Source organism: Bos taurus, chromosome 29 (assembly GCF_002263795.3).
Source record: "Bos taurus isolate L1 Dominette 01449 registration number 42190680 breed Hereford chromosome 29, ARS-UCD2.0, whole genome shotgun sequence".
Classification (NCBI taxonomy): domain Eukaryota; kingdom Metazoa; phylum Chordata; class Mammalia; order Artiodactyla; family Bovidae; genus Bos; species Bos taurus.
The window spans coordinates 32,310,865-32,599,222 of record NC_037356.1 but is presented as its reverse complement, the minus strand read 5'-3'; the positions used below and the strand labels follow the sequence as shown (position 1 = coordinate 32,599,222).

At 40.6% G+C, this 288,358-nt stretch overlaps 1 protein-coding gene and 1 pseudogene across 5 annotated transcripts; one reads left to right on the top strand and one right to left on the bottom strand.

The window, feature by feature from the left end:
• Window positions 1-66,496: 66,496 nt before the first annotated feature.
• ARHGAP32 (Rho GTPase activating protein 32) lies at window positions 66,497-271,800 on the top strand. 5 transcript variants are annotated; one of them, XM_024987025.2, is made up of 23 exons: window positions 66,497-66,581; window positions 149,449-149,557; window positions 162,839-162,930; window positions 163,460-163,501; window positions 163,875-163,959; window positions 185,573-185,659; window positions 197,017-197,154; window positions 199,289-199,381; window positions 200,247-200,369; window positions 201,948-202,025; window positions 214,191-214,272; window positions 241,867-242,016; window positions 246,955-247,057; window positions 248,397-248,541; window positions 248,996-249,078; window positions 254,279-254,386; window positions 254,870-255,015; window positions 255,701-255,896; window positions 257,121-257,266; window positions 259,986-260,057; window positions 262,102-262,977; window positions 263,649-264,622; window positions 265,827-271,800. In XM_024987025.2, exons 2-23 carry the CDS (start codon window positions 149,453-149,455, stop codon window positions 268,074-268,076), a joined length of 6,174 nt encoding a protein of 2,057 aa, XP_024842793.1. In that variant the 5' UTR covers window positions 66,497-66,581; window positions 149,449-149,452; the 3' UTR covers window positions 268,077-271,800. The 5 variants fall into 5 exon arrangements, with proteins under 5 accessions (XP_024842793.1, XP_059738780.1, NP_001179016.1 ...); XM_059882797.1 differs by lacking the exon at window positions 66,497-66,581 and adding an exon at window positions 138,061-140,072; NM_001192087.1 differs by lacking the exons at window positions 66,497-66,581; window positions 163,460-163,501 and adding an exon at window positions 139,957-140,072 and having other exon boundaries at window positions 265,827-268,737.
• An 8,935-nt stretch (window positions 271,801-280,735) lies between these two features.
• Window positions 280,736-282,051, bottom strand: LOC506261 (14-3-3 protein theta; annotated as a pseudogene).
• Between the last annotated feature and the right edge of the window lie 6,307 nt (window positions 282,052-288,358).

Sequence of the window (288,358 nt, the reverse complement as noted above, 5' to 3'; positions counted from 1 at the left end):
TGGATTTTACAGTGAAACTGGTGGGACAGTTTGAAATGAAGCCTGCAGCTCTGCCAAGGGTTCTTGTATCAGGCTCCACTCAAAATAAGCAGCCTAATGGGGGACCCAGTGTGTGAGTCAAAGTAGCACAGCCAAATGTCAGATACGAAGCCCCACAACCCAAACAGGCTCACAAACGGGGTGCTTTTCCTTTGCAGTGAGCATGCAAGGTGCAGGAGTCTGTGCCTCACTTAACAGTGGCTGTTAAGCCCCAGACCATAGCAGCCCTGGAACTGTCACTGATGGAGCAAGCGCTTCTGAGCTCCCTTCTAGCATGCATCTTGTCAGCTGCTGCTGCTAAGTCGCTTCAGTCGTATCCGACTCTGTGCGACCCCAGAGACAGCAACCCACCAGGCTCCCCTGTCCCTGGGATTCTCCAGGCAAGAACACTGGAGTGGGTTGCCATTTCCTTCTCCAATGCATGAAAGTGAAAAATGAAAGTGAAGTCACTCAGTCCTGTCCGACTCCTAGCGACCCTATAGACTGCAGCCCACCGGGCTCCTCCGCCCATGGGATTTTCCAGGCAAGAGTACTAGAGTGGGGTGCCATTGCCTTCTCCTATCTTGTCAGAGTGTTCCCTAATTCTTTCTTCCAGATTCAACTAGAAAAAAATGTTATCAATGTCAGGGGCCAGCATGATGTTCCACGGGAGAGCAGGACAGTCAAATCCTTCTGGATTTTATGTGTCAGAGAGCTGGAGATGTGGCGAGGCTGTGAGACAGGACTGTAAAGGTCTTCCTTCATTCCACCCAGGTGAGGGCAGACTGCTTCTGCTTATTTTTTCTGATAGGAGTGGAGGTGGAGGGGGGCCTGGAGGTATGATCGGTAGTTGTCAATCAGGGGCCAAAATCCCTGGAGAAGGAAATAACAAACTACTCCGGTATCCTTGCTTAGAAAATCCCATGGTCAGAGGAGCCTGGCTGGCTATGGTCCATGGGATTGTGTGAGTTGGACACGACTTTACAGGGAAACTAAGTGATAAAGCGTCCCCATGAACTACAAAATGCAAGCAGTGAGGGCAACCCACCCATGGCACAGGCTGGTAGGGCACTGGCACATGTGCAGATGGAAGCAATGGGGTATCTGAGAAGTTGACAAAAGGTGAACCCCAAAAGAGCAACTAGTACTCCCTAAAATCTGTGATGGTCTAACTTGAGAGCAGCACCTGACACCGAACAGTTTTAACAGCATGGTAGTACCATTTACTTGGGTAACAGGTGAGTGCAAGGAGTCCAAGGTGAACGTGAAAAGGTCTAGAGAGCCTACCCTCTGTAGGTCTCAAAACTGACTTCCAAGACTCCCTCCCAGGGGCTTCCCTGGTGGTCCAGTGCTTAGGACTCTAAGTTCCCAGTGCAGGAGCTTGGGTTCAATCCCTGATCTGGGAACCAGGATCCCGTATGCCTCATAGTGAAGCCAAATAAAGAAATAAGAGTGCTTTAAAAAAAAAATTTTAAGTGGCTGTACCATTAAAAAAAAAAAAGACTGACTTCCAGAACAGAACCTCTACTAAGGAGAAAGTCCCAAGAGTGAAATCAGATTTCACAGGACAGGGATGAAAAAGACAATGGAAGAAAAGGCCCAGACAAAGTTGGGGTGGAGGAAAAGAGACCGGAAATCTCAGAAAGCAAGCTATCATGTTTGTTAATGCTTTTGGAAGTTAGATGGGCCTCTCTCAACTCTGCCTCTTTCTAAAAACTCAGAGAAACTAACCTCACATAAAAAATAGCAAGAGAAAAGTATCAAAATCAAATCTTATGGAAATTCTTACAAGAAAAAAAAAAAAAGAATAAGGAGTAAAATAACATCCTTACAGATAAGAACATGCCATAATCTTACAACAGAGAACAGTGAATCTCTATTTCAAGATAAATTTAAATTCATTTTTTAAATAATACAAGTTTATTTCCTTCTTAACGAATTGAATAGAAGAGCCACTGGTGCTCAGTCATGACTGACTCTGCGACCCCATAGATTGTAGCCTGCCAGGGCCACTGCCCATGGGATTTCCCAGGCAAGAATACTGGAGGGGGTTGCCACTTCATACTCCAGGGAATCTTCCTGACCCAGGGATTGAGCCCATGTCTCCTGCATTATACGCATATTCTTTACCACTAGCTCCACCTGGGAAGAGCCATTAGGGGACCCAAGCAAAGAAGGAGATTGGGCAGAGAGGTGGCTTAGCAGGTGGTTAGGACAGAGTGAGGAAGATGGCCAAGTGAGACCTAGGGATTGGGGGTGAAAAGATTGATTGCCTAGGGTGACTGAGCAAATAAAGTAATATCGAGGACAAAAATAATGAGGACAGCAAGAGTCATAGTTTTCATCGTCTGAGATTCGAAATGAGGGCAAGGTGAAAGGAATACTCTGCTGTTGGATTGGAATTGGGGGTGTTGATGAGCACTCACAGGTTTCTATAGAAACAGAATATGTAAATATAGATATGTGTGTGTGTGCATGACCCTGTGCACCCGTGTACACACGTAGTCACACAGGCACATGTTAGTCTGCTTGTGCTGCTATAACAAAATACCATAGATTAACCATAGACTTCAACAACAGACATTTATTTCTCACCGCTCTGGAGCTTGGAAGTTCAAGACCAAGGTGCTGGCTGATTCACTTCCTGGTGAGACCCCTCTTCCTGGCTTTCAGACAACCACCTTTGAGAGGAAATCTTAAGTGTTCCCACAACATACATATGCAAAAGATGACTACATGAGGTGATGGATGTGTGAATTAGCTTGACTGTGGTCATCATTATTTCACATATATATAGATATTATATATAAATATGTGTCAAATCATCCTATTATACACTTTAAATAAATACATGTATTGGGGAAATTGGGGATGTCTCTAGAGGTTCAGTGGTTAAGACTCCACGCTTTCACTGCAGGGGTCACAGGTTCCATCCTTGGTCACTGAACTCAGATCTCACATGCTGCATGAGGCAGTCAAAAAATAAATTAATTAAAAATAAATAGTTCATGGGGGAGGGGACATGTGTACAGCTGAGGCTGGTTCTTGTTCTTGTATGGCATAAACCAACACAGCATTGTAAATCAATTATCCTCCAATTAAAAATAAATAAATATGTTTCATTTGTCAATTATACCTCAATAAAGCTGGGGAAAAATAAAGGTCCTCAGCACTACGAACACAGAAAAGTAACCCCAAAACTGATGAACATTAAGCCTATGCTTACTTGTAAATTTAAGGCTAAATGAAAATTAAAAGGGAGAGAACATTGTGTAATGGTAATATGCTCTATACAAATATAGTAGAGCTATATGAGGAAAGTATAAGGAAGAGCTTTCAGCCTTTTTAGTGATTATATGATGAAAATATTCCATTATATAACATAGTTGGTAGTTTCAGTGTTGTTATCCTGGGACTGTAAACCATATAATGAGGAATAAACTTTATTTTGTCTTGTCCATTAAAGAAGCTAAAAGTAATCACCAATCCAGTAACAATGAGCATCCCAAGCATATTAGTCTGTTCAGGTTGCCATAAAAAAAAAAAAAAAAGCACTGATTGGATGGCTTAAACAACAGACTTTTATTTCTCCCAGTTCTGGAAGCTAAAAGTCCCAGATCCAGGTGCTGGCTGGTTCACTCGCCTTCCCAGCTTGTACATGGCCACCTTCCTGCTGTGTCTTCACAAGAGAGAAAGAACTGTCTGGTCATCAGAGTAGGGCCCACTCCTCTAACCTCATTTAACGTTGGTTACCTTTGAAAGGTCCTAGCTCCAAATGCAGTCACATTAGGGGGCTAGGGCTTTGACACATGAACTTGGGGAAGGAAGTGGACACAATTCAGACCATAGTACCTAGTGTTCAAGCTCAGTAGCTTCAGTGGTATCTGACTCTTTATGACCCTATGGATTGTAGCCCACCAGGCTCCTCTGTCTATGGGATTTTTCAGGCAAGAATACTAGTTCAGTTCAGTTCAGTCACTCAGTCACGTTCAACTCTTCACAACCCCGTAGCCTGCAACACATCAGCCATCACCAGCTCCCGGAGCTTGCTCAAACTCATGTCCATCAAGTCGGTGAGGCCATCCAACCATCTCATCTTCCGTTGTCCCCTTCTCCTACTAGAGTAGGTTGCCATTTCCTCCACCAGAGGATCTTCTCAACCCAGGGATCGAACTCATGCCTCCAAGGAAGCCCATGATACCTTTCAATTGAAACCTGATACCATTTGCACTATTAATTGAAGAAATTAGTACTTCTTGGACTTCCCTGGTGGTCCACTGCTTAGGGTTCTGTGTTTCCCCTGCAGGGGGCACGGGTTCAATCCCTGGTTGGGAAACTGAGATCTCACATGCCATGTGGCCAAAAAATAAAATAAGTTTAAAAAAAAAATGAAACTAGTACTTCTTGAAAAAATGGCTGAATTTCAGGTCTAGGGAAGGAAATGTTGCAAGACTAGAACATCCTGTCTTTCTAGATAACAAGGAAGCTATCAAATATTCCTAGGATCTTGCCAGAAAGAACCAAGACAAAGAGACTCTCACTGGCCAAAGAAAATCCAGCTGGAGCTTCAAAATGAAAATAATTGCAATTCTTTGGAACTCCTCAAACAGGTTTAAATCTATGAATTCAAAATTATATTTTAAAAAATCAGTGAGTTATCGATGAGAACAGCTAGCTCTCTGGATCTCCAAATCTGTGGGTCTGCAGAGGGTGACTGTCCAATGCCATTTTAGAAATGAAAGAAGAGTCATTACGACTGATACCACACAAATAGAAATGATCTTAAGAGACTACTATGAACAAATTGAACAAGGCAGAAGTGCATAAAATCCTAGAAATACACAACCTATCAAGACTGAATCTTGAAAGAGTAGGAAATCTAGACAGACTAATTGGTTAAGAAGAATGAATTAGTAATCAAAAACTTCCCAACAAGGACCATGACCAGATGGCCTCACTGTTGAATTTTAACAAACGTTTAAAGAATAATTAATACCAATCTTCTCAAACTCTTCCATAAAATACAAGAGGAGAGACTACTTCCAACTCATTTTATAAGGCCAGTATTTCCCCAGGACCAAAATTAGACAAGGACAGTACGAGAAAATCATAGACCCATATACTGATGAAGTGAAAAAGCATTAGTCACTCAGTTATGTACAACTTTTTGTGACCCCATGGACTGTAGCCCACCAGGTTCCTCTGTCCATGGCATTCTCCAGACAAGAATATTGGAGTGGGTAGCCATTCCCTTCTCCAGGGGCACTTTCTTGACCCAGGGATTGAACCCAGGTCTCCCACATTGTAGGCAGATTCCTAACAATCTGAGACACCAGGGAAGCCCCATACTGATGAATATGAAGCAAAAATTCTCAACAAAATACTAGCAAACGAAATTCATTATGTTTAATGTATTCAACAATACATTAAAAGGATCATATATAATAATCAAATTACATTTATTCCACTTAAAACTTTATTTTTTGTTCTGATTTTAAAAGAAATTGAAACATTTTTATAGGTCCCTACAAATATGAAAGACTCCAGGCCTTCTGCATGCAATGAATTAAGTTGGCCCTGGTCTTTCCACCATCTCTGTACCCCTAGTTCTAATATTGAGCAAGTCAATACACAGTAAATTTTTGTTGAGTGAAGGCAATATTCTAGACATGCCTAGTTCAAAAAAAATTGAAGCCAATGACAGAGTAGTTTCAGAAGAAATTTCTAAACTTTATGCAAATAAAGGGGATTTGAGAAAGGGAGAGAGATGTTAATTTGGTGAATGGAATTCAAGTTTTCATCCCCAAACCAGGGAACACCAGGCTGTTAGCATCATTGAAAGGCAAAGCAAGAGAAAATCGAAGACAGTTTTTGCCTCCTGTGGTATTTTGCAAAGGCCTGGGCCTGCATGGGTCTCGCCCCTGGATTTGGACAGCTGTCAGGAAAATCAGCAGGAAAAGGGAACAAACATATGTCAAGACACAGGCAACATCAGACTATGAAAAGCGGTCCGCAGGCCCCGCTCCACCAGATGGCAGTGTGTCAACAGGGAGTCGGACAGCGTGTCCAAGAGGTACCAATTGCAGGAATTTGTGCTGATGCCAAAGCAGAGGCACTGTTTGTTTGAATTACTGCTGATAAATTTTCTTTGTATTATCTAATGAGGATTTTTTTATTGACACAAAGAACACATAAAGGTGTACATTATTACAGTCCTTGCCAAGGATGAGACATGCAATCAAGATAAAGACATGCAAATACATCAGTAATATTTATGGATAGTCACTGTACAAAAGCTAAATCACTGGGAACTTCCCTGATGGTCCAGTGGCTAAGACTCCATGCTCCCAATGCAGGAGACCTGAGTTCAATCCCTGGTCAGGGAATTTGTTCCCACATGCGCCAACTAAGACCCAGAGCAGCCAAATAAATAAACAAATAAAAGTAAGTATTAAAAAAAGATGAAGACATGCAAATACTCCAGCAGTATTTATGAATAGTCACTGTTCAAAAATTAAATCAGCATTATTTTTATTTTCTTTAATGTGGCTGCACCAGGTCTTAGTACAGACTCTTAATTGTCACATGTGGGATCTTATTCTTATATATAGAATGGATAAATAACAAGTTTTGACAGTATAGTACAGGGCTTCCTAGGTAAAGAATTCTTCCCTGTAAAGAATCCACCTGCCAGTACAGGAGACACGGGATCGATCCCTGGGTCAGGAAGATCCTCTGGAAGAGGATATGGCAAACCAATCCAGTATCCTTGCCTGGAAAATTCCATGGACAGAGGAGCCTGGTGGGCTACAGTCCATGGCATCACAAAGAGTTGGACACGACCGAACTGACCACGTACATACTGTATAGCACAGGGATCTATATTAGATATCCTGTGATAAACTATAATGGAAACGAATATTAAAAAAAAGAATGTCTGTGCATGACTAAGTCACTTTGCTAAATAGCAGAGATTAACACAACACTGTAAATCAACTCTACTTCAAAAAATTAATAAAATTTAAAATGTATATATATCCTGTTTGTAAAGGGACTCCACTCATTTTGGATTAGGGCCCATCCTAATGACCTTATTTTAACTTGATCATCTCTTTAATGACCATATCTCCAAATACAGACACATTCTAAGGTCCTGGGAGTCAGGACTTCAGCATATGGACTTGTTTGACACAGCTCCTCCAATAACAACACCCCAGTTCTCATCCTGGTTCTCCCACTAAGTAACTGGGCAATGTAGTCATGTGGAGCAAGTCACTCTCTGGGCCTCAGGCTTTGGCTATAAAATGAGGTCATTGGATGATGTCATCTCTGTGGTCTAGAAGTCTGTGATCATGACAATCAATACAAGTCTGAACTTTGCAAGACCAGGAACACAACGATTTCCAAACCAGCCACAAAGGACAATTGTCTCTGTGCATAGACATTGGTGTGTGTGTGCATAGAGATGTCCTCTCTACTCTTGTAGGTATAGACAACTTTCATCCCCTTATGGGAGTTGCCTTCCCCATGCACACAGGCATTCAGTGCTTTCAAGACAACAGCAGCACAAAACACAGTGAGATGTATTTTCTCCAAGTAAGTTGGTCGTTTTCCCTTTACTGCATCTTTGAAAGAAAAGAAATGTATTTAAGGACCTACAAGTAATCCGTGGACTGTGTTTTCCAGTCACCCCATCCTCTTTCATAAGTCTTTGTTCATGCAAGTGATCTTCTCCCTGCATGTATCACTCTCTCCTATACCTCCTCCTGCCCTATTTCTGCCGGCAAACAGCTATATGAAGTGAAAGTGTTAGTCACTCAATTGTGTCTGACTCTTTGCAACCCCATGGACTGTAGCCCACCAGGCTCCTCCATCCATGGGATTTTCCAGGCAAGAATACTGGAGTGGATTGCAGTTTCCTTCTCTGGGGGATCTTCTTGACTCAGGGATCAAAACCGGATCTTCCACATTGCAGGCAGACTCTACTGTCTGAGCCAACAGGGAAGACCAAACTATACCAAGACTTAAGTCAAATGTTACCTTCTCCATAAAACCTTCCAGAATCATCTGCTCTTTCCACCTTGCTCATCTAGCAAATGGTATGCATGCCTGCTAAGTCGCTTCAGCTGTGTCTGACCCTTTACGAATTTATGGACTGTAACCCGCCAGGCTCCTCTGTCCTTGGGATTCTCCAGCCAAGAATACTGGAGTGGGTTGCCGTGCCCTCCTCGAGGGCATCTTCCCAGCCCAGGGGATTGAACCTGAGTCTCTTATGTCTCCTGCATTGGCAGATAGATTCTTTACTACTAGTGCCACCTGGGAAGCCCCAGCACATAGTGTGCTCATCTGTAAAAATAATGCTTGTTGCCCACACATACATAGCATTTACTTTGTGCCAGGCAGAAGTCTATATGCTTTACGTATAACTCATTCAGTTCTCACACTTACCCTATAAGGAAGACAGACACTGTTATTATCCCCATTTAATAGATGAGAAAACAGACACAATGAGGTTAATTGACGTGTCCAAATATACTCACAAAGTGAGAGTAGTGTGATTCAAAGCCACACACTCCAACTCCAGAGGCGGAGCAAGCCATTCAGTACCAAATTCTATACCATACTGTTTTGTAATTAGTATTTATTTAGATATCTGTCTCTCAGTAGATAATATGCTTCTTGGTGACAAGGACTGACTCTTTTTTCCAAAACAAATAACTTTTTATTGAAGGATCATTGATTTGTAATGTGTTAGTTTCAAGTAGACAACAGAGTGATCCAGTTATATATATTTGAAACTTTTTCAGAATCTTTTCTGTTACAGGTTAATACAATATTTTATTGCACATAGTTCCCTGTGCCATACAACAGGTCCTGTTGTTTACCTATGTTGTGTGTAGTGGTGTGTACCTGTTCATCCCAAACTCCTAATTTATCCCTTCACCCGCCTTTCCCCTTTGGTAACCATAAGTTTGTTCTCTATGTCTGTAAGTTTATTTCTGTTTTGTAAAAATGTTCATTTGTATCAGTTTTTCAGATTCCATATATAAGTGATATCACATGATATTTGTCTTTCTCTGTCTGACTTACTTTGCTTAGTATGATCATCTCTAGGTCCATCCATGTTATTGCAGACAAGGACCATTTCTTAGTCATCTTTTTTCTTACAGCCTGGTACAGACCTGGCCCATGATAGATAGTTTAATAGTGAATAAATGTATTTGTTACTTGATCTCTCTGCTGTTTACTGAGCACGTGGTGCCTGGCACCTCTCTTCTCCCTGGATCTCCCCAGCTCCCATTCTTTTAACACCCACTAGAGCGTCTCTTTTCAGGCCTGTGTTCCTCAAGTCCAGATAAACTCTGAGGTGTATCTGTCTACCACTGGGGCTGTCAGTGGGATAGAGATAGGCCCAAATGACTTCTAATAAATACAGTACCTAACGTGCATATCTCAGCTTCGGGTTCAGACGTGACCCCTCCTTTTCCCATTTTCTTTGGTCCCCCATTTGCTCATTTCCACCATTACCACAAGCTGTCTGCTCAGAATTACTGAAGTAGAGAAGGGGAACAGACAGGTAAGTGGGATGCTTATCCATGGGGCTATTCATTCAAAAAGAACGTGACACACATGGCAAGTCTTGTCCCATAGCCCTCAAATACACATTTGAAACATGCAGTTTTGTTAAAGAATCCTATCCCTAAGATAACACAGAAAATATAGGCATGGCTTCCACAATATACATTCTCTTTCTCTTAATACAATAAGTGGCTACCATTAACATCCAACCACTGTATTAAGCTCTTTACATGCATTATCTTTTCTAATTTTCACAAAAACCAATGAAGGAAGCTGTCCTTTTCATCTTCATTTCACCAATGAGTAACCACAAGCTCAGAGAGTTTAAATAATTTGCTGGGACTTCCACAGCTAGCAAAGGTCAAAACCAGGATTCCAGCCTCAAGTCCAGAGCTGAAGTGCTCCACACTTCTCCCTGTGGCCTCTGGGATCACTCTCAATTGACTCCTAATTTCTCTATCTCTCATCGGCACAAGAGAAAAACATGGGGGAAGAGAAAAGAGAAAAAACCAAGAAGGATAGGAATCGAAGAAAAAGAAGCAGATTAAGATGGAAAGGAGAGAACAGGCTGTAGAGGAGAAGACATGGGAAGAAAAAGAGGAAACAGCATGACTACTGTGTACCCCTGACTTGTCGTTAAGTTCAATGTCAGGTATGAAACTGCTGAGGAAGTCTTTTTCTATTTGTTTTATTTTTTAATTTATTTTTTTAATGTTATTTATTTACTTTATTTTTGGCTGCGCTGGGTCTTCTTTGCGGTGCATGTGCTTTCCCTAGCCGCAGTGAGTCGGGGCTACTCTAGTTGTGGTGCGTGGGCTTCTCATTGCAATGCTTCTCTTGCCGAGCACAGGCTCTACAGTGCACAGACTTCAGCAGTTGAGGCACACCGGCTTAGTGGCACGGCATGTGGGATCTTAGTTCCCAGACCAAGGATTGAACCTGTGCCCCCTGCAGAGGAAGTGCGGGGTCCTTACCATTGGACCACAAGGGAAGTCCCTCCATTTGTTTTAAATAACAAAATTCAGTAAATGCACCTCGGTGGGACATGGTAAGGCTGAGTCCCATATGAGCCAAGGCTGTCCATGCAGACATGCCCTGTGGGCAGGAGGAAGACCCAGATGCAGAGAACCAGAGACGCTGACCAGCAATGTTGATGTAGTTGTTCTTCCTAAATCTCCTTTCCATTTTTTTCTGTCTCTTTCTCTTAATGTGAATGCATGGAAGTGTAAAATTGAGTCATTTAGTTAGCAAAGTTCAGGTTAATTTATGTAATCTTCTGTTTAGCCCTGCAGGGTTACATCAGTAAATGTAGAAAATGTGTGTGTGTGTGTGTGTGTGTGTGTGTGTGTGTGTGTGTGCGCGCGCGCGCGCACGCGTGCTCAGTCTCATCAGACTCTTTGCAACCCCATGGACTGTAGCCCACCAGACTCCTCTGTCCTTGAGATTTCCTAGGCAAGAATACTGGGGTGGGTTGCCATTTCCTCCTCCTCCTAACCCAGCGATCAAACCCGTGTCTCTTGAATCTCCCGCAGACAGATTATTTACTCTCTCGCCACAGAGAAAGGTCAGACATTAAGCATAATCAGATGCAAATCAGCCTATTCTATGCCCATCTTGTATTTTTCTCTTGGGCGTCCTCCCCACCAATATTCCCCACCTGATTTGGACAATGTGTTAGAAATAGTCCCTACATTTCTCTGTGCATGTAACTGAACAGGACCCTATGGGGCCTTCCCTCCATCCCAGCATCATCTGCTTTAGGTCCTCTCTGAAGTACCTATTGAATAGATAACAGTATTTGATGCGTATTCCCGAATTGTTTTGTAGATGTTAAAAAAAAAAAAAAAAACACCCACTAAATGAAAGAACTACTTGATGAGCCTGAGCACACAGCCCCAGGCCTCCTGAAGCCTGAGGACTGATCATGTTCACCCCTGTAAAACTACCCTGCTCCCTCACCATCAGCAGACCAGAGAATTGGGTTCGATAAGATCCATCTAGCACCCTTTGACCCCCATCTCCCTTGCCTGGCTTTTAAAAGTCCTTTGCTGAATCCCTCCAGGGAAACCCTTTATAGAGCATGAGGCACCCATCTCCTTGCATGGCCTTGCAGTAAACCTTTCTCTGCTTCAAAGTCCCAACATTTCTGTTTGTTTGGCCTCACTGCGTTGGGAACACAAACTTGCGTTAACACGTCTTCACAGTTCTCATGGAGGAGGGAAAGCTTGTGTTCATTCCAAGTGTGTAGAGTTGGAATTAAGAGAGGCAACACTGGCGCTCAAGAGGAGAGAGGAGGACTGGGAGTCCTAGCCAGAAGACAAACTGCCCAGATAAATTCTGAAAGTCCAAGAAAAGGCAGAATATAACACTCTTTAAGGGACTAACAGTCTGTCAGCAACTAGCTGTGCAACTGCAGGCTAATCAGCAACCTCTCTGATGCTTTTATCTGCAACAAAATAAGATGTTGAACTCTAAGATCACCAAGACACTCATCTGGCTAAGAAATCCACCCCAAGGAGATTTTTCTGAAGAAAAATAACATCTTCAAGACAAAGGAGAAGAAAGAGTGACAGATAGGAAATTACAGCCTCACTGCTTTCTCTTGATGAAAAGAGACCAATTCACAACAAATTATCCTACCTACTGACCAGGAAAAGAGCTCTAGATATAAGCCAGTCATTTATATTTCAGCTTTTCACTAGTGAAAATACTTGTCTATTTTAATTGAAGATTGAATTTGCTTAACTACTGAGTTGGTTTAATAGGCTGGCATTAGAATAGAAGATCTAACATGTATCTCTGTAATTTATCGTTTTTCATTCTGAATTCAGTCATACATTTTGTATAAGTGCAAATGTAAAACATTTTGATGCAAAATTCATAGAGCAGAAGTCTATTAAAATGAAATTAAAATGGAATCCTTTCTCTTTGACAGCTAAGCTCAATAACTTTAGTCTCAGATTTATTGGGTTGGCCTAAAAGTTCATTGGGGTTTTTCCATAAGATGTTATTTTTAAGCACGGGACTATAGGTGGGGCTTGGATTAGGGGTCTGGGTAGGGGGAATTTGTCTGAGCACCCTCTCCCTTCCCTGCCACACCCCAGGCCTCTCCTCTTAGCCTCCCAGTTGGAATGACCTCCCCAGTCACCCCCACTCCTATTTTATATTTGATTTTTGAGGGAAGGGATGGGGAAGGGGAACCTTCCCTCCCTGCATTTTTCCACCTGTGATAACTCCCAGCTTGACTTTGTCTTTCTCCCTAAACTCCAGCTCTCCAGATAGCTCTCCACCCTATTTGCATCAAAACTCAGCTGCCCTGTCCTCCATTTCCTTAGGGCTGCATTCCTGAGAATTTGCTGTCGATTGTAGTGGCCTCCTAAAGGCCTGAATGCTCTGCAGGTGCGTTGGTAGAAAAAGAGAGCAGGGGGCAAAGGAGGAAGCGACTCTGTCCAGGATGACTTTGCCCTCTGCCCCAAAGCCTGGAGGGCAATTCCTGGTGCTCACCTTAAAAGGGTTCTTAATAAACAGGAGTGATTTCAGGGGCAAATACTCTAATTTATGCTCATAAATATGATCAATTATTTGAAGAGAGTCACCCAGGCAATGAGCACTAAGATAGCTTGTCATATAAGAGAAAATTCAAGTATTTAGAAATGTTTAACATGGAAAGATATAAGCATCTGAATGCAGAGTTCCAAAGAATAGCAAGGAGAGATAAGAAAGCCTTCCTCAGCAATTAATGCAAAGAAGTAGAGGAAAACAACAGAATGGGAAAGACTAGAGATCTCTTCAAGAAAATTAGAGATATCAAGGGAACATTTCATGCAAAGATGGGCTCGATAAAGGACAGAAATGGTATGGACCTAACAGAAGCAGAAGATATTAAGAAGAGGTGGCAAGAATACACAGAAGAACTGTACAAAAAAGATCTTCACAACCCAGATAACCACGATGATGTGATCACTCACCTACAGCCAGACATCCTGGAATGTGAAGTTAAGTGGGCTTTAGAAAGCATCACTACAAACAAACCTAGTGGAGGTGATGGAATTCCAGTTGAGCTACTTCAAATCTTGAAAGATGATGCTGTGAAAGTGCTGCATTCAATATGTCAGCAAATTTGGAGGAAAGGCAATGCCAAAGAATGCTCAAACTACCACACAATTGCATTCATCTCACACTCTAGTAAAGTAATACTCAAAATTCTCCAAGCCAGGCTTCAGCAATATGTGAACCGTGAACTTCCTGATGTTCAAGCTGGTTTTAGAAAAGGCAGAGGAACCAGAGATCAAATTGCCAACATCTGCTGGATCATGGGAAAAGCAAGAGAGTTCCAGAAAAACCTCTATTTCTGCTTTATTGACTATGCCAAAGCCTTTGACTGTGTGGATCACAATAAACTGTGGAAAATTCTGAAAGTGATGGGAATACCAGACCACCTGACCAGTCTCTTGAGAAACCTATATGCAGGTCAGGAAGCAACAGTTAGAACTGGACATGGAACAACAGACTGGTTCCAAATAGGAAAAGGAGTACGTCAAGGCTGTATATTGTCACCCTCCTTATTTAACTTATATGCAGAGTACATCATGAGAAACGCTGGGCTGGAAGAAGCACAAGCTGGAATCAAGATTGCTGGGAGAAATATCAATCACCTCAGATATGCAGATGACACCACCCGTATGGCAGAAAGTGAAGAGGAACTACAAAGCCTCTTGATGAAAGTGAAAGTGGAGAGTGAAAAAGTTGGCTTAAAGCTCAACATTCAGAAAAAGAAGATCATGGCATCCGGTCCCATCACTTCATGGGAAATAGATGGGGAAACAGTGGAAACAGTGTCAGACTTTATTTTTGGGGACTCCAAAATCACTACAGATGGTGACTGCAGCCATGAAATTAAAAGATGCTTACTCCTTGGAAGGAAAGTTATGACCAACCTAGACAGCATATTCCAAAGCAGAGACATTACTTTGCCAACAAAGGGCCGTCTAGTCAAGGCTATGGTTTTTCCAGTGATCATGTATGGATGTGAGAGTTGGACTATGAAGAAAGCTGAGCGCCGAAGAATTGATGCTTTTGAACTGTGGTGTTGGAGAAGACTCTTGAGAGTCCCTTGGACTGCAAGGAGATCCAACCAGTCCATTCTAAAGGAGATCAGTCCTGGGTGTTCACTGGAAGGACTGATGCTAAAGCTGAAACTCCAGTACTTTGGCCACCTCATGTGAAGAGTTGACTCATTGGAAAAGACTCTGATGCTTGGAGGGATTGGGGGCAGAAGTAAAAGGGGATGACAGAGAATGAGATGGCTGGATGGCATCACCGACTTGATGGATGTGAGTTTGAGTGAACTCCGGGAGTTGGTGATGGACAGGGAGGCCTGGCGCGCTGGGATTCATGGGGTCGCAAAGAGTCAGACACAACTGAGCAACTGAACTGAACTGAACATGAGAAAGAAGTTTCTTAGAAAACCAAATATCACCCTGGAAGAGGTATCTGATTTGTAATTTTGACTCCAGAGGGTAAAGTAGAAAGAATAAAGGCAGGTTTCAATTCCATTTAAGAAAAATCTCTGAAAATGTTAAGAAGTACCTGTTCGTGGAATTGAAACAGGAAGGAAGAGGGATAGGGCACAACCTTTGAAAGAATGACATGACCACCAGACCTGACAAAAACTGGTTAGATCCAACCAGGTCCAAGATAGTGGGAGATTCAATTTCCTGTGGACCTTGAGACTCATTATACACGCCCTGTAATGCATTAGCTAAATGACACACCCATGGGTTTCACAACAGTTCTTAGGCCAACCCTAAAAGGCCAAAAAATTGGGCAACCCTAAAAGCTCAATTCCTGGAAATCTCTGCCCCTTCCCCCAAACAGTTGGACTAATCCTTCCACTTACTAGACTGTGAAATTACACAGCCCGTAAAACCTAACCACCTCACATTTCATGCCCCCTGGCCTTCCAACATAGCCCACACTGTCTGTGGAGTGCATTTCTTCCAAGGCTGTTCTCCCCTTTTGAGATAGACCACATTTTGTCTCTTATTGTTCAGTAGCTAAGTCACTTCCAATCTTGGCAACCCCATGGACTACAGCATGCCAGGCTTCCCTGTCCTTCACTATCTCCCAGAGTTTGCTCAAACTCATGTCCATTGAGTCAATGATGCCATCCCACCATCTCATCCTCTGTCACCTCATTCTCCTACCCTTAATCTTTTCCCAGCATCAGGGTCTTTTCCAAAGAGTCAGGTCTTAGCATCAGGTGGCCAAAGAATTGGAGCTTCACATTCAGCATCAGTCCTTCCAATGAATATTCAGGGTTGATTTCCTTTAGGATTGACTGGTTTGATCTCCTTTGGGGACTCTTAAGAGTCTTCTCTAGCACCACAGTTTGAAAGCATCAGTTCTTTGGTGCTCAGCCTTGTGGTCCAAGTCTCATATCCGTACATGACTACTGGAAAATCCATAGCTTTTACTAGATAGACATCTCCATGCATTCTGTTTGTGGAATGTGCGTCTCTCAATAAACACTCTTCTTACCTATTGTTTTGTCTTTTATTGAATTCTGTCTACATGAGTCTTAGAGAATCTTTTTTTAAAATTTTTTAATTTTATTTATTTATTTTTTGACTATGCACAACAACATGTGGGCTCTTCATTCACTGTACAGGGATGGAACCTGTGCCCCCTGCTTGGAAAGCACGGAGTCTTAACCACTAACTGCCAGGGAAGTTCGACATAAAGAATCTGAGCTTCGTTAAGTCCTGACCCCAGGTGTGTGATTTCAGTTAAAAGACTGTGGGTTCAAGTCCTGATCTGGGTTCAGGCTGGGTTTGAGTCTGGCCCATTGGTTCAAGTCCCATCTGGGTAGTGTGGTTTCAGCACGATCTACTCTGTGAGATCAGAAACTTGTCTCTGCTCCAGATAATCACATAGAGTTAACCAGTCACACTGAGGAGTTATTTTTGAAGAGGGAAATATGTTCCATAACCACTCATTGAATACTCTCTATGGTTGAGCACTGGGCTAGCTTCTGAAGATGTAAAACTGAGTAAGGTATGGTTTCAACCAGATAAGAAAGAGATATCAACAAGTAACAATGCCCCCGAGTAACTCACATCACTGGCCTCACCAGCCTATAACAGAATGAGATCCCACTTACTTTTTATATACTACCCTTATTTCAGCTCCATGCCCCACCTGCCTAAATTCCAGAAATAAGCCTCCTTGAAGTGTCTCTCCAATTATTCTCAGTCTCCTAGGATAACGCTTTCTTATCTGGCCAATGAGGAAAAGGAGCCTTAACAATGGAAAACCATGGCAATCCTCTCAGAGCAAGCTCCAGAGTGACAGTCACAGCTGCAGGGGGAAGCTTGCTTGGGAACTCGAGTGGGAGTGGAGGCTCCTGCTTGAGGCCAATCAGGAGACTTGCAGGGTGGAAAAAGAGCTTCAGAATTCAGTGGCTGAGTAGATGCAGTTTGACCTGGAATTGATCTGGTATCTGAATCTCAACCCCCAAAGGACCTGGTTTGCCCAGAAAATGTGGTCAAGAAAAGTTGGATTCACAGGGGAGAAGTGTGTACCCAAGAAGGGCACCCGAAGTGTTGAGTTTTATTTAGAAGACGGTTTCCAAGCCAAGGATAGCCGTGGATCTGTCTGTTTAACTCTCCCATTTTTGTGCAGTTCTTATAGCCAACCAAGCAGAAATATGCTGATGACACCGTCCTGCTAAGGAGGGAGATGAGAACAGAGGGCTTCCCAGGTGGCTCATTGGTAAAGAATGGGCCTGCCAAGCAGGAAACACAGGTTCGATTCCAGGGTCAGGAATATCCCCTGGGAAAGGGAATGGCAACCCGCTCAAGTATTCTTGCCTGGAAAATTCCATGAACAGAGGAACCTGAAAGGCTGCAGTCCATAGGGTCACAAAGGAGTCGGACACAACTGCATGATCCAACACACAGAAATATGTTGATGACACCATGCTGCTAAGGAGGGAAAAGATAACAGACACGTCTGAAGGATGAGGAAGATTTTCAGGAGGAGTCTCTTTATGCATGAGAGTTTCTTGCCCAGATTTAGGAAGTGGGACCAGCCCCAGCTGTTCATTCTCAGTTTCTGAATGTCGGTGGTTCACACAACCTTGTGGCCTCTGGCCCTCCTTACCTGCATTTACTCACATCGCAGTGCAAACCGGAGCCTGCAAAGTCGACATCACCTCTGCCGGTCCCATTTCCCTTTCCAGTCCAGACACGTCTCCTGGGTCAAGATGCCAACCAAGGACAGATGGAATTCCTTCTGCAGAAGTGACCCTAAGGCTCCTTAGTGATCCTGAGCGGGGATTTTATTCTACTATTTGCCGTGCAAACAGGATGCCACCTATTTCAAGCACAACAGAATAACACACCTCACGGAAATGCCAAGAAGTCCTGGAGGGGGAGGAAATAGCCTTGATTCTGGAGAAAAAGAAAAATTGTACTAATAATACTACCCCCAAAGAAACCACTTAGAGAAGCCAGATGATTTTCTAACACAGAGAGGCTGAAGTAAAACACCACGAACTAGAATGAATGCCAAAAGGAGGTGTCTTGAAAGAGTCAATATTGCAGCATTAATACCCAGATGGCTCTCTCTAGGGCACGCAAACTCTGCTGGAGAAGGAAGTGGGTAGGAGGCAGGGGAGAAAGGCAGCTTCACACCAAGCACGGAAAGGGAAATATGCATTTAATTTTAAGCTGTCCTCCTGGGCTCCCCACTGTGTGAGCCCACCAGCGAACAGCGGAAGGGAAAACAGTAACATTCTAGGCTTTGTGCGTGTGTGTGTGTGTGTTCTCCCTTCTGTGAACTGTTATACGGTTCACACATGTTACCACGGCAGTGGATTCCAGAGGGGTCCTGCTGAACAGAGGCTCTTCTTCTTTGAATTACTCATCTGGGGGAAGAAGGGGAGGGATGTCCTGTGATCAAACTATTTCAGAAGTACTGAATTCATCAAAATTTTAACTGTTTGTTTACTGCAGAGTTCTTAGACTGATTTACTCTGTTAATATACATTGTGACTTTCCAAACAGAGAAATATGTGGTTTTCTCCAATTTAGATGAATGGGTCCTTTCTTGGGGCACTTTCTGGATCTAGAGTTCTAGAAACTCGGCCTTGAAACATCACAGAAGCAATCCTTTATCCCCGTATCTGATCTGTCATTCCGTCTTGAGATCTGCCTCGTGGTCACCACATCCTTACACCCTGATCCCAGCAGCCACCGCCTGGCTGGGCTGCCTGGGTCTGATTCTTCATCCCAAATTCTATTCGACATGTTCCCCATGCCTTATCTCACCAAGCCCAGTCTGACTCCTCCATCTGCCTCTGAGATCCTGCAAAACCATCAGCTTTCCTTTAGTCTTATTCCAAAATGAGAATGAACATTTCTGGAGGGCTTTGTACACAGAACTGTTTTCACTTTACTTCTTTTTAAGAAAATATATTTGTTTTTAATTGCTTTGCAATATTGTGTTGGTTTCTGCCACACATCAACACGAATCAAAGCCATAGGTATACATATGACCCCTCCCTCCTGAACCTCCTTCCCACCTCCCACCGGTTCCCACCCCTCTAGGTTGTGACAGAACATTGGATTTGACCTCCCTGAGTCATACAGCAAATTCCACTGGCTATCTATTTTGCACATGGTAATGTATATGTTTCAATGTTACTCTCTCAATTCGTCCCACCCTCTGCTTGCCCCTCGGTGCCCACAGGTCTGTTCTCTATGTCTGTGTCTCTATCGTTGCCCTGCAGATAGATAGGTTCATCAGTATCTCACTTTACTTCTGTTAGCTCATTCAATCTCACCCCTCCTACAGCCTCTTTTAAAACTTGACAAATGGGAAACCCAGATAGAGAGAAGTTCAGTTACACGCCCCAGGTCACCGGGCTACCAGTGGCTGAGCCACAGTATGAACCTCTCAAGCCCAGCTGCCAAACCAAAGCTCTCTTGCAGCCACAGCTGCCTGCCTCTGCACCCACCTGCTTGTCTCTGCTTCTCAGGGAGCCTTCCCAGCTGGGGGGCCCTCTCTCCCTGACCTTGTTCCACCGCAGAAAATGGATGAGACTAGGTCCAACCCTGAAGGCTCAGTCGTGTCCGACTCTTTGCGACCTCATGAATCACAGCACGCCAGGCCTCCCTGTCCATCACCAACTCCTGGAGTTCACTCAGACTCACGTCCATTGAGTCAGTGATGCCATCCAGCCATCTCATCCTCTGTCGTCCACTTCTCCTCCTGCCCCCAATCCTTCCCAGCATCAGAGTCTTTTCCAATGAGTCAACGCTTCGCATGAGGTGGCCAAAGTACTGGAGTTTCAGCCTTAGCATCAGTCCTTCCAAAGAAATCCCAGGGCTGTTCTCCTTCAGAATGGACTGCTTGGATCTCCTTGCAGTCCAAAGGACTTTCAAGAGTCTTCTCCAACACCACAGTTCAAAAGCATCAATTCTTCGGCGCTCAGCCTTCTTCACAGTCCAACTCTTACATCCACACATGACCATAGGAAAAACCATAGCCTTGACTAGACGGACCTTTGTTGGCAAAGTAATGTCTCTGCTTTTGAATATGCTATCTAGGTTGGTCATAACTTTCCTTCCAAGGAGTAAGCATCTTTTAATTTCATGGCTGCAATCACCATCTGCAGTGATTTTGGAGCCCAAAAAAATAAAGTCTGACACTGTTTCCCCATCTATTTCCCATGAAGGGATGGGACCAGATGCCATATGAGTCCTTGGACCCTCCAAATAGGAGATCTTGGAACACATGGAATCTGATATTCTAATTATTCATATGAGGACACTGGGCCCAGAGAGATGATGTGATTGGTTCAGCTCACCCAAACTCATACTGAACCAGGATTTAGAGTACTTGAATTCCCTCAACTTTCTCTCTCTAAATTTATTTATTTGGCTATGCTGGGTCTTAGTTGCAACATGTGGGATCTAGTTCCCTGACCAGGGATAGAACCCAGGCCCCCTGCATTAGAGGCATGGAGTCTTAACCACTGGACCACCAGGAAAGTCCCAACATTCTCTCTCTAGAATCTTCCTGAATAAGGGAAGGCAAGGCAATACTTTGACATTCCCAGGACTTTGGCCTGAGTTCCTGAGTGGCTTTCCTCTGTTTCCAAAAACAGGTTGCACAGGAAACTGCTTAAAACAGGGGTCCTCAACCTGTGGGCCATGAACTGGTACCTCCTGTCAGATCAGCAGTAGCGTTAGATTAGAAATAAAACACAAATAAAATAAGTGTAATGCTTTTGAGCGGGAGAAATATCAATCACCTCAGATATGCAGATGACACCACCCTTATGGCAGAAAGTGAAGAGGAACTAAAAAGCCTCTTGATGAAAGTGAAAGAGGAGAGTGAAAAAGTTGGCTTAAAGCTCAACATTCAGAAAACGAAGATTATGGCATCTGGCCCCATCACTTCATGGGAAATAGATGGGGAAACAGTGGAAGCAGTGTCAGACTTTACTTTTGGGGGCTCCAAAATCACTGCAGATGGTGATTGCAGCCATGAAATTAAAAGACACTTACTCCTTGGAAGGAACGTTATGACCAACCTAGATAGCATATTCAAAAAGCAGAGACATTACTTTGCCAACAAAGGTCTGTCAGGTCAAGGCTATGGTTTTTCCTATGGTCATGTGTGGATGTGAGAGTTGGACTGTGAAGAAAGCTGAGCGCCGAAGAATTGATGCTTTTGAACTGTGGTGTTGGAGAAGACTCTTGAGAGTCCCTTGGACTGCAAGGAGATCCAACTAGTCCATTCTGAAGGAGATCAGTCCTGGGTGTTCATTGGAAGGACTGATGCTAAAGCTGAAACTCCAATACTCTGGCCACCTCATGCGAAGAGTTGACTCATTGGAAAAGACTGATGCTGGGAGGGATTGGGGGCAGGAGGAGAAGGGGACGACAGAGGATGAGATGGCTGGATGGCATCACTGACTCGATGGACGTGAGTCTGAGTGAACTCCGGGGGTTGGTGATGGACAGAGAGGCCTGGCGTGCTGCGATTCATGGGGTCGCAAAGAGTCAGACATGACTGAGGGACTGAACTAAACTGAATGCTTTTGAATCATCCTGAAACCATCCACCGGCACAACTCCCATCTGTGGAAAAATTGTCTTCCACAAAACAAGTCCCTGGTGCCACAAAGGTCGGGGACCGCTGGAAGAGGCCGCCAGTATTTCATCAAAAGAATTCCTTTTTCTGCATCGAGCAGCAAGGATGGTGCTCCCGGTCCTTCTCCAGGTTGCAAAGGGACATTGTCCTCAGGATCACCATTACTCCTCTACTCAATCCTTTAGGGAGCAGTCTACACAGAGTGAGATGGTTAGATAGCATCAAAGACTCAATGGACATGAATTTGAGCAAATTCTGGAAGATAGTGAAGGACAGAGAAGCCTGGCTTGCTGCAGTCCATGGGGTCACAAAGAGTCAGACACAACTTAGCAACTGAACAACAACAACAGACCTCATTTATACATCCAGGAGTCCAACAACGCCTTGGCTGAAGCAGATGGGCCCCAGTCCTCAAATCATAAATCCTTAGCAGGGAGGGATTCTGTCTAGCCCAGCTCCCTGCCTGGAGATAAGATTTTATTGTCCCTAATTTTGCAGACAAGGGCCTGAATCCCAGAGAGGTTAACCGACTTGCCCACGGTCACACCTCCAGTAATTAGAACAGTCACTTAAGGTTATTACCTATTTAGACTCCTAGTGGCATAGAATGTCAGTGCTGAAAGTGATCTTATGAGAACAGGGACCATATTTTCAGAACCCAAAACTAGGACATTTAGTTTGGCAAACCCAAGTGCCCTTATGGGGGCAGAGAACACATTATTAGAATTGGTGATGGCCCAGAAAAAGGGGGGATGTATGGCTGTGGTTCTTAAACACCATCCAATCCAGTGCCCCTCATTTCACAGTGGAGGCGACTGGAGCCCAAAGAGGCTCAGTGACTTGCCGGAGGTCGTAGGCAGAAACGTTTTCTGTTTTCTCAACTCTGAAGGTTGAGTCAACAGGGCGTGGGTGGGGGAGTAAAGAAGGGTCCATTGTTCCAGGCAGTTTGCCCTCCAGTGGACTGACTTGACCCCACTGTGCCTGCCTTAATCCAGAGTGGGTGCGGCTGTCCCCTACACACCAGAGAAATAACATTCAAAGCCAGATAAAACTTGGGGTCTTGAGTTCTTCCAGACCTGGGCAGCAAGGCCGAAAGGAATCTAGAGAACTAAAAGTCCTGTTCCTTTAGGGGGTAGCATTCGACAGAAAGGAGATGCTACTTTCTGGGGTTTTCTTTTTTCCTAATTTCCTCCCAGAAACAAGATGTTAAAATGACAAGATATAGATAATCACTCCCCCAGCTTTCTAAATTCTAGTGTAAATCAAAGAAACAAGTCAAGTTGACACATATTTAATAAGGATCTGCATAAGCCCTGTCATGAATGAGGCACTATAAATATATATTATTAAATCTTCAATTTGCCCCTAACCCTTGCCTCGTGCACTGCGTGACCTCATTTTATATTTAGTAGCAGAAAAGGAGACCAAAGAACCAGCTCGAGCGCTCAGGGTGAGTCCATTCCCAGCTAGTTCCTTTGGCCTGGAGTCCCTCAATCTCTAGATCAACATTCCTTCCCACATTAAAAAGTGCATTTTGTCATGTCCTTTTAACACCATGGCCATCCAAATGAGGACTCTGAGCAGCAGATGGAACCCTTCCAAGAGTCTGCCTAACCTCTCCTCTATGCAAATGCTGATACTCTGCTGATGGAGAAATTGCTCCCGGAAAACCAATTTCCTCCTTATCGTCCAACAGGCTTCTGGGATACACCCTGCTGTGTAGGGTGGGCTCCTGGGCTGTTACCACACCACCCCCTATCCCTGCAGAAAGAGAAATTGCTGAGAACCGCCTGCCCAGACTGAGATTTCAGAGACATGTTTGAATGGGAGCTGTGTTCCTACTCCCCAGTTTAGAAACTGTTTTCCTGAGGCTTATTTTCCAGTGTTCTAGTTGCTTTGCACCCTCGGGGCCCTGGAGCTAGCATTCTCAAAGCCTTGCCACCCACAATCCACCCGCTATTGTCAGGGTTCAACAAGCGTTTCATTCATTCCTTCCTTCATTCATTTCCTCTGAATTTGTTTCCAAAGGACCGTAACCTGCCATTCAAGCCCACCCTCTATTCCACTGGCAAAGAATCAAGACGGGAGGTGAATGGCCAGCCTGCACAATGGGCTCCCCAGCTCTGTCCAAATGAGAGCACGTTTCCATGTCCGCCGTTCAGCCCAGCCTTCAATCCTGCCTCGGGTGAAAGCAAGTGACACCGAACTCGAGAAGAGCTAATAACAACCTGATCTCCCAGATAGCATCTTCTTTAATTATTTAGAGAAAGAGACAGTCGGTTTAAAAACCCGTCCTGTTCCAGTTCTTTTGTTAAAACCCTCTTAGAGTCAGTGACAGGCTGTGTAGCTGAGACTAGGAAGGGGCTGGTCCTGGGTGGGGAGTCCGGCAGGAAAGATGCTTTCTGAATGGAAAGGAAGGATGAGGCGAAAGACCCTTTGTTTACAGGACAGTTATGCACACGGTTTCTCTGCCAAAAATTCCAGCAAACACAACTGATGGATTGTATTTTGTTTTTAAAAACATGTATTTACTTATTTGGCGGCACGGAGTCTTAGTTGTGGCACACTGGATCTTTAGTTGCAACATGCAGACTCTTAGTTGTGGTATGTGGGATCTCATTCCCTGACCTGGGCACCCTGCATTGGGAGTGCAGAGTCTTAGCCACCGGATCTCCAGGGAAGTCCCACCTTGTATATTTTAAAGAGTAGATTAGACAAAGCCAAGAGAACAGCCAAGTCTAACTTCCATGGAAACTTGTTGGTGCCTATGGATTTTACAGAGGAAGCAAGATCTCTGGAAGCAGCTTTAAGGACCAGCTCTGCCACTGACTAGTTGTGTGATGTGTGTGTGTGTGTGTGTGTGAGATGTGTGTGTATGTGTGTGTAATGTGTGTGTGTGTACACTGTATGTGTGTGTAATGTGTGTGTGTTAGCCACTCAGTCATGTCCAACTCTGCGAACACATGGACTGTAGCCCACCGGGCTCTTCTGCCTGTGGGATTCTTGGCCAGGCAACAATACTGGAGTGGGTTGCCATTTCCTTCTCCAGGTGTGATGTGGGATGGGTTATTTAACTTCTGTAAACCTTCTGTTTCCTCACCTGTGAAATAAACATCATAATAGCTATTCTAGAGGTGATCTGAGGATGAGATAAGAACAGCTTACATAGTAAAGGCACCATAAATGTTATCTTAAAGATGAATTTTGTGGCTGTTGTTTTGTTGCTAAATTGTGTCTGATGCTTTTAGGATCCCATGGACTGTAGCCTGCCAGGCTCCTCTGTCCATGGGATTTCCCAGGCAAGAATACTGGAGTGGGTTGCCATTTCCTCCTCCAGGATATCTTTCCGACCCAGGGATCAAACCCCTATCTCCTGCATTGGTAGGCGGACGCTTTACCACTGAGCCACCAGAGAAGTTAAACATAAACAGGGCAATTCATGGATCCGGGAGAAAGAAAGTCAACCAACTGATTATGTGGACTGTTTTAACATTGTTTCTGGTGGATTTGTTTCCTTGCTGGACTTCATGTGCACTTGAATTCCTCACATGAATTTAATAAACACGTGCTTAATGAGGATTAGATGCAGCATTATAGTGGTGCTCTGCGTCTTTCGATTTGAGGTCACAAAAGGAAATTCAGATACAGATCTGGATGCTCACATGCTTTCTCAGTTGATAAGGGAAGCCTGGAGTCAGCTGCTGTTCCTTTGATGAGAGATGAAGTAATAGGCATGGGGAACAGGGGAGAAGGCTGATTAGGAGGATACAGACTAAGGAATCAGCAACATTAGAATAAACAGAACAAAAAAAATAGAAGCGTGTTCCCCAGTGAAATCAACGCCTCCTCCCTCGTCTCTCCTGAGCCCTGTGGCTGCAGTGGGCTTGTGTCTGCAACACTTAGCACAGTCCTCGCCTGGACAAGGTGATGTCCAGGTGTTGAAGAAAGTGACAAGAGGATAAAGCTTACTTACTAACACCCGGACAGAGTTTAATCTTGTGTGTGGCACCTCTCTAAGAACTTTATAAATATGAAGTGAGTTAATCTTCAAAACAACTCACTAACATAGGTATTTTATGGTCCCTATTTTACAGTTGAGGAAACAGAAGCCTGACTGTAATAGCTAAGTTTATTAAGTATCTCATATAATAATAATAAACATAGCTATCATCACCCTGCTTATTCAACTTATATGCAGAATACGTCATGCGAAATGTTGGCCTGGATGAAGCACAAGTTGGAATCAAGATTGCTGGGAGAAATATCAATAACCTCAGATACACAGATGACACCACCCTTATGGCAGAAAGTGAAGAAGAACTAAAGAGCCTCTTGTTAAAAGTGAAAGAGGAAAGTGAAAAAGTTGGCTTAAAACTCAACGTTCAGAAAACGAAGATCATGGCATCCAGTCCCATCACTTCCCATGGCAAATAGATGGGGAAACAGTGGAAACAATGTCAGACTTTATTTTTGGGGGCTCCAAAATCACTGCAGATGGTGACTGCAGCCATGAAATTAAAAGATGCTTGCTCCTTGGAAGAAAAGCTATGACCAACCTAGATAGCATATTAAAAAGCAGAGACATTACATTGCCAACAAAGGTCCGTCTAGCCAAAGCTATAGTTTTTCCAGTAGTCATATATGGATGTGAGAGTTGGATTATAAAGAAGGCTGAGTGCCAAAGAAATTATGCTTTTGAACTGTGGTGTTGGAGAAGACTCTTAAGAGTCCCTTGGACTGCAAGGAGATCCAACCTGTCAATCCTAAAGGAAATCAGTCCTGAATATTCATTGGAAGGACTGATGCTGAAGCTGAAACTCCAATACTTTGGCCACCCAATGTGAAGAACCCATTCATTGGAAAAGACCCTGATGCTGGGAAAGATTTAAGGTGGGAGAAGGACACAACAGAGGATGAGATGGTTGGATAGCATCACTGACAAGATGGACATGAGTTTGAGTAGCCTCTGGGAGTTGGTGATGGACAGAGAAGCCTGGCATGCTGAAGTCCATGGGGTCGCAAAGAGTCGGACATGACTGAGTGACTGAACTGACTAAGTATCTATGATGTGGCAGGGTTTTAATGTGTCTTCAGTGTAGTCCTCAGAACCCTATAAATTGAAGGTATTATTACTCCATTTATTTTTTTAATTTATTTAAAATTTATTTTGGGGGGTTCGCCATGTGATATGTGGGATCTTCCCTTACCAGGGGTCAAACTCATTCCCCCTGCACTGAGAACTCCCTATTACTCTATTTATTATTACTAGTCTTTTACAGATGAAGAGTGAAGTTCATGGAGGCTCAATGACCTGCCTGTAATGCAAGAGACCCAGGTTTGATCCTTGGGTTGGGAAGATCCCCCGGAGAAGGGAATGACTACTCACTTCAGAATTCTTGCCTGGAGAATTCCATAGACAAAGGAGCCTGGCAGGTCCCAGTCCATGGGGTCGCAAGGAGTCGGACAAGACTGAGAGACCAACACTTTCAGTGACTTGCTTATGGTCACACAGACACTAAATGGTCTGATTCCACTGCTCCGGACAGCCCCTGGACCTCCAGGACACACTTACTACCCTCAGGAGGTGAGGTGAGATCAGAGATAAAGGCTCCATCTAACAAAGACACAAGTGACGTCAAAGTAAAGCAAAAATATCCTAAGTTCTAGCCTTCCCTCTCTTGCCCATCACCACTCCATTGTGGGACTGAAGCCCTGCTTGGCTGGGTGGTTTGGAGATAACCAGACTTACCGAAAAACCTGAAGTGAGATTCTCTCTCCTCCTCCTCAAACTACACCCTGTTCTAGACATTTAATGACAGACATTCCACTCTGTTGTGGTCACCCTTGTGACCCCAGGCTGTCTCTGCCCTTACTCTGCCTTTATCTCAAAGATGAAAAAACAACCACCTCTGGGAAGGAAAGGGCTCTGAATGAGGTGAGAGAGACAGGACGAGAGCCGTGGCTGGGGAGCATGAGGAGGATGGGGACCAGGGACCCAGAGGTGGGACTCAGAGGCATGTTCCCAGAGGGACAGCTGACCCATGCAGGGTGAGACCACAGCCCACGCTCTGTTGGCAGACCGCAGCCCCGCTCCCAGAGCTGAAGTTGGCGACCCTCATTGACAGGTGCCTTCTCCAGGGCAAGACGCTCCGCAGTCTCGGGGCAGAAAGGATGAGCAGACGGCCAGAGTCTCCGGTTAGATGGTGATACGTCTCCATCTCTTCTCCCGTCTGGGCCATCACTAGAGGTCCAGTGTTTGGCCGGTGCTGCTTGGAAGCCTCACCTTTTGTCCATTCCCGAGGGCTGAGGCACACCTGGCCCAGCAGGTTGGAGCTGGGTGGAGCCCTGAGATTGCCCTGACCCAGGGCAATTGTTACCTGGAACGGCCAGAGTGCAACCATCAATCACGTCTCACCTGCGGTTGACATTCCCTTCCCCCAGCTCAGGGGCTTGGGTCCTTCTGGGAGGGACTGGAACCAGGAGAGCCTCTTAGCCAAGGCTTGGGGAGGATGAATTGAGACATGGGAAAAGAGGCGGCCTGCAGCAGCAGGTGGGGAGTTAGCAGGGAGTAACCAGTCTGGGACAATTGCCTAGAATAAACACTGTTGTCTGCCACAAGCTTTTCTGTGCCAGCCGGGGCCTGCTGAGCTGACCGTGCTTAAAGGGCCAGTTGCCGAGCTAACAGAAGCAAGCTGAGATCTGTCCTGGGGGAGCTGATGGTGGCACTGAACCTGAGGGCAGGAGCTCGTGGGAGCGGGAGTCAGGGGATGGGAAGTAAGTCCGAAAGCAGAGCATCCTGGCCCTGAAGGAAGGCTGGGAGTCAGGCTCGGTGACAGACCGTTCTGACCCAAGGCTGGCTGCCTGCTGTCATCTGGGATTGTTCAGTTGAAAAAAATGAGACCGAACCAGAAACAGAGCAGCCTCTCTCGATGTTTCGGGCTGAGTCTGCCTTTCACCCACTGCTCTCTCACGCCCAGGAATTCATGTGCTGCTCCATTTCCCCCTGTGGTCCCTCCCAGTTTCCATCCACCTAAGTGCTATCCTTTTCTGTCACAGGAAACTCACATCCTTCTATTCTCATCTTCACTCCTCTGAAACCCAAACTGTGAAGACGAAAGATTTAACCATATTAAAATCCACACTTTACCCTCATTTTACCAGCAGTGATGTAATCCGTCTCCTACTTCCTGGGGGAGGATGCATGGCCCCCTTCTCCATCTCCTTGTGTATCAGAAAACTACTACCTGGATTCAAGGCCCCCTGGACGAGGGAGCTGTGGTTACCTGGAAACTGATCTGCAGTAAATATGCCTCCAGTTCTGAGTAGGGATTGTTTGGTCTTCTGGGAAACTGGTTTTACCTCTCTGCCCCGACCTCCGCCTCTGCTCCACCTTGAGGATATTTGAATTCAGGACTGGTCACAAGGATGTCCTGGAGCAAAAGCTTTCAGGACTCCAGTCAGTCAGGTGGAAGTTCATCTGGAGGAAAGAGAGGTGTTCTCTAAGGGAGAACCTAGGAGATCTATTTGTTTTGTAAGAAGAGTGAGGCAGAGAGGAAGGAAGGAAGGAAGGAAGGGACAGAGGGAGAGAGAGAGAAAGAAAACAAGCAAACAAGCAGGGGTAGCTGGGGTGCTGCGGGATTCTAACTTGTCTGCCTTTTCTTAAGGTGCAACTTTCACCTGAGAGGGAACTAAACAAGGCAGAATAAAACTGGGGGGGGGCAAGACTAGCTGGGGTGTGTGTGTGATCAAAACAGTGGTGTTATACCGCCTTTGGGGGCTTCCCTGGTGGCTCAGATGGTAAAAAGCAGATGGTAAAGATGGCCTGCAAAGCAGAAGACCTGGGTTCGATCCCTGGGTTGGGAAGATCCCCTGGAGGAGGGCATGGGAACCCACTTCACTGTTCTTGCCTGGAGAATCCCATGGACAGAGGAGCTTGGTGGGCTACCATCCATGGGGTCGTAAAGAGTCGGACTCGACTGAGTGACTAACGCTTTCACTTTGTACCTCCTTTGACTAATTTCCCAGCCAAAGACCACTCAGAAAAACCCTTAATGATTTCTTTCAGGAAATGTGTAGCACTTGTTGTGTGTCAGCTTATCTTTACATCTCTTCATGAGAAAGGCAGGCTGAATACAAGTTCCTGGCTTCCTTGAAGGCAAAGGCCCGCCTGCCTAACCTAGTGCATTGCATACCAGGCATTAATGAACATTTCTGACTTGACTTTTCCGGGCTCCCTGGGCTCCTCTTATTTGGTTTCATAGTAGCCTCTGTTATGACATTCCTTGGCAGAGGCTCTTAGCCTCCTTGCCATGTCTAATCAGGAAGCTCGTGACAGAAGGCGTAGCGAGGGTCCTCATTAAACCTTTTTGCAGTTTCCCACCTACTAGGGGAGGTACCACCAGCCCAGAGCTGAAGTTGGCGACTCACAACTTCACCAAACTTGGTGCTTCGCCAGCACCAAGACACTCAGGCAGAAGCACCTTCAGGGTTTTTACCATAAGTTCTGGCAGAAGCAGCTTCCCAAAGGAAACGTGCTGGTTATTGTACTAAAGTTTTGCGCTAAAAGGAGGAAACTGAATATGGTGTCTGATGCCCCCAAAGGCTTTTGGAAAAGTTTTCGCTGCCTGAAATGGGTCTTGCCTTAAGGATAGTACTCAGCCAATCAGAGCTTTCTCTGATGATGTCATGCTCTGTCAACAAATTTTATTGGTGGGAAGGCTCTGAGGTGTTGTGAGGGTGTAGAATTTCCACTGCAAGCTCAGGGGGAAATTGTGGCTTCATTTAAGGCTCTACAGAATTCCATGATGCTTATATTTCCAACCAAGCTGAGTTTATACTTGGCACTTGTTAAAAATTTGGGAAACTGAGAAACGTTCCTTTTTCCCTGTTGTCAAAAGTTGCTGATTCCTCAGTGGTTGGCTATTTTCCTGTACATACCTTCAGCAGAGTCCTTGGGATGATGCTCAGCACAGAATCAGTCCATGACAGTGGGTAGGGAATGATGTCACCGCAGGTGAACTTGTAGAAAGACATCTTCCGGTGAGGACGTTAGCGAGCAGGCTGTATGCATGCATATATTTCCATCTGATGGATTCCCAGGCATGCACGTGCCTTAAGTTCGCTCTGCACAGAGATGCAGAACTGAAAATAGCTCAGAGCTTTTTTTCCCCTCCTTTCCATGTGTCCCCAGCTCCCCTAAGTGAAGCCCCTGCTGTCTGCCTGTCTAGGCTGGAGTTAGCACACCAGCGTCTGTACTGAAGGCTAGTGCTGGTACAGTTTACCTCGAGCTGCGGGGGAGTTCCTTGGTTACCTGCATCCATGGGCTGGGAGCAACCGCCCATAACCACACATTAAAAGGATGTCTCGGACTGACTCACAGTCTCTGTTATTTCAAACAGCAGGCCGTTCCGCCCCCGCCACCTCTCCCTCAGGATAATCGACTCCACCCTCACCTCATCCGGGAAACCTCAGAGGAGCCCCACCTTGCCTCAGCCCTCCCCATCTTCAGTCCAGTTCTCTCTTCCAGCTTTTATCCTTGTCACCCATTTTCCCAAATATGTGACACTTAGTTACACTGTCTCAAACTGTGTTAGTGACTCATGAGTGTGCTTACATATTTCAGCTCACCGAGCTTCTATGTTCTAACTATATTTACTTTCCCCCTGTCACATATTAAAGACAGTGCTGGGCATGGACTTGAATGCCCTGGGAATAAATACTGGGAGAGGGACTTCCCTGTGGTCCAGTGGCTAGGACTAAGTGCTCCCAATGCAGGGGGCCTGGGTTTGATCCCTGGTCAGGGAATTAGATGCTTCAACTACAAATTTGAATTACAATGAAGATTGACGATGCCTCATGCTGTAACTAAAACCTGGTGCAGCCAAATAAATAAACTGGGATAATAAAATTTGTGTTATTATTATATAGGTATTTTGTAACATTAAATGAGATGATGTATGCTTGACATATCATTCAGTTCAGTTCAGTCGCTCAGTCATGTCCGACTCTTTGCAACCCCATGAATCGAAGCACGCCAGGCCTCCCTGTCCATCACCAACTCCCGGAGTTCACTCAGACTCACGTCCATCCAGTCAGTGATGCCATCCAGCCATCTCATCCTCTGTTGACCCCTTCTCCTCCTGCCCCCAATCCCTCCCAGCATCAGAGTCCTTTCCAATGAGTCAACTCTTCGCATGAGGTGGCCAAAGTATTGGAGTTTAAGCTTTAGCATCAGTCCTTCCAAAGAAATCCCAATGGACTGGTTGGATCTCCTTGCAGTCCAAGGGACTCTCAAGAGTCTTCTCCAACACCACAGTTCAAAAGCATCAATTCTTCAGCGCTCAGCTTTCTTCACAGTCCAACTCTCACATCCATACATGACCACTGGAAAAACCATAGCCTTGACTAGACGGACCTTTGTTGGCAAAGTAATGTCTCTGCTTTTGAATATGCTATCTAGTTTGGTCATAACGTTCCTTCCAAGGAATAAGCATCTTTTAATCTCATGGCTGCAGTCACCATCTGCAGTGATTTTGGAGCCCAAAAAAATAAAGTCTGACACTGTTTCCACTGTTTCCCCATCTATTTCCCATGAAGTGATGGGACCAGATGCCATGATCTTCATTTTCTGAATGTTGAGCTTTAACCCAACCTTTTCACTCTCCTCTTTCACTTTCATCAAGAGGCTTTTTAGTTCCTCTTCACTTTCTGCCATAAGGGTGGTGTTATCTGCATATCTGAGGTGATTGATATTTCTCAATTATCAATCTTGATAATCTTGATTCCAGCTTGTGCTTCTTCCAGCCCAGCGTTTCTCATGATGTACTCTGCATATAAGTTAAATAAGGAGGGTGACAATATACAGCCTTGACGTACTCCTTTTCCTATCTGGAACCAGTCTGTTGTTCCATGTCCAGTTCTAACTGTTGCTTCTTGACCTGCATACAAATTTCTCAAGAGGCAGATCAGGTGGTCTGGTCTTCCCATCTCTTTCAGAATTTTCCACAGTTTCTTGTGATCCACACAGTCAAAGACTTTGGCATAGTCAATAAAGCAGAAATAGATGTTTTTCTGGAACTCTCTTGCTTTTTCCATGATCCAGCAGATGTTGGCAATTTGATCTCTGGTTCCTCTGCCTTTTCTAAAACCAGCTTGAACATCAGGAAGTTCACGGTTCACGTACTGCTGAAGCCTGGCTTGGAGAATTTTGAGCATTACTTTACTAGCGTGTGAGATGAGTGCAATTGTGTGGTAGTTTGAGCAGTCTTTGGCATTGCCTTTCTTTGGGATTAGAATGAAAACTGACCTTTTCCAGTCCTGTGGCCATTGACGAGTTTTCCAGATTTGCATATTGAGTGCAGCACTTTCACAGCATCATCCTTCAGGATTTGAAATAGCTCAACTGGAATTCCATCACCTCCACTAGCTTTGTTCATAGCATTGGAGCTTGGTAAATAATAGCTGAATCGGAATCCTAGCATGTAAACTCTTTAGGAATTATATATGGTGGTTATTTAGTCACTAAGTCATGTCTGACTCTTGTGACCCCATGGACTGCAGCCCACCAGGCTCCTCTGTCCATAGGATTCCCCAGACAAGAATACTGGAGTGGGTTGCCATGCCCTTCTCTAGGGGATCTTCCTGACCCAGGGATTGAACCTGGGTCTCTTGCATTGCAGGCGGATTCTTTATTGACTGAGCCACCAGTCATCCGCCAATGCCTAATCTCTGAGGATAGAGACATTTAATAAAAGTCAACTGGCATACCTTATTTTTATTTATTTATAGTCAAGCCTCATGGCCTCTGGGATCCCCATTCCCCAACCAGGGATTAAATCCTGGCTCTTGGCAGTGAGTCCTAACCACTGGACCACCAAGGAATTCTCATTTTTTTAGGATACCTCTCTAGATCAGACATATTCTGAAAATGGGTAATTCGGGGCATCAAGGAATTACAATGAGAATGAGTTAATATCATTTGATATTTAAGCATCTTCATCTGATGGTCCCCCTGCTTCGGGAGAGGGGAGAGTCAACTATGTTCAGTGGCATATTCAGGACCAAGGCAAGCAAGATCGTAATAAGTACTCGGTGACACACTTTTCACTACAAAAGACCTTGGTCCATCTGCTTCCTCCTATACTTCTGACAGTTCTTACTTTCAGCTGACACTCAGCTAATTAATTCCTACAGAGGTGTTAACAGATAAGGCATGACTGATAAAACATTTGCAGATAAAGGCTTGAGGACCCAGCCTGACTTGCTTTGGTAGACATCCTATCATATCTGCAAAGTGGCTTCTAAAATGTGAATGCGTTTCTTTACAGTCTCAAAGGAAACATTTTACCTGAGTCATAGACCACGGCTTCCTAGGTGGCACTAGTGGTAAAGAACCCACGTACCAATGCAGGAGACAAAAGAGATGTGGGGTCAATCCTTGGGTCAGGAAGATCCCTTGAAGAAGGAACCAGCAACCCTCTCCAGTATTCCTGCCTGGGAAATCCTATGGACAGAGGAGCCTGGTGGGCTATAGTCCATGGGGTCGCAAACTCTCACCATCCCCAGCCACTTGCCGGGGTCCTGGTCCAGCCATTGAGGTCACCGGCAGTCACTGCTGCCTTCCTGAGGTCAGCCATGTATCCCCACTCCCTCCACAGTGTATGTCTGGAATGATGCCTGATCCAGCCTTCAGTTTTCCCTGAAGCCCTGGCCCCTTGTTTAGACTGTGGGCTCTTTTTGTGGGCCATGGTGCTGCTGAGTTGGTTTCTGTTCTCTGTCTTACCCGTGCTAAGTTGCATCAGTCATGTCTAACTCTGTGCAAGCCCATGGACTGTAGCGCACCAGGCTCCTCTATCCATGGGATTCTCCAGGCAAGAATACTGGAGTGGGTTGCCATGCCCTCCTCCAGGGGATCTTTCCATGTCTTACCCTTTAAATAAAACTGATGACAAGTCACAGTCTGCTCTTTCTTGAGAGCAAGACCCAAACGGTGGTGCACATTTGAAGCGAGTTGTTCCAGTCTCACTTCCATCCGCACTCCACATTCTTGGATTTATATTCTGACATGAATTCCCACCTTTGGCACTGTCTAGCCCTGGCAGTCTTCCTAACATTTTCCATCCTATTTGGACCAGCTCTCCTCCCCGATTTCTAGCCAGCTCATGCGTCCGCCTGGTATTTCCCTGATCTTGGGGGACAGGTCCACGTTCTACCTCCCACTCCCTCAGAAATCCTCATTCTTTTTCCTGGCAGCCATGTCCTGTCTCAGTCCTGTCTTTCCTCCATCCACTCTGGCTCCAGCTGAGACTTAACTTGGTGCACTGAAGAGCACAGGAGCAGGAGGAGGACACCTGTAATCTTGGCCTCATCTTTTCCCAGTTTCCTCCTCTTCCTCACAGCCAAGGCCATTGTTGATCATTTAAAACTCTGCAGCAAGCCTGCAACCATATATTCTGTTGTGTGTCTGTTTTTAAATTTTTATTATATATTTATTTGGGGCACACAGTGCAGCAAGTGGAGTCAAAACCACCCAGCCTCCCCATTCTGGCCCTGCCTTCCCACCCCCACTCTGCCTCCCCAGCCCCTGCCTCCCCACCCACTCCCACCCACCCACCCCTTCTCCCCATAGTGGAAGTGTGGGTTCTTAACCACTGAACTGCCAGGGATGCCCCTGTGTGTGTATTTTTAAAAATCTGGTTTAAAGTCTATTGTTTACTCGTCATGCTGTAAACTGGGGGTTTTGGACAAGGAAATGTAATCACCATATGTATACGTAGCAGAGACAGTGCTCATGAGAAGCCCCATATGCTCCCCCTGTTTCCCAGCCTCCCTTGCAGGTAGCTGAGGGCTATGTGCACACTCTGGCCAGTAAACTAGAAACTAGACAAGGAAATGTCATTTTGACCTCTCTGTTCCCCTGCATTGACCTTGAGAGCTGCATGCTGAGATGGCTCCCTGAGCCACAGCTGATGACAGTGGGTCCCCACTGACCCACATTGGCTTTTACATGAATAAGAAATACACCACTGGTGTGTTAAGGCACTGAAATTTTAGGGGCTTTTCTGTCTTCACAGCAGAGCTTGACATCACTCTGACTCACGCAAGTGTGGAGGTTTATCCCTGCCAACACCCAAGAACTGCTTTTTAGATAACTTAAAATGTATATAAATTATCAGTGCTGATCACGGAAAATTATAAAATACAAATAAACAAAATGAAAGAAAATTAAAATAATCTATAATCTTATTAGCCAGAGATAAATACTGTTAACATTTTGGTGTCTGTACTTCATGTTTTTTTTTCCTAAGTCTATATAAATATATATTTATTTATTATTCTGGAATCTATTTCCTTACTTGACAAAATATCCTGCACATTTACCCAAAGCAATAAATATTACTTTATGGCACAATCTTTAATCACTGCATAGCATTGCATTATGGCTATATCATAATTTATACACTGTTGGTGTCTATATTCCTCTGCCTAAATTTTTTCAGTAATGTTTCTGCTCCTTTTCCACATATTTTATCCTTTACTTCCCCTCCCACTCACAGACTGACTCTTAATCATCTACATTCGTAGAATGCAAATGAGACATTCCAAAAATAAAGTGGCCATGAAATTCACAAGGTGATATTTTTGGATGGGGAAGGAAGAAGTAAAGTTTTTGCAATGTACTTATCCTTCTAATTATTATTGTTATTATTAATCTTATTTGCTTGGGAAATCCTAGTTTTTATTCTCTGAGTAGTAATAAATGACATGGAGAGGGCAAAGGATATGTCAGGATGGGTAGCAGGAGGAAGCTATTTAAGTTAGGATTAGGTGTGGCTGCAAGAAACAAAACCACATCAAACTCAAACAAACAGTAGCTTAAACAAGCAGAACTTTATTTCACTCTCATAGAAGAGTTTAGAGGTAGGCACTTCGATACCGTACTCTATGGAGTATCAAAGCCGGACTTCTTCTACTTGCTTTCCTAAACATTTTCTTCCACTCCCAGTCACCTCACAAAGTTCATATGACTGCTTTAACTCCGGCCATTACATCTACATTCCATCATGAGGAGAGGATATTTTTAAAAAGGAGAAGAAAAATGTCACTTTTTTGGGAAATTGAACATATTATGTCTGTTTAGTCATTTGGTCACCTATGGATGCATGAGAAGCTGGGAAATATAGTCTTCATCCTCAGTATTCATGTGCCCTGCTAAAATTCAAGAATGTTAGGGCCAAAAAATAAAAAAGAATGCTATGGACTTCCCTGGTGGTCCAGTGGTTAAGACAATGCTTCCACTGCAGCGGGCACAGTGGGGGACTAAGATCCCACAAGCCCCATGGTGCTGGCCGAAAAAAAAAAAAAAAAAGAGTTATTGCCATAGAAGAAGGAGAGAGTAGATATTGGATATTGGTAGACAATCAGATATCTCTGCCATTTGAACCATCAGATGATTAATAAATATCCACATTTTTCTAAAGTAAATAATTTAACTGAATGTAACTCTGAAACTATTTTAGTCCCTCATGGAGGAGGATCAAACTCAAGGAAAATATAGATTACACTAACAGTCAAATGTAATCAAACTCTCACTTTGAATGGATGGGCTAAGTAAATACACATTCAGCAGTTTACTCCCTGCAGGATTTCTGAAATCAGCCAGCTTCCTCTGAATGAACAAGTGTTAACAGAAAGAACAACTGATAGCTCTGGGCATCTTTGTTGGCACCTGGTTCCATCCAGACGGAGCTATACAATCCATAGTGAGCTGCAGATTCTGAGGCACACCCAGGTCCAGTTCTCAAACCCCTCAGACAGAGAAAGGAAGAAGAGTAGGCGATACAGAGAGATGAAGAAAGCCAGAGCCTTTGCTCCTGCTGCTTTGACCGTCTAGACTCTCTTGTCTCTCTACATGAAAAATAGCTGAGGGACTTCTCTGGCGGTCCACTCCCAATGCAGGGGGCCCGGGTTCGATCTCTGGTCTGGGAACTAGATTCCACAGGCAACAACTAAGACCAGACACAGCCAAATAAAGGAATGTTAAAAAAAGAAAGAAATGTTGCTCTTCTTTCTCATAATTTAAGGTACCATTCAAATATTTGCTTCTCATGATGCTTTTTCTCTGACTTTAATTTTGGGGTCCATTCACTCATCCATTCGGCAAATACTGAGAAGTCTATCACAAACCAGGATTGGTACTTGGCATAGGGTGGGGGGACGCACCAGTGAACTAGGCAAGTCTGTGCCCTCAAATCAACAGTCATTAGGATGGCTAGAGTAGCATTACCCCTACTGTGCTGGGCTATCTGTCTAAACAAAGGATAGAGAGCTTCTGGAGAGAGCAAACCTGGAGTTTTAATGAACAAATACGAGTGCTCACTATGTGCCAGTTACTGTTCTGTTTTATGCACATTAAGTCTATTGATTCTTTCAAGTCTTGTAACAATCCCATGAGTTATAGTCTCATTGATACTTTGAGTGTGTGTGTACTTAGTTGCTCAGTTGTGTCCAGCTCTTCTGTGACCCCATAGACTACAGCCCGTCAGGCTCCTCTGTGCATAGGATTTCCTGGGCAAGGATACTGGAGTGGGTTCCACTTCTTACTCCAGGGGATCTTCCCAACCCAGGGGTCAAAACATGTCCTGCTTTTCCTGCATTGGCAGGTGGATTCCTTACCACTGAACCACTTGGGAAGCCACTGTTACCTTATTTAATAGATAATGAAACCATTAACATAGAGAGGTTAAGTGACTTTTCACAAGATCACAGAACCAGCAAGCAGTGAAGCTAAAATAAACACACATTCAGTGCTTTACTGTGAGTTTGGCTCCAGTGTGCTTGCTTCACTAATATGCCATGTTTTATTATGAGTCACGCTACCTGAATTCCTGGTATTTAATAAAATGCCTGGAACATAGTAGATATTCAATAAACATATGCTGAATAGAAATGAGCCAGCTGCTTGACATTAGGCAAGTTATCCTTTCTGAAGTAGAATTTCTACAGAGAAGAAACTGGACTTGGAGATCTCTGGGATCCTTTGAAACTCTGTATTTGTTCCCCATTCATGTAGTAGATAACAGATCTGAAAGAACTCTTAAGGGATCATCGAATGGAGTCCTAGAGTTCAGCCTAATTTCATCTGTAGCAGGTTAGGTGGGAACTCCTATATTGATCAAGTTTTTAGGATGTCTTACATCTAATGAGTAGATGATTCATAGATTCTATAAATGATGTACTGTACCAGGATAAGTGGGGTTTCCCAGGTGGTGCTAGTGGTAAAGAATTTGCCTTCCAATGCAGGAGACATAGGAGACGCAGGTTCAATCCCTGGGTTGGGAAGATACCCTGGAGTAGGAAATGGCAACCCACTCCAGTATCCTTGCCTGGAAAATCCCATGGACAGAGGATCCTGGTGGGCTACAGTCCATGGGGTCACAAAGAGTCAGACATGACTGAACAGGCACACACGTTCCAGGATAAATAGGATATCTAAAAAGTTCCTTCATTGGGTGCAAAGGTAAAGTGCTTTTCTCTTGCATGGACAGTTTTATAACAGAGTATTTTGGTCACATTTCACTTCAGTTTTAAGCAGCATTGGATTATGTTCTGAACTACTGTGGACTCATAACAGATGGAACAATGCTTCTAAGACCTCTGGTCTTTGTAAATGTGGCTACAAGCAAGTATTATCCCCAGTAGACTGCTCTAAATTACCTTTTTTCAGATTTCACATTGGGCCCCAAAGAACTCAGGATACACTGCCAGACCTTTGACCAAAGCCAGCAAAATCCCCTTCCTCTGACCAAATGCCAGCTTCGGTCACTACAATTTGGCCGTTCTTCTTCCCCCCGCCGTCAGCTGGCCTTCACGTTAGCCTTCCCCACCCAGCTCCTGCTGCCTGGTAATCCCTGAATTGGCAGGACTGCCATCTCTGGTGAGTAATTGTCAGATAGGGGCAGTGCACTGGGCTAAAAGTGACTGTAAGGGAGAGCATTAGTGGTCGTGAACTTCCCTAAAACTCCATCAACAGTTGTATTATTTCTCTGTGGAACAGGGCTGTGTGCCCTTGTACTTGAGGATCTAATGTATTTTCATTATTTGCTTCATTCTGAAAGCCTCTGATGTAATGACTTATCATTTTGCTGAGGCAAGAATTGAACACATGCCCTATGAGTTAAAAAAAGTTCACAGTAGATATAAAGTAAAAAGTTCACAATTAAGTCCTTTTGCCAGTTAATAATCACAATAAACTGTGGAAAATTCTGAAAGAGATGGGAATACCAGACCACCTGACCTGCCTCTTGAGAAACCTATATGCAGGTCAGGAAGCAACAGTTAGAACTGGACATGGAACAACAGACTGGTTCCTAATAGGAAAAGGAGTACATCAAGTCTGCATATTGTCACCCTGCTTATTTAACTTATATGCAGAGTACATCACGAGAAACTCTGAGCTGGAAGAAGCACAAGCTGGAATCAAGATTTCTGGGAGAAATATCAATCACCTCATATATGCAGATGACACCACCCGTATGGCAGAAAGTGAAGAGGAACTAAAAAGCCTCTTGATGAAAGTGAAAGAGGGGAGTAAAAAAGTTGGCTTAAAGCTCAACATTCAGAAAACGAAGATCATGGCATCTGGTCCCATCACTTCATGGGAAATAGATGGGGAAACAGTGGAAACAGTGTCAGACTTTATTTTTCTGGGCTCCAAAATCCCTGCAGATGGTGATTGCAGCCATGAAATTAAAAGACACTGACTCCTTGGAAGGAAAGTTATGACCAACCTAGATAGCATATTCAGAAGTAGAGACATTACTTTGCCAACAAAGGTTCATCTAGTCAAGGCTATGGTTTTTCCAGTGGTCATGTATGGATGTGAGAGTGGACTGTGAAGAAAGCTGAGGGCCGAAGAATTGATGCTTTTGAACTGTGGTGTTGGAGAAGACTCTTGAGAGTCCCTTGGACTGCAAGGAGATCCAACCAGTCCATCCTAAAGGAGATCAGTCCTGGGTGTTCATTGGAAGGACTGATGCTAAAGCTGAAACTCCAATACTTTGGCCACCTCACACAAAGAGTTGACTCATTGGAAAAGACCCTGATGCTGGGAGGGGATTGGGGGCAGGAGGAGAAGGGGACGACAGAAGATGAGATGGCTGGATGGCATCACCGACTCTATGGACATGAGTTTGGGTGAACTCCGGGAGTTGGTGATGGACAGGGAGGCCTGGCGTGCTGTGATTCATGGGGTCTCAAAGAGTCGGACACGACTGAGCGACTGAACTGAAGGTTAGTCAAACGCCTAACATCTTGTCATGGCTCTCTTTGGGCATCTAAGATTTTTAGAAATTTTTTAAAACTCACTTATTTGGCTGCATTGGGTCTTAGATGCAGCAGGTGGGATCTAGTTCCTGACCAGGGATCGTACCTGGGCCCCCTGCACTGGGAACACGGGGTCTTAGCCACTGGACCACCAGGAAAGTCCTTGTGCATCTACGATTCGGTCTCCATTAATTTTCCTGACAATCCAGTGAGATTCGACTATTATCCCAATTTTATGCAGGAGAGAATTCTATGTTCTAGTACTAGTCATCCATATAAAAATAGTTGGAAGTCTAAGAATGAGTCCTTCCCCCTGAGGTTTATTTTGTGGGGAGGAGGGAAAGGGGCAACCTGTGGGTGTAGAGGTGAGTCCTAGCACACACCATTGTAGGAAGGCTCTGCTCTTGACTCAAGTGTGGATTTCTTCCCTTCATCTCCAATCTCTACTTTCATTCCTTTCCTCCTTGAATTCTTGTAACATACTGTTCTGTATGTATGTGTTTTCTATTTACTTCTATGGCTTATTGTGCTGACATCTCATTTTCCTCCTTAATCTTTTAAATTAAAAAAATGTATAAACGGAAAGAAATCTATTTTTTAGTATTTATTTTAGTTTTTGGCTATAGTGGCTCTTCACTGCTGTACACAGGCTTTCTACAGTTATGATGAGCAGGGGCTACTCTTTTTGCGGTGTGCTCAGGCTTCTCGTTGCAGTGCCTTCTCTCTTGTTGTGGAGCATGGGCTCTAGGGCCTGTGGGCTCAGTGGCTGCAGCTGCCAGGCTCTAGAGCACAGGCTCAGTAGTTGTGGTGCATGGGCTTAGCTGCCTGCCCTGTGGCATGATCCCTCATTCCAGACTGGGGATCAAACCTGTGACCCCTTTATAGGCAAGTGGATTCTTTACCCCTGAGTCCCCAGGGAAGTCCCTCCTTAATTTTTTAAATCAAAACTATGTTTTTAATATCCATCCATATCACTAACTGTATATCTAGTTCAATGCTTCAATCTACAGCATGCTATTCCATAGGGTACATTCTTAGTATTTTAGTTATCCAGTCCCCTTGTTATAGACACTAGGGGGATTATATATATAAACCATATATATATATATATATATATACACACCATATATATATATATATATCATATCTATAAGTGTAGAAGTGATGTGTCACAGCACACATGTAAACTCCGACTTCACTAAGTACCGACAGATGGCTTTCCAACTGACTATACCTGTTTTTCCTCCCACCATCAAGGCAGACTGTGGCATTATCCATCAAAGTATTATTTGAATTGGTTTTTTGATTTCTTAAGTTTTTGTATGGTTGGACAATTACTTGGAAGTATTATTATTACTTGGAAGTATACAAAAGAAAGGTAGGGGCAGCTGGATGAGTTAGGGCCCCCCTTGGGCCTCTCCCCCAGTGCTTTACCTCTCCCATCCTCCTGTCTTCCTCGAAAACCTAGAACCTGCTGGAAGAAATTTCCTCTCTGAAAGTGAAAGTCACTCAGTCATATCTGACTCTTTGCAACTCCATGGACTATACAGTTCATACAATTCTGCAGGCCAGAATACTGGAGTGGGTAGCCTTTGCCTTCTTCAGGGGATTTTCCCAACCCAGGGATCGAATCCAGGTCTCCCACACTGCAGGCGGATTCTTTACCCACTGAGCCAGAGGGAAGCCCTTCCTCTGAATCTTCCCCCTAAACAGCTTTTCCCTTTTTTCTCAGAGTTTTTACCATGCCTCGACAGAGTGTCTTTCCTGTTTTCTGCTCTCAGAATCCAAATTCTTCCCACTTTGGCAAGGTCCAATTTAAGACCTAGTTCTACCATGAAGCCTGTCTAATGATTCTCATCTACATGTGTCTCCTCTCGTTTTGATTGTCTCTCTCTCTCATTTGAGGAGTTTTAAAATATTTAATGTAACTGTTTTATGTTCCAAAAAGAAAGATCAGGCAAATGAAATATGTCATATCTGGTCAGCCTCATCACTAGTTTCTTTCTTTCTTTTTTAAATTTTTATTTATTTATTTGGCTACCCCGCACAGCACATGAAACTTCCCCAACCAGGGATCAAACCCGTGCCCCTTGCAGTAATAATGCAGAGTCTTCACCACTAGGACACCAGGCAAGCCCATCACTGGTTTCTTTACTTCATTTGACTTGCGCTCTCCCAGCACCTGTGGGAGAATCAGATATTCTGGAGTGGTCTCACCCACCCCCTCAAGTCAGTCCTCCATAGGATTTATAGAAAGATTTCACTAGCAGAAAACACCTGAAACAAACATCACACCTGCAAAGCATGCACACCGGGGTCTTGCAAAATTCCTCTCACTGGTTACATGTGTCTTTATTGACTCAGAGTTTGTGGAGTTAAAAATGTGAGGTAAGTTCCAGATGCATCTGTGGAACTCTGCTGAGCTTCGGCCTGGCCCCCATGGTGCTGTCATCACTGATCTTTCAACAACCACCTGCTCATTTCCTGAGCAAACACGGTTCCTGCAGAAAATGATCTCTTTCTATCTCTTTCCCATCATCCACCCACCGAAATCAAATGAATTGGGAAACACACCCTTTCCCACCGCTGGTACATGATACTGTTTCCCATTCTTAGTTTTCCCATAAAACAGTTTGTAACAAAAATTATTAGTTCCTAAACCAAAACTGACTTTCTTCTTTCTTACAGTCAAAATTTTGACATTATTCAGGATGGCATGAATCTAGCTTATAAAAGTACATTTTTCAAACAGTTTGGCAGCTGGAGTTTTACATGAGAGTTGTTGTTGTTCAGTGGCTAAGTCCTGTCCAACTCTTTGTGACCCTATGGACTGCAGCACACCAGACTTCCCTATCCTTCACTATCTCCCAGAGCTTGCTCAAACTCATGTCCATTGAGTCGGTGATGCCATCCAACCACCTTATTCTCTGTTGCCCACTTCTCCTGCCTTCAATCTTTCCCAGCATAAGGGTCTTTTCCAGTGAGTTGGCTTTTTCATCCAATGTTCAAAGTATCGAACCAGGGTCTCCTGCATTGCAGGAGATTCTTTACCATTTGAGCCACCAGGGAAGCCCAAGTGACAGTTATTGCCAATCAAATAAAAGCCCAAGTTACTGCCTAAGATTTCCAATGATGTTCTTTAAACAGAAATAACTCAGCAGGTACTCACCAAGGCCCTTTGTCCTTTCTCTGTATTCCTTTTAGACTGTGGTCATAATGCCTGGCGAAGAGGGTGCCACTTGGGTATCATGAAGATGACTGAACAGAAAGATAAAAGGAAGCTGGGTCTCTGATGATGTCACGCAGTTACCATACCCACCTTGGACTCAGTTCCTCTAGGTACTTTGTAATATAAGAAATAAAAACAAAACATTCTCTAATTTGCTCAACCACTGGTTTGCGGGTGTTATCTATTACACGCTGTCAAACTCAAATCCTGATAGTCATTTGTCTCTGACAAACCTCTTCTCACGAACAATCTTGCACTGGATCCAAGGCAGCTTGGTAGGAAAACAAATCTGATTTTCCTTACAGAGAGCCCAAAGTTCTCCAAGTCAGACCTCCTAGTGCCCACTTATCACGATGTGCGCTCTGCCTCTCTCTCACCTTATGAACCTTCTGTAGCTGATATGGGACATCACGCAGTGGCTCAGACATATTGGTAACTCTTCCTTGCTGGTGGAGAACTCCCCCAAGGATAAAGGCTGAAAATGCACATTCTCGCTTTGCTAAGTTTCTTGCTGTGAGGGTATGAACGTGCGGCCTGCTTCTGTCCAGGGAGGTTCAGAAGGGAAAGTCACTGGGATGCTCGCTTCTCTAATAAAAAGGGACCCTTGAAGAACAAACATCCCTTCCTTTCCACTGGAAGCATTGCTGAGAAATGCTGAGTCATCTTGTGTTCAGCAACATGGTGAGGAGAACAAAAGTCCTGGATGGGAAGGCTTGGGTCCCAGACATGCCTCCAATGTCTGGGACACCGATTCTGGGCATCAGCTGCCTTTGAACATCTGGCTTTTGTTTATTCCACTTTTGAGTATACTCTGTTACTGGTACTTGAAAGAACTCTAAATGATACAGCAGTGTCAGAATAGGACTGGCTGCCACCTTCAGAATTTCTAGGTCTGTTTATTTTTTTAAAAAACTTTTTATTTTATATGGGAGTATAGCCAATTAAAATGTTGTGATAGTTTCAGGTAGACAGCAAAGAGATTCAGCCATACATATACATGTATCCATTCTCCCCTGAGCTCTAGACCTGTTTCTTTAAATTCCTCGTTTCCTTTGCCATGTAGATACCTGAACAGCCTGTGTTGCTGGTCATCAAACAAGCCCAAACAGGTCTGAATCTGCAAGGAGTGTAGTTCACCCTTTATGCTGGGACTCTACAATGTAATTCCTATTCTAATTCTTGACTTTTTTCATATTATATATTTTAATATAATCACCACCTTGTGGTATGTTACTTTAAAAACAGTAAAAGAATTTGGATGCTTGATAAAACGTCTTTACAAGGGAAACAGGATTGCTATTAAATATCAGAATTAAATAGAAAAAATCCACAAATAGGAATTAAAATATATGGAGTCAAATTTTATTACCTAATTGAAATGTTTGAAAATACTTTGCAGGGTTTTTTTTAATCAACAATGAATAACCTTCAAGCAAAATATCAAACAGTAAATATTTTATTTGCTACAAATAAGTATTGTCTTATTTCTATGGGTACATCCTAATATATTAATATTTGCAGATGAGATATTTGCTCCTACCCAGATAATCACGATGATGTGATCACTGACCTAGAGCCAGACATCCTGGAATGTGAAGTCAAGTGGGCCTTAGAAAGCATCACTACGAACAAAGCTAGTGGAGGTGATGGAATTCCAGTTGAGCTATTCCAAATCCTGAAAGATGATGCTGTGAAAGTGCTGCACTCAATATGCCAGCAAATCTGGAAAACTCAGCAGTGGCCACAGGACAGGAAAAGGTCAGTTTTCATTCCAATCCCAAAGAAAGGCAATGCCAAAGAATGCTCAAACTACCACACAATTGCATTCATCTCACACGCTAGTAAAATAATGCTCCAAATTCTCCAAGCCAGGCTTCAGCAATATGTGAACCGTGAACTTCCTGATGTTCAAGCTGGTTTTAGAAAAGGCAGAGGAACCAGATCAAATTGCCAGCAACCGCTGGATCATGGAAAAAGCAAGAGAGTTCCAGAAAAACCTCTATTTCTGCTTTATTGACTATGCCAAAACCTTTGACTGTGTGGATCACAATAAACTGTGGAAAATTCTGAAAGAGATGGGAATACCAGACCACCTGACTTGCCTCTTGAGAAATCTGTATGCAGGTCAGGAAGCAACAGTTAGAACTGGACATGGAACAACAGACTGGTTCCAAATAGGAAAAGGAGTATGACAAGCTGTATATTGTCTCCCTGCTTATTTAACTTCTATGCAGAGTACATCATGAGAAACGCTGGGCTGGAAGAAGCACAAACTGGAATCAAGATTGCTGGGAGAAATATCAATCACCTCAGATATGCAGATGACACCACCCGTATGGCAGAAAGTGAAGAGGAACTACAAAGCCTCTTGATGAAAGTGAAAGTGGAGAGTGAAAAAGTTGGCTTAAAGCTCAACATTCAGAAAACGAAGATCATGGCATCTGGTCCCATCACTTCATGGGAAATAGATGGAGAAACAGTGGAAATAGTGTCAGACTTTATTTTTCTGGGCTCCATAATCACTGCAGATGGTGACTGTAGCCATGAAATTAAAAGACGCTTACTCCTTGGAAGGAAAGTTATGACCAACCTAGATAGCATATTCAAAAGCAGAGACATTGCTTTGCCAACAAAGGTTCGTCTAGTCAAGGCTATGGTTTTTCCTGTGGTCATGTGTAGATGTGAGAGTTGGACTGTGAAGAAGGCTGAGCCCTGAAGAATTGATGCTTTTGAACTGTGGTGTTGGAGAAGATTCTTGAGAGTCCCTTGGACTGCAAGGAGATTCAACCAGTCCATTCTGAAGGAGATCATCCCTGGGTGTTTTTTGGAAGGAATGATGCTAAAGCTGAAACTCCAGTACTTTGGCCACCTCATGCGAAGAGTTGACTCATTGGAAAAGACTCTGATGCTGGGAGGTATTGGGGGCAGGAGGAGAAGGGGATGACAGAGGATGAGATGGCTGGATGGCATCACTGACTGGATGGACGTGAGTCTGAGTGAACTCCGGGAGTTGGTAATGGACAGGGAGGACATGAATGGATATGAATCGCGTGCTGCGATTCATGGGGTCGCAAAGAGTCGGACACAACTGAGCGACTGAACTGAACTGAATCTGGTGGTATTAATTTATGTTTTAAATCAGGTAGAGACTGGGGCTTAGGGACTGGGATGTCCCTGGTGGTCTAGTAGTGAAGACTCCATGCTCTCTATGCAGGGGGCCCTAGGTTCAATACCTGGTCAGGAAACTAGATCCAACATGCCACAGCTAAGGGTTCACATGCCACAACCAAAGATCCCATACAATGCAATGAAGACCAGGTGCAGCCAAATAAATAAATATATCTTTTTAAAAAATCAGGTAGGGTCTGCAGGAAAGATAGGCTGAATATTTAATATTTCCATCCAAATCCTCAAGATACATATAAATCTTAAAAGATTCTTTGGTCTGCTTTCCCACAGTGGCAGAAGGGCTGTCTAGATGGTCAGTGCTAAACCAAGTTAGTGCAGCTCTATTCACTTGCACAGAACACTTGGGTGAAAAGTGAGCATTTCGGTCAATCATCTGAATAGTCTCAGACTCATAGACCAAGCACTGGAATGATAAAACTTCTCACAGAGATTTGGGCAAGTCAGTATTTCAGTCTTTGTTTTCTTCCTGAAGAAGATACCATATGACCAAGAAGAGTGCTCTGCTGCTGCTGCTAAGTCGCTTCAGTCATGTCTGACTCTGTGCAACACCATAGACGGCAGCCCACCAGGCTCCACAGTCCCTGGGATTCTCCAGGCAAGAACACTGGAGTGCTCTGACCTGTTACAACTAGGAAAAATAATTCAGTATCTCTGTGTGTTACAACCATACATTGTTACAAAGAATGTTCAGTTTCTTGAATGTCAAAGTGGTATTCCAAGAGGAAAGACTGCTGGATAGAGATTGGGAATTCTCTTTTAGATGGGAGTAACGAATTTAGTTGGGCAAACTCCAGGAAATAATGAGGGATGGGGAAGTCTGGCATGCTGCAGTCCATGGGATTGCAAAGAGTTGGACACAGCTTAGAGACCAAACAATAACAGCTAATTTAGTAAGGAAGTAGTGGGTTAGCCTAGGTTTCTGGGTCAGTCAGAAACCAACCCTGATCTAAATAAGATTTAGAATTCTATGTGTAGTTATTACTAGAGGACTTTGACCACTCTTTGAGTTTTATTCTACTGGCAAGAACCCCAGGGAGGTGGTGGATGACAGGTGTCTCTAACTGAACCCCCAACAGCGACACTACCAATATTAATCTCCATTCAAGAGGTGGTAGATAAAGGAGAGTTTTTATGACTTGAGTGTCCTGTGCTTTCCTTGCCAATACTCAGGCCATGGGAGAGCACATGACTGAAGCACTACAACCATAGAATCAGAGCAGAAAGGATTCAGAAGAGTCCAATCATCTTCATTTTCACAAATGAGAAAGCACATCCAGGGGTGTTATCTGGGCAGCTTCCACATGAAACCTCAGATTGCTTGATTCATATACTTCCATGTTCTTCCAGTACATTATTGGACCAAAAGGCTATTAAGAGAGTAATGCAGAAAAAATGAGATGCTCCAGGTTTGGGTATCAATGATGTATATGAATTTACTCTGAAGAACACTGGGAAATAGAAAGGAATTTGCTACAGGTCTCAAAATCTAGGAAGACTTCACCAAAAATGCCAAAGGATTCCCCAAATAGTCTCAACTTGGGTGTATGGACTACAAACATCGTGCTCACTGTAAGGAAGTTGTTCATATCTCCCCATTTTCAGGATTCTGGCCAATAGTGTGTAAAAACCAAGGACTGGGCAGCATGGGGTTCAAAGCCTATCATTATTAGGACTTTGGGGATGGCCAGATTGGAGATGGTGGGACTGGATATAGGGGGAGGGGTTTGCTTGATGGCAGCAGGTCTAAAAAAGACAGAGAGACAGCTAAGAGCAAACACGTATTGGGTTGGGGGTGTGTGTGTGTGTGTTAGTCACTCAGTTGCATCCAACTCTGCGACCCCATCAACTGTAGCCCACTGGGCTCCTCTGTCTGTGGGATTCCCCAGGCAAGAATACTGGAGTGGGTTGCCATTTCCTTCTCCGTTGGGTTGATAATGAAGTTCATTTGGGTTTTTCCATAACATCTTATATGTTATTACTTACTCTTTTAATAGGTACAGTAATTTGCCTTTCCTTTGTTTTGCTCTGTTTTTTAAAAATTACTTAAACTCTTATAGACAACCAACAAGGATCTACTGTACAGCACAAGGAACTGAACTCAATATTCTGTAATAACTTATAGGGATAAAGAATCTGAAAAAGAATGAAGATGTGTGTGTGTGTGTGTGTGTTTAGTTGCTCAGTTGTGTCCAACTCTTTGTGATGCCATGGACTGCAGCCAGCCAGGCTCCTCTGTCCATGGGATTCTCCATCCAAGCATACTGGAGTGGGTTGCCATTCCCTTCTCCAGGGGATATTCCCCATCCAGGGATGGAACCTGTATCTCCTGCATTGCAGACAGATTCTTTACCATCTGAGCCACCAGGGAAGCCCATGCACAAGGACACACACACACACACACACACACGTATAACTGAATCATTTTGCTGTACACCTGAAAATAACACATTGTAAATCAACTATACTTCAATAAAATTTAAAATATAAATATGTGAAATCTTTTTTTAAAAAGTTACCTAGTAACTCTTAAGGTTACCCTTCAATGACCTTTAGAATTTTCAGAAAAATCATTCAAATCCTGGAAGTAAGACAAAGATGAGCAGCATGTATTTTAAGGTCATATCACTTTAGGACTGTAGGGAACCGTACTTAGTTCATTGTTTACTGTTGATGAAAGGCTCTGGACTTAGTGAATTACTTGCTAAATTCTAGATTTTTATCCGGTAGAGATGCAAATAATTTTTGTCCTGTGAAACAGATCATCTCTAAGATTTACAGCCTGTTGAGAATTAATCAGTTTTTTAAATTGAACTTAGCAAACTTATCCTAACATTTTTGTTAAATTGATTATGATACTACATTTTTCAGATACTCTCTGAATCAATCATAACTACTTATGAATGTTGCCACATTAATGATCTTTAACATGTATTCATTTTGTATTTGCTGGATAGTTGATATTAGCTTTTTGAAAATTATCCTTTAATAGAATTTTTTCCCTAGTACTCTTTCTAAAATGTCTTGAGAGTTTGATTGGAACTCATGTCATTTATAGATTCTTTGGGGGAGAATTTTACACCCTTACAATCCTGAGATTTACTACCCAACATCTGGTATTTTTTATTTTCTTTAGTTTTTTTTCATTTAGATACTACACTTTTTTTTTCCAGTTTATTCTAGGGTAATTAATTTTCTGTTTTTAATGGGAGTTTTTTTTCCATTTTTATTTCCTAGCTTAATTTTTAGAATAGAAAAATAGAAAGTGTGTGTGTGTTTATCCATAGCCTCCCATCTTATTGAACTCCTATAGTATATATTTTTTTCTTTTAGTCACACAGCTTGGCGTGCAGGAGTTGGGGTGGGTCTTAAGTTCCCTGACCAGGGATAGAACCCATAACTCCTGCAGTGGAGGCTCGGAGTCTTAACCACTGGATTGCCAGGGAAATCCCTGAATTCCTATATTATTACAAATAGGTTTTTTGTGGGGTTTTTTTGGAGTTTTTCCAGATATACAATGATATATAATCAAATCCTGATAATTCTGCTGCCCCTTTGCCAGTATTTGTAATTCCTCTTTGCATAAAGCATATTTAGAACACTATTGAACAATAAATGGCAGAGTGGGCGCTCCTGTTTTGCATAACATTATCATAGTCAGAGGTGCAGTTTTCAAAGGCACTGGAGAAAGAGCCTATTTTTAGTAAATTGACACAAAGAAAAGATCTCCTTCAATAGTACAATCTTTATTTTCACTTAGTCCTCATTTCCTGTTTAATCATACCTCAAATCTTGACTCCTCCTGTGTATTGAAGACAGGTCTGGCTTCCCTGGTGGCTCAGATAGTAAAGAATCTGCCTGCAATGCAGGACACCTGGGTTCGATCCCTGGGTCGGGAAGATCCCCTGGAGGAGGAAATGATAACCCACTCCAGTATTCTTGCCTGGAGAATCCCATGGACAGAAGAGCCTTTCGGGCTACAATCCATGGGGTCGCAAAGAGTCAGATACGACTGAGCAACTAACACACTTTAGGAGCTCTGCTAATGAAAGCTAACATACTAGCTTTAATACTATTAGCTTAATCAACTCCATATGAGCAACTGTGAGTGAGTGAGTGAGTGAAGTTGATTCAGTTGTATCTGACTCTTTGCGACCCTATGGACTGTAGCCACCAGGCTCCTCTGTCCATGGGATTCTCCAGGCAAGAATTCTCCAGGGGATCTTCCTGACCCAGGGATTGAACTCAGGTTTCCCACACTGCAGGCAGACTCTTTACCCTCTGAGCCACCAAAAAATCCCATGAGCAACTGTGATGCTCTCTCAATTTACCTGGCGTCTAAAAAAAAAATTGCTGCTTTGGGAGGTAAAAGGTTTTTTCAAGAAAAAGATGGACCCGTGCTTAGAGGAAATGGGAGGAACAGGACACACCACGCCTGCTGCTGTTTCTACCAGGGTGCCTCATCCAGGTGAAGGGACAGGGCCAAACAAACAGCTTTCCCGTGTCTGCCAAATGGCCCTGGTCACCGATGCGGCCTTGCCAAGGGTAGGGCTCTGCTATAGACTGTGCGGAGCTAAGAGCTGAATACAGATTCCTTTTCTGTGCCTCTGGCCCGTGGAGCAGGCTTGTCTGGCCCAGATTGCACTTGAATAGATGAAAAGAATCTGTTTTCGCCTTGGCCTGGGGCCTGCAGTCGAGACCACAAAAGCTAGCACAGACACACAGGAGTGGAAGGGCAGCTAAGAGATCGGAGAGAGGAAACTTAGGGGGTTTTGAGAAGAAATAAACAATCCCTCAAGAACCTTTCCAGCTAATGTAGATTATGAGCTATTCAAATGGCCCCGTTGCTCTCATTTGGAGAAATGAAAACTGCAAAGATTCTAGTTACAGCCTCCTGTGGGTTCACCAGAATCAAGTCTCCCAATCTTTTAAAGAAAATCTAGGTAAGAAGTTGTTACTGGGGACTTCCCTGGTGGTCCAGTGGCTAACACTCTGCACTCCCAGTGCAGGGGGCCCCAGTTCGATCCCTGGTCAGGGAGCTAGATCCCACATGCCACAACTAATGCCTGGCACAACCAGATAAATAATTTTTTTTTTTTTTTTAAAGACAAAGGTTACAGGCCTAACGGTGGGAACCTGGGAGATGAGAAACATCGTGAACAAGAAGGATTTTGCCCCCCAAGCTTGATCCAGGAATGTAAAAGTTTAACTAAAATTAGAGAAATGCTGGTCCATGCATGATAAAGAGCTTGGGAAAACTGGCAGTGATTTTTATCAGTGTGCTTTGTTTGTTGGGTAATTATGAGAACCAGTCCCTTTGTTTAAAAAGAACTGTCTTTAGAGTAGCTGGGAAAGCAAGTCCTTACTCTCTTCCTATTTTGGTTAGAACCAATGAGATGGGATTTTTTTACATGGGAGCAATGACTGTGCCTGACGTTTCTGCCTGGAGGGCTTGGTAGAATACAGTCCCAGGTGTAATCTGGAGGCTCTGTCTGTAGCCCAGACCCGGGATGCAAAAGGAAGTGGAGTCAGCAAGGCCTAAGCTCATGAGGAAGCTCCATCCTTCCAGTTATGAGAATGGTTACTCGGCTATTTCCACATGACGGGGAACACTATGTGTTTGGGGAAAAAATATGTAGATGATCAGGACTATCAGAGACCATCAGGTGAGACCTCCTCCATGTTTTTTTCCTCCAATTTATTTCTGCCCTTGTTGCCTGTATGCTTGTTCCTGGCCTTTGCTACTGCGTGGTTGTGGTTGTTTAGTCTCTCAGTTGTGTCTGACTCTTTATCACCCCATGGACTGTAGCCCGCCAGGGTCCTCTGTCCATGGGATTCCTCAGGCAAGAATATTGGAGTGGGTTGCCATTTCTGCCTCCAGGGGATCTTCCCAACCCAGGGATTGAACCCAAGTCTCCTGCTTGGCAGGCAGTTTCTTCACCACTGAGCCACCTGGGAAGTCCTTGCTATTGCGTGGGGTAGTATTTTTGTATGTCAAGTGTGGGAATTACTGTGTTACGACTACCCAGGGAGCATGTTAAAATGCAGACTCCCAGGCCCTGCCCCAGAACTATTGAATCAGAATATATGGGAGGGAGGAAGAAGGTGCATCTTTGACGATCTCAAGTTTGAGAACTGGACCTCTGAGGGCTCAGAGACATGACTCTAAACCACAGTGTTACTGGGTATTACACAGTCTTAGGCAACTTATTTAACCTGTCTCAGTTCTCTGGGCTGCAAAACAGGACTCACTATACCTACTTGATATCGTTGTAAATATTAATAACTATATTTTAAGTCAATGTACATAGGATAGCATGGGGCAGAGTTAGTGTTCATTCTACATCAGGGATTGTATTTTCTCTTATCTGGATAAACCTTGAAGGTCAGAGCCTCCTGAAGTGGCTGCAGGTCAACTGGTTTAAACCTACCATGTCTGTCCCCCTTCACCGTTCATTACCCAGTTCCCCCACACACTCTGCCTTCATGAGCCAAGAAGAGCCAGCAGATAGAAGCCCTGGTCCCAAGATCAGGACAGATTCTCCTTTGCTCTTGAAACTGCTCCCCCGCCTTGGTCTTCTTGTTTCTCTGTGATGGGTCTGGTCTCTGGCTTCTGCATCTGCTGCATTGCTCAATGTGGTGGCTTCCTCAGGCGGCCTTGGATGGCTCTGGATTCTTGTCTCTCTGTATCTGCACATTGTCTCTGTTTGGCATTACTCACAATTCTCTGAGGAAGACTCCCTCATCCATTCTCTTTCCTGTGGATCTCCCAGTGGTGTGATTATGTTCTCTATCAGAGGAAGAGAATCTGGACAAACCACACCTTAAGTTCCAATTCTCTGTAAGTAGACACAGACCAAACAATAGAAAACAACTGGAGTATTTGTTTAAAAATAGTGGCCTCCTGGAATTACAGCCTTTGGTCCTTACTCCATTTTATGAAAGCCTTTGTGTCTTCTTTTAAACTACATCCCACTCTTTTGGGCTTTCCTGGTGGCTCAGTTGGTAAAGAAACTGCCTGCAATGCAGGAGACCTGGAGTTCGATCCCTGGGTCGGGAAGATCCCCTGGAGGAGGGCATGGCAACCCACTCCAGTATTCTTGCCTGAAGAATTCCATGGATAGAGGAGCCTGGTGGGCTGCAGTCCATGGGGTTGCAAGAGTCGGACACGACTGAGTGGCTAAACCATCACCACTCTTTTGCCTTTCAAAGCTGAAATGTAGGTTTGTGCTGTGCCTTTTCAGGAAGGAAGGTGTGCTCGGTAGGGTGTGTGAGAACAATTAAAACAGCACTGTGAGCAAGACAGCTTCCTACGGAAGAAGACGGCTTTTAACTGCTCAAAGCTTGAAATGCCAACTACTTGTGAGTGGGTGGTTATGATTTCTTTCTCTTTTTTCTTATAATTGTAAAGCTTCAGTGACTGGGTACTCTTCCCAAAAGAGCAGTCTAGAAAAGAAACATCTCCAGCAAAGTCGTTCTTCCTTAATGGTTGAGTGAAAATGCAAGCTATATAAAAGGAACCTGAAGTAAGAATGTCTTCACTGAATCTCAAAACACCAAGTGTAAACGGATTCATTCTTGTGTCTTTGTGATGGATGGAGTTGTAAAATATTAGTGTCCTTGGTGTCCAGGTGTGAGATGGAAGGAATGGACGCATTCAGTCATTTCCCCAAGGTTGCTCTGTGTGAATCTCTGGCGGAAGCAGAACTTAAGTAACAGCAGCAATTAGCACTTAAGTACCAGTCAGCCCTTGACATCGCTGACCCTCAGTCTCTGGAGAAAGATGCCACTTCTCGTGAGAAATAACTTTTTCTCTATGTCTCTCTCACATACACACACACACATACATACCCATACAGTTGCATAGAAACAAGAAACTTCACTTCTCCTTAGCTTCTGCCTTTTACAGACAAACCGGTATATACCCTGATGGCTCAGTGGTCAAGATTCTGCCTGCAGTGCAGGAGACTCAGGAGACAAGGTTCAATCCCTGGGTGGAGGAAATGGTAACCCACTCCAGTATTCTTGCCTGGGAAATCCCATGGACAGAGGAGCCTGGCGGGCCTCAGTCCATGGGGGTCCCAAAAAGCCAGACAGGACTGAGCACGCATGCACACACATACCATCTGCATGGGGATCAGAGTGCACCAGACCAGAATTCTGGAGGCCACCAACCACAGTTATACTGCTTAGAAGTAAAATAAAAAGTGAGGTCTCAGGTTAACTCAGTCACAATGCAATAATGAAGACAGACTGTAAGGTAAATAGATTTATATTTACAGAAAACCACCTCCCCCCCCAAAAAAAGTACAATATCAGAAACATGAGAATAAAATTAATGAGTATCTGGATCAAGTATTGAGGGAATAAACCATGACTGAGTATGTTTCCTATAATAAACTAAATTTAGGTAATAATTAGTACCAGATAGCACTAAATGTCGGAGAAGGCACCCCGCTCCAGTACTCTTGCCTGGAAAATCCCATGGATGGAGGAGCCTGGTAGGCTGCAGTCCATGGGGTCACTAAGAGTCGGACACGACTGAGCAACTTCACTTTCACTTTCATGCATTGGAGAAGGAAATGGCAACCCACTCCAGTGTTCTTGCCTGAGGAATCCCAGGAACGGGGGAGCCTGGTGGGCTGCGGTCTATGGGGTCGCACAGAATCAGACACGACTGAAGTGACTTAGCAGCAGCAGCAGCAGTAAATGTGTTTCCAACTGCTCAAGGATTTTAGTCAATTAAAAAGTGTTTCAGTTCTACAACCTGAGGGAACTCTGGAGCTTTTCTGGTTTGATCAGCCAAAACTTGGGGCTACGGCCTGAGCCTGGAACCCAGCTTTGAGACCCTTCTCAGGACTTCCTGGGCTTCCCAGGTGGCGCTAGTATTAAAGAATATGCCTGCCAGTGCAGGAGATGCAAGTGATGCAGGTTGAATCCCTGGGTTGGGAAGATCCCCTCGAGGAGAAAATGGCAACTCCCCCAGGATCCTTGCTTGAAAAGTTCCATGGGCAGAGGGACCTGGTGGGCTACAGTCCGTGGGGTCGCATAGAAATTGTACACGACTGAGTGACTGAGCCCAAGCACAATCTCAGGATTTCCCAAACAAAGGTTTAAGTTGGACAGCATTTAGGGAGTATCTCTCCTGGTGGTCTCACTTTTTTTTTTTTTTTTTTTTCACTTTTTAACTAGATAAAATTTTTAAGCTACCGGCAGGAGCACTAAGCATGGAATTCTAGGCATCAGCTAGCAGGTGAGGGAAGAACTCACAAGTCCAATGGTAAGAGGATATGAGGGGAAGTATGACTGGGACAGATGATCATACAAAAACATTGTAGATAAATATTTATCGACATGGAAAGTGAAAAAAACTTGTTAAAGAGAAAAGCAGATTGCATACATTATTTTCAATATGATCTGTTAAAATTTTTATAGAGAGACATGTTTATAAAGATATGTAGGAGAAATATACCAAAATCTTAGTAGGGAATATCTCTGAAGTGTAGAATTACAGATTTTCCTATGTTTCTGCCATTTCTAATTTTTAAACAATGAGCTTGTATTGTTTTATCTTTTAAAAAATCTTTTATTTTCAAATATAATAAATAAAACTATTTCTTATATTTCAAACTATTCAAAATATATTTTTAATATATGTATTCAAATATTTCAAACTATTCAAAATGTTCCTGAATAAAAAGGCCATTTTTATTTAAAATAAGCACCAAGGCCCATACTTCCTTTCATCTCCTCAAGTAAGGAGAGATTCAGGGGCAGCTTCATAATTCATCAATCATTCATGTCTTCATTCACGATCCAGGTGTCGGGTATAGGAATTCAGGCTAAATAAAGCTGCATCCCAGGTTCCTGGGATGAAGAAGAGAAGGCAGGAAATTTCCATGGTGCCGGGCTAGCAGACAGAGTCTCCGACAGCAGTCAGCTACTGTAGTTCCTTTCATTTCACCCCAGACATACCCAGAAGATATTTTTTGAGGTGGGACATTTCAGGTCACCTCCTTGGGTTCTCCCTTGGCCCCTACTAGGGTGGCCTCTGACCCTTTCAATTGATTCCCTGATATAGATTCCTAGGAGCATGGTCTACTCTATAAAAGTATGAATTTACGAGAAACAAAGTCACTTTAGCCTGAAGACCAGGTTTCGAGGCTGTGCATCAGTCGACAGCGGTTACGTAACGGTTTGTCTTTGTTCCTCTGGCCATCTGTGACCTCTCCTCTCCTTCCTGCTGACACCATCCCCAACAGAAAAATAAAATCTGTTTAGCCTAATGTACCGCCTTCTCTCCTGAGCCTTCGCGGAGAATAATAACAGCAGCTGCATGACTTTTGCTTAATGTAAATACTTTATTTACTTTTGTATTTAATTTATGCATCTGTCCAGTGTTTGCACAGCTGTTTGATGTCTGTGTGCCCATAGATTAGCCTTTGCTGATTTGATCCAGCTTAAACTCTAAGTGCTGAGAAACAGAGGGGGCTCTCAGTGCACTTTACCCGGCCTCCAACATGATACCATACAGATGAAAACTTAATTAAGAATTCCAGAGGTTGAGACATCTCCTTGAAAGTATCTTTCTCCCTTGATAAGAGAACAATTTTTCCTGATCTGCTCATACAAAACGTGACTCTGTATCAAGGCGACGTTGTGGAGGTTTTTTTCTCTCCCCAAAACTGTACCAAATTATTTGGGGAAGTGTAGGATACGAGATTCAGCCTGGATGCAGGGCTAGTAATTATGGGGTGGGTTGGGATGGAAAATTGCTCTTCCTGAGGTTCACTTGTCCATCAAAAAAACCAAGAAAGGACTGGGTAGTGTAATGGCAATGGATTGGTTAACCCATATACTTGGAACTCAGTTTGCATGCCCGCACCTGAATGTGGACTAGTTTTTGATGTCTTGTGGAAAGAGCTGAGGTCAGCTGCACCAGGTATGGTTACTGGAGGTAGGGGTGGGAATGCAAGGGCAAGGACCCCCCACCCCCACTCCGCCCAGTCTTTTCCCCTCCAGTAGGAGAGTGGGGAGAAAAAACAGTGGACAGGGATTTCTGTTTGGACGGGCTCTCTCCTATAATGTACAGGTATCATTATCCTTCAGTAACGTTTTTGTCCAGTTTTATGTGACCTGACCATCAACACCCATTTTCTTTTTTTTTTTAAGATAAGGGACTTCCCTGGTGGTCCAGTGACTAAGACTCAGCGCTTCCAGTGCCAGGGACCCTGGTCAGGGAAACAGGTCCTGCATGTTGAAACTAAGGCCCAGTGCAGCCAAATAAAGTAAAAATAAATATTTGAAAAAATAAAAAGAGAGATAATAAAGATCAAGTACAGGTTGAATTTTAGGCAGAATTTGAATCTGTCTGTGCCTCAGTCTCTCTCAATGTGATTAGTGCCTCACACCTGTTGATAAAGCCTTAGACTTTGAAAGGTGAACCATAAAGAACAGAAAACTGAATTACCTAAGAATAACTTTCTCAGAGGCTTGACCCTCTCTATCACTGTTGTAGAACTCTGCAACAAAGTATTTTGTTGCCATGAGTAAGATGGTTGCCATTGCTGTTTTGTTAAAATTCATCAAATTCATCAACTAAAGAGAAATACTTTTAAAATTAGATCATGACTCAGGAAAGAAGGAGTGAACTGGTTAAGTTTGAGTCTGTTATCAACTTTGTTTGAGACTGGCCTTTTATATCACTGAGGAGTAATGCTGTTTGTTTTCAGCATGAAACCCATAAGAGAAAAAATTGAGTGGGGAACAGGGGAATAATATTTTGATAGGGTCGTTTTATTGTTTTGTCTGATGCATTATGACCTCTAACCTCCAACATATTTATGGATCATTTATACTTAAACACAAAATAACTTCCAAAGCCAAGTGCAATTTTTTTTTTAAATAATAAAATGGCATATTGGATTATTCTTCTCAAGTTGCCCAGGAAACTTAGTGTTGACTGCAGTAAGTTTCAGAAACATAGGTGTGTTCTCAGCCAACATGTATTTTGAATACAGCAGAGACACAGATGGTTTAGACGTTCTAAAATGCATTGAATTCTGGAAACTGGAAGCCAGAAAGGACAAAATCGTGGGAGGGGAATGGCAGGGAGCACCCTGGGAAAGCAGCAGCCCTGGAGTTGAATGACCTTCCTTTGAACCCGAGCTTTCCCAAGTCACTTTCCCATGCGCTTCCTCAACACTGGTTTCAGTTCTTTAGATCTCATAAAAGGCTTGGGGCTGGGGAGCATCACCACACAGCTGACTGGAGTGCTGATTCAGGCAGGGCTCGGAGGGAGGGCTGGAGACGCAGTGTTCACAGTGAAATACTGTGTGAGCCTGAGTGAGCATGCATGTGTGTGTGTGTGTGTGTGACTGTGTGTGTGTGTGCATCTGTGCGTGTGTTTTCTCATAAGGAGTAGTGACATCTCACCACTGCCACAGCTGCCAATGGGAGATTTAGCTTTCTCCAAGTCACCTCAATTAAACATACATTTTAAATAAAACAGCATGCTTGAGAGATACAGCTTCAAAAGCTCCTTGAGACCTGATTCCTCGTCTAAACATTTCACTGTCCCTTAAGGATCTCATACAGAGAAGTGTTAGAGTTGTCTCTTTGTTCATTCTTTCATGAGCCGCTACAAAATTTTGCTTGCAAAGAAGTGGATTTAATACTTCTACAAAGGTTACATTTCAATGTGATTCCTTTCACTTCCTGGTCCAAGTTCACATCTTAGAAATGGACTCTGTAGAGCTTAGACAGTGGATGATATATTCGTATGACTATCTTGCTTTGCTATCTTAGGACATCTTTTCTGGTCATTTTAGAAATGCTGAGTGATTTTCATGGGTCTTATGGGTTCCATCTCTGGTCAGGGAACTAAGATCTCACATGCCACTCATTTCATCTTCATTTCAAAACATTAGACAAAAGGAGTTTGGAAAACATAATAATCATGGGTAATTTCCAGATTTCCTTTCTTCCAAAGCTTTTTCATAATAATTTAATTTTCCTACTTTTATGATACCAAAGTAGAGAAGAAATCAAGCAGGGCCATTTTGCAGATGGAAAAAACAGATGTTAATTGACTTATTTAAGATTGCATGGTGGGACAAGATGAAAAAGGAAAGGGACACCTAGTTCCTTAAGTTTACCACATTTCTTTCCAACATGTTATTTGGTTGGAAGTGAAAAGTCACTTCATATAATTTGCCTTTGATTTTCCGTGTCTTTAACATTTATAAATTAAAAATCTAACTGCAAGGTTAGACTATGATTTTTTTCCTTAAAGTCATTAAATTATTCATTAATACATACCCTTCTCTGCTGATTCTTGATATAACCTTAGATTTTTGGCATAATTTGTTTTGATTTGCAGTAAATTGCAAATAATATAATTTTTTAATTTGCGCTTTTCCCACTTGTAATAAAGACACATCTATAGCAATAAAGAACAGCAGAAAATAAGTGAGGATATAGATTCTTTACTCTGACAATACAATTTATGCATTTATTTGGCAACATGGATACAAAGGTGGATAAACAAATTCCTGCCCTAATGGAATGTTCATTTTGGTGAAAGAGATAAAAAAAATAATTACAAAACACAATCATGGAGTGAAGGGGACAGAGAAGGCAGAACTATTTCTTTTATTTATTAATTTTTAAAAAATTTATTCATTTGGCTGTGCCAGATTTAGTTGCAGCATTCAGGATCTTTAGTTGCGGCACGCGAACCCTTAGTTGCAGCGTGTGGGATCTAGTTCCCTGACCAGGGATGGAACCCACACCCCTGCATTGGGTGCATGGAGTCTTAGCCACTGGACTGCCAGGGAAGTCCCCAGAAGTATTTTAGACAGCAACTGAAAAGGTTAATTTAAAAGCCAGGAGAGGGTGCCCCTCCCTGGTTTAGGGACTAGCTGGAGGCTGATCACATAGCTGAAGCAGAGTGAGTGGAGAGGTGAGTAGTGGCTGAAATGTGTGTATGATTAGAAGCACAGAGCACTTAAGAGTTTGAGCAAGAATAATCACGTCTTAAGAATAGAAGTAGCCAATGCAGGAGACTCAACACATGTGCCTTCAATCCCTGGATCGGGAAGATCCCCTGGAGGAGGAAATGACAACCTACTCCAGTATTCTTGCCTGGAGAAATCCACGGACAGAGGAGTCTTCGGGGCTTCAGTCCATGGGGTCGCAGAGTCGGCCATGACTGAGCACGCATGCTCACACTCATGGCTGCCTAAAATAAGGAGACCAGTCAGCCAGGAGAGAGATTGGAGGAGGCAGATGCGGGTGTCGGCAGTTAGGAAGGAGGGAAGAGATTGGATTCAGCGTATGTTTTGAAGGTAGAAGTAGAAGGTCCTGCTAAAATGAATGTGGTATTTGAGAGAATTGTTTTTGTCCTGGGACAAGGAAAACTTGAAGGAAGCAATTTTGGGCTTCGGTTTTAATGCTGAAAGTTAATGAGTTCTGCTTTGGACACATGAAGTTTGAGATATTCAAAGAGCGGTGTCACCGAGGCAGCTGGACATAGGAGCCTGGAGTGCTGGTGAGAGGTCAGGGTTAAAGACATACAACCGTGAATGGAGGTTATTTAAAGGAGAGGGCTGTAGGAGACTGCCCTGGGAGGGGGCAGAAAGAAGAGGAAAGGCGCAAGGTCAGAGCCCTGGGGCAAGTCGACATTTAGAATTCTGGAAAGGGAGAAGGAACCTTTGGAAAAAACAGAAAAAGAGCTACTATCTGGCTAAACATTAAAAAGTAGATATGTAGATAGGTACAGCTGGTGTTAAAGTTCGGAGTCTGAAAAAATCTTTGTGGGAGTGCAGCCTTAAGTTCTAAATTATTGTAATAGAGGCTAATGAAACAAAATGTGACCAGAAGAGGACAGAAGATGGTAAGTGTATCATTTTAACGATTGCCCTGAAGATTTAGCACTACTGACCACTTCCTAAAATGTTGCCTAATAGTAGTTTATTCTTGTAAAGGGTTCAGTGTTGAGAGAGTTTACTTCATGGGCATGCAGATTAGCTGGGAGGATGCTACATGCAGACAACATACCTTTTTTCAAATATCTATTTTGTTGTTCCAGAGAAGGAAATGGCAACCCACTCCAGTATCGTTGTCTAGAGAATCCCATGGACAGAGGAGCCTGCTGGGCTGCTGTCCATGGGGTTGCGCAGAGTTGGACACGGCTATAGCACCTTAGCATGTATGCATGCATTGGAGAAGGAAATGGCAACCCACTCCAGTATTCTTGCCTGGAGAATCCCACAGACAGAGGAGCCTGGTGGGCTGCCGTCTGTGGGGTCGCACAGAGGCGGACACGACTGAAGCAACTTAGCAGCAGCAGCATTTTGTTGTCCTGTTTAACAGGGACACAACATGGAGCTGGCCCCTTAGGCCAGGAAGAAAATACATTAAAAAGGCAATGTCAAGGGTCACTTTGGGAAAATTCTCTCCTAAGCGTGGTTGGCTTATTTTTCTCAACTTATTTTTTTTCAAGCCAGCTGCTGAGCCTTCAATTTGGGGATGAGAATAAGCTCCCTCTCTCCCCCTTGTTCAAATTCCCAGGCTCTTTCTAAAACTCAAGGTTAGGCAAGCAATGCAGTCGTCTCTGTGGCTGCCCTCCGTGCTGGCTCAACTTGTCTGCACCGTGACGCTGCTTCAGTGCCTGGAGGGGACCGCAGTGCAACAGATCCTAGATGCCAGGAGTGAGCCCAGATGCTACTGTCCGGAAGACGACAGTGCCAAGGCCGAGAAAGGAGGCCAGGCGGAGGCCTCCCACAGCTCCAGAGACAGAAGGAATTTGCTATTTCCTTCCCCAACCCCCGCCTCTCACCTTGAGAATACTGAACCAAACCAAAACAGATGCAGTTATTGAGCATTTTATATTCAGATAGGCTTATTCTTCTTTAGGGAATGTTGCAATTATTGGAATATATGTCTTGAATCACTAAAGATGTTCTTAGGACAAAGGTAATCGGTTACAAACTCTGAAACACGAAGTTCAGATGGCTGCAGAGTTGCCCAGAAGTCACAGCAGGCATAGCAAGAGCAACTACTTATTCATAGGCTCTCTGGATGCTTCTTTCCAAGGAAGGGGAGTGCTGACTTAGAACTAGAGTAAGAAGCATCAGCACCCTTGAGCTTGCTCAAACACCCCTGACATCTGGAATACACAGGAGGAATCCATTTGTTCTTTCTCTGAACTTGATAGAATACCAATATGGGGAAAGCTACCAAGATGTTCTGAGACTCTAAAAGGGAATATGTGTCATCCAACATACGCATAGATCCCAGTTCCTGTAGGTATTACTCACCCTCTCTACCAGCTGAACATATACTATTTAATATTTGGCCAGAGAGCTGAATCCTGGGGTATGATGGCCAAACTCTGGGATGTGAGGGCCTTCCAAAAGAATTTGGAATGCTATGATCTTAGTTGAGAGTAGTCAGGGATATCCTTTGGACCATAAGATCAAATCATTCAATCCTAAAGGAAATCAACCCTGAATATTCATTGGAAGCACTAATGCTGAAGCTCCAATACTTTGGCCACCTAATGCCAAGAGTTCACTCACTGGAAAGATTGAGAGCAGGAGAAGGGGGCGACAGCGGATGAAATGGTGGGATGGCATCACCAACTCAATGGATTTGAGTTTGAGCAAACTCTGGGAGACAGTGAAGGACAGGGAAGCCTGGCAAGCTGCAGTCCATGAGATCAAAGAGTCAGACATGACTTAGCGACTGAACAACAACAACAAAGGGATGAGAGCCTTGGGCAAAACTCATCTCTCATGGTGGCTTGGTTTAATGTCCCATCCTGACCTCTTGACATCAAAGGAGATTTCTGTTTCATGCTCACCAATCCCCTAGGAACAACACGCGCTATTAAACCCTCTCTGCACACTCATCCCTTTCTAGCAGAGATAGCTCTCTGTGGTCAAAAGGTGAACCAATGGAACTCCTGCAGTTTGGAGAAAGAGTAATTTTTAAACTACGAGTTTGGGTGAAGCTGCAGGTCTCTAGTTTTCTTCACTCACCTGGCTGTTTCTCCAGCACTTAGGAAGTACCCGTTAAGACCATTACAGATCCTAAGTCTACCTGTTTCAAGTAGATGGCTACCAAAACAGGATTTGAGTTGTTGTTTAGTTGCTAAGATGTGTCTGACTCTATAGACTGCACCCTGCCAGGCTCTTCTGTCTATTGGATTTCCCAGACAAGAATACTGGAGTGGGTTGCCAGGCCCTCCTCCAGGGGATCTCCCCCACTCAGGGATAGAAACTGAGTCTCCTGCATTGGCAGGCAGATTCTTTAACACTGTGCCTACCAGGATACATTTCTTTTATGTACATGTCTTTAAATTTTCCCATCCAAGTCTGTGCCTCTTTGCGAATCTTATTCCATCCCTTCCCTCCTTCTCTGCTAGAAAATATTCTGAATCTCCATCATTAAAGAACCCTTTATTATACTGAAGCTGGCAGGAGTGAGATTATTGTACATGTTCACTCCCTAATTTCTCTCCAGGATGTGCTGAAATCCTGCTTCACATCCGTGCCCTTGAAATCCTGCTAACTGTGGTCAAGGCCACGTTTTATATTCAGTGACTCCCACTGACATGACTATATGCTGAGTGGACCCGAATCACTGCAGTGACATTAGACGATGCAGTATTTGGCATGGGTGGATTTGAGTACTGAGTTAAATTATGTAGGCTAACCCCCTCCCCAGCATTCAGATCCCAAAGGAGTCAGAAGGAGTGAATGGTACATACATAAAAGAAAAAGATCAAAACATCAAAGGGTAGCATGTCCAGATCTGTTCTGTTACACAGACCGCTTGTTGCAGGTCGAAGTAATGCACAGCCTTTAGAGGTTGAACAAAAGGAGTAGGAGGGAGAACCAAGGGCAGTGCCATACACACGCAGGGCTTCACGTGTCTCCTGGCCACGGACCTTCCGGGGTTGCTGCTCTTTTACCCTTTCTTGTCCTTCCTCTCCCTTCCCAGGTCACTTCCAATCTTCCAGTCCATAACTCTGAATGAAGACAACCAATAGAACTTTTAGGCCCAGATTCCAAATAATAACCGATGCGAGTTGATTTTAGACCAAAATGCGCAAAGGATGGAGAGGCAGGGAGCTTCCCGACTTGCGGCAACGCCCCCCTCTGCTCCGCGGCGCGGTGACAGCACCCCGGGGTCAGCTGTGAGTGGAGAGGAGCCACTGCCGTAGTCTCGGAGGATGGCTCTTCCCGGCGTCGCTGCTGCTGCAGCAGGGTTTGTGTTTTTGCACCGCAGCACGGTGCAGAAGCCGAGGCGGCAGACCTCGCCCGAACCCCCGAGGGTGCATCCCGGCACCCTTCCGGCGCCCTGCGGACCCCCAGAGCTCCCAGGGGAGCGCGAGCAGCCCACCCCTCGCCGCCCCCCCGCCGCGCACGTGCGCTCCCGGGACAACAGCAGGCGAGGCCCGGGCGCGCCCCCGCCGCCCTCGGCCACGCGCGCGCTCCGCCCGCCCTCCTCGCGCGTGCTCGTGCCCGGGGGCCGCGGCCGCGCGCCTCTTCTCCCCGCTGCGGGCGTCGCGGGCGCAGGAGGAGGCGGAGCGCGGGAGGCGGAGGCCCGGCCCGGCGGCGGGCTCCAGCGGGCGCGCGCCGCGAGCGGGGCGGGGGCGCTGCGGGGGCTGCCCGGAGGCGGCGGGCTAGGGGCTCGGAGCCCAGGACCGCATCCCCGGGGCCGTCTCGGCCGGGGGAGGGCGATCGCGGTGAGGGTCGAAGGGAAGGAGGACTCCGAGGCCGCGGCCGGGAGCCCGGCGTCCCCGCCCCCGAGCCTGACGGGGCGGCGCGGCGGGATGAGGCGCTGGCGCAGGGGGCGCCCGGCCGAGCCCCCGCGGCTGCCCTGGGCGGCCAGGCGCTAAGCTCGGCGCGCGGGCGGCGCTCGGCGGCGGCGAGGATCGGGACCAGGACGAGGAAGAGGACGAGGAGGAGGAGGAAGGGGAGGGCGTCGGGCCCGGCGCCCCGCAGGGCAGACACGGAGCGGCGAGCGGGGCGCAGCGACGCCGCGGCGGCGCGGCGGGGCCGCGGGGCTCGGTAAGGCGGGGGCCGCGGGAGGGCCGGGGGCGCCAGTGACGTGGGCAGGCGCCGCAGGGAAGGGCTGGGGGGCCTGGCTTTCCTTTGGGGGAGAAATTCTTTTTAAAGTAAAGGTTCGGGATCGAATGTTCTTGGAAGGCCATCTCGGGTTTCCCCCTTCCTCCCCCTTCCACCCCCCAACCCGGCTCCCTCCTCGGCCTCCCGGGGCGGACCGCGATCGGGCCGCAGCCGCCCGCGCCCACCACTTCCCCGCGGCCTCGGCGGACCGGGCCGGGCGGTTCCCGGCCTGCTGCGGCGCTCCGGGCCCGAGGCACCGGGGCTCCGGGCGCCCTGACCGTGCCCGCTCCCCGCCGTGCTCGCTGTCGCGCCCGTGGAGTTTTCCCTCTCATCTTTCTAATTGGCTGAAGTTGCCTCTGCACATTGGACGGTGCTGGTGACTTTAGTGCCTTTTTCCTCCCTTGGTCTTCCCCGCCACCCCGTCCCCGTCTTGCCTTTCTCATTTTGGTGACTTGATTAAATATTCATGTTTAAAAATTTCTCAAACAGATGAACAGAAACGGTAGAGCGAGAAAGTCAAACCAGATTGCTTAGCTATGGTCTACTTCTTGACCCTTTATAACCCCGCATTCTCTGGCTGAAGCTTAAAGAAGGTGGACGGGAGGAGGCGACCCCAGGAGGATGCTTGGGTTCCAGTTTGATAGTTATCTTTTAGGAAATAGAATTTGGATAATTATAATTTTGATCTGCATGCAGAATTGCAATCTGCTTTTAAACTGCTTGGGGCACTGCATGATGTTACATGGATAGCTGGCAGCTGGGCCACATTGCATTGTTGTCAGCATCTCTTTTATTTTCCATTCTTTCAGAGTTTTACTTGGCACAGATTTAGACCTTTTAAGTCAATATGAATGGGAGTAACTTCTGATACATTGGTTGCTTTTGTCAACGTTGTCTATATTTGTATTTCTATTGGAAGAAGAAAAAGCATATGGTGCTAGAGTATTGTGGGTCTTAGCATCCAGAAAATATGCTAGTTTGAATCACTAATTAAATTTGTTGTAATATTTTTGGGTAGTGATGATTGTGATTCATTAATATATTTTTCTTTATTGGGTAAATTGGACTCTTAGAATATTGACATTTGATACTTGTACTTGAGAAATAGAAGCTTTAATTGCTGCTACAACATGACCTCAGAGTTTTTCCAGCACTCATTGGTGTGAATTCCTTTTTAACACTGCTGTTTGTGAAGATGGGATATTATGATGCTGTGATGTCCATTTTCAGGATTATCTGGAGTTGGCTTCATTCCTAAAATTTAGTGTGTGATGATTCTTCATAGAATAAGTCTCTAGAATGGCGTGAGGTTGGAACTGTGCTCTAGCCAGTTGTCTTCATACCATCGTCCCTATAGCAGTCGGTAGAATAAAGCAGCACTTTGGACAGAGACCTGTCCAGACCCAGCTGGGGTGGAAGCCCAGTTTACTGTATGGAGATGCACACTGAGGTGGCTGATAGGGTGTAAGTGGGCCACAGAGGAAGTGTTAGTTGGAAGAATCTTCTTTGGTTATGTAACTTTTTGTTTTCTAGGGAGAGACCAAGAAGTAGCCAGGCAGGCTCAACTGTCATTAGAGTCTTTGATGTTGGCTTGAGTTCCAGTAGTTATGTTCCTTTTATTTTCTTTTCCTAACCCCCACATCATTTTCCAATCACCACAAGCTATGCTACAGTTGGGCTCAGACTTTAATGGGAATTCATTCATCTCTATTTCTCTTTCTCTTAGTCTCTCTTTATTTTTTTAAAGATACTTTTGTGGATGTGGACCATTTTTAAAGTCTTTGTTGAATCTGTGACAGCACTGCTTCTGTTCTGTGTTTTGTTTTTTTGGCCACAAGGCATGTTGGATCTTAGCTCCCTGACCAGGAGTTGAACCAACACCCCCTGCATTGAAAGGCAAAGTCTTAACCACTGGACCACCAGGGAAGTCTCGTCTTAGTCCGTCTTTAGATTGACTTGTTCAGCAGTGCTTTCCCTTTCTGTGCTGGCCTTAGTGTGTTGTCTGCACAGTATACATAGATTCACTATTGACTGTAAATGCATCTGACGAATGTCAAGAATTAACAGCTGTTTTCTTCAGTAGACTTTGATAGCATAGGAAAATTGAATGAAATGAACTAAATGTTTTCATTGCTTTTAAAAATTATGACTAATAATTCTTGACAATCTTTAGCGTTTAACCGATTAATGTGAAATTTGATGTCTATGGAAGTAGTTAAGAGGCAGCAGGGACTTAAAATCAGGTTGTGGTTGCAGTTCTGCCACTTAGTAGCTGTGTGGCTTGGTCCCTGCTTTGGGCAAGTTATGTACATTTCTGAGCCTGTGTTTCTTAGGTGCAAAATTGGGATGGGGTTTCCCAGGTGGCTCATTGTTAAAGAATCTGCCTGCAATGCAGGAGACATAAGTTCCATCCCTGGATCAGGAAGATCCCTTGGAGAAGGAAATGGCAACCCATGCCAGTATTCTTGCCTGGAAATCCCATGGACAGAGGAGCCTGGTGGGCTACAGGCCATGGGGTCGCAAAAGAATTGGACACGACTTAGTGACTAAGCAACAACAAAAACAAAACGGGACATTGCAAGGAGGCTTGCATTGTCTTCCTTACAGAGAAGTCAGATGAAAAAAAGGGTTTGAAAATACTTTGTATTGCTTCTTATATTCATAACTATTACTGTCATTACCTGTAAACTTAGTGTTTAACTGTTTTAAATGTCTTAATACCAGTTTTTAAAAATGCACATAAGGAATGAGAATGTGTTCGATCTTTTTGAGTTCCAGAATTTTGTGATTCTGCCTCATTCTTAGGAAATCCATATGTAGTATCTACAGTTTTGGACTCAGAGTTTTTGATTATTTGGGTGCAGATGTTTAGTTTATTGAGACTTTGAGCTTCTGTAAAGTATCAGTTCCGAATATTAAAGGAGATTACAAGTTAGGAGTGTGAAAAGAGCTGTTTACTAAAATATGTTTTATATTTGTCTGCATTATTTAGGATAGACATTGACAAAATTCAGTATGTAGGCCAAATCTGGTCTGCAGCTTGTATTTTGGATGGCTTATGAACTAAGAATGATTCATTTTCAAATGGTAGAAAAAAATAAAAAGTATTTCATAATGTGCAAGTTACATAAAATTCAGATACTAGTGCTCATAAATAAAGTTTTGTTGGGATTATAGCCACACTTGTTTATGTAGTGTCTATGGCTGTATTGGCTGTACAACAGCAGGGTTGATTCCTTGCAACGGAGACAGTATGGCCTGCAGAGCCCTTTATAGAAAAAGTTTGCCAGTCTTTGCCTTATTGTTGTTGTTCATTCGCTAAGTTATGTCCTACTCGTTGTCTACCCATGGACTGTAGCCCCCCAGACTCCTCTGTCCATGGGGTTTCCCAGGCAAGAATCCTGATGTGGGTTATCATTTCCTTCCTCAGGGGATCTTCCCGACGCAGGGATCAAACCTGTGTCTCTTGCATCGGCAAGCGGATTCTTTACCACAGAGCCACCAGAAAGCCCTGTTTTTGCTTTAGGACATAAAATTTTTGCTCTGCTTAGCACAAGCATGGTTTCCTGTCATAGCATTATAGGGATTAGGACCCCTGGAAAGGTACTGATTTTTGCTTTGGAGTCAGACAGACTTGTGTTTGAATGTCAGCTGTGATATAAACTTTAATCCTGGACAAACAAATTAACATCTTGGTATTTCAGGTACCTCCTTTGTAATCAGAGAATATAGAATCTGTCTTAGAAGATTGTAGTGATGGTTAAATGAAATGTTACATGTGAAGGCTTAATACGATATTGTTGTTCAGTCGATCAGTCGTGTCCGACTCTTTGCAACCCCACGGACTGCAGCATGCCAGGCTTCCCTGTCCTTCACCATCCCGCAGAGCCTGCTCAAACTCATGTCCATTGAATTGTGATGCTATATACGTTATAGGCATTTAATAAGTACATAGTAAGTTATAGATGATGGTGATCATGAATTCTAGTGTAAACAATACGCCTAAAATGTTGTACATCACCTTGCCCCAGTATTATAGAGTTGTTCTTCTGAGTGGTATGTTACTTGTTACCGAATTTTTTCCTTTACTGAAACCATTAGTTTAGTAAACAGCTGATAAATGGAATAATTTGAGAAATCTCTCGTATGTTGTACTGTATTTTTATTAATCCCTTGCTTATTTAGATGATTAAGAATGGGTGGAAAGATAATTCTGCTCTGTTTTTCAAAGATCTTGGTTCTTGATAATTTCTTGGTACTAATGTATGTTTGCAAGCTGAACTTAAATATTGGTTCTATTTTGGTTTTGGTATTTCCTATTTTCTGTTTTTTTGAAAAAGATATTTAGGAAAAGAACATTACATTAGGCCAGGGTTAGGTGACTTCTTTTAATGTGTGTGACACCCTTTAAGTCTAATTTAGGATTTGCGTTAGCATCTCTATAATAGCCTCTTCAGAGGTGGAATAATAAAACTTAATATTTTTTCCATAAAGATAGGCCTAGTGTACTTTCTAGAAGCTTCGTTGTTAAGCTTCTTTCTGAAATATTTGGTTTAAGTTATCTTACTGTGGATAAATTGGATGTACTTCCCAGCTTCAAATGCTGGTTTATTTAACATTAATCCCAAACTTGGAGTGAGCAAATAAACAAAGGCTATTGTTCTAACTGAGTCAAACAGAACAGGGCTGGGGCCACTGTGGCTCTTGCCATCCTACAAATAGTGCAATTTCACACCTTGGGTGTTCTTTACAGGCCGAGGGATAATCCCAGGGAGACCTCTGGAGGGTGCTGCTGATGTCCCCATGCTGTCCTTGGGGGGTGGGCAGAGGGCCTTTCATCAAACTGCAGAGCTGCAGCCCCTGGAAAACAACACTTGTGGCCCCATAGAAACAGTAGAGACCTAAACAAGACCTTCCATCTCAAGGAGACAGGATTTTCTTTTGATGTTAAAGCATATAAACAACAAAATCAACCAGAGAATTCCTGTTTGAAGAGGTGAAGACTGAGCGGGAATATTCACCATGGTAGCAAAATGTAAAGATTTGGTAAAACAGATGTTTGCAGGTTCATAGTATACCTGAAAAGGGGGCTTCCTTGGTATTTACAGGAGGTGTTTTAGGTAGGTAAAAGGAAGTGAGAAATGAGGTGTTTGGTTTAATTTCTCATATGTAATTTATGAACCAGAATGTTCAGAGTGGAAGTAGAATTCTGATTTTCAGGGAGATTGCATCCATTTACTACTTTATTTTATGTCCTGGATCATAGTAGACATTAGTTTCAGAGCCTGTGGAGATGGAAAGCCCCGAGAGAAAAGGCACGCGTGGCCCATGCCCCCTGGACACGGTGTGATAGGGGTACGTTGTCTCTGCTACCAAAGATAGGCACCGCGCTCTGGGGAGGAGCTCTGAAATAGACATTCCATTCCTTTGCCCTTGAGATAGTATTAATAAAATCCTTATTTTGTGGGGTTCAGCCTTGTGGTCCTGAGCAGGCCATGTGATTGCCCTGTTTTTATCCCATTGTGTGTAGGATGGAAGTAGTAATTCCTGTTCTCTTTTTATTGGAGAGTTATATGGTGGAAAGACTCTCAAGATGAGTAGGATTTTCAGTGACTGAAGAACACATTATGTGAACTTTAGTAATTACCCGGTTTATCAAGGGCAGGCAAAAAAGATAAGGAAGCTTTAGCAGAGAAAGGAGATTTGAACTTGAAGTCAGAGGACCTGGGTTCTCGTCTTGGCTCTCCTGTAAATAAATCTGTGCCTTTGCACCAGTAATTTATCTTGCTAAAAACCTCATTTTCCTTATATCTGTTGATGAAATGAGGGGTCAAACTAGAGGTCTCTAAGATTCTTTGTTGCTCCCAAATTCCATAATTCTCCGATTTTTTTTTTTTTTTAAAGTAGGGACTATCCTCTAGCACTTCCCCAGTTTCCATTGATCTTCTACCTGAGGAGAGCCTGGCAAACAGTGGTCTTCAGGACTTAGTGACAGTCCTGCTCTGGTAGGGTACAGGAAACCAAATGTCTTTCTCAGTGAACTGAAAAGTATCAATTGAGTACAAGTGAGGGTTTTTTTTCATACCACACTAAATGCAGTGGAGCCTAGGTATGAAAGAAGTTGGCATCGAGTCTCTTCCCTTAGAAAGTGTTCCATTCCATTGGGAAGATAAACTATATTATGAAGAAGAATATTATGAAAGAGTGGACAAGGAACAGTGGGATAATCATCCCTGATCTAGCAGTGGCCATTCATGGACTTGGGTGTACTTTTGGAGAGGATGATTTGTGGCCTTGGACATTTGTAAAATAAACTTTTTAGACTGCCTTAAGCTCTGAAATTTGGTCATATTCTCCTTGAAAGAGCAGCAGCATCTTTGAATCAGCCTGTTAGGAGAAAGAATCAGCCTGTTAGGTAGGAGACAACTCAAGTGAGAACTGTTCAATCCAGGCCAGATTTTTATACTCATTCTATGTGATTATTTGATTTACTAGATAGAAGGAAGGGATTACTCTAATTTTCTGGAAATGCATTCAAGGGGCAACAATTCTTCTGAAAAGTCAAGCATGTGAGAAGTGACAGGAGACTCAACGTGTCTCTGCTTCTGGGCAATAACTCTGAGCCCTGGATCTCATTTCCCGCTTCTTAAAGGCTTTTACTCCTGCCATTATTTTTTCCTTTAAATTATCATTCTCTGCTTACTGGATCATCTCTTTTAGTATGCAGACGTGCCCTATATTACTTGCAGCAGTGATGATTAATTGTTCACCAGATGCCACTCTCTTCAGCTTCATTTCAGTAATAGGGCCCTCAGGTTTTATCTGGCACATGGATGCCCAGCTGGACTGCATTTCCTAGCCTCCCTCTTACACGTGGATGTGACCACATGATAAAGTTTGGGTAACTGGATAATGACCAGAAGTACTGTGAGCAATTTTTGTGTCAGGGCCTTAGAAAGGAACAGTGAGTTGCTTTCTGCTTGCTCTTGCTTTCTGCTTTCCTCTTGCTGCCTTTCTGCCAGGAGAATATAGTACTGGTACGTGTTAATTCAACCGTGCAGTTGAGAGCAATACTTTAGGAGGAGGTGGATCAGTAAGATGGGTCCTTGGATGATCTTATAGAGCAGAACCACCTACTACTGTTCACTTTTCTCTGGATGGTTAAGTGAGAAAGGAATACAGTTTTGTCTTGTTGGAGCCACTAATACCTTAACAGGTATTAGAATAAATCGCCTCTGTTAAACCATCCTCTCTCCTCTACCTTATGATTCCCTTCAGCTATTGCCCAATTTCTTTGTTCCATTTTGCAACAGGAGAGGTTTATGTTTGCTTTGTCCACTTCCTTACCACTGATTCTCTCTTTAGCCTGATCTGTTTGAGCTCTTGTTCTCTGGAGGCTGTCATGCCTTGACCTGCCCAGGGATTCGATCTCTAGGAGGCTGTCATGCCTCAGCCTGCCTGGGGATCTGCACCCTGACCTCGGGACGCCTGGCTCTCAGGTTGCAGCAGTACTGGGTAGGATAAGCTTCAGAAAGACTCACCCCTAAGGAGGTCCACCCATGGAAATTGAAGGAGGCCAAGGCCCAGGAGCAGAGAAAGCAATGGCAACCCACTCCAGTATTCTTGCCTGGAAAATCCCATGGACAGAGGAGCCTAGTAGGCTGCAGTCCATGGGGTCACTAAGAGTGACACGACTGAATGACTTCACTTTCACTTTCTCCACTCACTGGCATTGCTTTTAATCAAGGCTGCAGTGACTTGTATCTTGTCAAAGCCAGAGGTCATGCAACATCTGTGTCTTACTGACCTCTCATCAGCGTTTCCCATTGGCCGACTATTTTCTCTGACCTCATAGCTACTCATTCTCTGTCTTTTTTGCAGCTTATCTCTGCCTACCTCCCCCTCTAAAATTTGGAGTGTCCCTGAGCTCTCCTGATTTCATCCATTTTCATGGTTTCAGATACTGTTTATATGCCGAAGGGGCTCAGATTCCTATCTCTGGTACTGATTTCTGGAGCTCTAGACTCGTCATCTAAGGCCATTCCTGTACCTTGATGTCTCATGAACCAAGCAGAACTGTGAATTATGCTTTCTTTCGTCCACTCCTCCCTCCACTTCTCCCACGTCTTCACTGTTTGAACTGAAGTGGCCACACTGTCTACCCAGTTGTGCAGGCTCTGAGGTCATCCTCCATTTTTTCCTTCTCATGTTAATAAGTCCCATCAACTCCACCTTCAGAATACAAACTGGACCTGACTGTGTCTCAGTTTTTTCATGGTTAACACCTAGGCTAGCTGCCTTTGTCCTCTGGAAAGTTATCTATAGACTTCCCTGCCTCTGTCCTTGCCTTCGTCCCCTGTGCTCCGCCTACGTGTCCCCCACCTTCCTCCCACTCCTGTCCCCTGGTTACTCAGGATCTTTTCAGTGATTCCATAGTTTTACCATTTCCACAGTGTCTTATAGTTGGAACCTTACAGTATGTAGCTTTTCAATTAGCTTCTTTCACTTCGTAATAAATACTTAAGTGTCTTCCATGTCTTTTCATGGGTTGATATCTTATTTCTTTATCAGCCCAGTTCAGTCACTCAGTCATGTCCAACTCTTTGTGACCCCATGGACTGCAGCATGCCAGGCCTCTCTGTCCATCACCAACTCCTGGAGTTTACTCAGACTCATGCCTATTGGGTCGGTGATGCCATCCAGCGATCTCATCCTCTGTCGTCCCTTCCTCCTCCTGCCCTCAATCCTTCCCAGTATCAGGGTCTTTTCCAATGAGCCAGTTCTTCACATAAGGTGGCTAAAGTATTGGAGTTTCAGTTTCAGCATCAGTCATTCCAATGAATACTCAGGACTGATTTCCTTTAGGATGGACTGGTTGGATCTCCTTGCAGTCCAAGGGACTCTCAAGAGTCTTCTCCAACACCACAGTTCAAAAGCATCAATTCTTCAGCACTCAGCTTTCTTTACAGTCCAACTCTCACATCCATACATGACCGCTGGAAAAACCATAACCTTGACTAGATGGACCTTTGTTGGCAAAGTAATGCCTCTGTTTTTGAATATGCTGTCTAGGTTGGTCATAACTTTTCTTCTAAGGAGCAAGCATCTTTTAATTTCATGGCTGTAGTCACCATCTGTAGTGATTTTGGAGCCCCCCAAAATAAAGTCTGTTGCTGTTTCCACTGTTTCCCCATCTATTTCTCATGAAATGATGGTACCAGATGCCATGATCTTCATTTTCTGAATGTTGAGTTTTAAGGCAACTTCTTCACTCTGCTCTTTCACTTTCATCAAGAAGCTCTTTAGTTCTACTTCCCTTTCTGCCATAAGGGTGGTGTCATCCACATATCTGAGGTTATTGATATTTGTCCCAGCAATCTTGATTCCAGCTTGTGCTTCCTCCAGGCCAGTGTTTCTCATGATGTACTCTGCATATCAGTTAAATTAGCAGGGTGACAATATACAGCCTTGATGTACTTCTTTCCCTATTTGGAACCAGTCTATTGTTCCATGTCCAGTTCTAACCGTTGCTTCCTGACTTGCATACAGATTTCTAGAGCGGCAGGTCAGGTGGTCTGGTATTCCCATCTCTTTAAGAATTTTCTACAGTGCTCTTTATTTTTAGCACTGAGTAATATTCCTTTGTTAGGACATCTTGATTGCTTCCAGGTTTTGGCAGTAATGAATGAAACTGCTATAAACATCCATGTTTTTTGTAGATAGGAGTTTTCAGCTCTTTGGGGTAAGTACCAAGGAGGGTGATTCTAGGATGGTATGATAAGCATGATTTTGAATGAGAGTTCCTATTGCCCCACATCCTTGCCGGCACTTGGTGGTATGAGCGTTCTGGATTTTGGCCATTCTAACAGATGTATAGTGGATGATGCTCCTTTTCATCCCTTGACCGAGCTAAGCATGTACCTCTTCAGCGATCTACAAGGAAGGATGGAACGTACTTCCTTCAGATCTTCTCATGGCTCTCTTCTGCTGCCCCAGTGAGGCCTTTATGCTTACCTGTGTACAGGCAGTGTCACAGGCTCTGTCTTCTTTATTACCTCATTTTATTTTCTTCATTCAGTTTGCATTTATTTGCTTTTATCTTACATTTATAACCCCATTTTCTGCAAGCTGTTTGAGAGGCCTGGACTCTGTCTAGATATGTGTTGTATCCTTAGTATTTCTGTAGAGTATGTATTTGTTGGTGCCAGAGAGGTGTCATCCATCGTGGGGACAGATGACAAGGTTTTCAGTGATAATGATAAATCATAGGACCCCAGGAGCAGCAGGGAAGAAGGTTCTGACTTCTTGGAGGATAGAGAAGTCCCTCGAGACAAGGCTGCTCTGGTCTTTAAGCAATTAATATGGTAGAATGGAGGAATTTACTTCAGTTTTTGTGAGGAGGCGAATGACAAGAGTGAGCTGATAGCAGGGACTTTTTAATAGAGAAAGGATGCTTCAGAGTTTAGCTTCCATTTGCCTGTGTCTCAAAGCACTTGTCTCTGTATATAGAGCTACCCATTCACACTGCAGTTACATAGGCTTCTTGGGCAAATGTGGTCTTTGCCTTTTCTCAGGATCAGAGTTCCTTCCACATTATTGTTGGAAGAGCAGCACGTACCCTCTGCTTCTGTATTTTCGGTGTCTGACTTGTTACTCACCTGACAGCCCAGTTCTTTTTGAAAAAAATTTATATATTTTTACTAATGTATGCTGCTGCTGCTGCTAAGTCGCTTCAGTCGTGTCCAACTCTGTGCGACCCCATAGACGACAGCCCACCAGGCTTCCCCGTCCCTGGGATTCTCCAGGCAAGAACACTGGAGTGGGTTGCCATTTCCTTCTCCAATGCATGAAAGTGAAAAGTGAAAGTGAAGTTGCTCAGTCGTGTCCGACTCTAGTGACCCCATGGACTGCAGCCTATAAGGCTCCTCTGTCATGGGATTTTCCAGGCAAAAGTACTGGAGTGGGGTGCCGTTGCCTTTATAGTGTTGTATTAATGACTGCTGTACAGCAGAGTGACTCAGTTATACATATATGTGTGCATTCTTTTTTCTGTTCTTTTTCATTGTGGTTTATCACACGATACTGAATATAGTTCCCTGTACTATACAGTATGACCTTGTTGTTGCCCAAATCTTTTTATTTTTTTAATTAAAAAATATTTTTTTGGGGGGGCTGTGCCGGGTCTTTGTTGCAGCATGTGGGATCTAGTTCCCTAATCAGGGATCGAACCCTGGGGCCTCTGCACTGGGAATACGGAGTCTTAGCCACTTGACCACTAGGGAAGTCGCCCAGTCCTTTTTAAAAGGAATTCTTACTGTTTAACATTCTTCGTTGTATTAGAGTGGAATGTACCTGGCTTCGTTTCCAGCACCACACAGATCTGTTCTGTTTTTCACATGATGGCCTTCAGTTGTCATGTGAAAAATGGCTGGTTCTTTGATCTTCCCACTAACTTTTTTTCTTCCCAGGCTAAATGTACTTATTTTCTTCAACTGTTCCTCATGTGACTGAGCTCCTTTTGCAGGCCCATCCCCAGCATTTCTGGAACTCGGGCAAGAATACAAATGGAAGTCTGTATGCTGTATGTCTAAACATTTGCACAGTATTAATCAGGTGAACTGATACAGATGTTCCATTGCGTACCTTACCAAAGACAACTTTGTAATGACCTACATCTGGGTCACAGAGGGAATTCTCTGACTCCTGGGAGTTCTTTTCCACACCTTGGTAAAGGGCAGGTACCCGTCTGCCTCCAGGCTCCTGGCATGAGGGACTTTACATGTACGTATGTGTGGGCACTTGAAACCATGCATGCCTGTACCCCTTTCAGATAGCATCTCTTTGATCATCCCTGGGCCCAGGGGATGTAAATACTGATGGTGTGGTCATCTGCTGTTGGGAGGGTCCACTCAGGGAAGAAGCCTGAGCAAACCCTAGAAGTAGTCAGGAAATTCTGGGGTCCTGGTAAGAAGAGGGCTGGGTGTGTGAACTGCAGTTGGGCATACCTTTTAGTTTAGGTCCTGAGAACAGTTGGCCCCACGGTAAAGGGAGTTGGTCAGCGGGTACCCCACGTCCAATGTAGTACTGTTGTGTCGTTATCAGATTCTGGTCTTGATTCTGTTTCCCAGAGCCGTTTATTGTGGAAAAAGTTAAATTCCCTCTTAACAATGTTCCAAACTAGACATTGCGTTTTAATTAGAGCTCCCTAACTGGCGTGCCAGACAAGACTAAATATGTTACAGATAGGGCAGAAACATTTCCTCATTCCTTGGAGAGGATTGTCAGCGACGACAGAGGCAAGCGCGTCTCCTGACCTCTGGTGACCCCTGCAGCCGGGCTCACTTGCCGCAGCGTGCCCATATCAGCGCTGTCTTCTTCGTGTGTCCTGAGCGCCGAAGACAGAGAAAGCCTGCTCTGGACTGCTGTCGGGTGACTGCAGGGCTCACGGCATAAAGCGTTTACCTATGGCTTCGAGAGCATTTCTATCAGCATCAATATCTGGTCCTCCTGACAGTGTTGGAAGTGTCAAAGTAGGTTTGTGCCCTTCTTATTAATGAGGATATAGATCCAGGTTAAGTGGCTTAGTGTAGCTACACATTCTCACTCAAGTAGGACAGTTGAAACTAGAACTCCATTCTTCTGACTCTTATTCTGGTATATTCTCTCTACTAACCCAAATTCCTTTTCTTGTACTATTTTTTTTTTGGACAGCCTATCACTTCTGATTCATGTAGGGCATGCAGGCAGTTGCATTTTTTAGAGTTTTTCTGTCCCAACTTCTGTTGTCTCCCTTTATTGTTACTTATTAACCTAAAGATTCAACTTGACAGTCCCTATTAAGTGGTATCATTTTTATCAGATTCAAACAGTTCATCCAGTGTCTTGCCACTTAATTGTGTATTATCCATTTTGATGGCTCTCTGCTCTGGATTCGTGTCATATTTAGTTGTTCCAGTGATGCTTGTCTGAAATGGTCACCCCGAGTTGTTTATAAAAGGTTAGATTACATTAAAGTGGGAAAATGTACAGTACATTATAGAAATATATCTTTTCTAAACTAGTTATGATTTTTAAAAAAAGGTTCTGGGATATAAGTGTAAATTCACTTCTCTTTTTATTTAGTGACCATTTTTCATTGATCTTTACAAATGTTATTTTATTTAAACCTCAGGAATTTGTGGTCACTTACTCAAATGCTGGGATGATTTAGAATTCAAATCTAGGTCTGTTTAACCTCAAAGTATCTGTGTGTTTTCTTAGCACTAGTCTATGAATAATGAGAAATAATTTCTAAACATTTAACTTGAGCCTGAGAAAGGGATGTTTCCCAGATTCATATTCTTACATTTGGAGTAAGTTAATTCTCTGTTCAGTTCAGTTCAGTTGCTCAGTCGTGTCCTACTCTTTGTGACCCCATGGACCACAGCACGCCAAGGCCTCCCTGTCCATCACCAACTCCCGGAGTTCACTCAGACTCACGTCCATTGAGTTGGTGATGCCATCCAACCATCTCATCCTCTGTCGTCCCCTTCTCCTCCTGCCCTCAATCTTTCCAGCAATAGGGTCTTTTCAAATGAGTCAGCTCTTTGCATCAGGTGGCCAAAGTTTTGGAGTTTCAGCTTTAATATCAGTCCTTCCAATGAACACTCAGGACTGATCTCCTCTAGGATGGACTGGTTGGATCCCCTTGCAGTCCAAGGGACTCTCAAGGGTCTTCTCCAACACCGCAGTTCAAAAGCATCAGTTCTTCGTTACTCATGCACAGAACAGGCTTCCTCACCAACCCCTCTCCCCACCAAATGTGAATAGTGCCGAGTTGAGAAGCCCTGCTCTGAAGATTCTAAGTAGTCAGGGTTTTACTTTGAATATGTGTGCTTGTGTATTTAACCAACCCCATCATGGTGATAGGTCCTCGAATGTATGAGAGAGAATTTATCAAACTCCCCACTTGGGGACAGGTTTTCAATGACATTAGAGCATGATGTTTATTCAATTGTGCTGCTTCTAGAGAATCTGGGATTTAATGCCGAAGGCTTCCTGAGTGATGAAAGGTTAGGCTTTTTATATTTAATGCTTACTTTTATTAGAACTGTTGATGGGTGAAAGAAAGTGAAAGTTGCTCAGTCATGTCCGACTCTTTGCGACCCCATGGACTATACAGTCCATGGAATTTTCCAGGCCAGAATACTGGAGTGGGTAGCTGTTCCCTTCTCCAAGGAATCTTCCCAACCCAGGCATCGAACCCAGGTCTCCCGCATTGCAGGCGCAACTGAGCCACCAAACGTGAAATATATGATACCAACCTGGCAGTTAGGTATTGACCTACTAACCAACATAACTTCTCTGAGGAGTTGTGTTTATTGGTTAAAGCACAGATTTGGAGGGGTGGTTGCTTAGCATTCTAAAACCAGGTTTCTTTTCCCTTGTTATTGAGTTCCGAGGCATGACTGGAATATCATTGCAGCACCTTTCCGATTTCTTCACATTACTTTTACCAGGCTTGATTTTGTGTTGCTTTGTTCTAGACTGCCGAAACCATGTCCTTAAACTAATGTTTCATTGTATTCACTCTAACTGATCAAGAGCCATCAGAGGTTCTGTCTTCCTACTATACTTATTAAGTGCTCTTGTTCCTATATTTACTGATCTCTCTTGCTTTATTTTCAAGGAAAGTCTTTTTTTCTTTTTAAATAATCCTCAATTCACAGTTCAGTGTCACTAAATTATACATGTCTGTCTTATTAATATCAGTAGCTACTGTTACTAACATTTATTTATTATTGATATGCCAGACTGTTATAAGCTCCTTACATACATTATCTGCTTTATCATCACAGTTGCCTCATGAAGTAGTTACTCATACTTTTTTTTTTAATTATGGTAAAGTTTATGTAATAATTTACCATTTTAACTGTTTTTAGCTGTCCAGTACATTCACTGGATATACAATTTACGTATATTCACATTGTTGTGAAACATCTCCAGAACATTTTCATCCTGCAAAACTAACAGTCCCTGCCTATTAAAGAATGCCCCGTTTCTGCCTCCTGCAGCCCCTGGTCCCCACTATTCTAAGCATCCTTTCAGTTTTTATGAACTTGACTACTTTGGATCCCTCATATCAGTGGAGTCACACACTGTTGGTCTTTTAGTCACTGACCTCTTTCACTTAGCATAATGTCCTCAAGGTTCAACCATGCTGTAGCATGTGACAAGATCTCCTTTCTTTTTAAGGCTGAATAATATTCCATTGTATGTATATGTCACATTTTGTTGATTCCTTCATCCTTTGAGGGGCGCTTGGGTTGCTTCTGTCTCTTGGCAGTTGTGAATGCTGCTGCTGTGAACGTGGATTTGCAAATACTGCTTTGAGATCTTGTTTTCACTTGTTTTGTATGTATACCCAGGAGTAAGATTTCTGGATCATGTTGTTATTTAGTCCCTGAGTCATGTCTGACTCTTTGTGACCTCATGGACTGTAGCCCACCAGGCTCCTCTGTCCATGGAATTTTCCAGGCAAGAATACTGGAGTGAGTTGCCATTTCCTTCTCCAGGAGATCTTCTGTGTGTGAAGTGGTATCTTACTGTGGTTTTGATTTGCATTTGCTTAGTGCTAGTGATGCTGAGGATTATTTTCAGAAACCTGTTGTCAGTTTTTGTATCATCTTGGAGAAATATATTCAAGTCCTTTGTCCATTTTTTCTTTTTAGTTTTTTGGCCGTGTACATGGCATGTGGGATCTTAGTTCCTCAGATCAGATCAGATCAGATCAGTCGCTCAGTCGTGTCCAACTCTTTGCAACCCCATGAATCGCAGCACGCCAGGCCCCCCTGTCCATCACCAACTCCCAGAGTTCACTCAGACTCACGTCCATCGAGTCAGTGATGCCATCCAGCCATCTCATCCTCTGGCGTCCCCTTCTCCTCTTGCCCCCAATCCCTCCCAGCATCAGAGTCTTTTCCAATGAGTCAACGCTTCGCATGAGGTGGCCAAAGTACTGGAGTCCTTCCAAAGAAATCCCAGGGCTGATCTCCTTCAGAATGGACTGGTTGGATCTCCTTGCAGTCCAAGGGACTCTGAAGAGTCTTTTCCAACACCACAGTTCAAAAGCATCAATTCTTCAGTGCTCAGCCTTCTTCACAGTCCAACTCTCACATCCATACATGACCACAGGAAAAACCATAGCCTTGACTAGACGAACCTTTGTTGGCAAAGTAATGTCTCTGCTTTTGAATATGCTATCTAGGTTGGTCATAACTTTCCTTCCAAGGAGTAAGCATCTTTTAATTTCATGGCTGCAGTCCCCATCTGTAGTGATTTTGGAGCCCCCCAAAATAAAGTATGACACTGTTTCCACTGTTTCCCCATCTATTTCCCATGAAGTGACCGGACCAGATGCCACGATCTTCGTTTTCTGAATGTTGAGCTTTAAGCCAACTTTTTCACTCTCCACTTTCACTTTCATCAAGAGGCTTTTTAGTTCCTCTTCACTTTCTGCCATAAGGGTAGTGTCATCTGCATATCTGAGGTGATTGATATTTCTCCCAGCAATCTTGATTCCAGCTTGTGTTTCTTCCAGTCCAGCGTTTCTCATGATGTACTCTGCATATAAGTTAAATAAGCAGGGTGACAATATACAGCCTTGATGTACTCCTTTTCCTATCTGGAACCAGTCTGTTGTTCCATGTCCAGTTCTAACTGTTGCTTCCTGACCTGCATACGAATTTCTCAAGAGGCAGGTCAGGTGGTCTGGTCTTCCCATCTCTTTCAGAATTTTCCACAGTTTCTTGTGATCCACACAGTCAAAGGCTTTGGCATAGTCAATAAAGCAGAAATAGTTGTTTTTCTGGAACTCTCTTGCTTTTTCCATGATCCAGCGGTTGTTGGCAATTTGATCTCTGGTTCCTCTGCCTTTTCTAAAACCAGCTTGAACATCAGGAAGTTCATGGTTCACATATTGCTGAAGCCTGGCTTGGAGAATTTTGAGCATTACTTTACTAGCATGTGAGCTGAGTGCAATTGTGTGGTAGTTTGAGCATTCTTTGGCATTGCCTTTCTTTGGGATTGGAATGAAAACTGACCTTTTCCACCAGTCCTGTGGCCACTGCTGAGTTTTCCAAGTTTGCTGGCATATTGAGTGCAGCACTTTCACAGCATCATCTTTCAGGATTTGGAATAGTTCAACTGGAATTCCATCACCTCCACTAGCTTTGTTCATAGTGATGCTTTCCAAGGCCGACTTGACTTCACATTCCAGGATGTCTGGCTCTAGGTCAGTGATCACACCATCGTGATTATCTGGGTCGTGAAGATCTTTTTTGTACAGTTCTTCGTGTATTCTTGCCATCTCTTCTTAATATCTTCTGCTTCTGTTAGGTCCATACCATTTCTGTCCTTTATCGAGCCCATCTTTGCATGAAATGTTCCTTTGGTATCTCTGATTTTCTTGAAGAGATCCCTAGTCTCTCCCATTCTGTTGTTTTCCTCTGTTTCTTTGCATTGATCGCTGAAGAAGGCTTTCTTATCTCTTCTTGCTGTTCTTTGAAACTCTGCATTCAGATATTTATATCTTTCCTTTTCTCCTTTGCTTTTCACTTCTCTTCTTTTCACAGCTATTTGTAAGGCCTCCCCAGACAGCCATTTTGCTTTTTTTGCATTTCTTTTCCATGGGGATGGTCTTGATCCCTGTCTCCTGTACAACGTCACGAACCTCATTCCATAGTTCATCAGGCACTCTATCTATCAGATCTAGGCCCTTAAATCTATTTCTCACTTCCACTGTATAATCATAAGGGATTTGATTTAGGTCATATCTGAATGGTCTAGTGGTTTTCCCTACTTTCTTCAATTTCAGTCTGAATTTGGCAATAAGGAGTTCATGATCTGAGCTACAGTCAGCTCCTGGTCTTGTTTTTGCTGACTGTATAGAGCTTCTCCATCTTTGGCTGCAAAGAATATAATCAATCTGATTTTGGTGTTTACCATCTGGTGATGTCCATGTGTAGAGTCTTCTCTTGTGTTGTTGGAAAAGGGTGTTTGTTATGACCAGTGCATTTTCTTGGCAAAACTCTATTAATCTTTGCCCTGCTTCATTCCGTATTCCAAGGCCAAATTTGCCTGTTACTCCAGGTGTTTCTTGACTTCCTACTTTTGCATTCCAGTCCCCTATAATGAAAAGGACATCTTTTTTGAGTGTTAGTTCTAAAAGGTCTTGTAGGTCTTCATAGAACTGTTCAACTTCAGCTTTTTCAGCAGGGATCAAACCCATGCCCCCTGCAGTGGAAGTGCAGAATCTTAACCATGGGACTGCTGGGGAGGTTACTGCCCACTTTTAAAAATAAAGTTTTTTGTAGTTGACTTGGCATTATATATTCTGAATATCAATCTCTTCCCAGATACATGGTTTCAGATATTTTCTTCCATTCTGTGGGTGGCCTTTTCAGTCTGTCCATAGTATCCTTTGATGGGCCACAGTGTTTAATTTTGATGAAGAGACGGAAACAAAAAAAATGCTTGGTTTTTACTGGCTTTCTATCTTTTAGCATTACTATCTAACCAAAATAGAGGCCTAAGCTTCAGCATATGGAGAGCTGAGTTCATGTAACTGTAGCTGATCTGTTTATAGGCTAACCTCTTGGAAGTTAGAAAGGAAAGGCCTGAAACAGGAGAAGGGGTTTAGAAAATCCTTTAGCTTAGTCTTAGCTAGATTAGTGATACGAAAAATATTATGGTATTCTTAGTGTTTAGGATTAGGGACTTTAGCAGAAGTGGAAAAAAAGAAACATTTGGTTAAATGAGCTGATAAAGGCCCTGGTGGTTTAGAAATATTTGAGTTACTGAAGTTCATGCAACAGGATCTGGAATAACTTTCCTGTTACATTAGACCCTCTACCTTTGCGTAGCCCTGTTCAGAGCCCCCCCATCCTCCATTTCAACAGTATTTCTGTATTCCTGTGATCTCTGTTATATGCATTTCTTTTTGCTTCTTTCAGCTGTATTCCTTTCCAGTGTATGCTCATTAAACTTTTTTAAAAATGAGATTGGACTCATTTGCTCTGAGGACTGTGGTGTTTAGCATACTCTTGGGGGCTCAGTAAATTTTCAGAAGTATGTTCAGCCTTCTAGAGTATTTGCCTCCATTAGAAACAGTTACAGAAAGTTTTCTTGGTGGAGGAAACTGTCTCTTATCTTGGTACTGGCAAAGTCCTTCCTGCATCATGCTTCAGTTGATGTGTTCATTTAGTTCTCAGCTCTGCTGCTAAAAAATTTTTCTTAAAAAGAAATTTTTTTTTCTTTAAAGTTGTTCATGTAATTCCCTTTTTGATTACTTATTGGTTGATTTTTTGGTAATTATTTTTCTGATTATTCAGCTATAATAGTATAAGAATAGATTTTGGAGGTTGCTGTTAGCACATAAAAGTAATAAGAATTTATTTAAACATTGTTTTTAAAAGGACAGTTTTAACAATTAAATGTTTAACTTTAATGCTTAAAAAGTTGTGCAGGTATATGCATAAAGGTAAAATTACTTATAGTCTAAATTATAATACCATATTTATATTATTTTTCCTAACATAGTTTAGACTCTTCTGTTGTAAAATAAATTTTGTAACTTTGAGATTTCTTATTTAGATATATTTATTATCACATTTTAAGAAAGAACTTTAGACTTGTAACTCTATATAAAAGCCCATAATAAATTTCTTTACTTTTTACCATGCGGGTATGATTTAAAATAGAGAAAGGCAACAGGGATGAGAAAAATCCTGAAAAACAAAGGTCTTTAACAAAAGCTTTACTAAATCCTGTTACAGGAAGTATGATAATTATGACAAGAAATCATAAGACTGTTACCATCAGTGATGTTCTTTGTGTTTGGCTAGAATCAACATTCGTTGCACCCAGGTAAATAAATTATCTTATTTCACAAAAGAGATTTAATAATATATGGCTGCAGTGTAAATGAAATACTATGGCCCCTCAGTTGAGTAACGCACACGCAGCCTGCAGATGTAAAAGTTCAGTCAGTTTCGTTGTCGCAGCCCGTGTCATTGAAGGAACGGGGACAAAAGTTTGTTTGTGACTACCATGGAACTGAGTACAAAGACGCCAGTGACCTCTGACCCTCTAAAGCTGTGCATCTGAACAAGGAATTGTTTGAGGATGGGAAAAGCTGCATGTAGACTTGGGGTGTGCTTTTCCCTTGCTTTCTGTGGAATTATTGAATGACCCGACTCCAGAAAAACAAAACAGCAAAACTCCCAGAAAAAAAAGCTTAATTGGAAGAACTTATTAGTCTCAGAGGAATCTCATGTCCACACAGCCAAATCTAACTACATATTCCTTTCCCAAAGCGATAGTCTCTATAAGGATATTGTCCTCACTTATTACAAAAACTGCTATGTTAATTACTGCTGTTCTGTGTGTTGACCGGGCTGGTTTCCTCCTCTGCAGTTCTTGTTATCTTCTTTGTAAAAGTGATCCTCTAGCTCTTCTGGTTGAGAAGTCCTTCTGGATCTGGATCACACTAATACCTTAGCTTTCTTTTCACATTGTTTAAAGGTTAGGCATTTTCAGACACTGAAACTCATAAATATTTGTCAAATGAATGAGTGGGTTAATATATCCATAGGAAAAATTTTGTTTTTTTGTGTGAGAATGTAGGAATGATGGCATTTGTAATATAGTCTCTTTTTTTTTCCCTTCCTCCCGTGGTTGTCAATAAAAATCTAGTAATATCTCTGAATATGAGAATATGATAAATGCAGCATCTCTTTTGCAGATATAGAGTAGCTCAGCCTTTGAGTTAACCTGTCTTGGTTGCAGTAGCCAGTGTTCAGACTAGGGTCTGATAACAAGGTTTTATTTCAGATCTGCTGTCCTTGCAAAGACTGAGGGATCAAGACCAGTGTTACCATTTTGGTGAAAAGCTGGCTCTGGCTTATGTTGTTGCATAGTTCTTGTGGTTGTTCATTCGTTAATTTGTGTCCATATTTTTGTGACCCCATGGACTGCAGCTCTTCCAATTCCGGAAATCCCCCGTCCTTCACCATCTCTTGAAGTTTGCTCAGATTCATGTTCATTGAGTCGGTGATGCTATCTAACCATCTCATCCTCTTTTGCCCCTTTCTCCCTTTTCCTTCAATCTTTCCCAGCGTCAGGATTTTTTCCACTGAGTTGGCTGTTTGCATCAGGTGGCAAACATATTGGAGCTTAAGTTTCAGCATCAGTCCTTCCAGTGAATATTCAGGGTTGATTTCCTTTTGGATCGACTGGTTTGATCTCCTTGCAGTCCAAGACACTGTATTGAGAGGAAAAGTTTATATTCTGATAACTGTATTTCAGCAGAAAAGTGCCGTATTACTTGACTTTCTGAGATGGCAGATGCTAAGTTAATTTGGAAGAATGATAAATAATGCTTTAGGTCAGACTGAGAATTCATTGTTCACTCTGAAAAAGTTTGTTGGGAAATACTCTCATTAGAATTTAAGAAGTTCTATTTTTTTTTTTTTTGAAGGGGCATTCATTATTAACTTACTACATCTAAGAACTGAGTATTTTAGAAAACTTTATTCAGCTTTTTGGTAATTTCCTGTTTAAAAGATTAAAGTTGAAGTATGAAAGGAAAGCAGTCTAAGCATTGATCTTTAGCTGCTAGCTGAAGAAATGGTGGCTGTGCCTGACCTTTTAATGTTACAGAGCTGGAGCTTGTACATTTCTTTCTGAGAGGAGTAGTATGAAAAATGCTTTGGAAAAATAGCTGCCAGAGTTCTACCACAGAAAATTGTCTCTAGTGCCATGAGCCACAAACTTGTAAATTGCTAGATTAAAAAAATATATTCAGCATTAGTAAAAGCATCAAGTACTCATCATAGCTATGGCAGAAGTTCCTAATTTGTCGGATACCCATTTCCCCTGTATCTTCTTTCTAACAGAACTTAAAGTTTTCCTAGAAGCAAAAGTGTGCCTAGCTAAAAAAACCTGATACATTTCTTAGCCTCCTTTCCAGCCAGAGCAGCCATGTAACATAGTCCTGGTCAGTGAGATGCAGGCAGACATATCTGGATGAAGATCTTTTGAAAGGCCTTTCACCTGCTTTTTTTTTTTTTCCTCCTGCATAGAAATTAGACCTGAGGCCTAGGGCTAGACCAGTATTCTGGAGGCCTTCAGAAGCAAGCCAGAAAAACATCTATTTCTATTTCCAGAAAAACATCTATTTCTGCTTTATTGACTATGCCAAAGCCTTTGACTGTGTGGTTCACAATAAACTGTGGGAAATTCCGAAAGAGATGGGAATACCAGACCACCTGACCTGCCTCTTGAGAAATCTGTATGCGGGTCAGGAAGCAACAGTTAGAACTGGACATGGAACAACAGACTGATTCCAAATAGAAAAAAGAGTACGTCAAGGCTGCATATTGTCACCCTGCTTATTTAACTTATATGCAGAGTACTTCATGGGAAACGCTGGACTGGAAGAAGCACAAGCTGGAATCAAGATTGCCGGGAGAAATATCAATCACCTCAGATATGCAGATGACACCATACTTATGGTGGAAAGTGAAGAGGAACTAAAAAGCCTCTTGATGAAAGTGAAAGAGGAGAGTGAAAAAGTTGGCTTAAAGCTCAACATTCAGAAAACGAAGATCGTGGCATCCAGTCCCATCACTTCATGGGATAGATGGGGAAACAGTGAGAGACTTTATTTTTTTGGGCTCCAAAATCACTGCAGATGGTGACTGCAGCCATGAAATTAAAAGACGCTTACTCCTTGGAAGGAAAGTTATGACCAACCTAGATAGCATATTCAAAAGCAGAGACATTACTTTGCCAACAAAGGTCCGTCTAGTCAAGGCTATAGTTTTTCCTGTGGTCATGTATGGATGTGAGAGTTGGACTGTGAAGAAGGCTGAGCGCCGAAGAATTGATGCTTTTGAACTGTGGTGTTGGAGAAGACTCTTGAGAGTCCCTTGGACTGCAAGGAGATCCAACCAGTCCATTCTGAAGGAGATCAGCCCTGGGATTTCTTTGGAAGGACTGATGCTAAAGCTGAAACTCCAGTACTTTGGCCACCTCATGCGAAGCATTGACTCATTGGAAAAGACTCTGATGCTGGGAAGGATTGGGGGCAGGAGGAGAAGGGGACGCCAGAGGATGAGATGGCTGGATGGCATCACTGACTGGATGGACGTGAGTCTGAGTGAACTCCGGGAGTTGGTGATGGACAGGGAGGCCTGGCATGCTGCGATTCATGGGGTCGCAAAGAGTCAGACATGACTGAGCGACTGAACTGAACTGAACTCAGAGGAAAGCCAGGAGATTTACAGAGGTCTTCCTCTATATATCCCTGAACTGCCAAACCAATGTCAGCACATGCCTCTCTGAACTTCCATTTGATGAGAAGAGTAAACCCCTGTCTTCCTTAAACCACTGTAATTTGGGCTTCCTGTTACATGTATCAGAACATTATTCCTGACTGATACAATTATTTGTATGCCCATTATGATCTACTTTCTGGAGATTTGGAATCTTCTGATTATAATTCAACAAGGGATTTTATCTAACTTCAAATCCAGAAGACCCTGAGGGTTTTGGAATTCTTTCTGTCTTTAGACTTGATTGGATGGGCTGGATATCCAGCTGGGTAGATATTGGTTACCAAGGACGTTTGAGGAAATGCATGGAAATATTTATAAATAGTCTAGCATCTCCCACTATCACTTCATCCTCTCTTACATTTAAGTCCTGGCTTCATCTGACCACATAATCGGTGTTGAAACTACTGGTGCTCCCTCTGAATGGAGAGGGTTTCAGATAGTTATAGCACGGTTAGGAATCTGACTGATGACCTATATCCCTCCATGCCAGGGTTAACTATGGAGGCTATTTTCCATTAAAAAAAAAAAAAACTTATTCAGGTGTAATGTATTTATGGAAGACGTGCACAGATCATACCTGTACAGCTTTATGATTTTTCACAAACCAAACTTGTCTGTGTAACCGGCATCTTGATCAAGAAATAAAGAAGTCCTGCTTATCGCCCTTATGGATTATCAGTATCCTTCTAATAGCATCGAGTAGTTTTTGCCTGTATTTGTGTTTATACATGGACTCATACAGGGTGTACTCTTTTGCGTTTGGCTTCTTTTTGCTCAGCGTTTGTGTGAGATTAGTTCATCTTGTATATAATTATAGATCATTCTCATTGCAGTGCAGTATTCCATTGTGTGACTCTATCCCAACTTATTTATCTCATCAACTGTTGGTGGGCATTTGGAGTGCTTCCAGTTTTGACTCCATTTATGAATACTGCTGCTAAGAACGTACTTTTGTTAAACATATGGAAGTGTTCTGTTGGGTATGTTCTTTGAGTAAAACTGCTGGATCACAGAGTGTCAGTGCTTGAGAGCGTCAGCTCCTCTGCATTCTCACCAGTACTTGATTTGTGTTTGTTTTCAACCTAGTCATTCTGGTGGGTGTGTGTGTTTTGTGAAGTGCCTGTTTGTCTTTTGCCCATTTTTCTACTGAATTTTGTATGTCTTTTCTTATTGTTTGTGGGAGTCCCTTTTATATTCTGGATACTAGTCGTTGTCACATATTTGTATTGTGAATATCTTTTTCTGTTCTGTGATTTGCTCTTTCACTCTTTACTTGTCTTTTGAGAAATAGGTCTTTATATAATCCAGTTTATCAGATTTTCTTTGTGTTTAGTGCTTTTTGGGTAATGTTAAAAAATATCTACCTGCTCCAGTGTCACAAAGATGATGATCTGTATTTTGTTCTATAAAAGCTTTATTGTGTTACCTCTCATATGTAGATCTTCCTTCCACCTATTAATTGGATTACTTTTTGTCTAGATGTGAGGGAGGGGGTAACAAAGCATTTTTTCCGAATGGTTATGTAGTGGAGTCAGCACCATTTATTAAAAATGTTATCCATTCCCCACTATACTGAGTGTTAGGTTTCTCATAAATCAGGTAACCAAATATCTATGGCTTGTTTCTGGACATGATTCTGTTCTGTTCCATTAGGCAGTTTTTCTCCTCTTATACAAATAGCATGCTGTTTTAATTATTATAGCTTTATAATAGGTTTTGTTAACTGTTAGTGCTAAGTTCTTTACCATCTTTGTTCTTCCTTGAGATGGCCTTAGCTAACTGGTGATCGTCAACTGAGTATGTGGAGTTTATATTCATTCTGTATGCCTTCTGACCTCTATTGTACACATGCCTCAACCTGCTGAGTGAAATACTGGCTTAATCCACTTAGCTGTCAAGTGAATCCAGTTAAGACCTCTAACCTCTTCATGGATTTTCAGATCTATTGAGTAAACAGAAAAGAATTTCTTGGTACACATGTAAATTTAAACTCAGTGCTCACTTTTAGCAGAAATCACTGCTGTGTGCAGTAATCAAATATTTAGTTCAAATGTGTATATTTAATTGCACTGGTACTTAATTTTCTCATTTGTAAGTAATCTGCTGTTTCATTTATTATGACCAGCACTGTAAATGCTGTGTTTGGGATTTTTGAAGCAAAAAGATGAAGTAGGAATAGTAAAATAAAAATAAGACAATTCCATCTGGAAGACTCAATCATCTGTGCATGACATTTAAAGGCAGTGATCTTTGTAAGTCACAGTGTGATATTGTCAGTTGGGAAAAATTTCTCCTCAGTATCCTGCCTTCTTTCCCTTTCCATTTCATGCTGAGTCAGTTGGGGGAAATCCCAAGTTTTTAAAGTAAAGTAATGGTTATTTTTCTTCAACATCGATCATTCCTAACTTATTTTCTTTGGGGCTGGGGAATAGGGAGGAGTCAGGGAAGTAGGAGGCCTTCTGGTGAGAGTGACTGCATTCCAGAATGCAACAGGACATGTCATTACGTGTGATACGTTACAGTTGATCCTTGAGCAGTGCAGGTGTAAGCTGTGGATTCACTTACGTGAGGATATTTTTCATTAGTAAATACTGCAGCACTGCGTGGTCTGTATATTGGTTGAATGTATGGATGTAGGGGGTATGTATAAATTATATGCTGATTAACCCTTGCATTGTTCAAGCATCAACTATATTTAAAATTAAGACCATCTTGCTGCTGCTGCTGCTGCTAAGTCGCTTCAGTCGTGTCCAACTCTGTGCAACCCCATAGACGGCAGCCCACCAGGCTTCCCCGTCCCTATCTTAGGAAATTGAAAATATATGAATCATTATAATACCTTGGGGGAACTTTTTTCTCATTTTTAAAATAGGACCAAATGATCAGAGACCTGTATACATGTGTGCTGCATGAACTTTTAATTTTTATCTCAGTTAATAGTTGCAAGGGTTCATGTTTGATTCAGAAACTAGGTACATAAGGGTCTAACCCCGCCTGTTGGCTTTTAATTACAAATAAGGAACATACCATTTCATTGATAGTATAATTAAGCTTAAGAGTAAAAAGTCACATAATTATATGCCCTGTGAGTTAACCAACCCAGATATGCTCTGATCCCTGGCGGCAGTCCATGTGTACAACCATGTAGTAGGCAGTTCTCCTGTGTTAGCGGGTCTGGTACAGATTTCTGCCTAACGATCTCAGTGATCTCAGCATTTTTTGAGCAGGTATTTAATGGGTGCATATTGATTTTCAAATACTTTGTAAGTTGTGGCAGTACAAAGATGAGCAAAAGGGGTGCCTTTCCTGCCATCACAGAACTTGCCAACTAGAGTTGTATGCCCCAGGGTTGTAACTTGGTGTGTTACAGCTTGGTGTGTTTCTTGCCTACTGGTAACAAGAAATTATTTTTCTCCAACTTTATTGAGATATAATTGACAAATAGTATTGTATAAGTTTTATATGATGATTTTATGCACATATATATTGCAAGATATCTTTACTACATAAGGGTAGTTAACACATCCTTCACCTTTTAAAATTACATTTTATTTTTTGTTATGATGACAGTATCTAAGATCTACTGTCTTAACAATGTTCAGCTATTTTGTTGTTGCTGTTGTTCAGTTGCTAAGTTGTGTCCGACTCTTTGTGACCCCATTGACTGCAGCACGCCAGGCTTCCCTGTCCATCACCAACTCCTGGAGCTTGCTCAGACTCATGTCCATTGAGGCAGTGATGCCATCCAAGCATCTCCTCCTCTGTCACCCACTTTTCCTCCTGCCCTCACTCTTTCCCACTGTCAGGTCTTTCCCATTGAGTTGGTTCATTGCATCAGGTGGCCAAAGTATTGGAGCTTCAGCTTTAGCATCAATCCTTCCAACGACCAGGGTTGGTTTCTTTAGGATTGACTGGTTTGATCTCCTTGCTGTCCAAGGGACTCTCAAGAGTCTTCTCCAGCACCACCGTTCTAAAGCATCAATTCTTTAGTGCTCAACTCTCACATCCGTACATGACTGCTGGCAAAATCATAATTTTGACTATATGGAGCTTTGTTGGCAGAGTGATATCTCTGCTTTTTCATATGCAGTCTAGGTTTGTCATAGCTTTTCTTCTAAGGAGCAACTATACAGTTCAGTACTGTTGACTGGAGTCACCATGCTGGATAGTAGGTCTCCAGAACTTACCTTAAAACTCAAGTTTGACAGCATCCTTACAATGCATGGGTACCATCTACTAAACAGCTGACCACCATTGCCGCTTAACCAGTTTGGTGATGATATAGGCTGGTGGAGTTTGTTGTTTTCCTCCACTGATAATCAGAGATTAGTTTCCTAGATGGCTCTGTGGTAAGACTCCGCCTGCTAATGCAGGAGACACAAGTTCGATCCCAGGTTTGGCAAGATCCCCTGGAGGAGGAAATGGCAACCCACTCCAGTATTCTTGCCTGGAAAATCCCATGGACAGAGGAGCCTGGCAGTCTTCAGTCTGTGGGTTCACAAAGAGTTGGACACGACTGAACAGTTGAACAGGGGCATGAGCACGAGACATGACTTCAGTTGAAAGTAAAGCTGTTAAACTGGAAGTAGACCAATTAGTGTAAGTGATGCTAAAGGAGTTAGAGAAGATAAAAGTAGACTGTAGTTGTAAAGTTAATGTTGGTTCGGAATTGGTTCTAAACTATAAATTATCTCCCTTTTCTGTGGTGGTGATAATACAGGGGTAAGCCATGTAAATACACTGGTATGTTTGAGATAAATGTCCTTCTGTAATTTTTGCTCTATTTCTTTGAACATATTTTAGTTACACGTGCAATTCATATATTGTTGATATATTTCATTTGGTAAGTTTCTGTCAAATATAATTTTAAAGTATAGTTGTATTTAAACATTGAGCTTAAGCAAATTAGATGTTAGATGTTTCATATGTTTTCATGAATGCATTTACAGGTATTCATAGATCTACTTATTTTTAAAAGTTTATTCTTTTCTGCCACTTTTTTTTTTTAACTTCCGGAGGCACATATTATTCTTAGTGAAACTGTTTGAATATTTTGTGATGTAGACTGGTGGAAAAATGATTCATTCAGCAGCATTGTATTCTACAGTCAGGATTATTGGAGCGTATCATATCCATTACAGGAGAGATGCCTGAGAAGAGGAGAGTCTATAAACCAGATATAAGGAACAGTGTCTGTTAACTTCATTATCTTATCACCATCACCTGTTACTTAGTGGTGCCTCATCAAGATAGGATCCATTTACTTTCTTATCTACTGTTTTAGAATCCTCTTAACCAATATCTAAGAAATCACGACTTGCTGGTTTAAATCATAAGGTATTTTCTGCATCTAAGCCAAATTTGAAGATGAATTTTGGCATTCAGTATAATTTTTAAACATCCATTCCTTGAATAAACAGTTCTTTAAAAGGCAAAAGTAATGTAATAGAATTCATGTACTGCTATGGGTGTGTTAAATGGTATGATTTTTCTGTGGGGCAATTTAGGAATATGTATTAAAGAACCTTGAAATGTTACCTTTGACCTAGTAATTCCACTTTGAGGATCTTAAAGATTTAACCAAAGATACTCATTAGAGTATTCTCTAATGGTGAAAATTTGGTAAATCATTATGTCCAACAAAAAATAGTTATGATATATTTGTATAGAAGAATTTTGCTTAGCCATTATAAAGATTATTAAGACTAATGGAAAGTTATGGTATAAAAATGAAAAAGGTATGAAGAACTCTGTAAGAAATTGAGCTCAATCTAACAAAAGCTAGCAGTTAAAAGCATGAGTCAGACCTGTATATTACAGACCTGGAAAGATCATCAACTCACATAAAATGTAGAAAAGCATGGTGTAGAATAATACACATGCACAGAAAAATGAGGTATTTATGAAAATACAGCAAATGGATCATGTTTATATTTGTATATAAGCATATACAGACATAGAAAAAAGTCTCTTTAGTAAAACTTTAATGACTGGAACTAGAGACAAGAGCAGGCTTCCCTGGTGGCCTGGAGGTTAAAGAGTCTGCCCGCAATGCGGAAGACCCGGGTTAGATCCCTGGGTCAGAAAGTTCCTCTGGAGAAGGAAATGGCAACCCACTCCAGTATTCTTGCCTGGGAAATCCCATGGACACAGGAGCTTGGTGGCCTACAGTTCATGGGGTCGCAAAGAGTTGGACACGACTGAGTGACTTGACTTCATTAGAGACAAGAAAAGGCTTTTACTTTGACTCCTACTTGAATTTTAATAATAAGAGTGTATCCATATGTTAATTTGTAATTAATGTTAAAAAAAAAAAAACCCAAATTTTCTGTTTTATGAAGAAAAAAGTTCACTGAGATCTGAGCAGTGGTTCTCTCTGGAACGTAGGAGCTCAGATAGTTCTTAATTTTCTTGGTATTTTTCTCTGTTTCCCAGAATTTTGGCAATGAACAGGAATTGCTTTTATAATCTGAAAAAGCAGTAAAGTATAAAAAAGTAAAAAGCTGAGATTACAGGTAGTAGCGTGGTCTGGACTAAGGATTGCTGTGATTCAGATCCCAGCTGTACCATTCTAGAGCCTCGTGACCTTGGGGCTGGGGCTGGGGCTGGGGCTGAGGGAGCCGCTTTACTTTCTCACAGGATTTTTTTTTGAAGATTAAATTAGGTGTGACATATGTAGGTTAGTTTTTATGTATCTGGCACGGATTTGGTGCTCGATAAATGTTAACTTCCTTCTTGTTTTTCTCATTCATGACTTAATAAACTTATGGTGTGATAATTTCAGAAATAATCCTGCTACAGGATAGAAAGTGAGAATATTCATTAGAGGAAAACAAATAGCTGTGGTATTTCACTTCTGATGACAGGGAGAGGCAGGTATGAGTCCTCATTTTTCTGTATGAATCAACTGTTCAGTCACTCAGTCGTGTCCAACTCTTTGCGACCCCATGAATTGCAGCACGCCAGGCCTCCCTGTCCATCACCAACTCCCAGAGTTCACTCAAACTCACGTCCATTGAGTCAGTGATGCCATCCAGCTGTCTCATCCTCTGTCATCCCCTTCTCCTCCTGCCCCCAATCCCTCCCAGCATTAGTCTTTTCCAATGAGTCAACTCTTCGCATGAGGTGGCCAAAGTACTGGAGTTTCAGCTTTAGCATCAGTCCTTCCAGTGAACACCCAGGACTGATCTCCTTTAGAATGGACTGGTTGGATCTCCTTGCAGGCCAAGGGACTCTCAAGAGTCTTCTCCAACACCACAGTTCAAAAGCATCAATTCTTCGGCACTCAGCTTTCTTCACAATCCAACTGTCACATCCATACATGACTACTGGAAAAACCATAGCCTTGACTAGACGGACCTTTGTTGGCAAAGTAATATTTCTGCTTTTCAATATGCTATCTAGGTTGGTCATAACTTTCCTTCCAAGGAGTAAGCGTCTTTTAATTTCATGGCTTCAATCACCATCTGCAGTGATTTTGGAGCCCCAAAAAATAAAGTCTGACACTGTTTCCACTGTTTCCCCATCTGTTTCCCATAAAGTGATGGGACCAGATGCCATGATCGTTTTTTGAATGTTGAGCTTTAAGCCAACTTTTTCACTCTCCTCTTTTACTTTCATCAAGAGGCTTTTTAGTTCCTCTTCACTTTCTGCCGTAAAGGTGGTGTCATCTGTTAGTCAGCACTAATTTGTTTTCTAAGTATGGTTTAAAAGATTCAGCACAGGTTCAATCTGAAGAGTGTTTAATAGCTGTATTATAGAGACATTGCTGTTTTATTCAACATAGCTATCAATATTAAGAAATGAGGGCTTCAGGACAATCAGTCTTATATTAGTAAATCAATATGTAAAATGAGATACCTTAATTTCAGGGACATAAGATAATTAGGGGAAATAGACATCAACATGAAATTCTCAAAGCAGTTAACAACCGTATTCTTTTGCATGTTCAGTTCAGTTCAGTCGCTCAGTCGTCTCCAACTCTTTGCAACCCCATGAATCACAGCATGCCAGGCCTCCCTGTCCATCACCAACTCTCGCATGTTTGTTAGATGAACAATAGAAAATACAGACATTTGCTTTTCCCCGTTTTGCAGAGGAAGTATCACAAGCTTAGGGCTTCCCCAGGAGCTCAGCAGTAAAGAATCTGTCTGCACTGCAGGAGACACAGGTTCAGTCCCTGGGTGGGGAAGATTCCCTGGAGGAGGGCATGGTGGCCGACTCTAGTATTCTTGCCTGGAGAATCCCATAGGCAGAGGAGCCTGGCGGGCTACAGTTCATAGGGTTGCAAATAGCTGGACACGACTGAAGTGACTGAGCACACACATCACAAGTTTAAGGAGGAAGATAGATGTTAGCAAGTGAGGGCAAAGTAGGATGTCATACTAGACGCATAGAACTTAAGAAGCACCAGCATTGCTGTCTCTGGTATTGCTGTGTGTGATGTTTTCATACAAGGAAACAATTTAAAAAAACACTAATTCAAAAAGATACACACCCTAATGTTTTTAATAGCATTATGTATAATAGCCAAGATAATGGAAACAACCCGTGTGTCCATCAGCAGATGAATGGAGAAAGAAGCCTGGTATGTATATACTCAGCCATAAAGAAGAATGAAACTATTGCCATTTCCAACAACCTGATGGACCTAGAGAGTATTATACTTAGTGAAATATTTATAAATCAGGCAGAGAAAGACAAATACTGTATGCACTCACTCATGTTTGGAATCTAAAACATGAGACAGTCAAATGTATATAATAAAACAGACTCCCAGGTTTAGGAATCAAACTTTGGTGGTTACCAGTGGGCAGAGGGAAAAGAGGAGAAGCAAGATAGGGATATGGGATTAAGAGGTCCAGACTACTGTGTATAAAATAGATGAGTAACAAGGCTGTGTTGTACAGCACAGGGTTATATAGCCATTATTTAATAATAATTTTAGATGGAGTATAATCTATAAAAATATTGAATCAAGATGCTGTACACCTGAAACTAATATAATATTATAAATCAACTATACTTCAGAATGGGTTTCTGCCTCCTGATGCAGGAGACACGTTGGCAGAGGAAGATCCCCTGGAGAAGGAAATGGCAACCCACTTCAGTACTCCTGCCTGGAAAATCCCATGGACAGAGGAGCCTGGCAGGCTACAGTCCATGGGGTCGCAAAGAGTCAAACACGACTGAGAGACTGAACACACTCACACATACACACACACACACACACACACACACACACTTCAGTGCAAAAAAACTTTTTTTTTAAGGTCCAAGAGGTTTGGATAGATATCAGGTGTATCTTTTATTTCATTCGTTTCCTTATTTAATCGTTTTTCTCTAAAAGATGAAATTTGATATCCCATATAGCTGGCTGTGTTTCTTCTTACGGTCTTTCTCCTGCACTGCAACCCTTCAGGAATGCCACATACTGAAAACCAGTTTGGGATAGATTTTCATGTGGTAGAGAGTGAGTATGCTTTGGGAAACCACTCTGCTGTGTGACTCTGAGTCAGCACAGGGCCTCGGCTGAGGGCCTGCACTCATGGCTTGGCGTGAGCACCTCTTTTCTTGAGTGTCTACTAGTAATAAAAATGTCAGTATCAACGCCAATTCAATGTGTGAAGTCCTTTAGAATCAAGTCCTCTGAGTTCGTTTCCACTCTGATACACATATTTTCCTTTATTCTGTACAAATTTTTTCCAAAAAGCTAAAAAAAAAAAAATCTTGAAATTTACTGTCCTTTCAAACCTATATTCGCTGTACTTTGTAGATTTCATCAGTGGTCAGTGTTCTTTTGTGTCTCAATAGTGTCTTTATGTTTTTAACCTTGTAGTTGTTTTAACTCATAGGTTTTCTAGGACATTTTGTGTTGTTTTAAATGAATTTTTGAATGGTTCTCTTTTGACTCTGTCCCTTAGGTTAATGGAATCCTGTTACCTAATTTAGTGTGTTGTTGTTGTCCTGGCCCTACAGCATTTGCTGGAAGAGCTAATCTGAGAGGCACTGTGTTACCCTCTTCTCTTGGTTTGCTGAATGACTGTGAGAGGCAGTGTCCCCAGTCTCCAGGAAGGCAGAGGCCCCTCTCCCTACTGTGTACTGTGTCTTGCACAGCAGTGGGTACATTAGACACACAGGAGATCATGAGGGTGTGTCTCAGCTCAGATGGAGCAGAAGAAACCTTGGGGTCAAAGGTAACTACTGGCTGAGTCATCAGCATATCGTTGAGGGTGTGGAGTGCAAGAAAAGGTGGAAAGGGAAGAATCAGCCAGATTTTTATAAGTGTAGGAATGAGTATTAGTGATAACAGTATTTTTGAAGACTTACATTCCAAGCACTCTGCTGTCATTTATATAGGTAAGTCATTTAATCTGTAGAGAGTACTGTGGACAAGAAAAGTTGCCATCTTTTGAAAATGATCTTCAAAAGATGGATAGAAAATTGCTGAATCATGCTGTTTATATATTGTGAAACAAAATCTTTTTCTTTCTTTAGTGTAGAATTAGAAGATGAAATTAATTGATTTTTTCAAGGTATACTTCTTTGAAGGCATATTAATAAAATTTGGTATACTTGTGGAGGAAATGTTGTCCAAATAGTTGTATTTTTCTCCTCTTTTGACATATGCTGTTTCTGAGGACTCTTTAAAATCCTGGAAAAAAAGTCTTATAGGTTACTTTGAAGTCATCAAACAGGAAGGGTTGAATGCATGAGAAGATAAACCTATGAATGAATGTAATTAATCAGTTTAAAATGACTGCTGGCAACTTGACTCATATCCAGCTTTGAATGATGAGTAGAACTAGGTCTGCACATCATTTACACTGTCGGTGTACAAACACCCTTGGTCTTTAACCATGGGTTGTTTACATGGGAGTGTGATAATTTTCTATTCTGAGAATTGTGAGGAAAGCACTTCATTGCTATTTTTAATCTATAATGTACATTAACCATTTGTTGTATTCAAAGTGCTGCTGGGCCTGTAGGGAATGATTGATAAGATTTTAACCCAGGCTTCCTTGGTGGTTCAGTGGTTAAGAATCCGCTTGGCAACGCAGGAAACATGGGTTTGATCGCTGTACCGGGAAGATACTACACGCTGTAGGGCAACTAAGCCCATGCGCCATAGCTATTGAAACTGTGCTCTAGAGTCTGGGAGCTGCAACTTCTGAGCCCACCTGCCGCAACTGCTGAAGCCCAAGCACCCTGGAGCCCTTGCTCTACAACAAGAGAAGCCACCCAGTGAGAAGCCCATGCACCACAGCTAGAGAAAGCCCCGCAGCAACGAAGACCCAGCACAGCCAAAGACAAATAATACAATTTAAAAAGGAAAGAGAATGGGCGAGGACGTAACATACACACACAAAGAATTAATCCTCGAATGTTTGCAGTAGGGTATTTGCAGTAGAGTGTGGCAGACCTGAGTGAGGAGAGAAAAGGGGTCACGAGAGAGGAAGATGCTCCCTTTGAGCTGAAAACAAAGTCAGCCACCAGCAAGTTCCATTTGAAACTGATGTTGTGACACGTCTTCTCTCAAAAGACCTGTTTTAATAGCACAGTAGATAGTAGAGATGAGTTTGGGGGGAGAGCAAGCTGAAGATCCTTTAAGTCTCATTGCAGTGTTATGACTGATCACCCTGGGAATTAGTTTGAAATGCCTTCAGAGCCAGGGAAGGCATTAGAAATTGCTAGAACGGATCAGGCCAAGGGTTTAATATCAGTATTTAATTGGCCACTAGTGACCTCCAGTTAAAAATAATTCTGCTGCTGAGGGACAACGTGATTTCCATCTCTGATAGGACCTGAAAGGTTAAGTATTGCCTGTTTCTTTGTGCAATGACTTTTAGCTTTGTCTTAGTTTTTCCCAGAACCTTTTGGGTTTGTTTTATACCTCTGTTAATTGCACTTTGAGGCATTGGTTTTCATAACTTTATTTCATACTATAGGAAATAAAACTTCTGCCTTTTTCTTATTTATCCTAGTCATCATCAAAGTATCCTACCAGTTTAATGGTTTTAAATTTGATGATCTCACATTTGTACTAGTCATGCCTTCATAGATTGCTTTATTATAACTATTCCTTTTTCTAACCGAAGAATTCTTTTTGGATTTCGTTTTTTTTGATTATACCTTAGTGGAGCTTCTTTGACCTTTCATTAGTTCTATCACATTTGAGTGTTTTTCTGTGTGAAATTTAAACACTTCCAGTGGGAAACAGTACTCAAACTGACTTGAGAGCAACCCCTCTTTAAATCAGTTTCTGATTCCTGAACCAACTCACCCAAGCTCAAGTTGACTTTGACATTTAAAGAACCGTGATCCTTTCAAAGGCAGAGATTGTATTTTATTGACTTATGACCAGGGACTAGTATCATACCTGGTCCTCGTGGGCTATCATTAAAGGTTTGTTGAATAAATGAATGAATGCTGCTGCTGCTATGTCGCTTCAGTTGTGTCCAACTCTGTGCGACCCCATAGACAGCAGCCCACCAGGCTCCCCCGTCCCTGGGATTCTCCAGGCAAGAACACTGGAGTGGGTTGCCAGTTCCTTCTCCAATGCATGAAAGTAAAAAGTGAAAGTGAAGTCACTCAGTCATGTCCGACTCTTAGCGACCCCATGGACTGCAGCCCAACAGGCTCCTCCGTCCATGGGATTTTCCAGGTGAGAGTACTGGAGTGGGGGGGCATTGCCTTCTCCAGAATGAATGAATGGGGTATTGTCAAAGGTTTAATGACTATTTAAGTGGGTTAAATCATTTATGACAACAGTAATAATAGCAATAGTTAGAACCGGACATGGAACAACAGTTAAAACCAGACTTGGAACAACAGACTGGTTCAAAATTGGGAAAGGAGTACATCAAGGCTGTGTATTGTCACCCTGCTTATTTAACTTATATGCAGAGTGCATCATGTGAAATGTTGAACTGGATGAAGCACAAGCTGGAATCAAGATTCCCAGGAGAAATATCAACAGCCTCAAGTATGCAGATGACACCACCCTTATGGCAAAAAGCAGAGAAACTAAAGAGTTCTTGATGAAGGTGAAAGAGGAGAGTGAAAAAGCTGGCTTAAAACCCAATACTCAAAAGCGAAGATCATGGCATCTGGTCCCATCACTTCACGGGAAATAGATGGGGAAACAATGGAAACGGTGACAGACTTTATTTTCTTAGGCTCCAGAATCACTGCAGATGGTGACTACAGCCATGAAATTAAAGATGCCTGCTCCTTAGAAGAAAAACTATGACCAACTTAGTATATTAAAAAGCAGAGACATTACGCCAACAAAGGTCTGTCAAGTCAAAGCTATGGTTTTTCTAGTAGTCATGAATGGATGTGAGAGTTGAACCACAAAGAAGTGTGAGTACTGAAGAATTGATGCTTTTGAACCGTGGTGTTGGAGAAGACTCTTGAGAGTCCCTTGGACTGTAAGGAGATCAAACCAGTCAATCCTAAAGGAAATCAACCATGAATATTCATTGGAAGGACTGATGCTGAAGCTCCAATATTTTGGCCACCTGATGCAAAGAACCGACTCATGAGGAAAGACTCTCATGCTGGGAAAGATTGAAGGTAGGAGGAGAAGGGGATGACAGAGGATGAGATGGTTGGATGGCATCACCGAGTCAATGGGCATGAATTTGAGCATGCTCTGGGAGATGGTGAAAGACAGGGAAGCCTGGCATGCTACAGTCCATGAGGTCACAAAGAGTAGGATGTGACTGAGTGACTGAACCACAATAATAGCAATAACTACCCCCAAACACAGGTCCTAACCCTAAAGAGTACTGAAAGATGAGAGAAGAAATTTGTATGAATAGTGTAGAATTAAAGTTGCCTGAAAAACTACAAAATGCTGTGGGATCTATAAGAAGGGAAAAAAATCTATTAAAAAAAAATAATTGTGTGTGTGTGTCTTGCAAGTTTTGGGGGGAAAATTTCCTGAAGAGAGAGTGGCATTTGAGTTGGATTTTAGAATGATAGCTTGGTTTGAACAGATTGAGGCTGGTTTGATGGATTAATGTGAGAACAGACACAGGTGGAATAGTAGAGAACGTATTTGGAAAATGGCCAGTAGTCAGTGTTGGCAGTAATGTAGGGAATGAAGAGGATTAATTGGAGATGATTTAAGGCTAATATGCTAAGGAGTTTGGACTCTTATCTTGTAGGCCTTTAAAAACATTTGAAGGTATTTTATTTGAGCATTAACTGATATCCAGTTTGTGTTTTAGGAAGGTCTCCTAGGTGGACTAAGTGATAGTTACTACTAGTTTTAAGAGTGAACTCTGGCGCCCTTGGGATGGGACACCTCCTAGCTCTGTCACTTGTGGTAATCTGATCAATCCCAAGTTTATTCATCCGCAAAGTGGTGGTAATGATAGTACTTAGAGAGCTGTTGTGATGAATAAATGACATTATACAGTGGAGTACTTGTTACAGGTCTTAACATAGAGTAAATGCTCCCCTGCAAATATTTGCTACAGAAGAAAATGACGATTTTGGAAAAGGACAAAAACTAGAGTTAGAAAGAGCACACCAGAAATAGGAAACCCAGTCTGTACTAACAAGGTATACTATATTCTGGGGCTTTTTAAAATTGTGGAGATAACATTTTGTTGCACTACTGAAAAGCCTTAGTTGTATTTTGTTAGGTGTGTGTGTGCTCAGTTGCTTAGTCGTGTCCTACTCTTTTGAGATTCCGTGGACTGCAGCCCTCCAGCCTCCTCTGTCCACGCAATTTTAGAGGCAAGAATATTAGAGTGGGTTGCTGTTTCCTACTCCAGTGGATCTTCTCCAACCCAGGTGGCACAGTGGTAAAGATATATCTGTGCATGTGTTTAACATAAGTTCTCTGAAAAGGAAGCTGGTTATATTAAATCTTATCTGTCTTTTGTATCACAGTGACCTTAAGCCTGCATGCACACACCTGTTAGTGACTTGTACAAATGCGGTAGTGGTGGAGCAGGAGATGGTTAGCAAGCCCGGCTGCCTGGCAAGTCATTGATTGAAGAATGACCATCGCTGGACTTTTCACTTAGTGCTTCTTCACTGTGCAGCTTTTTTTCCTACTGGGTCATGAGAAAGAAGAGGGTAGAAAAGAAAGGACATGAAAGGAGAAAGGCACCATTTACTTTGGTTAGTTGTTAGGACTTATTTCTGAGACAGTACGAAAGTTAGAAGGAAGACACCTTTACTTAGGTGCACTGTGTCCTCTAAGGGACTATGAATAAATTCCATGATTGTTTGGCTTTAAGATAGAGATTCAGGGTGAATTGACTTTACCCAGGCTGATGGGAAAAGTTCGGAGTAGTCAGAACGGTGATTGAAAAAATTGAAAATTACCCTGTGAATCATTAAAATCCTTGGGGTCAGATGTTACTCTGCCTTTTCTCCAGCTCATGCCCACTGTATCAGCAAACTCAACAGAGTTGAGTTGTCCCTACCCACAAGATAGATCTATCTTGACTTGGGGCATTTCTCACTTCCTCTGTTGCTCCGACTGTAGCACAAAATCACCCTTACCTCCTTAACTAGACCAAGGCAACAGCCACAAACTGGTCTCCTTGTTTGATTTCTGTCCTGCTCGGGACTAGTCTTTGTATAGCTCCTGGATTAGTCCTCTTCAATATAAGCAAGGCCATATTCCTCTTTCACAAAATCTCCTAGTAGATTTCTATTTCAAGGGTTCTCAGTATCACTACAACTTGGAAGCCCTTCAAGGTCTAGCCCTGTTTCTGGAGGTTTTCTCCTGTCATTCTGCTTGCATAGCCACCAGGCTGCTCTTGCCCCAGGGCCTTTGCACTTACAGGTCCCCCTGCCCAGACGGTCTTTCCACAGGTTCCCACATAATTCACTCCGTTTACTCCGGTGTCTGTTCACAGGCCACCTCTTCACAGAGCCTTTTCTGGTTACCGTCTGTAAAGCAGACCTTCTCTGTTCCCTTTAACAGGCTCAAGTCTTCCCCACTAGGATGTGGACTCCAAGAGAGCAGGGGTTTTGTTTTCTGGAGTATTCCCGCCAGCTAGGACTTAATAAATGGCCAGTAAATATTTGTTTAATGGATGAATGATTTATAAGCAAAGGGGATTTATATTTCTTTAAATCTGAAATTTACTGTTTTCATCAGTATTTATTAACAGCTGTGTACTGGAGCAGGCAAAATGAAAATATGAAATATTTAAGAAGAGGAACAACTAGGGAACCACAGGATTATATTACGATATCCAAGAAGCTTTTGCTTAAGGTTGCACTTGGTGGTATAGAGGATATATTCTTTAGAAGTTTCTTTCCCTCTAGCTGTAAATTATCTTTCTTATAACATCATCTATGTTAAACTTGAGAGCTGACAAAAATTGATTCTTACAAGTTATTTAGGAGTTGACTGATTTTGTAACTCTGGTTAACAGTATGCTCTCAGTCTTGTATGGTTCTTTTTAGAAATGTAATTTTTTAGGGCTTATAGTATCTAAAAGTTTTCAATCTTAAAGTGAATTTCAGCGCTAGACCAAGTTTTGACAAAGGTTCAAACTCTCAGTTCCAAATGTCAGAGAATGATACTGAATTTAAATGGCTAAGTGAAAAACAAATGTTGCAAACACCAGAATGCTCTTTGGAATCATTGGGAAAACCAGCATGCTGTAGTGCATAAAACTAATGTAAGTCATACTTAAATCTGAATTCTTTCTTAGCAGTATTATGATTTTTGCACCATTTTTTTTTTAACCTTTCTTGAGTCTGTTTATCTAATGAGTAAAATGAGTATAAAATAACCTAGTTACTGTACAGGGTTAGTGTATTAATTAAGTAAGAAGATATTTGTGTCATATAGTTAGTATAAAACAAATGGTAGATAATATTGTATATCAAATTAATAGTATACACATGGACGGCTGTGAGTGCATCTATTTTTGTATTATGATAGTTGTGATATATTATTTCTAATTTGCAAAGGTATTTGATAGTATTAACCAGCATATTTTAAATCCATCCATTTATCTTGAAATCCAGTCAATTTCTTTTACGTTTTTTGTTTTAAAAGGAAGACATATTTTGAATTAATGGGTTATTTAAAATAGTATTAGAAGTTATTAATATGAGAAAGCTACATAATTTCTGCTTTTAGAGGTTAAAGCAGTTTTAGGATCTATATTTTTGAAGCTCTGTTACTGCATTTTAAAATTATACCATGGATGTGCCTGGTCATCTCATTGATGTTAGTGTAGGACCACCTCACGGTGTGGCTCAGTAAAATAAAATTGCACATGGAGGTAGCAGATTAAAAATTACATATTTCAAGTAGCAGATTCTAACTTCATTAATCTTTTTATGCTTCTGTAGGTTTTTTTATGGTGTAGTTTTATTCCTTAGATGTTTCAACTCTCAGGTGAGATAACTGGCTTCATTCTATGAAATACAGATTTTAATGAACCAATAGGCAACAATAAGAGAAACATTATTTCTCCCGAGTCCTCTGAATATGAATTAAGAAGGCAATAAGATGCACCTAATGGGCTCATAAAAACAGTGCTGCAATAATGACTGATTAAAAAATCCAGTTGTATACAATTTATTTGAGATATTACTTATGGCACTCTTCTGGTCATTGCCTATAGAATACGTTTTACTTAGAAACATCCTCCTACTCTTCATACCCTACTTCTGTCTCCTTTCTAGCTGTGTAGAGAGGTGTAAAAATACATGGTTAAGTAGACTCAGTGGTTGAGAAGATGCAGTAGACATTCAGGAAGTAGGGCAGTTATCTTGAAAGTTGCCTTAGAATAAGCTAAATGTGCTGGGCAGAAATTTTGAAAATTGTCATTAAGATTTGTGCAGATGTAAATGCAAATACTGGGTCCCTCTGATAGTTGGCTCTTTCAGATACTGTACACCGGGGTACACTGCTGGAGGCTGCTGCAGCAGAAGTACTGTTTGAAATGTAGTCTTGTGCAGAAATACAGAGAACTGGAGAGCAGAGCGGGGCGGACAGTCCAGCAGGGAGTAGCCAGTGTTTGCTTAGAGGAAGTCATTTGACAAAATGGGGCTAAAAGAAACCCCGATTGCAAGCTGCTTGCTTTCTGTCTGTGAAATGACTTATCATTCCTGCATTTGATGTCTACATAGACAAATATAAAGGAGGTCAGTCACCAGTGGTCATCTGTGCTACGAAGCAACTTACACGCTGTATGTGAATGTCAGAGGTGATTCACCAGACAGTGGCATAAAAAGGTCAGACCCAAATGTGTCATCTTTAAAGGAACTTCAGGTAGTAAACATGGAACCCTTGTCCAGTATAGCAAGTCAGCAAAAGGTTGCTTTATTTTTTCAGTATTTGCCTTAGTACCTGCTGAATATTGCAGACACTTGTGTTAGTTGCTCAGCCATGTCTGACTCTTTGTGCCCCCATGGACTGTAGTCCACCAGGTTCCTCTGTCAGTGGAATTCTCTAGGCAGGAATACTGTAGTGGGTTGCCATTCCCTTCTCCAGGGAATCTTCCTGACCCAGGTATTGAACCTGGGTCTCCTGCATTGCAGCCATATTCTTTACCATCTGATTCAACAGGCAAAACTGTCGAGTAAATATATATGTCATCATCATTTAGTGGTAATTCCAACCTAGTGAGAACTGATGTCCAAAATCAGGAATATTCTGGAATACACTAGACATTTTAGTTCATCTGTTATCTTAATTGCTTTCAAATTAAATGCAAATTTCTGGGGGAAAAAATAGGAATCTTGTAAGTAGCACCCTATTTTATTATTTGTATACAGTTTTACTAAACTGGAAAAAACCCAGCTGATGGTAGGTTAGTAAACCACACTCTGTCAAGGTACAGCTGATGTCACATATGAATTAAGTAGTTCTAAATGTCTTTGGAATTTCACATTTCTCTTAAAAATCCACATGACTTTTACAATGCCCACATCATAATACATTTAAATTTATATAAATAATGTTTGAAATTAACCTCCCCCAAGAAGATGTGCCATTTTAACTTTTTGTATTCCTTGATACTTTGTTACAGTACTTCCATTTTGAAAAGTAATGTGATGATGATTGGTTTTTGATGTAATTATCTGGTTTGAAATTTACTAGTTTGAAATGTCCCACACAAGGAAGTACAATCAACATTTCACTTCTGGAGTCTGTGGTTGGGTGTACAAAGGCAGTTGTAGGTCATTTTAGATAAAAATACTAACATTGAAACCCCACAATTCTTCCATCCCCCGCCACAATTCTTATCACAAAAGCAAATAGGGCCAATTTTTTAAGTTTCTAGTTAAAAAGGTAAACTGTCTTACTAGTAATTCAAAAGATGGACATGGATTGATGCCAGTTGTTGGTACAATTTTGGTAGTATCAATAATATAAATCTTTTTCAAGCAGAAGAAAATGTAAATAAAAGGAAGAAATAAGCCAATCTTATTTTTATGTAGGTAACATTTAGCATTCAAAACATGAAAAGAGTTGTTAAAAAAGCTTCAAATAAGATCTGTCAGAACCAGTGAATAGTGCACTCTTGGTGAGCGATAGCCCTGTCTTCCAGACCGTGAGTGTGCACAATTACGATGAGAAGAATAGCTCCCTGGAGTGCTTTCTCTTAGAAAAAGTTTCAGTGCTCTTTGGAATGTATTTGTTTTTTATTGTAGTCTTCTTTTATTATTTTAAAATTTGGAATTTACTTTTTGAATAATAAATACATTCAGATGTTCAGTATTCAAAATAGAAGAGTTTATAATATTCACGCCTTGTGTCTCCTAGAGATATTTTAAGCATTTGCAAATACGAATATAATTACTTTATATGTATATATTTTTCTTCTTCATTTAAGCTGAGATTGTATGCCCACTATATATATTGTTCTGTACCATTTTTTAAAACAATTCTGTGTCGTCGTGTGGTGTCTCCCTCATGGTTCTTTTTTCAGGGCTGTCTGGTAATTTCTTGAATGGCTGTATCCCAATTCTTGTAACTAGTGCCTTTTGTTTTTCTTTCAAATTGTTGCTTTACTGTCTTGATTCCAGAAATATTTTAGTGTTGGAAATTATTTGTTTCACACTTTCAGGCAGAAATATTGCAGAGTTGTGAAAAGAATAAAGAATGTTGGGAGCTGGGTGAGGAAAGATAGTCTTTAGCCAGTTTTTGATTGTTAGAGGTGAAGAGTTCATGTAAGGACTTTTGATTTTTCTACTTAAAATCAATTTCTTAATCCACTTTCATATATGTCTGCACATAAGTGATAACATTTTATGGAATGGGCTTTAAAAAAAAAAACACAAAACTTGAACAGTCCTAGGCAATATTTAGGCATGCACTGGGAGAACCTTGTGTCATAGAGCCAAGAGATTTGGTTTGTGTTTTAAGTACTTATTTATTTGGCTGTACCAGGTCTTAGTTGCAACAAGGGAGATCTTCCATCTTCCTTGTGGCATGTTGCAGCATGTGGGATCTAGTTCTGCGACCAGGGATTGAACCCAGGCCTCCTGCATTGGGAGTGTGGAGTCTTAGTCACTGGACCACCAGGGAGGTCCCGAGACCGGGTTTTGATTCCCATTAAATTGGAAATGTTGGCAAGCCCAGAATTCTGAACTGACTATACCTTTTAAACTTTACTTCCTTTATATTGTTTTTTAATAATAATAATAATAAAAATAAACCCCTAGTTGTCAACAGCTCAAGAGATGACTATACACATGAACATCACCAAATAATACCAAAATCAGGTTGATTATATTTGTTGCTGTCGAAGATGGAGAAGTTCTATACAGTCAGCAAAAATAAGACCTGGAGCTGACTGTGGCTCAGATCACCAGCTCCTTATTGCAAAGTTCAGACTTAAATTGAAGAAAGTAGGGAAAACCACTAGGCCATTCAGGTGTGACCTAAATCAAATCCCTTATGATTATACATTGGAGGTGATGAATAGATTCAAGGCATTAGATCTGGTAGACAGAATGCCTGAAGAACTATGAAGAGAAGTTTGTAACACTGTATGGAAGCAGTGACCAAAACCATCCCAAATAAAAAGAAATGTAAGAAGGGAAACTAGTTGTCTGAGGAGATTTTACAAATAGCTGAGGAAAGAAGAGAAGCAAAAAGCAAAGGAGAAAGGGAAAGACATACTCAACTGAATGCAGAGTTCCAGGAAACAGCAAGGAGAGACAGGAGGCCTTCTTAAATAACAATGCAAAGAAGTAGAGGGAAACAATAGAGTGGGGAAAACTGGAGATCTCTTCAAGAAAATTGGAGATATCAAGGGAACATTTCATGCAAGGATGGGTATGATAAAGGGCACAAATGGTAAGGACCTAACAAGCAGAAGAGATTAAGAAGAGGTGGCAGGAATACACAGAAGAACTGTACGAAAAAAGTCTTAATGACCTGGATAAACGTGATGGTGTGGTCACTCACATCCTGGAATGTGAAGTTAAGTGGACCTTAGGAAGCATTACTGTGAATAAAGCTAGTGAAGGTGATGGAATTCCAGTTGAGCTATTTCAAATCCTAAGAGATGATGCTGTGAAAGTGCTGTACTCAATATGCCAGCAAATTTGGAGAACTCAGCAGTGGCCACAGGACTGGAAAAGGTCAGTTTTCATTCCAATCCCAAAGAAGGGGAGTGCCAAAGAATGTTCAAATTACCATACAGTTGCACTTATTTCACATGCTAGTAAGGTTATGCTCAAAATCCTTCAAGCTAGGCTCCAGTAGTACGTGAACTGAGAAATTCCACATGTACAAGCTGGATTTAGAAAAGGCACGGGAACCAGAAATCGAATTGCCAACATTTTTGGATCATGGAAAAGGCAAGGGAATTCCAGAAAAACATCTCCTTTTGCTTCATTGACTATGCTAAAGCCTTTGACTGTGTGGTGGTTGGTGGTTTAGTCACTAAGTCATGCCTGACTCTTGTGACCCCATGGGCTATAGCCTACCAGGCTCGCCTTTTTCTTGCCTGGGATTCTCCAGGCAAGAATGCTAGAATGGGTTGCCATTTCCTTCTCCAGGGGATCTTCTTGACCCAGGAACTGAACTCAGGTCTCCTGCATTGCAGGCAGATTCTTTACCAACTGAGCTACAAGGGAAGCTCCTTTGACTGTGTGGATCACAACAAACTGTGGAAAGTTCTTAAAGAGATGGGAATACCAGACCACCTTACCTGTCTCTTGAGAAATCTGTATGCAGGTCAAGAAGTAACAGTTAGAACCTTACATAGAACAACAGACTGGTTCCAAATTGGAAAAGGGGTACAACAAGGCTGTGTTTTGCCACCCTGTTTATTTAACTTACAGGCAGAGTACATCATTCAAAATGCCAGGCTGGATGAATTACAAGCTGGAATCAAGATTCCTGGATGAAATATCAAAACCCTCAGATATGCAGATGATATTACTCTAATGGCAGAAAGTGAAGAGGAACTAAAGAGCCTCTTGATGAAGGAGAAAGAGGAGAGTGAAAAAGCTGGCTTGAAACTCAACATTCAAAAAACTGAAATCATGGCATCTAGTCCCATCACTTCATGGCAAATAGAAGGAAAAATTGGAAACAGTGACAGATTTTATTTTCTTGGGCTCTAAAATCACTGACGATAGTTGATGCAGCCATGAAATTAAAAGATTGTTGCCCCTTGGAAGAAAAGCTGTGACAGACCTAGACAGTGTATTAAAAAGCAGAGAATCACTTTGTGACCAAGGCCCTTATAGTCAAAGCTATGGTTTTTCTAGTAGGTATTTACGGATGTGAGAGGTGGACCATAAAGAAGGCTGAGTGCCAAAGAATTGATGCTTTTGAATTGTAGTTCTGGAGAAGGCTCTTGAGAGTCTCTTGGACTGTAAGGAGATCAAACCGATCAATCCTAAAGGAAATCATCCTTGAATATTCATTGCAAGGACTGATGCTGAAGCTGAAGTTCCAGTACTCTGACCACCTGATGTGAAGAGCTGACTCACTGGAAAACACCCTGATGCAGGGGAAGATTGGAGGCCAGAGGAGAAAGTGGGACAGAGGATGAGATGGTTAGATTGAATCACCAACTCAGTGATTATGAATTTGAGGAAGCTCTGGGAAATACTGAAGGACAGGGAAGTCTGGCATTCTGCAGTCCTTGGGGTTGAAAAGTGTCAGACGTGACTTAGGGACTGGACAACAACAACAAAGTCGTCAACAGTTTAGGCAGTGGTTCCTATATTCCTTCTCTTGCTTCTTTTTAATATAGTCTTGTTGCATCTACATATTCCTAAAAATATATTTTTTTAAAAGCTAGTTATAAATTTTATTAAAAATTATGCTTTGTCTAATCTCTTTAATTTCTTCCACTTAATATCGCCTTGCTAAAATTCATCTATATTATTATTTTCACTAAGATGTATTTACTTTATAATATGTATATATATCATTTTATGATTATGACTACAATTTATTGATCCAGTTTTCTGCTTGTGGACTTTGGGTTGTTTCCCAGATTTTGTTATTATAAACAGAGCTTTTAAGAGTATTTTTGTTCTTGTTTTTTATTTGTACTTGTACAGGAGTTTCTCTTAGAAAGTAGGTAGGTATATACCTAGGAAATTAGGAAATTCTTAGGTGTATATCTAGGAAATTAGTTGCTAGGCATATGTGAATATTCTACTTCAGGAAATAATGCCAGACTGTTTACCAAAGTGCTTGTACTTCTTTCAGCAACTAAATTCTTTCTTCTCTGTTGTGCATACCAGTTGGGTTCTAGTTAAAAAAATACAAGATAATTTCAGAATTAGTGCAGTGTTACGCAAAGGATAGATAGTGTTGGGAACTGGGTGCTGGATGGTCTTTAGCCAGTTTCTAATTGTTAGGAGCAAAGAGTGATGGCTGGTGATGAGGAGGGTTTGTTTTCATTATGGAAGGCCTGGGGAGGCGGTCATTTGAGGTGAGACTTGGATGAAGGGACAGCTCAGTCAAAAATCAGGAACCTCATGAGTAGAGAGTGCAGAGGTGCTTGGGAAGAAATGAACAGAGTCTGTAGCAGGTGCAAAAAAGCCACTCTTTGGACAGCAGAGGACCAGGAGGGAAGTGAGAGGTAGGAGTACCCGAGCATGACAGGGCAGTGATGAGCCATTAGAAATTTAAATAGGTGAGTGATACGAGCTTATTTAGATTTTGAAAATAGTACCCTCACTACCAATTTGGTCATGAATTCCAGACCATGGTGCTTCCCCAGTGGCTCAGTGGTCAAGAAGCTGCCTGCATTGCAGGAGCTGCAGGAGATGTGGGTATAGTTTCTGGGTTGGGAAGATCCCTTGAAGGAGGGCATGGCAACCCACTCACTCCAGTCCTCTTGCCTGGAGAATTCCATGAACAGAAGAGCCTGGTGCTATAATCCGTCGGGTCGCAGAGAGTCAAACATGACTGAAGCGACTTAACCTGTACACACCAGACCATGATGTATGGAAATGGAAAAAGGGAGAGATGGATTAGAAGCAATGGCTAGTCCAATTGAAAGATGATGATGTCTTAGACTAAGGTAGCAGTGCAGAGCAGAGAGATAATGAGATTCAGGATATGTCTTGTAGATAAAATAACAGTGAAAGTTGCTTAGTCTTATCTGACTCTTTGAGACCCCATGGACTATGCAGTCCATGGAATTCTCCAGGCCAGAATACTGGAGTTGGTAGCCTTTCCCTTTTCCAGGGGATCTTCCTGACCCAGGAATCAAACCCAAGTCTCCCGCATTGCAGTGGATTCTTTACCAAGGTAAAAAGCTACAAGGGAAGTATTTGCTGATAAATTCGTTTTGGATTTTTAGGAGGATACAAGCTTTTAATTTCTAAAGTATGCTCTTTAATGGTAAAAAAAAAACAAAAAACAAAAACCAGTGTGTTGTTAATGTGGGTCTTTCCTGGTGGTTCATCAGTAAAGAATCTGTCTTCAAGGCAGGAGACGTGGATTCAGTCCCTGGGTTGGGAAGATCCCCTGGAGAGGGAAATGGCAACCCACTCCAGTATTCTTGCTTGGGAAATCCCACAGACAGAGGAGCCTGGCGGGTTGCAGTCCATGTGGTCACAAAGAGTCAGACATTACTTAACGACTAAACAACAAATGTTATTAATGTAAAAGCTTTGTCTCTGCTCTCAGTAACATGCTCAGTGATTTTTAGTAGAGTTAACTGATTTTCACTCATCACTTGAATTTGTTTTCTGGGATGTTGCACATGTTTGCGGCACGATGTCAAAGCTGGTTCCTGGGTCTAGCTCCAGGTCTTTCCTGTACTCTTTCTGCCTCTGCAGCCCCTTTTCTGGCCGCCACCTGGGGACATCTGCCGTTGTTCCACCAGCCGTTTCTTGTTCTTTGTTCTGCATTCCTGCTGTTGCTCTTCCTTTGCAGGGATGTGTAGGGATTGCATCAGTTGGTTTTGGGCCATGCCATTCAGACTTGACACGGTGGATGGTAGGTTGGGTCAGAACAGCCCAAGGCCTTGGAGATTGGGACTGAGAATAGTAATTGAGTCTTAACTGTCAGAATTTCTGCAGAATCCAGTTACTTTTTCTTCTGTGAAATTAGAATCAATAAGATGCAGCAGATTGATAAAACTGGTGTTAGGTTTAAACACATCTTTTAATGTAGCCTTCACATTTTAACCAGGTTAGTTTTTGTAAATCACATCATGTTTTACTTATGTTCAGAAGGTCGATAGTTGCTTGGGACTGGAGACTCTGTACTCCAATAATATCACTTTTTCCTGGTTCTCTTCTTTGTATTACCACTGCCTAGGGGTGGTTTTCTCCTACCTGAAGACCATGTTCAGTGGTACTTTTTACTTGCATACCTGCATTTGTGTGTGTGGTGCCCTACCAGTCCTTGAGTTCTAGCAGATAACAGCCAGAATGATTCAGACAGACCTAGTTTCACCACAGATGATGGAAGTTTCATCATACACATGAAGTTTCACCACAGATAATGGAAGTTTCATGTCTACACATAAAGCATCTAAGGATAGGGGCTCAGGCAGGAGCTTGGGGAGGAGCACAGGAAATGTGGCCTGAAAGTCGAGAGAAAGTAAAGCTCTGGCAGGAACTATATTAGATAGCTGGTTGACTTGGGGGATGTTTGAGAAAGTGAGTTGTAATAGTGTCTGGTGGCTGCTGTCACAAATGACAACAAACCTAGTGTCTTAAAGCTGCAGAAATCTGTTCTTTCAGGGTTCTAGAGGGCAGTAGTCTGATCAAGGTGGCAGCAGGGCCCCACTCCCTCCAGAGGTTGTAGGGTCCTTTAGCTTTTCTGCTGTCTTTCTTTGGGTATTGATTTGGTTCTAGTAGGCAGTAGAAATTACTGGGTGATCATGTTGAACATTTGGTATCTTTGTTCTCTGCTGTGCCAGGGTCGGTTGGTTTTGCCCTAGTCCAAGAAAGTGAAAATGAAAGTGAAGTCGCTCAGTCATGTCCGACTCTTTGCACCCCATGGACTGCAGCCTATCAGGCTTCTCCGTCCATGGGATTCTCCAGGCAAGAACACTGGAGCGGGTTACCATTTCCTTCTCCAGGGATCTTCCTGACTCAGGGATCGAACCCAGGTCTCCAGCATTGGAGGCAGACGCTTTAACCTCTGAGCCACCAGGGAAGCCTAGTCCAAGAGGACCCCCTTTAATCCTGGGGCATAGCCTTTGTTCTTAAGGAAAGAGCCTCAGTGTGAAGCCTGAGGATTTTGCCCGGCAGCTTTTACGCTTGGTTCAAATTCTGTTTCCCCTAGCGTGGCAGCAGCTGAGATGCCTTCTCAGCCTCTTTCAGCCTGCCAGCTACTGCTCTCCAGTGGGCTCCATAGAGTCTTTCTTGTACATGTGAGTTAACGACTCAGCCACAAATTTGAAGTGACCTTGTTTTTAGAGTTTAGGTCTCCTGTAGCCCTCTCTTTTCTGGAATTTCCACCTTCAAAGGTACTATCCCTTTGGTGACCCCACGCTCTGTCATTTGACACCTCCAGCAAATAGACTGCGGCTTACTGCGGGAATTCTCGTCACTCCCACACCATGAGAACTGGGATGTACTACCCCTGAGGAAAAGCTTAGAGATGTGGAGCTCACCCACGAGTGTGGTTGTTTAAGTGATTGAGTCTCTGATAGTTTTGCTGGTGTTTGGTTGCTTTAGCAGGTTGGGTTAACATGGGAAGCAAGCAGGGAGTAGTGTGAAGGAAGTTGATTAGTGTATGACTGGTATTGACATTTGAGGAAGAAGGGAAGAGATAGGTGGGTGGAGAGAGAAGGTGAGCTATGATCCATTTCCAGAAGGGCCACAGCTGACTCCGAAGGGGGTTCTGAAACGGGTTGGTCCTTCAGGGCTTATATCTGTCCATTAGCTGTCCTTCTGTCTTTTCAGGTACTTGTCTTACATTTTGTTCATAGTTGATAGTTTTTAACTGTTGGAGACAGACAACTTGGTGGAAAAATGTAAGCAAAACCAGGGTTTCCCTAGGTTTTAAAATGGAAAGTTATGTATCTTCGGTTTTCTGGTAGTGAATCATGCTTGTGTTTGGCAGTGAAGACACTCCAGGTGATTTGCATTTAATTTGAAATACTTGCTTGTTAGTGTATTTGACAACGAAAAGAATGCTTCTCGACTGAGCTTTCATCTGTAATCAGAGAATACAGTTGTTTGCTACATGTGTAATAGCTCTCTAAAATAAGGCAGGATTTCTTAACACAAAACAAGGACATCAACACAACAGTAAATATTTGCACAGGAGCCATAAAATATGTGCTATATAACCATGAAAAATTATTTTATATATTGAATACCATATGAAGTTTTAGGCTCTTGTTTGATAGATTTGTATATTTTAAATGTTAGCTAATCATTGAATTGAGTTGATACACAATTTATGATACTGTTTCTGTTGAAATCAATTAGTCCAAAGATATTTCTTATTTAAAAAAAAGTTTTACTGTCAGTTCTCTAATTTGAGAAATATTACTAATGAGAAAATTCATTTAAAAAACATATTCTACTTTAATTTTGATTTAGCCTGGAGAAAATAAAAGTGCCTAAACAGTGTTTTGCTTTTCTGTCATTTCCCAACAAAAATGCTTTACCTTAAGATGTTTTGTACCAAATTAAAAAAAAATGAAGCGAATCAAGCAGACTAGTAAATATACTGTGGAATAAATCCATTTGCACCATTCATCATTTGTTTTACTTGTGTCCTTACTGTAAACTTAAGTGATAGAGATCAGGGAGAGCAAAGATGAAAGCTACTTGACTGTTGTCCAGGCCCTAAAAGAATTACTTTTTTCAGTAGCATCTGCAGCATTTACTCAAAGATATTGTATATTTGGGGGGAAAAATTAAGTAGTTTCTTTTTAAGTATGTTTTGAAAAATAATCTAGATTGGCCAGGCAGTGTAACGTTCGTTAAACTTGAGGTTCATGTCCTCAGCCTGTGTTACCATAATTATTTCTTTCTCAAGAGTGCCACCTGATGTTCCAGTTCTTCAGTAGCAGCTAACTGTGTATGTTCATTTAGCAGCTTAGACATCAGTTTATTGCTTACTGTCTATCTGGCCACATTAGTGTTACATATATACATGCATCTCATTATGCATTTAAGGTGATAATTTTTGGTACTATTTAAGGTGATAAGTAAATCCTTAAGTAACTCAGTTTTAAAAATTGACTCATTTTAAGGGATTCAGTTATTTTATACGATTCTTTTCCTGTGTCCCCACACCTTGCCAAACTTCTCTGTATCTTACCTTTTGTGCTCTAACAGTCTCTATAGACTTATAGTTCTCAGTTTGGTCTCTGAGTCAGATCAAATAAAGACAGCTGTGCAAGAGGGGTGTTCCATGGGGTCACCAGATAGGTCCCTATATTGAGTATTCCTTGGGAATGAATCTTTGAAAATAGCTCCAAACTTCTGGTGTCTGCCCAGCTGCTGGTTTTCATGGATTGCAGGTTGCTGGTTTTCAAGGCTACCATGGAAACTGCGGGGCAGGGGTGGAATAAGGTCAGGTTGCTGCTAAGCTGCTAAGTCACTTCAGTCGTGTCCGACTCTGTGCAACCCCATAGACGGCAGCCTACCAGGCTCCCCCGTCCCTGGGATTCTCCAGGCAAGAGCACTGGAGTGGGTTGCCATTTCCTTCTCCAATGCGTGAAAGTGAACTCGCTCAGCCGTGTCCAACCCTTAGCGACCCCATGGACTTCAGCCTACCAGGCTCCTCTATCCATGGGATTTTCCAGGCCAGAGTACTGGAGTGGGTTGCCATTGCCTTTTCCAGGTTAAAGGTCAGGTTGAAACACCACAAAACTCACTTTTCCTACTGAGATTCAGTCTTCATTGAAAAAAGGAATAATGCGCTCTGGATTGCTGCAAGCCTTTGGTTAATATTCAGAATTTTTTAAAAATTGAGAAGAGGATTTTTAGAGGTTCTTTCTTCACCATTTTTCACTGATATAACTCTCTTGGCTGGTACTTTGCTGCTGCTGCTGCTGCTGCTAAGTCACTTCAGTCGTGTCCGACTCTGTGCGACCCCACAAACGGCAGCCCACCAGGCTCCCCCATCCCTGGGATTCTCCAGGCAAGAACACCGGAGTGGGTTGCCATTTCCTTCTCCAATGCATGAAAGTGAAAAGTGAAAGTGAAGTCACTCAGTCTTGTCTGACTCTTCGTGATCCCATGGACTGCAGCCCACCAGGCTCCTCCATCCATGGGATTCTCCAGGCTAGAGTACTGGAGTGAGGTGCCACTGCCTTCTCCATGGCTGGTACTTGAAACCTCAATAAATGTGGCTTCCTTTCTTTGACTCACATTGGTTTGAATTGCTGAGGTTTTAATACGTAACCATTCTTTGTAGAGCTTTTGCAATCTGAATGCAGGGACTAGAACTTACTACAATTTGAATTTCTTGGCACATCTTCTAGTATAATTCTGAGAATCCTACAGTGATCATAGAGTAGGGGTGGTGTGGTCCCTGGTACACTGGCTTTGACATCTGTTGTCTTTACTTCTTTTTTTCTTCCAGATGTAAAATTTCAGTTAGTATACAGTACTGCAGTCAGTTCATCTGTTTCTTAGTTTGCATTTTGTTGCTTCCTGTCACCATGCCTGTGAGCTCTTCATATTCATTTGAAGGCCAGTAAATGGAGTTGGGGCTTCCCAGCTGGTGCAGTGGGAAAGAGTCTGCCTGCCGATGCAAGAGACTGAGGTTCCATCCTTGGGTTGGGGAGATGCCCTGGAGAGGGAAATGGCAACCAGCTCCAGTGTTCTTGCCTGGAGAATCCCACAGAGGAGCCGGATGGGCTATAGTCTTTGGTGTTGCAAAAGAGTCAGACATGACTTTGTGACTAAAGAACAACAACAAATGGAGTTGGCGTCTTTTTATTTCTACACAGAAATTTCTGGTGTTGGCCCTTTTTATACTTCGAGACAGTACGAAAATGTGATTTGGTTTAAGTGGCACATGTGGGCGCATGTCCAACTGATTCTTTCTTTGCCTGAAACTTTGTTTCTGGTGATCATAGTAGACATTATTAAACTTAGTTGTTTAATTTTTTGTGTGTGTGTGGAATCCTGGCATATAGAAACCTGCTTTTAGAGAGTTAAATTTACCTTTCATTTTGTCAACTTTTACTCCTTTAACTGTTTTTTAAATAAATGTTTGATATTTAAGTTTATATTTAAAGGAAATCTGTATTTCAGATTTTTAAAAAGTCAATAAAAAGCCTGAATTCACGAATGTAAACAGGTATCTTTTTCATTTTTGTTTCCTAAATTTTGCCAAGATTACATTTAGAAATACCGTCATTTCTGATTTTCGTGTTACCTGTTCCTGGTGTTACTCAGCCTTCCACCTTTTCTTTCCCTGTAATGTGCTGCTGCTGCTGCTGCTGCTAAGTCACTTCAGTCGTGTCCGACTCTGTGCGACCCCATAGATGGCAGCCCACCAAGCTCCTCCGTCCATGGGATTCTCCAGGCAAGAACACTGGAGTGGGGTGCCATTGCCTTCTCTGCCTGTAATGTGAATATCTACTAATTATCATGTCCTTCCTGTGTGTGGTATTTAGTCATGGATCATCTGTCAGCTTGGGCCGAAGAAAGATGTGAAAAAAAAAAACCTGAAAATAAACACTCTTCTATTCTACTGATACCACAGACTAATAGCTAAAGAGTTGGCTAATGAGAAATTTTCTAGCATTTTAAACATTCTAAGCGAGTTAGAAGTGAAAAGTGAAAGTGGCTCAGTCATGTCTGATTCTTTTCGACCCCATGGACTATACAGTCCATGGAATTCTCCAGGCCAGAATACTGGAGTGAGTAGCCTTTCCCTTCTCCAGGGATCGAACCCAGGTCTCCCGCATTACAGGCAGATTATTTACCAGCTGAGCCACAAGGGAAGCCCAAGAATACTGGAGTGGGTAGCCTTTCCCTTCTCCAGCGGATCTTCCCGACTCTCCTGCATTGAGGGTGGATTCTTCACCAACTAATCTATCAGGGAAGCCCTTATAGAGGTACAGAGTAGCTAAAATTCAATAATACGGTTAGGTCTGTTCTGTTCAAAAAGTAGCCGTTAGCCATTTGTGATTATTGAGCCCTTGGGCTATGACTGTTCTGAATTGATTCATGTGCTTAAGTGGAAGATTTATATGGGATTTCAAGGACTTAGTATGAAAAAGAAATAAAATAGATCATTAATTTTTAAATATTGAATACATGTTTAACTGATAATGACTTGGATATACATCCAAGTAAATAAAAATATATTATGAAATATATAGAGTAAATAAAATATATTATGAAAAATTGATTTCACCTGTTTTAAAAAGTTTTATTACCAGGCTATTAAGAGATTTAGTATATAAACATCACTTGCATTGTTTCCATAGGGGAAGTCATCATTGCACTAGACTCTTGCCAATGGATGTGTCTGAAACATCAGTGTTGTCAGTTTCTAGAAGTTAGTTTTTCATTTTTAGTTTCTGTATTACACTTTACGCCTGAATAGAATGTACAGCGTCATCTGTGTCAGTGAATTTTAAACATGACCTTACATGGGAATCACCTAGGAGACTTTTAATAAGTATGGATGCCTCACCTTATCCTTAGAGAGTTTGATTTAGTTGATGGGTCTCAGGCTTTGGTATGTATGAAAAAGCTCCTCAGATAATTCTAATATATTGTCAGGTTTGAGAACTGTCAGAGTTGGTCACAACTGAGTGAGTGAACAACAACAACATCAGATTACCATAAATTGGTGAAGGGACTTTGAGATATTATTAAATTAAGAAGACATTATCTTGGCTATCTGGATGGGCCCGTGGTAATCACAGGGGTCCTTAAAAGAGAGAAGCAGAGAATCATTGTGAGTAGCAGAAGTGAAGATGGGAGCAAAAGGTTGGAGTGATGTGTAAAAGGGGCCGTGTGCATACAAGTGGCCTCTCAGTTCAGTTCAGTTCAGTCGCTCAGTCATGTCCCACTCTTTGCCACCCCATGAATCACAGCACGCCAGGCCTCCCTGTCCATCACCAACTCCCGGAGTTCACTCAGACTCAAGTCCATCGAGTCAGTGATGCCATCCAGCCATCTCATCCTCTGTCGTCCCCTTCTCCTCCTGCCCCCAACCCCTCCCAGCATCAGAGTCTTTTCCAATGAGTCAACTCTTCGCATGAGGTGGCCAAAGTACTGGAGTTTCAGCATTAGCCTCTAGAAGCTTTAAAAGGTGAGAAACAGATTCTCTTCTCTCCCCAGGGGACTAGTCTTGCTGACACTTTGTACTTTAGCCCAGCAAGACTGATTTTCTCCTGAAATTTAAGATAATACATTTGTGTTGTGTTATGCTGCTTAGTTTGGGGTGATTTATTTCAACAGCATTTGGAAATGAATTCAAAGATCAAAGCGAAAAGGAATACATACAGAAATCATTGCGTGCTGGGTGTGTTCTAAGCAGTTTGCATATCTAAGCTCATTTAGTTTACACCATAACCTTATGAAACAAGAACCCACTGTTGCTAAACTAAGGCACTGAAAAGTTATGTAACATTTTCAGGACATGATAGATCTAATTAGAGAGATCAAAGAAATGTTTTGTTTTAGAAAACAATGGAATAACCCATCTGTTATGTTTCATTTGGAAATGAACACAGGTACAGAAAAATTTAAAGAAGCATTGGGTTTGCTTAGCTCTGATGAAACAAATATGAGAAACTGAGTGAATTGATTTTTCTAGCAAAGTTGTAACAACCAAGCTTAACTTAGAAGAGAGAGAAGATGGAAGCAGAGTAATTACCATAGAAGAAATAGAAAAACTTGTTAAAGAGAAACCCTCCCTTTTCATATACTAATCTAACAGACTTAGGTGATACTGGAGGGGAAATCTACCATACTTTTACGAAATGGATAATACCAATGCAGTGTAAACTGGTAGAATAGAAAGCAGGGTTGCAAAAGTTTTACATAATGCTGGCAAAACTTGGCAGAGATTGTACATTGGAAGCTTGCTCAGTCTCATAAATGAATATCAGTATAAAATTGCCATAAATAAATAATTAGCAGAATCAAAGCTCATTAAAGAATAATACACCGTGGTCAGATGTGATTATTTACTAACCTCATGAATGCAAAGACAGTTCCTTTTGTAAATCACCACATAAGTAAATGAAAAGTCTGATTTCATCAGTTCTGTAGATTTTGAAAAGCTATCTCAAGAGGAATGGAATATGACTTCGCAACTAAAAAACAACAAAAGGCATTGATGGCTATTTGCTTTAAAACGATAACATCTATGTGTGTGTCTGTGTGTGTGTAATGTGTGTATGTCTGTTTCCAAAGCTGCATCATGATTATTGGACCAACACTGGAAACGTTATCATTAACCAGAATAAACAGTGATAATCAGAGGACTTTGAGAGGACAAGTTGCTCAAGTCGAGTCTTGAAGAATGAGTCATTGTTTACCCAGCAGATGAGTGAAAGTCTGTTCAAAGGAGAGGGGCTAAATAGTACATAGTCACAGCAATGTGGAAGAAAAAAAATTGGTGAGTTCAGGGGAGGAATTTTCATAAAAAAAGAAGAGATGACTTGATTGGAGCTGGTGAAGGGAGGTAGTTATCCTTCTGTGTCCTCAGGCTCAGCACCTATGGATACAACCAAATGCAGATGGAAAATATTCAAGAAAAAAAATTCCACAAGTTCCAAAAAGCCAAAGTTGGATTTGCTGCAACAATTTACACAGCATTTACATTGTGTTTACAGCTATTTACATAGCATTTTATTGTATTAGGTATGATAAGTAATCTAGAGATGATTTAAAGCCAATGAGTTATACTTGTTATTTGCAGTTGCTACTCCATTTTATCTAGGGACTTGAGCATCCTCAGAATTTGGTATCTGAGGGGAGGTCCTGGAACCAGTCCCTCAAGGATGCAGAGGGATTACCTAATTTTAAAAAATCCTTTCATAGTGGCTTTTAAAATCAGTATATAGTGTTGATGTGCTCAGTTGCTCAGTTGTGTCCGACTCTTTGCAACCCCGTGAACTGTAGCCTCCCAGGCTCCTCTGTCCATGGGATTCTCCAGGCAAGAACACTGGAGTGGGTTGCCATTTCCTTCTCCATATAGTGTTTATAAGAGGAATTCATTGGACCTAATGCAAGTTTCCATTGTTCTTAGGAGCTTTAAGAATAGAAGCTTTAGAAACTTTGATTGCTTACTTCAGTATCTGTGAGCTTCACTTAATTCATGGCTTAGTTCTGAAGTCAGTGGACAAGGTGAAATGAAGGCCTAGTTGAAAGTATCCTTGAAAACCCTTTAAATTTACTCTAAAGAATGGAATGAAAGCATATTATTTTCACTAAATTCATTATCGTTTTTTCCCAGCAATGAAGCAAGTTTGCTTTTATATACAGTGAAATATATTGAAGTCAGATTTTTTAGAAGCTCTGTTACAATAAAAATGCATGTGTTTACTTGGAATCAAACCCAGTTCTGAATAGATATTGTTGAGTTAGCATCAATTAATCCCATGTGAAACTGTGCCACTCTCTAGCTGTTATACTTGGAGGTTGTAGTAGATGCTTGTTTTCTTTTCTCTGTCTCCCTCTTCCTCCTCCTCCTTCTCCTCCTCCTCTTCCTCTCTCTCATTCTCTTTTTGCAGTAGCCCTTAATTTTGCTTTGGGAATCCTTTCTTCCCCTAATCTTGGTTCCTTAGGGACCAGGAAGGATTCCACCTTCCTGTTGCAACAATGAACATAAAGTCCATGACTCAGGCCCAGGCCAGTCAGCCTAGTGTACCCTCTTTCGGACAAAGTGACTTGTTTAGAAGTGGGTGAGGGGATCTAAGATGACCCAATTAAATGGACTCTGGTGGCTACCAGAGGAGAAGGTGGTGGGGGACTGTGGCCCCCCTGTGGGTTAGGCCTGTAGCTTGTGCGTTACGTGATGTGGGAAGAGGCTGGTCAGAATTCAGATGGAAGCGGTAACAGCACTCGTGACCTAGGGAGTGGTGTGTGGTCCCAGTGTTCCCAGGGCGTGGCTCAGCTGGATGCAGCCTTCTGCATTCATGTAGTGCCTGGCTGACAATCTAAGGCCTTGCTTGTTTCAGTGAAGTTGTGTTGGAAAATGGCCGTGCCCATTCATTTACTGTTGTCTGTGGCCCCTTTCCTCTGATAGAGGCAGAGTTGTGTAGTTGTGACAGAGACCGTATGGTTCACAAAGCTAAAATAGTTATTATCTGGCCCCTTACAGAAAGAATTTGGTGACTCCTAACCTAGTGCTTCTGACAGATGAAATTTTGTATAAGCAGATGCAAAATTCATGCTAGGTGTAAATTGTTCCCTAATATATCAGTCACTTTGGAACACATTTGCCTTTTCGAAGCAAGTGTTAATGGTCAAAATGTACGTGAAACCTGACTGTAGCCAATGTCTGGGGAGACATCTTCCTGAAGCAGTTAGAACCCTTGAATCAAGCCTCCATACCTTATGTGAGAGCACTCTTTGGGTATTTTCAGTCATTATGATCCATATGATCTTTTATGTTTAATCTGGTTTGAGTTGCATTTTCTATTCCTTCTTTATAAATCTTTAGAAAAAAAAGATTTTTTAGACTAGTTCTAGATTTACCAAAATGTTGCATATAGTATAGAGTTCCTATTTATCTCATATCCAATTTCCCCTTTGGTTAACATCTTACATTAAAATGGCACTTTTGTCACATGTAATGAACCAAAATTTACACACACAGTTATTATCTAAGCTTCATATTTTATTTGAATTTTGGTTTTTACTTAATGTCCTTTTTCTATTCCAGGATACCAAAAACCTTGAGTCATCATTTCTCCTTGGGCTCTTCCTGCTTGGGACAGTTCTTAAACTTTTGTATTTTCAGTGCCTGGAGGTTATTTTGTAGACTGTCCTCAGTTTGAGTTTGTCTGACTTTTTCCTCATGCTTTTACCAGGGTTATAGGTTCTTGGGGGGAGTACTGCTACAGTTCTCTTTTAAAAATGGCTTTTCAGGCAACAGTCATGGACACGAGAAGATTAATATGAATTATTGTTCTTCCCTGCAAGATTTTTACACTTTTTATTTTTAAAAAATTATTTAAAACTTACCTACCTTCTTCCTGCAAAACTAAAATGTAGTCTCTTTCCTTATCTTGTCCTGCCCTCATTTAATGCCTCATTTATCATTTCTATAGCATCTTCATGTAAGATTTGTCATGTCGGGTTATTACAATGTTTAAAATAAATCTGTTTTTAAATGGCTTATGTAAGCTTATAAAAATGTTGCACTATTAAAATGTTATCTGAAACATGAAAGTTTAATTCAAGATAAAGAAACCTGTCCCATTTTCAGAAGTTTTGCTCTAATACCTGTATTTCCATAATGCAGAATTCTTAATGCAGCTGAGCTAGGCACACTCTTTTTGGCATATCCTGCAGTACCTTACTTAATGTGGGTTACTGGGTGCTGTGATGTCTCAGACTCTCACATCCATCATTTTTCTCCGTTACTGTTCCCTACTGCCAATTGCAGGAAATTTCAGTACATTATTACATTCTGTCATTTGCCTTTGGCAAGTAGTTCTGACAAATGGAAGATTAAAATTTAGCTGCTATAGGTTTAAACCACATCCTTTGTGTCAAATAAAAATACCTCCTGGGGTATTTTCCTGGTTTAACTGAAGCAGTCATTTTGTCCATTTTCAATGAAATGGGAGTTTCATTGAGCTTCACAGCGTGCTGTGCCTTGGGGACATCTCTTGATTACCCTGTATCTCAATTTACATCATTTAAATTTCAAATAGCAGCACTTCCAAAATGAGTCAGAACATTTGAGGCTTAGACAAATGAAAACTCATTGATTCCTTATACTGTATTTTAATTGAAAGGTACTGTTATGAAATATAAGCCTTTGGTGTGGTTTGGAGAATAAATAAGATACACATACACGCACGTATTTTGGGGACAACTCAGTAAAGGCCAGATTAAAGTATAATTTGAGATTCAAATCAATCATGTTTGGTAGTCCAAATAAGGTTTCTTTCTATGTAAAGTGACCAGTATTTTAGCCCCCAAACTAAAACTTTGTGGCTTTCCTGTAAGTATCCTTGATCACAAATGTTGTTGTTCAGTTGCTAAGTCATGACCAACTCTTTGGTGACCCCATGGACTGTAGCCCGCCAGTCTCCTCTGTCCATGGGATTTCCCAAGCAAGAATACTGGAGTGGGTTGCCATTTCCTTCTCCAGGAGATCTTCCCTATCCAGGGATCGAACCTCAATCTCCTACACTGGTGGGCAGATCCTTTACTGCTGAGCCGCAGAGGAAGCCCTGAGTCACAAATATTCAAGTACAGTTGCTTAAGTACATAACCTGCCTTTAAGTTTCCTAGAACATTGGGTGTAAGATACTTTGCTCTAATTGCCATCTGAAATGTTTCTGGTTGTACTGCCTTATGCCTAGTAGTAGCTGTTAGGTGCCACCACTGTGGTAGATTTATAAAGCATTTAAATAAGAAATACTATTTAACACACCAGAAATGGTGTGTATTCTGTTGAGGCTTATTAAGCAGCATGGTTAATAATGATTAGTATTGGTATAGCCTTAAAGAAAATCCTATGGACAGAGGAGCCTGGTAGGCTGCAGTCCATGGGGTCGCTAAAAGTCGGACACGACTGAACGACTTCACTTTCACTTTTCACTTTCATGCATTGGAGAAGGAAATGGCAACCCACTCCAGTGTTCTTGTCTGGAGAATCCCAGGGACGGGGGAGCCTGGTGGGCTGCCGTCTATGGGGTCAGACAGAGTCAGACACGACTGAAGTGATTTAGCAGCAGTAGCAGCAGCCTTAAAGAGAATCATTTGAGTTCAGTTCAGTCGTGTCTTAATTCTTTTAGACCCCATGGACTGCAGCACCCCAGGCTTCCCTGTCCATCACCAACTCCCAGAGCTTGCTTAAACTCATGTCCATCGAGTCGGTGATGCTATCCAACCATCTCATCCTCTGTTGTCCCCTTCTCCTCCTGCCTTCAGTCTTTCCCAGCATCAGGGTCTTTTCCAATGAGTGAACTCTTCGCATCAGGTGGCCAAAGTATTGGAGCTTCAGCTTCAGCATCAGTCTTTCCAATGAATATTCAGGACTGATTTCCTTTAGGATTGACTGGTTTGATCTCCCAAGGTACTCTCAAGAGTCTTCTCTAACACCACAGTTCAAAGCATCAGTTCTTCGGCACTCAGCTTTCTTTACAGTCCAACTCTCAATCCACACATGACTACTGGAAAAATCATAGCTTTGACTCGACGGACCTTTGTTGGCAAAGTAATGTCTCTGCTTTTTAATCTGCTCTCAGGGTTGGTCATAGCTTTTCTTCCCAGGAGCAGGCGTCTTTTAATTTCATGGCTGCAGTCACCATCTGCAGTGATTTTTGAGCCCCCCAAAATAAAGTCTGTCACTGTTTCAATTGTTTCCCCACCTATTTGCCATGAAGCAATTGCCTCAAATAGATCGAAGAACTCCAAAATAAAAAAGGCCAAAGAAGATGATGCATTTTCTTCTTTCAAGTTGTCAGAACTCTGAGCCAAGAAGTGACAACTTCCTCCTTGTCATATATTACAAACACCACGCTTTTCCTTCCATTTCTCCACATTGAGAGGTGGTAACTAGTTAGAGGGTGTAGTTGATAGTTATGTTACTGTCTCACTCTTTCAAGCCTCTTATTAACCACTTACATCTTGTGAACAGCTCTTCCATATTTAAATTGATAAATTCTGAGTTACAGGAGTAAAATGGTTTTTATACTCTTCATTTAGGAATGTTGATTCATTCACTTGTATTATTGATCATGTCAGACAGTAAAAGCAAATCATTTTGGGGCCTTAATTTTTGTTCTTATTGCTTTCCTATGTGACCACCTGATCATTACATAGCTGGGCAGTCAGATAAATAGAATCAGCTGAAGAACTTCAAGTGCAGATTCTAGAATCAGGTCTCTAGAAATCCAGTAGGTCATATGGGGGGTGGGGAAAACCTGTCTTTTTTAAGCTACTCATCTGGTTCTGATGCCCAGGGGTGCATGTTCTTGTGATTCTCTTACATACTCTCTGAGGAGCACCTGCTTTTGGCTTCTGAGAAGGGCCTTGAGATGTGTAGGGAATGAAGAGCTGTTCTGTTGTGTTGGGTGTCCAGTAGTTCTGATGGTAGCATCTTTTTTTCATAGTAAAACTCAGAAGGGCTGAAATGGAGTATGTAGTAAATATTGATACTGGTTTTAAAACATTACTTTTTATTCAGTTGTTTTTGCAGTAATGTGATATATGCATTTTTGAAAAAACCTTGTGATTTTTACAAACCTTGTACTGAAAATAAAAGGTAAAAAATAGGATTGCACAAATCATTCAAAATCTCTACAGCTTTCTACCCAGAGCACTAATAAAAGCAATAACGATTCTAATAACAGAGGACAGTTTAAAAGATATGTCAAATCGTGAGTTAGTGAAGAAGTAATACAGTAAATTTAGGATTTTACCTTTAAAGAAGAGTAATGGATGCCTGATAGAGCGAGTAGCAGAATGAGGGGCTGAGAGTGCGGAATCACAGACACAGAGGAGATGTGCATCAAATGGAGGAAGCACCATGCAAAAAGCCCGGGACACCGGCTGCGGCCAAATTGACCCAGCAGCACAGTGGCCAGAGTCGGCATCACGTACAGTGTGCCGACCCCCGAATTTTGCCACCACACTCCCCCGGGTAGTAAACTTGGTGTTAAACTGGACATGCCTGGCTGAAGACATGATACGTGGGAAAAATTGTTACGTACAGTCTGAGTCATAGTGACACATTGCCCGACTTACCAGCCTCATGTGAACTAATTCATGTTGCAGAAACCTGTTGGAGCAGGAAGATAATACTTGGTGCCCGTTTTGGGGCAAGAGTTCAGGCTCCTTCCACCCTCGTGTTCCTTAGTTAGATCATTCTCCCTCTTTACGCCTGTTTCTTTTGTATTTTTAAAAGTATTTTGAAAGTGTTTCTGTAAGTGCTATGGGAAAGCAGAAAGAAGAATGCTTGGACTGGGAAGTAATTTGAAATTTTCCTTCACAATGAACCTAAGAGGTTAGTACCACTTACAAATTGTGTGACTTTGGGGAAAGCCTCAGTTTCCTCATGTGTAATTCAGAGACAATGTTTTGATCACAGCATGTGACTAGAATTAGTATGAGATGCTATGTGAAAATTTACCATCCAGTTGTAAGGTAGAAGAAGGAAACATGCATTTCTGAAGTTAAGTTTCCTAGGTAACTTCAGAGTAGACCTTCAGATTACTTCTAACTTCAAAAGTACTGGGATCTCTGAAGTTTGTGTAAGTTGCTAGTATTTATTTTCAGTTCCTGTCACAAATGTTTCTTTGGCCCTTCACTCTTTTAAGCTGTAAGTAGCCACTGGCCAAATTTTTCTTTACTATCATGTTATAGACATTTGCAGCAGATACTCATTCAGGTGAATGAATGTTCTTAATTTTGAGAAGATAGCCTAAGATAAAACGTCAACAGCAGCATAAGAATTACCCCCGTATCAGTTTACAGCCTGTGTCTACGCAGTTGAGCCTTCTGTCACTTTGGCATCATTTGCTGAATATTTCGAGGAAGAGTCTTAGTACCCTGACTGATATCCCCAGTTTTTCTGGTTGATTATTTTCATCTATTTCAGGTTAATCTTTAAGAAGTTAAGACATTTACTTTTTGCCCTCCTCCTTTTTGCCCTCATATTGCCCTAGCTGATCAGAGACTTCGTTTCATCCAGCTCTTCCTCCCGCCCCATCCCTCTTCCAAATTTTTTTTTTTTTTGCACTGCTGATTTCAAGTAAATTAAGTTCTAATTAAAATAATTTTCACCTTAAGGTTTGAATGCTCAACAAGCTTGACACTCTCAAAGATAATTTGCTTTTCGGATGGTTGTTCATCAAAACAGATCTCTAAGTAGGTTATGAGTCATTGTTCCTAATGAGTGTGTGCAGATCCATGAACTGTTTTGGGGCAGAGAAAAGGACTGAGGATCTCTGTTTTGAAGCTGCTCTTGCAGAAATAGCCTCAGTTTTTCCTTGGAAAACAATGCTGTGGATGACCATCGTGTCTCGTTTATTTATTCCCGGCGTTGCACCTGTTTGTATTATTAAGCTATTTAATGTTAGGCTACGCAGTTACTGAGATGATAATGAATTCAGTTCTCAGTGCTTTTTCTTAGACGTTTATAGTTTTCTAAAATCTTGTTACTTCAAATGTAAAATTCCTACCCTTCGCTTAGTTTAGTTTCTTTTACTAAAGTGTCATTCACTTTGAAATATGTCAGAGTGCTGTGAAAATAGTAACTCACTTTAGTGATCTAAGGTTATGTTTTTGTTTTGCTGGTATGGTATCTTCTTTGTATTTTGTAGTTGAACATGACAGAATGGGTGATAATCACTGGCGTGTTATTGGATGCTGGCAGAAAAATCAGTGCATCCTGAATTGTCTTTTCCATTTGTTCACTTAGGATGCCTTGTGAGTTTGTGGATATGCTTGCTATTTGTAGAATCTTTCACTGTTGTAATAGTTCTTTGACTTGGAGATTCTGAAACACTGGCCAAATAGTTAACAGTGTTTTCTTGTGGGGGAAGGGGGTAGAGAGGAGATTGTCTAGTTCTCCTTGGCAGATCTATGTTACTTGATACTAACATGTTGGATTTCCAAGCTCATGAAGGTTTATTAATGTTTATTCCTCTGTATTATCATGAGTCCATATTTTTTCAGCTTTGCAGCCTTATACGTATTTCTTTGATCTCTTGATTTCTGCTAACCAATTAATATCAATTGTTTAAGAGCTGGTGAACTAGGCTTAATATACTAGAATGTGATAGTCCTGCATTTCATCTCTTTTCACGTAATTGGTAATTTATTCCAGAATATCAGTTGTTCCTTTTTCATGCTCAGATAGGAGTGATTTTAATGTTTCTGTCCTTCTAAGAATATTTTATAGTTCACACAGCTTTTATGCTGCCTTCTAAAATAGTAGGAACTAATTGGTGGCAGACATCTTGGTATTAGTCATAGACTGTTCAGATGTGTGCAGGTAATTGCCATTGTCCTAGGCAGGTTGTGTAGGAGGGACGTGGAATGTCATAGTTGATAGCAGAGATTGCAAGAGCCCTTCTAGGTTAGAAGTTAAACAACACTTGAAGCCTTTTAATATGCTGTACCTTGGAGAGCTACTCTACTATGCCTGGTGAAGTCATGCAAGAATATATTATCTGTGGCACTTAGCTTACTCTTGTCTTAGCATTTTCTATCATTTTACAACTTTGCTGTTTATTTGATTACTGTTTATTTTAGAAGGCTGGTAGATAAGGCAGAAAACATGAGACTAAAGCAGTCAATATAGCCTTTAGGAATTAATGCCTGTAAAGGAAATAAAAGCTCAAAAAACTGGTAGAACAACACTACTGGGAGAGATAGAATCAGCAAGGCCTGGAATGCTAGAGATCATACAGGACCTGATTTCTTCAACAGATATGTAACACAAAGGAGGAGAGGAAATCCTTAAATCTCAAGATTATTAACTAAAGTATTAGCTAAAATATCATGTGTGAACTTCCTGATTCAAACAAACCGTGTTTAAAAAAAACGGGTTTGTGCACTGATTGGGTATTTGTGATATTTCTTCAAGTGAGATAATGATATTTTAGTAATTTTAAACAAGCCCTTATGAAAATTTCGTTTCCTCTTCTAAGGAGTTTAGGATTTTCTTCTAGATCCTAAACCTCGATTCATAAAACATTTTAAAAGCATCTTTTATTTACAAATGTTGTGTTCCATGGGTACTTTTATATACTGTTTCATCTAATCACTTTGATTGCAGTATGATTGGGCATGTTTATTCTGTTCAGATGAGGAAATTGAGCTTCAGAGATCTGAAGTAAATTGTCCATATTCATACAGGTAATAAGTGGCACCGAAGGAATTTGAGTTATCTGGTCTTCATTAAATTAAAAAAAAATCCAACATTATTTCTAAAATGGAAACCATAGACTCAAAATCAGTACTGTTTTCAGTTGCTTTGTGTGTTTCACTTCAGTGCTACTTGTAATAGTGAAATGGTAGCTTAATGAATTGTGTATCATTTCACCAAGTAAACATCAGTTCAGTTCAGTTCAGTTGCTCAGTCGTGTCCAACTCTTTGCGACCCCATGGACTGCAGCACGTCAGGCCTCCCTGTCCATTACGAACTCCCGGAGTTCTCTCAAACGCATGTCCATCGAGTCGGTGATGCCATCCAGCCATCTCATCCTCTGTCGTCCCCTTTTCCTCCTGCCCCCAATCCCTCCCAGCATCAGAGTCTTTTCCAATGAGTCAACTCTTCGCATGAGGTGGCCAAAGTACTGGAGTTTCAGCTTTAGCATCATCAGGGTCTTTTCAAATGAGTCAGCTCTTCACATCAGGTGGCCAAAGTATTGGAGTTTCAGCTAACATCAAGTTAGTTCAGTTTTTCCTTATCACAGCAAAGGCATAGTGATATAACTTGAAGATTGTGAATTGACACTTAAAGACAGCTTTATTATTTTGCAAATACTGCTTGAGACAGCATCAAATGTCATTTTTATCATTATATCTTTTCATTATATTCATTGATATATATGGTATGTTGAGATGGAAACTTAGCCTTCAACTATTCAAGAGAAGAAACTAGAGTAGATCTTTTAATTCCTGAAGTTAACTTATTTAAAACTAAAAACTGAAAATTGTGGATAAATTTAAAGATGAAAGTTAGAATTGCCCACAGTCTTTTGTTGTGTAGATTGCCAAGCTTTTTTTCTATATGTGTGTGTATTGAAAATATGATTTTTCTTATAATGGAATCATATTTAAAAATTTTTTTTGTAGTTACTGATTACAAACAAATACAGTGGTTAAAAATTGCATTGGAGGAGTCCAGTAAAGTAGCCTGTCGCGTTGAAGTATTTTTCTTCAACCAATATTATTTATATGAGATGATTCTAGAATGTGTAATAATTGATGGTAGGTAGTGATTCAGTGAAAGTGTAGCCTGAGATTATATTTATTGAAAGTAATTTTCTACATTTATAATGAACATTTTATATATGTATATATTTAAAACTTGAATACCAGAAAGTATGCCTTTAATCTTTGCTTATTTGGATAAAGATGTAGAACTTAATTTAAAACGATAGACCATTGCACTTGAGTTTTGAGAGAACTTATTCATATACTTGTGAAATTTCCACCTAATATCACTTATTAAGAAGATTGAAAGTATCATGCTGAATTGACTTAAGATCTAATTTTATATGCACTTACTTTGTAATGCATAAGGGAATAATATGAGCTTTTAGTTCTGATTTTTTATTTTGCATTCTTCACATTCAGAAAAGGGATTCAGGTAATTAGAAAAAACCTCTTAATTTAGTTGAGTTTGGTTTCCTTTTACTTATTAAATTACTACTCTCTTTTAAATAATGGTAAAAATTACAGAGTTAAACCAAACGTTTGCAGATTGAGATATCTTACTCTTCAGTGTTTGTATAATCACAGTGACAAAAACATTTTATGGCTTCAGTGACGATGATGAAAATGATGGCTGTCATTTCTGGGCCGGGTCTTATCTATACCGCGCAATATGATAATTATATGACATGCATTATTTCTAATACATACATTAACCTTACAGGGTTGTTATTACTCTTTTAGAGATCACCAAACTGAGACTCAATTTAAGTTACTTGCCCCAAACCACACGATTTGTAAACAGCATGGTTGAGTTTGAGTCTCTGTCTAACTTCAAAATATTGATACTTCCAGTTCTATTGAAAACTGTTTTTTCCCCCTAGGTTTTATAATCAGCTTTTTGAAATGAAACTCTTTTTTTTTCATGAATATATTTTTGTGATGACATATTCAGGTAGCCATTTTTTTTTTTGGAAATTTCATTTAGTTCTTTTGAACAGTTCAGTGTTAGTGCTCTCTCCAAATACATGTTTCTCCTAAGCAAAATCTTCTCTAACATGAAATGTTCCATTTTCTAGCCAATTAGACAAAGCTTGTCTACAGAATGCTTCACAGCTATGACTCTACAATAGATACACCACATGGCTCTTCAGAAAATTATGTAATCTAAATGTGAAGTGTGTGTCTGACTGTAGTGTATACATGTGTATCAAAGAATTGTATTAGAAAAATGGAACAAGAATCCTAAGATATTTTCAGTGACTGAAGATTTTCCTATAATGTAAAAAGTACCATATAAAATGTTCAAATGTCATCTGTTATCAATCATTCTTCTATGTATTCATTCTACATTTTAATGGATTTGTATCTTTAAGTTGTTTTTCTCTTGGAAAAAAAATGCATTCTACTTTGGGATTCTTAAACTGTTGCGAAGAATGGTTTTCCCCTTCCTGCAGGAATTGGGAGCTTCTCTTTCCCGCAACTTCTTTGCCTATTGGTCGGTAGAAGATGAAGAATCAGCTGGTTCTTAAAGTACTGATAGCGACTTTGGGGATTTAGGTCAGGGACTTGTGCGCTGAAAAGCTTGCGATGGGAGTGGAGTCTGGTCAGATTTTTAAACCAATCAGGAAAAAGGGTTAAATCTCCGCTATGGTCTGTAAGAATGGCCCTCTCAACCTCTGGTGGCCACGGGTCCCACTCTGCTTGGTTTCTTTCCTGCCTCTATCTTGGATTTTTGCTAGATACTTCTAAGCTATCAGAGAAGAGAACAAAGAAGAACAACCACATGTTGATTCTGAATTTAAGCACATTTTTTTTTTTTTTAAAGCTTCTGATAGCACAGTCAGAACTGTGAAAACAAGTCTTGAACCACTGCTTGGTGCTTAAGTCAGCTTGGGAGGAGAGGAGGCTCTTCCTGCAGCGGGGATGCTGGGTGGAGAGGTGGGAATCTGATGTAACAGCAGGACTGGAAGAGGAGACTTCCTGATGCTGTCACATTAGCCAGACTGCCCACGATATTCTGTGTGCAAATGCCGCTTACAGTATACTTTTTCATGTTTGAAAGCGCTTGAGGAAGGGAGGTAAATGAACCATGAGAGTGAAAGAGTAAAATAAATGATTAGAGGGAAAGATAAATAGGATCTATGAAACCACATGATATTTTGCCAAATTGCCCTGCACAGAGGTTATACCAGTATATATTCCCACCAACAGTGTATATTCATTTTCCCACAACTTCTTCCAAACAGCTTGTTAAAACTTTAAAAAATCTTTGCCTGATAGATTAAAAAAGCATCTTATTGTGTTTTTTTTTTCATTTTTATTGAGTGAAGTAAATAAGTTTTATTATGTTTTTATAATTCTTTCATGTCTTTCTGTTATTATTCTGTTTATGCTTTTTGCCTGTTTATCTTTTGGGTTGTTGGATTTTAAAGATTTATAGCCACCTTATATATATATATATATATATATATATATATATATATATATATAAAAGAAATTAACCCATTGTGATATGTTCCACATATTTTTACTTAATTACATTTGACTTTATTCATAATTAAAGACTTTTTTTTTGGTTAGGGAAGATTTTTAAATTTGTATGTAGTAAAATGTATCAGTCTTCTGTGGTTTCAAGGCTTCTTAAAGTTATATTTAGAAAGGACTTCCTCACAGTGAAGTAATCAAAGGATTTCCCATGATTTTCTTTTATGGTTTTATCTTTACATTTAAATCTTTGATCCATTGGAAATTTATTTCAGTGGATGAAATGAGGAAGGGGTTAAATTTAATTCCGTCTCCTCACTGTCTCTTTTGAATGACCAACATGGTCAGTAGATTAAAACTATATAGTTTTTGGAGCAACAAAATTAAAATAGTAACACATATATAAATTGTAATTTTGTGGAAAGAAAGGTACATTATAAACAAAGTCAGCTGGATGGTTCATTTCCTGTATTTTCAAATATGAAAGTTCAAGGGTATCCCCGTAGATGCCTTTTAAAGTTTTATCTGGTCAGATTTAGTGCAAAACCAGGCTTGTAGGTAAAAGGCAGACACCCACACCTGGGTGGTTGGTACCAGATGGCTGTTTTTAAGTAGTGGTTGTGCTGTTGCTGGTTTCACTCATGTCCCAGCGAGTCATTTTACTGCTTCTCTATGTGTCTGCATTTTAAGTTATGTGTAAGAATGTTGCATGCTTCTATTTCTGTAATGGTCAGCATCTTTTAATTTATGATACTTGCTTTCTTTTTTTTCCTTTAAAAAGCCATGGATAGGCCTGGCTGTTCTGTCCCACTTTGGATACCTGAGCAAAGGTGTATATGGCAGTTATTATTGAGGGGAAGGAAAGATGGGTGTAATATTAGAAGGCATGAAGATGGGCAAGTCCCTAGACCTTGCTTATCTTCTCTATATATTGTGATCCTCCTTAACTCTGAGATCTGTAACTGTGCCTCTCATTGTGCTGGGTCCAGAGCCCTTTCTAATTTTATGTTTACCTTTCTTAAGTAGAACTTAAGATAGAACTTTAATTCAGAATTAAATTAATTTATTAATAATAATTATTAATTAATTTATTAAATACATTAAATTAATTTAGTTTAGAATCTAAATTAAATTTAGAAGTTTAATTAGGTCACATTTGTTTTTTTGTTTGTTTTGTTTCCATTACTCTAGGAGGTGAATTTTAAAAGATATCAGAGAGTGTTTTATTAAAAGGTTTTATAGTGTCCAGTCTTACATTTAGGTCCTTAATCCATTTTGAGCTTATTTTTGTATACTGTGTTAGAGAATGTTTTACCAGCACTACCTATTGAAGAGGCTGTCTTTTCTCCATTGTATGTTTTTATCTCCTTTATGGAGGGAAACTGTACGTCTCTGATATTCTTGTTTTCTCCTCTTGTGGAGGAAATCGTAAACAAAATGAAAAGACAACCTACAGAATGGGAGGAAATATTTGCAAATGATACAACTGACAAAGGATTAATTTATAAAATACACAAGTAGCTCATACAACTCAATATTTAAAAAAAAAACAACCCAATCAAAAAATGGGCAGAAGACCTAACTAGACATTTCTGCAAAGAAGACGTGTAGATGGCCAACAGGCTTGTGAAAAAATGCCTGACATCACTAATTAATTATTAGAGAAATGCAAATCAAAAGTATAATGAGGTAGGTATCACTTTACTCTGGTCAGAATGGCCATCATCAAAAAGTCTACAAATAATAAATGCTGGAAAGGGTGTGGAGAGAAAAGAATCCTCTTCCTGGTTGGTGGGATTGTAAATTGGTACAGCTATTATGGAGAACAGTATGGAAGTTCCTTAAAAGACTACAAGTAGAGTTTCCATATGATCCTGTAGTGCCACTCCTGGGCATATATCTGGAGAAAACTGTAATTAAAAAAGATACATGCACCCCAGTGTTCATAGCACTATTTACAGTAGCCAAGACATGGAAGCAATCATGTCCATTGACTGATGAATGGATAAAGAAGATGTGGTGCCCGTATATAATGGAATATTACTCAGCTTAAGTTAAAAGCAGTCATGCCATTTGCAGCAACATGGATGGAGCTAGAGATGATCATACTGAGTGAAGGAAGTTAGAGACAAATGTCGTATGATACTGCTTATATCTAAAAAAAGAAATACAAATGGGCTTATTTACAAAATTGAAGTAGACTCACAGACTTAGAAAACAAATTTATAGTTACCAAAGGAGAAAAACAGGGGGAGGGATAAATTAGGAGGTTGAGATTAACATATACACCCTACTATATAAAATAGATAACCAACAAACACCTAGTGTATAGCACAGGGAACTGTTCTCAATAATTTTGTAATAGCCTGTAAGGGAAAAGAGTTTGAAAAAGAATACACAGACACACACACTCACACACATACGTATAACTGAATCACTGTGCATACACCTGAAACTAACATGACATTGTAAATCCCTGTACTTCAACTTAAGGGGAACGTGAACAGAATTTGTATCCTACTGTTGTGTGAAATTGTATAAATTTTAATTATGTTGGATTGGTTCACAGTCCTTTTCAGGTCTACTATATCTAATAAAAATTTAAAAACAATAATGTCTGAGGTAGAAAAAGGATATAGGTAAGAAAAGTCAACTTAATAGCTAGAAAGCTTGAGAAGAGAGAATTATTAAATGAATAGGAATTGGGGAAACTCACCTTCATTTGGGTTGTGTGTTTGGTTATGTAGGTCACGCAGCCTAAAGCAGTGGGAGGGGTCTGGAGTCCCAGGTGTAGCAGTCTGACACATTGAGGGTGCTTCGTGGGACTTCCTGTCTTTGCCTCAGCTGTAATTAACCTTGCACGTAACAGCCTGTGGCCCCGAATGATCACGTTATTACTGGCGCCCCAGCCGCATACCTGTGTGTACATCAGTATCGCTGAACAACCTGGACACTGCTGTGCTTTTGCCCATGCCTTGAGGTTTAAACTTCCAAAATACACGATGGAGACCGAAAGTGAGAGTAGCACATCGGGAGATGACAGCGTGTTCTGGTTGGATTCGGAAGTTATAACCCAGGTGACTGGCAGTGAAGAGGGAGAAGGGGAAGAGCATTTCAGGTAAATACGGAATTCACAGTCCGTTCTTTCTGTCTGTCTCACCTTTGTCCCTCTCTCCACCTCCCTCATCTGTGCTCCCCAACCCTCCCATCCTCTTTATTTTAACCTCTTTTCAGTAAGATTTCTTTTTCTCTGGGGGGGGAAGATTTGGAGCTGAAGAGGATGGGTTTCTAGTTGTGTATATAGCATTCTTCATTCCACAACTTGCCCTGAGCTTGTAAAAGGCATTTTAAATGACTTGTTAGAACACCAGGAAGAGAAGGTGTTAGACAGGTTTTGTAGTAGCATTTCAGGAATTTCAGGTGGAGACTCATAATGAACTATTACCCGTTCCTGTATCTGATTTGTACCTAACAGAAGTGACTTAGTTCTGAATCTAAGAGATTTTTCTTTCTCTTTTTTCTTGGAATATGTTCCTGTGTGTGTGTGTGTGTGTGTGTGTGTGTGTGTGTGTGGTTGCTTTTTTTCCCTTATTCATGTGTATGAAACATTTTAATTATGTCCAGATTAATTATTTCATGGATCAAAGCCTCTGACCTTATATTTCACTCGCCTTATAGTTCTCCTCCTCCCACCTGCCCCAGCAAATCTCTCTTGGTTTGATCTCTAATTGTATCTTCATAAATGAAGTGTTTGGGAAGGCCACTTGATTAAGCAGCTCTCCAAGTTCAGTGCGTTAGTGAAGAAAGAGGTCTCACCCCCCTTGTACACACAGTATCATTTGTGCATTAATTTTGTTGTGCTGTTACAGATTTTAGGAGGCCTTATTCTGGCTTTTCTTTTCAACAGGTGTAACAGATAAATTCTTTTGGAGATAATAAAAAAAAACCTTGAAGAAGTTTATACTACATATTATCACTGCCACCCACATGGGCGATTAAAACACCTTTTACAATTTTATCTATGGGTAGTTGGGTAGGAGACCGGATCATTATTTTCATCAGATCTTGTCTTTAGTGTTTGAAAAAGAGTTTTTCCTTTCTCAAAGGATTTCTTTATTCACAGATTTTACTTTTAAAGTCTAGGTTAAATGACAGATGAGATTGAATATTGGGGCTTCCCTGGTGGCTCATTCTGTAAAGAATTTGCCTTTAATGCAGGAGATCTGGGTTTTGACCTTGGGTAGATCCTCTGGAGAAGGGAATGGCTACCCACTTCAGTATTATAGGCTGGAGAATTCCATGGACTGAGGAGCCTGGTGGGCTATAGTCTATGAGGTTGCCAAAGTCGGACATGACTGAGAGACGACTAACACTTCACATATATCACATTGAATGTTAGGAACTCTTGATAACCACTGATTAACAAATTTAGGGTGGGTTAAAATGAATAGGAAGTATGTTTTAAATTTTAAAGAATAATTCACAGTGTTCAAAGTATGCAAGTATGAAAATGACCATTTTATTAGCATGTGAAAGTCTTTTTTGCGTCAACTTTCTCATTCTCTCTATAGTTTTTATTTTAGCCTCACTTACTGGCCTAAGCTACTTCTCTCCCAAGGTGTGCTGATGTTTCATATCACATATTCCATAGTTTTAAATATGCTCCGTGTGTCATGAACAGTCAGTGGGAATAAGGTATTTATTTGTGTGAGAACTGTTTGGCCTAGTGTTAAAATCATGGAAGTTATTTCATCCTGTTTGTCAGAGGAGGAGACAGCCTGGTCCTTGTTATGATGGACTTGGTTCCAAGATCCTCCATTTACTTGCAAGGCAACAGGAGGCTGTCTGGGGTTTTCTTTTGACAGTTCATCTGTGTAGGCCTGAGTTTTTCTTCTCCTTAGGACCATGGGACCACATTTACATCCCCAAGAAACTGAGCTAGGTGGTTCTAGGAAACCATGAGCATTGTTTTAGGAAACCATGACACCGTAGGACATTTGTCCTGTTGACAATATTATTTCATATCTGTCATCATGACTCTCCCAAAACAAGTATGTCTTTGAGATTTGATCTTATGTTATTTATAAGGGTGACAGAGATCAAGGCAAGGCCACGTTTCCTGTAGTGTTTCTCACCTGTTCAGCAGTCAGACATGAGGAAATGCGCAGCAGAGTGCTTGCATAGTGTTCACCCTGATGTTCCAGCTGCGATGCCTTGCAGAAAAAATGTGTGTGGGTGTCGAAGGTGAGGGTTGGATAGTAGAAGTTATAGCTGTAACCTTGAGAGAAGCTGTGGTCAACTCAGTGTTGTCTGGGACAGTTGTTTTTGTAAAATCAGTTTAACAGTTAAAAAATATAGAAAAGTTTTACCTGTTTTTTTAAAACCTGTGCTCATGTGCATTAACTAAACTTGTTATGATTACGGTCTAATTAATTTCCATGCATGCACACACTCAGAAAAAGGGCAGAAGATTGTGTGCTATTCTTTTTCTCCAAATAACTTAAGAATTAGATTTAAGTTCATTCTTTTTTTTTTTTCTTGTATTTTTAAAAAACTTTTAAAATTTTGTTTTGGGGTATAGCCAGTTAACAAGTAGGTATTGTTATTTCCCATTTTCAGATGAGGAAATTGTAGCTCAAACAGCCACATAAACCATATTGTCAGTATGTGTAGATAAATGTAACTAATGTTGAAAGTAAAAGACTTCAGTTTTATAAAAAAATTTTTTTTATATCTGCTGCTAAATGTTATTTTCTAGTAAATAACAACCTTTAAGAAGCTACAGCTTATTTCTCAGTTCTGAAATTCCTTCTTTGAGGAATTTTTGAGCACTGGTGATATATCAGTTATGCAGCCAACATAAAAGTGAAACAGTGCATACGGTAATGTGACCTTTTAAAGATACGACCTGGAGGACACCTGGGAATTATTAGTGACTCACGATCGTGAGAGGGTCTAGTTTTTTGGCATCTGAGGGCAGAAGGTTTATCATATGACCTTGATTAATGTTCTCTAGTATCACGTTATTGTAGGTACATAGCCTAGTATGTATGACAAACAATGACATAGAGTTTGAAACGTTTACAGAGGTGATATGTATGTATAATTAAACCACATTTTTAGAACTTGTATACCTTTAAAAATCAGAGACTACAGATGCACAGATCTCAGTCAGATCTTCACTTTTATCTCCATTATAAGTTGTTTTTAAGAAGAGAAGCTTCTGACTCTAGTTAAGCTAGATAATTTGGCGTACATATTTTAATTTTTTTTGAAATGTGTGTGTTGGTTTATAGCATCATAAAGCTAATAATAAATGGTTCATGCATCTGACTGGTTGGTTGGTTGTTTGCTTTATTCATTCTCTGCCTTATTTGAAATGAGGTAAAAGAAGATTTTGAATTAAAAGATTTTGCAGCAGTCCCAATAGGTAACAAGGGCTTGGAATAGGTTAGTTCTTCTAGATCTTTCTGATCTAGATCTTCTTTCAGATCTAGGATGGCTATTTTAATGGCTGAATTCCTCTGGAAACTCACAATTCTTTGCTTTTAATATGCTTACTGTTCTTTTGTCTTCTGTAGGAATTTCTCATCTTAGGAATCCCAGGATAGAGAGGTAACAATAACAGCTTATCATTGACATATATATCAGTATCACACCCAGGCCTATTTTAAACTCTGTGACTTTTCATAGTCATCACACCCTTAATAATCTGTTATGTACAATACCAAAAAAAAAAAAAAATAAGTATTTTGCCAAAAAACAAAAAAGATATTTCTATTACTCTGTAACTTTGGGTGTGTGATCTGGAGTATAGTTTACTCCCTGAAATATTCTTTGAATATGAAATGTAACATTCACTCAAAGTCATCTCATCAGTGTCACATAAATAGTAAATTTAATGGTAATCAGAGTCAGGTATGAACATAGCTTAATCTCAGAAAATTTTGTTCAGTGTTGGAGTCTAGCCATTAGGCTGTCTTTGTTAATGTGTGAAATGAGTCTGTCTTAACCATGAAGCATGCCAGTACAAGACTTTCTTGGTATTTCACTAATTAAACTCTTTGGGATGGAATCCAGGGTGAGCCTTTCTTACGTCTGTCTGTATGAGGTTTTTTTTGTTTGTTTGTTTGTTTTTATGTATAAGAAGGACCTGAGAGCACAGAAAATTATAAAACTATATCAGAGTTCCTGGTTATTAAGTTGTGTATTTAAAGTTAAAATTTTTTAATCTTATTTCTCCTTAAGTTTTGGATTCAGCTTAAGCATTAAGCCCCCCTAAACAGTTAATTGCATGTTCAAACAGTAATTAAAATTCCTTGAAACACTTAAAGCTCTGTTTATAAATGTAATACAGTCAATATCTTTTAAAATATATATGTAAAGTGACAAACCTGGGAAGACTGCAATCAGAACAAGCAAAGCCTTTCTAGATAGTTAATTTTAGAAGTCGCCTATTATACTTTTACTTTCCATTAGTGATTAGCTTCCTTTCCACACTCTCATATTTTCAAATCAGTTTCTTTAACTCAGATGTGCTGTTTCCCCTCATCTTGGCTCTCTCTTTTCTTCCCTGTTTCCCTTCCTTTTAAGATAAGGTCTTTAGAGTACTTCTCAGCCTCCTAATCCCCCATGAGGCTTTTGTTTATCACCATTTTGCCCCTGCTTACCTGGTGGCTCAGTAGTAAAGAATCCTTCCTCCCTCAATGCAGGCAACGCAGGTTCAATCCCTGGGTCGGGAAGATCTCCTGAAGAAGGGAATGGCAACCCACTCCAGTATTCTTGCCTGGGAAATCCCATGGACAGAGCAGCCTGTTGGGCTATAGTCCACAGGGCCGTGAAGAGTCAGACATGACTTAGCGACGGTACGACAAATTCTGTCCCCACCCCCAAGCCCAGTGTTTTACTGAAATGATTTTACTATTTTTTGCCATTCAGTCAGATTTAGTTATATGTGTCATTGTTTCCTCTCCTTTTTAATCATATTCCGTCTTAAAGTATCTGTTCTGGTCCATTTGTTATTTAGTTGATATTTTCTTGAATCTTTTGTTCAGATAAGTTCTTTGAGTGATATACTCTGATTTCTTGTCTGTAGTCACTGCTATTTTTATTCATCTTTTCTTTTCCTTTGTAGGTAACTTATTCTTTCTGAATGCTTGTAAAATTTTCTTTTTATTCTTAGTTATGTGTATTTTGTCATCAAATCTTCAATTGGACCTCAGTGACTTTCAGTCTATAGATTTAAGTCTTCATATTAGGAAAGATTTTAAGAATTTTATTATTAATTTAATTATTACCTCTTTTATCAGTAATAATTTTCTCCTCATGGAATCTATTTATTGCATATTTGATCTCCTTAGTGTTTCTTTCATGATGTATCTGTCATTGTTGTTTTTCAGTTGCTAAGTCATGTCTGTTTGTGACCCCGTGGACTGAAGCACACCAGGCTTCCCTGTCCTTCACCATCTCCCTGAGTTTGCTCAAACTCATGTCCATTGAGTCGGTGATGCCATCCAGCCATTTCATCCCCTGTTGTCCCCTTCTCCTCCTGCCTTCCATCTTTCCCAGCATCAGGGTCTTTTCCAATGAGTCAGCTCTTGGCATCAGGTGACCGATTTATCTTCACATTTTGATTTTGTGATTTGAAGTATTTCTTATGCTTGTTCTTTAAGCCATTAATTTCATCTTTTTCTTTAATCTTTCACATTCAGTTTGAGTGAAGTAATTTTTATGTGTTCTTGTTCTTATGTATCACGGACTTAATATTTTATAATTATTTAGGTTATTGTCTTTTCTGCTTTAGCTTTGCAGCTTTGTTCGCTACGTATGCATGTTCTGTTTGTTCTGACTGAAAGAATCGCAGCTTTTTACTGCTCGGGTCAACATTGCCCTTCTCTGTCTCTTCCCCCTTCGGATTTTCTCCAGTGGTCCCATGATGCTATAGCTTCTGCTTTTCTTTTCTTAGGTGAACACACCCTTGTTAATAGCCCTAGTCCCTCTAATTGATTGTTAAATTTATTTACAGAGTAATTTTCCAGTTTTTATTAATTCCTTGGGGGCAAGTACCTCTGTTGTGGTGGGGAGAAGTGGGAGTATAGCCTCCTTGAGTCTCTGTTATCCTCCACTGGTTTACCAGTCAGTGTGATCCCATTTGCTTCTTTGCCTTCCAGAAGTTGAAGATTTCTGGCCTGCTGATCCCACCCAATGTTAATCTTTTAAGGATTTATTTTCCTTTTATTTGGCTTACTGCCTTTTCAGAGACTTGGAGAAGGAAAGCTCTATTTCTCAACATATGTGCAGTCTTGAATGGGAAGTTCACTGGTAGTTTTTTTCACGGCTTTTGAGGGAAAGCTTCTGAGGGGAGCATACAGTGAGGCCGAATCTTGGTGTCTGTCAGCCAGTCCAGCGGGTCTCCAGAGGTGAGAATTGCTTGTTTCAGTGTCCTCTTCAGGCTGGGAGGTGGGATCTTCTAGTAGAAAGCGGTCCATCACATCTGGAATGCCTGAGATGTGTTAATACATTTCAGTTTTCCCATTTGCAAAACAGGGCTACTAACAGTATATCCGACAGTAACCAGTTAGAAGACGTAATGGAAGAAAAGGTGCCATTTTTAAGAGCAACAACAAAGATGAAATGCTCAGAAATAAACTTACTAAGGAACTCCAAGACCTATGTGAAGAAAATTTAAAATATTGCTGAAGAACATAGAAGTTTGGAACAAAAGAAAAGATATATACCTTGTTCATAACAAGATAGTCAACATCATAAAGATGTTAGTTTATTATAAAATTAATGTGATAATAAGAATGCTTTTTTAAAAACCTAGGTAAATTGGTTTTGAAATAAGTTGACCTTGACTAAGTAACTGAGTCAAGAAACTTTGGGGAGAAGAAAAAAGCAAGGCTAGGAAGAGGATTAGTGCAACCAGATGTTATAGTATGGAGTCTCAGTGATTAAAACCTTGTGGTACTGGTATGAGTAGAGGGCATAAGGGGGTGAAATGGGAAGCCTGGGAATCCACCCTAATACATAGGAAGATACGGTAAAGATGGCTTCTCCAAAGCCAACGGGAACATTATGTACTATTCAATGAATTCTTTGGGGGAAAACGGAATATGCAGCTGTGAAAAATAAGGAAAATTGGAGACCTGCCTCATACCAAGGATAATTTCCAAATGATTGAAGAAGGTATAATGTATTAAATGAAACCACGAAAAATTCAAAAGAAAACATGGGAAAATTAAAAAAAAATAGGTTTTGGATCAGGGATGGCATTTTGAAATGACTTAAAATGCAAAACTCAGAAAGGGTTGTGAAATTCAGCTACATAAAATATAAAACATCTGCATTATAGAAAACAAAATAAGCAAGGACAAATGACAGCCTGTTAAAAATACTTGGAATTCGTATTACAAATGAAGAACTAACCTCTTTAAAGAATTTAAAAAGAGATAAGAAAAAGACCAAAAATCCAACAGAAAAATGGGCTACTTTATAAAAGGGATTTTTTTCATCGTTGAGTATTTGCCTTTCATATATGCTGAACATATCTTGGTATCTTATAAACTTGTAGTATAGTTTGTAATAGTGAAAGATTGGAAATAATTGAAGAATTCACTAGTAACAGATGAGTTACACTATGGAATATTCCACAGTGGAATATTGATTGCACAGTTGTAAAAATAGCAAAGAAGCTCTTTATATACTGATATGGAAAGTCCTTCAGAAAATATTAGAAAACTACACAACAGTGTAAAACATGATACTTTTTATGTAAAAAGTATTGCAGTCCATGGGGTTGTGAAGAGTTGGGCACAGCTTGGCTACTGAACAACATGGGCTTCCCTGGTGACTCAGACAGTAAATACTCTCCCTGCAATGGGGAGACCATGGTTTGATCCCTGGGTCAGGAAGATTCCCTGGAGAAGGGAATGGCTACCCATTCCAGTAGTCTGGGGACTTCCCTGCTGGCTCACATGGTAAAGAATCTGCCTGCAATGTGAGAACCCTGCAATGCGCGAGACCCAGGTGTAAAGAGTAGGGTGGAGATGAAGGAATAAAGTTATTCTCCTATTTTTTACACAAAGAGTAGCATATTTATACATTGCTTTTATACTTTGCTTTTTGTGGATATATTCTTTAATATGAAAAATTAGGTATATGAATATATATGCTGCTGCTAAGCTGCTAAGTCACTTCAGTCGTGTCCGACTCTGTGTGACCCCATAGACGGCAGCCACCAGGCTCCCCCATCCCTGGGATTCTCCAGGCAAGAACACTGGAGTAGGTTGCCATTTCCTTCTCCAGTGCAGGAAAGTGAAAAGTGAAAGTGAAGTCGCTCAGTCGTGTCCGACTCTTAGCGACCCCATGGACTGCAGCCTACCAGGCTCCTCCGTCCATGGAATTTTCCAGGCAAGAGTACTGGAGTAGGGTGCCATTGCCTCCTCCGATGAATATATATATATCTATATAAAGTCTAAGAGAGCATATAAAGTGGGGAATTTAATGGGCAGACTGGAGACAGGGAAGGGAGGAAGATCTTTCACTGTATACCTAGTGATACTTTTTTTTTATTTTTGCATGATAAAATTGTACGTACTAAGAATTTTATCAGGCATTTTCGTTTGGAAATCACCAAAACTCTGCCTTTAATAAACCTCTGTTCTGTTTTCAGTGTTGGGAGTTCGGTTTGGTGTTAGAAGTTTAGTGTTCAGTTTAGTTCACTGTTAGTGTTAGAAGTTCAGTTTCTTTATTTTCTGGGAATTCTGGGAATATTAGATTTATGTAAGCACTTAATAGACCATATAAACCAGCCGGAACAGAGCTTTAATATTTTAAGGGGCTTTACAATCTAATTTATTAATATGCTCTGAAGGTAGGAAAGTATATTACTCCCTGTGATGACAGATACTAACTTCTATCACTTACAGACACGTAGCCACCTTGTAGCTTCAGTCTTACAGCTTAGAACACCAAACTGACTGCTTCAGGTATGTCTCAGAGATGTTCTTCTCTTCAGTAGAATTTAAACACATCCTTTCACGAGCAGACGTAAATAGACTAAAACCAGAAATAAACAGAAACAAAGACTGTGGGGAAAGAAAGAGAAAAGCAGAGTTGTATTGCTGCTTGGGGTTTACTACAGAGATCAAGAAAAGATATGCTTGTGAGTAAGCAGTCCCTAAGGTCACTTCTCAAGAAATGTGTCTCTTAGACTTCTCTGTGGAACTTTTATACTATCAAGTGTAGTTTTTTTTGTTATGAACAAGAATCTCAAAAAATATAAAATGAGTGTGTGTCAGAATCAAATAGTTTTTTAATGAGGGAAAAAGCAAGTTGGTAAAGCTTGTTCCCACAATTTAAAGAAAGTGTTGTTCTCTCTTCTTTTTCCTTTGGATTGGAAATGTCCAGGTCTAGACATTGGATTGTAGTCATTGGAAGGCTTTGTTAGAAATGGGAATTCTTATCAGAGTCTTTCATGTTTTGGTCTCTAGGAAGATGAAGTCCTCAGTACATTCTGAAGAGGATGATTTTGTTCCAGAACTACACAGAAACGTTCACCCTCGAGAGCGGCCTGACTGGGAGGAAACACTTAGTGCAATGGTAAATTATCTTACTTCATAAAGAAAAGGAACAGGGGAAGCATTACTCACAGAAACAAAATTTTTTGCTCTCGCTTTACTCATTTATTCAGGAAATACCTGTTGAGCAAATAATCTATTCAAGGCACTATTCCAGACTCTCGGGCAGAGCTGTGAATAAAACACGCACATTTCCTGCCTTTGTGGAGCTTATATTTTAACGAGGTAGGAGAGGTAGCAAATAATTAAATGTACAGTATGTCAGGTGGTGGTACACGCCATTGTAGAAGTAATGCAGAGTGGTGGAATGCAGTGTGAAGAAGGGTTGCTCGCTATACAGGATGGCAAGATGGCCTCTAGGGAATTAAGGTTGGAGCAGACACCTGAGGGGTGTGAGGGAGTGTGTTTACCTGGGAATAGATCATTTTAGGCAGTGGAAGAACAAGTTAAAGGCTGTGGCATAGAATTAAAAAGCAAGTTGGAAGAAACACGAGTAGGATGTGGCCGAAACTGAACTGGGAAAAGATGAGATCAGAGAAGTGGTTTCTTGCAGTCCATTATATGAGGACTTTGGTTTTTTATGCTGAGTAAGCTGGGAAACCGTTGGAGGATTTTTAGCCAAGAAGTGACATGATCTGGCTTAAAATTTTATAGGAGATCTCTCATCGCTGTGAGTAGGCTAAAGAAGGAGGCACAGGAGGAGGAGATAGGAGACCAGCTGGAAGATTGTTATAGTAGATGGACAATGATGGTAGCTTGAACCAGGATGGTAGATGTAAAAAAATGGCTAGACTCTGGATGTACCAATAGTTTCACAGATAAAGCCAACTGTTGTTTTTTTTTTAAACTAATGAATGAACATAGAGAGTGAGATAAAGAGATGTCAAGGATGACTTCAAGTTTTTTGACTGATCAACCTGAAGAATGGAGTTTACATTCACTGAGATACTGGAAAAGCAGTTTTTGCTTGTTAATAGGTGGAAAATTCCTTTGCAGTGTAGTTTTTCCACAGAAGTTTGTGTTATCCATTTAATCTTTTATAACTTTTTGTAATTCATATCCATCAATAAGAACAATGAAATTTGTTTTGTGGAGAATAACATTTTATTTAATTAAAGTTAAAAGTTAGGGATTCTTATCCAAATTGAATGCAAATGTTCATTTGTCATTGCAGGTGATATGTTACGTTGCAAATTTCTGCTCTAAGAGATGTGAAATAGTCTAGTCAAAACAGACAGGCCCCACACACCTCCTTATTGAATGAAGTAATCCCTGGAGGTGCCAGCATGCCATTGAAAGGCTATTCAATAAATTCTTTTGTCCATGTAAAACTCTTTCACAGTTTTCTCCTGTATTTTGATAGCCTGCAGTAAATCTACATTGAGTTTATTGAATGGGAAGAAAGGTGATATTTGTTATGTGGTGGTTCATTTACTCTGTATTAAAATGTCATATGCTATATACATGGAAAGTGATTGAATTCTGTTTCCTGGAGTTCCCATTGGTTTGTCTATGGAAATTACTGTTTGTATCATATGTTTTTAGCATCTTTTATTTTTACATTGGTACTCTAATTTTTTTATGTGTAAACTTCTTGAAGGCAGGTGCTACAGTTTTATGTTTTCTTTAAAAATGATTATACTCAATAAATAGTACATTGCATGGTTGCAAAAAGTGTACAGTGAATGATGAAAAGGATATAAATGAGATTTGAACTGCTATTTTGCTACACTCTATCTAGAAAGTTATACTAATTTTAATGAGGACATAAGAGTAAAGAAAGTTGGGAACCTTTTTCTCTTTCAATAATAGTCTGTATTAAATATTATGTTGAGAATAAAGTTTATTATTAAGAGAAACCCTTATAAATGTTTCTCCAAAACAATTTCATGTATTTAATGTTTTAGTAACTTTAGAAATAAAAGGGTGTAAGTATTGAACTTTTATTGATTTGTGTTGTATGGCCAGAATATTAGTTTTTTAATACATATCTAAAAGAAAATCAGAGATTTCTGAATTGTTAAAAATTGTATAAATAATCATTTTTAAATTGAGATATAATTGCTATATTATGAATTAGTTTCAGGTATACTATACAATATAATGTTTCTGTATATGGGTATATTGTGAAATGTTCACCATGAGTCTAGTTAACATCCATTACCAATACATAGCTGCAGATTTTTTTTCTTGTGATGAGAACTTTTAAGATTTACTCATTTAGCAACTTTCAAATACACGATACTGTGAATTTTGTGTTTTACTATAGTAACCACACTGTGCTTTATATCCCAGGACTTACTTATTTAAATAGCTGGAAGTTTGAACTCTTTGACTACCTGAATCCATTTTGCTTACCTACCTTTACAGACACCAATCTGTTCTCTGTATCTTTGGTTCAGTTAAATTAATTATATATTTTTAAAGCCTCCACATATAAGTGAAATCATATGGTATTAGTCTTTCTCTTTTTCACTTATTTCACTTAGCATAATGCCCTCAAAGTCCATTTATATTGTTGTAAATGGTAAGATTTCTTTCTTTTTATGGCTGAATAATATTCCTTTGTTTTATATATACCACGTTTTCTTTATCCATTCATCAACCAGTGAATACTTAGGTTGCTTCCAGTTTTTGGCTAATGTGAAGAATTCTGCAATGAACAAAGATATGGAGATACTTTTTCAAATTAGGCTGTTCATTCTCTTAAGATAAATACCCAGAAGTGGAATTGCCGAATTACATGGTAGTTCCAGTTTTCATTTTTTGTGGAACCTCCATAATGTTTTCTGAAGTGGCAGCACCAGTTTGTATTTATACTACAAGGGCACAAAGGTACTGTTTTCTCTTTTCTCCACATCCTGGCTGATGCATGTTTCTTTATCTTTTTGATAGTAACTGTTCTAACAGGTAGGAAGTGATAACCTGTTGTGGTTTTGATTTGCATTTCCCTGATGGTTAGTGATGTTAAGGGCCCTTCCATGTACAGGTTAGCTGTTTGTAAGTCTTCTCTGGAAAAATGTCTATTCAGAGCCTCTGCCCATTTTTCTAATTGGATTTCTTTTTTTTTGCTGTTAAGTGAGTTCTTTTATATTTTGAATATTAATCTCTTAACAGATAGATGATTTGTAAAAATTTTCTCCCATTTTATCGGTTACCTTTCCATTTGGTTGATGGTTTCCTTTACTGTGCAGAAGCTTTTAGTCTGATGTAGTCTCACTTGTTTATTTTTGTTTCTCTTGCTTTTGCTTTTGTTGTCAAATGCAAAAAATCTTCTCCAGGACTGATGTCAAGGAGCCTGTTACTATGTCTTTCCTTAGGAATTTAATGGCTTCCATATTATGTTCAAGACTTTAATCCTTTTGAGTTAGTTTTTGTGTGTGTTATAAGATAGTGGTTCAGTTTTGTTCTTTTGCATGTGACTGTCCAGTTTTCCTGACACCATTTGTGAAGACACTGTCCTTTTTCCATTCTGTACTCTTGGCTTCTTTGTTGTATTTTATTGGCAGTATACAAATGGATTGATTTCTGGGCTTTTTATATTTTTCCATTCATCTTTGTGTCTCTTTTTATGTCAGTATCATACTGTTTTGACTATTGTAGCTTTGTAATATAGTTTGAAATCAGGAAGCGTGATGCTTCCAGCTTTGTCCTTCTTTCTCAAGGTTGCTTTGACTCTTCCATGTCTTTTGTGGTTCCATACAAATTTTAAAACTTTTATTTTTGTGAAAAATGCCTGTGGTAAGGATTGCAGTAGATCTAAAGATTGCTTTGAATAGAGTAAGCATTTTAGCATAATTCTCCCGATCCATGGGCATCTTTCTTTTGCTTGTGTCTTTTTTACTTTTTTTTCACCCATGTCTTACAATTTTCAGTGTTCATGTCTTTTGCCTCCTTTGTTAAGTAAATTCCTGGGTATTCTTTTTATTCAATTTATTGAATCTCAGTTGTAAATGAAATTGTTTTAATTTCTCTGTTAGTTCACTGTTAGCTTATAGAAGTGGAACTGATTTTTGTATAGTGATTTTTGCATCATGAAGCTTTGCCAACTTTATTCTAACAGGTGTGTGTGTGTGTGTGTGTGTGTGTGTGTGTGTAGTCTTTAGGATTTTTTTATATAATAATATCATGTCATCTGTAAATAGTGATTGTAAAACTATCACTTTCCAGTTTGGGTGCCTTTTGTTTCTTTCCCTTGCCTAATTGCTCTGGCTAGGACTTTCAACTGTGTTGAAAAGATGGGGCAAGATGAGCATTGTTTTCTTTTTCCTGATCCTAGGGGAAAAGTTTTTATCTTTTCATTGTTGAGCATGTTATCTGTGGCTGTGTCAGATATAGCTTTTATTATGTTGAGATATATTTGCTCTGTACTTGGCTTTGTTGAGAGTTTTTTTTTTTAATATCATAAATGGATGTTGAATTTTGTCACATGCTTTTTCTCCATCTATTGAGATGTCGTATGACTTTTTTAATTTTTTTTTTAATTTTATTTTTAAACTTTACATAACTGTATTAGTTTTGCCAAATATCAAAATGAATCCATCACAGGTATACATGTGCTCCCCATCCTGAACCCTCCTCCCTCCTCCCTCCCCATACCATCCCTCTGGGTCGTCCCAGTGCACTAGCCCCAAGCATCCAGTATCGTGCATTGAACCTGGACTGGCATCTCGTTTCATACATGATATTTTACATGTTTCAATGCCATTCTCCCAAATCTTCCCACCCTCTCCCTCTCCCACAGAGTCCATAAGACTGTTCCATACATCAGCGTCACCCTTGCTGTCTCGTACACAGGGTTATTGTTATCATCTTTCTAAATTCCATATATATGTGTTAGTATACTGTATTGGTGTTTTTCCTTCTGGCTTACATCACTCTGTATAATAGGCTCCAGTTTCATCCACCTCATTAGAACTGATTCAAATGTATTCTTTTTAATGGCTGAGTAATACTCCATTGTGTATATGTACCACAGCTTTCTTATCCATTCATCTGCTGATGGGCATCTAGGTTGCTTCCATGTCCTGGCTATTATTAACAGTGCTGTGATGAACATTGGGGTACACGTGTCTCTTTCCCTTCTGGTTTCCTCAGTGTGTATGCCCAGCAGTGGGATTGCTGGATCATAAGGCAGTTCTATTTCCAGTTTTTTAAGGAATCTCCACACTGTTCTCCATAGTGGCTGTACTAGTTTGCATTCCCACCAACAGTGTAAGAGGGTTCCCTTTTCTCCACACCCTCTCCAACATTTATTATTTGTAGATGATTTTTTTTTAATTCTTCATTTTGTTAATGTCATGTATCATGTTGATTGATCTGCAGATGTTGGACCAGGCTTGTATCCCTGGATTAAATCCCATTTGATCAAGGGTGTGTGATCCTTTTGATGTATTGTTAAATTTGCTTTGCTAATATTTTGTTGAGGCTTTTCGTATCAGTGTTCACCAGAGATACTGGCCTGTAATTTTCTTTCCTTGTTGCATCCTTGTTTTGCTTTGGTATCAGTGTAACTCTGGACTTTTAAAACAAGTTTGGAAGAGTTTCCTCCTCTTTTATATTTTGGAAGAGTTTGGCAAGAATTGGTATTGATTCTTCTTTCAATCTTTGGTAGAATTCACTGGTTAAACCACCTGGTCCTGGACTTTTGTTGATTGGGAGCCTTTTAATTACTGATTTAATCACCTTAGTAGTGATTGATCTGTAGTACATAGTCATTTTTAAGTCAAAAAGTAGTAAACCTTAAAAGAGGCCTCTGTCCTTTTGTGATTTGTGGCTTATAATTTATTTATTATTCTTCATAAATTTGTAGCTAAAACTTAAAGTTTTTAAAGAAACCTTTTAAAAAGCTATAGAATTTTTCTAAATTACTGATTGAAATAATTTGCAGTTATTTAACAGTGAAATAATTTAGTAAATAAATATTAGGATCTTAAAAAAATTAGATCAAAATCTTGAAAAGAGAGAATCTTTCACCAGTTTTAAATATTTTAACTTAAATTGTCATTTAAGTTAAATTCATTTAACTTAAATTCCCAGTGTTTTTCCATTCACTTTATTTTTAGTATTGATCATTGCAAAATTCTCAAAATGGAGCCTGTTAATTCTTGAAATTTTTTGTTAGTAACAATTTCTCACTTCAGTTTCCTTTTCTACTTTAAAGTAAATGTGTTCAAGGCTCAGGGCTAAAAGCAGGTCATGTTGTAGCAAATGAACTTATTACTGATAAATTAAAGTCAATGGTCTTGGTTGAAAATGTTCACACACATGCTAACAACCAGAGTCAGGAAAATTAAAACCAGTCATAAATTCTGAACTTCCAAAATACAAAAAAATTAAAAAGGAAGACAAAAGGTTAATGCTCAGTGTTGTCAGCATTGCTTGTGCTCAGCCACATTCTGTCCCCTTCCTTGGCCTTTTCTCCCTCTCTCAGCCCTCTCCCGGATTCTCCGCCCCGCCCCACCCCTTTCTCTCTCTCTCACACACACACATACATACACACATGCAGAAATTCACACTTGCAAACTGCAGTCACCGTCACTCACTCCTCAAGGGTTGACTCTTGTCCTGTCTCTCTCCCACTGAATGTTGGCGTTCACACTGCCTGTGCATTGTCTGTGTTAATTTCTTGCCAGACTTTACTGTTCCTGCAGGTTCACTGTCATCTTTGTACAGATGACTGCCACGTCCATAACTCTAGCCTGGTAAGAATTCATTTCCCACTAGGAGGTTCTGTAGGAACCACAAACTACAGATTTTCATGAAGTCCCATCTTTCCTCTCCCTGAAGTGAGTTGCTTCTTTTTAACTTTACAGGTTACGTTAATAATGCTGACTTGATTCCAGTCCCCCCAAGTTCAGAACCTTGCATTTGTTATACATGGTTTCATTTCATTTTTCTTAAAAGCAGAACCTTGATCATTTTGCTCCAGTCGCACTGTCCTCCTTGCTTTTTCTCAAATATGCCGAGCATGGCACTACTTCCGGGCCTTGCGTTTCTATTTGCTGCAACTGGGAAGTGCTCTTCCTGCAGGGTCTGCACAGCTTGCCCATGCTCTACCTTCAGATCCCCTTCACGTGTCACACTTCAGGCTGCCTTTACGTGTACCTCCAGTGGAGTCCCAGCCCTGTCCTCCTCTCTGTCTTACACTGTTTGAATTTTCTCTGTGGTACTTGCAAATACTGAGTATTTATGATTATTACCTTTCTTTTTCATTAGGGTATAAGCTCCTTGAGTATGAGGACTTTATCACTGTTGTTTACTGTTGTAGCATCTGTGACCAGCATAGTAAATTATAAGTAAATAATTTTTGAATGAATGAAATTGTCATTCTCTGGACAGATTGAACTATTTGTTTCTCTTTGAAAAATATCCTGAATTTTCCTACTTCTTTGTATCCTTTCCCAAATATTAAAATGAATTTTTGTCACTTTTCTCTTTTTTTCCCATTTCTCTCTTTTCTTTTTTTTTAAATAAAAGTGAGACCATTGGTACATTTTTCTTAGACTTTTCAATAATACCCTTGGGCTTTTCCCTTTTGTATTGCCTACTTTGTCTTAACTGATGTATAATTGACTTACAGTATTCTGTTGGTTTCAGGTGTTCAACACAGTGATTTGATATCTTTATACATTATAAAATGAACACCAGGATAAATCTAGTTAACACCTATCACCATACAGAGTCCCTAACTTGAGTCAGCCATGCTGTCTATTACGTCCTCATGACTAACTTAACTTTATAGCTGGAAGTTGGTACCTCTTTATCCACTCCACTTTATCATGCACGCTGCCGCCCTCCTCTCCTCTGCTGACTACCAGGATGTGCTATCTGTGATCTATCTCTGCTTCGTTGTGTTTCTTTGTTTTGTTATTTTGATTCCACATATAAGAGAGTATTTGTCTTTGACTTATTTCACTTAGCACTTTGAGGACAAAGTCCCTTCGTGTTGTTGAAATGGCAGGATTTCATTCTTAAATTTATGGATGAGTAATACTCCTCTGTGTATGTGTGTGACTGTGTGTGGGTGGGTGTTTGTTCGTGTGTGTTCTGGGTTAGGGAGCATAGAAAGAGACTGGATAAAACATTGCCAGTTCTTATTTTTTCAAGTTTTCAGTATCAAATTATGTTTTCCTGAAATGGATGCCCTTTAATCTGTGTGGTTTAACTGGTTCAGACTGTGGAGAAACAAATACTTTCCTTATTACAGATGACACTTTTTTTTATTTTCCCAGATTGTATTTCTTTTTTTTTAACCAGTGAGGATTTCTTTTATGGCTTATGTTTAACTTGTGGTATACTCTACAGCCTTATAGGAAGTCAGTTTATTGCGGAGATAGATGCATAGGGAATTTAATTGTAAATGGTGGGTGCTTTTATGAACATGGTATGTTCATTAAGTGGTATGTTCCATAGCCTCTGTTGTCTCTTTAATTTTCTGTTGATGAGTGGCACTATTTCTGTGACGTTGATATAAATTATGTTTTGGAAGCATAAATAAGTGATGATTATAGCATAGCATAGCATAACATGGATAAACTGGGAAAATTGTGTTTTCCAAGAATGAATGTACTTAATGAGTATTTTCTTTTCTTTTTTTTTTAAATTTATTTATTTTAATTGGAGGCTAATTACTTTACAATATTGTATTAGTTTTGCCATACATCAACATGAATCCACCACGGGTGTACACGTGTTCCCCATCCTGACCCCCCCCTCCCATCTCCCTCCCCATACCATCCCTCCAGGTCATCCCAGTGCACCAGCCCTGAGCATCCTGTATCATGCATCGAACCTGGACTGGCGATTGATTTCATATGTGATACTATACATGTTTCAATACTACTCTCCCATATCATCCCACCCTCGCCCTCTCCCACAGAGTCCAAAAGACTGTTCTATACATCTGTGTCTCTTTTGCTGTCTTGCATACAGGGTTATCATTACCATCTTTCTAAATTGCATATATATGCATTAGTATACTGTATTGATGTTTTTCTTTCTGGCTTATTTCACTCTATATAATAGGCTCCAGTTTCATCCACCTCTTGAGTATTTTCTAAAGGAGAAATTTCTTAACTTTTGATTTAGAGTGACAGAATAAAATGGTTCAAGCTAGGTACTTTCAATAGAAGTATAAGAAAATTTATTTCATCAAAGAATAATATGTAGGTGAAAATGTTAGCTTATCAGACAATTGAGGAATAGTGCTATATTTTCCTTTTAATTTTGTTTACTGATTCTTAAAAGAATTAATGATACCACTTTTTATGCCTGGGACATCTCTGGACTATGGGAAAATATTGCTGGACAAAACATACATGGTTATAGGTATGTTTGAACTGTTGATTCAACAATTGATTGAATCAACTTGTTGAACTGTTGGTTCAAAAATATTTTCTCAAATCCACTCATGCTTCTTGGACCATTGGTTCATTTGCCTAATTATTGCCATTTTGTGTTTTTAGGCAGAGTCCTCCTGTCAGGCCCATTTAGAGGGCCCGTGACTTTACCTCTGTGTCACGTTTCTACCTCCTGTCTAGTGGTTGTGGTTGCAGAGGTGTGTGCTCCCTAGTATGTCTGCCTGTGTGGATCATAGACCCGGCAGGCTTCCTTAGTTTATCCTTGGATGTGTGTTAGGGACAATGGCCTATCTAGCACAGAAAGCCTGTTTGCAAAAGACAGTTAATATTTTAGTTTTCATTCTGCCAAATAAAGTTATCACCATTTACCAACCTGGGCCAGTGCATTCTTTTTTTTTTTTTAAACTCCTTTATATTTAAATTTGGAGTCAGTTTATGAATAATTTACAGAACAAATGTTGTAAATCCATTATGTTAGAAATTTTAATGTGAATTTAAGCATAGCAGACCTCTTTACGTCAAGTGAATTTTGATGCACAGATATCATAGAAGTCAAAAGAATGTTGTCCAGGTTGTTGCAAAATTTTATATAATGAAGTCCTTTCAGTTGAATGACTGACTAGAGGTCTCATTTTTTTTCACAGATGGATATAATCCTCAGTCTGAGATGTCATATTAATACATATGGTCAATTTCACCCACGTTATTAGAAGCTCACGTGCCACTTGCTGTTTATTCACATCCAACACTTAACGTGTCTAATCATTGTAAAAAATCTTTGTCAGTTTACTCTTTTCTGTTATGGATGAAAAGTGGAATATATGGAATTCTTACATATATTCAATGAAAAGAAAATGCCAAAGTCAGCAAGCTTTTAAAGTATTTTTTTTTTCTACTGAGGTATAATTGATTTATAATGTTATATGAATTTCAGGTATACCACATAAAGTACCGTCTTTAAAGATGATACAACAATTTGGGCAACATAACATAAAAACTAGGTAATGATTTATTTCACTACTGCGTCAATGTCGTAGGTCAGTGGTTGACAAATTCAACTTACTGGCTGCTTGTTTTTGCAAGTAAATTTTTTTTTAGCATGAATCTATATTAAGTCATTTACACATGGCTGCTTCTGTGTTGTAAAATAGTTGAGTTGTGGGAGAGACAGTGTGGTCCATAAACTTAAAATATTTACCATCTGACCCTTTAAGAGAAAATTTGCCAACTCCTTTTCTCTGTGTTTCCTTTATTTTCATTTTTTTAAAAAAAGCTGTATTTTTAAAATTTTAGACTTTTCTAGTGTGGTAGGATTAAGAATGATGAGAGGCACTGATGAAATAATACCTAGGAGTTTGAAGGAACTCTCTCTCAAGATAGAGGAAAAATAAAACTGAGATCCTATATTAGATTTATGAAAAGGTTCAATGAATCCATAATGTAATTGCAGGATGGAATGAGTTCTATTTCATTACTAAAGAATATAATGACATTTTTTCCCTTTGGAAAACCTGTAGGACAGAATAAGAAGACTCTGTGAACAATTCATGATGAAACATCAACCCTTATAAATAAACTAAGGAAGTTTAACTGTTGTTATCTATAGCAAGTTTAACCATAGTAAGGACAAAAGCCTTGGACAAAATGGGTCCCGTTGTTCCTGATGGTGTTTTTATATCCAGTGTTAATTCTTGTAAGTTCATACGTTGTTACCTCATATTTTTCAAAAGTCATGGATTTTAACATTTAATCTGTCTTGGCTAGTTTTTTTAAAATAAGAAACATTTTTAAAAGTTGAGATCATGTTATGAATCTCCTCCCTTTTTTATTTTATTGAGATATAAAATTGAAGTGTAACACTATATTAGTTTCAGGTGGACACGGGTATGATATGATATTTGTATACACTGAAAGATCACAACAATAAGTCTGATGATTTGATATTTGTATGCATTGTGAAAGATCACAACAATAAGTCTGATTCACCTCTGTAACCATACATAGTTAACAAATCTTTTTTCTTTTTTTTCTCTTGTGATGAATACTGTTAAGATCTACTCTCTTAGCAATTTTCAGATGTCCAAGACAGTGTTATGAATTTTAGCTACTGTGCTGTGCATTAAGTTCCCATGACTTTTTTGTTTTATTGCCAGAAGTTTATATCTTTTGACCTCTTCACCTTTTTCACCTCTCTCTCCCCATTCCCACCTCTGGCAACCACCAGTCTGTTCTCTGTATGTATGAGCTTGGTTTGGTTTTGTATTGATTTGATTTTAGATTCCACATGTAGATGAAACCAGAGTATTTGTCTTTTTCTGACTTGACTTGACTTAGCATAATGCCCTCAAGGTCCATCTAAGTTGTTGCAAATGGAAAGGTTTTGTTCTTTTTAAAGGTTAAGTAGTAGTCTATTGTGTGTATTTACCTTCTTTGGGAATCCCCTCTTAACTCATTTAAAATACTCAATCCACATTATTCTTCCCTACTGCATTATTTGACATTGGCTATAGCAGATACGCAGATGACACCACCCTTATGGCAGAAAGTGAAAAGGAACTCAAAAGCCTCTTGATTAAAGTGAAAGTGGAGAGTGAAAAAGTTGGCTTAAAGCTCAACATTCAGAAAACGAAGATCATGGCATCCGGTCCCATCACTTCATGGGAAATAGATGGGGAAACAGTGGAAACAGTGTCAGACTTCGTTTTTTGGGGCTCCAAAATCACTGCAGATGGTGACTGCGGCCATGAAATTAAAAGATGCTTACTCCTTGGAAGAAAAGTTATGACCAACCTAGCATATTGAAAAGCAGAGACATTACTTTGCCAACAAAGGTCCATCTAGTCCAGGCTATGGTTTTTCCAGTGGTCATGTATGGATGTGAGAGTTGGACTGTGAAGAAGGCTGAGCGCCGAAGAATTGATGCTTTGTGAACTGTGGTGTTGGAGAAGACTCTTGAGAGTCCCTTGGACTGCAAGGAGATCCAACCAGTCCATTCTGAAGGAGATCGGCCCTGGGATTTCTTTGGAAGGAATGATGCTAAGGCTGAAACTCCAGTACTTTGGCCACTTCATGCCAAGAGTTGACTCATTGGAAAAGACTCTGATGCTGGGAGGGATTGGGGGCAGGAGGAGAAGGGGACGACAAAGGATGAGAGGGCTGGATGGCATCATTGATTCGATGGACGTGAGTCTGAGTGAACTCCGGGAGTTGGTGATGGACAGGGAAGCCTGGAGTGCTGCGATTCATGGGGTCGCAAAGAGTCGGACACAACTGAGCGACTGAACTGAACTGATAGCAGTTTTTTTTCTGTGACAAGTCATAGATTGTATAGCATAAGTTTGTTTTTTTAAGATAGATATTTGGATTTGCTGTTTGCTTTCTCTGGAGTGTGAAGAATCTTTTGATTTTCCAGTTTCTGTTGTTAAAATGATGCAGCTGAATGTATCACTAAAATTAAAAAATCACTAAGAAAACTAGCAGACTAAGGGTAGTTTGGAGGTATTACATAGATGGAACTTTCAAATATTAGTGTGAAAAATGTATGTTGTGATCTCCTAATTATGTTCACATTGTCACTTAAATTTTTATTAATCATCATAACCAGGGTTATTTTGTTCCAGTAGCTTTGGGGGGAGAATTTAGTTTGTGCTGAGGCACATGATGCAATAACTGATCTCAAAATGTGATTATAAGAGAATGAAAATTCTTAGTTTGACAGAAAATTATTCCTTTTACAGTAAGGTTAAATATTTTTAGGTGACTATTTTTCCTTGTTCTTAGCAATTAAAAGTCAAGTAAGTTATAATTTTAAGAGATTATTAAATCAGTATGCATTTCTTTTGGTATGGAGTTAGGACCATTAAAATGAGCTATAATCTGCTTTTTAAAATGTATTCATAATAAAGGAATGGTCATAAATCTTTTGTCTTTGTTTTTTTAAGGCCAGAGGAGCAGATGTTCCAGAAATTCCTGGAGACCTTAGTCTTAAGACATGTGGCAGTACAGCCAGTATGAAGGTTAAACATGTGAAAAAGTAAGTATAATATTACAGTGAGTTTTAAGTGAGTTCCAATAAATGAAAACCAGTTCTTTAGTTCTCCTAAAACTTTTATCCAGATTTCTTACTAAATGAGCTCTTACTGTCCATACATTGAATAATACTGTTATGACTCAGCTGTTAGTAGAACAGGTCTGAAGATTACATATCTAAAAATATACTTGAATTTTGTTCTTGGAATAACTTTCATGTCATTTTCTGTTAGGTTGCGTTTGTTCAATAGTAACAATCCAAGTATATCTTTGTTGGTACCTTTAATACAAGCTCTCAGTCATTTAGAAAAGTCAGTTTTGGTATTTTGAGTTAGGATATTGCTGTTTCTCAGCTCTGCATTTGAAAAAGCCTGACATGGATGCCAGTGTTTGACTCTGAAGTGAAATATCTGAGGATGTCCATTTCAGTTTTAGAGAGAAAAAGCATCTTTTCACCTGGTAAAGGGTTAGATAGCTATGTTTTTATCCTAAGTGGAGGAAAGACAAGGATAAAATTTTCATTCTGCATCCAGACCCACCAATCCAGGACTGATGGGCTGTGACAACATTCACAGGTAAAGGCTGGTTTTGTGTTTTGTGGTGGGAATGCTGCTTCTGCTTAGAGCAGGCTGTTCACAGTCTCCATGACATTTACCGAAAGCAGAGTTTTTCTAGGGCCATTGACATGGGTCAGAATCAGGAGAGTACTGTAGCAATGCTTTTTATTTATTTATTTTTTTGTTTTGGTTTTGACCTGTGCACTGAATGTAATTTCCATTTGACTCTGTGTTTCTGAAAAGGTTTGAGTGGATATATGTGCTCATGCGCATGTGCTTATTAAACGTTTTGCTTGTTGCATGGGCTCTTAAACCTGTTTTATTTCCTCCTCAGGCTTAGTAATTTTGACTGTTCCAGGATCTTGTCTCTCATGTATTTCATGTACTGCAGGTTGCCCTTCACTAAAGGTCACTTTCCGAAGATGGCTGAATGCGCACATTTCCATTATGAGAACGTTGAGTTTGGCAGCATACAGGTATATTTGAGATATTTCCTACATACTGAAGCGAGGCGTATTTATGTCTATATCTGTATATCTGATAGGTGACACCGAGAAGTAGTTTTTCCTATTGATGTCTTGTTGGTTGATGTGAAAATTTCTATTCTTTTCTGTTGACCAATATTTGACATGTGATGAATCCTATTTCAAGTAGTATTTCAAGAAACAGTATAATCCAATCAGTATACGTTTCAGAATTTCTATCAGATTCCTAGACCGTTCTGCAGCATGAACTGTTTTAGTTCTTACCTGATTCCTGTATAGGGTCGTAGTGGTGATGGATAAATCAGAGTCAGGGTGAAGGTAGAGTAGGATTAGGGAGAGAAGTGCTAATGGAATTTTTTTTCAGTGTTTTTCTTATTGTGAAGTATATTACGTGTAGCCATGTATATAAAACACATACATTTATACATATGTATTATATACATATTTATGTACATTTTAAAGTCTAGGTTAAGAGAGAAATTTCTTGTGTCCCTCTTGTTGTTGCATTTGTCTTCCCTACCCCATGGTTACTTATATCATTACTTTTGTGGTATTTATTACCTTACATCTTTTAAATAGTTTTACTGTCTGTATGCATTCCTAATCAATATGGTATTTAGCTTTACTTGCTTTTGAGCTTTATATAATTGGAATTATTCTAATTTGTTCAGCAAATATTTATTGAGCAAGTACTCTGTATGAGGCACTGTTTTAGGTGCTTTGGCTGTGCTAGTGAACAACAGCAACCAAAATCAAAGACCCATTCTTAAAGAGCACAGAAGATGTCCAAGAACATAAGCGCTATTGTCAAAAGAGTAGAGCAGGGTAAGAAGGGTCAGGGGTCACTGGGGGTGGGTGGGTAGCCCACCCATCAAACCAGGGTGCGCTTCATTATTGAATGTATTCTTTCTTGCTTCTTTCATTTAACATTGGGAAATTTATTCCTGTGGATGTATATAGATATAGTTTGCTCAGTTTGTTCAGAGCTGTGTACTAATTCATAGTGTGCATATGTCACAAGTAATTTACTAATTCTTTCATTTGTCTGAAATTTGGGTCATTGTCAGTTTTTGGCTTTAAGCTTAAACAGCATCTCCGTGAACTTTGTTTTGCATGAAACCTGATGTACAAATGCCAAACTACTTTTTAAAGTGGTTTACAAATGTATACTTCCATAAGCAGTAAACAGTAGTTGTCCCACATTCTTCCCACATTCTTGGTTGTTTGATACTTGTTAATTTTTACCAGTCTGATAAGGACGTGTTTCTCTCTCAGTCAGTCAGTCAGTTCAGTCGCTCAGTCGTGTCCGACTCTTTGCGACCCCATGAATCGCAGCATGCCAGGCCTCCCTGTCCATCACCAACTCCTGGAGTTCACTCAGTCTCACATCCATCGAGTCAGTGATGCCATCCAGCCATCTCATCCTCTGTCAACCCCTTCTCCTCTTGCTCCCAATCCCTCCCAGCATCAGAGTCTTTTCCAATGAGTCAGCTCTTCACATGAGGTGGCCAAAGTACTGGAGTTTCAGCTTTAGCATCATTCCTTCCAAAGAAATCCCAGGGCTGATCTTCAGAATGGCCTGGTTGGATCTCTTTGCAGTCCAAGGGACTCTCAAGAGTCTTCTCCAACACCACAGATCAAAAGCATCAATTCTTCGGCGCTCAGCCTTCTTCACAGTCCAACTCTCACATCCATACATGACCACAGGAAAAACCATAGCCTTGACCAGATGGACCTTTGTTGGCAAAGTAATGTCTCTGCTTTTGAATATGCTGTCTAGGTTGGTCATAACTTTCCTTCCAAGGAGTAAGCATCTTTTAATTTCATGGCCGCAGTCACCATCTGCAGTGATTTTGGAGCCCAAAAAAATAAAGTCGGACACTGTTTCCACTGTTTCCTCATCTATTTCCCATGAAGTGATGGGACCGGATGCCATGATCTTCGTTTTCTTAATGTTGAGCTTTAAGCCAACTTTTTCACTCTCCACTTTCACTTTCATCAAGAGGCTTTTTAGTTCCTCTTCACTTTCTGCCATAAAGGTGGTGTCATCTGCATGTCTGAGGTTCTCACTGCATTTTAATTAGCTGTCTCCTAGTTTCTGATACAGTTGCTCATCTTTTCAAATGTTTACTGTGCATTTGAGAGTCCTAGTTTTTTAAACTCTAGATCAGCCTTTTGCTTGTTGTCTGTTACAGATTTGCTTATATTTTTCTTATTCATTCAGGGACATGCTTCACATAGTTTGGATGGTAGTCTTCATGTTGCCTCTAGTCCTTTGTTGTTTTTGTATGTGAACTGAAAATATTTTCTCTCACACTGTGGCCTGTTTTTTTAATTTTATTCTGCTTTTAGTATGTAGATTATTTTATTCTTTATTTTATGTAATTGTGTATTTGTATAAATCTTCCAACTTGTGGTTTCCCTGTCATATTTCAGATGATCGTCCCTACTCTGAAGTGATGAAGATATTTTCCTAATTTTTTTTCTTAAAGGTTTCATAGTTTTGACTTTAACATTCAAGTTACTTGTAATTGTTATATATATATAGTGTAAAAGGAGCAGTGTTAATAATTTAGAACCCCTAGTGTGACAACCAGCCAGTGGACATAAACTCTAGCACTGGGGCCGAGCCTTGATGCCCTTCCCCTGTGCAGGGAACTGTCCTTATAGTAGCATGGGTCATTGGTGAGACAGTATTTCAATATTTTAGCACTATGGTACCCACCAGCCTTTTAAAAAAGAATACAACCTTATTTTAAAATATGACCAGCTGTATTAGTCAGAGTTCTGTAGTGAAACAGCAGAATTGTGTGTGTGTGTGAATATGTGTAAGGATTGTGTGTGTGTGTGAATATGTGTAAGGATTGTGTGTGTGTGTGAATATGTGTAAGGATTGTGTGTGTGTGTGAATATGTGCAAGGATTGTGTGTGTGTGTGAATATGTAAGGATTGTGTGTGTGTGAATATGTGCAAGGATTGTGTGTGTGTGAATATGTGTAAGGATTGTGTGTGTGTGAATATGTGTAAGGATTGTGTGTGTGTGAATATGTGTAAGGATTGTGTGTGTGTGTAAATATGTGTAAGGATTGTGTGTGTGGGAATATGTGTAAGGATTGTGTGTGTGTGTGAATATGTGCAAGGATTGTGTGTGTGTGAATATGTGCAAGGATTGTGTGTGTGTGAATATGTGTAAGGATTGTGTGTGTGTGTGAATATGTGTAGGGAGAGAGAGAGAGGTTTTAAGGGTTGGCTCATGTGGTTGTAGAGACTTCATGAGTCCAGACTCTCCAGAGGAGGCTAAAGACCAAAGCCAGAGCTGCTATTGCAGTTAGAGCTAGGGTGCTCTGCTGTCAGAGTTCCCTCTACTTCATGGGAGGTCAGTCTTCTTTTCTGTTAAGACTTGCAACTGACTGAAGGGTAATCTTTTCTCCTTCCCCTCTCCCTTTCCATTATGAAGGGTAATCTACTTTATTCAAAGTCAACTGAATTAAATGTTAATGTCATCTAAAAACCAGCAGTAACATTTGGTATAATGTTTGGCGAAAAGTTGACACATAAAATTAACTATCACAGTCTACACCTTTTCAGCTTGGCAGTCCTTAAACCACACTTATCACCAAAAAAAACAATAATAAGGTCATATTTCTGTCTAGCATGATTAGCTATTTTTTATACAACTGAAACCACTAACCCTTTTCCTAGAGAAGGATGCAAAGTCCTTGGGTAGTGTTTGCGCTTCTTGATAACCCATAACTAAAATACTATGATGTAAAGTTAAAAATACTTAAATACCATGATATACATCTTACATCATATAAGGCAATAAGAGGGGGAAGAAAACGCAAGTATTTGCTTCTTGTGCATGTATGCCTGCATGCGTGTAAACACACTGCACACAAATATATTCATAGTAAAATAAGGGGTAAGCACTCTTGACAAGTATAGTTCTTGGTTCTGTGAATGGTCAGGTTGTAGGTGGTGTTACAGTTGCCTTCATCCACTACTCATTCTATATTTTCCTCAGCAAGAACTTCAGCTGATTGTGGTTCTTTACCTGGTAAGATGACCCAAATCTTCATTCTGGGTCTGGCCATTAATAGTCCTGCCTGAATTGGGTTCTTGTTATTTTCCATTGAGTTTATGATGGGGTATGGTGATACTAAGAGACACCCTGGGGGGTCCCATACAGTCAGACTACTCTGCGTTACTTCCATCACAGTACAGTTGACCAGTTTCCCCCATAGTGAGGATCAGTTGTACCAGCCAACAGCATAATTCCCTCCTTTGCTTGTTGATTTAAAGGTATAAGGAACCCAGAGGAGCTCAACAACAGTCTTAACTTCCAGTTCTGTATCTTCTAGTGGAAACATTCCTCCCTTTGGAACTAAGACCTCTAGGCCAGCAGAGCATTATAGTTGTGATGACAGGAAGCACCAATTTTGCTAGTGAGTCACTAAGAGTAACACTTGAGTGGTGCCACTCCCATTTTCCACCCCCTTGATTCCTAGTTCTTCCACACGAATGACTTTGTATCGAATAGTAAAGAGAGCATGGGTCTTGGATACTTGGACTCAAACACTGTTAAGAGACAAGGTTTCTGGACTAAGGCACATATGATATCTTTGAACATTTTTGTCAAACCAATGAATATAGTAAAACTTTCATTTCCCTAATGATTAGTAATGCTGATCATCTTTTCATATACTTATTGTCATTTGATAATTTCAAATCGTCTTTGGAGAAATATTTAGAAATCCTTTCTGCATTTTTGAATAGTCAAGGGCTTCCCTGGTGGCTCAGACAGTAAAGCGTCTGCCTGCAATGCGGGAGACCTGGGTTTGATTCCTGGGTTGGGAAGATCCCCTGGAGAAGGAAATGGCAATCCACTCCAGCACTCTTGCTTGGAAAATCCCATGGACGGAAGAGCCTGATAGGCTACAGTCCATGGGGTCGAAAAGAGTCGGACATGACTGAGCGACTTCACTTCTTCTGCATTTTTGAATTGAGTTGTGTAGTTTTTTTGGTCGTTGGGTTTTAGAAATTCTTTACATAATAGCCTATTGTGCTTTTAATTTAAAGTGAGTCTTATTATAGACAGCATTATATTTGGATCATGTATTTTTTTAATCATTGTGTCCATCTTTGTCTTTTGGTAATCAAGTTTAATCCATTTCATCCATAGTAATTACTGATTAGAAAGAATTATTTGTCATTTTGCTATTTTTTCTATATATATTATAGATTTCTTGACCCTTATTTTCTGTATTAGTCCTATCTTGCTTTTAGTTAATATTTTGGTAGTGAAATGGTTTCTTTGTGGTTACCATGGGGATTACATTTAACATCCAAAAGCTATGACACTAATTTTACCAGCTTAACTTCCGTGACATACACAAGTTCTGCTCCTTTACAGCTTGATCCTCACACCTTTCAGTTGTTGATATCATACAATTACATCTTTTTATATTGTATGCTCTAAAACATAAACTAACAATTCTTTTGAATACATTAGTCTCTTAAATTATGTAGAAAACAAAATGTAGGGTTACAGACTAAATCTCCAGTACTCCCTTTTAGACTTATAATTTTGAAAAAGTATCAGTTTCTTAAGTCATGTAGAAAACAAAAACTGACGATAAAGTGTTGTTACACAATCCCAGCTTTTATGGTTGCCCGAGTTTTTACCTTTACTGGGGTCTTATTTGTTTGTATGTTTTTTAATTCTTATCAAGTGTCTTTTCGTTGCAACCCGCAGGACTCCCTTGAGAATTTCTTGCAAAATATGCCTGATGTTAGTGAACTTCTTCAGCTTTTGTTTATTTGGGAATGTCTTATTTTATGTCTCACTTTTGATGGGTGCTTTGCCGGTTATAGTATTCTTGGTTGACAATTTTATGCTTTCAGAAATTTGAATTTGTTGGCCCACTGCCTTCTGGCCTCCAAAGTTTCTGATAAGAAATCTAATAACCTCATTGAAGATTCCTTATATGTGACTAGTTGCTTCTCGCTTGCAACTTTTAAGACTCTCTCATTGTATTTGGCTTTTGGAAGTTTGGTTATAATATGTCTTGTATGGGTTTCTTGAAGTTCATCTTACTTGGAGTTTGTTGGGATTCTTGGCTATTTATATTTGTATCATCAATAAAGTTTGGTAAGTATTCAGCGAGTATTCAAATATTCTGTCTACCCTTTGTCTGTTTCATTCTGAGACTCCCACAAGTCCCTTAGGCTCTATTCACTTTTCTTCACCCTTTTTTTCCCCCTGTGCCTCAGAATCAGAAATTTCCATTGAGCAAACCTTATCTTCAGGTTTACTGATTCTTTCTCTAGTTACTCACATTTGCACTTAAGTCTCTTTTGTGAAATATTCACTGGTTATTGTGCTTTCAGGTATAGAATTTCTTTTTAGAAACTTCTTTTTGTAGGTATTTCCATTTTGTTGATATTTCCATTTTGTTCATATGTCATTTTCTTTACTTTTCCCACATTGTCCTTTGGTTTTGGAGAGCATCTTTAAGGCGATTGGCATAAAGTCTTTTCCTAATAGATCCACTATCTTTATTTTTGCAGATTGTTTCTGTTGATTTATTTTTTTGCTTTGAACTAGCCATAGTTTCTGTTTCTTTGTGTACCTTGTGGTTTTTTGTTGATTTGGACATTTGAATCTTAAAAGTAGCAAGAAAGAAGCAGCTAGTCACATACCAACCAGTCTATCCTAAAGGAAGTCAGTCCTGAATATTCATTGGAAGGACTGATGCTGAAGCTGAAACTCCAGTATTTTGGCCACCTGATGTGAAGAACTGACTCATTTGAAAAGATCCTGATGCTGGGAAAGATTGAAGGCAGGAGGAGAAGGGGATGACAGATGATGAGATGGTTGGATGGCAACACTGACTCAATGGACATGAGTTTGAGTAAGCTCTAGGAGTTGGTGATGGACAGGAAGGCCTGGCGTGCTGCAGTCCATGGGGTTGCAAAGTGACTGAGTTACTGAACTGAACTGAGTCACATGCAAGTAGTAACGTGGCAACTCTGGAAATCTGATTTTCCCTTTTCCCTAAGGTTCTCTGTTTTTGTTTATTATTATTTTTTAAAACTTGTTGGTCACTGTGTGCCAAGGACCAGCCTGATGTTTAAACTTAAGTTCTCCTCAGGTATTTCCTGAGTCTTCACTTCCCCATGGACCTGTGTGTGGTCACTTCCTGATTTCCCCCACATATGCAATCGCTTTAGAATGTCCTAGTCTGTGTCTGGCTCCCCAAAAGGGGAAAAGAAAAATTAAGAAGGGAAAGGAGCACTGGCCTTTAAAATTCTGTGGAAGTGGCTTCAGGCAGTGGGGGAGGGTTTTCCAACAATATGGGGGTTTAATAACAGTGACTATCTGCCTGTTGGCACCTCTGCTCTCTGGAGCAGCAGTTTTCAGAGCATGGATCCTTCTCTTTTGTGGGATGGGGTCCTTCTGCACCCTGGTTCTCACAAGCTGTGTGCAGGCTGCTCCTTGAGTGTATGAGGCATGTACTGGGCAGCTGCTGCTGTGCTGAGAGGTAGATGGACCACGATTCACCACAGTTTATCCTCCAAGCCTTCCCCTGGAAGTCCCAAGCCTCCAGTGGACTCCAGAGTTACAGAATAATTATATCAGATTCTGCCAGAATCTGGGAAATTCCTGGTGCTTCCTACTCCACCATCTTCCCAGAATCCTCCTTCTCAGAGTCCTTACTTACTTTTAACATGGGATTGACAGTATGTTCTGAGGAGAAAGTAAGTGGGAAAACTTAGTAAAATGAGTCTGGAAGAGGTGAGGAACCTTGGACTTGGCACCTCTGGTTTATCCTAACAAATATTCATCCTGTCAGATGACTGACTCAGTTGTTGTCTATTAATATGTCCCAATGGTAGGACATTCTGCAGTTGCATACCTTTTTTTAAAAATTCTGATTTGTTCAATTTCTTTTAGACTTACAGATTTCTTATTTTCATATTAGTATCTCTTTTTCTTCCTCAGATAGTGAGAATTTGTAGTTGCAATAGGCTGTTGTATACTAGAAAATATCACTGTCCCCTAAATATTTAAAATCCGATAGTATTTAACTTTAAGGCTTTGATTTATAAAATGAAAATAATTATTCTTAATCCTATATGTTATAAATTCTGATTCTCAACTTTATTTAGATGGAAAGACACAATTGCTTATAAAATAATTTAGATGTAAAGATTAATTTGGACCAGTAATATCATTGGATCATAAACAAGGCTGAGCGCTGAAAAATTGATGCTTTCAAACTATGGTGTTGGAGAAGACTCTTGAGAGTCCCTTGGACAGCAGGGAGATCAAACCAGTCAGTCCTAAAGGAAATCAGTCCTGAATATTCATTGGAAGGACTGATGCTAAAGCTTAAGCTCCAGTACTTTGGGCACCAGATGTGAGGAGCTGACTCATTGGAAAAGGCCCTGATGCTGGGAAAGATTGAGGGCAGGAGGAGAAAGGGACGACAGAGGATGAGATGCTTAGATGGCATAATCGACTCAATGGACATGAGTTTGAACAAACTCCAGGAGATGGTGAAGGACAGGGAAGTCTGGCATGCTGCAGTCCATGGGGTTGCAGAGAGTTGGACATGACTAAGTGACTGAACAACAACAACAAATGCTTTAGATTGCACGGCTATGCTCAAATCCTGTTTCAGCTCAATTCTAGCAGACCTTAGGGCTTACCTCATAGCTCAGTTGGTAAAGAATCCGCCTGCAATGCAGGAGACCCCGGTTTGATTCCTGGGTCAGATGATTCTCTGGAGAAGGGATAGGCTACCCACTCCAGTATTCTCCGGCTACCCTTGTGGCTCAGCCGGTAAAGAATCCGCCTGCAGTACGGGAGACTTGGGTTCAATCCTTGGGTTGGGAATATCCCCAGGAGAGGGGAAAGGGCTACCCACTCCAATACTCTGGCCTGGAGAATTCCATGGACTGTGAAGTCCTTGGGATCGCAAGGAGTCTGACACAACTGAGCGACTTTCACTTTAGCCTATCTCTGGCTTTCCAGTTCAAGAATCAGTTCACTGTCTTCAGTTGTAATATGTGGTGTAAGATGGCATTGTCCTGTTGAGGAGTAAAAGGATACTGGTGTGGGGTGGAATGGGTGTAGCACTCATTGTGCCATACAGTCTTGCCCTCAGTGGAGATTATTAGTTATGCTTGGTCTTGTTTACCTTAATTCTGAAAAGGAAGTACGGTTCCTGGATACTCTAGAATAACTAGATGACAGCTAATGTTCCCTCTAGCTGAGATGCACTGTGAGCTCTGTCTTAAATGAGCTGGGGATGTGACAGAGTGAAGAAGCAAAAGGATGTAGTGACACAGGCAGAAGAGGCTGTACCACGTCATGTTCTTAGTTTAGTCCACTTTCACATGGAGCAGGAAGAAGCTGTTTTTAAAAATTAGAATCATTACTCTAGTCACAGAAATAGGTTGCTGAAACATCTGTATTCCTGGAACACAACCCTACTTCCAGGCTGTATATTTTAAAAATAAATTCCCTTTTTTACTCAGTCAGGATTTTATGATTTTTATATCTGTGTTCATTAATGATGTTAGTCTGTATATTGTACTTGTTCACTAACCTGAGTTAGAGAACTTCACCGCCCCATGACCTTTTAAAAATAAATGTCTTGAGATAATTTGTAGACATGGGAATTACCTGTTCATTGAAAATTTAGAATTTTCCTCTTTGGTTTCCAGGAGGCTTAATCTGTACCATTTCAGCTTATCGATATAATTTGATTATTGGTCTAGTCTAGATTATTGGTCTGGTTTTGTTGATTGGTTTCTTTTTAGGTCTAATCAGTGTCTCCTTAGGTCGGTTTTTATCTTCTATATTTTCATAGAAAAGGGTCCATTTAATGTAGGTCTTCATATTTGCGGGTGTAAGTTATTGTGTACAGATATTCTTAACGCTTGGTCTTATCAAGAAACCAACTTGGAATTTTATTCATCAACTTGAGACTTTTTGTCTTCTCCCTCCCTTCATTTATCTCTCCCTATTATTGATTAACTTAAATCCTAAGCAAACTTTTTTCCTTAGATAAATAAAATTTTATAGATATTCTTGATACTTCATTTGTTTTTGGCCACTGTTTTTTAATAAGTGCATTTGAGTTTGGACATTTTTCTCCCTGAGAGAAAATTCTACAGAATTCGACATTTAAGTTTTAAATTTCGTTTAGAGAAATTGAAACCAGAAAAAACAAGATAAACAATACTTACTAGAAAGAGCTTGAGTTTGGACATTTTTCTCCCTGAGAGAAAATTCTACAGAATTCGACATTTAAGTTTTAAATTTCGTTTAGAGAAATTGAAACCAGAAAAAACAAGATAAACAATACTTACTAGAAAGAGCTTGCTGCTACTGCTGCTGCTGCTAAGTCGCCTCAGTCGTGTCCAACTCTGTGTGACCCCGTAGACGGCAACCCACCAGGCTCCACCGTCCCTGGGATTCTCCAGGCAAGAACACTGGAGTGGGTTGCCAGTTCCTTCTCCAATGCATGAAAGTGAAAAGTGAAAGTGACGTTGCTCAGTCATGTCCAACTCGAGCGACCCCATGGACTGCAGCCTGCCAGGCTCCTCCGTCCATGGGATTTTCTAGGCAAAAGTACTGGAGTGGGGTGCCATTGCCTTCTCCCAGAAAGAGCTTATTATTTATTAATTAAAACTGCATGTCATTTTAAATTCTGTAAATTTATTATCTTTATTGCACTTCTCTTTGTGGATCAAGTCCTTTGTCCAAAAAACAAAAAAGATTTATTCACATTCACAAGCTGTTTTTCAGTAAGAAGGAAAAGCATCTCTTGCCACGTGTAGATACAGTTTATTCAGCTTTAGGCTGTTGAGGCATTAGGCTCTGCTGTGCTTGGTGTGACAGCGCCATCTAGTGTACAGGATATGTGTGGTTTTCATTCTCTTATTCAGTTATCTGGAGAAGGCGATGGCACCCCACTCGAGCACTCTTGCCTGGAAAATCCCATAGACGGAGGAGCCTGGTGGACTGCCGTCTATATGGGCTCGCACAGAGTCAGATATGACTGAAGCGACTTAGCAGCATTCAGTTATCTGAAAGTGTTAGTCACTCTGTCCTGTCTTGTGTCTTTGTGACCCCATAGACTGCAACCTGCCAGGCACCTCTGCGCATGAAATTGTGAACCTGTAAATTAATGTTTCTTTTTATTGGATTTCATATAAAGGATTAAGTTAAATTAACCCGAATGCAAGAGCTCAGATTTTGACTGAAATACAGCACAGAAAAAGTATGAATTTAATACTTGTCTCCTGAGGGTTCTCTGCTAAAGCTGCTATGCATGGGATTCAGAAATGCTACTGTGGTGTCATTCTTAAAATTAGGTTGTGCATTTTTTTTTCAGTTAACACTTTCTGTCAGCAGACTCATTTGTATCAGCAGACATGTTCTTGCCTTGATACTGAGAATGTGGGGAAAGGTCATAGAGTTTGATCCAACTGTAGAAATGTTGAGAAGTAAAAATATAAAATATAAACAAAAAAGCCCTGAATTTTTATTTTAAATGAAATAATTGGGATTATAATAAAAAAATACTAGCCAGTATTTATTGAATGCTTTCTGTGAACCAGATGTGATACTAAGTGTACTAAGTTATACTAAGTACTTTTGTATGTTGTTTCTGCAGTCAGTCCCGTAACAGCACTGTAGCACTGTAATGTTATTGACTCTTCAGAACAGTTTCAGTTGAGGAACCAGAGGTAGAAGGAGTGTAAGAACTTACCTAAGGTCACAGCTGCTAAGTGGTGGGGGTCTGTGTTTGAATCAAGGCTGTAGAGCTATTCTGAACATTCTTTTGTGAAAATACTAGAAAAGGATACACTGACAAAACTACTGTCTTAAGCAGGAATGAACCAGAATTTTGAAATAGCCGACACCTTCAGTGTATTTGAAGGTAAAAAAGTGTGATTGTTAATAGTGCGGTGTACCCTGTGTGCTGTTAAGTAAGTTCTTTAACTTCTCTGGGCCGGTTTCCTTTTTGTGAAATAGTGATAAACACATTTTCAAAAATATCAGAGTACTGTGATAGTTAAGTGAGGTGAAATTAATAAAGGTTAAAGAACTTTGGAGAATGGCAAATGTTGTAAGGAATGAACTTTGGTGAATCAGGCCATAATCTATGAAATGTAGAAAGAAATACTTTCCTGATGACCTGAGGGTAGTGGTATCAGGATTGAGGCAGTGGATAAAGAAAATCTTTGCAAATAGGAAGCGTTGCAACTATAAGGAATTTTGTGATAAACTATCCCTCACAAGAAAGACTGTACTGATTATATTCTTGGTGATCTAGTAATCAGTTTATTTAGATGTGATATTTCTTTTAATATAAAAACTAGCCTTACATAATAACAGATGCATTTTCTATAATTTTAGTTGATTTAAAAATTTAGCTCCATTTTCAGATAAAATTAAACCTATAGGTTAGAATATTGAAATTGTAATGTATTTATAAGGTTTATGGTTTAAAAATAAAGGAAACCAGAGAAAACACATCATTGTATTTTACCCTATAGAATAGTAACATTGAGGATCATATATATGGATTCCACATTTTCAGTTTCAGTATTTCAGTATCAGCTCAGTCGCTCACTTGTGTCTGCCTCTTTGTGACCCCATGGAGTGCAGCACTCCAAGCTTCCCTGTCCATCACCATCTCCCGGAACTTGCTTAAACTCGTGTCCATTGAGTTGGTGATGCCATCCAACCATCTCATCCTCTGTCGGCCCTTTCTCCTTCTGCCTTTGGTTTTTCCCAGCATCAGGGTCTTTTCCAAAGAGTCAGTTCTTTGCATTAGGTGGCCAAAAGATTGGAGCTTCAGCTTCAGCATCAGTCCTTCCAGTTAACATTCAAGGCTGATTTCCTTTAGGATGGACTGGTTGGATCTCCTTGCAGTCCCAAGGGACTCTGAAGAGTCTTCTCCAACACCACAATTCAAAAGCATCAGTTCTTCAGTGCTCAGCTTTCTTTATGGTATACTGATCTAATATTTAACAGTTTCAGTAGACTATTTTGGAAACAGATTGAGTTTTCTTCCTGGTTAAGAATTCTTCTAAATTTAGCCATTGACGTTTATAGAAACATGTACCAGCAAGAAGTTTTGGTACCTATCTGTGAGACTTTCAGACATTGATAAAAATGAAGTAAATCAGTGAAATGCTTATTTCCCCATCTTCTTAATACTACTTTCAATTTCAAGATTAGCTGGTAGATGTTTCCAGTTAAAATTTATCTTATTTAGAAGTTTATATTATTTGTATGTAACCATTTGAAACAAAGGCTGTGATAATTTTACTATTTCTATCCCTACCAGAAAGTCTTCTCCCTCAAACCAAAACATAAATTTCAACCCTACTTTTCTGCATATTCCATAGTAATACCTCCTGTTATGCCTGGAAATCTTTGTCATTTGAGGGGAAGATTTGAAATGAAGAGTTGACATAGTGAGTTATCAGTGCTGCCATCAACCAAGTCCTGGATTTTAACTGTATCTCATTTGAGATTGTCCAGTTTAGAAGTTAGGTATGTGAAACTGGTTGATATATAGATATGTTGGAGTCACATTACACACATGCAGTTCACTTCCAGGAGTTGGACTGAATATGCTTACAAAAGTCATATTGTTGAGTCTGAAACTGTGAAGAGTCTGAGATGTTTCTCTGCTTAGAGGCTAACATGCCAGCTTGTCAGGGTTACTCTCTCTCTGTAACAGGAACGTGAGGTCTCTGCATCAGAAATCGGACCTTTTATAACCTCACAGTGTAACTCGTGTTGGTTCTTTTTGCCTCAGTTCCCCATGAGGTGGTGCAGTGGGAACCAGATGTATACCACATGTGGACGTGGGTTTTTGTATCACGAGAGGCAGATTCTGACATTTTGAAACTTGGGGTTTCCGTAGGAAAGCTGGTACTTCTGTCCCTTTGCCTTTTTGGAGGTGGAGGGAGGGACTCCGCTCTGGAAAGTTAACGCACCCTCTCTGGGAGAAGCAGCAAAGATGTCTCTTTTACAAACATCTGGACTTGGGAAGAGAGGAGACTTTCTCCAGAGCTCTGGCATTCGGGATTCCCATTCAGTCTTTCTTTAACCTCAGTGCTGAAGTCTCTTTGTTCAAAATGTTCTGACCATATAGAAATGTGAAAATACTCATGAAGCTTTGTTTCCCAACAAGTGTGTATTCTGGAGTGAGCACCTACTAGATGAAACTGTGATTCTGCTGTTCTGTCATTTAATCTTATTTCCATTTATTCTTCATGCTGGGAAGCTCTTGTTCAGCTGAGGGTGGTTCTGGTGTTTAAGGATTAGCACACCAGTTCCTTCTTCTGATACTCCCCTGAGGAAACAGTGTCCTTTTCCCGTTCTGGAAGGAAAAATTGACTCTTAAGTTTATTAAGATGCATGTAGTTCTCTAGCTTTCTCCTAAGAAATTTGAATTGAAATTTTGTCTCATTGATTTTAGCCTTATGTTCTGAAATTAGAACTTGCTTCACTTATTACCCACCTAACAAGTAATATAGAGTTACATCTCAAATAAAGACTTACTCTTCCACTTGGTGTTCTCAACTCAGTAGTTTTGAAGATGTATTTTCAGTGTTGAATATTAGGATGTTGATCATAGATGTGAGCAGACCACATGTGATAGAAATGATTTTTCACGTTTACATGTCTACTACAGTCTATGGAGGTGAGGAAAACTGTTTACAAACTGCACAGGTATGTCGTAGTGAAACTGCAGCCATAATAGCATTATAAAAGATGAATAAAAAGAAAAGAACTCTTTCTTTGCTCAATTTGCAATCTGTTGATTAAACTTTGATGAATGGTTTTTATGTGGGTGGGGTGATATATTTTTATACAACTTTACGCTGATTTCCGTTCTCCATGCAGAGAAAGGACTTTTTGAACATTTGAAGGCTTGCTGAATAGAGTTGTATTTTTAAAGATCCTAACAACACTAATTTCAGCTTGGTTTCCATGGTTATAGAAAAGTGAATATAGGAAAAATAACTCCAAAAATAGATTTGTAAGAAATCCAGAAGATGGGACTTGAAAATTCTGTGTTCTTTTTCTTATAGGCAAAGGATTGAGATATAGGCAAAGGATTGAGATTAAATCAAAGGAAGTAAAAATAAATCATTATGTTCCTGCCATAAGTTTCTATAGGTAAATGTAGCCTCATCTTTCATGGTGTGTATACTCCAGGTATATGTGCTTCATGTACTGTGTAAAACATCCTGGTGTTCAGACTTGTGTAGCGGAAGTCTTAATGACTACAAACAGTTCATTCAGGATGATTTTACTGAATGCCTTGTCTGTGGCAGGTACTCTGAGTGTCACTGACGAAGTAGATAAGAGAGTCTTTCCTCAGGGGAAGTAAGCAATATACCAATAAAAGTAGTAAGATTGTTGGAGTTCTTATAGGGATTCAAAGGCAGGAGAGGTTATTTCCTGTGGCATTCAAGGAAGGCTTTGATGAAGACTGAACAGGTTTTGGATACGCACAGATAGAAGTGAAGAGCATTTAGACCAGGAGAAATACCACAGACCAAGGTCTCTGGAAGGAAAGGGGATGGACGGGTTAGAATGATGGTGGAAAAACAAGGTTTAGAAAGTAATCTGGAGAAATGCCATCCTTCAAGGCTCATCTAAGGTGTTTGGATTTTGGCTTTAAAGTAGTTTCTTAGTAGGGACTGACAAAGTATTGAGGAATTTTGAGAAGAAGGTACTGTGAGCAGTGTGTAGTAAGAAGTGGAAAGAAATCAGTTAGAAGACCGCTCTGCTTATTCATCTAGTCTGTTTGTCTGGATCAGATGCAGGGAGGCCCAGAACTAGGGAAGCAGCAGTGAAGAGTGGGAGCAGGAGCAGGGTTGAGAGGCAAGTTTTGGGAGATTAGGAGAGAATAATGAATTAAAGGTGTAGGTTAGATCTTGACCCTGGGAATATGAAAAGAAAGGACGTGTGCAGAGGAGGAGGTGATAGAGGGCTCTAGGGTAATTAGGGTGGTCAGCTGGGGGAGTAGTTATGTTACTCACTTTGGGAATTCAAGAGGAAGAAGAGACTATACAGGCAAAGAGAATGAATTCAGTTTTGAAAATAAGTGTTGTATTCCAGTGAGACTGTGTCTGCTTATTCAACCATTCATCAGATAGTTATTGATCCCCACTTAAATTCCAGATACTTTTCAAGATACTAGGGTAGGTAAACACCCATTTCATTTTTTTCATTATATATTCTATTTTTAAAAATCTGTCCATGTGTATTATAAATATTTTACCCCCATTTTGACTCATCTTTCACTTGGTTTGTTGTATCCCATTGTGATAACTATAAAAACTTGGACGGATAGTTGCTAATACCTACTTTTGTGAAGGGGTCTAAAGTCAGTGTTCTCCTATTCGTCCGTCGTCCTAATATCACTCCTCAGAGAATCTCCTTATGGCTTTTTCCTTTTGGAATTCCGATAATGTATTGTTTTGGTACTCTGTATGATGTCCTACAGGTCCCTTAGGTACTTTTCGTTTTCCTTCACCCTTTTTTTCTTTCTCTTCTTTGGACTGTATATCTGTGTGTGTGTGGGTGTGTGTGACCACGCTGAGTGACTTGCAGAATCTTTGTTCCCTAACCAGGGATTGCAGTAGGGCCCTCGACAATAAAAGTATGGAGTCCTAACCACTGGAGCCACAAGGGAGTTCCCTGGACTGTATATTTTTATTTACCCGTTCTTTAAGTAAGCTGATTCTTCTTCCTGCCCAAATCTGCTGTTGCTCTCTTTTAGTGAAGTTTTCATTTTAGGTAGTGATTTTGTCATCCCCCAAATCTGTGTTTGGCTCCCTTTTTTTTTCTTTCTTTTCATTGATATGCTCATTTTTTTCATACATTGTTTCCCTGCTTTCCTTTAGTTCTTTGTAGTTTCTTTAAGCTCTTTGGGTGTGTCTTATATCGTTTATTTAAAATCTACAAAATTGGGACTTCCTTGGAAGTCCAGTGGTTAGGACTTTGCACTTCCACTGCAGGGAGCACAGGCTCCAGAAGGGTTTTGTCAGGGAATTCCTTGAATGCCAGGAGCTAAAAATAAAAAGTAAAACAAACAGAAATCTACTTCTCCAGTCTTTTCACATTTCCTTTGTGTTGAGTGTCCATTCAGCATTTAACCAAGCTGCTCATATCTCCACCTTAGCTAAAGATGAAGTAGAGGTTAAAGCTCAGGATCTTCGTGTGTCTTTGGTGTGCGTGTGTCTCACCCTGAACAGATTCATGAGTTTCTGCTGTTTCTAGAGTGGTGAGAAAGCTGGTTCTCACTCTGACAAGAGTTTTCCCTTGATTTTTCATGTTTCTGTGAAGGGCCTGGCATTTGTAGCTGCCCACCGCACCGTTTTGTTGCTGCCATTTGACTATCCTGTTTTGCTTTTCCCCCATCTCCTTGCCTCAATCTGGAAATCTGCTCTCTCCTTCTATCTTCTTCCTTCCTCCTGCTTCTGTTTTGCTTAGGAAGGTTGATTTTGCTTCTATTCATAATTCTGTTACAGGTATTGACATTTAAAATTTTTTACCTCTCTGTTGTTTGAAAGCTGAAGAGGGTTTTTCTGTCCTTTTAGTTGTTATCATTTAAAATTTAACTTGAACACCTAATTTTTAGTCTAAAGTTTTATCAATCTCTTTACTCTTCTCTCAAGCAGTACCAGATAGAATGATTTAAGCAGAATTATTCTTTCTTGGCTTCCATGGTTGTGTTGTTTAGGATTTATAGTTGCATCTCTTTATCTCTTATAATTAATCACCATTTTTGTTACACGTTAAGATTTGTTTTGATGCAATACTTATTTGCTGAATTCTTTGCTCAGTATTTCTGCTTTTTACCTTATTCTTTATCCTGGAATGCCTTTTCATCTTTAAGGATACATTTTAGAAGTCTGTTGAAGATGTATTGATGGGAATTAATTGCTTTTATTCATCAGAAAATGCTTTTTTTCCCCCTCTTGTATATTTAGGTTTGAATAAAACTTAGGTTCATTTATTTTCTTTTCTCAAAACTGTTAAGTTAGTGTCAAACTTCTGCTGTCTGTTACTGTCGAGAATTTAGGTGTTGTATGTTTACTTACATATTTACCCTCCTGAAGTTCTGGGTTTTTGTGTGGTGCTATTTCCCGTCAGTCTGAGGAAGTTCTATTAGCTTTTATTGTTGCACTAATCTGTTAGAGACAGAGTCTCTCAGCTGTTGTCATTTGTAAATGTGTTTATATTCCTAAAATCGCTAAAGCTTGTTTTTATGGGATACAGAATTGGCAGTCTTTTTCTTCCAGCACTTAAAGTTGTTTCTGTTTGTTTTCTGGGCTCTCTTACTTCTGGTGAGAATTCCCCTGTCATTTATTTATTTTCCCCTTAAAGTTATATGTTTTCTTGGTTTTTTTTTTTTTTTTTTGTCTGCTTTCAAGATTCTTGTCTTTATTTCGTTGTTCAAAAGTGTGATTATGATATGCCTTTTTGTGACTTTTGAAATTGATCCTACTTGAGGTTCACTGTTTCTTGAATTTGTTAGTTGATATCATTTACCAGTTTTGGAAAGTTCTAGTCTTTTGCCTCAGCAGATACTTCTCTCCCCCATTCAAATCCCGTTTCCTTCTGGCACACTGGTTGTACATGTTGCTTGTCTCAGAGATCTCAAGTGTACTGTTATTGATTGAGTGATCATTCTTTTTTTCCTCTCTGTCTCAGCTTGGATACATTCTGTTGATCTGTTTCCAAGTTCAATAATTCTTGCATCTACTGTATTCAGTGTGCTATTAATATCTGATATCATAGTTTTTATTTGTAGCATTTTCTTTTGAATATATTTGCAGATCAGTCTCTGCTAGAATTCTGTATATTCTTACTTTCTTACAGAGTATCTTTTCAAACTAAATTTTAGAATTTCTACCATAATTAATTTAAATTCTTTTTATTATTTCAATATCTGGGGCATTTCTGTGTCTGTCCCTTAGCTTATTTCCTCTGTTGACCATGGATCACAATTCCCTGCTTCCATGTATATTTTGTAATTTTTTAATGCCAAATATGTTATATAAGAGACAGTAGAGACTAAAATCAATAATTTTTACCTCCAGGAATGGGCTTATCCCTTCTTCCATTCTGTTAGATTGTTGTATTAGATTGTGTTAGTCATGTTTGAAGTGAGCAGAATCAAGCTGATCTGTGGTTGATATAGACCTTGTGGTGATGTTGTGTTCAGTCATTCAGTTGTGTCCAACGCTTTGTGACCCCGCGGATTGTAGCCTGCCATGCTTCTGTGTCCATGGGATTTCCCGGGCAATATTACTGGAGTGGGTTGGCATTTTCTCCTCCAGGGGATCTTCCCAATGCAGGGATCGAACCTGAGTCTCCTGCATCTCCTGCATTGGCAGGTGGGTTCTTTACCACTGAGCCGCCTGGGAAGCCTGCTATAGACCTGGCCTTTGGCAACTTTACTTTGCTTTTGTTTGTCATTACTTCTAAGTATTCTGAGTTCAGGAGGTTTTTTTTGTTTTGTTTTTCTTTAGCAGGGAAAATTGAAAATTGTTGAGGTCTGTTTGTGCTCTACTGTTAAGCCAGCAGTTTTTCTGAACTGAGGGAGAGCAGCCCCTCTGGTTGCTAGTTCTCTTTGCTCTCCAGCTTTCTCTGGCTCCCCTTGCCCTCATTCTAGTGTGTAGCTGCCTTATACTCTTACATGCAGCATTGCCCCAGTGGGGTTTCTCTCAGCTTTTCTCTGCCCCTCCCATCTCTACTTGTTAAATGTTCCGCGGGCCTCAGCTTTCCTGCCCTCTCTCCATCTCCAGTGCTCAGCTGTCTTGTGCTTGGGGAGGCTCTGCACACATCACACACGGGTTCATCTCTCTCAGTTCTCCTGCTCTCTCCCCCTGGCCCCACCTTTGGTGTGTTGATCTACTTGTTGATACCTGAACACCTGTGGGAGTCAGTTGCTGAGTGCCTAGGTCTGACTGTGTGCTGCACAGTGCTCTTTGGAATTTTAGTTCCTCACTCCAGTCCACAGGCAGTCATCTGAGGTTTGGTGGGTTTCTCCCTACCCTGTCTAAGGCAGGTTCCTTATCCTCCAGCATCCTTGCCGGGCATCCAGGCACATCCATAGGAATCTCTTCTATCTCAGGAAAGTCTTTTCATCACTGTTTGCACCTTAGCTTGGGTAGGTTTCTTTTCAGTTTTTAAGGAACTCATTTTGTAGTTAATCTGGCTAGTTTGGGCTAGTGTGAGAATGATTGTTATCTTCCAGATTTCTCCTACTTAATACTAGGAGGTTGGTTTTTGTTTTTTTTTAAATACTTTCAATGATACTCCTTTCAAAAGTAGAGAATATATTCTTGTCAACTTTATTTTCTTATAATATTAACTCTAATGATAGGTAATGATTGCTAAGTGCTTACTGAGTGCCATGCACCTTGGTGAACACTTTAAATGTATTATCTCATTTAATATGCACAGACTTGAGAATGGGTGTTATTATATCATTCCCATTTTCCAGACGCGAGATTAGGTAGGTAGGTCAACATTATATAACCAGTTAGTGGCACTTTTGAACTCAGGGTTGTCTGTATCTGTATAGAGTTTGTATCTGTATCTGTATCTGGAGCTGAGTTTGCAAATTCACATCTCTAGATGGAACAGATGTGTGAGTGAATAAGTGAAGTGAGTACGGTGTGAAAAAATAACAAAGCAAGTAGCAAGATGAATGATAATTAACATTCCACCTACATGTCGATGGAAAATAAATCAGTAATTGCTTCTGTGACAAAGACTCGGGGAGAATACAGGCCTCGTTCAAAGGGACGGTCACTTCGCAGCCCCAGCCAGTTGTTGCCCATGTGAGAATGTGGGTCCAGTAGTTCAGAGGTTCAGATTTTCCAACAGGAGCCAGAGATTTGTATTTTTTCATGTGAAATCATTCAGTTTCTAAATGCTAGCTGTGGTCAAATAAAAATAAAATAAAATCCAGTGTGCAGACCTACATGGTGAGTCTGAAATAGAACATGTCTGCAGGCCCAGCCTGTCCCCTGAGCAGCCCGTGTGCAGTCCCTGTAATGCACCCTTTGCTCTCTGAGACCTCTGGTCACACTGTCTTTTGGGGCCCACTTGAACTTCCTTTCATATTTGTGCTATACATCAAGGACATGAAAGCCTGCTATAGAATGAATGTACTGTTTTATTTTTTACTGCTGTTCTGTAGTTGTGCTAGTGTAGATATGTGCCACAAAGACAATTGTTAGGAACATTTTTATTTTTTTTAGGTTGTGTTTTATATTAGAGTATAGTTGATTTACATCTTACATTAGCTTTAGGCATACAGCAAAATGATTCTGTTTTGCATATTCATGTAGCTATTCTTTTTCAAGTAGAAACATTTTTTTAAAAATCCTGACTTCTTCATTTTATCTATCTGCTTTAAGCAATAAAGTTCTAATATAAGGCATATCTTACATTAAATTGATGTGAGGGCCCAAATATTACTGAATGCTGATTATATTCTTGCTTGTTAACCGTGACTTTCTTTCCCTCTAGCTTTCACTTTCAGAAGAACAGAATGAAGTAACAAAAAATGGCTGTGAATCTAAAGAGCTGGTCTACCTCGTGCACATTGCTTGTCAGGTAATTTTGTGGGTGGTTCTCCATTTCACATAAAATTTAATAGGAATTAAAGATAAGTGAATAACATTGAATAAATAAATGAATAAATATGAACAAATAACATGGACTGTGGTAACACAGGTATTTTATTTTATTCTTTCTTCCAGTCACATTGGCATTTCTGCATGTGCTCAGAGTTGAAACAATCAATAGAGTCCATTAAATAGATATTTATTTTACAAACTTGAAAATTCTTGTAAATTTTCTTGTAAAGGAAACATATCCTTTATCAATGATGAGATTAAATGGTTCGGCTACTGCTTGCATATTACAATTAAGAGAACAGATCAAATAGTGTTTGCCTCAGATGCTCATTTTTCTAACCAAGACTTTAAGTTCCAATGTGGTATAACAGTAGGATGTGTGTATGTTTTAGAAGTGTGCTCTTTCTTAACTCTAAGTGTTAGAACTTTTTTGAGGCTTATTAGTGTGACTTGCTCTTAATGAGATTTCAAATATGTCACTTATATCATCGATTATTTCCTCCATCAAGTAAGCAGTTCCTTGATTTATTCTTTGTTCATTGAGCCTTCTTGCCTGTCTTTGAATTAGTCATTGTAAAGTAAGTGTTTTTGAGGAAACCTTTCTTATGTACAAACTTTTCAGTTTCCTTTGACAGAGAGTAAGATAAGGAATTTACATGTTTTTTTCCAAAAAAGTGTTATTCATGTACCTGAAGTTAAAAATTAAATAATCTGGAAAATGGCTATTTCATATGGGAAATACTAAGTTCCTAGTCTTGATGTGACTTTAAGGGCAAACCTTTCAGAGTTAAGTTTATTTGTAGGTGAGAGAACATGAGATTAGAAATTGAACTTAGCTTGTATATATATGTTCTAAGTTATATACTGTTTATACATGTTTTATTATATGTCATCTTGGTTCCTTTGAGGAAGTGGGAAGCTCTGAATCCGTGTTTCATGCCATATTTCGTAAAAATGCTTTTACTGAGTGAGTTAATTTTTACATGAAAATATCCAGTGCTTTTATGATGAACCATTAACAGGTGATTAGAAAGCATTTCTTTGTTATCTAGAGTACATGATTGGCATGTCAGTCATGAACTTCTTATCCCATCAAAAATCTACATCTTTTAGTGCCTTCTCTTCTTAGCAGTGATTTCCATTTGTTCTGACAGTGCAGATATTTTTATTCTTCCTCATAAGCAAAACATGTCAAAAATACCCATGCTGTCTGTAAAACATGACCTTCAAAAGGTAAGCGTGGCATTTTGGTACCATACATTAGAATGTGTAATCGTTACTTGATTATGCCTCCATAAAGTAGTGACCTAGATAGTTAGGCTTTTTCCTGGTTGTGAGTATCTTGTCAAGCTGCTTAAAAAATTTCAGACTACTTGTTGTGGTTTTGTTACATCAAGGTAGTAATTTACTGCATTGTAATAATGCTGTCGTGTTTCTCCTTTGCCTCCTCACTGGAAGTAATTGTTGATATGTTCTCATGGCTTGCCTTCTGTATTCTTGCCATATATGTCATCCTTAAACCATAATAGACCAAAGTCATTTTTTATAGCCAAGATAGACTCAAAATCAAACCTTCTAATTTTGCAAATGAGGAAATTGAGGCCCAAATTATGAAAGTTGCTTTCCTAAGCTATATGAAATCTTAGCTGGAGCTCTTAAGGACTTCAGTTTCCTGATTGCTAGCTTTTCTTACATCTCCTATTTCGTATATTGGAAATATACAACAGATTTTAGAAATGGCATTATCTTCAAATGAAATATGATTACCTCTACTCCTTGTAATCTATTCATTATAGAAGCTAATTGCATATTTCATATCTTTGCTAATTTCTAATTTTTAATAATGTGCACTTGAAATTTCTTTTTATTTAACCAAAATTCTTGGTCCGTCCTTTTTAACACACTTTCTTCCCCAGTTCTTTTTTCTTAGAAAGTGTCCAGTTAAACAGCTGAGATCTTTTCCCTTTCTGTAGCAATGGCAACCCACTCCAGTACTCTTGCCTGGAAAATCCCATGGACAGAGGGGCCTGGTAGGCTGCAGTTCATGGGGTCGCTAGGAGTCGGACATGACTGAGCGACTTCACTTTCACTTTTCACTTTCATGCATTGGAGAAGGAAATGGCAACCCACTCCAGTGTTCTTGCCTGGAGAATCCCAGGGACAGGGGAGCCTGGTGGGCTGTCATCTATGGGGTCGCACAGAGTCAGACACGACTGAAGCGACTTAGCAGCAGCAGCAGCAGCAGGCTGTAGTACTGATTCTTCAGGTATTAACATTACATTTGAATCTTGTAAGGTTTTTTTGCCTCTGCCTCTTAAAGCTTTAATTTCTTTTTAAATTGTGAACCCAGAAATGTAAACCATGTGTTCCATACTGCATAGATCCAAATTCACTAGGCATTTTTTGATCACTTATATGTCTGGTACACAAATATTATGGCATACAGAGTATCATTTACTCTTAAAACAGCTCTGTGAGGCAAAGAGTCTGGTTTCCATCTTGCAGATGATGAATGTAAGACTAAAGAATGTCAATAACTTCCCCATGGTCATGAAATTAAAGACCAGGATTTGAACCTCACTCTTGTGGGTTTTTTCTGTTTTTTCATCATAATTCTAGTTTTATTTATACTTAGTTGGCCACTCTGAAATCTGCAGGCATATTCTAATGTTATTAAAGAATTATAGAAATATACCGAAGCTAATAATCTAGTTTATTTGCATGACTTCAGTAGACAGGACCTGGATAGCATTCATATATGTAAAGATATATCTTCTGTCTACCTACCTCTATAAAACTCTAAGTGGAAGCCTCTGAAAGTCCAGGTTAACTGGCTGCAACCCTAGGCCAATAGGCTGTATATGTTAGTCACTCAGTTGTGTCCAGCTATTTGTGATCCTATGGACTGTAGCCCACCAGGCTCCTTTGTCCATGGGGATTCTCCAAGAAAGAATACTGGAGTGGGTTGCCATTTCCTCCTGTAAGGGATCTTCCCAACCTAGGGAAGGAACCTAGGGACCTAGGGAGTTCCTGCAGGAACTCTGGTCTCCTGCATCACAGGCAGATTCTTTACCATCTGAGCCACCAGGGAAGCCCAATAGACTGTATAATCTGGGCAATAAAAAGGGGACGACAGAAGATGAGATGGTTGGATGGCATCACTGACTCAATGGACATGAACTTGAGCAAGCTCCGGGAGTTAGTGATGGACGGGGAAGCCTGGCATGCTGTAATCCATGTGGTCGCAAAGAGTCAGACACAACTGAGCAACTGAGCTGAACTGATAAAAATATTTCCTAGCTGGTATACTGGGCCAAGAGCAGTTGGAGCAGATACGTGTCACTCAAATCTCATTCAGCCATATCCATGTGTCTCAGCAGAACATGGTTACGTGGACAAAGCGACTTTCTCAAATGCCTTGGAGACAGATCTACATAATGCCCTGTCTGAGTACTCGTTGCTCTCCCTCTCCTACTGATGGTTATTTAGAGTAAGTTGTCTTGACCAGAATAGCCATGTGCCTTATGTGTTCCTTCCTTCATCTTTTCTTTTCTCCAAGGAAACAGACTCGGGGGGAAAGGTGTTATATGGAACAAACAGATGAGGTAGTGCGGATGAAGAAATACTCTTCCCAGTCTGTATCATGATATTGTTTTGAGTGGGAACATTTTCTTTTCTGCAAAGCATACTAATTTTTCCTCTATGTATTCCCTGCTTTTCAGGAAATATCATGTATTTAGTTTGAAATCAATGAAAATTAATAAAAATCCTAAGATTTTCAAGAACAGGTCAAGGTAGATATGGAAAAACCTTTAATGTCTCAACTGTTGAAACTTCAATAATTAGAAAAATAACAAAATTAGATAAACCTTGACACTAATTACATTAAGCCCCATTACATAGAATAAAGCATTTATAAGTGTAATGTCAGTGGTAGGGAATCTTAAAAGTGTTCTGTATTCTATTATTTTATTCATTAGCAAATAAGCAGATAGCAGTTTTTAAGTGTTAACTTTGAAATGACTCATTTAAACCTAGCGATTGTAAAAATTTATTCTGATATTTGCCCTAATGAAAATTTTGTCTGATCTTTCCCCCTCTAAGTATAGTTTTATTAGTTTAAGAAAAAATGTTTCTTAATATTTTATTGTCCCATAGTAAGCTTTAGAGTAGTTGAAATGAATGGTTCTTATTGAAGTTGGATTTTATGAACTACCTTTGTATTTTAACCAGAATTCATCAATGTATAATAAGTCATTTTTCCTGAAGTGTTTTGTAAATATTTACAGTACCATGAAGCCTTTTTTAATGTCCCAGTTGATGGAACAAACAGTTGCTTGTAGGGGAATGCTTTTCTGCCTCAAAATATCTCCTGTACTCTGATGCTTGAAATTCCACCATCAGCAATGCATTCCTCAGTATTAAGTATCTCCTCCACTTGGTCCATTTAGCATATGCTGTTACTAAGGGGATGGAGTTGATTATTAATGTTTGAAGAGCACCTGTATATGGACACAGTGTATAAGCAGATGGCAAACTTCTTATTTAAGTATGAAAACTTTTCTATGAAATTTAGGTGTTACTATTCCCATTGTGTGCTTGGTCGCTCAGTCGTTTCCAACTCTTTGCAACCCCATGGACTGTAGCCTGCCAGGCTTCTGTCCACAGGGATTCTCTAGGCAGGAATACTGGAGTGGGTTGTCATGTCCTCCTCCAGGGGATCTTCCCAACTCAGAGATCAAACCCAGGTTTCCCGCATTACAGGTGGATTCCTTACCATCTGAGCCACCAGGGAAGCCCATTCCCATTGTATAGAAGAATAAACAGTCACTCGTAGGTGTCAAGGAACTTGTGTAAAGTCCCCTGTTAAGGATAAGGTCAAGCTGAGATTTAAATCAGGTCTTTCTTTTCACTGAACTTCATCATGCATACAATTAATTCATAGTATTAATTCTGTTGCATGATAAACTTTCCCATGATTAAGGGTCTTCAAAGACATGGGTGAAGAGTGTTCTTCTCGGAAAGAACTGCAAAAATATATTATAGATTTTGTTTAAAGGTCTGTATAGTTAAAGCTATGACTTTTCCATTAGTCATATACGGATGTGAGAGTTGGACCTTAAAGAAGGCTGAGCCTGAAGAATTGAACTGTGGTGCTGGAGAAGACTCTTGAGAGTCTCTTGGATAGCAAGGAGATCAAACCAATCAATCCTAAAGGAAATTAACCCTGAGTATTCACTGGAAGGACTGATGCTGAAGCTGAAGCTCTAATACTTTGGCCACCTGATGCAAAGAGCCAACTCTGGGAAAAATCCTGATGCTGGGAAAGACTGAGGGCAAGAGAAGGGGATGACAGAGGATGAGATGGTTGGATGACATCACTGACTCAATGGACATGAGTTTAGCAAACTCCAGGAGATAATGAAGGACAGGGAAGCCCGGCGAGCTACAGTTCACAGGGTCACAAAGGGTCAGACATGACTTAATGACTGTACAGCAACAACTCATTGCGTCTGTTATTACCAAGCTGTAGTCAAGCTGCTGTACCTTGTTGGGCCATTGTGATAGCAACTGCCAGGACGAGGTAAAATGCAAATTTAAGCATGTTACTCTCTTGGTTAAAACTCTGCCATAGATTTCCACTGAATTTAAAACTAAACCCAAACTACTCACCAAGGCCTGTGAGGGCCCTGCAGGATCTGGAGCTTGCCTGCTGTCTACATCGTGGGACAGTCTTCTCACTCCTGTGCTTTGGTCTCACTAGTTTTCAGTCAGTTAAGACCCTGAGTTTTTCCTCAGCAAGGCATTACCTTTGGTCAGCCCGTAAGTCCATTCACAATGCACGTGCTGTGCCTGGTGCCCGCGCAGCTCTCAGGAGGCTGTTTAGATGCCAGCTCCACAGAGGGGCTTTCCCTCCCCACCTTGACTGGAGCAGGTTCTTGCTTATTTCTTCATAGCACAGAATTATCGTTATTTTATTTTTGTATTTATTACTTAAGGGCTTCCCAGGTGGCTCAATGGTAAAGAATCTGTCTGCCAAGCAGGAGATGCAGGTTGGACCCCTGGGTTGGGAAGATCCCCTGGTAAAGAAAATGGCTACCCGCTCCAGTATTCTTGCCTGGAAAATCCTGTGGACAGAGGAGCCTGGAGGGCTATAGTTCATGAGATAGCAAAGGGTTGGACATGATGTAGCGACTAAACGACATAACAGTTTATTAACTTAAAAGTAGGATTTTTTTCTTCTCATTTGAAATACATTCTAAGAAGTCAGAGGTTTGATGGTCCTTTCTCTGTTGCATTTAATACTTACTGCAGGGCTTGGTACTATGTAGATGTTCAGTAAATATCTGGTGAATGAATGAGAGAAAGAAAAATTTTGTCTTAGGAATTTGATCTTATATACACTGGGATTTTTCTTTTTTCTCATTCTTCTTTATCATCTTTGTTAAGAATTGTTGATTTTTGTTATCCTTGGAGAGCAATACTTACTGATATATTATTCAGGTTAGAAATTAGCTGCAAATTAAAATTTAGACATGAATAATGAATTTTTTTGTTTTGTTCTTTATAATAAATAATTGAATTTCTAAAATATTATGATCATTTACTTTATTCAGCCTATTTGGAAATTGCATGATTAAGGTTGTTTTTTTACATATAAAATTTAAAGTTCTTCTTCCATATCCACTAAAAAGATAGGTATTTTACTGATTTTAGAATTTTACTCAGTGACTTTAAAGCAACTTGAGAGGATTTGAAAATTATGTTTTAAGCTTTCCATTTCCTGCATGTAAATCTGTATTAAAGAGCAGACATTTTACTTGCACAGGAACAGTTTTTAAAAGTTGAAAGAAATCAGTTTATTGATATACGAGGAAAGCAATTTTGAAATCCAGTCCCCAGTCTTTACCTTTTGAGTCTCTGAAGGCTCTTGCCTTTATGTGGTTGCTTGTAGATATTTATTTCTTTGAGCAAGACTCTCCAGAGAGAAGAGAACATGATTACTTTTTATAAATTTAATAAACTTGATTTTTTGGGGACTAATTTTAGGTTCATAGCAAAATTGAGCGGAAAATACAAGGTACCCACGTATCCCTTGTCCTCATACATGCACCTCCTTCTCCACTGTGGACATCTTCCCACTATGTGGTACATTGTTTCAACAGATGAGCCTCCACGGACACACCATTGTCATAGGGGTTCACTCATGGTGTTGTTCATTCTCTGGGTTTGGATAAATTTAAAACATGTATCCACCATTATAGGGTGCAGAATAGTTTCACTAGCCTTTGAATTCTCTGTGCTCTACCTATTCATCTCTCACTGCTCCCTAGCCCCTGGCAACCACCAATTTTTTTTTTTAATTGTCTCCATAGTTTTGTATTTTTTATGGTGTCCTATGGTTGGAATCATATAATATATTGCCTTTTCAGGATGGTAGGTTCTTGCTTATTTCTTCATAGCACAGAATTATCATTATTTTATTTTTGTATTTAAGAGCTTAATTTTGCAACTTTTTTGGGGCCTCCCAGGTGGCTCAATGGTAAACAGTCTGTCTGCCATGCAGGAGACTTTGACAGAGTTCCATGTCTTACCTCGTTTTAGTGCTGAGTCATAGTCCATTGTCTGGATGTACCAAAATTTATTTATCAGTTCACCAGCTAATGGACGTGTCGGTTGCATCCAGGCTTTGGCAATTTTTAATAAAGCTGCTGTAAACCTTTGTGTGTAGGTTTGTGTGTGGACATAACTTTTCAACTCATTTGGGTAAACACCACAGAGTGCAATTGCTGGATCCTTTGGTAAAACAGAGTATGAGTAATTTTGTAAGAAAGTGATAAGTCTATGAAAGAAGCCATACCATTTTGAATTCCTACCAGCAAGAAAGGAAATTCCTGTTATGTAATAGGAATTTATATAACATCGTTTGGTGTTATCAGTATTCTGGATTTTTGCTACTGTATTAGGTATGTACTGATATCTTCTTGTTTATATTTGCCCTGCCCTGATGACATGTGATGTGGAGTGTCTTTTCATATGCTTATTTGCCATCTATATATCTTTCTGGTAAGGTGTCCATTTTTAAATCAGTTTTTTGTTTTCTTATTGTTGATTTTTAAGAGTTCTTTGCATATTTTGCTTAATAATCCCTTATCAATAGTATGTTTTTTGCCAGTAATTCTCCCACGTCTGTGGCTTTTCTTTTCATTCTTTTGACAGGGCAGAAAATTTTAATTTCAGTGAAGTCAAGCTTATCAGTTCTTTTTTTTTTTCATGGATTTTACATTTGCTCTTATTTCTAAAGAAAGGCATCACCAAACCCAAGGTTGTCTATATTTGCTCCTATGCTCTATTCTAAGAGTTTCATGGTTTTGTATCTTATTAAGGTCTTTTTGAATTAGTTTTTGTCCATGTCTAGATTTATTTGTGTGTGTGTGGATGTTCAGTTGTTCCAGCATCATTTGTTGAAAATTTAAAACAAAACAAAATTATCGTTTCTCCATTGTATTGCCTTTGCTTTTTTATAAACATCAGTTGACTGTATTTAAGTGAGTCCGTGTCTGGGCTTTCTGTTCTGTTTCATTTATGTGTATGTCTCTTCCTTTGCCAGTACCATATTGTTTTGATTATTGTAACTTTATGGTAAGTCTTGAAGTCCTCCATACATTAGTCCTCCAACTTTATTCTTCTTCAATATTGTGTTAGCTATTTTGAGTCTTTTGCCACTCTGCATACACTTTAGAATCAGTTGGTCAATATATGGAAAAATAACTTGTGGGGATTTTGTCTGGGGAAGCATTATGAATCTATAGATCAAGTTGGGAAGAATTAACATCTTGGCAATACTGAGTCTTCCTGTTCACGAACATGGTACATCTCTCCACATTTAGTCCTTTGACTTCTTTCACCAGAGTTTTGTAGTTTACCTCATGTAGATCTTCTATATATTTTGTTAGATTTATACCTAAGTATTTCATTTGGGGGGTGGTTATATAAATGGTACTGTGTTTTTAGTTTCAGACCCCACCTGTTTATTGCCTGGTATATAGGAAAGCAGTTGGTTTTTGTTTATTAGCCTTGTATCGTGCTATTTTGCTATAATCAGTTACTAGTTCTAGAAGTTTTTTGTTGTTGCTTTGTGTTTTCTACCTAGACGATCATGTCATGTGTCTATAAAGGCAGTTTTATTTCTTCCTTCCCAATCTGTGTATCTTTTACTTCCTTTCCTTGTCTTATTGCATTAGCTAGGAATTTCATACAGTTTTTAAAAGCAGTGATGAGAGAGGATATCCTTGCCTTGTTCCTAATGTTAGTTGGAAAGCTTCAAACTTCTCAACAAAAATCAGTTCCGTTTCTATGAACTATAATAACAGACTACTAGAAAGAGAAATTAAGAAAGCAATTCCACAATTGCATCAAAAATAATAAAATACCTAGGAATAAATTTAACCTAGGAGGTAAAAGATCTATTATTTTGTAATAACCTATAATGGAAAATAGTCTGAAAAAATAATACATATAGTATAACTGAATCACCTTGCTGTACAACTGAAACTAACACAATACTATAAATCCAACTATATTTCAATTTTTAAAAATCCAGAGCTTTGAAATAAAAAGTCACCATCTGTTTAATCTCTTTGATAGAAATATACATATGTTAAAATAATTTTGATAATTTTCTGATATTTGAAGGGTTGCATAATTTTTGAAATACATGTGTGAAAGAAAAAATATTTGTAACTATGCAATAGGTTGTTTTTCTTTTTCTCTGCCGTATTGTTCATTTTTATTTATTTTTATTTTTGCCTTCCCGAAGGAACAAGTATTTAACCCACTGTTGTGACTCAGAAATGCTTTGGGTAGATGGCAGCTGTAGAAGTGAGAAAACAAAGGAGTTTACTTGAGCAAAGAGTAAAAGAAAAACTTTGCATAGTAGAAGAACAGCACTTAAAAATCATGTAGGCAAGAAAAGGAGCATTTTACAAATGGAAGAAATGCAAGTAATTGAGCATAACTGGAAGCAAAGAAAGAGCATTAAGGAGTAGTGAGTGGGATCACACTGCAGATTTAGACAAGTCCAGATGATGCAAGTCCTCACATGTGCAATTATGTTTGGATTTGATTGATCAGTGGTTCCCAAATCAGGCTGATCATCAGATTAACTGGATCCCATTCCAGAGTTACTGAACTAGCATTTCTTAAAATTGGGACCCAGGGACTGTTCTTCAAATTTTCTGCCACATCTGTTCTCTTATTTCATTCTAACAACCCCTCTGAAAGACGGAGATGGTATTGCTCTCTGTGTAATGGAGAATTGCAGTCCAAAGTAGGATTAGGCATATTTATCCTGTTGGTTATGGGCAGTACCTGTGTTTAGAATTCAGCCTCTCTCCCGTGAAGTGGTACCTTCTGCTTCTGCCCTATCTGGTGGAGGCAAATGGAAAGGAGCTACGTTAGAGATTTTTCTTCATTTCTGAGACGGTTGCTTTCTCTCCCAGTTTCTCCAAATTCTTATGAGACTAAAGCCTCCACATAAAAATTAAACTGTCAAACCAAATGGTGTGTAGTGGAGACCAGTTCATCACTACTGCCCACGGGAGCTTTTGAAGGCCTTCTGTCAGTGTGACCTGACAAGCTCTGTAGTTCATATTAGGGGAGGGGGGTGGAGGAGGATCAGAGGCAGGGAGGTCAGAAGTGATGTGGGTCCTCACATAGCTCAGGCTATGAAGTGATGGATTCGAGAGAAAATTAGAAGACAATATGTGATAAATATGTTCTATGACTAAATTTTCATATCTAATGAGCTTCAGAGCTTAGGCAAGGAAAGGAAGAAAGACCGAAAAGTGGGGAGTTACAGGGGGTTCTAGATACGATAAGCACACCAAATGCCTCTAGATGAGATTTTAATAGTGTTGATTGTCAGTGCTTTTCTAGTGTCAGTCACAGAAAATGTTCATGGTAACTGATCAGTAACCCAATTTTATTTTTCTGTAATTTTTGGTAGTATTCTTCCACACAGAATCATTTAATGGTTCTTTCTGTGGGTTTAAGATTACATGCTATCTTCCTTCTGCCAATTATTATTCCCATGGAGAACCAGTGGGCTTGACCAGTCATAAGAAGAGGTTTAGTGGACAGTTCTAGCTCATTTTCCATTATTAATGCTTTAATGTATAACTCGCTAGAGGGTTTTGGAGTTTAACTGTTTACTGTCAAATTAATTAGTAAATGTAAAATCTCATGAATAGCCTATCATTATGGAATAAAGCCTGATACATGACCACTCCCAATAGAGACAAATTATAGTAGTCTTTTTTTTCTTATTCGTAGGGCAAAAGTTGGATTGTTAAAAGAAGTTATGAAGATTTTCGGGTACTTGATAAACATCTTCATCTGTGTATTTATGACCGACGATTCTCCCAGCTCTCAGAGCTTCCCCGTTCTGATGCTCTTAAGGACAGTCCAGAGGTAAGCATTCAGTACTTTGCAGAAGTAACCACTATTATGTAAATCAGCAGAAAATTTTTGCTGGTATACTAAGTAAAAGCTTATTTTGAGCACTCAGGAAGATTCATGGGATTATTTATTTCTTAAAATAGTAGAAAAATTAGTGATATTTTAGGATATTTAAAATAGGTTTGTTGTATAATTTTATAAAAAGAAACTCATATCTTAATATATAAGTAGGTGATATATATGAGCAGATCATTTTTCAAAGAGAATATAAACTATAGAAGCAAAAATATGGAAAAATGTTGACCTCACTAGTAATCAAAGACGTGCATATTCAAACGATGCTGTTTATTCAGTTGATGATGGCAGGCTGTGTCCATGCACTTATTTCCATGCCTGTCAAAATTTTCTAGTAAAAGTATAGAGCGGGTTTTTTTTTTTTTTTAATTTAAGAGAAAGGAGATTCTTTTATAACATTAGAAAATGAAAATAACCATCAGGGAGTCCAAAATTGTGAGGAATCTTGAAGAATGGATGGGATAAGATTTATGGGGGTAAGAAAATACAGTTTGAGCAACTTCTACAGGAAGATGCAGAGGGACAGGTAAACTAGAAATCTTCAGTTTTTATTCAGTAAAAACTAAATAAATGAAGTAACAGAAGAGCAAACAGAGGGCTTTCAGAAGCGTGATTACCATCCTTAGAGAAAGCAAGGCAGTCACACTCATGGAATAAGAATAGAGTTTATAAAAATAAAATAATCAGAGATCTTAGAAATGAACATATGGTCATTTAAGTTAATTTTAATAATAACAAACATTAATAGCCGGACGACATGCAAAATGGACTTAGATGAAGAGAGAATTAGTGAGCAGGAAGGGCAAACTCTGTAAGAACACAGCCCCAAGGGGATAAAAAGTTGCGAGAGAATAGTCAAGAGTCCCAGAGAATAGATCCAGAAGTTCCCACAAGTTCCTGCTGCTTTATAGGAGTTATTATAGGAAGAGAGAGTGGATGGAAGTAGCTGGTTTAGTCACTAAGTCGTGTTCGACTCTTGCCACCTCGTGGACTGTAGCCTGCCAGGCTCCTCTGTGCCTGGGATTCTCCAGGCAATAATAGTGGAGTGGGTTGCCATTTCCTTCTCCAAAAACATGTTTCCCTAAATTAAAAAAGAGCCTATTTTCAGATTAAATCAGTCCATTAAGTGTTAAATATAATAACATCTAGAAACACTGTAAAATTTCAAAATGCCAAAAGCGGAGAGGAAACCCAAAAAGCCTCCAGAGAGCAAAAAGGAGATTTTTCTCAAAGGAACACAGAATGTACTGGCATTAGACTGCTTAGCAGCCACAGTGGATGCTTGAGAACAGTACAAGTCCGGAGGGGAAAACCCTTCCAAATCTGTAATTAATTCCTGGGCAATTACATAGTAGAGGCAAAGTAGAGGCTCCAGTCATGCAAGAACTGCCACTGTGGCAAAGCCTCAGGAATGTCCTGAAACCACAGATTCTGTCATATGATAGAAAATCTGGATGTCTCTCTGCCTCCATTTCCCTTCTCTGTCTGTCTGTTGGTTTTTCTTTCTCAGACTGTCTCAGAACATGACCGCTCCCAACAGGTACCGGGTTCTTGTCTCTTTGTAAAATAGCAGCCAAACGGAGCTGAAATTAGGAGTTCCTGATTCCTGCAGCAACTCCTGTTAGGCTACTGTTGGGTCCCATGCCTGGACCATCAGCTGACTTGAGGTGAAGGATCACGCATGAGCAGTCCTGCCATGGCTGGGTGGCGAAGACTGCAGCAGGCCTTGGAGAAAGTTTCAGAGTAGTGGGGAGAAGCTGGCAAGGAAAGTAATTATGTCTGTGCTATCATTTTACATTTTCAGTACACAAACAGAAAAAAAAGGCAACCAAATTAGAAGCTGTATGACCCCTGATGATGAGGGGCCGAAGTGAAAGTCCTGCAACAGATAGGGAATTATGTAAGTGCCCTTCGTGTCAGTTCCTGGAGCTGTGAAGCTTCTGTGAAGAACCTCTGTGACTATGAAAATGCCTGAAAATCTGCAGATTTTTTTCTCCCAGAAACAACCAGTTTACACCAGTTTCTTTAACAGTGAGAAACTGTTACCACTGAATCTTCTCTTTTTCTTTAGTCGGTCACTCAGATGCTTATGGCTTACCTGTCCCGCCTTTCAGCTATTGCTGGGAACAAGATCAACTGTGGACCTGCCCTTACTTGGATGGAGGTATTAATCTAGTTCACTCTTTATTAGAGTTAATTACCTACGAAAGAAATCCCATGTGAATTTTCGTAGCTACTGAGTCTCAGGAACTGAATAAGTGGGGCTTATTCATGTCTTCTGGAAGATAGATATGGTACATTAAATATTTTTATCTCAAACCTTTTTTGATAATCCAGGAAGCTAGTTTTAATATTATTTTATGAATCAGAATGACACCTGTTGTTTTGGTGTTCAATATATTCATGTTTATACATTTAGCAAGGTGTGTGTATATATATATATATTTAATTGACTTAGTAATGAAAATAGTTTTTAGTCATTTAGAAACAAGAGACAATTAAACCCTTTTAAAGGATCTGATTTAAGAGTGTCTTGAGTGATAGAGTATCCAGTCAGTATGTTAGATTTTTTTCTTTAATTTGCATAGGTAGAGATACTTTATTCTCTAAGTGAAAATTGGGAAGATGATGAAAAGTAGAAAGAATAGAACTTAGAGCCAGTACAACTTGCATTGAGATCTTGTTTTTTCATTATTGGCCGTGTAATCTGGGACAAATTATTTAATCTTCTGTAATTTACATAACCTCTTTTAGCTTTAGCATCTTCATTGTTAGGTATTGATAATGATGATAAGTATCTTTTAAAGTTGTGAAGATTCAATTATATATATAATATATGTACAATACAATGATATGATACGTACAATACATGTACAACAATCTGTACAATGGTATATAGTAAGTAGTGTTTTTTTTTAAGATTCTTTGGGTTGTAGTTTTGCTAAATCGAGTTGAGTTATATAGATACACCCAGAAACTTGCAAGTCCCGTGTCTTTAACCATCTCATAGTACATTTTCTTTGTTCTAGATTGATAACAAGGGAAATCACCTTCTAGTTCATGAAGAATCCTCGATTAACACTCCTGCTGTTGGTGCTGCCCATGTTATCAAGAGGTACACCGCTCGGGCCCCAGATGAATTGACCTTAGAGGTAAGTGACCAAAGATGCTCTGTGTTAGCTCAGTCTGTGCTGCCTTTCTAGCCTCATCTTTGTGTCAATCATTTACTTAACAAAAAGCACCAGGTGTTTCTGCCCATTATTGTCTTTCAGCCTGGTATGCCATCTATTTTTATTTTAAGGACTATACTCATTCTTAAAAATTCAGCTTAAGTGTCCCCCATTTTTTCTAGGAAGTCTCCTTGATTTTCTTCCTTCTACTCCAAGAAATACATACCCCACTTCTTCCCTACCCCTCGCTCTGCCCCGCTAACCCCTGCCCAGAGCCTGCACTGAATGTCATTCTGAGCTATTCTCAAGGCTTATCTCTGAGAGGTCACTTATTTCATTCAATCAAAGTTGTTCTCCTGTGTTTGTGTCTGTGAGCTTCTTGAAAGCCAGATCCTCTTGTCTTTTGTCCTTTTTTTTTGCACCTAAAAACAATACCCAGTGATACTTTTTTTTCATTGTTCATAGACTGAGGTAAAGATCAGATGAAAAGTGAAATGAACATTTCTTGCTATCAGATGCAAAAGAGGGGATTTAAGTTTCTTCTGTTAATACTGACTGATGAGAGATCAAAAGAAAATGCTGGCAAGTTATTCAATTTAAGAGGAAAAAAGTGTACATTTTTATTGTACAGAATTCAGACACTTCTCAACTAAATTTTTAGCTCTATACACAAAGAATCCTTGATCTTGAAAGATACCGTGTCTGTTAGCAAATATGGTTTTGTGAAGAGGACATTCATGACTGGAAAAATTAGTCATGAATATAACACAAAAATTTGTGAAGCAATATTGTGTACATCAGCAACATTGTTCTAAAGTGCCTAACTGGTTTATCACAGAGATCATCACTTATTTTGAATGAAGAATACAACTTCCTTTAAGTATATTATTAGCAATTATTCTTGCTATTTTTATACTTAGGATGTTGTAAAAGTTTGTATAAACTCATTAGTTTGTCTTTTAGGGTGAACAAAGTCAGCTGCTCAGTGGGAATGTTATATATTGAACCGCCTTTCAAAAGAAATGTAGCTGTCATTCAATTTTCCATGTACTAAGAATAACTCAGTAATTGTAGACATCTTAGAGCATTCCTATATAATGAAATAAGATACGTCAATTGCTCAGCCCAGTGCCTGGCACATGGCAAGCAGCTCACTGAGTGTATTAATAGAAACTGTTGTTGTTCTAAGAATGGTAATTTAAAATTTCCTTTTATAAGTGGATCTGATCACCTTTAGTAACAGCAGTAACAGTATTTTAACTCTGTGATGATGCCTAGTGTTAAAAAATCTCACACTGTCAATCAGGCTTTCTGAAGTTACTACACATGTTACTTGGACCAGTCTTTGTGCTGCTTAACTTCTTGTAAACCTCTCCTTTACAAATGGTTAAGATTATTAAAGTCTTTACAGAAAGAAATATTAATGTTTTTCCGGAAATAATGATCCAGAGAATAAGATACAGTTCAGATTTAAAGTTTTACAGTTTAGATTTAAATTTTAGGCAGATGATTGCTTTACAATTTGATTAAAAACATTTCACTTAAAATGTTTTATCCTAGGTGGGAGACATTGTTTCTGTTATTGACATGCCCCCAAAAGTGTTAAGCACATGGTGGAGAGGCAAGCATGGATTTCAGGTACGCAACAAAGAATTCGGTGTGGAAAATTCAAAGAATGTGTTCTCTTTCGATAGTGTTTCTGTTTACAGTGGTGTGCTGGCAAGGGACTTCGTTATCAGAAATTTTGTCTGCAGTGATAAAAAAAAATGTAGATGACGTTAGACTTGGGTTTCATTTTCTAGTTACTGCTGTGGAAGATCTCCTCTTCTGTCCCACACAGTGGACTAGCTGAAGTGTGAGCAGAGCCACCTGCCTGCTGACCCCTTTTAGATTATCGGGCCTGTAACTCTGGCTCACTTTTCATAGTGGTTTAAAATCATGAATCACATATGTTTTCCCTCTAGACTCAAGTCAGTTTGATCAGTGTTTTTAATGCATTATAACTGTTAATGTAAACAGTGTGTTAATAGCAGAATAACAGCAGAATCTAAGGCCATCTCTTTCTTTTTCCTTATATGCCTAAGTAATTTGAGATCTGACAACAGCATCTCTTAGATTGACTGTCACTAATTTCCACAGGGTAGAAAAGTTTCCTTTTAGCTTTTAAAACTATCACTAGAAGAACATCTAAAAATGCCTTAAAATTGTATCCTTAGTATATAACTCGTGGGTTTTAGTTGTCTATTTATAAAAATGTTCCTAAAATGCTGTGTAGATTAAATGCTCATGCTGTACATTTGGAAATGTTAATGGCTATTATATAAATATAGCTTTATATGCATATAAAAACTATTAGGTTTCTATAAAACGTATTTTATGAAAAAAAATCATACAGTTTAAAACAGGACAGCCTGGTGGCTAAGAACATGGGTTCTGGTGCTGTATCTCTTGGGTCTTAATCTTGTGTTATTTTCAGCAAGTTGCTTTACTTCTCTGTACTTCAGTTTCCCCATTTGTAAAATGGGGATTGTAAGATTCTTGTTAATCTCTTAAGATTTTCGAGAAGATTAAATGTGTGAGGATATTTGTAAAGTAGCTAGAGCAGACTTGATGCATATTTCTCACTCAATAAATGTTGATTTTTAAATGTAAATAATTCAAATAAAATTTGATTTGATTTATATCCCAATTTGTTATAAAAGCATACATAACAATTTAATTTGATTAACACCAAATTGATTAACCTTGTATGTTTGTTACCCCACAAATTTTCTCACCTGTAATAATTGCAGTCCTACTTTAGCTGTGCTGATTTCTTAATTGCTATTAACAGTTGGTGCTTCTGATTAAATATAAAACTAAATGGAAAGCTGGTCTTAACCAGCTTTTTATTAAGGGATAAGGGATCCCTTATCTTATTAAGGGATCAATTCTTCATGTTCATAGAAGTGAGCTATAAACGGTAGGGGCCCAAACAGGATCCAAAAGTAAATTTGGCTTTTAAATGACAGTTGTGTTTCAGTCTTGCTGTTGCTTCCTCTCTTACAGTCTTAGACCGGTCACTTGCTTTCTTTGGACTACAGTAGCAGGAGATGAGGGGCTGGGCTTGGCCCTGGGGTAGCTTGGACAGTGGTCTTCCTGGGAATCAAGGCCATTGAGAGCTGCCCACTCTCAGGAGAGAGGGTGGAGGGGAGCAGAGATGTGGGCTGTTGCTTCCCAGGCTGTGGGCCAGCCTTGAGGTGTGCTGCTCTGACCCTGAAGGAGAGTGTTCTGGAGATGTGTTGTCAGCATGTAGGCCCCGAGTCTCCACTGCAGGTCTGCTCTACTCGATGTGTTTCTCATGTGTTATGTGGGCTCCCCTGTTTTTTCCTTAGTCACAGGTATTGTTGTCTCTGGCCAGCTGTCGGGACATGACAGGGTGCAGGTGGCGTGCGGAACCCTTTCCCTTAAGTCCTAGTGAGCTGATGCTGTACAGTTGCTGGCTTGTGACTTTGTTTTATTTTTTATTATTATTTTCAAAATAATTAATAGATTCTTATCATTCAGTACAAACTTACAGAATAATTGACCAGATAATACACAAAGTTTCATATACCATCTATCCCACACACATAGTTTCTCCTATTAACATGTTGCTTTATGTTTTATAATTCACTGAATGGAATTGGCAGAATGCTGATCTGTATTAACCACAAGCTGATGAGCAGAGCTTACCTACAGTGCAGTGTGACCACTGTTTCTAAGAGTGATCTGAGGAACACCAGGGCCAGAATCACATGGATAAGAGTACAAAGTGCTAGTGTCACATCCTCCGCCACAGTGATGAAAACAGTGTTGGGGTTTGCTTTTTGTTACATTTAATGAACCAGTTTTTACACATGATTATTAACTATAATCCGTATTTTCATTAAGACTCACTCTTTGTGATGTCTGTAGTTCTTTGGGTTTTCACAAATGCATAATGACATGGATCATTCATACAAAGTGATTTCCCTGTGCTTGAAATTTCCTGTGCTCTCACCCATCCATCTTCTCTCCTCCTGATCTCTGACAGGCGCTGATTATTTATTATCTCTATAGCTTTGCCTGTTCCAAAGCATCATATAATTGGAATCATATGGTATAATATGGAGCCTTTTCAAACTGGCTTTCAAACTGCACTTAAGGTTCCTCCAGATCTTTCCATGATTTGATGTTCCTTTTTTATCATTCATTTATCATTCATTGTTATGAATGTGCCATAATTTTGTTTTTCCATCCACTTATTAAAATGCATCTTGGTTGCTTCTAGTTTGGGGCATTTATGAATAATATTGCTGTATATATCCACATGCGTATTTTTGTGTGGAAATGTTTCCAGCTCCTTCAGGTAAATACCATGGAGTGCACTTGCTGTGTTGTGTGGTGAGATCATGCTTAGGTTTGTAAGAAACCACCAAACTGTCTTTTAAAGTGGTTGTGCCGTTTTGCCTTCCCACCAGCTGCAGTGGTGATGCTGCTCTGCATTCTCATCTACATTTGATGGTTCTCAGCTGGTTTTTTTTTCCAATCATTCTAATAGGTGTGTGATGGTATTTATTGCATTGTTGTCTGAATTTGCAAATAAAGTCAGTCCAAGGAATGGCATTTACTGATACAGATAAGGGTGTTGTACTGCTGTCTTCATTTCTCTGTTACTAATAACTCCTTCTACTCTCTCTTCACCTCTGATTCTCAAACTTTACTTGGTGAGCTTATGATGTGTTGCATAGGGAACGTGTTAAAACGTAAAATCCTGTGACATAAACCCCCAGCTTCTGTCTCAGTGATTGTGGAATAGGATTAAGAGACAGTCTTATCCATGTGATTCTGGCCCCGGTGTTCCTTAGACCACTCTGCTGGAAGCAGTGCTTACTCTGAGCTGTAGGTAAAGTTTGCCAATCAGCTGGTGGTTGATAAAGATCAACATTTTGCCAAGTTCTAGTCTTTATATTGTTTTATCCTAGACCATGATTTAGCTGTGGGAACAGAAGGATTAGTTCATCCATGTTTCTAAATTATACTGTGACTGTGTTTCTTTTCTTAAACTTCTAGGAGTAGGAAGTGTGAAATTATATTAACTATAGTAATTTGAAATTCTGAAATCTTTTACTTGTCTTCTAAAGAGTATATTGAGCCTTTTACCTTTGTTTTCTGAGGAGTTTCATCATATAATGTGTATTTCAGAAAGGGGGGGAAAAAAAACCTCTTTGCTTTTTCTTTCTTGTTAAAAATACATGGCCTTTTTGTGTCTGTGTGTGGACTGTGGTTGGAAATGTGAGGTGAGGTGTCTGGAAGGTCTTTTTTCCCTTACATAACAGGCATATTACAAATGTAAAGTGTTAATGTCTGAGGATTATTTGTTTAGTGCCATGTTCCTCAGAATTTTATCTGAGAGCCATAAGTATCAGAATGACCCGAGAAACATGTTAAAACCGTATACAACTGATCTCTGGAGATGGGGGACAGAAATCTGAATTTCATCAGATTCCTCAGATGATTATTAAGTATAAAATGTGGGAACCACTGACTCAGCCTCCCTGTGTTTATCCTGTGCAGATAGAGAAAGAATTAAAACACTGCTTAGTGAGTGTTCTCCTTTCCCCCAGAAAACCTCCTAAGACGTATTTGGGATGCAGTCAGTCTAATGGATAAAATACCACTTCTAGGGTGACAGAATCCGATTCAGTCACCTTCTCTCGGTTCTCCGCAAGATGGTCAAGGGTCACTGGATTTATTTTCCTAGTTATCCCAGCCTGTCCTGTGAGGTTTCCATGCCCAAACGGCAGACAAGCAGCTCTTCAGCAATAAGCATCCTCTTACCTCGGGAGTTTAACGTGGTTCCAGAAACTTTCAGAAAAACCTTCTTTATCCCACAGGGAAGATGTTTGGAAACCTTGGCTCTTGCAGTAAGTAGTTTAATAGAGGAAGACAGTTCACCCACTTATTTATATGAAGACCATCATTTTATGTGCAGAATTCAAAGCTACACCCTTTTCATTACTCAAAATTAAGTAGAGCAAAATATTTCCTTTCCAGTTAAGTAATAGGAAAATTACATAATTTCTCATGTGTAGTGTTCACAGGATGCCAAGGGAAGGGGGGTCAGAGTGTGGTGCTGCAAATCCAAGGCCTTGTCACACTTCCTGGTCCTCTTCTGTGTGCTTCCTGTTAATTCTCACACTGCAAAGAAGGTACTTTTACCTCTCTTACTGACAAAGAAACTAAAGCGGAAGAGGACTGAACCACTGCTCTGTTACTATTTCGCTGTTTAGTGTCAGAGTTTAGGTAGAAACTTAGGTATTCTGGGCAAAGAACAGATCATAGTAGTGTTTCGGTGAACCAGTAGTGGCTTCTACTTGTCTACACGTGTGAATCATAGAGTCCTAAAGTAGAAAAAAACGGCAGAGGACCACCTGGTCCTAAACTGTCACCTTGTAATTAAATCAAAGGAATTTGGAAAGATGGTTTTGATTCACAAAGACAGTAAGTCAGTGATATAGCCAGAACATGAGCTTGGTGAGTTCCAATTTTGTATTTCTCCCCCTTAGATCACAAAACATATGTAAATTTTCTGTCTTTATTTTTCTTACTAGTGCCATTAGCAGCTGCCATTAATGTTAAAGAGAAACTAGTTTCTAGATAGCCTTTTGTTAATTTATAACATCAGAATATGTCCTACCAAATGATTCTTAAACATTCAGTTTCATGGAAACTACTGAAAAAATGGCTTACAGAAGTAGTTCTTAGCATCATCAAACCCTACACCCATTTGTTATGATAAATAATTTCTAAAAGCCTTCCTTAGAATTTAGAAATGAAATTTACAAATGACATAACAAGATATAAACACAATTTCAAAAACTATATAATTTTTCATATATAAAAGAAATAAAAGTGAGTTGCATACTTGAAATACACAGTTGTGTATACTAGGGACAATTTCATGGAAGTCTTGTTACTTCAAATGTAGTGTGCAGACCAGTAGCATTAACCTCAATCACAAAATAGAATAAAACTTACTTGTAATAGCATCAAAACTATGAATTACTTCGGGATGTATCAGAAGAAAGATACAAACGATCTGTGTACTGAAAACTACAAGGCATTTCTGAGATAAAGAATATTTTAAAAACGAGAGATATACACCCTGTATATAGGTTGGAAGGCTTTATATTGTTAAAATGTCATCTCAAATTGATCCCAGTCAAAATCCCAGCAGATTTTTTGTAGAAATCAATACACGGATTTAACAATTCATATGGAAATACAAAGGACCTAAAAAAGAACAGCCAAAACAAATTTGAAAAAGAAGAGCAAAGTTGGAGAACTAACACTAATTGATTTGAAGACTTAACTGTAAAACTGCAGTAACAAGAGAGTATGGCATTTGGGGAAAGATGGACAAGTCGATCAACAGGACAGACAGAGTCAGAAGTAGACCTACACATTCATGGATGCTTGTTTTCAACAGAGGTTCAATGTCCGTTCAGTGAAGAAAACATGATCTGTTTTACAAATGATGTTGGAACAGTTGGGTATCCATCAGTTCAGTTCAGTTGCTCAGTCATGTCTGACTCTTAGCGACCCCATGAATCACAGCACGCCAGGGCTCCCTGTCTATCACCAACTCCCAGAGTTCACTCAAACTCATGTCCATCGAGTCGGTGATGCCATCCAGCCATCTCATCCTCCATCGTGCCCTTCTCCTCCTGCCCCCAATCCCTCCCAGCCTCAGGGTCTTTTCCAATGAGTCAACTCTTCACATGAGGTGGCCAAAGTATTGGAGTTTCAGCTTCAGCATCAGTCCTTCCAATGAACACCCAGGACTGATCTCCTTCAGAATGGACTGGTTGGATCTCCTTGCAGTCCAAGGGACTCTCAAGAGTCCTCCAACACCACAATTCAAAAGCATCAATTCTTCGGCACTCAGCTTTATCCATATACCTTCATAAATCCTTTTATTTATTTCTTGTGCCATCTGCACATATTAACACAAAATAGGTCATGTACCCAAAATGTAAATCTTAAACTAAAAACCTTCTAAAAGAAAACATAGGAGAAACTTTTGTGACTTTGGATTTGGCAAAGATTTCTTAGATGTATTATCAGAACAATTCATAAAATAATAAATTTCATCAAAATTTAACACTGCTGCTCTTTGAAAGGCTTTATTTTTAAGACGATAAAAAGACACATTACAAACTGGGAAAAAATATTTGCAGTGATTATATCTGATCAAGTACTTGTATCCACAACATATAAAGAACTCTCAAAATTCAACATGAAAACAGAACTCAATTTTTAAAAAATAGCAAATATGGGAACAATTAACAAAGATACATGACAAATAAACCTGTCAAGAGATGTTTAACCGCAGTGATCATTAGAGAAATGCAATTAAAATAACAATGAGGCCTTGCTATGTACTTATTAGAGCGGCAAGGATGTGGAGGAATTGGAACACTGAGACAGTTGGAGGCAATGTAAGATGCTCCAACCAATTGGAAAACAGTTTGTCAGTGTTTTAAACATATACCAATGGCAAGATCCAGCCATTCCACTCCTAGGTGTTTATCCAAGAGAACAGAAGGTCTGCCTTCATACAGAAACTCACATGACAGTTCATAACAACTATATACGTAATGGCCCCAAGTTGGAAGCAGCCCAGTTATCTCATCAGCAAGAGATCAATGAATAAACACACGTGGCATTTACACAATAGAATATTACTAAGCAATAGAAAGGAAGAATTAGTGATAAATACGACAACATGACGATCCTCAAAATAATTAACGCTGAATGAAAGAAAACCAACAACAAAGAGTACATTCTGCATGACTCTATTCATATAAAAGTGTAGGAACTGCAAAGTGATGTGTAGTGTTAGAAACTTTGTTGCCTGTTGAGCAGGGGTAAGGGCTGCTAAGGAGAGGGAGAAATTACAGAGAGTTACAAGGAAACTCTGGAGGTTGATAAATATATTCATAATTTTGAGCGTGGATACAGTTTTATGGGTGTCAACTCATCAAAATGTACATTTTAAATGTGCACAGCTTGTTTGTCAGTTATACCTCAGTAAAAGTGGGAAAGAACTGCAGAAGCATCTGTCTTAACTTTTCTTGTGTCTAATCCTCTGACAGTTTCCATCTCTTCTGCCTCTGTGCCTCTTACATCCATATACTCTTCTTTCTTCTTCATGCCAGACTGGCTCAGGGGAAAACTACCAGACTGAAGGTTCTCTTTCCCTCCTTTAAGCCCATCCCTCAGCCTTGTCTTTTTCTTTTTTTTTTTCTGTTAGTATATTTTTATTAGCTACTCCTCTACCCTTATGGATGCTGGATGCTCATCTTTTCTTTTCCTTCCCTCTTCTTCCTAGAGTGGAAATTCATCTTGACTCCTGCCAAGTCTACTGAATTCCTCTCACCTTTCTCAGCCATTTAAATTAGAGCCTTAGAAAATGCTACTTTTACAGAAAGAATAGTACAGGAAACAGAACAATATAATTCATAGATCATATTGTTGTAATTCCAGTCATTTTTAACATTGAGCATTTTGAGTTTATTAGAATTAATTTATATTTGGTAAAATATCGGCTTAAGTATGCACTACACTTTGTCAGGCCTCCTCACTGTGACCCATCCTTCTTGGATGGTCCTGCATGGCATGGTTAATAGCTTCATTGACTTACACAAGCCCCTTTACCATAACAAGACTGTGAGCCATGAAGTGGCAGAAAATTTAAAATGTTCATTAGCTGTAATTTTAGGGTTAGTTATGTGTATATTTTCAATGGAACACAGTTTCATTTTTTTATGGTTGAAATTTTATAAGAAAATAGAATCTATTGCTTTTCACAAGTACACAGAATTAGGCAGTTAAGATAACTGTCTTACTTAAAAGAGCTACAGTTAGAAGTGCTTTTGGCTTCAAGAAACAAAAGCAAACAGAAAAAGTATCATTGCTGCAGTTGAGTCAGCAGCTTAATGAAGCTAGGCAGAATTATCTAAGCTTCTCTTGGCCTTTTTTTAGGGGTCAGATGATTGCTACTGCTGATCCATTCCCAACACCTGGGTATACAGCAGAAGGAAGAGAACAGCATAGTGACACGTTTTCATGTGACACATTTTCCCTTCTGCCATGGCTACACCCTGAATGCAAGGAATCTGGAAAACTGAGTGTTTAGTTCAGCTGCTGCTGCTGCTAAGTCGCTTCAGTTGTGTCCGACTCTGTGCGACCCCAGAGACGGCAGCACAGCAGGTTCCCCCATCCCTGGGATTCTCCAGGCAAGAACACTGGAGTGGGTTGCCATTTCCTTCTCCAATGCATGAAAGTGAACAGTGAAAGTGAAGTCGCTCAGTCGTGTCTGACTCCTAGCGACCCCATGGACTGCAGCCTACCAGGCTCCTCCGTCCATGGGATTTTCCAGGCAAGAGTACTGGAGTGGGGTGCCATTGCCTTCTCCATTAGTTCAGCTATCATTTAGTAATATTGCACTTTATACTAAAGGGAGATAGGCGAGCAGAGATGGGAATTAGATGTTGGGTGAACCTCCCATGGACCTACCTCTGCATAATACACAGTAGCTCTCCCCCCATATACCTGGACCTAATGGACAGGGAGGCCTGGTGTGCTGCGTTTCATGGAGTCGCAAAGAATCGGACACAACTGAGCGACTGAACTGAAATGAATGCCTTGAGACATTTAAAAGGTGAAAGTGTAACTGCTGCCACTGCTGCTAAGTCGCTTCAGTCGTGTCCGACTCTGTGCGACCCCATAGACGTCAGCCCACCAGGCTCCCCCGTCCCTGGGATTCTCCAGGCATGAACACTGGAGTGGGTTGCCATTTCCCTCTCCAATGCATGAAAGTGAAAAAATAAAGTGAAGTCGCTCAGTCGTGTCCGACTCCCAGCGACCCCATGGACTGCAGCCCACCAGGCCCTTCTGTCCATGGGATTTTCCAGGCAAGAGTACTGGAGTGGGGTGCCATTGCCTTCTCCGGAAAGTGTAACTAGTATGTGCCAATTTCATATAGTTCCTTTAAGAAGGTCATTAAGCTTTGTTGAGTCTTATGAACAAATAATGGCAAGCTATTTTTATTTGCTGACAGATATTTGAGTTTAGAAACTAGGCTAGGTGCTTTTACACAGATTATTCAGGTAGCTAATGATGTCCCATTTTTATGAATTAAGAAACAGATGTTAAGCAATTTGCTGTAGATCACAGAGCCTAGAAATAAGTGATCTTTTCTCTATAGCGAATTGCAGAAAATATTTATAAATGGAAATGAATTAGAATTTTATGGAAAGAATGCTATTTGATAGTGAGGAAACTTAGGTACATACAGGCAAAAGGTCGGTCAGTCAGTCGGTTCAGTCGCTCAGTCGTGTCCGACTCTTTGCAACCCCATGAATCGCAGCATGCCAGGCCTCCCTGTCCATCACCAACTCCCAGAGTTCACTCAGACTCATGCCCATCGAGTCGGTGATGCCATCCAACCATCTCATCCTCTGTGGTCCCCTTCTCCTCTTGCCCCCAATCCCTCCCAACACCAGAGTTTTTTCCAATGAGTCAACTCTTCGCATGAGGTGGCCAAAGTACTGGAGTTTCAGCTTTAGCATCATTCCTTCCAAAGAAATCCCAGGGCTGATCTCCTTCAGAATGGACTGGTTAGATCTCCTTGCAGTCCAAGGGACTCTCAAGAGTCTTCTCCAACACCACAGTTCAAAGGCATCAATTCTTCTGTGCTCAGCTTTCTTCACAGTCCAACTCTCACATCCATACATGACTACTGGAAAAACCATAGCCTTGACTAGACGGACCTTTGTTGGCAAGTAATGTCTCTGCTTATCAATATGCTATCTAGGTTGGTCATAACTTTCCTTCCAAGGAGTAAGCATCTTTTAATTTCAGGCAAAAGGTTGTAGGTATTATATGTCACATCCATACATTGGAGGAGCCACAACCCTCTAGGTCTTCTAGTGGCCCACATACTAAGATGATAAAGAATAGATAATGTTGCACAAGTGCTTACTACATTCGTTTTGCTTATATTCATCTGTTTAATCCTCATAACAAACCTTATGAGTTAGGCACAATATCATTATGTTTAGAGGAAAAAACTGAAACATGGAGCCTAAGTTATAAACCCAGCCTAGTAAGGGGCAGGCCTAGGATAGAACCCGGGCCCTCTTAATCCTGGGCCAGGTGCATGCTCAGTTGCTTAAGTCATGTCCAACTCCTTGTGACCCCGTGGACTGTAGCCCACCAGGCTTCTCTGTCCATGGGATTCTCCAGGCAAGAATACTGCAGTGGGTTGCCATGCCCTCCTCCAGGGGATCTTCCTGACCCAGGGATTTGAACCCATATCTCCTGCATTGCAGGTGGACTCTTTACCTGCTGAGCCACCTGGGAAGCCCCAATCCTGGGGGTACACTTAACCATAAGTGATTCTCTTAGAAGTGATTTGTGTAAGAGAGCATGAGAAGGATTTTTCAAGTTGATTCTCATCTGGTTCTAACCAATCTTGGAAGAATTTCGACTTGTTGATTAGTTAAATAGGAAGTTGAGTAAAATATGGAACAGAATTTCACCAATAAAACAAATACTTATAGCATCATTTTAGAAGGTGTGCATATAGGAACTTTAAGATCCAAATTCAAATCTTTCAAACAAGCTGATAGTTTATTAATAAGCCCTTTTCAATTCATGATAACTGGTTACATCTTCATAATTTTAAGAGCTAACGTAGAATATCGATCAAGAAATTGAAGTAAGAATGCAGCAAATTAGTATGTGAAATACTCCCACACAGATGAAAATCATACAGCTCAGACCTTCACGATGAGTCAGACTCTTGGAAGGCTGTTCCTTTCTTCCCCAGAGTCTGTCAGCAGAGGGATGTACAAAGTGATGTAGTTTTCTTGTTTCAGCTTTAACATCTGCTGCTTGGCAGCCCAGTCATATTCCTGTCTAGGAAACATCGATAAATATTGGTAACAGTTCCCTTTTACTTTTGTTTCCCGGATCTTCGTGTCTGTATTCGTTCTGCCGGCTATGCAGTATCTCGGGGTGGTCTGGAGCTCAGTATTTTCCTAGCACAGCTCCTTGGGGGTCTTCCTCACACCACAAGCAATTTGCTACCAGGTCAGTTTGGTGTGCTTTTTCAAAGCCGAGATTAGTTGTTTTCCTCTCTTGCTTCCCCGCTTATCCACACACTTCTGACTCTACGAAGAATGAATACCAGGATTTTAAGTGAGTAATCGTTTCATCAGGTTACTTTAGTCTTGTCATTTTTCACAGAACCTATGAGAGAATGAAGAAAAAATACACAAAAACGTTGAATGTGGTTTAGTATTGCTTAAACAAAAATCATAGAGAAGTTAGTAAATATGAAAGTGGGCAGTAGAAGTGTTCACACAACTGGATTGAAATTTCAGCAAAGTAAATTATTAACAGGTATAAATTATACCTCTTGCCATGCTTAGCTTGGTATCAGACTAAATATTTTAATTGGAGTAAAAGAAGTTTGGGAAATTAAAAGCTAAAACTAGAAAAGAAGACTTAGACTTTCAGGCAAATAAAACACATGACTCTATATACTCATAGCAACAGATTGTTTTATTATTTGTTTGTATAATTGGCATCATCAGTGATTTAGAGTCTTGGGATAGCAGAATCGCTGGGAGGGGCTGTGGAGCACATTACTGGAATTGAATTGGCAATGCTCACACACTGGTCTGTTCCCTGGTTTAGAATCCTCTCTTTGCTGCCTTTCTTCTTTAGGTGGGACTCTTCCCTGGACACTGTGTTGAGTTAATTAATCAGAAAGTTCCCCAGTCAGTGACCAACTCAGTGCCAAAACCAGGTGAGTACTCTTTTCTCATTAGTGTGGTCATTTACCCACTGCTTAAAGATCCAGATTTTCTCTTCCAGTCAGGCACGCAGCTTGTTTAGCTGTTGTGTTCGTTGTCATAATATGCATTCTTAATTTTAATGTGGTTTTTTATTTTTAGTGTATTCTTTTTTCTCTGTTGATGATTTCACAAAGGCTTACATGCATTCAAAATTTTAGGCAATTTTAAGAACTGTTTGCTCCATTAAGCTTTGTCATTATTTGCTTTTGCAATTATATAGTAGGAGTGTAGCTAATTAATGAGCAAAATGATAAAAGAATTCAGGACCTGACATGGAGATAATATGATTAGCTGAAAATTAATAAATAAAGGGAATGTACATCTTATCAGTGCCTGTGAACATCCAAACTATTTTAAACAGCATTTCTTATTACTTATATAATATATTTACAGTGCTGCATAAGTGTGTGGAATATCGTACAGATATGTAAAGCAATGTGTTACAGGGAGTAAAAATCAAAACAGTGGAAATTCTGTTTTTATTGGGATGACTTAATCTGGACAAATTTTACAGAATACTTCATTAGGAACTTTTTAATGTGATGTAAATTTTTGGAAAGAAAATAAAAACAAAGAATAAAGATTTTAGAAGGAGAAGGAAGTGATCAAATGGATTTCTCCTTCTGCCCTACTCTCCGCTCATCCTGGGATTCTCAGTCTCTTTTCAAGGCATTTTTATCCTCTATTAAATCCCCCTTCTTTGGGCAAGCTTGTTAAGCATAAAACAACTTTGTCAGAGAGAACTTAACGTATTTGTTAGTGGTTGTGATGGCTGTAGTTTTCTTTTTGAAATGTCACATCAGTAACTTGAAAAAATAATCCTGTGCCCACTAGCAGACACTGCTCCCCCTCTCCCTTGCCCCAGATCTAAGCAACTGCTAATCTACTTTCTGTCTCTAGAGTTCTCTGAGCTAGACCTTTCACACAAATGAAATGAATCATGCAATATGTAGTCTTGTTGTAACTGGCTTTCTTCACTTAGCATAATGTTTTCAAGGTTCATCCATATATCAGTGCTTTATTCTCTCTTATGGCTAAATAGTAGTGCATTGTATGGATATACAGTATTTATTTTATCCATTCACTTTGGGTTTCCATTTTGGGTTATTATGAATAATACAATAATTAGTGTTCAAGTTTTGGTATAGACATATGTTTTCATTTCTTGAGTATGTATGTAGCAGTAGAATTGCTGGGTCATATGATAACTCTATGTTCAACCTTTGGAGGAACCGCCAAACTGGTTTACCTTTGTAAACCAGCTGCACTGTTTTACACTTCCACCAGCAGTGTATATGAGAATTCAACTTGTTTTCCTTGTTACTGTATTTTTGGTTGTTGTTGTCTTAGTGGGTATTAAGTGATACATCTTTATGGTTTTGCTATACATTTCCCTGGTGGCTAATAATGTTGAACATGTGTTTACTTATTACCCATTTTTGTATCTTTGGAGAAATGTTCAGACCTTTGTCTATTTTTTAATTTGGTTGTCTTTTTACCACTGGGTCATGTTATACCTTCCACATACAAGTCCTTTATCAGATAATGTGATTTGCAGACATGCTGCTGCTACTGCTGGTAAGTCACGTCAGTCGTGTCCAACTCTGTGTGACTCCATAGACAGCAGCCCACCAGGCTCCGCCGTCCCTGGAATTCTCCAGGCAAGAACACTGGAGTGGGTTGCCATTTCCTTTTCTAATGCATGAAAGTGAAAAGTGAAAATGAAGTCGCTCAGTCGTGTCTGACTCTTCAAGACCCTATGGACTGTAACCCACCAGGCTCCTCAGTCCATGGGATTTTCCAGGCAGGAGTACTGGAGTGGGGTGCCATTGCCTTCTGTGGATTTGCAGACATACGTTTCCTCAAATTCTGTGTTTTGTCTTTCACTTTCTTGATGACATCTGTTGAAGCATAAATATTTTTAATTTTTATGAAGTTCAATTAATTTTTTCTTTTCTCACTTATGCTTTTGATGTCTTATCTAAGAAGGCATTGTTTAGCCCAAGGTCAATATTTACTTCTGTATTTTCTTCTAAGAAGTTTATAGTTTTAGATCTTCCTTTTTAGCCTACTACCCATTTGAGCTATTCCAAATCCCGAAAGATGATGCTGTGAAAGTGCTGCACTCAATATGCCAGCAAATTTGGAAAACTCAGCAGTGGCCACAGGACTAGAAAAGGTCAGTTTTCATTCCAGTCCCAAAGAAAGGCAATGCCAAAGAATGCTCAAACTACCACACCACTGCACTCATCTCACATGCTAGTAAAGTAATGCTCAAAATTCTCCAAGCCAGGCTTCAGCAGTATGTGAACCGTGAACTTCCTGATGTTCAAGGTTTTAGAAAAGGCAGAGGAACCAGAGATCAAATTGCCAACATCCACTGGATCATGGAAAAAGCAAGAGAGTTCCAGAAAAACATCTATTTCTGCTTTATTGACTATGCCAAAGCCTTTGACTGTGTGGATCACAATAAACTGTGGGAAATTCTGAAAGAGATGGGAATACCAGACCACCTGATCTGCCTCTTGAGAAATTTGTATGCAGGTCAGGAAGCAACAGTTAGAACTGGACATGGAACAACAGACTGGTTCCAAATAGGAAAAGGAGTACGTCAAGGCTGTATATTGTCACCCTGCTTATTTAACTTCTATGCAGAGTACATCATGAGAAACGCTGGACTGGAAGAAACACAAGCTGGAATCAAGATTGCCGGGAGAAATATCAATCACTTCAGATATGCAGATGACACCACCCTTATGGCAGAAAGTGAAGAGGAATTCAGAAGCCTCTTGATGAAAGTGAAAGACGAGAGTGAAAAAGTTGGCTTAAAGCTCAACATTCAGAAAACGAAGATCATGGTATCCAGTCCCATCACTTCATGGGAAATAGATGTGGAAACAGTGTCAGACTTTATTTTTCAGGGCTCCAAAATCACTGCAGATGATGACTGCAGCCATGAAATTAAAAGATGCTTACTCCTTGGAAGGAAAGTTATGACCAACCTAGATAGCATATTGAAAAGCAGAGACATTACTTTGCCAACAAAGGTCCGTCTAGTCAAAACTATGGTTTTTCCTGTGGTCATGTATGGATGTGAGAGTTGGACTGTGAAGAAGGCTGAGCGCCAAAGAATTGATGCTTTTGAACTGTGGTGTTGGAGAAGACTCTTGAGAGTCCCCTGGACTGCAAGGAGATCTAACCAGTCCATTCTGAAGGAGATCAGCCCTGGGATTTCTTTGGAAGGAATGATGCTAAAGCTGAAACTCCAGTACTTTGGCCACCTCATGCAAAGAGTTGACTCATTGGAAAAGACTCTGATGCTGGGAGGGATTGGGGGCAGGAGGAGAAGGGGACGGCAGAGGATGAAATGGCTGGATGGCATCATTGACTCGATGGACGTGAGTCTCAGTGAACTCCGGGAGTTGGTGTTGGACAGGGAGGCCTGGCGTGCTGCAATTCATGGGGTCGCAAAGAGTCGGACACGACTGAGCGACTGATCTGATCTGACCCATTTTGAGTTAATTTTTGTGTATGTTTTTGAGGTCCAAGTCCATTGGATATCCAGTTATCTGAGCATGATTTGTTGAAAAGGTTATTTCTTCCCTATTTAATTGACTTGACTCCCCTGTAGAAAGTCAGTTGACCTTAGATCCATGAATTTATTTCTACATTTTCTGTTCTGTTCCATTGATATATATGTCTGTTCTTATTCCAGTACCACCCTGTCTTGATTACCATTGCTTAGTAGTAAATTTTGCAATTGGGAGGTCCTCCAATTTTATTATTTTTCAGGATTGATTTGGTTTTTCCAGGTGCCTTGCAATTCCACATGAATTTTAGAATCATCTTGTTAGTTCTAAAAGAAGATGGTTGGGATTCTGATAGGGATTTACTGAATCTACAAATCAATTTGGAAAGTATTACCTTCCGGCCAGTATTTAAGTCTTTTGGTCCTTGAACATGGGATTTTTTTCCCATTTGATTAGATCCTTCATGTCATTCAACTTTTTGTAGTTTTTTTTTTAAGTTCTGCATATGTGTTGTTAAATTTATTTTTATTCTTTTGATGCTTTTGTAAATGGAGTTGTTTTCTTAGTTTCATTTTCTTATTGTTCATTGCAAGTGCATAGAAATACAATTAATTTTGTATGTTAATCTTGTATCCTGAGACTTGAAACATTTATGAGTTCTGATAGGTTGTTGGTATATTCTATATATAAGATCATGTCATTTGTGAATAGACATGTTTACTTCTTCTTTCCAATATGGATGTTTTTTATGTCTTACTCTTGCCCAGTTGCCCTGGCTGTGTTACAGTGTTGAAGTTTTGAGACTAGGCATCCTTGTCTTACTTTTGATCTTTTAAGAGAAGTCATCTAATTGTATGTTGTTATGTAAAAACTTTTAACTGTGCGGTTTTCATAGATGCCCTTTGTCAGGTTGACAAAGTACCCTTCAATTCCTAGTTTGTTGAATGATTTTATCACAAAAAGGTGTTGGATTTTCTCAGATGTCTTTTTTAATGTAAGTTTTATTTTTGGCTGTGCTGGGTCTTCGTTGCAGCGTGCGCTCTTCTCTCGTGATATGTGGGCTTCTTGTTGCGGTGGGTTTTTGCAGCATGGGCTCTGGGGCGTGCGGACTTCAGTAGTTGCGGCTCCCAGGCTCTCGAGCACAGGCTCAACAGCTGTGGCACATGGGCTTAGTTGCTCCATGGCCTGTGGGATCTTCCCAGACTGGGGATTGGACCCATGTCTCTGGCATTGGCAGATGGACTCTTCACCACTGACCCACCAGGGAAGCCCTGTCTGATACTTTTTATCCATCTGAGATGATCATGAGTTTTTGTGGTCACTGCTTTAAAGTTATCAGAATTCTATATCAAAAATTTACTGTTATTTCTTGTATATTATTTTCATGTATTTCTGCTATATAAACTATGTAACTTTTATTAATTATAAAGTCTTATCTTTGATCATGTTACCTCAGATATGCTGTGAACTGTTTTTAAAAATTAGCTTAATATTGGTATTATATCAAATATTTTCTCATGTTCTGAATATGAAAGTGTATTTCTAATAGTGATAACCTCCAGCACTTTTAAAACTTGAGAAAGTTAATCAGTTATTGACAGTTCTGGAAAATGGGTTTCTATGAATAGACCTGTATGGCATTGTTAATTCTAGATTAGTAGTGATGTATAATGACAGCACACCTTCAAAAGCTAATATTTAACTTTGATGGGCAACATTGCAGGGTTGGCATAGGGAAATGTGCATTCTTAATACATTTTGAAAAGGATAATGTGAGTTCTATCAGCCTCAGGCTTGTTTCACACTTTAAAACTGTCTTTGCCTTCAGTACAAATAACTTGAATGTTCTGTTTATTTTTAACATTGCCATCTGTCACTGTGAGATACCAGGTCTGAAAGATAGAGCTATAGTTTGAGACTGCAACTTAAAGCTCCCTGTATTATTGCACAACAAGGGCAGTAAAGAAAATTTTCCCTTTGGAACTCTTCTTAATGTTCTCAGTATGACCAATTATTTGTGTCTGTAAAAATAAAGTTAATGAATCACCATGTCCTGACCAAGTTAGCACGTATCCATGGTACCTTAAGGAAAAGGGCGTGTGTGGGGTGGGGAGGTGGGGAGGAGAGTTAAGAGGAAGAAAGGTAAACGCTTGTTCCAAAGAAACTGGCGTTTGTTCCGTCCCCACAGGTTCTGCTTTGACAGCTGATGAGGCTGAGGTGAGTGGGAGGAAGAGGAAGGAAGCGCATGAGGACTTCTGTGTGTGTCTCCTGCTTGGCATTTACTGAGCAGTTATTTACTGATGTCTTTCTTCAAGTTTTCAGTCTTCTCAGCTGTTGCCTCCGCAGATGTTTCTTCTGCGCACTTCTCTCCGCCTCCACCCCTTCCACATGTCACTCACCTCTCTGATGTTGGCTCACCGTCCTCTCTCCAGCTCACGTGCTTTCTGCTGACCTCTTCTCTCTGTGCAGCCTCTCTTAAGCCCATCTAATGAATTCTGCAGTTCTCGTAGCACGTATTTTCTTTCTAGGGTCAACATTTGGTCTTTATTAATTTCCATGGTTGAATCCCCCATCTTCCCACCTTATCCACCTTTTCTTCCAGAAAGAAAGAAAGAGCAAGTTTGGGGAGGGAAGGAGTGGGCAGAAGGTGGAGAAAGAGTGAAGAGAAAAGAAAAGTAAAGCTTACTTTACGGGCATGAACTTCTAAAAATGGAGGACTAGAGAATTTAGAAAAACCTCCCCTCTGAAAACAGAAAATCTGGACAGAAATGTAAAAACATAATATAGTCTCTTTGAAGCATTGGAGAGTTAATAAGGTACTGAACAGTTACTGAGCTAAGATGAAACAGAAGAAGGAAATCCAGAGAAGTGACCCAGTGTGTGGGGACCTGAGCCCTCAGGGTATCAGTTGATGGAGCAGAGAAAGTCCTGGTGCTCTCAGAACAACCCATGAAGCCCAATAGGGCCGAGTTGTTGATAATGCCCCAAGCTTTAAGTTAGGAGTTGTGTTGAAATTGACAACTGATTCTAAATCGATTCTAAAATTTGTATGGAAATGCAGAGCCCCAAATACCTAAGACAATTTGGAAGAACAAAATTAGTGGAAACTTTATATTATAGATATCAAGACTTACTATTAAAGCTTCACTGATTAAGATACTGAGGTTGATACAAGGATAGACAAATAGAATGGTGGTAAAGAACAGAGTCCAGGAACAAACGTGTACATATATTAATAGGTCCTTGGTTTATTCACTGTAGGAGCATTGTGAAAAGGACAGTCATTTCAGTAAATGGTGCTAGCTCTTGAAAATTATAGATCTGTATGTGAAAGGTGAAACAGCAAAACTCCTAGAAGAGAATACAGTGGAATATCTTCATGGGCTATTTTCATGATCTTGAAGTGAAGAAGTGAAGTGAAGTGAAGTTGCTCAGTCATGTCCAACTCTTTGCAATCCCATGGACTGTAGCCTCAGGCTCCTCCATCCATGGGATTTTCCAGGCAAGAATACTGGAGTGGGTTGCCATTTCCTTCTCCATCATGATCTTGGTTATACATAAAGCAGTAATCCTAACTGAAAAGCTTAATTATTAAACTTAAAGTTCAGAAAGTAAATTGTAATATACTATTAAGATAGTGAAAAGGGCAAATCACAAAATGATAAAGATATTTGCAGCACTCTTATCTGACCAAGGTCACATAACCAAAGTATGTAAAGAATCAGAAAAGGAGAGATAAACTGATTTTTTTTAATTGCATGAAAACTTGAACAACAGATATCAAAATGCTGAATAAGCACACCACAAGTTGTTCCACATCATGAGTCTTTCAGTTCAGTTCAGTTCAGTCGCTCAGTCGTGTCCGACTCTTTGCGACCCCATGAATCGCAGCACGCCAGGCCTCCCTGTCCAACACCAACTCCCGGAGTTCACTCAGACTCAAGTCCGTCGAGTCAGTGATGCCATCCAGCCATCTCATCCTCTGTTGTCCCCTTCTCCTCCTGCCCCCAATCCCTCCCAGCATCAGGGTCTTTTCCAATGAGTCAACTCTTCACATGAGGTGGCCAAAGTACTGGAGTTTCAGCTTTAGCATCATTCCTTCCAAAGAAATCCCAGGGCTGATCTCCTTCAGAATGGACTGGTTGGATCTCCTTGCAGTCCAGGGGACTCTCAAGAGTCTTCTCCAACACCACAATTCAAAAGCATCAATTCTTCGGCGCTCAGCTTTCTTCACATGCAAATCAAAACTTTATTAACTCATGAAAACACATTCATCAGAATGCTTAAAATTTAAGAGTAGCAATACCCAAAGTTGGCAAGGGTGTAAATCACTGCGAATTCCCATGTACTGCAGGGTAGCGTGATGTGGGCCAAGCAGCGTTTGGCACTGCCTCCTGAGTTGTACACGTATATACCTTGTGGCCCAGCAGCTCCACTCTTAGGTGTATATGTAGTATGTTCATAGCAACCTTATTCCTAGTGTCAGAAAACTAAAGAATTTCAAAGGTATATCCACAGTGGGATAGATAAATAAAGGTGTGTTCATTCAGTGGATTCCTCCAGTGAAAATGAAATGAGTCATGGCTATGTGCAACGACATGGATGAGTCCCACACAAACATTGAGGGAAAGAAGCCTGATTTACCTACATACTTACACTGTATAATCCCATATATGTAAGGACAGAGTTCAGAGTCATAGAGTTTGGGGCTGTTGTGTGGTGATAAACTTTAGGCAGTGGTACTTCTGGAGAGGAGAGTGAGCAGGTAGGTAGGAGGGAGGATTTGGAAGTGCTGGTCATGCTCTGTTGGCCCAGGTGGTGATTATACAGAAGCGTGATGACATAGAGCATCTTTTCATGTGCTTATTGGAGAAATGTCTATTCAAGTCCTTCGTCGATTTTTAATTGGTTACTTCATGTTTTTTAAATATACCTCCCATCCAGGTAAATCCTCCTTAGGGTATTGCTTTAATACACAAAGGTTGAAAATCACATTCTCAAAATAGATGTTATACTTCCATACTGTGAAGTACTCTGCAGCCCTCAAAAGAATGAAGTAGAAGCATATGTGCTCACCCAGGGGTTTTTTTTTTTTTTTTTTCTGTGATGTGTTGTTAAATGAAAGAGCAAATCACAGAGCAGTACAGTCCTATTGTAAACTCATAGAGGATCAGGAAGATGCATCCCTCACTGGAGAGGCGCATGAGATTGCAAATATAGCAACGGACATTTCTTTTTTTTCCATTTGCTTCTGTACTATTTAACTCCTTTGCACTGATCATATATTACTCTTTATAGACTATAGTCTCCCCTTCAGTCCACCCTGTCCAAATAGGTAATTTCTAAGGTCCTAATGCAGCCACCCCATAAATAGGTATTTTGTGAAAGCAGATTTAATGCAGATGTTTTATTTAGTTTATATACCTATGTGAAAAGCAGGACAGAGAGCTGAGAGCACGGGCTTCAGCCTTGGGTTTTAATCCCTGTGCCATGTTTTACTGTCCCTGTGCATGTCATTTGGCTTCTCTGATTTTTAATTTCCTCATCTAGGAAGTGAGCCAAGATTCATTTGAAGATTAGATGTAAAGCATTTAAAGCCCCCTGGATACTTAATCACTATCAGCCGTTATTATTTTATCAATTTATGGTTATCTACTATGTTATATCATTTAAATTCAGGAGTGTCTAAAATTAGGTCTATTTAGTTTATGTGGATAACTTATTTAATGTGTTATTTGTTGGTATAAATTTATATGTAAATATTTCACAGTATACCTGTAACAAACAAGTTACAGTCGCTTTCATGGGCCCATGGTGTGGAAGGCAGCTTCTTTGGATGGTCACTTGAATAGAGTTTGCATCATAAATTTTTTTGTTAGCAGACATAGAAGGAGCTGAGGTTTTCATTTTGGGGACAGACAGTGATCAAATGTAATGCTAATGAAATCCTTACATTCATTTAAGAAGTAGTTTATAAAGCAACAGCCTGAATTTGTAGAGTAATTTTGAAATTAAAAAGTCCTTGTATTCTTTTAGAAAACTGGCCCTTCAGAATCTTGTTTTTGTTGTTGCAATTCTGCCTAATTATAGTTTTTTCCTTTATGTTCATCTGCTTGCTTCTGGACTGTTTGTTCCTTTCTCTGAGTGTGCAGCAGTACTTTGCTCTTCTGAAACCATGCTTCCTCACTTGTCACTTTAGCGTGAGGCAGCCACTCTATAGGAAGTGAAAAGGTTCCGGTTTTTACTTCACCCCACATGGAACACTGTATGGAATATTCTTCCCATTGAACACATGCTTACTTTATCGCTCTGGAGGCAGATGTCTTAAGAATCAGATATTAAAATCAGTGCCTTAGGAGGCATTGCTGTAAGATTTAAAGGAGTTCCAAAATGCTAGAATGCCCAGGTATTTTTCTCTCCAAATACATAGATACATCAAGATAATACTTTTCTCACTCTCAGGGAAAAACAGAGAATTCAAAACACCACATGTTTGTAGTTGCCTTAGACTTTTCGAATATTATATTTTTATTAAATTGGACCTTGAACCGATACAGCCTTGCAGGATACTAAGTATGCGGAATGTATTTTTGTTCCCCACGCACCCCTTTTTAACTAACAGAGCAACTCAGAAAGACTTCCATGATGTGCCCGAGGTTTCACAGCTGGCCTGGAGAAGTCTTCTGACCTCTCCTGGTAATCACTGCTCACACCTAGTAGCCCTGGCCCTGCACCAGGTGGATTAAACTCATTTGCGATTATTAAACTAAAAAGCCAGAATTTTCCCACCACAGAACACTGAATAGAGGTAAAGTTTATTGTTTTGTCTCCCAGAACAAATTATTTATTTAATATCTTTTGGTTTTATTACAACAAGAGAAAATAAAAATGTATTTCTGGAAATGAACAGAACAGTAATTAGGGCAAAAGATGTGTTAAAGGGGAAATGAAGATTAGTGCTTATCAGAACCTACTTCATTAGCTAGTTTTGTTTCAGCCATCATTCTTTCTAAGCCTCTGTAATTAATTAAAAAATATCTTTCAATTGCTCCTCACTGCACATAAGACGTACCTCCAGACTTGACTCTGCTGTGTCACTTTCAGTCAACCTCCTCCTCTGTTCTCTGGTTCTGCCCTTTCTCCATGTGCTCGCTGGGCTCTGCTTTGGTGTCCTCAGAACATACCATGTGATCATGTAGCTTTCCCTCTGCTCCTGCTGCCCCTACAGTCAAAATACCCTCCTTCCCACTCCCCCCGAGTTGACATTTTCCTTGTATTTAGACTCAGGCCATAATCTTCTTGTGCATGAAAGCTCCACTGACCAGCTCTCCCTGGCCGTCTCTCCCTGACCAGCTCTCCCCGCCCATTATCCCCAGGCCTGCGTCCTGTTTGCCCCCATGTCAGATCTAATAGCAGCTGTTTCCCTTGCTCACTAAGTTGCCATCTCCTCGCTGGTGACGAATATGTCTCATTCATCCTTGTCTCCCCCACAGGGTATGTGCACACCGGCTGCACAATTAATGCCTGTGGAATTAGTCTATCTTAATGTTTACTACTAAAATAAAACTTCAGAATACAACCTTTATGACGTGTAATCCCTGACTTCAGAAAACCCGGGTGATTTCCCTTTGTGCCAGAATTATATACTGAACCTTTAGCCTGGAATTTAAGATGCTCCATAAAATACCAGAACATTTATGTTTGTAACCTGTTTTTCCCATTTCTCATCTCTGCTCAGCATCAATAATATGTTTCCTTATTCTCTGCTTGGTTGTCCTTTGGGTTCCCCCGCTTCTATGCCTGTGGTCTTTCTTCTGCGTGAGATGACTTACTCTGTTCTTCACGGAGGCTCCTTGGGCCGCTGCTTCACAAACTTGAATGTACATTCAACCTGCCTGAGAGAGTTAAAAACTGTAGATCGTGATTCACTAGGGTGGGGCCTGATGTTCTGTATGTTTAAGAAGCTCCCAGGTAATTCCATAATACTGGTCCTAAGACTATGTTTTGAATAACAAAGGCCTACGGCCTACAGTAGCTGTTCCTTGTGTCACTCATTTGGAAACAGAGTTTGGTAATAAGTTAGCTTATTTTGAATTTTATACTTCACTTTTTGCGTGTCTTTTTTCTTAACCCAGAATTGCTTCTGGATAGATAGTCTATTCTATATTAATTTGCATCCTTTATACATAGCATTTGTTTTAAAACAGCTGATCAATAATTATGAATAAGCATAATTTCTACTACTAGTATCAAAGATGTTTCCTAAACTCCCATTTAGGCCTTAGCCAGTGCTTGGGGTAGGTTCAGTCTAATCCTTGCCATATATAAAGCAACTTTTCCATTTCTGATCATTTCCAGTATTCATTCATTCAGTGATAAAACATTTACTGAGTGCATACCAAGTACTAGGGCTAAAATAGTGGACACAACAAACAAATATTGTCATTTTGTTGTTTGTATTCAAGTTGATGAGAGGGAAAGAAAAAGGCAAATATATTAAACATACACTAAGGTAGGTAAGTGCTGTGGAGAAAAATGAAGCCTAGAAGTGAGGTTAGAAAGTCCTGGGATGTGGTTCCTGTGGGGCTGTAATTTCAGAGGAGGAGAGTGGAGTGGTCAGGGAGGGGTTTATTAGAAAGTAATGTGAAAGTGAAAGTCGCTCAGTTGTTCTTTGTGACTCCATGGATAGTCCCTGGAATTCTCCAGGCCAGAATACTGGAGCCTTTCCCTTCTCCGGGGGATCTTCCCAATCCAGGGATCAAACGAGGTCTCTCACGTTGCAGGCAGATTCTTGACCAGCTGAGCCATAAGGAGAAACCCAAGAATACTGGAGTGGTTAGCCTACCCCTTCTCCAGGGGATCTTCTTGACCAAGGAATTGAACTGGGGTCTCCTGCATTGCAGGTGGATTCTTTACCAACTGAGCTATCAGGGAAGCCCCATTAGAAGGTAACTTTGGGAGCCAAGACCTGAAGGAGATGAGGAGTAGGGATAAGCACTTACTTGTGGGAAGAGCTTTCCAGAGAGGAAACTGCAAGTGTAAGGACACTGAGCAGCATGTGTCCAGGCTTGTTAAAGACTCAGCAGGAAGGCCGGTTTGACCAGAGCAGTGAGTGAAGACGTGGGTGAGGTCTGGAGGTGGAAGGGCATCGGATTCTCCTTGGGGCTTGGGTGCCACTGTGTGGATTTGGACTTTCGTTTAAAGCTAGATGGGAAGATGTGAGAAGGTTTGGAGCAGAGAAAATTCTATCATAAAAATTACCCAAATTATTCAGACCCTTGACAGTTTGTAAATTCTACCAGTTTCATGGCCAAAAACACACCCAGAATCAGATCACATTTCACTCTATTGACAGCGACCCTCCTGATAGAATGACTAGAAGGTAGCCTTTGCCTTCTCAGGGAATTCTCTTGTTGCCCCCACTACCCACATAGACCCATCTTAGATCTTCACAGGATAACCTCCATTTTGTAAAATGCAAGAAGAAAATAACAGGTGACCTCTCCTGTGCCATCAGCAGTCATTGAAAGACAGAGCATGATGCTTTTTAGTGAGCCACATTTTAAACTTCGTATTTTAGAATAATTATAGTCTCAGACAAAGTTACCAAAATAGTACAGAGAGGTCCCATATATTCAAAGCCCAGCTTCTCCCTCACATATGTCACACCTCACATAACTATACTGTACATCATCAAAACCAGGAAATGACATTGTCACCATACAGTGAAACAGATTACAGACTTCAGTCCACTTTCACCGAGGTTTGCACACACTCATATTCTTACCTGTATTTTTACATGGCAGAAAGTGCAGCCTCTGAGTTTCAGGTGAGGGTTATTTTGTCATTCTCCTGCACTCAGGAGAGCTACCGTCTAATTTATTTATCCCATCTGTGCTTGTATGTTGGGGAGCACGAGGGGCTCTTGAGTTGCACTGAGTGTCCCCCAGATGGCTTCTCTACAGCAGGGGCTCCCCTTCACCCTGCCCCCTTTTCCCCTTTCCCCTTCCTCTTTCTGTTGGGCCCCTACCCTTGTGTGTTCAGTGCTGAGGAAGGGAGCGGGGAGGAGGGGTAGCTGTGCCTTTTCCACCATGAATGAACTCTTGGGAGCTTCATTTCCTATTCATCAAAATCCATAAGTCCACAGCTGTTCCAATGAAAAAAAATCCACATGTTTTGTTCCTGTCATGCTCTGGATTTCTCTGTGGTCTCTCATATTGTGAAATCACATCAATTCATTGTTTTTCTTATTGTGGCCTACCATTAATCAACACTCCTTTATTCAGAACTGCGACCAGAGAGGAAAGAATGATAAATACTCCCCAGGCATCTTGAATTCAACAATTCCTACTTGTGTGACCTTGGCTTCCTCATCTCTAAGATGGCAATAGTGTTCTAATCAACTTCATAGTGTTATAATGAAGACTGTCTATAAATTATTTAGAATCTTCCTGGCAAATGAAACATCATTTTGTTTACTAGGAACAAGTGTCTGAACATGATTTATATTGGTATTGGTGAAAAGTCATTTAGAACAGAAAATATTAATTTAATATTAATATTTTAATATCTTCCAATCCATTTATTTTTTCATATCTAGTCGGGTTAACAGTACAGTACCCCTGGAGAAGGAAATGGCACCCCACTCCAGTACTCTTGCCTGGAAAATCCCATGGACTGAGAAACCTGGTAGGCTACAATCCATGGGGTCGCAAAGAGTCGGACACGACTGAAGACTGAGCGACTTCACTTTCACTTTCACTGCCATTTAGTATAAATACTGAATCTTTTCAATACTTATAAGTAGAGCTACAATTTCAACATTTGGCAGTGCATAAAGGAGGAGGTCATAATCAGAAACATTTAATTATGGATTTTTTTTTTGTATTGAAGTATAGTTGATCATGTGCAATTCTTATTTTTTAATTCTGAAAAAAATTTTTCAGGTTTTAAAACTTTTCACTTGCACATTAAAAAATTGTGCATTCCAGTCTCAGAATTTTTCATGCAAAGGCAGTACATTGATAATTTTTTTGTCTGAGTAGAAAACAATCACGACTCATTATCAGCAAAGATATTCAGAGTTATGTTCTCCCAGCCTGTCACTGCCAGTTTAATGATTCAGCCTTTTGTAGATAGTACTTCCTGCTAGATCAGGGTTTTTTTTGTTTTTTTTTTTTAATTGGGTGTAAATACCATCATTTTTATAGAATACACTGTCTCCCATATGGATAGCAAATATAAACAACCGAATAGTCAGTGACTTTTAAAAAAGTTAAAGTATTATCAGTTTAGTCCTAGTGTTTTCTGAGCAGATTTGTACCTGTGTGAAGTGGGTGGGTGGAGTTACCCTGGCGAAGCCTGTTCTGCAAGTGTAGTTGGGCTGGGGCGTCTCTGCTGTGTTGGAAAGCAGGACATGCAAAGAGAGGATTAAGCTTCTGCAGGCAGAGCTCTCCCGTGCACACAAACCACTCTGCTTGACTAAAGACCAGAAACCGGGGCTAAGGAAACTGCTGGGAGCAGAGCTGGAACCTCCGCGTGCTGGGAAGGTCTGACTGGGAGTCACCCCGTGGTGGTGGTTAAGTCTGAGCCGGTGTGACTGTCATTCATTCTGCACGGAATGCAGAGCCACGGCGTCCTGTCGAGCCTACTGCCAGGTGCAGCCATTCGGAATAATTTTAATTATTGATCCTAAAACCTGTGCCGCAGCGAGAGGTAAGGACATCTCAGTCAGTTATTCAAGTGTTTGACAAATATTTCACTGAGACTATTTTTTATATTGCATTTGGGCACGTATTTCCTTGGCTACTTTTAGGTGACTGGCTAATTATTTAACTAGCCACAAATGGAATGACTGAGCTTTAACCTTTGGCATGGTTGTAGAGAGGTGATCATTTTTTGAAGTAGATTTAACTATGTAGGTATTATCTCTTACTTTCCTAGGTTCAGGAAATACTTACTTTAAAATTTCAGATCAGCTTGTTTCTTAATGTTTTCCAGACCTCAGGTTAATGTACAAAAGTTTGCATGTTAAAAGAACATATCTGTTTCATAAGCAGCAAATATATGTCATATTTAAATTTTTTTCCTGCTGGGTAAATAACATCTCAGTTATTGACAGATAGAAAATAGGCAGCACTGATTTACTGTAAAGAATTTGGTAGTCTGTATAGGCTGTTCAAATTACCACAAGGAAGTAATCCTTCTGCCCTTTTATCTTCAGATATTTTTTTCCTCATTGGCATTAGTAAGGACAGTTATCTCTATCCATGATATATTTGCATTGATTCTTTTTTCCCTCTTGCACAGACTTTCTTACCATCACGGTAGTACTCCATATTTATATGATGCTTCTTCAGATCTTGGTTATAAATGCTTTTCATTAAGATAACATGGAGACCACAGTTTTCTCTGAATCACAGACTAGCCCTGTTAAGAAATTGAACATTTTTCTTTGCTACTACTGTTTAAATAATATTGATATTTTGATTTTCAAAACCACAAATGGAGAAAGCTCAGAATTTAGAGCTCCTTTTCACTGTCAACTTTGAAAGAAGCACCAGTTGCTCATATGATAATGGTTTGCAACTGTAACTTCTTTTTAGCATATTATGTAGTACTATATGATATTCAAGATGAGAGAGCAGAAATCGAAAGTCTCTTAGGTTAAGTTTGCACATAAGACAGTTATATAAGCAGAAACTAGAACGTGGCCCTGTGTTCATGTGCCCCTTTCCTTAGTGACCTCAGCCCTGAATTCAGGAGGCAAGACGAGATATGATCAAACCTGGTTTGTAAAGCCGACTCAGGTTCTGGTTAGCCCTGTACCTTGGAGGATTCTACAAGTCTTCAAAGAAATTGCAGTGGTGAAACAACTCCTGTTTATTGACACATGCAGAGTTAAATGGTTGGCATTTGTAATTTCATATGAGCATTGTAGTAACCCTGAGTGATGCTGCTGCTAAGTCGTGTCTGACTCTGTGCAGCCCATAGATGGCAGCCCACCAGGCTTCCCCATCCCTGGGATTCTCCAGACAAGAACACTGGAGTGGGTTGACATTTCCTTCTCCAATGCATGAAAGTGAAAAGTGAAAGTGAAGCTGCTCAGTTGTGTCCGACTCACAGCGACCCCATGGACTGCAGCCTACCAGGCTCCTCCATCCATGGATTTTCCAGGCAAGAGTACTGGAGTGGGTTGCCATTGCCTTCTCTGACCCTGAGTGATAGATATTGTTATTGCCATTCTCACTGTGTGTTTGAGGGAACTGGACTTAAATAGGTCATTTGCTCAAGACCTTGCATGTGGTAAGTGATTAGAGAGTAGATTCCAGCCCTCAGGTCTATCTCACTCCAAGGTCCAAGTTCTTACTTCCCAGGCCAAAAGTTAGATCTTCCATAGAGCAGGCTTCTGAGCCATCTGCCTTTAAATAGAGTTCTCCTTTTCTGTTCTTTCTTCTTTAGTTATGGGATGTTTCTGCTCCAGCTCCTGCAGAAGGAAAGGATGGGAAGGGAAGGGGGAAATAACCTACACAAACAAAACCCACCCCGATCATATCAGTGTTCCACACCAAACTTCATAGCTTAATAAAGTGCACAGGGTTTTTTGACATCAAAGTGAATATGATTACATTTTAATCTAATAAAATAATTTCAAGAAAACAATTTTCACACTGTTAAGATTAAGGTTCAACATATTCATATTTCTAGAACTTCAACAGTAGAATTTAATTTTTATTGGAGTATCATTGCTTTACAGTGTTGTGTTAGTTTCTACTGTACAGCAAAGTAAATCAGCTATATGTATGTCCTGCTTTTCTTGGATTTCCTTCCCATTTAGTTTTTTTATAGTTCTCTTACTTTTGATGTTACTGAATTCCTAAGAATCTGTGCTTATTCGAGCCTAATTTATAAGACAGATATATAAATCAGTGTTCTCCTAAAATAGTACTAGTTTTTAAGCTTCATATCAAGTAGTACTAGTTCACCTGGGAAAAATGAGAGCCCAGATTATTTAAAAATCCTCAGCAGAGATGCTTCTACAGTCTTTTTATTATAACCCATTCTAGTATTAGAATCCTTTAGTGTCAGGAATTTATATCCACCTCATGTTTCCTCCCACTCTCCTCTGCTAAAATGCAAATCTTTTTGTTCTGTATTTAGAAATGAAATTAGTCAAGAGGCTTTTATATAATAACTGAGGTGGTAAAGCTACTGAGATAAAAAAAAAAATTTACTTTGTTTTTGTACAGAGTTGAGGAACAAAACCAATCACATTTATTGTTTTAATTTAAAATTTAAAAATAAAAGTCAGTACCAGTTTAGCAAGAAAAATGTAAAATTTACTTACATTACCCTAAAATCACATAAGCTAAATTTGAGCCTTCTTTCATGTTTGTTACTAAAATTTGTAAGTCCCAGAAAAGTAAACGTATGATGTGAATAATAAGACTGTCCTAATCATACCCTAATGCCCATTTTCCCAAGGAAACGGTGATTTTTGAAGCTCTTATCATGTATGCCCTTCGTGGTTTATCTATCACTGTTTATGTCCTGCCCTGGGAAGAGCAGCAGTATGAAGTTGCTTTGGTTTCATTCTTAACTCTGAGAAAGAGATATTTTTATTCAAACACCCAAGTATTTTAGTGGAACACAGGCATGCTGTTCCATGTAAGAGTTGTATTGGATATTCTGAAGAAGCAGTTTGTTGCCAGTTTTCTGCTTCTCTTTTTCCTAATGAACTGTTCTTATCTCCTCTATGTCTGAACAGCTCTTCTTTAAAATTTACTACAGATTTATTTTCTAGATCTGTTAGTTTCACCCATTTGCACTCCTGTCTGTTACGCCTTTTGAAATGCCTCCTCTTCTCTGCTATGAGTAAATGGAAACCTGTTTGACTTAGGTAACTGTTAGTAGCTTCTGCTCGCTGTGTGTGCACGCATGCTCAGTTGCTCAGTTGTGTCCGACTCTTTGCGACCTTAGGGACTGTAGCCCGCCAGAATTCTCCAGGCAAGAATACTGGAGTGGGCTGCCATTTCCTCCTCCAGGGGATCTTCCTGACCCAGGGATCTCTTGTGTCTCCTGCATTGACAGACAGGTTCTTTACCATGGCGCCACCTGGGAAGCCCCATTAGTAGCTTTCCAGGTTTTCAAACAAGAGCCATTACTGTCAGAGTTATTTTATATTCAGTATTGCATGCACAGGACATTTCTCAAATACCTGGTTTCCTCCTTTGAGGTTGGAATGTACAGATGCCAGAACCCTTCCAGCGGCCACATTCCAGAACCTCATCCCTGGCCTGGGCTGGTCCCCGATGTTACCCCAGCAGCTGTCACACACATCAGTCTGAGAACTGTGTTTTTTCTCTTATTTCCAAAATTGTTTATGATTCTGTACTTTCTTATTCCATAATAACTGCAACAGTATGTTATGATTTAATACTCAAATTTATCTACATATTTTCTTGGACATCTGCTTTGGGATGGATGGAGGCCAGTGAATCCCAAGGCTGAAATTGCTTTATTCTTGCTTTAAAAACTAGCAGGAAACTCAGTAGTTCCTAGAGAGACAGCAAATGTTTTACATTTTGAATATCAACCTGATAGAATATATTTTCAGAAATTCAGGATATTTAGAAAATACTCACTTTTTTTTCTCTTACTATAGTGAATTCCTGAAACTTAGTTCAAAAATTAATCTTTATAAAATATATGGCACTTTTTCTAGTACAAAGAGTATTATAAATGGCCATTGTAGTGTTCACCAGGGACTTGCTAACAGATCAGAGAAACAGTATATCATATGGCATGATCAACAACTGGGAATATTTTTAACAATTAAAGACTGTATGCTTGTGCTTCAAGTTCTGGAAATAGTTATAAGTATGTTGTATAAATGATGTATGTAAGGACTCCTTATTTCTAAATTTTCATGGAGAAAAATAAAATAATTAAACCAATTCACCTTTAAAAAACTAAACTTAATATACTATGCTTGAAATAATAACATTTAACAATGGTCTTCCTATTTAAAATTTTTATAGCAGCCTTTTCCAAGATAATTTAGAAAGCTGAATGTATTTTGTTATATGGCTGTCCAGTGGAATTTTAAATTATGTCCTTTTTTCCTCCTGATAAATTTTCCTAAAGCAAAGACATTTCCCACAGACTCTAGAGCTTTCTCTGCTTTTCTAACTTTATACTTTCTCAGAGTGTTTCTTGATTCCTCAAGTATTTCCATTGAAATCTAGAATTCATAAATTGCCTAGTTAAACTTCTCATGCTTAATATTATTAAACTGAGATCTAAACTAGCTACTTACCTTGCCTCAAAGTTTGCAGCAATTTATCGGCCAAATCAGGACTTAAACTACATCTCTGCATTCCTGGTCCAGTATGCTTCCACTTGCTCTTGCCTGCCCAATAATAGGCATGTTTGGATGGGCAGCCTTCATTGGACCATTTTATTATTGAAAGTTGAAAGTTTAGTCGCTTAGTCATGTCCGACTCTTTGCAATGCCACAGACTGTAGGCTACCAGGCTCCTCTGTCCATGGGATTTTCCAGGCAAGAGTACTAGAATGGGTTGCCATTTCCTTCTCCAGAGGATCTCTCCAACTCAGGGATTGAACCCGGGTCTCCTACATTGTAGGCAGACACTTACCTTCTGAGCCACCAGGGAAGTCCTTGTTTTATTATTAGAAAGACCTAAAAGCTTTCAGTTTCTGAGCTATTGGTTAAGTATGGTTTCTAAATCTTCAAATAGGATTGCTAACATTTTATCCTTGCTGAATATTTTTACCACGTACAAAAGCTATATATTTAGATATTATAGAATAGCACCAAATAAACTAAAGAAAAGGAATTGAATTATGAGATTGGGTCATCTTAATAATTAGAGCTGGATACAGGAAAGGTATAAAGGTATAGAAAGAAAAGGTATGAAGTATCATTATTCTGATAACCTTATTATATTTATTATTTTTAATGTAATGGGAGATGAATTAGATTTTATTTAGCATGCCTCATCTGACAGATAGAAAATTTGAATGATCAGATACTGGTTTGTATTTGAATTTAAATCATTTAGAGTGTGAGGCTAACTGAAACTGAATTTAAATTAGCTCATGTAAAGCACTGAAGCATAGTAGACCCTCAGTACATGTTAACTATTCTGTAATGTTATGATATTACTCTAATTTCTGAGTTTTCCTTCAGGTTTCATTGGAGATTAGGGTTCAGTTTGTCTTTTTCTTTCTCTTCCCTTTGTAGGACTGGGAACAGGCCAGTGAGATGGCAGGTCTAACAAGACCAGAAAATGTACAGAGATAAAAATAGAGTCAGTGACAGAATTTCTTAGATGCGTCCTTATTCCATCACATGAAAACCTACTTTGAGTTTGGTTTGCAAGAAACTCTCAGAGGGTGTTTTTTGTAAGACAAAAAGATACAACATTTTCAGTCATTGGATTAAAGAAGTTCTTTTATATCATTATTCATCTCTTTATTTATATTAAAGCTCTTCTATATTATGAAAAAAGAAAAGTTAGAAGAGGTTCTATACCTCAGGTACTGGAAAAAGTGTTTTTTTTTTTTAGTTCAGTTTATTTAATATTTGAGTCACATATAATCTAGCTCATCCAGAATTTTTTCTTTAAAAGCTTGTCAAATTATTACTCTAGTGAATCAGTTTAATTTCCAAGTCCATTTATTTTCAAATAAAAACTTTTTTGGTTTAGTGTAAAATTAATTGATATACTCAAAGCTATAAACTAAGTAAGAATTATGTCATATTTTTTCCAGCATGAGTGCTGACTTAACTGGTTCAAAAGTTATGTTTCTGAGTTGCCCACAGATCCTTTCAGGACATATGACAGTGCCTGCTAAAAATAAGTTGATTTTGACAACTCTTCCCAATATCCCTTTTAGTAAATTTGAAAATACTAAGTAGCATAGTTCACCTCAGCTATTTAAGACTGTCACAGGAAAGATATGGCATGTTTCTTTGCTTCTATTTAAGACATTAGCAACCTAATACAGTTTTTTTATTTTTAGAATTCTTTATGTACACTTGTACCCTGTAGAATTCTTTTATGTTTGAGTTTTTTATTGAAAGCCACTGCTGATGTGTTTACAGGATTCCTATGTTTATTACAGTTTCTAAGGGAGAATTTTGCCTCGGCTTAAGGCTTCAGTTTTCGATATTGCCACTTGCCTCTCCAGTCTGATGTACTCATTTACATCCCTGCAACAGATGCGAGGCAAGCAGGAGCACAGGAGGTTTATCACATGAGTATAAAAGCAGAACTTTAAACGTACCTACAGTTGTCCCCAGTGGCTCGGTGATAAAGAGTCTGCCTTCAATGCAGGAGATGTGGCAGGAACCTCGGGTTCAATCCCTGGGTTGGAAAGATCCCCTGGAGAAGGGCATGGCAACCCACTCCAGTATTCTTGCCTGGAGAATCCTATGGACAGAGGAACCTGGTGGGCTATAGTCCATAGGGGTCACAAAGAGTCTGACATGACTGAAGCGACTTAACACAAGCAGGATGGTTGTCACATTCAAAACTTAAAAATTGAGCACATGTATACCTGTGGCGGATTCATTTTGATATATGGCAAAACCAATAGAATATTGTAAAGTTAAAAAATAAAATAAAATATAAAAAAAAAACTTAAAAATTGAACAAGGCAAACTAAATTATTATCTTCATAGATACAGAGAAATAATTTGATAAAAGTCAATACTTGTTCATTTTATATATTTTGACAATTAAAAATAGGGAGTTTTTTAAAAATCTGTTTAATGTTTCTATCCAAAAACCCAAGAAAATTTTATTCTTAATGGTGAGATATAAGCAATCTATTTAGATCAAGAACAAGATCATCGTTTATTCAAGGTTCAGTAAAATTAAACAAAAAGAAATAAGTGGAAAGGAAGAAATAAATCTGCGTTACTTACAGATGATTGTCTACAAATCCAGAAGAATCTCCTGTCAAATTATTAGAAGTAATAACAGAGTTGAGCATGGTTGCTGAATGAAAGATAAATTAATACAATGACAACGGTAGCACCTAAATTAAAAAATTTTTTTTTGTTCAGCAGAAAATAAAAAAACCTTTATATTTAATTCTCAAAACAATCCTGTTAGGTCCTTACTATTTTTAATGTTTTTCATAGAAGAGGAAAATGAAGGTCTGAGAATTGGGTACCTTGTCCACAGTCATACAGCTGGAAGCTGCAGAGATGTGGTTGGAACCCTAGTAATCTGACACACCCTGATACATGTATTTCTGTTTTGTCAGTGCTGTTCAGTCACTCAGTTGTATCTGACTCTTTGTCACTCCATGGACTGCAGTATGCCAGGCTTCCCTGTCCTTCACCATCTCCCGGAGTGTGCTCAAACTCATGTCCACTGAGTCGGTGATGCCATCCAACTATCTCGTCCAGTAATCAGTTATTAGATTTTTTCTTTTTTGCATTTCCCAGGTGGTGCTAGTGGTAAAGAACCCACCTACCAATGCAGGAGACTTAAGAGATGCGGGTTTGATCCCCTGGAGAAGGGCATGGCAACCCACTCCAGTATTCTTGCCTGGAGAATCTCAGGGATGGCAGAGCCTGGTGGGCTGCTGTCTATGGGGTCGCACAGAGTCGGACACGACGGAAGCGACTTAGCAGCAGCAGCAGCAGCAAACATACAAAAAAGTTCAAAATCAGTTTAAAAACCTTTAAAAAGTGAAAAAGTTTAGGAAATAAAAGGTTTAAAAGAAATAGGACTGTATGTTTATGATCTCGGATAAGGAAAGAGATTTTAAAGAAACCATACACAAAGACGTGATTAGAAATTTATACAGTACAGGCCAAAGACTGGGAAACATGTTCTTGACAAAAAGTAACCGACAGGGGATTCATTTACAGATTGTATAAAGATCTCTTGCCCATCAGTAAGAGAAAGACAGCCAGATAGTAAAATGGCCAAGAATGTAAACAGTTATTTCACTGATTAGGAAGACTGAATGACCAGTGGACATGGAACAGTGCCTAACCTTATTAGTAAGCACAGAAATGCACTTTCAAGTGGAATATAACATGTTATACTGATGAGATTAACAAAAATGAAAATGTCTGCTAGAACTGAATAGAACAAAGAAATGAAGAGTGAAAAATGTAAGTATGTCCTATGGGAATATTATGTTGGTAAATTGTTCTAGAGAATATTTTAGCAAAGCTGAAACATGGTTGAAAAGTAACATGCTGTACAGTCCAGTCATCCTCCTCAGCATGAGTGCCAGAGACATTCTCTCAGAATTATGCATCCCACCTCTAACTTTGTCTGCTTGGCCAACTGAACTCATTACAAATCTTAGAACTTGGGGCATATAAGCAAATAAACCTAATGCAGAGCCCCTTATCTGGCACAAATCGTCTTCCTTTAATTTCCTGAGAAATTCCTTCAAGCTCAGACTTCTCTCCCATCGGTCTAGAAGATTCCTGAGACCCAATTCAGAGAACTCTGATTTAACTGAAATATTATGCGAAAAGAAGATTTTTTAGGATTTGCTGGAGAAAATTTTAACTTGTGTAGTTTAAAACATCTGGTGCCCCGCCTCTCTGTGTCAAGGTTTCCTGAGCCCCTATGAGCTGATTGTCGGTATCATAAGCTTTACCTTGGAGATACTAAAATAAATACTGCAAAACTTTTAACTACTGGAAGGACTGGTTGGGTTGGGTTTGTGTCAAGTCTTGAAAGAAGAATGCAGTGTGAAATCATGTCTAAATGATATGGAAGAAGATAGCCTGTGGCACATGCTGCATTTTAACTCTTAACTAGGGAATGGTGGCTCAGATGGTAAAGAATCTGCCTACAGTGCAGGAGAGCCAGGTTCTATCCCTGGGGAAGGGAATGGCAACTCACTCCAGTATTCTTGCCTGGAGAATACCGTGGACAGGAGCCTGGCAGGCTACAGTCTGTGGGATCACAAAGAGTCAGACACAACTAAGCAACTCACACTTTGACATTTACAGGGAATTTGAACAGATGGTGGTATGATTTGCTTTTGTTTTTTATTTTTTATGCATTTTTTCTGTGGAAATGTCATTGTTTATGCAATGTGGGAGACCTGGGTTCGATCCCTGGGTCAGGAAGATGCCCTGGAGAAAGGAGCAGCTACCCACTGCAGTATTCTTGCCTGGAGAATCCCATGGACAGAGGAGCCTGGTGGGCTGCAGTCCATGGGGTTGCAAAAATCAGACCCAACTGAGCAGCTAACACTTTCACTTTCACTTACTAGTTTGTTATAAGAAAATGGGTGGGGGCAGTGCAGTATTCAAAAGAAACTTCTTTTAGCCATTTTATTATCTAAGAAATGGGAAGGAAATATAAAGTGAAGAAAAAATTAATGTGAAGAGACATTTATATTTGCAAGTATTTATTAGATCTTACACAGACCACCTGATTTTTAATCCTGATTCCATGACCTTAGACATGTTACTAAACACTCTGTGCCTGAGTTTCTTCCTCTAAAAGGGGGTAATAGTGTTTTCCTTATAAGGTCTCGTGAGAAACGAATGGTTAATAAATATAAATTCTTACGCAGTTGCTGGCATGTAACTAATCATAAAATAAATGCCGGCTGTATCTGTATTATTTGTTCAGTATATTAATAATAATATAACCAAATAATAATATCGGTATTATTATTTATTTGTACTCCTCTCCTCAGTGAGCTCCAACAGCAAGGAGCTGGCCTCACCTGTTCCCCGCCGTACTCTCAGGGCTGAGAACAGTTCCTGAGATGTGGTAGGCATTCACGTGCTTGTTGCTAAATGAATACAAGTTAAAATTCAGTTCCCATCCCTTTGAAACATTCCTGGAAGTCTGAGACTAAAAGAATTCTTTCTCATATACATCGTATGCAGTTGTCAGAGTCAACAGATATTTTCACCAAATTCACCATCAAAATACAAACGCCTACTTTTTAACATGTATCTTGGATATTCTGGCCAATTATTAAAATCTGGAAAAGAAATCAGAAATTATTCCTTTCAGAAACAGAATGGAATTACTGTATTTGCTCTGACACAATTACATATCCATGAAATCCGAAAGGATCAACTAAAATCCGTCTTAAATTGTAGAGATTTTAGAAAATGATCAGATTTGAGCCATACATAAAGAAATCATTTTCTAATATACCTACTATTTTAGCAACTACGATAAATGAAGAAAACTGTTATTCTCCAGAAGCAGCGAACAATATCCCTAACAAGAAGTATGTGGAATGTGTCTTTTCATAAAGAGAATTAGAAAACTTTGCTGCAAGATTTAAAACTTTAGAAACATTATGACAGGCCCTATTTCCAGGTAGAAATACTGAATATAACAGAAATTAAAATTCTTCCAAATATATAATGTTACGGTACTGTAATGCAAATTTGCTTGTTTTTATGTGTTAATCTTATACAGAAATGGTTTGATGGCTACACTTTAAGAACAAAGATTCATAACAGTCTACTAGAAACTGGGGAGAATAAAACACATACAAGTTCAGTAATTTTTAATATACTAATATGATACATGTAACATCTTCTAAGTTACCCCAGTGTGCTACAAATGTCTCATTAGCAGATAAGAGAGCATATCATTTAATTTTATAGCAAGAATCTCAGATACAAGTGAGGCTGTAATTTCCCCAGAGTGTCACACAGCATGTTAATGATGGCATCAAAATTATACTGATGATTCTGGGTAAATTTTAAGGGGTTGGTATAGAAAAAATAAATTTCCTCTTTAATCTATGTACAAGGGTGACAACCTCATCCCAGTTCGCTCAGGACTTTCCTGATTTTAGCACTGAAGATTTCGTGTCCCAGGGAACCCTCTCAGTTATGGGCAAGCCAGTTACAGTTGATCACCTTTGTACAGTTCATAGAAAAGATGCTTAAGTCTGGAAGTAGTGTTTCCCATAAAATGTAAAGAAAATGTTTAATTTGGTCTGAGTAACCCATCTAGTGGTCCATTTGGGCCACAAGTTAATCTCAGTGCACAGAATTCCCACAGGAGGATTCATCAGTTCATGGGCTTTAGGATTTGGGTTCTCTGAAGAAACTAGTGGGGTTCAGTAAGACCTGTAATCACCTGAGGACCGAGCAGGAGGATTGGGGCCATGTGGCTTAGTCTTCTATCCTGCAGCTAATCTCTGAGCTTACAGTAATTTGTTGTATGTTGACTTCCAGAATAATTTCCCCTGCAGGATGCACTTCTCAGCAAAAATCATTTTTCTAAGGATTTGTTTGTTTTCAGATCTTTCCCTGTTGTCTTTCTAACATATATAAGTCAGTGGAAATATCTTACTGTATACAATTTGCTTATCTCTTTGATCTACAAAGGTCGTTAAGGTGATGTAGTATGTGATAGATGAATGTTAATAAAGATCTAATGCTTTTTTATGGGTGTGTGTGTCGTACTTAATATAGCCTGTAGTTTGATAATTGTGTGCTATTTCATAATGGGATTGTCCTCTTTATAAAATGAGAAAGAGAGAGTTGTTTCAAGTTTTATTTTCCAGATTATAAATGCCATGAAAATTTCTAACACTAAATAAAATACTTTAGAAATTAACTAGAAATGCAGTTTCTTAAATTTCTACCATGTTAAGTCTTACTTATCATGAAGATCTCTAAAAGCAGTATATTAGAGTAAAACTCAAGTCCGAGTTATAATCCTGTGGCATGCTTAGGTAGCATTGGGAAGTTGGCTGGTTTACCATGCTTAACTTAAAAGTCATGAATTATAATACTTCAGTTTGCACACAGTTTCATCAAATAAGACCACAGGCTGGTGAGAAGAACATGCAAAACCATGCTTTTATTTATAAACCAACTCCTTCTTCAACTTGTGCTAAAAATTTCCTACAGAATATATGGTATACTTAGATTATTTTGTAGTTATTCTGTTGAGATCTGCACTTCATTTCCTCTTGCTACAACTATGGTATTTTCTCTTTATTATTGTTTTTTAGTATCTAAAAAGCACGGCAAGCTCATTACTTTTTTACGCACATTCATGAAGTCTCGTCCAACAAAACAGAAATTGAAGCAGCGTGGGATCTTGAAAGAAAGAGTGTTTGGCTGTGACCTAGGGGAGCACCTTCTGAATTCTGGTTTTGAAGGTAAACATGAAATTTATAATCTCATAATTTCAGTTTCTAACCTCTCCCTGTTGATCTCCTGTAATCAGTAAGATACGGCAAGCAGCACCTGTTCCGTTTGAGTTCAGCAGCACATACTGAATGCTCTCAGGTACTCGCCTGACTTTGGGGTAACTGAGAATCATGAGGGGTCTCGGCATGCACTTTGGCATAAGAGATGCTTGTGATCTGTTCAGAAAGATGAAGACATTCTCACCAAGGGTACAAGAGCTCTGCTGGTTTGCATTATTTTCATGTCTCTCCAGATAACTTCCTCACTTTTCCTTCTCGCAGTTTATTCTGAAATGTTAATTTCTTTTTTGGAAAAAAGTCATACTTTGGAGATCGTGTATTACCAAGACCAGCCTCCCAACTTTTATAGCTAAAAATCTAAATTCCTTTCTCTATAAATTAAATTCTTATTCAAGAATTCAGTGCTTGGAAGAATGGATGGAGGGGCTGAATGGATAAACAGAAAGGAAAAATGGAGTTTTTCTTTGATTTTTTTTAAAAAATAGCACTTTTCTCTACCATCTCTTTTAGATGCTAGAATATTAAGGAAGTCCTTAACTATAATTTGATAACAGAAATAGGTGATTTGTGAAATTCTGAATCTTGATGGGAAACACCCATTATATGCTTTTTAAGAAGACCACTAGTGAAAGTTAGTGTAAATATCAATGAATATCAAGTTCAAATTAAGGCCTTACTCATTGCCTAAAGAATACCAATATACTTATAATATGGATTTAATACAAACTATACCATGTTTCTTGCGGGAGAAGACACAGTATTACTTTAAATAGGTGTTAGTCCCAAACTAATATCAACTTATGGCAGTTATTGAAAATTAAAGAAAAAACAAACAGACAAACCAAAACCCTGAGGATTATTTTTGCAACTAGTCAAAATGCACATGGAATAATAAGCCAATGAGAAGATCACAGAACATTATGGGGAGGGAAATCAGGGATAGGAGACATCTAACTTTACCAATATTAAAACAGTATTCAAAACTAGAATGTTACTGGTGTAGAGGATGAGATACAACTAATGAATGAAATAGCCCAGAATGTTTAGAAGTAGTTGTTCTAGATACGAATCCATGCTGATAAAGTGTTTTTAAGAAACCAGCTCATGGGGAGGAGTTCATTATAAATACATACAGAAACATGAAATAGCAATTTTGAAAAGCTTAATTCTTGCTTTATGACCCTAAAAGTTTCAAATGTATGAAAGGGTTAACTATTTTTAACTCATAAAAGTGTTAATACAAAATGATTTTGTTTTGAGATCAATGAGGGAAAAAACCATGAATGAAGAGGTGATTCCAAACAAGTAGCTTCCATATAGAGTAAGTCCCCTACATACGAAGAAGTTCTATTCTGAGAGCACATTCCTAAGTTGAGTTTGTCTGTTAATCCAACAAAGTTACTTAGGTATCCGACTAACACAGTCGGCTATGTAGTACTGTACTGTAGTAGGTGTATAGTACTTTTCACACAAGTAATGCATTTAAAAAACAAAAAAGAGAACATTTTTAATCTTACAGTACAGTACCTTGAACAGTACAATACTGCGGTACAACAGCTGGAGCTCCCTAGCGGTACCAGCTGCATCACCGCCGCTTTGGCGTTTGCTTCCAGACAGCCTGGGCTTGAGAGAAAGATGCTGCTGTTCTCCTGCACTCTGTGTAGTGCTGTGCAGTGAAGCACGGGAAAGCACAGCCGCTTGCAGAGGATGCAGGCACCTGACGGTATGCCAGACACGTGAACTAACGTGTGTTTGGACGTGTGAATGCATGTTCACATCTTTGAAAGTTCACAACTTGAAGGTTCAAATGTAGGGAACTTACTACAAATGTAAAGGGAAGGTGCCATAGACTGGGAAAGTCCTTTTTTCTTGGGTATGATGAAATTGTGCTCCTAATATAGTAAATGAAAATGTCATTCAGGTTTGTGAGAAAATTAAGCCCCTGAGTAGAAGAATAGAAAAAAGCTATAAACATACAATTTTGACAAGGAACTAAATAGTAAACAAAAAATGCAAAAAGAAAAAAAGTCTCTATGCTTATTTGAAATCATGGAAAATGTATCAAAGCAATTTTGAGACACCATTTTATATAAGTAAACACTACTGATATAACAAAGCTGCTTTTCTAGATTATGATATCCAGTGCCATTAAAAACAGCAGAGATTTTTACCCGCAGGTGAAAAATGTTGGTTACGGGTAACTCTGGGAATTACTGCCTTTTTGAAAAACATTTTGACACTCCAGAGCAAGAGACCTTACAGTATTCCTTTCTTGTAGCAGTTCTCTCTCAGGGTTATCCTAAGGCTATAATCCAACAAAAATAAAAATGTTCATTGTAGTATTATGTATGAAAGCCAAAAAATTGAATACTCAACTTTTAGGGAAATTGCTGCATAAATTAAGAAGCTATTCAAACTGTAAATTTGAATACAGTATAGAATTTCAAAGGTGTTATGTTTTTCTTGCTTTATTGCTTTTTGCAGACACTGTGCTTTTCTAATGAACTGAAGGTATGTGGCCACCCTGTATTGAGCAAGTCCGTTGGTACCATTTTTCCAAGTGTTTGCTCAGTCGTGTCTCTGTGACACACGGTAGTTAAACCCTCCACCAGCAAAAAGATTACAACTCATTGCAGGCTCAGATCATAGTTAGCATTTTTTTAGCAATAAAGTATTTTTCTAATTAAATGTATGTACATTGTTTTTCAGACACGATGCTATGGCACACTTATTAGACTATACTATAGTATGAACATAATTGATATGCACTGGGAAACCAAAAATTTGTGTGACTTCCTTTATTGTGATGCTTGCTTTATTCTGGCGGTCTGAAACGGAAACTGCAGTATATCTGAGGTCTGCCTGTATATAAAGAGTAGGTATGCTTTCTTGTGGGTTGCTGTTGCTATTTAGTCACTAAGTCACGGCTGACACTTGGCAACCCCTTGGACGGTAGCCTGCCAGGCTCCTCTGTCCGTGGGATTTCCCAGGCATTGAACCCCTGTCTCCTTGGGTCATGAAGATCCCCTAGAGAGGGAAATGGCAGCCCACTCCAGTATTCTTGCCTGGGAAATCCTATGGGAGAGGAGCCTGGTGGGCTACAGTCCATGGGGTCACAAAGAAGGAGGTGACTGAGCAGGCATGCACTCAAGAAGGAGTAATCATGGTATAAACAAATAAATATTAATTCAAAATGACATAGTTCTGTTGGCATCTAGAACCTAGTATAGCTACCTCTGCTTAGGGGTATATTCAAAGAAAGCTTGCCTTAGAGTAAGAAGAGTTCAGTTGGGTTTTGAACAACAGCCAAGAGTTTTCTATAAGAAGATGGTAGCAGAAGGAGAATCCAGGCAGAGGAAACAGGCTTCCTTTACCTGGAAATTGATGGACTTAGAGCATGGCTGGTTTGTTTGGTAAAAGATGAGACTTAACTTGGCCTAGAGTTGTGAAATACAGAAATATGGTAATACTAAAATAAGTGCAAATGGGGAAGGACCTTAAAATCCCGGCAGTTAAAGTGTGACTCTGTGCTTGGACAGCTTGAGTTTGATCCTCATTTGTGCCATTTGTTTGCTGCTTGTCCTTATGTGTAAAATTTCATCACTCTTAAGATTCAGTTTCCTCTCTGAAAAGGGAGATAATGATAGAATTTCTCTGAAAAGTAAATAAGAGTATCTGTTGTAAAGCACTTAGTCTGGCATCTTTTGCTTGCTCAGTAATATACCTGCTTTCTAATAAAATTATTCAAAGCTAAGGAGTTTGTGTTTTAAATATAAGTTACAGGATCTGACAGAATTTAAAAGACAGGATGAAGGAAGTACAACACAAGGCAGAAAAACCAAGGAAAAACCTTTTGTAATAATAAAGGAATGATATATACATTTAAGTGAAATGCAGTAGATAAAATTATCTTATTAAAGTATTTTAGTTGTTTCATTCACCACTCTTTCATCCCTAATAGAGTAGTCTTTTGCAGACCAAATAATGTTCTTTCAAGCTATTCTTCTCATGGATCGTAACCGAAAATGATGAAATGAATGTAGTTACTGAAGCCTGTGAATTCATCAGTCTGCAATGCAATATAAATGAAGTTCAAATTTCAGTTACTGTAGATATTTGGTTAGAAGACCGTTTTCTCATAAACTTCAAATGTTCTGTTCTAGACCGTGGGCCCAGAGTGGCTGGTTGGTTGTGTTAGTTGTTCAGAGACGTAACCAGAGAGCCTTTCTTTTTCTTTTCTTCCTGCTTTTTGTTGAAGTGCGTTTCATGACCAGCTGATAATATCGAGTCGAAAGTCAGTAATTTTAATATAAAGATAGGCAGGAAATTAAAGATTTCACTTACTTGAAATTACTTTGACCTTTGCATTATGTTGATGTTTACTGAATATAATTAGAATTAGCATAACTATGAAAAGAATAAAAGAAACTTTTAAAAGTAAAAAATTGAAGCACTTAGAGTAGGTAATTATCATGTTGGAATAAACATTGAAGTTTGCATATCCATTTGCTGAGTATGAAATTCAGGTGAGTAACTGTGTTTTTTTTTTTTAATCTAGAATGATGTTAGAACTAAACAGTTCACCTTGCTGTTGTAACTATCTAAACAAGTCTGTTGCAGAAGATCTTAGGGAAAGTATCCCAATAATTAATGAACTCTTCCACTTACCTCAGTGTAACAACATAGAGGCAGTCTTGATTATTCAGGAATCTAGTTTAGATGTGAAATTAGGTAAATATGCTGTTATCATTTTTTGTGGCAGATTAATCTCCACCCCTTACAGCTTTAATTTGCAACTTTCATTTTGCTAAAACGTTCTTGTTTTTTGTGACTTTGTTTCCATTGAATACTCTCAATGTAATCCATGTCTTCAAAAATGCTCTCTAGTGCCCCAGGTTCTTCAAAGCTGCACAGCGTTCATCGAGAGATATGGCATCGTGGATGGGATATATCGTCTCTCTGGTGTCGCCTCCAATATCCAGAGACTACGGTAAAACCCAACATGGCTTTTTCTTTTTTGTTCCTACTGTAATTCATTAAAATGAAACTGTTTCAGAATTAAGTCACTTATATTGATAATCTTTATTTTCTGTAAGATAGTTTAGATAAAGTAGAAAACTAGCTATATTGTTCTCTGTGTATGTTTTCGACATTTCTTCATTTGTAGTATCAGAAAACCTTGGCCTCTAATCTCAATACTTTTATTTTCTCTGCAATACTGAAGATTTTTGAAAATTGAATTTGAACCTATGACAACTATGATAGATGAAAATTTACATTATAATAGAATTATTCTTTAATTAAAATGGACAAGAGTGGACCTGTTTATTATTATTTTTATAAGAGTGAAGCTTTTTCTAATCTTCTTTCACCCAAGTTCTGTAGCACGTGCTCAAGTGGGTATGTGTCACATATCCCACATCCTTTCCCATTAGACCCCCAGAGACAAAAATAGTGGTATCCTTTATACCACCAACAGAAATTTTAACTTTTTCTTAATCTCTTAGATTCCTGTCTATTCTTAACATGTTATTATCTTTTATTTTTCACTGTGGTACATGGTAATTGCTATTATTCTATAAGGATTTTAATATTCTAAATTGACCACAGAGTTGATTTCTATTTTCAGAATACATGTTTGTAATACTTAAATTGATTCTGGTACTGAAAACAGTACAGTCTTTGACTTCAGATGCAGCAGATCTCATATTCAGATTAATCCTCTAGGTTGACTAGTGGCCTCTGGTCTGTAGATTAATATTAGTCAACCTCCTGGAGAATAAGCTGCAGATTAGCCTTTGTGTTCTGAGCACAATTTTTATTTCACTCACTAAATGCTGCAGATTTACTTTCTGTGTTGGTGGAGAATTGTTTTATAATTGTTTCTGGCTTCCTTATCCCTCTATCATAACATATTCTTGAACTGTACTTCTTGCATCTGAGGAATTTCTGCACATAGTTTTTCATGGACCAGCTGCCATTCAACTCTAGTTTTCAGAACTGCCAAAATATTAGGCATTTAAACACTTAGGAAGTAGAAGTCCTTTGTTTCAATCTGTGGTAAGACCTGCTCTTTCACACAGGTTTCAGAGATTTCTGTCCATTTTAATATTAAAGCTATCCCCTGAATTTCTATTTAGAAAAACACTTGTCTCATAGTCAGACATTCAATTACTGCTGAATAACTTCTGTGAAATACAGTCATTTGAAGTACATATTTGCTCACTGAGCTGGAGGTTAATACTTTGGACCTTTTCTTTCTGTTTTAAAGTCATATTTGCTTTTCTTTGAAAAAAATTAGTTTTGTTGTCTCTCTTCTATCTTTTTAGCCATGAATTTGACTCTGAACATGTTCCCGACCTGACAAAAGAACCCTACGTCCAAGACATCCATTCCGTGGGCTCCCTGTGTAAGCTGTACTTCCGAGAGCTCCCAAACCCTCTGCTCACCTACCAGCTGTATGAGAAATTTTCTGTGAGTACCAGTCACATTTAAATCAAGTTCTGTTTGCAATTTTGCTGTGGTTTTGTTCAAAACCTGAAAAAGTTGATTTCTCCATGTGAGTTATATGAGTAAAAGAGCTCCTTTAAAGAGAAAATATTGATAAAGAACACTTACTGCTAGTTGGTCCACCGCCTTCACTGTTTGCCCCTTTTCAGGGTCTCTCACTTTGAGCCACTAATCTTACTATAACCCTTGGTTATGTGTTGGTTCTTGTAAAGTTTAAAAATACTATCTTGTATTAGATTTCGGCATCCACATAGTGTGTGAACCAAGTTTGCTTCCGTGGTACTACATGGGTTTCCCTCATCGTTCAGCACCGAAGAGTAAGGTCAATGAATCTCAAAGTGAAACTGAATTGTAAGTGAAGAACTTTCATTTTTACCAACAAAGCTTACTAGTTTATTTTGCATTATGGTTGTTCCAGGATGCTGTTTCAGCAGCAACAGATGAAGAAAGGCTGATAAAAATTCACGATGTCATCCAGCAACTCCCTCCTCCACACTACAGGTAAACCACGCTCTGTAAAATGCCAGCCAAAAATGCCAGAAGTCAATTGTGTGAACATGGGCTCCTGGGGTTTCTAACTGTTTAAATTTCCTTGGAGTTCTGACTGTTTAAATTTCTGTTTTTCCATACATTTGTATTTACATTTGTCTTTGTATTCCCAGGGTCTGGGCACAGTGCTTGGCATCCAGCAGGCACCCTGGAGCCCTCTCTTCTGTTGCTTACTTTTACAGCCCAGATTAATTTGTATGTTAGCTTGGACTCTTGGAAGTAGTTTGGAGGATTTAGTTGTAACTTTCCTCTCCCCCACTAGCACACAACCACACACAGCCCCTTCTCTCATCTTCCTAGAGTGGTTGTATGAGTGCTCGGTGTTGATTTTCTACATTGCTGTATCTATGTAACTGTTATTTACAAACTACATCTAATAGTATGCATGTGTGTGTGCATGCTCAATCATGTCCAACTCTTTTGTGACCCCATGGGCTGTAGCCTGCCAGGCTCCTTTATCCTCCTCTGTGCTTGGGGTTTCCCAGGCAAGAATACTGGAGTGGGTTGTCGTTTCCTCCTCCAGAGGATCTTCCCGACCAAGGGATTGAACCCATGTCTCCTGCATTGGCATGCATATTCTTTACTGCTGCGCCACCAGGGAAGCCCAATCTAATAGTATACCAGAATTTTTTTCCCCCTTTCTGGGGTAACCGTGTTTGTTTCATGGAGTGATGGCCTGTTTGGGGTTTGCTGAGTTTCTTTTTATCGCTAGCTTGTCTCCTGACTCTGTCACAGAATGATTGGTATTCTCTCAGTTCAGGTCAGTCGCTCAGTCGTGTCTGACTCTCACGCCAGGCCTCCCTGTCCATTACCAACTCCCAGAGTCCACCCAAACCAATTTCCATCAAGTCGGTGATGCCATCCATCCATCTCATCCTCTGTGGTCCCCTTCTCCTCCTGCCCTCAATCTTTCCCAGCATCAGGGTCTTTTCAAGTGAGTCAGCTCTTCGCATCAGGTGGCCAAAGTATTGGAGTTTCAGCTTCAACATCAGTGCTTCCAATAAACTCCCAGGACTGATCTCTTTTAGGATGGACTGGTTGGATCTCCTTCCGCAAGAGTCTTCTCCAGCACCACAGTTCAAAAGCATCAGTTCTTTGGCACTCAGCTTTCTTTATAGTCCAACTCTCACATCCATACATGACCACTGAAAAAACCATAGCCTTGACTAGACGGACCTTTGTTGGCAAAATAATGTCTCTGCTTTTGAATATGCTATCTAGGTTAGTCATAACTTTCCTTCCAAGGAGGAAGCGTCTTTTAATTTCATGGCTGCAGTCACCATCTGCAGTGATTTTGGAGCCCAGAAAAATAAAGTCAGCCACTGTTTCCACTGTTTCCCTGTCTATTTGCCATGAAGTGATGGGACCGGATGCCATGATCTTAGTTTTCTGAATGTTGAACTTTAAGCCAGCTTTTTTACTCTCCACTTTCACTTTCATCAAGAGGGTCTTTAGTTCTTCTTCGCTTTCTGCCATAAGGGTGGTGTCATCTGCATATCTGAGGTGATTCATATTTCTCCTGGCAATCTTGATTCAAGCTTGTGCTTCCTCCAGCCCAGCGTTTCTCATGATGTACTCTGCATATAAGTTAAATAAGCAGGGTGACAATATACAGCCTTGACGCACTCCTTTTCCTATTTGGAACCAGTCTGTTGTTCCATGTCCAGTTTTAACTGCTGCATCCTGACCTCAGTTCAGTTCAGTTCAGTCGCTCAGTCATGTCCGACTCTTTGCAACCCCATGAATCGCAGCACGCCAGGCCTCCCTGTCCATCACCAACTCCTGGAGTTCACCCAGACCCACGTCCATCGAGTCAGTGATGCCATCCAGCCATCTCATCCTCTGTCGTTCCCTTCTCCTCCTGCCCCCAATCCCTCCCAGCATCAGAGTCTTTTCCAATGAGTCAACGCTTCGCATGAGGTGGCCAAAGTACTGGAGTTTCAGCCTTAGCATCATTCCTTCCAAAGAAATCCCAGGGCTGATCCCCTTCAGAATGGACTGGTTGGATCTCCTTGCAGTCCAAGGGACTGTCAAGAGTCTTCTCCAACACCACAGTTCAAAAGCATCAATTCTTCGGTGCTCAGCCTTCTTCACAGTCCAACTGTCACATCCATACGTGACCACTGGAAAAACCATAGCCTTGACTAGACGGACCTTTGTTGGCAAAGTAATGTCTCTGCTTTTGAATATGCTATCTAGGTTGGTCATAACTTTCCTTCCAAGGAGTAAGCGTCTTTTGATTTCATGGCTGCAATCACCATCTGCAGTGATTTTGGAGCCCCGAAAAATAGTCAGCCACTGTTTCCGCTGTTTTCCCATCTATTTGCCATGAAGTGATGGGACCGGATGCCATGATCTTCGTTTTCTGAATGTTGAGCTTTAAGCCAACTTTTTCACTCTCCTCTTTCACTTTCATCAAGAGGCTTTTTAGTTCTTCGCTTTCTGCCATAAGGGTGGTGTCATCTGCATATCTGAGGTGATTGATATTCCTCCTGGCAATCTTGATTCCAGCTTGTGCTTCCTTCAGCCCAGCGTGTCTCATGATGTACTCTGCATATAAGTTAAATAAGCAGGGTGACAATATACAGCCTTGACATACTCCGTTTCCTGTTTGTAACCAGTCTTTTGTTCCGTGTCCAGTTCTAACTGTTGCTTCCTGACCTGCATACAGGTTTCTCAAGAGGCAGATCAGGTGGTATTCCCATCTCTTTCAGAATTTCCCACAGTTTATTGTGATCCACACAGTCAAAGGCTTTGGCATAGTCAATAAAGCAGAAATAGATGTTTTTCTGGAACTCTCTTGCTTTTTTCCATGATCCAGCGGAAGTTGGCAATTTGATCTCTGGTTCCTCTGCCATTTCTAAATCCAGCTTGAACATCTGCAAGTTCTCAGTTCACATACTGCTGAAGCCTGGCTTGAAGAATTTTGAGCACTGCTTTTCTAGCCTGTGAGATGAGTGCAATGGTGCGGTAGTTTGAGCATTCTTTGGCATTGCCTTTCTTTGGGATTGGAATGAAAACTGACCTTTTCCAGTCCTGTGGCCACTGCTGAGTTTTCCAAATTTGCTGGCATATTGAGTGCAGCACTTTCACAGCATCATCTTTCAGGATTTGAAATAGCTCAACTGGAATTACATCACCTCCACTAGCTTTGTTCATAGTGATGCTTTCCAAGGCCGACTTGACTTCACATTCCAGGATGTCTGGCTCTAGGTCAGTGATCACACCATCCTGATTATCTTGGTCGTGAAGATCTCAGTTGTGTTTAAACATATCAAGGTACCATTTAAAAGAAACATTTCCCCATGAAAACACCCTTTGTGGTGCCTAAAATCGCGCTGTCCGTCCAGCTCTCCTCCATCATCACCAGCTCTTACCCTCCTGGAACCTCCCTTCATCACTTTTTTCCTGACTTAGACCCCTTCTCCTCTGGACCTCTGCCTGTCACCTTCCCTGTGTCCACTCCCTGCTTTCCTGGTGTCCGTCTTTGGTAACTTCCTGAGAAAAGTTGTGTGGGAGGTGAATGTTTGGAGACTTTGATATGAAAATGCTCTTATTCTCCTCATACTTTGGACTGACAGTTGGCTATAGAATTTTAATCTGTAAATAGTATTTTCCCATTATTCTGATGGTATTACACCACTGGCATCTAAGCAAAAATGCTGCTGCAAAGTCTGATACCAGTTGGAGTGCCACTTTTTTAGTATGACCTATTTTGTGTTGTTTAAATCCTTTTGGATGCTTTTAAATTTAGAACCTGCCTAGTGGTTCGTCTCCATGGTGACTCATCTTGGAGCAGGCTCTTTTTCATTCTTTGCTCTGGGCACTCATTGGGCTTTCTCCCTCTGGAAACGTCTGAGAAATTTTCTTGTGTTATTTCCTTGGTGGTTCTCAGAGCAGCTTACACCTCATCCCTTTTCTTTATTCTCTTTCTAGAATTGTTTTTATCTACTGAACTAAACTCTTTTGAGTTTCTTACCTTTTCTTTGTCAGTTTCCACATATGGATTTTCTCCAAACCATCTCATGATTAAGAACACTTAATTCTAAGAACTAACTGCCTTTCCTCCCTCTCTTTCTCATTTCTCTGAATGTTTCTACTTTATAGCATGCTTTTCTATTTTTGTTTCATGTGTATAATCTCTTCTCTCTGTGAAAATATTACCAGTAATCATAGATTTGGGTTTGTTTTAAATTGTTCTCTCCTTACCACAGTATTTGTTTCTTCCTAATGTGGCGGCTTATCTTCCTTTTCTTCTCGAGTCTCTGTCAGGCTCACCTGAATCCTGAAGACTCGTACGTTGACCACAATTTAACTTTCATTGCTGTTCAAATAATACTCTTAAACTTCTATCTTCCATTTATTGTCTTTAATAGTTTTAATCCCTATAAGGTAAGGACACTTTGAGAGATGTATAGGTAGTATCTTGTGTTTATCTAACTTAACTTACATTTAAGCTCATCATTCTTTATTTTCCAAGATACTCTGCCCTATTGTTAAATCTATATATAAAAAATTGTTTACATGAATCATACTTGAGAATACATAAGATAAACCAGGAATTAGGATTTAGAGTAAGCTTTCTGTTCCAAGAGCATGTTATTTGCTCAAATAGTCTGCCCATTGGTACCTGCTGGAATTTTTCTTTTAACTCTTTTTAGGCTTGTGAAATATTGTCATTTTCTTTTATAAAAGAAAAATCTAAATTCTCTCTTGTTAGCATATCTGCTGCAAATAGAATACCATGACTTCATGATAGCGTTTGTCTGGAAACTGACTTTTAGAGGATTTACTTCACTGATGTCTCTGTAACTAGATGTATAACAGGCAAATGTTACTAAAGATTTCTTTAAAACTAAGCTGTTTCATTTTCTGAGCCAATCCTATCAAAAACTTTCATTTCTTACTGCCTTAGACAATTTTTTCTCAATATTCCATGGATGTAATTACTATATATAAAATCCATACTACTCTGAGAGTTCTATAGAAATAATATTTAAATCTTATAGGCAACAGAAAACCTCGATGGGATCTATAGGGTTTCTTTTTCCATTTTTCCATTGAAAACTTAGAGATTAATTAGTGGAGCTTTTCTGCTCTATACTACTCCCTGATGTTTCTTTGTGTTAATATGTTGCATTTCATTTTCCAGAACACTGGAGTTCCTAATGAGACACTTGTCTCTTTTAGCTGACTATTGCTCCATCACAAATATGCATGCAAAAAACCTAGCCATCGTTTGGGCTCCAAACCTGCTAAGGTAAGTTGCATTTGACTCATGACCTAAAGTAGAAACAATCAACTAACAGTCTAATTCTTCAGTGTTCTCTTAAGGAGAATTTTAATTTATTTATTTACTTTAAAAATGTTTATTTATTTGACTGTGCTGGGTCTTACCTACAGCCTGCGGGATCTTTAGTTGTGGCATGCAGAGTCTTAGTAGCAGCATGTGGGACCTAGTTTCCTGACCAGGGACTGAACCCAGGCCCTCTGCCTTGGAAGCGCAGAGTCTTAGCCACTGGACCACCAGGGAAGTCCCAAGGATAATTTTTAAAAGTAAAGCTGATCTGTTGTTTTTATTAGCGTTTTCCTTAAAACAGGCGGTCGAGGTTTAGCCAATGCACTGTCAAAAGTGTGCTTTCTTCCTCTGGTTCACTTGTGATCTACGCACAAACCGAAAGATAATGCTCTTCAAGACTGCTGTTCTGGGGACCCTCTGATGGTAGTGCCGTTTACCCCACAGATCAAAGCAGATAGAATCTGCCTGCTTCAGCGGGACGGCAGCTTTCATGGAAGTGAGGATTCAGTCCGTGGTCGTGGAGTTCATCCTCAACCACGTCGACGTGCTCTTCAGTGGGAAGATCAATGCAGTCATTCAGGAAGGGGCAGGTAGGCCCACGTGGATGCTCTTCCCCCCTGGGAACGTATCTTTAAACCCCCACCACTTCAGTGAACAGCATCTCTTATCTCAGTTTAATAAATCTGTCTCCAAAGAAAGCAGCTAATTTATATCTGCTTCCCAAAACTCACAATTTAACAGTTCTGTTATGTGTTTTTAGTGAATACTAAATATTAGACCTACCATGATCTAAGTTCAGGGAACATAAAAAGTGTATCGTGTCGCCTATTACTGATGTGTGTGAAAGTGTAATATAGAGCAGCAGAAGAAAAACTCCCAGAACTAAAAATGCTTGACTGATTCTAGGCCTTGTCTGCAATCCTTTAAGAAAGGAAAATAGTTAAATTATTAGTTAAATTAGTTAAAGTATTAGTTAAATTAATTATTAAACTATTTAATAGTAGTTAAATTATTAGTTAAATACTTAAGGAATTTTATACTTGTATCTATTACTGTTAATAACCTAGTATGTCATTTTCTATTCCTCAGTATAAGACTCTGTTGCTTTTGTCATTTAAAAAATTTAATAAAGAAAATTTAAAACAACACAGAATGATAGATAGATAGATAGACAGGTAATCAGATTGTTATACACACACAGTCACGGATATTTATATTTTTCCCCCAAGTCAGAAAGTTTGAGTCTTGTCGTTGCTTTTTTTTTTCTTTTCAAAGCTTCTCTATCAAGACCCAAGTCCCTGCTGGTCTCGTCTCCATCTACCAAGCTGCTGACACTGGAGGAAGCCCAGGCACGAACACAGGCTCAGGTCACTTCTCCAATTGTGACTGAAAATAAATACATTGAAGTAGGAGAAGGACCTGCTGCACTCCAGGGGAAATTTCATACCATAATCGAGTTCCCACTTGAAAGGTAAAATTCATTTAGTCCTCCTTAAAAATGTGCATTTCATGACTATTTGTTATTTTCTTTTCTTTCACTCTGGTATTTTAGTAGTATTATATTGATTCTGTCAGTCCCAGAAAAACCTGTTCATTCGACTGTGGATGTTACTTCATGGGAACTGAAGCAAATGGTTATCAAAAAGCATTGCATCATATCTTAGGAGAAACAGAGAATCAGAGCTGGGAGGACACTGACAAAGTCTGAGAACCACTGCTGTTCACGTTCTCGGGGTCCTCTCCAGCTCTGATTCTGTTTTTCTCTAAAGAAATGATAATAACATGGTTTCCGTAACTTCTTTACTAACTGATTGTGAAAAGACTAATGTCTATAAGTTAATTTTGATCTCAGGTCACTCCTCTGGCTGCTCCATAAGAATGTCAGGATTTCAACTCCCTGGACTGGGTAGTACTAATAGACGTTCATTTCCATATGTTAGTATACCTTTCTAAATTATTTTCATTTCCGTCAACTGAAATACTCTTTTACTTTGTCATTCTGAGTTTGTCTTCAGCTTCTTGAATTTTTTACTCTATAATTTCCTCAAAAACCTCTTTATAGAATAATAATCAAGAGTGTCGACGCTGGGTGGACCTGGGTTCCAACCTTGACTCCATCATTTACTAGTTTTACAACATTAAACTTCTTCTTCTTACTTCCTCAGCTGTACAATGATAATAGTACTTAAAATGATAATAATAGTACCTACCTCAAATGGTTTTATGTAACTTAAATGAGATACCGTGTATACCAGTTAGCACAGTGCCTGGCATTCAGTATATATTAGTTACTTTTCTTAGTGCTTTGCTTATTTTGGGGCTTAATTCTCTTTACACACACCTAGAATCATTTTCTTCAACTCTATTTTATTTTTGGAGATTTAGTATTTCCTCTTCCTAAATATGTCTTATTCTCACTTTTTTCACAGATAGTGAGATTAGCTCTCAATATGAAAATCTGGTTAAGTTATCTTTGTGAGACTAATTACAACTGTTAACACGCGTGCATTTAATCTCCATTTCCTGCTTCAGCGGCGCTCGGCGTACTGTGCGGCGTGCGCTCTGTGGAAGGCGGGTGTTGCCTGTGTCCGCCGCGCCTCTGCAGGCTGCTTGCCTCTTTCCGTCATTTGTTCATCTTCAGTGAGTAAAGGTAGCCTCTTGGATGCCTTAATGCGGACCATTTTCTCTCTCCTAGGAGGAGGCCTCAAAATAAAATGAAAAAATCTCCCGTGGGGAGCTGGCGTTCCTTTTTCAACTTGGGGAAATCGTCCTCTGTTTCTAAACGGAAGTTGCAGCGTAATGAGAGTGAGCCCTCCGAGATGAAAGCCATGGCTCTGAAAGGTGAGTGTTCACGCCTTCCCTTCCCTCTGCGCCCAGGAGCGGCTGCATGGGGGCTGCACCTCCCGTCCTGGCACACAGCTCTTCTCTTACCAGGACATACACTCAGCACGCTGTTGTCACAGGCGCCAACAGTGTGTGTCCTTGTGCTGTTTTGTGTGAACTGTCTTCTACCAGTGCTTTATCCCCAGATACATAGTATATATAAGTGCATAGAAGTTCCCAGTTTTTTTGAACTATACAGATTATATATAGGGTCAGTGTGTTTAAAAATTCATAACATACTTGTAATATAGTTTGTATATGGTTGGTAATAAAAAGTAACTGCTGTGGTATTTAAACTTATTAATCTTATATATTTACAGATTTTTCACAAAATGACAAAATCAGGTTTTGACATGTCTGTCAGAGTTTTAAATCTTATAACCAAAGAAAGGTGTCTTTTTCCTAGATGATACGTTGAAGTGAGAGTATCTTACTGGATAGATAAATCTATTTCTGTGTTTTTGAAAGTACTGCTCTTTTAAAAATCATTTAAATCTACTGCTATTAATAGGTTCTGAATCTGTTAGTGCTTACTTCTCAGGCAATGCTAGAAATACAGTGTTTGACTCATTTAATTCATCATTCTTTCATTTTGCAGTCATGTACTAAGTATGGGCTAGATATTTTGATAGCAGCCTCTACAGAAAGAAAAGAAAATTAAGACACTGTTCCCAACCTTCATGTCTTACTTGGGACATACGCGTGTAAGAAAATAAATTTCATGCAGAATCATAGCTATTGAAATTGAGGCTTATGTGAGGCATTTATGGCAGGAGTGGTCAATTCCTATGGGAGAGAGGTGGGTGGTCAGGAAATAGAACCTGTGACTCGGGTTTTGAAGGATAAGTAGGGATTCACCTGACCAATAAGGGACCGAGAAAGGTGTTTCGGGAAGTGGTAGCAGAGTGTGTGTTGGCGTGTGGAGCAGGAAGCATGAAGAATGTTCGGGTGGGATGGTACGCACAGGGGTTCAGTTCTCAGGGGCCCAAGGTGCTTGCCTGGGGTGTGGTTTTGTCCTGCATTCCTTGGGTATCACCGAATAGCTGCAGCATGTAACATGATCAGGTTTGGGTTTAAGAAGAATGACTTTGGCAGCAATGTGGGTAATGTCCAGGAAGAGGGTAAGCCTGGAGTCTGGACAGTAAGTCAGGAGACAGTTATAGCTGTGCAGGCAGGAAACGAAGAGCATCTGCAATAAGCAGTGGCTGTGGGAGTGGGAAATAGATTTGAGAGGTATTTATGAGGCAGAATCAACAGGGTGGGCAGAAAAATGGTTGAGAAAGATGCGAAAGGTAATTGTCAGGTGTTGATTAAATGGTCAGGGAGTGGCTGTCATCACTGAAGAGAGTAGTGAGTTTGGGAAGAAAAATGACGTGTTAATTTTGGACGTAGTGAGTTGCACCTGCCCAAAAGATAATGAGTACTAAGGACCTGGAATTCAATAAAGGACTTTAATCTGACTGGAAATACAGATTTGAAACTCGTCAGCAAACCAAGGGTGAGAACCCTAGGGATATTTTTTTATGGCCAAAGGAGAGCCTGCTGAGTGAGAGAAGTAGGTTGGAGGCTGAATCCTGGAGAAAAGCAGTGTTTAGAGGGTGGAGGAAGCAGAGCTATCACGAAGGAGAGTGAGAAGAAATGGTCCCTCAGCAGGGACAGAAGACACGGTGGTTGTTGTGCAGTCACTAAGTCGTATTCGACTCTTTGCGACCCCATGGACTGCATGTTGGCGTGGACTGCAGCAAGCCAGGCTTCCCTGTCCTTCACCATCTCCCAGAGTTTGTTCAAACTCATGTGCATTGAGTCGGTGATACCATCCGACCATCTCATCCTCTGTGATCCCCTTTTCCTTGTGCCATCAGTCTTTCCCAGCAGCAGGATCTTTTCCAGTGAGTCGGCTCTTCACGTCAGGTGGCCAGAGTACTGGAGCTTCAGCTTTAGCATCAGTCCTTCCAATGAGTATTCATGAAGGAAGGGCTTTATAGGGAAATGTCAGCAGCATTGAGCTCTGCTAAGAGATTGAAAGAGGATGAGGATATTTCACAAATAAATTCAACACTTGTAATTAATTAAATGACCTCTGTTAGTTTCCTAGGGCTACCATAGCAAATTGTCACCAACTGAGACAGATTGGCTGAAAACAACAGGAATTCATTTCCTCACAGTTCTGGAGGCTAAAAACTGAAATCCAGGTGTCAGAGGGCCATGTTCCCTCTGAAGGATCCAGAGAATCCTTCCTGGCCTCTCCCAGCTTTGGGGACACCTGTGTTCCTGGCTGGTGGTGGTACCACTCCAGTCTCTGCTCTGTCTTCACATGGCTTCTCCTCTGTCTCTCTGCAGCTTCTCTTGTTAAAAGGATACCAGTCATTGGATTTAGGGCTCACTCTAAATTCAGTACAAGATCATCTCAAGATATACCAGTCTTCAGGAAATATAAAAGCAAGTTTTAAAATTCATCTCTATTCTGAAGTTTATTATTTTTCTAGAAAAGAGATTTTTCACATAGGAAACCACTTGAGATGAGTACAACACATTATATAAAATGCAAAATTGAATACAGTTGTAAAAATCTAATCATTCTTGAAAGTTTAAATACATGTACAGAAAAACACTGTCCCGTTTCACTGCATATGTAAGAGTGAATAAAACACCACGTTGTTTGGTTTTGATTCTGCAGGTGGCAGGGCAGAAGGCACCCTCCGCTCAGCTAAAAGTGAAGAGTCTCTTACTTCTCTCCATGCAGCTGATGGTAAGACTAAAGCATCAGTTGTTTTATTCTAGAATATATTTCATTAAAAGATATACTGCTTAATAAATAGGCTGTAGATTATAATTTCCTAAAAATACTAGTTGTTGTTGTTCAGTCACTACGTCATGTCCAACTTTTTGCAACCCCATGGACTGTAGTCCATCAGGCTCCTCTGTCCATGGGCTTTCCCAGGCAAGAATACTGGAGTGGGTTTTCATTTCCTTCTCCAGGGGATCTTCCTGACCCAAGGATCGAACTCATGTGTCCTGTATTAGCAGACAGGTTCTTAACCACTGAGCACCAGGGAAGCCTCAAAATACTGGTATCTACTTAGTATTGTCCATTGATGCTTTAATATGGTACTAGTCTTTAATTTCTTCACTTTTGACATGGTTGTGATTCAATTTATGTAAAAGTAGGTGAAGTGTTTTAAGTTAACCATTTATATTTATTAATGCCCAAAAAAGATGGTTTTAATAGTGTTTCTTTAAATTTCAAAATGAGAGCACAGTGCTTGTCACAGAGTATGAAATTAAGCAGTATTGATGTTCAGATCAGTGACCTTTTGTCTTGCAAATTTAACGTAACTTTAAATCTCATATATCACTGGTTAGAGATAGCCCTCATTATCTGAGGATGATTTTCTACCAGGAGAAGGCAACTGAAAGTGAATCTGCTTAAAATGGGGACCAACATGTTATGGTTAATAGTACAAAAAAATTAGATTGCAACTTGGACAAAACTAACAATGTTGAAAATAACTTTTTAAGCTTCCATTTAGTGTAAGTCGGGTTACAGTTGCAGTTCTGTACTAACTTCCAGAATGAACAAAGGTTACATCGGTGCTGACCTGGAAGGAGGCAGAACTTCTTTGACAAAAACAGGTAGCAGCAGATAGGACTTCCCCACATCAAGACTGGATTGTGGGGGGGATAGGGAAGAAGGCTTTGTTGCAGAAATGATTGACAGCTGCATTGATTTCCTCCAGACTTCTCTTAATCCGTTGGTTTTCAAATTGTGCTCTTCTGAAGTTCCGGAGGTGTCCTCCTCCTGGTCAACTTTCTCATCCTCATTTATAACTTCTAACTGCCAGGTGCTCATTGACCCATGGCTGTACTTGGGATTCAACAAATCCCTGCCTTTCATGTCAGTGGGGTGTCTGCCATCTTCCTGATTTTCCGGGATTTTCCATTTCACTGCAGTTGAGAGTGGTTCTCAAAATAGTGCAGTGGACTGGCTAAGTGCTTATAGTAAGGTGAAAATAAAATTTGAGGAGGGATTAATTTTATAAGTGGTCAACACATTAGTGGATGTATTTGTGTTAAGACAATGTCTCTTTATGGTACTTCGTCACTATGGCTCATCACTGTAACAGAATAATGAGAATGAGATAGAGGACTTCTCTTACCAGTTGGATGTTTAGTAATATCATAAAATAAGGTAATACTATCACCACTCTTAAGGCTTCTGCCTGACAAGCTTAAAGCCTGTTCTTGTTGAAGAAAAAAAATAAAATTATTTTTAAATATCTGAAAGGGATATATTACTAAATATAAAATTATACTTTACTAAATATAAATACTTTTTTTGAGAAGTTCAGTTTTGGGTATGAGGATATTTCCCCACAAAAACAAAAGAATAAAGCCAAAAAAAAAAAAAGGCCCTCTTTCTATTGCCTATCTGAAGTACCGTTTAAAGTGAGTAGTTGTACCTCACAAGTCATGTGTGAAGTCAGTGATAAAACAAGACAAAAAGAAGTGAAAAACTTGCCCAAAGTCACAAGAGTCCATGTTGCAATAGTAATAGAATCTAAGAGTTCCGAGTCCTCTTTCTTGTGGAAACCATCCAGTGCATCCTGCCTCCAGTGGTACCAAGTGAATCTGTTATTGAGCGTTTGCTTTGGGGGTTCCATCTGTGCTCCCCAAGAGACGGTTGCGTTTCCTTCCTGTATGTAGCGCATCTCTGCTGTACTAAGTAGCTGACTCATAGGGCACTGTGTGTCCTGGGACATTCATATTCTGACACTGCTACCCATTTTTGCCAGGTGACTCCAAGCTGTTCCGACCCAGAAGACCCAGATCTAGCAGTGATGCCCTGAGCGCCTCGTTTAATGGCGAGATGCTGGGGAACCGCTGCAACTCCTATGACAACCTGCCCCACGACAACGGAAGCGAGGAGGAAGTCGGGCTGTTGCACATTCCGGCTCTCGTGTCTCCGCACTCGGCTGAGGACGTTGACTTGAGCCCACCAGACATCGGAGTAGCCAGCCTGGATTTTGATCCGATGTCATTTCAGTGCAGTCCTCCTAAGCCTGAATCAGAATGTCTGGAGAGCGGGGCTTCCTTCTTAGACTCCTTGGGCTACTCCAAGGATAAACAGAGTACCGATAAGAAGGATATGGAAACAGGCGGTAGCCAGTCACAGACTCCAGGAAGCACTGCAAGTTCTGAACCTGTGTCTCCTCTTCAGGAGAAGCTGAGTCCATTCTTCACCCTGGACTTGAGCCCCACTGAAGAGAAAGCATCGAAGCCATCCTCGTTCACCGAAAAGGTTGTCTATGCTTTCTCTCCAAAGATCGGACGGAAGATAAGCAAATCACCCTCTCTGAACATATCCGAGCCCATTTCAGTGACCCTTCCCGCCCGGGTGTCAGAAGTCATCAGCCCCGTCGCAACCACGGCAGCTCAGAACGCACCTTCTGCAGCCTGGAACAAAAGTAGCGAAGAAAGTGATGTCATGAATAGATCCCCCACCCAGGTAGTAAAGAGAAAAGCAAACGAGAGAGAGGCCCAGGAAGGGTGTGAGTGTGAAGCCCAGCCCCCGGACCAGGGGGCTGCCGCAGACGTAGGCTCACCAGGGAAGGAGGAGCCTGCCTCAAGCAGTCAGAGTAAGGCTGTGCCTTCTGGACAGACTCAGACAGGTACCATTTGTTTTCCTCCATTCTTGCTTTAAGCTAAGAGGGATCTTCCACCAACTGTGCCTTTTAGGAGAGAAGTTTACTCCACAGCTAGCCTTTTATCAAAGAGAATGTTTTTTCTAGGTGGTGCTGATGGCTCAAAGCCCTAAATTAAAGTCAACCAAAACATCCCCCAAAGGGCCAGCGGTCCTACTTCAGATCTTGATAAAGTCCCCTTGTCCAGTCAGAATTCCTGGATAATTTTTGCACAGCTTCATAGCTCTTGATTCTGTTTTCTCTTCTGATAAAATTATCTGTATTATAGCCTTACACATTAACTAGCCAGCCTACACCATCAAATGTAAAAAGTATTCTTAATAACATTCTGCAAGCACTTGAAGCTTGTTTTCTAAGCAATCTTTCCTGAGCCGGATGAGGGACTGGCTCCCTGCCTCGCCCATCTCTGTAGCAACCCAGGAGGAGATTGCAGTCTTAAACACTCTGGTTTAGTTTTCCTTCTGAACCAGATGTGTTTTCTGCAGTGTTTGCATGTGGGATAGAAGATTGCGGATGGCCATTTTGAAATACGGAAGGCACTTTTTTTTTTTTAGTGATCAAATAGGGGAATGTTTGGCTTTCCATGTAGGATAACACAAGCTACCTTTTCACTTTCTTTTTTCCTAATTTCCCCCCAGGAGCAGACACACATGACCCCCCTCAGGATTCCGTTCCTGTAAGCTCAGTCTCTCTTATCCCACCGCCACCGCCTCCGAAAAACGCGGCACGCCTGCTGGCACTGGCGTTGGCAGAGTCTGCACAGCAGGCCTCCACCCAGCCACTGAAGAGACCAGGCACATCCCCGGCTGCCTGTGCACACTGTGGGGACGCGGCGGTGGCTGCAGCCGAGGACAGACCGCCTGCTCCCTACTCTAGCGTTACTCTCGAGAAAGCCTATTTCCAAACCGACAGGCCAGCAGAGCAGCCCCACCTCCAGAACAAGGGCCCTGGGCATGGTGACCAGCCAGTGCCAGACACAGCAGCTGCCGGGGACTATACCCATTCCAGCACCACTGACTCCACAGGGCAGTCCCCCCCAGCAGACTTACCAGGCGATCAGCCACATCGAATCTATTTATCTGGGGACCCAGAGAAGGCCAGAGTCACTTCCGTTCCCTTGACAGACTCAAAGTCTGATGATCTCATCACTTTCCCTGAAGACCAGTCTGTGAAGACCAGTGTGCCGACCGTCTCCTTTGTGGACCACGATCAGCTCCATTTCTACAGTGGAGATGAGCCTCCTTCTTACCTTGGTGCAAGCATGGATAAGCCCCATCACCCTTCAGAACTTCCAGACAGAAGTCCTGCCCCTTCTCATTTGCCTAGGGACAAAATCTGCCCTCCTTCCGAGTCCCCTGAAGAGAACACCAGCACAGCCCCCCTGGCATACATGACGCATGCTCCAGCAGCGGCCATAGCAAGTGCCAGCGAAGCCAGCTGGGACGTGGCGGAACAGCCCAGCGCAGTGGAGTATGTAACCGCCACCCTTCAGCGTGCTCAACGAGCCAGCCGTCCCCTACCCCTACCTCCTTCCCAGAGACCTGCAGAGCAGCCCCCAGTCCTGGGGCAGGTACAGACCACAGCCAGTATAGGACTAACCAATCCCCATAAGGTAAGAAGTGGGGCGGGTCATTGGCATGCAGTGTTTTTCCAAAGGTGTGCCACTCTCCATCAGTGTGTGCCGTTACTATGAGTGAGATCTGACATCTCTTTTTAAGTCCTATGGCCTATTTCCATGAAACACTTTCTGGTTGAGATTGGGATCTGCCTTTATCTTGATGCTGGCTTTTCTCTGAAAAAGGAGCAGCTTCTCCATGGCTGTGGTTTAACTATACCCTTTCCCTCTACAAAGAGATTATAAGCTCAGGAGTCCACCTGGCCATTGGCTGTCAGAGTTGTGGGGTTTTCCCAGCTCCCTCACTGACTCAGTGTGACTCTGGGCAAGTTGTCCAACCATCTCTGCCAGGTTTTCACATGTGCATGACCAAAGTTCTGTAGTCTCAGGACATTTGGAAGACTTTATGTCTTACCAACTTTCTAGAAATATCAGAAATGACAGCGTCTTAGGACTTTTTGTTTTTTCAGCATTAGCCATCAGATTGTTAAATAGTCAAGCACCTATTTTGATGAGAGAATGTTATATGCAGACTGTGAAGTTTTTTTGTCGTCGCCTCGGACTAAAAGGACTTCACTATCTAGTCCTCTATGGAAGATGCTATTTCCAGCCACTTGTTTGTCAAGGGCAGTATGTGTGCAGCCTTGCAGTGAGAACCATGTTTGTCCTCTGATGCCACAGACACACTGGAGTGGGAGGGAGAGGCGGAGGCTGTGTTGAACGCCACCTGGACATGTCCCTTCCTGTCCCTCCCTGGCCTGGGGGCTGAAAACTGCCCACTGGGTAGTGGGTGTCACTTCAAAACACTCTTCAGGTAGAATTAGCACTGCTTGTTTAACAGAATGTTCTTGGTGTTGAGACTGAGCTGCACAGATAGACCGGGCATGTGGTTTCAAGCCTAGTGGTCTTTTAAGCAAATCAGATCTGTCATGGTCCACTCCATCTCTTGAAAACCCATCCTAAATGAGAACAGCTCTCCAAAGATGGGCTGGCTGCCACACCAGGTGGCCAAACAGGCCTGCCTTCTTTTCCTGACTGTAGGGACAGGTAGGCCTCTGCCCTGTCCAGCACCTCTGCAAAGCTTGGGAAATTTCCAGCTGCTGCCCACATGGCCTCAGCTTGTGAGTTATGAATTCAGTAATGTTTGATTCCGTAGAGAGAAGCATAAAAAAACACTCACAGTACTATCATCTTTCAACAGGTTCAAGGAGCAGTTCCGGCTCCGGAGAGGCCGCCTGACCTGGGTGACCCTGCACCTGTCCTGGTTGGGGATGGCGGGGCCGCTGCACAGTGCCCAGCCTCCGCTCCAGCTCCCCAGCCCGTCCTTCCTGAAAAGGTGCGGGAAGGCGCCAGGGCACCCGCGCTGCACCTGCGCGCCGAGTCTGTGCCCGCGCACGCTTCCTGTGGCTTCCCCACCCCGGCGCCCCCCGCCAGGACCATGGAGAGCAGACTGGCCGCGGCCCTCCACTCGGGCAGCGCCGACGGGGCGGGCAGCGCCGGGTACCACTCCTTCGTTGCCGCTGCCTCCGCGGAAGAGGCCTTGCCTTTGCCCCTCCCTGTCCCACAAGCCAAGCACGGCCCTCTTAAGACTGCTTACCCCACGTTCGCCAGGCCCGACCTCACCACGGAGCCCTTCGGTCCAGAAAGCTGTCTGCATTTCAGTATGACCCCAAACTGCCAGTTCCGCCCCCAGAGCGTGCCACCCCATCACGGGAAAGCAGAGCCACACCCAGTGTATGCATCCAGGTCGGAGCCACCAGCCTCCACAGGCCCCCGGTACAACACGTACGTGGCCCCGGGGAGAAGCGTGTCTGGACACCACCCGAAGCTGTGTAGCCGGGCAGAGTATGTGTCCTCACTGAGCTCGTCCGTCAGGGGTGGCTGCTACCCCGAGGACATGCCGCCGTACCCCACCATCCGCCGGGTGCAGTCTCTGCACGTGCCTCCGTCCTCCATGATCCGCTCTGTCCCCATCTCTAGGACAGAGGTGCCCCCAGATGAGGAGCCCGCCTACTGCCCACGACCCCTGTACCAGTATAAGCCATATCAGTCATCCCAGGCCCGCTCGGACTACCACGTCACTCAGCTGCAGCCTTACTTCGAGAATGGCCGGGTGCACTACCGGTACAGCCCCTACGCCAGCTCGGCCGGTTCCTACTACAGCCCCGACGGCGCTCTGTGCGACGTGGACGCCTACGGCACGGTGCAGCTGCGGCCCCTGCACCGCCTGCCCGGCCGCGACCTGGCCTTCCTCGCCCCGCGGCTGCAGGGCAAGAATGTGTACACGTTCGCCGGGGGTGCGGCCTCGCGCCCCCGGCCCAGCGTGGCCAGCTACTTCCCGGCCAATGACCACAACGTGGTCCACATGCCCCCGGTGGCCGACGCGAAGCACGCATATGCCTCGTGGGACCTGGAGGACCTGGAGAAATACCGCCTGCAGTCCATCCGCAGGGAGAGCCGTGCGCGGCAGAAGGCCAAGGGGCCCGTCGTGTCCCAGTACGACAACATGAGCCCGGCCGGCGCACCGGACGACCTGGGCGGCATCTATGTCATCCACTTGCGCAGCAAGTCGGATCCTGGGAAAACTGGACTCCTCTCGGTGGCCGAGGGCAAGGAGGGGCGGCACCCAGCCAAGGCCCTGAGCCCCGAGGGGGAGGACCGCTTCTACCGGAAGCACGCAGAGCCAGAGCTGGAGCGCGCACCCCACCACCAGGGCGGGTACGGCAATGGGCAGCCGGAGAAGCCGTGCCTCCCCCAGAAGCAGAGCAGCATCAGGAACCGAAAGCTGCACGACGCGGGCTGCAGCCTCCCCGAGCATAGGCCGCATCAGGAAGCAAGCCATAGGCAGCTGTGTGACCCGAAGAACGGGCCCCCTTTCCCCCAGGGAGCTGGCCCGCTAGACTATGGGCCCAAAGGGCTTCCAGACCCTGCCGAGCCTGTCAGCTACCTTAACTCTGGAGGGAAATACGTGCCGTCAGGGCCGGAGTCTTTAAGACCGAGCCACAAAGAGGTGCGGCTCCCCAAGGAGCTGGAGCGGCCCCGGGCCCGGCAGCCTCCGGCTGCGGAGAAGCACCCCAGAGACTGCTACAAGGAGGAGGAGCACCTGTCGCAGTCCGCGCTCCCGCCCCCTAAGCCAGAGAGGAGTCACAGCCTCAAACTGCACCACCCTCAGAGCGCGGACAGGGACCCCGGCGTGCTGTACCACTACCACACCCACGGCAAGCGCCCGGGCCGGGGGACTGCTGGGCCGCAGTACGATAACCTGGAGGGCTACCACTCCCCGCCCCAGCACCAGCGAGGGGGCTTCGGAGCAGCAGCAATGGGCCCGTACATGCCCCCCGGCTTCCCCCATCCCCAGAGCAGGACATACGCCACAGCTCTGGGGCAGGGCGCCTTCCTGCCCACAGAGCTGGCCTTGCAGCCTCCTGAAACGCAGGTCCATGCAGAATGAGCCCCGGGAGCAATAGAGTTGACGCAGCCTCTGCTGGACAGTGGACTGTTCTATTTTTTTCAGTAACCAAAAAAAAAAAAAAAAAGCTACAAACCGCCCCCCCAACCACCACATTAAAAAAATAAGAAGAAGAAAAATCACCATCTTTTTCCCTCTTCCCAGCTTCATCACCACCTCTTCCACCTACAGACTGTTGTCATTTTTGTCATTTAAAGATTTGAACGATTGTGAAGCACTGTGTTGAAAATCTAGTAATTTGTTACAGACCGTACTTGCCACATAGGGCTGATTTGTAAGAGCCTGAGGACTGCCTTTAATGGAATTTGAGTTTGACCTCGTCCTTCCTAGCGTTTGCTGCGTCCTTCAGAGCAGCTGACACTCACTTCTTGAAGGTCTTATGTGCCCTCTCCTGTCCTGTCCCCACTTGCTTTCCCAGTAGCCACGGCCTTGCCCAGAGGGTCACCTGTTTTCTTTGTCAGGTCATACCCCCTGTCTTAGAAGGGGCTGTGTATTAAATTAGAGTGGGGAGAAACTTCTCCCTGAGCCTTCACATAAGACTATTATTGGATATTTAACAAATTATAACCCCCAAAAAGGAATAAGCATTTAATAGTCATTACAAAATGTCAGACCCATTAGATCCAGGCTGAACCATGCTCTTCTCCTGGTTGCTCCACACACTTCAGTGAACAGGCTTATCCCACTGCAGAGGGGTTTTGAAGTTACAATTAAAGAAACTTCTTAGGTGGAAGTCTGTGACCTTCGTTAGCACCAGAAAACTACATCAGTGGTTCTAAGCTGCTGCCTGTCTTCAGTTCTTTTTTTTTCTCAATAGTATTTGATAAATTGTGATCCTAGTGAAGCATTTCACACTATTTGTTTTCCTAAAGCAGTTTTTTTTCCCCCTCATTTAAAAAACAATGAAAAACCAGCATGGTTTGCCTGGATAAACACACATAATGTCACATGATTGTAAATTTGCATATTAATTAGTTTCTAAACCAGGTGTCCTGGGAATTCTTACAGTAGCTACAGGTTATTATTATCCGTTAGTAAACTGAGTGTTCCTGCAATAACACTTAGCACAGCCCATTTGACCTGCTGGAATTCTGGGCAGCAACCCTTAAGGTCCCAAGGAATTACCGTGTTGTGTCTTCCCTCTGTCCCTGGGTGATTGCAGTCTGAACTGTAATTGCCATCCACACCAGCATTTCAGGTTTAGTCTTCACAACACTGCAGACATGTTAAACATGTTCCATACCCAGGACTTTCTTTTGAAAGTTTGCATTCCATTCTCTCAACCCACCCCACCACGAACGCCAGACCAGAAGGCAGTCCTGTATTTATAAAACGAGTTGAGATAATCATGTCATTCCATAACTCTTAATAATACTTGATTTTTATACATTCACATGTTTTAAATGCTCAAGTTTGTAGAAGACACTAGGAGAATTCCATTCCATTTCCTGGATGGTTGCTGCTCTGGCTTTTTAAAACTTGGAACTAACGTTTATTTAGAGCAAAGAAAAATCTTTTAAGAGGCTAAATTGATGCTGCTATTATTGCTGTGAAATTGTATAAAGATTAGGATTCATGCCAGTTTTTTTAAATCTAAAAAATCATGTGATTGCATTTTAAGGGTTTATATTTAGAAAAAGAAAATAAAGTTTTAAGAGCAACACATTTACTTATTAATATATGTGGAAATACTCTGTTAGGTGTTCTTTTGTTCCCCCGGAATTGATCGAAGAGATTCAATAAAGATCATGGAGGAAATCCTGAAATTATAGAAAAGGTCTGTGAAATTCAGGCCTCAGTACAGACCCACCTGGTCTGTAGTCACAGTGCTAGGGAGCCTGATAGGATACTTCCTTTTAGCACACACATCAGGAGCTCCGTGCAGGAATTTGCTCTTTGGTGAATATACAGCACTAATTTTTTTTTTCCAACCATTACCATCTTTTTGTCAGTAGGCGACCAATGGCCGCTTTGAAGGAAGACAAGCCGTCTGAGCTCTCACAGGCAGCCCAGAAATTAGAGAGAGGAGCTGGTGTGGCCCCGAGACACAGATGGCTTTAGGAGCTGAGAGCCTAGAAAGATGTGGCTGAAGTCTGTGCAGTGTTCATATCTGTGGATTGGTCACACACACTGTTTACTCCTGAAACTAAGGTCTATTTTATAAACACTAAGGTTAATTCTTTAAAGCGGTTACTTTATTAATGTCCTATGAGATTGGAAATATCAGGTACATATTTTGAATACAGAAAAATGACTCAAATTCCTGGTGAAAGTGTGAAACGTGAACTCTGCAGTCTAGCGCTGTCTCACGAGTGTAGATGCAGCCTTAACTTCGGGTGCAGAGTTCCTGAGGGGCTTCGCGTGCATCCTTCCCTTCCTGGTTATCGCGGGTAGACGGCAGGTCACCGCGAGCCAGCTTACCTCAGCACAGCCACCTTGTTGGTATATGACGTCGCAGATTGAGCAACCAAGTGTCAGCACTTTTACTCTCTGACATGGAGCCTACGATCAAGTAAACGGAGCTGCCTTACTTGTGAAACCCAGAATTTTAATTCTGTTGGTATTTTCACAGCCATGTCTCCAGATTTTATCCTTTTTTGGCAAAATTCTGATGCCACAGCTTGGTTTGATTGAAATAAATATTCCCTGGATGTCTCGTCAGGGACTCTGCTGACAGCCCCAGAGATGCCGCCTCCTTTCAGTAGATTTCATCTGAGCCTTATCGACAGCTCACCATCTTCAGTTCCCTTCTAAAAACATGAAAGTCCTTGGGACGGTCCCAAAGACAAGGCCTGCACATTTATATAATGGCAAAGCATTTTTTAAAAGGGTCGGGTTGAAATAGCTAGGAATGATCCTGTAAAGAAGAGGGACCATTAATGTGAGCGGAGATAGACTAGGTCATTACCACACCTGAAGCAGCAATAGATGTATACAGTGTAAATTTGAAATCCGCCCTTTAGTTTAAAAAAAAGGAGCCTGCGAAGTCCATTTATCAGTTTCCAGCCCCGTCAGTCACCCATCCAATATGTTGGCAGAGTATCGTCTGAGCAGTGTGTGTAAGGAGTAATCATGAAAGCAAAAGTATGTCAGAAAGTTACTTCCAAATGGTTAGAGGCATGTGACTTTTAGTACTGTGTGTTAACGGAATGTCAGGAATGGTATATTTTAACTGTGTGCAAGATAATGTCGGTGTGCACAGAGGGTCTTTTTTTCCTTTTTTGATTAGTGCTGTTAGTGTTCAAAGAATAAAAATGGTTGTTTTACAGTTTAGATTCCAAGATAGCAAAATCTGATTTTTCAACCATGACCTGCATGAGAGAAGCATCCTAGGAAGTCTTAGCTCATACTTCTGAGTTCTTAACTTTAATTTATATAGTGTTTTTTTTATGTTTTAATATTTTTGTGAACTGGTGTAAATTGTTAATGCATATAAGCTTGTGTATTTTTGTAAATAGTTTGTGATTTATTTCTTGACTCATATGTAAATATTTAGAGTCTCATTTCTTCAAAGCTTATTTGAAGCTGAGTTGTGGGTTTGGGGTTTTGTTCGTTTGTTCCTTTGTTTGTTTTGGTTGGGGTGGGGGGTGGGGAGAGAAGGGATTTTGTATTCTGATAATCCAGACGGAGATATCTTGTGGTTTAAAGCAAATGTCCCACTGAAAGCAATTCAAATATCAAGAAAATTATTTCAGGTTAAAACACACTTCCTGTGTACGTGTTTGCTTTCTAAACCTAATGTGAGTTATAACAAAGTAGATGGTAATCAGGGGTAATCGGGGCTATTCTGGCCAAAAGATGAGTGTGTGTATGACACAAATTCTTATACCAAAAAGGTACTTTATTTGAGGGAAGGGGTTTAATATCTCCTGTCAGTTTTTCCCCAGGGCGGACAGTCTCTTTGGAACTGCAGACCTTGGCCTGCGCTGCAGGGTCTGAGCAGACCTGCTGCTGGTCAGGCTGCCTGCAGGCATCTGTGCACTGGGCTGCCTTGGGGCTCCTAAGCTTAGGGTGCACAGGAGGGTGAACTAGCTTCTTAGGGTTCTCCAGAAGGGGGTTCTGTATACAGCCATATTTCTCAAGATTCCCACAAAGCATCCTGTGTACTTTGTGGAGTGAAATGACCAGACAAGAATCTCCTACACCTGTTTCCAGCTGGTGTGTGCGTAAAGATGAAGCATTCCAATGTGTCAAATGCGGTCAGTCACCCAGCTGCCAGATGGGGGTCCAGACGCATTCCTGTGCCAAAGTTCTCAAACGCTTCTATATCAACCAGAAAATTTTGAAGGAAAAAACAAACCCAGTAGCAAGCTATTGAAATTCTAGTTTTCCTACTAGGAATGATAAATTACAAATCACTCTTCATCCTAAAATATTAGGGCCTGTCACTTTTTTGCCAGTCATACAGAAGGAAAGTCACCTGTTGCATACAGGTGACCCTGGCGTCCCCACCATGTTCTGTCTACCTGCTACCACACTGCAGACCGGAAGCAAGGTGTGACATCTGCTTCCAGTAAACACGCCCAGCCTGAACACATGTTCCCATGGAGACTGCTGCTCAGAGGGGATAAAAGACATAGATGACATCTCCACTGGGTCTTCCACTGTCCTTAATTTTCTGAAGTTCTCATTTCCATACCAACTATTATCAAAAGTCCTTCATGCTGATGAAAATAGAGTACCCTCCTCTTAAAATGTATATTTACTTATCACTGAGAAATCAGTGGTAAATACATTGGTGGTGTTTGAAATTTTCTTTTGTGGTTCTACGGGAAAAGGGCACACTATAGTAATATTGACTCCTTGTTGCATTAAAACTTCGAGTACCTGCAACCACCTGAAATAAGACATTTTAGTTGCCATGTTTCTCACATAATTGCATAATTAAGAATGTGTATCTTAAAAAGAAAATTGAGATTTGTTATTTTAAATATTTAATTATAGTATTTTCAGAGTATATTTCAAGCCACAAACTTCTTTTGCTGTTAGTATGCCTAAGGACTCATCATTTACACCTGTGGATCACTGTCCCATAAGATAGTGATGTGGTCAGGACACACTGAGATAAAAAGTGTTTGCTTCTACGCATACCAAATGATCTGTCATGCCAGTCTATACATAAAAGAGTCCTATCATGGTCTTGTAGTTTTTTTTTATTTCCTAAATCCTCCTTTCTGACGTTACTTCCTGCCACTGTCTACATGCTACCTGTCAGACTTCCTCTAAATAACCATTCAAAATAAATAAGCTTGTCAAAATGGTGAGCAAAATTCTGAAAGATTGGGGCTTTGCATCATCTGTATTTCATTACCTAGAGCCTCTGATTCTTTTCTCCTAATAAGGTACTTGGGTAGCCAGGTTTCGGAAGATGAGATTATTGTGTAAGATGCTTAGAAGGGAGAATAAAACAGACTTAAGAGTTCTCCCTACATTTGACCTTTTGTGAGAACGCAATATGATTAGACACAATGGCATTTTCCACGCTAACAGCTCCGCAGAGAGGAATGCTAACCCACAGAAGACATCCAGCTCCTCCATGAACTCAGGGGGAAGAGAGAAAGGAGTGCCAGGCACATAAAACTTAAGTTGTCACACAGCCATTCAGTTAATGCCCTTTTTCCCATTTCCTAAAAACATCTTGCAAAACATCCTGAGAGTTCTCAGTCACATGTTCATGCTTTAAACTGGGCAGATGACTTCTCAAACTTTAGACTCCGTATAAATCAGCTGGAGGGCATTTAAATGTAAGACTCCTTAGGCAACCACCAGACAGTCTGGTGGGTCTGGGGTTGGACCCAGGAATCTACAGTTTTAGCCACCATTGGCTGATTCTAGCACAGGTGGTGGAGACGTACTTGACAGCAGATGGAATGGGCCCCTGTCAGAGGGAAACCGGTTCTAGTTTCTAGAGCTTTGCCACTTTTTCTCATTCACACCATGGTTCCCCATCTCTTTAGTGATTCCAGAAGTTTATCATTAATTTCTGTATCCCTGTGAATAAATATTAAGCCCAGGTTCAATTATTTATAGCAATGAAAGATAGAAAAATTAGGTCTAATTGACCTGACAAGCAATACAGAAAAAAAAGCATTCTCTAAAACTGGTAAGATGCTCATGACTGATTGTAACACTGTCTCCTATTATACACCTACATGGTCAAGGTCTGTACCATTGCCTCCCATTATACACTTGCACAGGCAGGGTCTATACCATTGTCTCCTATCATACGGTTACATAGTCAGGTCTCAGTTGTGAAACATTCAAGCTGTTAGGAAGTGCAGTTCATGCGTATTGCTATTCACACAGTCAACTCAAATACCGTATTAAGGGATAACAGAAATAACACTTTGAACCAAGTGATCTGCCTGCCTTTCTCATCAAAACATGTACAAGAACTACCAGCACATAAGTCACATACTTGACTCTTCGGTTTTGTGTATTTTATCAACTGCGGGCAATAATACAGAAGTGTTTCGAACAGCCCATGGTGCCACTGTGCTTATTACCACATAGTACAGGACCAGTCGCTGCTGTAAGCCTTGTGCGGCTATGAACTCATCTGTTCCCCATTAGTTTACAGGTGAAGCCAAAGCGCACCGAGGTTAAACCCGTCACCACTGCTATACAGCTAGTGAAGAGTGAGGGAGCTGAGAGTCAGACCCGGGTACTCCTGACAAGCTTATGCTCGAATAAAAGACTTTAGAGTTGAGTAATTGAATCCTAACGGCTACAAATTCTAAAACCCTTAACTACTAAGCCTTTCTAAAATTCATACTAAGCCATGGCTTTCTCATCTCTAAAATGGGAATAATAATAATAGTACCTACCACTTGGGGTTGCTGTGAGAACTAAAGTAGATAATATCCCTAAAGGGCAGAGCAGGAGAGCAAGTACCCAGTAAAAGTGGTCCAGGCTTTGTATTATAAGATGGTGCAAGATTGTGCAGAATTAAGGAAGAGAGGGTTCTGTTATAGAACTATATCACTAAGAATTTAATCAGTTGGGTCAACCTTTCTATAAAACTGGAGGGTTTCACATAATTGACATGTATCTTGCAGGAAGAGAATCTTGACCGGTAGAGATAGATGCAAGATGTTATTTGGTGGTTAAAAGGAAACTTCAGAGGGAGACGGGTAGTGCAGAAAGCCCTTGCTTTCTGTCCCGAGCCCGGGTTCCCTGCCCAAGCCGTACACTCAGCCAAGGATGCCCTTCTCACAGGAGGCCATTTCTCTTCACCGGGTTCTCACTCCAGCAGAGAGCCTTCCTTGATGACTCAGTTCAAGACCACTTGATCCACTCATTCTCTTAATTCTCTAAATAGCACTTATTCAGAAAAGGTTTGTAGTTTTTGCCTATTAATTGTCTGCATCCCTTCACTGATTTCTAAGCCCTACGATTCCTTGACACACAGTATGGATGCAAATAGGCTTGTTGAATGAATGAATGAAAATTGTTAAAGAAAAAGACTACCATATGACCCAGCAATCCCACTACTGGGCATGTACCCTAAGAAAACCACAATTCAAAAAGACACATGTGTCCCAGTGTTTATTGCAGCACTACGTACATTAGCCAGGACTTGGCAGCAACCTACATGTCCATCCACAGATGAAGGGTTAAAGAAGTTGTGGTACAGATATATGGTGGAAAAGTGAAAGTCGCTCAGTCGTGTCCGACTCTTCGAGACCCCACGGACTATACAGTCCATGGAATTCTCCAGGCCAGAATACTGGAGTGGGTAGCCGATTCCTTCTCCAGGGGATCATCCCAACCCAGGAATTGAACCCAGGTCTCCCGCATTGCAGGCGGATTCTTTACCAGCTGAGCCACAAGGGAAGCCCAAGAATACTGGAGTGGGTAGCCTATCCCTGCTCCAGCAGATCTTCCCAACCCAGGAATTAAACCAGGGTCTCTTGCATTGCAGGCAGATTCTTTACCAACTGAGCTATCAGGGAAGCCATGGTGGAATATTATTCAGCCTTTAAAAGGAATGAATTTGAGTCAGTTGAACTGAGGTGGATGAAACTAGAGTCTGCTATACAGAGTGAAGTAAGTCAGAGAAAAATAAATATTGTATATGAACGCACATATATATTATGATCTAGAAAAATAATACTGATAAACTTATTTACAGGGCAGGAATAGAGATGCAGACATAGAGAACAGACATGGGCACAGCAGGGGAAGGAGCAGGTGGGACGAATTGAGAGAGTAGCATTGAGACATACACACCACCGTGTGTAAAATAGCTAATAAGAAGCTGCTATATAACCCAGGGAGCTAAGCTCAATGCTCTGTGATGACTTAGGTGGGTGGGATGGAGGGAGGGAGGGAGATTCAAGAGGGAGGGAACATACATATACTTACAACTGATTCATGTTATTGTACAGCAGAAACATACACAACCTTCTAAAGAAATTATCCTTCAATTAAAATCAAATTTAAAAAAAGAAAGAAAGGGGTCATAGAAACAATAACTCTACAAAACTCCTGTTTTGGCCACGCACAGTCCTGTGGGGAAGAGCTGCCTTTGTAACCAGTAGGCATCTCTAGACGCTGAGACCTGATCTTCCTACGGCCTGGAGAGCAGGATTTCAAAGAAGCCACCAGATGGCGCTGGTGACGCGCTGATTCCTCGAAAGTGTCCTGTGTGTGGGCCAGGGCGGCTGGGACCTCTGGATGCTCCCTGGGCTGCTTTCTCGCTCTTCTCACCCACTTCCACAAGGGCACGGACCCGGCCTCAGAGACTGGCGAGCTGATATGAAGAGCCAGCCATGAGAACAGGAGGGTGAGACTGGAGCTGTGACACCTGGATGAAACCTCTGTCCCAAAAACGCTAGGGAGAGGTTGCTTTCATTAGGAGACTTGATAATTTCTAAGGATGATTTTGTGGTTTTCAATCCTCAGATATTGTTTATTGCTATTTTTAGGAAATGGCATAAACGCTTGGAGACAGACGTCTCCATTTTCATAGGCTGAGTCCTGGAAGGGTTTCTGAGCTTCAGCAGAGTTTCCAAACCTAGACACCACATCAGAATTCCCTGCCGAGTTTTTTTTTTTAATATAAATTTCTATGCACCACTAAATGAATTGTCTCTTTGATGGCCAGAGAACTTTTAAAAAAAAAAAACTTTTTATTTTTTACTGGGGTATAATGGGAAAGCCCCTGAGGCTGGGAAAGATTGAGGGCAGGAGGAGAAGGGTGATAGAGGATGAGATGGTTGGATGGCATCACCGACTTAATGGACATGAGTTTTAGTAAATTCTGGGAGATAGTGGAGGACAGAGGGGCCTGGCGTGTTGCTGTCCATGGGGCCACAGAGTTGGACGTGACTTAGTGACTGAACAACAGCAATAGCTGATTAACAATGTTGTTATGGTTTCAGGTGAACAGTGAAGGGACTCAGCCATATATATACATGGATCCATTCTTTCCAAACCCCTCTTCCATCTGGGTTACCACAAAGCATTGAGCAGAGTTCCCAGTGCTATACAGTAGGGCCTTGTTTGTTATCCATTTTAAATATAGCAGCGTGTACATGTCCATTCCAAACTCCCTACCTATCCCTTCCCTCATCCTTCCCACCACCTCTGCTGGCAACCGTAAGAACCTGTATTTTTAAAAGGAACTCCCCAGAAGAATCCGTTTCATCCATGATTTAGACACCATTGTTCTCAGGTGTCATCCCCCAGGCTCATTCTAGAACCAACGCTCTCTGACCACCACTTCCTGGCCTGTCGGGAGCTCATCTAGCCTCACAGGGAAGGAAAAAGCAAGGGCCCTTTACAATCCACACGTGTGCAGCCTCCTTCACTGTTTCTCTTAGCCTGAGTGAAAAGACAGCCTCCAAACTGAGATACTGAGCAGCCCCCAACTTAACCCCCCATATATTCCCAGGCTTCTTTGGTTTGGATTAGGGGAACAAAGTTTGCAGACTTTCCCATCCTGAATTGAGCTTTTAGGTTTACAAAGGGCTGGAAACATAAGTGTGATCTAGAACAGGTGGTTCTAGTTTTCCCAAGCCCAACAGTTCCGTGGGGCCAAGAGCCATGCCTGTGGCTTGTTTCACTTTCTTAATGATACATTTTGAGGAATAAAGTCTTAATTTTATGTAGTCAGGTTTATCAGTTTTTCATTTATGGTTGGTGAATTTTATGTCCTATTTAAAAAGTCATTCTGTACCATGAGGTCGCAAATTTAGAAATTTTATTGTTTTACCTTTTATACTCTAACTCACAATATAGCTGAATTGATTTTTCCATATAATATGATATGGGGTCAGTTTAGCTTTTTTTTTTCTATATGGATATAATTGTCTAACACCAATTATTAAGAAAATTTTCCTGTTCCCAAAGTTCATCAATTCTGTATTTATTATAAATCAAACGTTTGGATAGTCATTTAGATTCACTCATTTATCATTTTCATTGCTCATTTATTACTATATCTTTGAACTTCTACGTGGGATCTTTTTAAATTTTATTTATTTTCTTAATTTTTATTGGAGTATAGTTACTTTTTTGGCTTCCCTGATAAGTCAGCTGGTAAAGAATTTGCCCCGAGAAGGCAATGGCACCCCACTCCAGTACTCTTGCCTGGAAAATCCCCTGGAAGGCTGCGGTCCATGCAGTCGATGAGGGTCGGACATGACTGAGTGACTTCACTTTCACTTTTCACTTTCATGCATTGGAGAAGGAAATGGCAACCCACTCCAGTGTTCTTGCCTGGAGAATCCCAGGGATGGGGGAGCCTGGTGGGCTGCCATCTATGGGGTTGCACAGAGTCGGCCACGACTGAAGTGACTTCGTAGTAGTAGTAAAGAATTTGCCTGCAATGCAGGAGACCCCAGTTCAATTCCTGGCTCAGGAAGATCAGCTACAGAAGGGATAGGCTACCCACTCTGGTATTCTTGGTCTTCTCTAGCGGCTTAGCTGGTAAAGAACCCACCTGCAAATTGGGAGACCTGGGTTCGACCCCTGGGTTGGGAAGATCCCTTGGAGAAGGGAATGGCTACCCGCTCCAGTATCCTGGCCTGGAGAATTCCATGGACTGTATAGTCCATGGGGTTGCAAAGAGTCGGACACAACTGAGCGACTTTCACTTTCACAGTTGCTTTACAATACTGAGTTAATTTCTACTGTAAGCAATCAGCTGTGTAGCCTGTGTGCATGCTCAGTTGTGTCTGACTCTGTGACCCCATGGACTGTAGCCCGCCAAGCTCCTCTATCCATGGGATTTTTCCAGGCAAGCATACTGGAGTGGGTTGCCATTTCCTCCTCCAGGCGATCTTCATGGCCCAGGTATGGAAAGCACATCTCCTGCATTGGCAGGCAGATTCTAAACCACTGAGCCACCGGAGAAAAATCAGCTATACATATACATATATGCCCTCTTTTTTGAATTTTCCTTCCTGTTTGTGTCACCACAGAGCATTGAGTTGAATTGCTTCTCATTAGTTACCTATTTTTTGTGGGTGTTAGTTGTTCAGTCAGCCGGGTCCGACTCTGTGACCCCAAGGACTGTAGTTCACTGGCTCCTTCATCTGTGGAATTCTCCAGGCAAGAATACTGGAGCAGACAGCCCTCTCTTCCCTTCTCTAGGGGATCTTCCTGATCCAGGGATCCAGCCTGGGGCTCCTGCATTGCAGGCATATTCTTTTTTTTTTTTCTTTTTTTGGTTTATAAAATGTAATTTTATTTTATGTTACTCTGCTGTTACATAGGGCATAACATTTTCACAAGGCTTTTTTGGGACTACAGTCAATGATTAGCAGCATACAACAGTGGTCCAACTCTCTAAATAACAATCACTAGACAAACTGGACACCTTCTCACATGTGCACAAATCTGCATGGAAAAGTACTAATGTTTTACATTGGACTGTGTGCCTTTTTCCCCCTTTCTAGTGTATTAAGAAATGACATGCACTTTAATTTGCCAAAAGCAACGGTTGTATTCTGGCAGCAACATGCTACTTCTATTACATAGTAAAGTGAATACCAGAACTACAAAGGCAGGAGGTGTAAGTAAGTTTTTATTGGGAAGGGAAGTTGTCAACTTAAACAGCAGCAAATGAAGAATGAATAAGGAAACTCCCTGTTGTCACAGATACACAAGACCTCCATCACATATGATACAGGAGGCATTTTAATTTGTGATCCCCCAGCCCCCAAAAGTCAAATGCTTGTCCATTCAATCTAATACTTCTGGATTCCTACTAAAAAGGAATACATTAAGGGGATGGAAAAGTTGCTTACTGAAAGGAAATCTCTGAAGAAGAGTAAGGGAAATTAAGAAGTTATGTAGCTGCTGCTGCTAAGTCACTTCAGTCGTGTCCGACTCTTTGCGACCCCATAGATGGCAGCCCACCAGGCTCCCCCGTCCCTGGGATTCTCCAGGCAAGAACACTGGAGTGGGTTGCCATTTCCTACTCCAACGCATGAAAGTGAAAAGTGAAAGTGAAGTCACTCAGTTGTGTCCGACCCTCAGCAACCCCATGAACTGCAGCCTTCCAGGCTCCTCCATCCATGGGATTTTCCAGGCAAGAGTACTGGAGTGGGGTGTCATTGCCTTCTCCGGAAGTTATGTAGAACACTCTTTAAATTGTAACTAGCTACATTTTCAGACCTTCACAGTACAAAACACAGTCACTTGCAGAACTGGTTCAGATTACTTCAATACCAGATACATTTTTAGTCTTCTACATAAGTGTTTGGAAGTTACTTATGTTTGTGTGAAATGAAGCTATTAATACTTTTCTACAGCAGTAACTGCACAGCAGGAAGGCTAAGACAAACACAAATCTAGGAATGGAGTTTTCCCAAAGCTGCAGTGTGAAAAGACTATAAACAGTTGATTCCATACACATGAGTGTGTTTCTTTGCTATAGGAAATCCAAATGGAATAAAGAATGGAGATGTTTTAGTAAAAAGGTTTCAAAGGGAAGAAAGATGACACCCTGTATGCACTTAGTTTTCTGCCCCTTCTGCCACATCACGTTCTTCTCCTGCACTGTCTGATGTCCATAATGCGAGGTTGTCTCTCAGCAGCTGCATGATGAGGGTGCTGTCTTTGCATGAGTCTTCATTCAGTGTGTCGAGTTCTGCAAGAGCCTCATCAAAAGCCGTTTTAGCCAGTGTGCAGGCCAGTTCTGGGTTATTGAGGATCTCATAGTAGAGCACAGAAAAGTTAAGAGCCAGCCCCAGCCCGATGGGGTGTGTGGGTTGCATCTCTTTCTTGCTTATATGGAAAGCCTCTTGGTAAGCTCCTTGGGAATTATCTATTGTTTGCTTCTGATCATCATCACAAGCAACTTCAGCAAGGTACCGGAAGTAATCTCCCTTCATTTTCAGATAGAAGACACTCTCTGGATTAGTTGCATTGGCTGTTAAATACTTATCCAACAATTCTAGGACCGTGGTGCAGATGGACCTCAGCTTGGACTCCACTTTTTCCCAGTAGTCCTTGATCAGCTGTAACTTCTTGTCCGAGGTGTCGGTCTTCTGCTCGAAGCTGGAGATGACCCTCCAGGCGGACCGGCGGCCCCCGACCACCTTGTAGGCCACCGACAGCAGGTTGCGCTCCTCGTTGGACGGCTCGGCGCCCTGCTCCGTCATGGCCTTCATGCAGGTGGCCATGTCGTCGTAGTGCTCGGCCTGCTCGGCCAGCTTGACCTTCTGGATCAGCTCCGTCTTCTCCATAGGGGCCGGGGGAGCGGACAGCGAGGTCGAACCTGGACCCCGGGGGCTGGCGGGGGGTTGGGGGGCACGGCGAGGAGGACTTCATGTCTCGTGGCCACGGCGTCAGTCCCACCACTTGGATCCCTCTTCTCTGCAGGCATATTCTTTACTATCTGATCCACCAGAGAAGCTCCTATATATTTTACACATGGTATCAATAGTGAATATGTATCAATTCCAGTCTCTCTATTCCTTCCACCACTACCTACCACTTTGCCTCCTAGTATCCACACATTTGTTCTCTCTGTCTGTGTCTCTACTTTTGCTTTGCAAATAAGATGATCTGTGCCATTTTTCTAGATTTCACATATATGTGTTAATATATGAAATTTGTTTTTCTCTTTCTGACTTACTTCGCTCTGTATGATGGTCTCTAGGTCTATCCCTGTCTCTACAAATGAGTTTTGTTCATTTTTATGGCTGCGTAATATTCCATTGTGTATATGTACCACATCTTCTTTATCCAGTCATCTGTCAATGGACATTTAGGTTGCTTCCATATCCTCAGTATTGTAAATAGTGCTGCAGCGAACATTGCAGTGCCTGTGTCTTTTTGAGTCATGGTTTTCTCTGTTCGTGTACATCATGGGATTGCTGGGTCACAGGCATAGATATTTTAAAGTCTGTATCTAATAACTCCTATTTCTGTAGTCCCTCTAGGTCTGTTTCTACAGCCTATTTTTTTTCTCTTAGCTTATTTTCTTATTGTGTCCTAGTTATTTCTTGTTATCACAGACTTGATGGATACGAGTTTAAGCAAGCTCCAGGAGTTGGTGATGGACAGGGAAGTCTGGTATGCTACAGTCCATGGGGTTGCAAAGAGTCAGACACAACTGAGCAACTGAACTGAACTGATTCTTTTTTGAAAAATTGTTTGCTAAAATAACTTGAGGACTTGAATGATATCACCTTCCTCCAGAAGGGATTTATGCTCATTTCTGCTATGTATCTAGGGATGCCAACAATTGAAGTTTCTGAATCCAGCTCCAGACATGGAGAGAGCTTGAAGCTGAACTGAAGTCCCCCTGAGAACAACCTGGTATGTTAAGTTTGCTCCTAGGGCAGACTTTCCCAGCCCAAGGAGATCTGGCTTCATCAGGTCACTCTCCTAGATGCAGTTCATCCTTGCTCTGATGAGCTCACACTCCCACTCAGGGGCAGTAAGCCCAGCAATGTGCCACCTGCAATATGCGATGTGCCGTTCACCAGCTCCTGTAGAACCAACACATACTCCGAAAGGGGAAGTGGCCCCAAATGCCACGCTTACCTCTCTGGGCTTCCGCTCTCTGTCCTAGGTCTTCTCCCAGTAACTTATCATGATCTTGTTAACTTACTACCAACAGCTAACAGTGCCTTTGAGAGCAGTTTTTTTCTTTGTTTTTTCTGTTAATACCTTTATTGAGATACAATTCACATGTAATACAATTCACCCATTTAAAGAGTACGTACGATTCAGTGGTTTTTACTGTATTCATAGAATTATGCACCTATTACCACAATAAATTTTAGACTATTTTCACCACCTCAGAAAGAAGCCCTGTATCCTTTCTCACCTACCAATTCCCTTGATCCTAAGCATCCATTAATCTACTTTCTGTCTCTATGAAATGCTTATTATGACATTTCATATAAGTGGGATCACATAATACAAGATCTCTGTCTCTAGCTTCATAGCATGCTTATAAAGTTCATCCATGTTGGAGCATCTATCAGTCTTTGATTCCTTGTTGTGGCCAAATGAGAGTACGTGGTATGGAAATACTACATTTTGTTTATACATTCTTGATGGACATTTGGGTCATGTTCGCCTCTTGGCTATTATGAATAATGTTACTAAGGACACACCTTCTCACTTCTTTGGGGAGTGGAAATCACTGGGTCACATGGTGACCTGGTGCTGAACTTTCTGAGGAACTGTCATGCCTTTCCAAAGTAGCTGTACCACATTACATTCTTGCCAGCAGTGCGTCGGGTTTCTGATATGAGAGAAGCTTGCTTTTTTAAGGTTTTTGTCTATCTTTCATGTTTGTTCTCAGCTGGACTGTTCTTCTAAACTACTGGCTCTCCTTTACCAAGAGCAGAAGCCCTCTTAGGACTTTCAGCAGAGTGGCTCCAGTCACCAGTGTTTATTCTTTAACATCTCACATCAGATATTTCCAGTAGGCAGGGGTTGTACTCGAGTATATCCTTGATGGAAAGAAAGAGAGGAGCATTCAGTATGCTGGTTCAAGAGTCTGGGGTAACTTTGGACCACAGGCAGCCTTCACTTGTAGCTCTTTGATTTAGGAACTAGCTCAAGTAAGAAATTTTATTCTTTTCTTTTTTTAAAAAAAGTTCTTAATACTATAGTTTCCATGGGGTCCTTTCAAAATGAATTATGTCTTTATGGATACATTTCTCTTGAAGTCATAAATAATGTATTTAAAATATCTTCTAAAAAATACCAAGCCCTAAAACATATTTTAGATTTTGACTTCCAAACTCGGGCTATTTGGAAAACAACTGAAAAATATTTATGTGACTGAAAGAAGCTCTTTCAAGCTCCCCTTCATTACCTGAATCATTCATTTAAAATGCATCAATAGATTTTCACTGCTTTCCTGGGCTAGGCTCTGAATATTAGGAGTCTGTACTTTTAGCCTCAGAGAATTTATAATCTAGCTAAAACCAGAGAGGTGAAAACCATCTAAAGTGATAAATATGCATAGGGTCATGTAATGAAATGTACATATATTATAGAGCCTAACAGCAAGAGAGAACATTTATGAGTTATTCTGTTTCACTGATTATTTATCAGAAACCCTCATGGCAATTCCTAGTTGTTGATTACCTTGGATTCCCTCTGAGAAAGTCAAAAGTAACTGTGTAATCTAAGTGGCTTCTATTTATTAACAGTCACTGGGACCTATGAACTAGAAGTGGTATAAAATGCTAGACAAGGGGACAGACACGGGACATAGACTGCCTGGGCATGAGTTCTTACGTTGGTGTCTTCATTGGATGACTCTCGTTAAGTCCGTGGACCTCCCTAGCCTTCTGTTCACTCTTCTATAAAGTAAGGATGAGTGTTCCTAGTTTATAACATGCTTGTGCAGAACAAATGAGTTGAGATCGATCAAGCACTGAGGGGACTTCCCTGGTGGTCCAGTGGGTAAGAATCCACCTTGCAATGCAGGAATCGTGGGTTTGATCCCTGGTCAGAAAACTAAGATCCCACATGCCTCGGAGCAACTAAACCTTCATACCACAACTGAGAGTCCGTGCACCGCAACAAAGATCCAGCATGCTGCAACTAGGACCCAAGGCAGCCAAATCGATAAACACAAAAACATTTTTTTAAAAAATAATGCACTGGCGCAGAGCGGTTTGGTCGTTCGTTGGAGGGAGCTTTTCCCGTGTTTCAGCTACTGCGGCTCTTTCGGCAGCAGCGGCGGCGCGGTGGTCGGAGAAGCGGCCTAAAACTTTGAAAAAATAAAAAATAATGCACTAAGAACCAATTCTGGGACATGGTAAAGCTCTCAAGCTTAAGTTCTTAGTTTTCTTGATGTGTAATCATGGTTAATCATTTACTTGGGGGAACTGAGGTATAAACAGGAAAATACTTTGTGAATTATTAGCAACAACATACACATAAATGGAAAAGGAAATGGCAACCCACTCCACTATGCTTGCCTGGAGAATTTCATGGATAGAGGAGCCTGGTGGTCTATAGTCCATGGGGGTCACAAAGAGTCGGACACGACTGAGTGCCTAACACATACACATAAAAAAGGAAAGGGGAAAATCCATTTTGCTCCCAGCCAAGAGACACTTAAACCAATATCCTTCCAGCCCCCACTCGCATGTGAGGTATAGAAAAGCAGTTTCCATTTTCTCCTTACAAAATATCTGTTTGATTTTTCTTACACTCAAGGCTGAAAGAATTGGCTGGTGGCATTTCTTACTGAAGGCGGTTTTACCGAAAGCCTTTCACTTTGTGTCCAGCCTTAATGAAGAGGGTTCAGCTGTGTCCGCATCACCTGAACTGTTCTTGGTCATACGCTGTACTCCCAACAGCTCAATCCTCAGGCCTCTCCTCCTACACCTAACTGCAACATTTAACTCTGCTTATTGCATTCATCTGACTACATTTATTAAATAGCCTGGGATAGTACTTGAATAGAATTGTATTGATATGTACCAATTATTGGAGAAGGAAATAGCAACCCACTCCGGTTTTCTCTCCCAGAAAATCCCATGAATGGAGGAACCTGGTGGGCTGCAATCTGTGGGGTCACAAAAAGTCTGACGCAGCTGAGTGACTGAGCACTATCTACCCCAACATTCCATCTTGTTAAAATGTGTGTTGTGCTTAGTCCCTCAGTCATGTCCAACTCTATGACCCTATGGACTGTTAGGCTGCCAGGCTCCTCTGTCCATGGGATTCTCAGGCAAGAATACTGGAGTGAGTTGCCATGCCCTCCTCCAGGGAATCTCCCCAACCCAGGGATCAAACCCAGGTCTCTCACATTGTAGGCAGATTTTTTACTGTCTGAGCCACCAGAGGAGCCCAAGAATACTGGAGTGGGTAGCCTATCCCTTCTCTAGGGGAACTTTCCAAGCCAGGAATCAAACCAGGGTCTCCTTAAATTGGTCTAAAATGGACATTAAAAAATTACTATTTCTAATTTTATTTTTTCATTAAAAAAATTTTATTTTTTACTTTCCCTAATTTAAAGTCCCATTCATCAAGCAACTTTTCTTCTGCCTCGACTTTGATGTTGATATTTCTAAACATTTTGTCCTCAGGTTTTTTATTTGCCCTCACTTTCTTCCTAAGAAATCACATCCATGCCAAGGATTTCCTTCCCCACTACTCTGTATCTTTTGTTCAGAATTTCCTTCTGAGTCCAAACTTCCATCCAGCTTCCCGCTGGACTGTTCCCCGTGGGGTATCATACAAGCTCCTCAAATTCAGCATGTCTAAAGTGACTAAGACTCTTCCTCTCCAAATTGTATTTCCCTTGAAATACCCTTATTATCCTTTATGAACTGAATCACTCAAGTGGGAAACTCCAGAGTTCACCTGCTTATACAGCTGTAGCCCCACTGCTTGTAGCTCAGTTCAGAGTCTCATCATTCCTCACCTGGAGTATTACAGCAATCACTTGTCTTGTCTCCAGTTTTTATTTTTGTTATTTTTAACTTTTAAAAACATTTTTATTTCTTTCTTTATTTGGGTGCCTGATGGCGGGATGAAGGCACCCTCCCTGCACAAGGGTCGGGCGGCTGCATCCCACACCCAGGGTTGGGTAACCTTGCCCTCACCCTGACCCCCCAACTCCCACCCAGCTCCAGAGACTGTGCCATGCTGGGGGCTCCCCTGTCACCCAAATCCCCTAATCACCCTGTTGGAAGGTGTGGTCTGTTTCCCGCTGGGACTCCACAGGGCTAGGCAGGCCCTCTTAGGGTGGACTCAGAAGCCAAACTGTTGACATCAAAATCATGTCTCCATCCTCCTAGCTATGATTCTAGGTCCCCCATCACTTCTCTAGGCCTCACTTTCCTCATCTGTGAAATGGGCACAAAATTGTTACCACCCCGCCATCTCCTCTCCCCTCCCCCTGCTCTCCCTCCTCCTCCCTTATATCCTCCCCCTGCCCTTCCTCCCTCTCCCCCTCCTTCCACATCTCTTTCCCCACCGTCCCCTCCTCCTCCTGAATTTCCCCTGCTTTAGCCCCCAGGAGGCTCCCTCCGCAGCTCTCCATCTGGGCAGCTGACACGTGGTCTCTGGGTAGATGTGCAGGGAGTTTAGGTTCAGGCTGGCAGCTTTCAGCTCTAAGCCTGGGCCCTGATGAAGAACTGAATGTTAATCATTAATATAATTTCTTTCCAGAGAAGCATAAGATTTTACAGCTGGAAGCAGCCTTAGAGAATCGTGATAACCCACAAGTTACAATTGTGGAAATAGCGGGCTCCTGCTGTCCCTAAAGTCACAGGGCTGGTCGGCTCGTTGCTGACTGCTAGTCCCACCACCCCAAGCCCTTCTCCTAAACCCTTTTTAAGCTTTTGAGTTTGTAAATGCATCTCCTAGACGAGTGAGAATAGCCCAGCCCTGCAATTTCACTCTGAGTGGATAGACCTCTTCCCCCTGTGAGCTAAGGAAAACTGTAGAGGGAATAAACCAACTCTAACAATAATAACCGTTATTGCCCTTGTGCTTCCACCACCCCTTCTGTTTGTATCCTGCACTTTTTCTAACCTCCTAAGAACTGGCAAATGAGGAGAAGCCGATTTCAGCAGAAAGGATCTCCCAGGGAAGTTCAGAGATGCTCAGGCTTCAGACAATGGGGTCTGGAGGTAGTGCCTGGGCTGATGGGAGACCCAGAGCCCCACGGTGATGCCGCAGGCGCCCAGCACAATCTGGAGCCTGGTGAAAATGAGCAGTGACTGCATGGACTTGTCTTTGCCGGTCACTGCCAGAAAACTCTGTCCCCATTAAGTCATTGGGTCTCTGAATTCTGTACCTGGATGCCCAGCCTCACG

Coding starts and splice junctions, on each gene's coding strand:
- ARHGAP32 (XM_059882797.1), top strand. CDS start 139,837: ATGATCACGTTATTACTGGCGCCCCAGCCGCATACCTGTGTGTACATC. Junction 149,558..162,838: donor AGGAAACACTTAGTGCAATG/GTAAATTATCTT, acceptor TGTTTTTTTAAG/GCCAGAGGAGCAGATGTTCC. Junction 197,155..199,288: donor CTCTTAAGGACAGTCCAGAG/GTAAGCATTCAG, acceptor CTTTTTCTTTAG/TCGGTCACTCAGATGCTTAT.